The 268,237-nt window shown below is 38.4% G+C and overlaps 16 protein-coding genes across 38 annotated transcripts; 5 read left to right on the top strand and 11 right to left on the bottom strand.

Annotated features, from left to right (window-relative positions):
* Nucleotides 1-9,085: 9,085 nt before the first annotated feature.
* nfil3-5 (nuclear factor, interleukin 3 regulated, member 5) lies at nucleotides 9,086-16,729 on the top strand. Of its 3 annotated transcripts, XM_059560870.1 has the most exons (3): nucleotides 9,086-9,663; nucleotides 11,334-11,404; nucleotides 12,733-16,729. In XM_059560870.1, the coding sequence occupies exon 3, from the start codon at nucleotides 13,205-13,207 to the stop codon at nucleotides 14,996-14,998; it is 1,794 nt and encodes a 597-aa protein (XP_059416853.1). In that variant the 5' UTR covers nucleotides 9,086-9,663; nucleotides 11,334-11,404; nucleotides 12,733-13,204; the 3' UTR covers nucleotides 14,999-16,729. The 3 variants fall into 3 exon arrangements, with proteins under 3 accessions (XP_059416853.1, XP_059416854.1, XP_059416852.1); XM_059560871.1 differs by lacking the exon at nucleotides 11,334-11,404 and having other exon boundaries at nucleotides 9,086-9,495; XM_059560869.1 differs by lacking the exon at nucleotides 11,334-11,404.
* Nucleotides 16,730-26,837: 10,108 nt separating this feature from the next.
* rgl3a (ral guanine nucleotide dissociation stimulator-like 3a) lies at nucleotides 26,838-41,565 on the bottom strand. The gene is made up of 18 exons (XM_059560868.1): nucleotides 41,128-41,565; nucleotides 37,821-38,110; nucleotides 36,633-36,677; nucleotides 36,206-36,375; nucleotides 35,981-36,123; nucleotides 35,654-35,902; nucleotides 35,278-35,381; nucleotides 35,074-35,155; nucleotides 33,957-34,034; nucleotides 31,678-31,764; nucleotides 31,530-31,562; nucleotides 31,292-31,413; nucleotides 31,014-31,109; nucleotides 30,757-30,892; nucleotides 28,932-29,186; nucleotides 28,667-28,781; nucleotides 27,387-27,798; nucleotides 26,838-27,052 (listed from the first exon to the last, which is right to left on the bottom strand). Exons 1-17 carry the CDS (start codon nucleotides 41,149-41,151, stop codon nucleotides 27,650-27,652), a joined length of 2,178 nt encoding a protein of 725 aa, XP_059416851.1. The 5' UTR covers nucleotides 41,152-41,565; the 3' UTR covers nucleotides 26,838-27,052; nucleotides 27,387-27,649.
* A 4,748-nt stretch (nucleotides 41,566-46,313) lies between these two features.
* odad3 (outer dynein arm docking complex subunit 3) lies at nucleotides 46,314-54,075 on the bottom strand. 2 transcript variants are annotated; one of them, XM_059560862.1, is made up of 13 exons: nucleotides 53,843-54,075; nucleotides 53,381-53,490; nucleotides 53,224-53,301; nucleotides 52,697-52,867; nucleotides 52,493-52,594; nucleotides 52,069-52,194; nucleotides 51,798-51,920; nucleotides 51,297-51,446; nucleotides 49,925-50,085; nucleotides 49,635-49,791; nucleotides 48,799-48,948; nucleotides 48,533-48,617; nucleotides 46,314-46,590 (listed from the first exon to the last, which is right to left on the bottom strand). In XM_059560862.1, the coding sequence occupies exons 1-13, from the start codon at nucleotides 53,934-53,936 to the stop codon at nucleotides 46,460-46,462; spliced, it is 1,638 nt and encodes a 545-aa protein (XP_059416845.1). In that variant the 5' UTR covers nucleotides 53,937-54,075; the 3' UTR covers nucleotides 46,314-46,459. The 2 variants fall into 2 exon arrangements, with proteins under 2 accessions (XP_059416845.1, XP_059416846.1); XM_059560863.1 differs by having other exon boundaries at nucleotides 48,799-48,942.
* Nucleotides 54,076-54,100: 25 nt separating this feature from the next.
* On the bottom strand, nucleotides 54,101-77,564 carry slc44a2 (solute carrier family 44 member 2). 3 transcript variants are annotated; one of them, XM_059560861.1, is made up of 22 exons: nucleotides 77,379-77,563; nucleotides 66,550-66,598; nucleotides 65,870-65,943; nucleotides 65,649-65,733; nucleotides 65,431-65,515; nucleotides 65,209-65,322; nucleotides 64,954-65,014; nucleotides 64,726-64,855; nucleotides 63,969-64,052; nucleotides 63,767-63,879; nucleotides 63,357-63,488; nucleotides 62,811-62,910; nucleotides 62,559-62,651; nucleotides 62,338-62,422; nucleotides 61,944-62,206; nucleotides 61,751-61,845; nucleotides 58,119-58,222; nucleotides 57,901-57,974; nucleotides 57,737-57,807; nucleotides 57,522-57,610; nucleotides 57,326-57,410; nucleotides 54,101-54,656 (listed from the first exon to the last, which is right to left on the bottom strand). In XM_059560861.1, the coding sequence occupies exons 1-22, from the start codon at nucleotides 77,413-77,415 to the stop codon at nucleotides 54,547-54,549; spliced, it is 2,133 nt and encodes a 710-aa protein (XP_059416844.1). In that variant the 5' UTR covers nucleotides 77,416-77,563; the 3' UTR covers nucleotides 54,101-54,546. The 3 variants fall into 3 exon arrangements, with proteins under 3 accessions (XP_059416844.1, XP_059416842.1, XP_059416843.1); XM_059560859.1 differs by lacking the exon at nucleotides 54,101-54,656 and adding an exon at nucleotides 54,790-56,161 and having other exon boundaries at nucleotides 77,379-77,564; XM_059560860.1 differs by lacking the exons at nucleotides 54,101-54,656; nucleotides 77,379-77,563 and adding exons at nucleotides 54,790-56,161; nucleotides 71,959-72,099.
* Nucleotides 73,841-88,062, top strand: gcdha (glutaryl-CoA dehydrogenase a). 3 transcript variants are annotated; one of them, XM_059560866.1, is made up of 12 exons: nucleotides 73,841-73,914; nucleotides 79,492-79,607; nucleotides 79,766-79,795; nucleotides 79,882-80,022; nucleotides 80,788-80,850; nucleotides 81,047-81,217; nucleotides 81,387-81,516; nucleotides 85,480-85,696; nucleotides 85,866-85,969; nucleotides 86,890-87,015; nucleotides 87,203-87,363; nucleotides 87,554-88,062. In XM_059560866.1, exons 1-12 carry the CDS (start codon nucleotides 73,856-73,858, stop codon nucleotides 87,625-87,627), a joined length of 1,392 nt encoding a protein of 463 aa, XP_059416849.1. In that variant the 5' UTR covers nucleotides 73,841-73,855; the 3' UTR covers nucleotides 87,628-88,062. The 3 variants fall into 3 exon arrangements, with proteins under 3 accessions (XP_059416849.1, XP_059416848.1, XP_059416850.1); XM_059560865.1 differs by having other exon boundaries at nucleotides 79,760-79,795; XM_059560867.1 differs by lacking the exon at nucleotides 73,841-73,914 and adding an exon at nucleotides 78,931-78,969 and having other exon boundaries at nucleotides 79,760-79,795.
* A 744-nt stretch (nucleotides 88,063-88,806) lies between these two features.
* Nucleotides 88,807-91,874, top strand: LOC132151370 (uncharacterized). Its single transcript, XM_059559482.1, has 2 exons — nucleotides 88,807-89,505; nucleotides 91,040-91,874. Exons 1-2 carry the CDS (start codon nucleotides 89,274-89,276, stop codon nucleotides 91,438-91,440), a joined length of 633 nt encoding a protein of 210 aa, XP_059415465.1. The 5' UTR covers nucleotides 88,807-89,273; the 3' UTR covers nucleotides 91,441-91,874.
* A 3,346-nt stretch (nucleotides 91,875-95,220) lies between these two features.
* acp5a (acid phosphatase 5a, tartrate resistant) lies at nucleotides 95,221-97,690 on the bottom strand. 2 transcript variants are annotated; one of them, XM_059560857.1, is made up of 6 exons: nucleotides 97,548-97,690; nucleotides 96,928-97,018; nucleotides 96,607-96,806; nucleotides 96,264-96,388; nucleotides 95,742-96,087; nucleotides 95,221-95,665 (listed from the first exon to the last, which is right to left on the bottom strand). In XM_059560857.1, exons 2-6 carry the CDS (start codon nucleotides 97,016-97,018, stop codon nucleotides 95,405-95,407), a joined length of 1,023 nt encoding a protein of 340 aa, XP_059416840.1. In that variant the 5' UTR covers nucleotides 97,548-97,690; the 3' UTR covers nucleotides 95,221-95,404. The 2 variants fall into 2 exon arrangements, with proteins under 2 accessions (XP_059416840.1, XP_059416841.1); XM_059560858.1 differs by lacking the exon at nucleotides 97,548-97,690 and having other exon boundaries at nucleotides 96,908-97,018.
* A 240-nt stretch (nucleotides 97,691-97,930) lies between these two features.
* Nucleotides 97,931-109,898, bottom strand: ilf3a (interleukin enhancer binding factor 3a). Of its 8 annotated transcripts, none has more exons than XM_059560852.1 (19): nucleotides 109,752-109,898; nucleotides 109,174-109,345; nucleotides 108,610-108,724; nucleotides 108,218-108,438; nucleotides 107,376-107,538; nucleotides 106,768-106,915; nucleotides 105,882-105,973; nucleotides 105,438-105,533; nucleotides 105,216-105,327; nucleotides 105,040-105,137; nucleotides 104,467-104,566; nucleotides 104,026-104,106; nucleotides 101,718-101,905; nucleotides 101,422-101,556; nucleotides 101,192-101,317; nucleotides 99,549-99,705; nucleotides 99,366-99,449; nucleotides 98,772-99,065; nucleotides 97,931-98,691 (listed from the first exon to the last, which is right to left on the bottom strand). In XM_059560852.1, exons 2-19 carry the CDS (start codon nucleotides 109,326-109,328, stop codon nucleotides 98,552-98,554), a joined length of 2,505 nt encoding a protein of 834 aa, XP_059416835.1. In that variant the 5' UTR covers nucleotides 109,329-109,345; nucleotides 109,752-109,898; the 3' UTR covers nucleotides 97,931-98,551. The 8 variants fall into 8 exon arrangements, with proteins under 8 accessions (XP_059416835.1, XP_059416831.1, XP_059416833.1 ...); XM_059560848.1 differs by having other exon boundaries at nucleotides 101,718-101,909; nucleotides 104,027-104,106; XM_059560850.1 differs by having other exon boundaries at nucleotides 101,718-101,909; nucleotides 104,027-104,106; nucleotides 109,642-109,767.
* A 288-nt stretch (nucleotides 109,899-110,186) lies between these two features.
* LOC132152129 (prostaglandin E2 receptor EP1 subtype-like) lies at nucleotides 110,187-146,281 on the bottom strand. Of its 4 annotated transcripts, none has more exons than XM_059560844.1 (3): nucleotides 146,213-146,281; nucleotides 112,285-113,189; nucleotides 110,187-111,214 (listed from the first exon to the last, which is right to left on the bottom strand). In XM_059560844.1, exons 2-3 carry the CDS (start codon nucleotides 113,134-113,136, stop codon nucleotides 110,945-110,947), a joined length of 1,122 nt encoding a protein of 373 aa, XP_059416827.1. In that variant the 5' UTR covers nucleotides 113,137-113,189; nucleotides 146,213-146,281; the 3' UTR covers nucleotides 110,187-110,944. The 4 variants fall into 4 exon arrangements, with proteins under 4 accessions (XP_059416827.1, XP_059416828.1, XP_059416825.1 ...); XM_059560845.1 differs by having other exon boundaries at nucleotides 112,285-113,186; nucleotides 146,213-146,279; XM_059560842.1 differs by lacking the exon at nucleotides 146,213-146,281 and adding an exon at nucleotides 113,880-114,300.
* LOC132152130 (ubiquitin-conjugating enzyme E2 G2-like) lies at nucleotides 134,896-231,102 on the top strand. 2 transcript variants are annotated; one of them, XM_059560847.1, is made up of 7 exons: nucleotides 134,896-134,900; nucleotides 224,779-224,839; nucleotides 225,229-225,264; nucleotides 225,414-225,459; nucleotides 226,704-226,822; nucleotides 228,689-228,829; nucleotides 230,161-231,102. In XM_059560847.1, the coding sequence occupies exons 2-7, from the start codon at nucleotides 224,797-224,799 to the stop codon at nucleotides 230,271-230,273; spliced, it is 498 nt and encodes a 165-aa protein (XP_059416830.1). In that variant the 5' UTR covers nucleotides 134,896-134,900; nucleotides 224,779-224,796; the 3' UTR covers nucleotides 230,274-231,102. The 2 variants fall into 2 exon arrangements, with proteins under 2 accessions (XP_059416830.1, XP_059416829.1); XM_059560846.1 differs by lacking the exon at nucleotides 134,896-134,900 and having other exon boundaries at nucleotides 224,721-224,839.
* On the bottom strand, nucleotides 147,316-155,907 carry LOC132152128 (protein Wiz-like). Of its 2 annotated transcripts, none has more exons than XM_059560839.1 (9): nucleotides 155,775-155,907; nucleotides 154,723-155,247; nucleotides 153,875-154,534; nucleotides 152,846-153,307; nucleotides 151,789-152,106; nucleotides 151,113-151,327; nucleotides 149,753-150,014; nucleotides 149,472-149,637; nucleotides 147,316-148,376 (listed from the first exon to the last, which is right to left on the bottom strand). In XM_059560839.1, the coding sequence occupies exons 1-9, from the start codon at nucleotides 155,875-155,877 to the stop codon at nucleotides 148,208-148,210; spliced, it is 2,880 nt and encodes a 959-aa protein (XP_059416822.1). In that variant the 5' UTR covers nucleotides 155,878-155,907; the 3' UTR covers nucleotides 147,316-148,207. The 2 variants fall into 2 exon arrangements, with proteins under 2 accessions (XP_059416822.1, XP_059416824.1); XM_059560841.1 differs by having other exon boundaries at nucleotides 153,875-154,531.
* Nucleotides 158,033-165,741, bottom strand: LOC132152126 (disabled homolog 2-interacting protein-like). Of its 2 annotated transcripts, XM_059560836.1 has the most exons (18): nucleotides 164,897-165,741; nucleotides 164,339-164,478; nucleotides 164,076-164,154; nucleotides 162,481-162,548; nucleotides 162,276-162,361; nucleotides 162,021-162,147; nucleotides 161,808-161,906; nucleotides 161,055-161,726; nucleotides 160,836-160,980; nucleotides 160,601-160,745; nucleotides 160,156-160,392; nucleotides 159,784-159,985; nucleotides 159,589-159,680; nucleotides 159,186-159,462; nucleotides 158,998-159,111; nucleotides 158,562-158,752; nucleotides 158,384-158,468; nucleotides 158,033-158,271 (listed from the first exon to the last, which is right to left on the bottom strand). In XM_059560836.1, exons 1-18 carry the CDS (start codon nucleotides 165,441-165,443, stop codon nucleotides 158,182-158,184), a joined length of 3,396 nt encoding a protein of 1,131 aa, XP_059416819.1. In that variant the 5' UTR covers nucleotides 165,444-165,741; the 3' UTR covers nucleotides 158,033-158,181. The 2 variants fall into 2 exon arrangements, with proteins under 2 accessions (XP_059416819.1, XP_059416820.1); XM_059560837.1 differs by lacking the exons at nucleotides 164,076-164,154; nucleotides 164,339-164,478; nucleotides 164,897-165,741 and adding an exon at nucleotides 163,458-164,033.
* LOC132152127 (N-acetylmuramoyl-L-alanine amidase-like) lies at nucleotides 166,227-184,699 on the bottom strand. The gene is made up of 5 exons (XM_059560838.1): nucleotides 184,522-184,699; nucleotides 170,561-171,409; nucleotides 170,261-170,471; nucleotides 166,618-166,915; nucleotides 166,227-166,520 (listed from the first exon to the last, which is right to left on the bottom strand). The coding sequence occupies exons 1-5, from the start codon at nucleotides 184,583-184,585 to the stop codon at nucleotides 166,500-166,502; spliced, it is 1,443 nt and encodes a 480-aa protein (XP_059416821.1). The 5' UTR covers nucleotides 184,586-184,699; the 3' UTR covers nucleotides 166,227-166,499.
* Nucleotides 187,280-215,442, bottom strand: LOC132152124 (myosin-11-like). Of its 2 annotated transcripts, XM_059560834.1 has the most exons (42): nucleotides 215,363-215,442; nucleotides 210,928-211,290; nucleotides 209,670-209,826; nucleotides 207,794-207,821; nucleotides 205,292-205,391; nucleotides 204,853-204,879; nucleotides 200,597-200,689; nucleotides 200,444-200,507; nucleotides 200,221-200,319; nucleotides 199,934-200,077; nucleotides 199,720-199,815; nucleotides 199,517-199,635; nucleotides 199,213-199,365; nucleotides 198,956-199,129; nucleotides 198,553-198,726; nucleotides 198,212-198,326; nucleotides 197,799-197,992; nucleotides 197,550-197,671; nucleotides 197,240-197,309; nucleotides 196,726-196,886; nucleotides 196,537-196,645; nucleotides 196,241-196,372; nucleotides 195,945-196,151; nucleotides 195,681-195,818; nucleotides 195,480-195,603; nucleotides 195,210-195,381; nucleotides 194,852-195,064; nucleotides 194,583-194,727; nucleotides 194,275-194,481; nucleotides 194,042-194,146; nucleotides 193,776-193,928; nucleotides 193,440-193,688; nucleotides 193,143-193,355; nucleotides 192,818-193,030; nucleotides 192,574-192,735; nucleotides 192,350-192,478; nucleotides 191,844-191,932; nucleotides 191,450-191,573; nucleotides 191,027-191,235; nucleotides 190,033-190,141; nucleotides 189,693-189,865; nucleotides 187,280-187,658 (listed from the first exon to the last, which is right to left on the bottom strand). In XM_059560834.1, the coding sequence occupies exons 2-42, from the start codon at nucleotides 211,267-211,269 to the stop codon at nucleotides 187,517-187,519; spliced, it is 5,949 nt and encodes a 1,982-aa protein (XP_059416817.1). In that variant the 5' UTR covers nucleotides 211,270-211,290; nucleotides 215,363-215,442; the 3' UTR covers nucleotides 187,280-187,516. The 2 variants fall into 2 exon arrangements, with proteins under 2 accessions (XP_059416817.1, XP_059416818.1); XM_059560835.1 differs by lacking the exon at nucleotides 204,853-204,879.
* Nucleotides 222,110-223,965, bottom strand: LOC132151369 (centrosomal protein 20-like). Its single transcript, XM_059559481.1, has 4 exons — nucleotides 223,858-223,965; nucleotides 223,184-223,381; nucleotides 223,017-223,101; nucleotides 222,110-222,239 (listed from the first exon to the last, which is right to left on the bottom strand). The coding sequence occupies exons 1-4, from the start codon at nucleotides 223,883-223,885 to the stop codon at nucleotides 222,110-222,112; spliced, it is 441 nt and encodes a 146-aa protein (XP_059415464.1). The 5' UTR covers nucleotides 223,886-223,965.
* A 13,435-nt stretch (nucleotides 231,103-244,537) lies between the features above and the next one.
* Nucleotides 244,538-263,393, top strand: LOC132151435 (thrombospondin-type laminin G domain and EAR repeat-containing protein-like). The gene is given in 12 exon segments (XM_059559535.1): nucleotides 244,538-244,792; nucleotides 245,264-245,490; nucleotides 245,818-245,908; nucleotides 246,021-246,177; nucleotides 247,245-247,376; nucleotides 248,192-248,424; nucleotides 252,098-252,287; nucleotides 253,261-253,493; nucleotides 261,486-261,562; nucleotides 261,564-261,665; nucleotides 261,753-261,854; nucleotides 262,870-263,393. Coding segments are annotated over 12 exon segments (1,953 nt in total). The 3' UTR covers nucleotides 263,024-263,393.
* The last annotated feature ends 4,844 nt before the right edge of the window (nucleotides 263,394-268,237 follow it).

Here is a 268,237-nt window from a genome sequence, read left to right as displayed (position 1 = left end):
TGGATGCCATCGATTCACTATAGTAAGGTGTGACTTCATCAGTCTGCGATCCTCCACAAAGCAAAACTAAAAGAAACATTAGTTTTCAGTAGGGAGTTGTAGGAGTGAGTAGTGTAGAGCAATTTCTGAATTTACCTCCTCTAGAGAATCCCACAGTTTCTGTCTGCCAGACGGTTTATCGCAGCTAGGTGTTCAATGTCAACATCAGCACTTTTGTTCCTATTTTAAGCTGCAGGAGACAAAGTAATCGATTCACGAATGCATTTATGCTCAACATTAAACATGCAAGCAATGCAAAAAGTCTGCAAAGAAGCAGCAGTGGATCGAAACAAAAGCTCTCTGGCCTGTATTCTGTATTTTAAAACTATGACTTTTGGGCAGATGTTTGCAGGTTGATTAAGCTGATCTGTGCTTGGTTTATCTGTTTTTGTAGGAATACACTTATTAATTTAATTAAGCGTTGGCAGCAATGTTAAAAGGGGGTTGGCATCTAAAAATCAGTCTGAAAAGTGTGAAACAGATATTAATAATACAAATGACCGTTGTTTTTTTAATCTAAAAATAATTATTATTATTAATATAAATATCATAAACAACACTTAAAGGAATAGTTCACCTAAAAATTTTAACTTGCTGAAGTTTTGTATTTACCTTCAGGCCATTCAAAATGTAGATGAGTTTGTTCCTTCACCTGAACAGATTTGGAGAAATTTAACATTACATAACTTGCTCACTAATGGATCCTCTGCAGTGAATGGGTGCCGTCAGAATGAGAGCCACACAGCTGATAAAAACATCACAATAATCCACACAACTCCAGTCTATCAAATAACATCTTGTGAAGCAAAAGCTACATTTAAGAAAAACAAAATACATTAATGTGTTTTAAATTTAAAATTTATCCAAAGTATCAGTCCACAATCTATAATAATGCTTCCTCCAGTGGAAAGGTCCGTCCCATGTAATCCTCTCACATCTAAATCCTTTATATATATATATTTGCTTAGAAGTATTTTGCTTATAAACAGTGCTTGTCCTGTGCATATTTCTCTCCTGATTCAGACAAGACAAACTTCTCATTGGAGGAAACACTATAGTTTATAGTTAAAAACATCTTAATCCTGAACATGTATCTTAACATGAGATTTTTGCTTCACAATGCGTTAGTTGGTGGACTAGAATCATGTGGATTACTGAGATTATTGTGATGTTTTTATCAGACTCTCATTCTGACGGCACCCATTCACTGCAGAGGATCCACTGGTGAGCAAGTGATGGAATGCTAGATTTATCCAAATCTTTTTTAATGAAGAAAAAGATATTTTACATCTTGGCCCATCAGAGTGTGAATACATTTTCTCCATTTTACATTTTTGTGTGAACTGTTGATTTAAAACACTTAACATGTCTCATGTTTTAAATATTACCATGTGGTGGCACTACCACACTTTGTTTATATATTTATTGGTTGGCTGTTGATAATGACATAATAAAATGTGTGGTTTTATCCTGTACATTAACTATAGAAACATCCCAATAAACAATATACAATATAAAGCTGTTCTTGATTTGATTTGAACACTCAAGTGTAATTTTTATTAAGCATTCTGTTTTTATGAATGAAGATTTGGCAGGATTTCAAAATATTGTCCCCACTCATAACCACTAACATCTGCTCCCCTTGGATCTCAGATCTACTAGTGGACCGGCGAGTGTGGTTGCTCAGACAATACAGCTCCACAGAGGATGTCTACGCTTCTTCCTGTTCCGTGATCCACATCAGATAAACACACATTGGGTTCTTTGTCTCTCCCAGCACCCCTTTATCATCCCCTCTCTATCTGCAAGGAGGGAGGGGGATGGAAAACCAGTTGCTAGGCAGGCAGCATAACGGTTGCCTAGGGAACTGTAGCAGATGCAGCTGTGAATGAATGGAGGAGAGAGCAGAGGGGGAGGGAAAAGCAAGTTCAAGGCCAACACCCCCAGTCTGCGTAGTGTCCGTCAGCACTGCAACAGATGAAGGGGGAGCACACAGGCTGGCGGCGGAGGTCTAACCTGACATGTCTCTTACCGCGACCCTCTCGATCTTAGCACTCCACTAGGATTCAATATTCTAGCGTGGTTTAATACAAGGCAGAAGGTCACATGTTACAAAAATTGTTGCAGCTAGCTTTTGTGACACTGGTAAAAAATAATACATACAAGTTGAGTACTGTATCAAAAGATTATTAAAGGAATAGTTCACAAAAAAATGAAAATTTGCTGAAAATGAACTCACCCTCAAAGCATCCAAGACGTACCTTTTTCTATTTCTTTATTCAGTGTTCTTTCATGAGTTTGTTTCATCTTTAAATCATTTTTTTGCCTTAAACCGTCACTTCTGGTCACAATATGAGTTCATAATCCATCATAACATTTTCTTTAGTGAAAAGGTCCAACCTCTTATGTCACATCAAAACCTACCAGCTTGTAAAAACTGCTTAATCTGTACCTATTTCTCTCCTGATTTTGATTAGATTACTTTTTTACCAATGGAGAAAGGAATATTATAAATAGAGGCCTCATATTGTAGCCAGGTACAATAGTTTGAAGTAAAAAAAAAAAAGTTTAAAGGGATAGTTCACCCAAAAAGGAAAATTTTATATTTATCCGCTTACCCCCAGGGCATCCAAGATGAAGGTGACTGTGTTTCTTCAGTAGAACACAAACCAAGATTTTTAGCTCAAACCATTGCAGTCTATTAGTCTTATAAGTGGACGTCATGTGCTAATTAGCATATTCATGACGTAAGTGCGTCTATTGTATTGCCTCCCTGTGCTCAGATACTGCATTTTAATGCAGCCAAATTCTCAATAAAACTTATTTATTTTTTTATTAATACATTTTAATGTTTCTGTTGTCAGACAATGGAATGAATATTATAATGACTGAAACGCTGTCCATTAAGACTACATAACCAGCTCTCAAATATATTTATCTGCACTAAAATCCTATTCACGACATTTTGTAATGGAATCAATACACATACGATTAAGACAATGGTTATGCTGTGATTTCGGCTATACTTGCATGTAAAATTGAGTTAGAAGCAATAGAATATATTTTTTTAACTGAAAGGGCTGCTCCTCTCTGCGCTCGCTGAACAGAACAGATGCAGAGAGAGGCGTATGGGCTGGGAAAGAGAGACCTCGCGCTTGTGCGGCAGTAGCGGAGACTAAATAAGGTTTGTCCACGAAAGTCACACTGTAAAAAAAAAATCCATAAAAAAACGGTTAATTTACTGGCAGAAAATTACCAGGACATTTTCTGTTAAATTTACGGACACTTCCTTCAACATTAAAACGGAAATTTCTGTAGATTAACATTTTCTTCCGTACCATAAACGGAAAATCCGTTATGCAGAGATTTAAATTTTTTTTAGCATAGGCCTCTTCTGTAGCAAATAGATCCAGCACAATATGTACAAATTGAACATGGTTTATTTTTACCTCATGTGAACATTCTTAAAAATGCGTTCACTAGCTTTTATTTGCCTTAAACAGGTGAAGACAAAAATATTATGACATCAATTTAACAATGTGAAAAGCACCATTGAAAATCTTTGTATTATAGAACAATTTTTAGTTTAAACAGCAACATGCAGAAAAAAGAAATCATGAACAGGTACTTGTACAATATTGGTGTTGCACCAAATAGTGGTCACAAAGAATAAATTATCAAATACATGGGGTAAAAATTAATACAAAGACAGGGCTGTCATTATTAATGACACCATTTTCCCATAGAACACAACATTATATAAAAAGCACAAAATGTGAATTTTGTCATCAGTTATTCTCCTTCATACCGTTTCAAATCCATAAGATTTCCAGTCATCTTTGAAACACAAATGAAGAGTATTTTTAATGAAATCTCTGTGCTTTCTGTCCCTCCACTGACAGCCTATGCAACTACCATTTCAACGTCCAATACAGTACAGCAGTCAGATTTCATTAAAAAGGATCTTCATTAGTGTTCCAAAAATGAACAAAAGTCGAACAGGATTGGAATGGGATTATTCATATAATATTATGGGTGAACTAACCCTAGTTAGATTACTAACCTCTTATTCATGCTAAATTATCTGCATCTACAATTGACATCGAAAAAAAAAAACTTTCTTGTACAGAAAATAAAGAAGAAAGATTTATGCACTCATGCCTGACATTTCAATGTTAAACTAAGAAAACTATACAATCCAAATTAAGATCAGGGCTCCAAGTGTTGTTGTGCATTTAGTATCTCTTGCCATGTGGCCGTTTGAGGAAACTACTTTTTTCTTTCTTTTGCTGCATTTTTAGTCCAAGTCCTAAATTGAGATTTGAAAAAAAAAAAACTCAAGTTTACACGGAATCTAGAAGTAGTTCATACATGAGTCTTGGAAGCGTAGATTGCCTTCATCTGAACCTTTGACGCTCATTCAGGATTTCTTCACAGGAAGACTGTTAATGACAAGAAATGAAAATGAATGAAAAAGTACAGAATAACACGCAGAACAGGTTGAGTTGAATTATTAAGTTCCAGTTTAAACATTGCTTATAAAATATCTGTTAAGTCATTCAGTTATCTTCAGATCACAAATCAAGATATTTCTGATGAAATCCGAGAGCTCTCTGACCCATGGGGAATGTGTGTGGTGCTGTTGACATAGACCCTGCATGCACTGCACCTTGTTTACTGGCAAATTAATGCACACGCATCCGTAGTGGTACTCTAATGGCGGCAGACTCTCCCAGGAGAGGATAAATCATTTAATAAAGTTGTAATTTTGGTTACTTTGCACACAAAAAGTATTCTTTTTATAAAAAATACAAAAAAAAGTAATATTTTTGTAAAATTTAAAAAAAAAATGTCACATGGACCATTTTAGCAATGTCCTTATACTATGTTTCTGTGCCTTGATCGTGTTAGGGCCCTTGCTGTCTATGCAGGGTCAGAAAGCTTTCAGATTCCAAATTTTGTTCAAAATGAAAATTCTGTAATATGATTTACATTTGCCATTTTCTACACTAGTTTTAATATGCAAATTAAAAACATTTAGACACTTTATAAGTTGCAAAATTAAAATGAAAATGTATTACCCAAGTTGATTAGATATGTTTAACATGTCCAAGCAAAAACTGTAGCAAAATTTTTGACATGCTTTTGACATTTTTCCTAAATGCATTTAGACTTGAGGGTAGAACACATTTTAATCATAATACCTCATAATAATTGTAGCAAAAATGCTGTGAGAATTTTAGAATGCATTCTGAGCCAAATGTGCAGCAAAATGATTTAAATCTTTATTTTTCTTAAATGCATTGACTCTTACATATAAGTAGTTTCAATAGCATTTTCATTTAATACCCTGCAATGAATTTGGTTTAAGTCAGTGTGGAGAGCGTTTGGTTGACTGAATATTGACTTATTGTGAGTCCTGTTGCCGAGCCCCATCTTGAAGTAGCCTAACGATTGACAGGCCAGGGGCGTGTTGCATTTTCAAACGCATTTCAAATCCACATTGACTTTTTATTCATCGCGAAGTATTAAGTGAAAATGCAATTGAAACATCTTGTATGTAAGTGTCAATCCACTTCTTCAATGCACTAAGAATAATAGAAATTTAAAACACCACTTTGCAGCACCTTTGGCTCAGAATGCATTCTGAAATTCTCACTGCATTTTGCTACAATTTTCACGCTGTATTATGATGAAAATGCAATCCCAAGTGTCCTACCCCCAAGTCAAAATTTTTTTAGGAAAAACTGCATTTAAATGATAATTTTACTACAGTTTTTGCTTGGATATATTAACCATATCTAATCAATTTGTGTAATATATGTTCATTTGAATTTTGCAACTTATAAAGCATTAATATATGTTTTTATTTTGCATATTAAAACTAGTGTAGGAAATGGCAAATGTAAACTATATAATAGATTTTTAATTTTGCACTAAATATTAAACATTTGTATGGGAAAATGTACATTAAAATACAGAAACACATTGCCGTTTTGCCACCCATATGCTTTCAGAAAATAAAAACTTAATAAAAAAAAACAGAATACAAACCCATGATAAGAATGCAGGGGGTGATTGGAATGCAAAGTACAGCAGCAATTATGACCTGTCAATAGAAAAGAAAACGAAAAGAAACACCATGAATGTCATGAACTACTGTCCCTTTAAAACATGACTCGCATAGACAGACATCTGACACAGACCCAACTCTTTACATCAGTCAAGACGTATTTAAGACTCATTTTGACAATTTTGCATGCTTTTGTCTGTGTAAGTGAGAGAGAACTCGATGCGCTCCTGGTGCGCTATCTGAAGTGGCATTCTCTGCGCGTGCACGACGTGTGCGTTCACGGACAGTGTGCCAGTAAAGTTACAGAATTAATTTATCGAGTGTGTGTGTGTGTGTTTAACATAAACAAGCCGATAAAATGTCTAAACCTACCTCGTTCGGCAGAAAAGGTGTGTTATTCTTGAAGAACTCCGTGATGTCAGATCTTCTCCTGGTCATATAATCTCTTTCAAATAAAAAGTCGTAACGTTAATGGTGTCTTCTTTTCTTGCCCATTACTCTGCCAGCTCCTGTTGAAGGCATAAAGCGCTCTAAACACAGTTGTAAGTTACCGCACTTCAGATTTAACGTTATCACAGTGTTAAATATCACCCCAGTAACGTTAATATGCCTGATGCTTTACGAGATGCTCATTAACAAATAAACGTTACACTGCATTAACAACAATAAAAAGTTAATAAATCTTTATTTATAAAACTGAAAGTGAGTACTGTAACACGTACCTCCATGCTGTATAACGTTAGAAGTATAAGATGAGACGGTTAACGTTATGCTGAAAATGTTGAATGCGACGGCTCCGACATCCATTTGCCAAACAAGCCAGGCAGCAACTAAGTTAACGTTAGTTTGTTACATTTAACAAAACATAATTTACAAAGGAAGAGTAAGAACCATTCTCAAAATCCTAAATCCGACTTTAAAATGAGATTTTGACCGAGAATATCTTCGTGAATAATGGCGCCTGCTCAAACACTGGTTTCGCGCCGATTGTCGCCTGAGCTTCTTGTACCCACAATGCAAAGCGTAATTTTAAAAAATACGGAGAAACACCTGTAAAAAGAAAATACGAACAATTCCTTTAGATTATTACGGTAAATTGTACTGTATTTTTACGGACTTTTTTTTACCGTGCACTAGATTTGTCGCTAGTCGCTTTTTGGGGAAAAGTTGCTTGGGGGGGTCTGAAAAGTCACTAAATCTAGCGACAAAGTCACTAAATTGGCAACACTGTTCTCAGCATCAGGCGCGTGAGGTGTCATCTTCCTTTTCTTGCTTTATGGCAGATTGGAGACTTATAAGTGCATTACCGCCACCTATCTCTCAAATGGACCATTGGCACTCTATCTACAATCTCAATTAGGAGTGTCAATGGTCCACTTGAGAGATAGGTGGCGGTAATGCACTTATAAGTCTGTGATCCTCCATAAAGCAAGAAGAAGATGAATCCTCTTCATGCGCTCTGATGAGAACAAGCACAAAAGGACACTCTCAGGAGAGCTGAATCAGAGGTAAAACATGATATAAATACTGTTTGTGCTCTACTAAAGAAACAAAGTCATCTACATCTTGGATGCCCTGGAGGTAAGCAGATAAACATCAAATTTTCATTTTTGGGTGAACTATCCCTTTAATGATGGGTTTGTTTCTTACAAACATGCTGCTTTTTACTTCACATGATGTTTATTGATTGACTGGAGTCGTGTGGATAACTTGATAACTCTCATTCTGACGGCACCCATTCACTGCAGAGGATCCATTGGTATGCAAAGTGATGTAATGCTAATTTTATCCAAACTTATGAATGAAGAAACAACCTCATCTACATACTGGATGGTCTGAGGGTGATTCAATTTAGCTAATTTTCATTTTTGGGTGAACCATTCCTTTAGGAATCACTGAGCTTCACATACAAATATGTGATGAAAATAATTGTATTACCTACTTCTATGTACCTTTTATTTAAACAAACTTTCCCATGAAATGACCCGAGTCCAGTGTGTTTACAAAAGACATGTTTAAGGTGATTACTTAATCAGGTATGTAAGGATTCAAACTGCAACCATTTGAAATACCCTACAGTTGTTCTTGGAGAGATGACGTAATCAGTTTGTTTATGTATAATTAGCACCTTCTGGAAACTGTACTGTCATCTGTAATATTTTTCAGGGCAAAGAGTAAAACAGGAAGAACCTACTAATTCATGTTGTGTAATAATGACTTGGAAAAACAAAAACAAACAGACACGTACACATATCCCGAAGTACTGCTTTGAATATAAGAATACAATGTTAAGAATGTAACTTGAACTTGGCTTCCTGTTCCGGGACTGTATCCTTGGCCTGTATCATGTTTTGAAAGAGACAGGGTATGTACCACTTAAACAACAAGTTGTTCTGCCAGCAATGAATTGTATTTTTAGGCAACTGAAAATCACTATGCAAAACTCAAAATAGGCAGCAGAATTATATTCAAATTTATTTTAGATTCATCACTTATATTTCAGTACACATAATTTAGTGTTATATTAAATGTCTAACTACTATGTACTTAAAATGTATTAAAATGTGCATATTGCAAAATATAATACATAACATACTGCTATGATATAGCCAATTACACTAATATTATAATTACACTACAATAATACATATCATTATAATTTTAATTTGCTAGTATTTTATTATTATTATTATTATTATTATTAAAACCATCAACCCTGTAACTTTTTTTAAAAAAAGCACAATTATCCCAACACATATTAAAACTTTTAAGATCCATTAAATTTAACATCACTCAAATAGATATTTTTTCCTGATAGAATGTTTAAAAGAAGAACAACAAAAAAATTCTTAAAAGAAACGTAAACTTTTCAAAATGGAGGGTGAGACAGATTGTAATCAACTGTGACTTTTACGTAATTGTGAATATTTACGCAACAGTTTGGCAGTCTCGTAACCCCCTTCTTCTTCCAGAGAAGCTGAAGTGTTCCGTACACAGAGGTGTGTTGCAGCAACCGCACACTGTTACCGTATATGTGATCGGTGTATAGGGTGAGTGTAAGTTTACGGTGAACGGGAGAGAAGAGCTTTTCTGACCACCTCCGTCTCCCTTATCGGTCATTTCGGCAGGAGCGGAGGCTTGTGTATCATCATGATGAACAAAAACGTGACTAGGCACCCAAAGCTCCGTGTTATGCAACTGCTGACCTACTAACACACATTCGAGGACGACAAGAGGAGAAAGTGTGTGTGTGTAGCTTACGTGTGTGTAATAGACGAAAACTGGAGCAAAGCCTACGACATAACACAAGGACGTAGAGGGAGGGAGAGATAGACGGTGAATAGCAGCACATTCAGGGAGTCACATTAATCGACACAAAGCCGGTGAGTGGATCACGACCCACGCAGGACATTTTCAGCCCAGACTGAAGTTGTGAAAGGACGAAAGACCAGAATCGGGACGATAACCCGCATAAAGAGGCACGGAGGAGAGATTTAAGAATAGAAAGAGGATTCTTCCGTTTAACAAAAGGAATGCGCTATTTCACTAAGGTGAGTTCAACTGCAGTCGGTTTATCATATCATAGCTCATAATATGTGCTGTATGTATTCGGTTTTACAGAGCTTGTAGCAGGCTAAGCAGTTGTAGGCTAGGCTCATACCTTGCAACGTGGTCAGGGTATGTTATTGTTCACATGGAAACGGACTCGGAGTCGGCATGACTGACTAACGTAACCTTAATTCTTTGGTTTTCAATGATTTTTACCCTTTGTTTATTTTTGCATGCTGTAAACTGTAAGGTAGCGACAGATTATCTCGCATAGTGCTTTGTATACATATTCACATTCAATGTCAAGGCGAGACGGTCGTGGCGTGGGGGAGGTGGTGATCATTACGAAATCCAAACGCACGAGTGACTGGGGTCAGTTAATGTCTGTGCATTGCGGTGGCACTATTCCCCTTGCATTTCAATAAGTAAGTTGTGGGTCGGCATTTCTACAAAGCATGTGGTTGTAAAATAACGTGTGGCGACTTGCATCCCGGTAGCATAATGCGTTGAGATACTTTTTGGGTTGCACGATGTTCAGTGGCAAACAGATAGAGACATTTCTTCAGATTCGCGAGCTGTTCAATTAACACGTCACCATAATTAATTAAATCCTTGTAATGTGAGTGCGTGTCTCGTAGGTTATTGTGCAGTGTGAAACGACTTAAAAGTTTTTGTTGGAAAAGATAGAGGCATGTTTAGTAAAGCAAGACTAGCAGACTATTGTGCAAGTCCTTCAGATGTTTAATAACTGATCATAACTCACTGTGATGCAATACTCATAGCATGCTTGGCTCATAAAGACTGACCTACTCCCAAACTAACTACACTTTAACAATTTCACCTCTCCCTGTTCAGCAATGCCAGGAATCTGAAACTGCCTCACATTGCTCCCAAACTTCTGGCCATACTGAGCATCAGTCTGAAAACCGAGTGACATTCGTGCAATTGATGAGTTAATTCTTCCACAACATAATCTAATCTATTGTGATTTCAACATTAACCCCTGTAATTAAGAGTCTAGCCAACTCACTATCTCTCAGTCTTACTGGCCTACTTGGCCTTTAGGTTGGAAGGAAAGACTGGAGGCGTAACAGTTTTGCCTGCATGTGACTGGGCGAACACATGCAGGGAAGCTTCCAGTTGTAAACACTAACTTGTGTTTTTTCCAAGAAACTTATTCTTGGAAGAGGAAATTTAAACAAGCTAAGGGAACCAATAACACAAATGTGCATGTGGTCAAAATATTTGTAGGATGGTTATGTCTTCCTCCTCATTCTTTGAAAATCATTACTATCCTAATTCAGTAATCTACCATAAAATAAATGTTTACAGAGATTTATTTATAGCAACTTAGGTGTCTGAACTTAGCTAAGCATGTCCTAAAATGATCCTTGACTGATAACAATCTGGCATCGAGCCACAACCTGCAATCTGAACTGCGCAGTACCTCATGCTCTGATGAGGGATATTACAAAAGATGGACCACATCGGACAATTCTTGTGCTGTAAGAGCAGAATCCCTCATTTTAAAACCTTCCTCCTCTTCTCATTGCATTTCAGGAAAATGCTAGTGCATTTGATGCGTATCAGTGCATCACTGGTGTGATTCATAGCCCAGTTTAATTTAATATTCTGATGCTGACGTATTCGCTCTTTTTTCGTACCTCTGCAGTGCTGGTAAATTCCTGTCTCATCCCCAGTTGGAATCCTTAACTCCTCCCTCACCCAAGCACACTATTTTTGGTAGGCACTATAATTCCTCCCCACTTAATGCACTCACTCACAGACACACACCCGGGCACGCACACACCGTTGCCGCCCCACTGACCTATTTTACAACACGTTGTTGGACCCAGTGCGAGCACGCACCGTATTTACGGAGCAGCTGGTTTCTAGGTCAGTGGGACACGCGCAACGTCCAACGCCCTCCCCAGTGCTCTCATTTGCATTCCTACGGAAAAATGGCCATGCATGGACAAAATAATCTGTGCTTCCATGTTCTCAGTATGCTCGGTCCCCACAGTGCTGTGTGCCTAACCACCATGGACAATGTTACACACAAATGTAGAAATACTACTAAAATACTACTAAAGTAATACTCACTCGTGTGGTTGAAGATAAGGGAAAATTAAATAGGGCTTAAACAAAACAGGTGTATGCAAAGTTCTATGTTTGCTTTTGAGAACAATGGGCTGTTTATTTTGTAAATTTTTGTTCCTCTTCCTCTTTTTAGTGTTGAACTGTGAGAATGCCTGGTGTTGAGGTTGTGTTTTAGCGATGGTGCAATAGCTGTGTGTGGTTATGTAGCATGATTTCAGATTCTCACAGTAAGCTGGACTAGCTATCAAATCAAAGACTAAGTCCTAATAAAAAAAAACAAAAAACATAAATTGTCAGTTAAAAAGTTAGTTGTCTACATGAAGTACTCATTATTATTAGTAAACCAAAAGTTCTTAGTTACACTGTCAATAAATGATGTTTGGATCACAAATAAATGATAAAAAGAGAATAAGGGTGTCCCACACCTTTAGTTCTCTTCTGTTGTGCTTCCTTTGCCTGCAGTCCTGGCAGGCAGTCAGTCAGGTGTCTCTAATTATGTGACAGTGCAGTATCTTACACAATAAATGTCCTACTGCAGCATGGAGTGATCACCTACTCGCTGTGCTACTCTACTCTACTGACATACATTTCTCTAGAGCTCGTAGGACAGAGGAGAACAGATGTGAAATGGAACACTGGGATGTTTCCGAACTAATAGAGAGAATACATTTTTCTATTGCATCTTTTTACATTCATCCATGGTATTTGGCTATTTATCATTAAAGCTGCAACTTTTGAATGCAGATTGTAAGGAAAAGGTCTTCACGAAACCCTCAAATTAAGTTAATTGCTTGTTCTAATTAAGTGATCTGAAGTAACTTCTAAAGTGTTCTAATAAAGTAGAACACTTTAGAAATAACATACTATTCATAATAACTTTATTCTGCTCTTTTACTTTTTGTTACCTTTAATTCTGTAACATCCCTTCTTGTAGACATTTCAGTAAACATCCTGTTTCATTGTCTTTACAGATGTGTTCTTCAAAGACTGGGATAAAACACTGAGCTGAGACGGATCTAATCCCAGCCTACACTGCCACCTCACCCATCAAGAACAAGGAGCTTTGCCAAGTCAAAAAAGAATTGGTCTAAATTAAGAAAGAACTGAAAGCAAGCTTAAAAAAAAAGACGACAACAACTATCCCAACCAAACTAAACTTGTCCTATCCAATGTCGGTTGTTTTTGTAGCCTTTCATATTTTTCTTATCTTTTTGACCAGTCTGTATACTTGACTGGTAAGAGTAGGAGGAAAAAAGCATCAGTCAGAAATACGTGCGGTTCCTCTTTGGAGGAAAAAACAGAACCTTGTACATCATTGTACGTAGTGACAGTTACGTGTGTTTTTGAAGTGTTACTCAGAAAGAAATACTTTTCAGAATTAAAATATTAATTTTCAATGTCAACTGAGTGCCAGTTATACAAACTGGCCTTAACAGGACCACAATGGAAAGCCTAAATCTTCCTACCCAAGACAACAGTTCCAGTTTGGAAACGTTAGAAACATTCTCAACCTACAGTGACAGTTTACCATCACCCCAAATCACCAGCCCTCCTCGTCAAGGTCGACTAGTAAAACCAAAACCCAATATGACCTGTCGACGAAAGCGAGAGTTCATCTCAGATGAAAAGAAAGATGCATCATACTGGGAAAAACGACGCAAGAATAACGAGGCTGCCAAAAGGTCAAGGGAGAAGCGCCGACTCAATGATATGGTGTTGGAGAACAGGGTAATGGCACTAAATGAGGAGAATGTGCGGCTGAAGACAGAACTTCTGCAATTGAAACTAAGATTTGGACTCATAAGCTCTGCCTCTTACATGGAGAAGACTCAGCAGATCAGGAATCGTTCCGAGGCAGCAACTAATGGAGCTAATGGTAATGGAGCATCTTCCGGAAATCCATATTATTCAAGCAGTGGATACTCCAGTGCTTCTCAGGTCATGATGAACTCTGATTCTTCAGAGGCTGAACAGCCAACCAGGAGTGAACGCCACACAACTTTACCCAACTACTCCCCATGTGGATCACTGTCTGACATGTCTGATGGATCTTCACGGGACAGTCCTGAACCTATAAACTTTGATGTCAAACACGAGAGCTCTGGAATGGACATTAACAGGCTTGAGGCGAGTGTTCTTAATGGCATGTTCAATGGCCATCAAAGTTTTGGACAACTGGAGGATCACCAAGCGCAAGAAATGGAACAGCAAGAAGGTGTCAACAACCCAGCCCCCCCATCAACCACGCCCCAAAGAAGTGTCATCCTCTTTCGTTCCGGAAGTAGCTCGTACCCTGTTGAGAGCCAAAGGGTTGAGGACATGGAGCAGCAGGTGGCATCCCAAACACAACAGAATGGGCAAATCACAAATTTTACTCAAACGGGGTGCAATCTACCAATAAGACCGGATGGTTTAGAGACTCTTTCAGAGGTTGCACAGCAGCTTTCCAGGAGGTCTTTGGATTCCCCAAGCTATGAATTCACTAACGACAAGGCAGATGCTGGGGAGAGCAGGCGGTTTGTCATACAGCAACAAGACCTGAGTGTTCAAGGACAATGGAGAAGTCAGCTTCATGAGGGCACTCCAAATTCTTTTGCCCCAGATTTGCTTAATGAGGCTGGAAAAGCCCCCATATACCAGCGTTCCAATCCCTACCTCGGCACTCTGAACGAGGAGCCACCAGTGCTAACGTATGAAGGTTGCCCAAAAGCAGATGGGTTCTACCAAGAGCACTCCACATCAGGCAAGGACACCTCCTCTAGTGATGGAGACCCACGAAGCTCAGATAAGGAAGCCTCCACTGACGATGAATCTCCCTCATCCTCTTCCTCTGATACTGGTGGATATCACACCAACCACCAGTCAGCAACCTCACCCACCATGGTAGCCAATGATGCTTACCAGTATGGAGACAACCAAGGTGAAATGAAAGGCACTGCTCTGCCACACAAGCTAAGGCTCAAGTATAGAGCACTATCTAATGGTGGGTCCCAAGACGTCCTGGCTACAACAGCTGCTACGTCACCTGATTCCGCTCTGCCTCAGCACCCATACTTGGCGCTAGCGCAGGTAAACCAGCAGCAAGGCAGCAGCTCTGGAAGCAAGGAAGGGGAGAGTGAAACAACAGATGAACTTTGCACACAACAGTCTCCTTCCAGAGAGAAGGGAGAGGAATGGAAGGAAAGTGCAAAGAGGAGTTTAGGAGGACGAGGTAGCAGAAACAAGAAACGTGACTGAAACTGGCACATCACATCCTTTACTAGAGTTAAGACAGGACATGAGAAATGTCACCTAAATGAAAATGGTACCAATTAATTGCATGAAAGTCTATTGCTTATACGTAACAACAACAGGAAAGTAACTTGTGTTCTTGGTCCGTTTTCTTATCAAAAGCGTTTCTGTGACCTTTTTAATGCAGCTCTGTTCTTTAACTCTTTCATAAGCACTTAGCTGTAACTCGAAGAAGTTACGAAGAGGAAACTGAGCTCTTTCAAATGATCTTTTTCCTCTTTCAAAACAAACCTACAAAACTGTATAACAACCTTTGACTTCACCTTTGAATTTTTACATATCTCTACCATGTTTTGTAGCTTAAATAATGGCTAGTCACTGAACCCAAGTAGTTTTCACCACAGGTTCATGGAGTTAAAGGCACAAGTCCTTTTCTCCCTATTGATTTCAGGAGGCAAAACTTTAACAGATTTATTGTCTCTCTCCTCTGCCTTTGGAATTAAGCATTATTGAAGCACTTGGATTATTATAATACTGTGACATGACTAAACATATCATATTTCAATATATTTTATGAAAAAAAATGACATGTCAATCTTTGAAAGTAGAAAAGTGGGAGAAATTTTTACGAACACTGTCTACTTATTACTGTTTGAATTCCTGTATAGTCCTTTCCTATTGTTCATATCTGATGCTTCCATTATATTTTTTAAATCATCGTATTTATGTCCCTGTATCACTTCATGTGAGAGAATGTTCTCTTCATAGTGTTTTGGTCATTCATAGGTCAAGGTTTACCAATCAAAAAACACTTTTCTTACATCACATTACTATATTGCATTACTGTAAAGGAGCTTGATGGACTGACCCTCTCCCAAGGTCACTGTTACCAATCCTTTTTTGAAAAAGTCTGACATTTAGCCAAAATAGAGTTAAAGTCCTTTCAGAAACATCAAGGCGTTCTCTTCTGAGGCCGAAATAAAATGCGGACTGTATAAAGTGTAAGATATATCATTACCATCTCAAGATGGTAGTGTCCTCTGTGGTCAGGTTTCAGAGACGCCTCACATGCTACCTCATGAGAAGAAACGGTTGAGGTTACGCAGAACTGAAGAGTTTCTCCTTTGGTGCGTGTAGCCCATTGCATCATCATACCCATTAACTGTTGTGTATAAAAGTTAACACACAGTAAAATGCTGCAGCACACAATTAAGTGTTTCCTAGACACAAATTCATTTCCATTAGTTGTCTTTGTAGAATATACCACAGCTGAAAGCTGCTTCTGCACTGAATTTTTTTCATCAGATTTTATACAATCTGTGTTTATTGTTCCCAAACAGGTGCCTGGCACTCGCCATTATGTAAAAAGTGTACAGACAAATTCTCTCTTTTGAGTATTTTAAGTTTGTATCAAGTTTATTTTGGCATTCTATAATAATTATTATTATTATTGTATTTTATTTTATATTCCAATGCTATTATTCTTTTTGGGTTAAGATTTCTTGTGTCTGTTGTCTGTTGACCTCAATGTGATACAGTATGTACGTATTTTCATGTCCTGTTCATCTATTTCTTCTCTGTACCCTGGTGTATTGTGTGGTATTTACTGAAGTTTTAAGAAGAAAAAAAAGAAACAAAAAGATGTTTGTTAAAAGAGGTGGGCGTACCTGTCAAGGTGCTCAGAATGACACTAAAAGATTGGAAAGAAAAATAAAACACGTTGTATGTTGAATTTAAGTTGCCTAATGTTGTTTATACCACTAAGCAACCCCCTCACAAGCCTTAATGCCTCATTATGAAGTGTTACCATAAACAATACCAGCCTGCACTTGCTCAAGATTTAAAACCAGACCAACGGAAAATCAAACAGACTTTATGGTTCCAGCTTCTGACTTTTCCTCTCCCCTCCTAGCACCATACACTAATTGAAATGAGAGCTCTGCAAATGCATAGGGACACTTTGTACTCCTGCAGGGCACAAGAGTCATCCAAGATGATGTAACACTGGCCTAGTCACAGCCCAAAGACAGACACACACACATATCCGGCAGGCTGTGAACGAGTAGAAGTACACAGAAAAATGCCTTAATTGTCTCTCTTCCAAATATGCATTGATGGATTAAATTACCAATGCTGTAAAAATGTAACTGCTTATTCTAATTTAAAGGAATATGAGATAATAGGAAATGAACATGATATAGCCGGTCACACTGTTCATTGGTCGTGAAAATATACTGAAAGCACAAGCACTTTAAAAAAAAAAATAGACCAGAGAAGAAAACAAGTTATGTAGCTGTTCTGATATCAACTGGCATTATAAAAGGATTGCTTGAATTCAGGTCATAATCCAATCTTTTCAACCACCTGATCCCAAGGAGTTACATGTGGATTTCACACTAATTCTTTCCTGACATACTCATTTTCAACCGTTAACGATTACCTGTCATCTATTTATTAATTTATTGCTCCTGGTAGACTGCCAGTTTGTTATATCACTTACTCTGTCCGGCATTAAATAATATGCATGGCTCTTACACAACCTGCCATACAACCTTCATCTGAAAGTACTACCTGTTCTACAATAATTCAACTACAACTGAACAGCCATATTTCAGAACAGACAACATCTGTTATGACCGCATTCATTAAAAGGTGTCTAATTTTGTGGGTGTGTGTGTGTGTTGTTGATGACCTCACACGCTGCACTAGTGGTTGCTAGGGAAGTGAGAGCTGACGCAAGAACAAAAGAAAGGTGACTTTTAGCAAGAGCTGCAGTGCTTTGTTCTCTTCGCTGGTCTTTTTTTCATTCTTTTTCCCTCTTTCCCCCCTTTTTTTATTTGTTTGGAGTATGCGGAACCTTACGAAAGCAGGTCAGTGGAAAAGTAGGTCAATGTGAAGGGGAGGAGAGGGATGAAAAAAGGGGAATTCAGACAGAGTGAGGGTTGGAGAAGAGAGAGGGTGGAGGTGCGGATACGTCATCAGCCTGCAGAGAGCTTAAAGAGGAGTAAGCAGAAAGCTGCATTGTGATCCCATTAATAACTGAACTACACACATCTGACTGAGAACCTGAACAGCATTCAATTCAATACTGAACAACAAAAACACACATTTGATGTGCTGCTGAGAAACGTCACCAAGTAATTGTTAATGGTTTGCAGCAGTGCTTGACTTCTAGTCCTTTAATGATTCATACACCTTATCTAAGGGAAACAGGGACTATTTGCATATAAAATAATACATTATGCAAATAATATAGAAAGACAAGAAGAAGAAATTATCATTAATGTTCAGTTGCTCAGCACATTTCATTCACAAGTGCTTTGCACACTGGGGTCCAATTGCTTTGCTACGAATCATATAATAATGCAACTTGAGATTCATTTAAAAAAACTAAAATAAAATGTTTTCCACAGGTTTGTGCAAAACCTGACGATCCATTTCCTACCATGACAATTCTCTAAAAGTTTAGCATGGTAATATACATGCTAATGCCAATGTGTTTGGTCTTGGCAGAATAGTTCTGCTTCTGATGCTGCAGAGCAAGTACCGGTACTTGCTACTGCCAATACATGCATGGCATGCTGCTGTGAGCATGCAAGAAATACTGCTGCTGCACATATAACACGTATGAGACAACCCCATGTAAAACATACATGAAATCAACCCATAGCTGATCTATACAGGTGGAGCTGGGGAAGGTGGAGGATTTCTGAAGGGCATTGCAACTGCTACAGCAAGCACTAGCCGAGTTTTTGAATGCTTGAGCAGCAAGCTCATTGGCTGCTGATACAATACGAACCAATCAGCTTTGCCATGTGAATAATGATGTCATTATGTAAGATTGAGTTAGACCAGAACTTTATATTTTGCTGAGAATGTTTCAAAGAACATCTTGTGCTTCAAAGACTGCAAGGAAATCTGACCTTTTGTACAAAGGTTCACAGGTAGAAATAATGCAGTTTAAATTTCTTATTAATTTTATGGGTTTAACTCATCTGTTTACTAAAACATTCAGATTCAATTTTGAATCCCAGATTTTCAAAGTGCACTGAGAATTTTGGAGCCCACTACATATAAACGAAAGAGCAGAAGCAGGACAACTAGGAAAACTAGAACAGAAAAGGCAAGCAGAGAAAGGAAGGAGGAAAAGTGAAATGAGGAGAGGAAGAAGAAGGAGGAAAAGAGGCCAGAGAGAGGAATGGAGTGGGAAGAGATGTTCTGTCTCTGAACATCTGCAGGAGTGCTGGGATTCCAGATCACAACATAAATCTGGTTATGTAACTGAGCTGCCTAAGAAGTAGGTCAAAAACAGAGAGCGCAAACAAGAGAAGAAGTGTCTGAGCGTGTATTTGTGTCATGTGGAACAGTTATTATAATGTAATGATGTGCGTGCGTATAAGCAGGCTTATATCACATATGACGGCATCACAGGATGTGTACTAATAAGGGTATGAGTGAGTGTCTAAGCATTGGTAAGAGTTTAAAACAGGCAGTGTGATTCACACAGGCAGATCAGAATGTAGGTCAGCCAGCCCTACCCATACCTATGAACCTCTCAATTTTGTTCTCTCTTATTCGCCCTTAGGTCATTCAACATTCTCTCAAAGTCTTTATGCGCTCTCTTTCCTTTATCATTTTAGTAGTGCTTACTGGGACAATTTAGTAAGTATTTCATGATAATTACTGACAGTGTGTACTATTTACACTATTTTTTTTTACCGTTCTTTCATTTAAAAATAAATAAATAAAACATGTAAAATGAATTGTTTGTAAAAAATAACAATATTTGCTTTGAAATTTTCTAATCACTGACTGATTGACAAAGAAATGTATACTTTATTAATACCTTTATAAAAGCACATAAAATTAATGAAACAGTAAAGATTTAAAGAATATGCAGAAGAAATGTTTCTTGAGCATCACATCAGCATATTTGAATGATTTCTGAAGAAAATTCCATTTAAAAAAATATTTAAAAAGTAAACAGTTATTTTTCTGTTGTACTGTACTGTACTGTACTGTATTGATAAAATAAATGCTGACATACTGTCAAAAACATAAACTATTATTGACTTCTAACTCTAACATTTGAATGGTAGTGCAAATTTAATATGAAGACTAGTTTATTATTATTATTATTATTATTTTTACAACTTTTATAAGTGTTAAATGACAGCAAAACTTAAATTTACAATTTTATATTCCATATACAGAGTCAACCAATGGTGAAAAATCAGTTGATGACCAACATGGTATCAAGATATTGTATTCCAAGATGTTGCTATTTAATTGTTAGTGCATTATGGGTTGTTTTAAGTTAATAATATACAGTATAGCCTACAGTACCCACTTTATTTGTAAAAGCAGAAGTAAGCTGTTTTCTGTGAATTTGCAAGACTTCTGATTTACTAGCATCTGTAGGGAAATAACGAGAACAATAAAAAAGTGCAGTAATGGTAACTGTTTGGTCTACAAACCAATGTGTTTATAATTAAGAAACACCAGTTTGCAATATCAAGCAGCCAAAAAATGGCTGGAAGTGGATGACACATTAAACTGATGATGCATATTACTCTTTTTATTAATGATTAACCAACAACCTATAAACAACTCAGAATGCACTAACAATCGCATAGCAACATGAAATCAGTACTTGTAACCATCACACAATTTCCTCAGAAATCCTGCTGCACCCATTACACACCACATTTCTGTCATTATCCTCTCTTTTGTAATCAGTTCCTTTAATCAAACCCAAATCGTCCCAAACAAAGAACAAACTTATATTGACTGATGCCCTATATCCTCCTGACTCCCAGCTATGGAGTTCTGTCTTCTGTAGAGGACATTATATTTTAGTGAATTTCTCTGAAACCTTACATGTCACCATTGACGTCTGGATGTCCTGTAAAGAGCACATTCAGGGATCTTCAGAGATACCAAATCTAAAGCTTTCATAACAAAGTTGAGAATCATCTTTATACAATGTTTGGTATAAAAAACATTTTGAAGGGTAGAAATAAATCCTTATGGTAACGACAGCACATTTTCACTTTTACAGCGTACAATGAAAAAAACAAAGTGTTATTTTTGAAGGAACAGATGTCTATCAGTGCCATATATCAAACATGAGATTTATAGTTCACATTTATTTGTATATCATTTTTCACAATAAGTATCATTTTAATGCAGCTTTTCAGAAAGTGCACATTTCTACATTACAATCAAAATGTTGCCATGTTTAACCTTGCCTTAATGATATTAAGTGTAAGATGTAAACGCACACCTAACCTTGACAAACTGCAAATGCATAAGTGTACTTTTACGCCATTTGATCTTAATACATAATCAGCACCAATAAAAGTTCAGTAGCAGCTCTTTATTATGTCATGCACACCAACATCAGATCATCCCATTATCTAAGCAAGGCCAAGATTATAACACCTATAAAAGAAAGGATAAAAGAATGTCTCAGTCCTGAAATAACGAAAGAAAAGAGGCTGGAATTGCAAACAAAGTGCGTGACTGAGGTTACAAAAAGTCAAAGAAAGTGGGGCAGAAGTGTAAGTGAGGACTAGATTTCAGCTCATCCAGTAAATGCGAAGGATGAATTAGGCCACCAGAGCAATGAGTCAGCACAGAGTTATGCAATGTGAGCGCGCTCAGGGTATTGCCACACTCTGTGCGTAAGAGGGAAAGAGCAGGTATGGAGAAAGAGAGAGAGAGAGAGAGAGAGAGAGAGAGAGGTTGTTTTGCATGCACGCATCTCTGCATATGTGAGAACATGACTGACATATGTTCTGGGGAAACTGTGCATGGGTGCAACAGCTGCCTTCAGTGTGAGGCTGAGGACCATAAGGTTTGTAGGCAGATTGTGTTACTTTGCATATTATTGTTTAAATGTGAAAGGCAGCGAAATATGGTTCAACTGCTCTAAAAAAAAGCACTTAATTAAAAAGGCATTATTCTACAATCATAAATCAATACTTCCAGAATGTGTGAAGCATTGTACACTCACAGTTTCTGCATCAATATTTCACTTACAAGAACACTTCATATTAATAGAGCAGCACTTGAGCTCTATGAAGTCCAGACCACTATCCTCTTGACTTATCGCTCTGTGATCGCAGTTATTTCATGGAATTAAATGTGAAACCACTTCCTTACAGACGGACAATAATTATTCACATACAGCTCATTCTAAGAAGAGTTCCAAAATGCTAAATGATTATTTCATTCTGGATATTTAATTGTTTGTGTCCTGTTTTATATTTTCATTACCCTTGTTGTCATCAAACCGTTAAGTTTATTTAAAAATAGTAATAATTCAATAATACTGTTTAATGTAATCTTTAGCGAGTCTATGCATATCCTATTAAATATATATTTTAAAATATTATGAAATCTGATTATAAAAATAATTACACACACACACACACACACACAAACACACACACACACTCACACACATATATATATATATATGGTTTTACATATTTTGGTTAAAAAAAACCATTTCATTCAAAAGTTGGGGGTAAAATAAAAAAAAGAAGAAGAAAGAATTACTTTTATTCAGCAAGGACACACTCAACTGATTAAAAATGACTCAAGACAAATGATTTCCACTTTAGATCAATTCTTTTGAACTTTCTAATCACCATATAATCCTGAAAAGATGCATCACGCTTTCCACAAAAATATTAAGTATTAAAAACTGATAACAAAGCAACTTGCATTATGTTTTTGAAAAATCAACTCTCATATTTTCTTGTAAATTTAAAAGCAATGTGTTGACAATCAGATGACTTGGGAAAAAAGTAATCTGATTATATAACTCGTGTTACTTGTAATGCATTATCCCCAACAACGTGAATTTAGTACTTAACTACAAAACCATTGATCACAGTCCAATTTCATGGCCGTGTCAAGCTCCTGCTGTAGTAACTGATTTACATGAAACTCAGATGTTCAGTAGAGCAGCCCACCTCGGCTTGCATTTTAAACATAACTAGATGGGCTAAAACTGGAACTAAGGGGGTCTCGGGCCCCTCTAGCTCCCCATAATTCAAACACTGATTTGAATCTCTCTGTGGTCACTTTTACCCTTGGAGCTAGATAGCATTAGTCACATACAGTACTAGAAGTACAGTAGTGCCACAAGCATCTTAAACCGATTATCCATTAGCATCCGTCTCCTCCTTCTGTCCAGTTAACCTGCAGCTGACAGATCCTGCCAGATCCCCTCGTGTGGCCCAGCACAACACTAGTCCCTTATACAGCTCAGTCTTGACCTACATACTTGCAGACATACACATGCTAACTGAAAAATGCTCTAATCTTTGAGACATGTAAGCTTCTTTAGAGCAGAAGCTTTGATAGTGCACTTTCAGCCATAACTGAATTAATGAGGAAGAAAGAAATTTACCATGAAGTTTTTATGACCTAAAATTAATTGAAAGCTGTGATGCACAATATATTGGTACCACATTATACCAGTAATCTGGCAGTTTAAGATGTTTTATCACTATTTGCCAGTGTTGGATATTTGATTGTGCATTTTAATTTATAAAATGTTAGATGACCTCTGCCATATCATCTAAGCTCACTTAGATGTTAACCAACCACTAAATATTTAATAATTTTAAATGTAATCTTTAGCAAATAAACATCCATATTTTCATACTATACATTGTAATGTTGTAAAGCTTAAATTCCCTTATAGCATTTAATATAAATGATTTTAGGTTTTAAACGTTCTATTTTTAATTTATTTACATTAAATAGTATTGAATTTTAATCATTTTAATAATCAGCCATAACATGAAAATAAAACAGGCTTATTAAATTGGCAAGATGCATCCCTGACATTCATATAAATTTTAACTTAAAATCTAGAAAAGAATGATGTTAGAATAAATTTGTATGGAAGACTGTTTCCACTATGACTTTTGTGCTCAGAATTGGAGTAAGAATCACAAAACACATGTCAGAATTGTAATATACAAACTCGAAACTGCAAAAAAGTAAGTTAACATATTTCCATAAATTTGCCAACTACCCAAATATTAGGCTTCTCAGGAAACTGGGGACGTTCTCAGAACTTGTTTATGTTCTAGCAAGGTTCTCTCTAAGTTATGAACAAATGTTCTCTCACTAAAATGTATCTACATTTGTTGGTTCATAATAATGTTCTCAAAATGTTAGCACAAAAATGTTATTCATACATCATCCATGCAACATTCCTGCCGATTGGTTGTCTAATACTTTTTAAAAGCAACTATTTGTTTCAGAATGTTCAGTAGTAACACTGTCATAATGTTTACAAATGGAAAAAATGGAATGTTTCCTCAAGATTTGCATAAATGGACTTTTCGAACATACAGAAATAACATTTTTCAAAACTTAATTGGAATGTTAGTAAACCGTTCCTAGAAATTTTTGTAAGCTGGGTAAACACTGTGGAAATTCAATCAATTAATTTAAATATTCAAATGGATTTAAAATGTACTGCCAGTTAAATGGTCTATATTTTAGTAAACCATCTCTCATCTCTCATATTATACTATCCATCCACACTTAGACCAGGCCAAATAAGGCATTTCTTGAAAGGCTGTGCTGTCTCACAAGAGACTCAGGGAATCATGATAATGGGTAACAGAGCTTCATATCTATAGCCAAACAAACCCACTAAACACACCCCAGGACCCCCAGGACCTGTTGGGAGAAAGCTCTCGGAATCACACGAACAACAAAAGAAGTCTGTTTACAACAGCACTATCTTCTTCTCATCCTCTCCAGCGCTTCCAGCTCACAGCCCATACTGTCCTGATCTTTTCACTCTAATCAAAACACCTGGGATGTGCGAACATGTGACTGAGAGCTCACATGAGGCCAGACGCTCTGTGTGAGGCTGAGTCAGACGAGGAAGAGACTGTAAAACCAAAGGTAACAGAAGTCAACACACAATTACACACTCGCTTAGACCAACAAGGCTCTTAAACAGGCTGGAACTGTAAACTAACCACATATTCAGGCGAGTGCTTTCCAACATTGCATTTTTTTTTTTTTACTGACATCATCATGTCTGACAACAGCATATGAGCAAACTGAAAATATGAGTCGAACTGACTCATAATGCAAACCGTGCAACTTTCATAAAAGTTTAGAATCTCATGCACCTTTTTTGCACTTTGTAAGACGTCTTTCGTTTCAAACGCCTTCTGGCACTGAATTAAAATAGAACAGTTCTAGGAAGTATTTAAGCAGTGTGTTTCCAAGTAGTTGCTGTATCGTGTCCAGGCGAGACACCGGAGAGATGGGATCACTTAAGTAGGTTAATAAACAGCATCAGGACATGGGCAGTGAGAAAGCATTTTTCTTGTTTCTGTTGGGGTTACTGGGTCAAGCAGGGAGGGAGAGACATGAAGGAGCAACTTCTGTAGAGGAGACATCAAGTGCTGGAGATGGATATGGCTGGATTTCTTAAATGCAAAAAAAAACAACCAATGTGAAAATTGTATCATGATTCAACTGTTCCAGCTCAACTACATTAATATATATCTTTGAATTTGGATTGGTTAACTGGTGTAAAATAAATAAATAAATTATATATATATACACACACACATACACCAACAAAACACTTGGCAGTCATTTAACATGCAATGAATCCCGAATCCTTTACTAAAAATATTTCAAAGAGAAAAACTAAAGAAATATATATAAAACTAAAAGGAAGAAAAAAATGCAGATAAAATAGTAAATAAGCTTGGTTGCTGGATGACTAATCGGTTAGTTGACCACTGTGACTCAGTCCAGCTGTGTTTATAAATCTGAAATCATCTGAATGAGATTTGATAGCTACAGCTAATGCTAATGACTTCATAAGACTTGGAATATAGTGAACAATTAATTTCGAGATGATCTCACTATTTTTTTATTGTCGTTGGTCACCATCGCTTTCTTTGTATGGAAAATCTGGCTAAATATCTATTTTTTTGTGCTCCCATGTTCTTTTTTTATATAATAAAATAGAAAAAATTATTAAGAGGTATAGAAGTGAGTGTGGATCCTGCTGATTCAAATATTAGAAATATGTCATAGGCATATAATTTTTTTTTTTTAAACCTTAATTTTTAAGACTGATCAGAATGTTCAATTTGACGTAGCCTATGTATGTTTCTCATGGAAAATATAATTTTCTAATTTTAAGTCTCATTTAACAGTTACACTTTTGAAATAATTTATGTAGTTTATTTAGGAAGTAGTCGTGAGGTAACACACATTTAAAATGTACGCCAGACCGATGAAGCCAGAAAATATGAAATAAATGAGTGTGAACGCAACTCTGCTACCCTCTACTGGATAACCAGGTTGCAATGAGACTGCATACACATACAGAAATTAAATCCTTCAGCATAAATCTTATTAAAGTCAAAAACAAATGTAATCACAAACAGTAGAAGTTCTGCCATTCTGACCTAACGTACACTACCAACAGATAGCACCTGAAAACGCCGACTAGAAAAACAACGGAACATATTCAACTTATTCAAAATATTCAAAAAAGTCTTAAAGTTTTAGAGGAGAAAGAGCTTTCAGATTATTGCACATAAATACAGCTAAAAATTAAAAGGAAGAGCTGAAAGGAAAAACACAGAGACAAAAAACAACACAAGATTAATGTGCACATATAAAAGTTAAATTAAATACTCCAACTGAAATGCAACAAAACATTAAATGTTGCAATTAAAATAATGTGAACTTTTTTTAAATATTAAAACTAAATACAATATATCAAAATTATTATGTCACTTAGAAAACAACATAAATATACATTTAAATTCTCTTTTTACCTATCGCTGAATATTAGCTACATAAAAGTTTGTATTTATAGGTCATATTTAAAACAAATGTGTTCATCCAAATACAAACAAATGTTCCTCAGTAAAACTCAGGTATCACGTGTGTGACCTCTTCTTTCAAAGCAAAACCTCTGAATAAACTGGCAGTAGATGTGGCCATTTATTGCAACTTCCCTAGGTCTTCATTTCAGATCCTCTGTTGTTGTGGCAGCTTCTGGGAAGTCGTGGCCTAATGATTAGAGAGTCGGTCTCGCAATTGAAAGGTTGTGAGTTTGAGTCTCGGGCTGGCAGGAATTGTGGGTGGGGGGAGTGCATGTACAGTGCTCTCAATACCACGAGCAAGGCATTGAACCCCCAACTGCTCCCCGGGCGATGCAGCATAAATGGCTGCCCACTGCTCTGGGTGTGTGTTCACAGTGTGTGTGTGTGTGTGTGTTCACTGCTCTGTGTGTGTGCACTTTGGATGGGTTAAATGCAGTGCACGAATTCTGAGTATGGGTCACCAATCACCATACTTGGCTGAATGTCACTTAACTTCACTGTAGAATGCTATGGTTTCCTTGCTATTAGTCAATGACATTACTGGGTGAGATGATGTCAGAAATGATGACTCCAGTGTGTTTCAGAGCTCAATGATGCATCCATCAGGCTGTTTTTATATTTACCAGAGCTTTGACATTCAATAGTCACCAGCTCATCGCAGATGTCCTGTTGGTTATATAGTCTTTGTTGACTTATAAAACAAGTTTTTCTGTATTATGCCACCATGTTGTGAGTGGTCATCACGGTGCTGTTACTTGCGGGACCTCAGAACTGCTCCATGACTCCAGGATGATCCAGGCGCTCTGCTGAGATTTTTGTACCGCTGGCGAAGCACAAAGTCAAAGTTGGCAGTGGTGCACATGGCATAGAACACGTTGGCTTTGTCTGGGATCAGCAACTCTGATATAAAAAAAATGACAGTTACAGTGCTTAATACATTAGTTTTAAAAAAGCATATGCAATACTTAAAGGGTTAGTTCACCCAATAATCAAAATTATGTCATTAATAACTCACCCTCGTGTCGTTCCAAACCCGTGAGTTTATCTTCTGAACACAGTTTAAGATATTAAACTGTGTGTACGGTCTACTGTCCATGTCCAGAAAGGTAATAAAATCATCATCAAAGTAGTCCATGTGACATCAGAGGGTCAGTTAGAATATTTGGAAGCATCGAAAATACATTTTGGTCCAAAAATAGCAAAAACTACGACTTTATTCATCATTGTCTTCTCTTCCGTGTCTGTTGTGTGAGAGAGTTCAAAACTCTTACTTTTACTACTGTGATGATGTTTTTCTTACCTTTCTGGACATGGACAGTATACCATACACAGTTTCAATGGAGGGACTGAGAGCTCTCGGACTAAATCTTAAATATCTTAAACTGGGTCTTACGGGTTTGGAACGACATGAGGGTGAGTTATTAATGACATCATTTTGATTATTGGGTGAACTAACCCTTTAAGTCAAAAACTTAGACATACTGAACTTATGTATCTCAGGATCATAAAAACTTTGTGCTTACACCTAAACACCTAAAATGAGTATTATCATTAAATAAATAAATATGTTGTTAATTTAAATAAAGCTAAATATATTAAAAATTACTAATACACACATATATATATATAAACTACTAAAAATTTCAAAGCCATAACAAAATAACAAAAATAATAGCTTATTTAAAATATTAATAAAAAATGTAATAGTATATAAATTATACTACAATAACACTTGAAATCAGGTCATACACAGAATCAAGAAGCTCACCTTTGTCATTAGAAACCACTTGTTTGAGACTAAAATCTTGGCAGTTCATCTCCTCCAAGTTGTGTTTCTCCAGAGCTCTCTGAATCACCTGAGCTGTCTTGTCCTGACTGGTTATCTAAAAATAAAGAGATGATAAAGTTTCAAGACTTTAGATTTGCTGGGGTTGACAGCTGAGTAGAAAGCCACAGACTCATTGCCACTAGAAAGATGTAAAATTAAAAAATAAAAGATGAAGCATGAACACCAAATATTTAAGCCAACTTACCAAAATACTTCTATAAACATTTCCGTTGTTGCCAAATTCCACACTGACTCTGACGATACAAGAATCGGCAACCTGCTTGTTGTACATGGGATGTTTGAGAGAAGGAGAGGATGATGAAGATGACGAAGAAGGGGAGGGGCTGTCGGGGTTCAGGGCAGACAGATCCGCCTGTACGCAGCTTTGAAAAGAGCTGGGCGGAGTCAGAGAGGAGGTGGGTGTGTCTACTGAGGTGTCCTGACAGGATACAGATGGTGACTGTTAATGAAGGAATGGAGAAAGACTATTTACCTTAAACCTAATTATATGTAAGAAGTCTGTTAAGAGCATAGCACAGGTTTTTCATATATAACTTAAGTGGCAACTGACCATATGAAGTGTATCGGATAGCTTAATCTTTCTTAAGTATATTTATTATTATAGGTGTTCAGCAACACAGATTGCAAGTGATAAATACTTTGGTAAATGATGTGTGGAATGTAAAACGTCACAAACAGGTGGAATTGTTATTTAATACACTGTGTTCTGACAACATAACTGAAGCTCTGTGTTGATAGTGCAAACATGAACTACTTTGTGACTGCAAGGTTAAGGCGAAACAAACAAGTCACAAACAAATGAATGGATTTTGCCAGGGGTCAACTGATACTGTTTCTTTTTTTGACATGCCGATATCTTGGAAAGCAGGGTGGCTGATAGCCGATATAAAGCAGATAACATTTTTATACTGAAGAAATGTGAAAACATTTGACAATGGATTAAATAATAAATGTGTAAAAAAAAAACATACTTATACTTTAGATGACAAGGTATTAAAGCAATCGTTATAATACTTTTTGTATACAATTTCATTCCTTTGTTTAACCGTTCTATCTGATTATTAGACAGACTTCTATCCATATTAGACAGAAATGTTAACAACGACAGTGAACAAGTGGAAGAACTTGAGCACTGTGTGCTCAGGTATTGCCTTCCTTAGCACCGTCAAAATAAAAGAACACAACGGCCAAGCAGAAAACTTATCGGCCAATGCAGATATTTGAAAAATATCAGCCGATATATCGGCCTTTGCGATATATCGGTCGACCCCTAATTTTTACTGACCTAAAGGCCTCGGTATGAATAAACAGTCAAATAAGGGTTTTGAGATAATATTACACCTGTCAGATTTAGGCCTACTGATTTAGTATAATTAGTTCCAAATAAATAAATGCAATAAAAAAGTAAAATTTAATTAAAACCCCTGCCCCGCATGCACTGAAAGACACTGAAAACACAGCAAGACCTAATGCAACAGCATGACATCTGCCTGACTCATGTGTACATCAGTGTTATTTTAGTATTATTTATATACTAAAAAGTATTTATTCATAATTTTTAATTAACTTAAATTTTTTTTTTTTTTTTTTTTCAGTTTAAGTTTTAGTAATTTTTTTTTAATATATTTCTATTTAGCTTTATTTCAGTCTTAGGACTTAAAAGTACTTTTTAATGCTTTGATACAAAAAAATGAAAAAATAATTATATAATTGAATTTGAAGTTCTTCATCAAAAATATATATATATGGAAACTGGATGTTCAACAATATGGAAATAAAATCATAAATATACTGACTATTTGGCCAATTTCTTATATAATGTTATGTCTCAGCAAATATATATCATTATGTTCTGCTGATGGATTCAGCATATCATAATTAATTTGAATAAATACTTTATTCGATGGTCAGCCTAACCTTAAAAGAACAACATGTTGTAGCATATAATATTTATATGAAGTAGTAAATAACAATAAAAAGTCTGCAGCTCTGATCTGCAGTTTTGATACCTGTACTTTGTATCTAAGTGGTGAGAGGTTGGGGCTGCTGAGATCTTCCATCTCTGAGCCACTGGATCCAGAGGATGATACACTGATCTGATCAGCAAAAGTCTTCTTTGAGAGATTCTCACTGCCAGACAGCAATCTGCAGTGAGCAGAGGAGAAACATATGTCACAGAAAAACAAGTTAGCAAAATGTCTTTTTACTTTTAGAATAGTCTGGGACCACAAAATGAGTCAAAACAGCATCTCAAAACAACACTCACGAGGTCAGTTTCTTGGTGATGAGCCGGTGGCTCCAGGGGTTGGGAGAGCTGGGACAAGGGTCTACCGGTGGCTCCAGATCTCTTGACAACTCATAGCTAATGAGAAAGACAGAAAAAATATCAGTTGGGATCTAAATATCTGAGATGCTGATCTTCTGAAGTACCCAAAGTACTACTGCCATGAATTCAAAGTCATTTCTTTTCAGCTCAACCAACATTGTTAGCAGGAAATTGATCAAACCCAATATAATCTTCAAAAAGTGCAAGAGGAGCCTCACCTCTTCTGATCAGAAAGAGGTATGCTGCTGCTGATCCAGGAAATGATGCGAGGATGTGATTGGAGATTGTACTGAGCACATGACGCTTGCATCTGCCTGATCTGAGACAGAATCTCAAACTCCTGAACGCAGAATGGAGAAACACACATCAGCACTCTTGACACACTATTATTTGGTATAAATCCTAGTGAGCTTCCTTTCATTGAAACAACATAAAGGCTACAGTGATTGTACTTACTTTTCTGCGCTTCTCAAAGTTGATGAGACCCTCCTGTGAGCACAAAGAAGAGAGTTTATCATTTAAACAAAGAAACGTCAATGTGGGAACTGAAAAAAAAAAACTACTATATACATGACATGAATTAAGGTAAAAAAGAAAATCTAACCTCTACATTATCACTTAATGCTGTGTCCAACATGGTGAGAATGGTCAGATAAGTGCCCAGGTATGGCACCTCACCACTGGAGGGGGTCTGTCAGAAAAACAAACTTATCAGGCAAAAATACTGTAACAGTTTTGGGTCGGTCAAGATTTATGAATGATTTTGTCTCATATGTTAGTATTTAGCGTAAAGTAACGTATTTATTTATTTAAAAATGTTTTTACTGACTTCTGAACAGAAATATATTTCAGCAAACACAGAATCCACACACATACTTCAGTTAAAAGCTTCCTCTTTTAAGTACACACATCTTTTCCAAAAAAAGCTAAAAAGTGATTTAGGCTGAGCAGAAATATCTCAGTTAGAGGAACATTGTGTTGACGCATCTTTACTGGTGATACAAGCAACTCTGTCATACTGTGTCATCTAGCATTATGGTAATACCCTTTTGGGTCTTTTAATAAATGAGCTAGCAGATTCAGATTTAGACAGATTTCCATATGGAAAATGAAAATACTTGTGTCAATCTAGACCAGCAAGCTAATTTAGCCAGTGCAAGATGGATACTTCCCAAAAAGGGCAGTTATTTCCCAGAAACAACAGCTTAATAATATTTTTAAAACCAACTTATGACAACAGCCTTAAAGGGTTAGTTCACCCAGATAGCAAATTTATGTAATTAATAACTTACCCTCATGTTGTTTCAAACCCGTAAGACCTCCGTTTATCTTTGGAACACAGTTTAAGATATTTTAGATTTAGTCCGAGGGCTCTCAGGCCCTCCATTGAAGCTGAGTGTACGGTCTACTGTCCATGTCCAGAAAGGTAAGAAAAACATCAAAGTAGTCCATGTGACAACAGAGGGTCAGTTAGAATTTTTGGAAGCATCGAAAATACATTTTGGTCCAAAAATAGCAAAAACTACGACTTTATTCACTATTGTCTTCTCTTCCGTGTCTGTTGTGTGACAGAGTTCAAAACAAAGCAGTCTGGATATCCGGTTCGCGAACGAATCATTCAGTTCACCAAATCGAACTGAATCGTTTTAAACGGTTCGCATCTCTAATACGCATTAATCCACAAATGACTTAAGCTGTTAACTTTTTTAATGTGGCTGACACTCCCTCTGAGTTCAAACAAACCAATATCCCGGAGTAATTCATGCACTCAAACAGTACACTGACTGAACTGCTGTGAAGAGAGAACTGAAGATGAACACCGAGCCGAGCCAGGTAACAAACAAAACATTGACTCGTTCACGAGTCAAGAACCGTTTCTGTCAGACGCATCCGATTCGTGAACCGAGGAGCTGATAATACTGCGCATGTGTGATTCAGCGTGAAGAAGAATGACACACAGAGCGTCTGAGCTGAACTGATTCTTTTGGTGATTGATTCTGGACTGATTCTGTGCTAGTGTTATGAGCGCAGGTAAACCGAAGGCTTGAATCAAGGGCAATCATTGCAAATGACGCCATTATACGTCGAGCACAAAAGAACTGGTGAACCGTTTTCTTCAACCGGTTTATTGAATCGAATTGTCCGAAAGAACTACTGGTGATCCGAAAACCGATGCAACCGGTTCTTCACTCGTGAACGAGTCAGTCTATTGTTCACTATCTGGCTCGGCTCTGTGTTCATCTTCAGTTCTCTCTTCACAGCAGTTCAGTCAGTGTAACGTTACTGTTTGAGTAAATGAATTACTCTGGGATATTGGTTTGTTTGAACTCAGAGGGCGTGTCAGCCACATTAAAAAAGTTAACAGCTTAAGTCATTGGTGGATTAATGCGTATTAGAGATGCTGTTTTTTAACTGTTTAAAACGATTCAGTTCGATTTGGTGAACTGAATGATTCGTTCGCGACCCGGATATCTAGCTGCTTTGTTTTAAACTCTCTCACAACAGAGAAGAGAAGACAATGCTGAATAAAGTCGTCGTTTTTGCTATTTTTGGACCAAAATGTATTTTCGATGCTTCAAAAAATTCTAACCGACCCTCTGATGTCACATGGACTCCTTTGATGATGTTTTTCTTACCTTTCTGGACATGGACAGTATACCGTACACACAGCTTCAATGGAGGGACTGAGAGCTCTCGGACTAAATCTAAAATATCTTAAACTGTGTTCCAAAGATAAACAGAGGTTTTACGGGTTTGAAACAACATCAGGGTAAGTTATTAATTACATAAATTTGCTATCTGGGTGAATTAACCCTTTAAATAAGACAAACGTACTACTTTTAGCAGGGCCTTGCTATTATGAAAAATACTAGTGAATCTTACCATGTGCTTGGATGTAGGACTGAGTCTGGGAGACTTAGAAGCGGTGTGAGCGTCTACATCCGCTGCCTGGTTTCCTTCCTGAATCAATCCCAAAAATAGATAACATGACATTTGGCATACTAAAATGCAAACAGTGAAACTGATTTAGATAAACATATGTTTGAATAGAGAGTATTAGATACACTGAAACAACATGCCCAGAGAAGCATTTACATAAACCACTTTAGAAAAAAAAAAATCAAATCACTCTCAAAGTAATGCCACAATTAAAGATAAGTACAATTACTTAACAGATCATGATCCAGATTGAGGTCAAAAAGGAGTGGGAGAGACTATTATGAGCCAGCACAGATACAAACAATAAATGTTTAGTTGTTGTACACTGGATACTAAACACTGCAGAATATTGTTGTGAATGTTGTGGCTCTATAATGGTTTCTTTGCCAACAAGATGATTCATTTTTTAACCTCAGCCCTACTGATTTACTCTTTGTATATAGCTAAAGTGAAATAGGGTGTGGAAAATATTGAATGTTGCCTGGTACAAGTGTCTTTTAAAATCGTAAAAAGGACATTAAAGCAGCCACGGGAAGAGATGATGTCATTCAACACTGCTTTCAGCTCTTAGACACAACGTTAAAGTGTTAACAGAGGCATCTGTTTGCACATTGCAGAACAAAGTGTTAGATATTGATGTATTTTTTTTTTTTAAAGAAAAATACTTTTATTAAGCAAGGAGGTCTTAATTTGATCAAAAGTGATAGTGAAGACCTTTATAATGTTACAGAGTTGCATTGTTTCTATTTCAGATAAATGCTTTTCTTTTGAACTCTCTATTAAGCAAAGAATCGTGAAGAAAATATAATGGCATTATAACATTTACTAAATTACATTTTGAAATATATTCAAATCAACAACATTATAAATTGTAATAATATTTCCCAATCCTACTGTATTTTTTGATTACATAAATGCAGCCTTAGTGAGCATAAGAGACTTCTATCAAAAAAATTAAGAATTCTTACTGACCCCAAACTTGACAAAAAAGTGTACATGTCAAATTTTAGATCAGAAAAGACAACAGTTTAAAACATGCAGGCAAATCTGTGAAACATACTACAAGGATCTCTCGATTGACCAGCACACAGTTCTCATCAGGAAATGTGTCACACAGCAGATCGAAGGCAGCCATACTCTCCCTGAAATTACATATATTATCCATTTAAATTTAATACCATGTGTTGTGCAAATTTAATATGTGCACTTAACACTGCACTACAGGTTTAGCAAACTTTTTCATGTCAGGATCAGAAAACACTACCTGCTGACTGCTGCCCAGGTTTTCTTCAGCCGGTAAACGGCATTGGACTGAAGAGCAGACAAGATGGCTCTCAGAGAGGAGAAGTTTCTCAACTGATGGCACTCCTGTAATCCAAATGATAATAAAAAAACAAATCAGCATAAATTATAATAAAAACATTATGCCTTGGGTTTAAGAAGAGTAAAGAAATATTAACTTCACAAATTTACACTGGATCAAATATGTACCAACACAAAGTGATAAGGACCTCTTTAAACATCTGTGCCATTAAAACTGATTAAATAGTTAGACAACTTATTTTTATTATCTTAATTTGCTCAGAATCAAATTAGTATTCACATACTTGCTTATAGTATGTTTCGGGCCTTATACACACCTGAGCTACAGAGATCCACTTCTCAATAATCTTTGCCCTGTGTGTAGGGCCACTATGGGTGCAGGATGGGGAACTGTGAGGGGATGTGGAAGGAGGGCACAGCAAAGAGCTGATAACACAATTAGTGATGGCATTAAACTGGCCAATGGTGGCACGAACCGTGGGTGCAAGATTCCGATTCTCTTTCTTGTCCCTTTGAGACCAAATACAGCCAAGGCAGTGAAATGGAACCACTTTGACAAAGAGGTCCTGACAAAGTAATGAAAGCACATTATTAAAAGCCAAATAAATAAAAACCAGCTTCAGTATTTAAATCTTGACACCTACAGCATCTAATAGCGTGAGCTGCTCAGCAATGTCTCGTGCAGGGAAGCCCAGTACATCCCCCGTCTCTTCTATGTCCTGTCTGTCCTCGGTGTCCTCAGTTTCCTGATTCTCTACAGCAGCTGTGCTGGCTTCTGCTGATGTACCTGTGTATTTGTCTGTTATTTAGCATTGTTGTCTTTTGGTGTGTGTGCATTAAAGCTAAATTAGCCATATTTCAAGACTTGCCTTCAGTCTGAAATTTTCTGAGAAGAGCATCGGCTTGATGAACCAGACGTCTGAAACAAAGGCGATGACGCAGATGAACACAGAGCAGCCGAAGAGCCTGGTGATCTGGAGAGTCCCGAAGGTCTTCTTGATACTCGTCTAACCACAGCCGGATCAGACAGGGCAAAGAACTGCACACACACACGCACACACACACACACACACACACACACGCATTGTTTTGTAGTAATTATTGAAGCTCTTGGAATTAGAATGAATAATCAAGATGAATAACCAGTTTCACTTTACTAATAATAGATAATGCTTGCACTGGACAACCAGTTTCAATTTAAAGTTCATTATAAAACAATATTTGACCAAAGAATATGACAACTGACCAATCAGAATCACATATTCCAGGATATTCCTAAACGTGAATTTAGCTCACCTCCTCAAACAGACACTGTTGTCCAGATTGGTGACGATGTTCTCCCTACAGAGACAAACACATAAGTCTTAATTGAATATTCAAAGCATTCCTAAAACTTCTTATGAACATTGTAACACTTTCTCACACAAATGTGTAACAAGTGATCTTTCGAGGCCTATTAGTAGTAGTAGTAGTAGTAGCCCTTTTACCCTATTACCTTTATTTATGCTTAAACAAAACACAAAGGCCTCTCAATGTTCACCAAAAGCTCCTGTGGCGTGAGACAAGTCAAGTGAAACCTGTTATACAGTGGGAGGTGTTCTCCTCCATTCCACTGCCTCACTGATTTGCATAATATGATAATGCATAAGAGATGTCACTGGGAAATACTCTGCCTCATACTGAATTTAGAAACTTGGGCTCTCCCTCATATTTAAATACATGTGGGATAGCAGTGTCTGAAATGGAAATCAATGACTTTACGAAGGTACCTCCAAAGGAAACAGGCCTGCAATGCACATAACATCATGTGTAATGTGCTAAGACATAAAAATGTGTCATTTTATTCCTTTCACCAACAGATAAGGCACATGTTTGTGGTATATCACAGAATGTAATGGAAACATTATATTCAGAGGTACCTTCCTCTATTCAGGTTTTGGAAACAGCCCATATAATTGTCACTGACGCACAATAAAAACATGACTAGATACAGTTATTATATTAAAAGATTTGGGTAATTCCTCACAATTGTAATTGTATTACATGGAACACAAGTGGAATACTTTTTGGTTCTTATTGAAGCATGATAGGCCAAGCTGATGTAAACTTAATGAAAACAGAAGCGTAAACAATTTAATTGTTATTTAAAAAATGCTCACCAAGGCTGCATTTATTTGATAAAAATACAGTTAAAATTGTCATATTGTAAAATATTATTGCAATTTAAATATTTAGAATAATACAATTTAATATATTTTAAAACGTTATTTATTCCGGTAAAACAAAGTTGAATTTTAATTTTTTTATTAGCTAGAAATCTTTTGTAATGTCTTTAGAAATGTCTTTACTGACATTTTGATCAATTTTCTGCATCATGGCTGAATACAAGTAATAGTTACTTTAAAAACATTACTAAATCTAACAATGTCCCTATACCCTCTGAGGCAGCAATTAAATTAACACCAACTGAGCATATGTGCTAACCTTTGAAACAGGAGCTCTATGAGAGCATTTGTGCAGGTAAAGGCTCTGTAGGTGGAGAGAAAGATTTGCATGTAGTCTGGGTCAGGACACTCCGGGTTCACCAATTCTGTGACAAGACGCTCCAGAGTGGCTGCTTTAAGCCTGCGGACCTTCAGTGTGCGATACTGCCTGAAGCTGAAGGCAGAAGAGTTCTCAGCGGCATCAGGTGGAGGCTGGATGGGTTCTCGGTGAAGAGTGACCCCATAAATGGCACTGTCTTCCACCTCCTCTCCCCACTCCTGCACCGGGTTCTAGACAAATACATCATCAGGCTATACATGCTGAATCGGTAGCCGACTAATGGAAAAATATGCACATATTGAACCTGCTGTAAAGCTTGATATGATGCCTATTGCAGCACTATTAAACAAACACAGTGCCATAAAAATTATATTTTGCAGTGCTGATTTTACCACGGCAGTTCATGAGGTTTTAGAAAAACATAAATTGTGGAAGGGCAGTGGACTTGCAGTGAATTTGGCTTCTGCAGTGAACTCCACTGAACATTTCTGAAGTCTTTCACTTCCAAAAAAACAACAACAATACCTGCAAGGCACTGACCTAACATTTCACTTGTCTAGGAAGTAATATACAAAACAGGCATTCTTTGCAAAACACACGCAAATTTTTATCCAAATTATAATTTAGGAGGAGTGAATACATTTATCTCCACTGGCTTAAGAAGACAACACATTGTACATAACATTTACTTTCTTGCTTTTTCAACAAAATCATCTACAATACTGAGTTCAAATCATGTTATACGCAAATACTCCACACATATTTTTACAGTCCAAAAAAATAATAACGCCGCTATTTAATAATTCCCACACAAGACGACCTTTAATTTTCATTTAAAGGAAAGAATATAAATAATTTAAGGTCTTTCACGGTGGAAAACAGTAACTAGCTGACACCAAAAATACTCAGTACTTCATTTACAAAAATCCTCTTTGGTGGTAAAATGAAGCCATGATTATTTGCATAGCAAATATAATACCCACAATGTATAACAGCAGTGGGCGAAAAAAAAAAAAACCTGATAATTTTAAACAAAGACAGTTTAAGAAAGTTTACTTGATTGTTTTTAAACTAAGAAAAGATAAATAGTTATAAAATCACCATTCCTCTTAACATAACTTAATACTTCACGTAAAAAAATATTAGTTGTATATAAAATAATAAACAACCATTCAGAAACTTGAGGTCTATTTTGTGTGTGTAAATCAGTGGTTTCCAACCCTGCTCCTGGAGAGCTACTGTCCTACAGATTGCAGCTCCAACCCCAATCAAACACACTTGAACCAGCTAATCAAGGTGTTCAGGGCTACTTGATAATTACAGAAAGGTGTGTTGGAGCAGGGTTGGAACTGAAGTCTGCAGGACAGTAGCTCTCCAGGAGCAGGGTTGGAGATCCCTGCCTGGTGTAAATAGTGATAGAGGCTATTTACACTAAGTGCAAATAGCAGCATGTTTTAATGATATGATATTTATACTAAGCGCAAACAGCTATAGATTCTATTTACACTATGTTAAAATAACGGGATCTTCTGCTATTTATACTACTTTTTGCACATAGTGGCAACTATCTGCACCTCAGTATTGTAGTGCATTATAAAACAGTATGTAATAATAACAATAATAATAATAACTTATTGAGTGTAAATTGTAATTTTAATTCAAATTATTGAATGAATGCCACCTTATTGGGACAATAAAGCCCTCCCTACACCTATCCTAACCCTACCCGGTACTTTTTTTTAAACTTTTTTATTATTTCCTTCATTTTCATTGAAAACAAATGCTTTTCTGATGTGATCTGAAATTTGAAAAGGGAGGAAAAAGTTCGCCAAAAGGCGGATTCAAACCCGGGTCGATCGCGTCAAAATGAAAATGACACACATTTTATCATCTGCACCACTGAAAACGATATTTCTCAACTGTTTTTGTGATTTTGACCATCCGAATCCCACGTTGGTGGGCGAAGCTACTGTAAATAACCTCTGCCAACAAGGTGGGCTATTTGCACTTAATGTAAACAGACACTCCAAATATTAAATAACACAATTTCAGGGTAGATAATAATAACTATTTATTGGGCACCAAATCAGCAAATTAGAATGATTTCTGAAGGACCATGTGGCACTGTAAACTGGAGTAAGGATGCTGAAAATTCAGCTTTTGCATCACAGGAATAAATGTACTATTTAAAATATACTATAGTATTAGAATAGACAGCAGTTGTTATAAACTGTAATAACATTTAACCACATTGCGGTTGTACTGTATTCTTGATCCTTGTGTAGAAAAAAACATCTTTAAACATAAAAAACTCACTGACTCCAAACTTTTGAATACTCTGTTATATTAACTTATATTAACTATAGAAAAAGTATTTTGTATTATTATACAAACACTTCTTATATAAATAAATATATACCGTTTCCTTTATCTCAACTCCAACACTTTTTTTAATTAAGAATATTAAATAAATACACTTGTGACATGTAAAATATGTAATGTCAATCACTGATGTGCCCTGTTTTGTTCTAAGCCTCAAAAATCACTGCTCCGTTCCAAAAGCTCAATGGATATCACAGAATATAGGCTACATATTATGCAAACCACACCATTTGGAAACGATTGCGCTTCCAAGTAAACCAAGGACAGTCTATTCCTCTAACAAATCAATTGCTGCGAAAATCACAAGGGCATTCTTCCTAGAAACTCCAGTCAAGCAAAACAGAGCGTTCCAAGCCAAAACTGTGCCATGGAACCAAACACAGGGCAATATGGGGGAAGGGAAAGCTTAAACTATCACAGGTCAGCTGTGAAACGGGACACTGTAAACATATTCAATCTCCAGGTGGTTCTCTGAACAAACACAAAATCGGTTCTATTGTGAGACTCCTGAGGGAAAACTGAAGCGCACCGCACCCTACCCCTGAGCACGCAGGACATATGACACAAAAGCTTTCCTAGAGCCACCACACGTCGAATTGTAAAAACATTGAGGTTTATGACAGTATGAAATGTCCAGAAAAGAAATAACAGGATATAGGCTAATGTATTTTCTCTATCATTAAAGTGAAGAGAAACACTAATGCGGCGCGCGACACACTGCAACAAAAAATCGCGCTTCCAGATCGGATGATACAAAGTTACATGGTCTCTAGTCATTTAACTTTTTAAACTAATATTAAACAGAATTGTTTAATAATTGTTCAAGTCATTGATGAAAACAGCCCTAATCAAGTAAGCGACTTACCATTGTGAACTCCCATTTTGGCATGTTTTCAGCTATTTATTTCTTCAGCCGTATGATCAAGCAGCGGTTCGACTTTCCATTAGCGCAGCAAACAAACAAAACAAAAAAGAACGTAAAATGTGTATCTTAGTCAGCTAGTGTTAAGCTTGACTGTCACGTCTAGAGATCTGGTGGAAATGGATAGCTTTGCAAAGTGAAGTTTAATTAAGAACTCCAGTGAAGATAATGTCAACTTACTAAACGTTTCATACAGTAATACCATAATTGTCATCAAATATATTATGCTTTAAAGGAAAATGAAATCCGTGACCGAAGAAAATGATTATGTTTATGGTTATGTCTATACAGCACAGCGCAACTGTCAAGCGCTTTAAACTGCAGTGGGTTGGACAATTACGTCTAGTATGACGTACAGGGTGCGCTCATTAATATTAAGTAAAAGTTTGCTTGATTTATGAATATTATTTACGTTGTGTTGAACGCCTCAGGTATTTTACCAAGTAATTTCGCATTGCTAAATTAATATTCATGACCTAAACTTTAGTTGTAGTAGGATTCATAATGTAAAGCCTATCAATGCCAAACAATTAATTTCTCCAATCAAATCATCCAAGTAACCAAAATGTATAACCAACTCGTCAAATGTTCTAAAAAACAAATAGGCTTGGCTGGTAGCCAGTTGATACCATAAGGGTTCAACAATAAGGGTGTAAATGTGCAATACTTTACACCAGACAAAAACAGTAATTCAAAACAGTGACACAGGCCAGCTCCTAAAACAGAGCCAGAAAGACACCCTCATTATTGTGCTAAAACATTTCAAAATCATTTTTAAAAACACTATACATCAAATAATATGAATACACATTCCAATACAGCACAATATAAAACAAACATACACTTCAACCATATACATCACATACCTAGTACCAGCTAGACAAGAGTTTTCCAACTCTGTACAAACCATCATTGCCATCTGCACAAAACATTTAAATGCAAATGATTATACAAAATATCACACTGTTAAAAAGACTTACATCCAACATTGTCACATATCTAACGACAGCTACGACAACTGTTTTCCGAAGCTGGCACAAACCATCATTGCAGTTTTCAAGAAAGAAATCACCACCACCCATATGGCAATCAGCCTGCACCTGCCATTACTCCAAAATTAATGCAATCCCATTCATAAAGGACACATAGGCTAGAAACTACCGTACTCACCCTACCAAACAGGACTACCATAAATACTATAGTGTTTGTAGCCATTACATTCACCGCCCCCACCACTGATCATTGTCCCGATGATCTTATAATTTCATTTATTAACCACCTACTTAAAAAACTACAATCCCCACACTTTTCCATATGATGTCAAAAGCCCAATGGAGAAAAGCTCCCGAAGAGGAGAAGGAAGGAATCAACCTGCTACAGGCAGAAATTAAGAACCGACTGGCAACCTTGAGGAGAGCTGAGAATCTGAGAAGGAGGCGTAAAAAGAAGGAGCAAGAAAGGTCAAACTTCTTTACAGATCCCTATAAGTTTGCAAAAAACCTATTCACAAAGGAAAAAAATGGCAAACTCAAAACATCAAAGAAAGATCTAGAAACTTACCTCAAACAGAGTCTCACTGAAAGCCAGCGTTGCGGACAGACAACTCTTCCACCCAAAATGCCACCGATACATTCCCCAGAACATCAGATGGACATCAGCCCCCCCAGGTTGAGCGAAGTGAAGAGAATTGTACAGCGGGCTAGGGCTGCATCCTCCCCTGGGCCCAATGGAGTCCCATACCGAGTTTATAAGAACACACCAGATGTATTACGCTTTCTATGGAGGCTGATGAAAGTAGTGTGGAAGAAACAAGCAATTCCAACTGCATGGAGGAGAGCAAGAGGCATCCTAATCCCGAAGGAAAAGGATTCTGTGGATATCAGCCAGTTCCGGCAAATCAGCCTCCTGAACGTCAAAGGCAAAATCTTCTTTAGTGTAGTGGCTCGCAGGCTGACAGCTTACCTGGAAAAGAACCACTTTATTGATACTATGGTGCAGAAAGCAGGGATTCCAGGCTTCTCTGGATGCTTAGAGCATTTAAACATGATATGGAATCAAATCCAAACCGCCAAAAAGGATGGAAGAGATCTCCATGTTGTGTTCTTGGACCTTGCAAACGCCTTCGGATCAGTTCCTCATAATCTCCTGTGGACTGCATTCCACTATTTCAGCGTCCCGGAAGTAATCACCCGCCTTGTTAAATCTTATTTTCAAGACCTACAACTATGCCTGACAACTGATGAGTGTACCACAGCATGGCAACGAGTGGAAATAGGAATAATGGCGGGATGCACCATCTCACCTCTAGCATTTACGATGGCTATGGAGGTCATCATCCGCGCATCTCGGTGGGTAGTAGGAAGTGAGAAGCTCAAATCTGGTCTTCGTCTCCCTCCCATCAGAGCTTACATGGACGATAGGACCATCCTCACCACAACCAAGGCTTGTGCTCGGCGGTTGCTGAACAAGCTACAGGAGAACATCCAGTGGGCCCGGATGGAAATAAAGCCAAGCAAGTCCAGGAGCATCTCAGTCGTCAAGGGGAAGCTGTCAGAACAACGGTTCTATGTGGGCAAGGAGCCTATACCAACAGTGGCAGAGAAGCCAGTCAAGAGTCTCGGACGCTGGTACCATGCTACCCTCAAGGACACAGAGCAAGTTGACCAGCTTACGAAGGACACCATATGCGGCCTTGAGAGTATTAACCATTCCAAGCTCCCTGGCAGGCTAAAGCTGTGGTGCCTTCAATTTGGGTTATTACCCAGGCTGATGTGGCCTCTTACCATATATGAGGTCCCTGTACTGTATGGAAGAGGCATCTTGGACATTCCTGTTTCCAGCCTTGCAGAAGAATTCAAGTGCTCCAAAGTAAGGCTGGAAATGACACTAACAGAGTCCCGTGACCCATGTGTTTCCAGAACAGCTCCTACACTGGTGACTGGAAGGAAATGGAACCCAGCGGCTGCTACTCACCAGGCAAAGTCAGACCTCAGGCACAGAGACATCACTGGTAATGTGCAACAGGGGAGAGGAGGCCTTGGCCTGGGAGACAGTAGACCATCATGGCAAAGGGCAGCTCCAGCTCAGCGCCGACGGCTGGTTGTTGAGGAGGTGCGTCGGCACGAGCAGGCAACAAGGTGTGTAAAGGCTATCTCACAAGCCAAGCAAGGACAATGGACGAGATGGGAGGGAGTTGAGAGGAGAAAGTTATCCTGGAGGGAGCTGATGGGCATGGAAGCATTTCACATCAGCTTCATCTTACGTGCAACGTACGACGTCCTGCCTTCCCCCTCAAACCTCAACCAATGGTATGGAGAAGACCCGACATGCCCCCTCTGTCCATCCCCTGCAAACCTTAAACACATTCTGGTTGGATGTAAGACAAGCTTGTCACAAGGCCGCTATACCTGGAGGCACAACCATGTCCTGAAATGTCTAGCAGCTACCTTGGAGTGCAGACGGTTACAGATCAATGCCCTGCCTCCTCCATCATCTCATCCCTCATATGCAAGAGAGTTCATCCGGGAAGGTACAAAGACAGCCAAAGTCCAAACAACATCAGATGTCGGCCAGCTTGGAAGGGCTCGAGACTGGAAGTTGGTGGTAGATTTGAACCAAAGACTTCACTTCCCTTCTGAGATCGCCACAACAAATCTCAGACAAGATCTTGTGCTCTGGTCCTCCTCACTTCACATTGTGTATATAATAGAGCTTACCGTTCCCTGGGAGGCTGCTGTGGAGGAGGCATTTGAGCGCAAGAGCCTTAAGTACACAGAGTTGGCAGCTGATGCTGAGCAACGCGGATGGAAATCCAAGGTCTGCCCAGTGGAAGTCGGCTGCAGAGGCTTCGTGGGCAAGTCAACCATCAGGCTGCTTAAGGAATTGGGCGTGCAAGGTCAAATCCTACGCCGAACCATCAAAGCCCTCTCAGGTGCAGCAGAAGAAGCAAGTCGATGGCTTTGGGTGAAAAGGGGAGACTCCAACTGGGCCCCTAATATTACCTGAGGCATTGAGGGGTTGAAAGCAGAGGGGGGCACACCTGGGACGCCAGGTGCTGCCGATGAGCCCTCTGGAGGTGTCGTGGGCCTATCATTGAAACACCAGAGAAGGAGGGTGCCCACCTGATGACCCCGATGAAGAAAAAACCCCCATTCTCATCCCACTCAACCACCATCACAGTGAGGAAATTACACCGATGGATGCATAATCACCACTCATACCTCAGGTCTTAAAAATGGGATTGCTTCACCTAGTCCTAAAACATAACTGTGTGGTTCATGCAGGTGTATCATCAAAACTATCATTATGAATACATGACAATTATAAATGACTACATTACACTAACTAGCCTGTGATTCCTCTGCAATTTTTCACATTTAAATTATGTAACCTTACTGATTTACATATTTATTTATGGAAGAAAGAACAGAAAACTGACAGATAGCCAAATCAAAAATAAAGTTTTCTCAGCTGTGATTTCATTTACAATTGTTAATGAAGATTCGTTAATGCTGATACAGTAGCCAGAAATAGAGTCACAATGGTGATGATAAAACCATGGCATGCACAAAATGGAACTGTAGATTATAACTATTATCTCTTTCAGTGCAAATGGCAGTGAGGCCTTATGAAACACACACCCCCTCTCACACCCTGGTGCACTGGTCAGCAATGTATGTTTTTATCTGCTTCAGTGCCTTCAGAGTCTTATATAACAAGGTCAGGAAGGATAAATGATGTAGACAGCGAACATGTACAAGGAAATGTCATAATGCAGGATATGCTACAATAATTTTTATAAGAATCCTATGTAAAGTAGGTCTGTGATCATGTGTTATGAAACAATTCTCATAAGGAATCTGGTTTTAAAAGGAGGACAATGTTTTGTGCAACCCTGATGCTACAGAGTTCATCGTGACCCCTAATGAACAAAGTGCAGAAACATTTCTTATTATTTAGAAATGTTGAAAACATTTGCTCTTCTTAATATTTTTGTGGAAACCAATAATTTTTTTCCAAAGATTTTTTAATGAATAAAAAGTTCAAAGGCACAGCAATTATTTGAATTGTATAGTAATAATGCGCACAAACAACTCCAGAAGCTAATAAATTTATCAAAATCAAACTACATCTGCTCAGTAATTCATTTATTTTCTTAAACGTGAATTCACAGACATGTTAAATGGAGATAAAGCTTTTAGGAAATGTGTGGCTACAGCTGATCATGTTTTAAACTCTGTCAGATGTTTAATAACTCTCCTGTGACTGGATCAGATCAGAGTTGGCCTTTCCTCTTTTTGATGCGAGTCTTCCTTCTGGTGTTTGCATCAATGATTGACTGCGATTGGTGCTTCAGTGTGACACGGTTGGTGACATCACCGTCATCAACGCCGCTGTCCTCCTCATCTGTTGACAGAAAAGACATGCAGGTGTGTAAGATGTGTGTCACCTTACTTTGCTAAATTCGTTCTGTTATTGTTTCTTGTACATATGGATCAACAGCATTCTTAGTAAACACACACAATCACACATGAAGGTGAACTGACTCCCAACATCTTAAATCAACCAACGTTCTGAACACCAGAAGGGTGAGCTTTTAAGTGCAACAGAGTGTTCAGACAGAAGAAAGTACTAGATCAAGAGAGCACAGGAGAACATCTTGATAAGAGGAGCAAAAAACACATGGCCATGCCTGGTCAAGAGTTTTTCAGGTTCATGTAGCAGTGATCACTGGTGCAAATAAGAGAGTCTAAGATAAAGAAATAGAATTGAAAAAAAGCTTTAAACACAAACAGTATGTTAATTTTGTAGATGCATGTAATCTTTGTATCCATGTTGGTTTAATATGGTTTAGAAAATGTACAATCTTCAAAGAAAAATTGGAATGTGCAGTATGTGGCTTGTCATGTAGTATAACTAAGTAAAGATATCCCCTACACTTTAAATACACGTGATCTTAAATATTTTCAAAAGTACAAAATATAGGGCCAAAAAAAAACAATAAAAATATATATATATATATCTGATTATATATGAAAATGAAAATTCTGTAATTAATTACTCACCCTAATGTCCCAAACCTGTAAGACCTCCTTTCATCTTCAGAACACAGAAATTAAGATGTTTTTGATGAAATCAGACAGCTTTCTGACCCTGCATATGCAGTGCAACAACCACGTTCAAGGGCCAGAAAGGTAGTAAGAACATTGTTAAAATAGTCCATGTGACATAGTCAGTGGTTCAATCTTAATTTTATTAACCCCAAAATATCTATTTATGAGTCTTAGACCTTTCCAACAATATATAGTTTGTCATGATTAGATTAGGGTTTAATTGTAATATAGTGAAGTAAACTTAGATGTCCCACAGAGGGGATGGGTGACCGTGACAGTTAAGAGGTTAAGCTACCAGAATACTTTTTGTGTGCAAAGAAAACAAAAATAGCCACTTATTAACCATGCCAGTCTCTGCTGCTATTCAACAGAATACCATGCGCATGCATGTGCATTCCTCAGCTTGTAAACAAGGCGCGGTGCATGCATGTTCTATGTCAGAACACCGGCTCCTGCGTCAGCAGCACCACACACATACACCGTGGTACTCTCATGAATGTCACATGGAATATTTTAATGATGTCCTTACTACCTTTCAGGCCCTTGAATTTGGTAGTTGCATTGCTGTCTAGGGAGGATTAGAAAGCTCTCAGATTTCATCAAAAACATCTTTACGGCTTTGGAAAGACATGAGGGTGAGTAATTAATGACAGAAATTTCATTTTTGGGTGAACATTCCCTTTAAATATTGACACCGTTTTCATTCTTTAAATCTTTTTTTTTTTTTAAACAGTATAATATCAAGAAATCACTCTGGCATTTGTGGCTTCATCTCCACAAAATATCAAGATTTAAATTCAGAAATATGGGTATGTTTTAAAGTTCATTCCATATGCTTTAGTAAATCCTAATTATGACATAAAAGTTCAAAGTTTTAAGATAAAAAGTCATAATTATGACAAAAAATCCAAAGTTATGACGTGAGCCAAAATTATGAGATAAAAATCATAACTATGACAAAAAGTTAAGATTATAAGATAAACTGTAGATATGACATAAAAGTAAACATCTCATTTAAATAATAATTATTTTAATAGTAATAGTATAGTAATAATTTTTTATTTGAATCTTTTGAATTTTTGTCATTTTATCTCATAATTATTAGCATTTCATAATTTTGACTTTTTATGTAATATTTATGACTTTATTTCATTATTATTTACCAAAGCATTATTTTTTTTTTTTTTATGGCAGAAATGGGATACCATGCATGGAAATATGAAGTAGTATCTCACCATCAGAAAAGTCCTGTTTCTGGGCCTCAGGCAGCTGAATGCGAGTGTTGCTCTGGGGTAGTTTCCCTGCTATTCTGGCATGGAACTGCAGGGGGGCATAAAAAACAACAGTAAAATATCCGTAAAGGTTATGAACAATAAAATCAAATATGACACAAAAGAGAAAACAAAAGAGTTAAAGTAACATAATAATATGTTTCACCAGTGACACATCTTCAACAAACCAAAATATAATTACACCAACATGACTAATCAGTGTTCCTCACCTCTTCTTCCTCCAACTCCTTCATGATGATTGCCAGATCTTTGCCCTGTAGTTCCTCCTTTAGCAGCATCAGTTTCTGCTCAGCCTCAGACATCAGCTGCAGCTTGTGTTCTTCTGAGTCTAAAGGCAGCCGTTGTACTGTATCCTTCATCTGCCAAAACCAACGTAAAATACTCAGATATTTATAATCTCTCTAAGTTACACACATTTCATGAATACATTACTTAAAGATAAAAAGTTTTGCTTAATATACCGCTGTTCAAAGGGTAGGGGGCATGATTTTAGAATGAAGTATTATAAACTGAAGTAATTAAAAAAATGAATTGTAAATTATACACATATATCATAATATTATTAATTTCATAATTTCATAAAGACTTTCATAAATATTTTTTAAAATTTTACCGACTCTGAACTTTTGAATGGTAGTATACATACATAACTTTCAGAACTCCTGTACCAGAATTAAAATACATTCACTAAACTGCAACTGTATGTAGTTTTAATACTCATTTTACATGCAAATAGGTTAGTCAGTCATAACAGTTCAGAGTCATAACAGAGTCTTTATATGTACTTTGGCTAACATCCTGTTTGAGGGTCAAAGGGGGGATGGAAAAGGTCAACTAAATTACAAACACATTAAACTATTATTGGAGCAAGAAACCTTGACTAACTTTATAAATGGACCTCAGGGAAGAAAATCAAGTTCTAAAAAAAAGTTATGACCCCTTTAAATTCTAGGAAATCTGAAAATTCTTCTATTGAACGTTCTATTAAAAAACACACATTCCTATTATTAAACAGGTGACGAAAAGGCACCAAATTCATTAGTACCAGTGGTATGTGCTGTAGTTTGTCACTAAGCTGCTGCACTCCTGCTTTGACAGTGTTTAGTGCTTGTGTGAGTCTGTCCAGGCCATCTTTAGCTGCATCACAATGCTGCTGCTCCTGCTGCAGGTCATGCTCACAGTCCTGCAGCATCTGTCGGACACTGAAGAATCAAAAAGAGAATTAGAGATCTGACCGATGACAATAAAGTTATGTTACTATTTCATGCCATTGAAAACATCTTAGAGCATTCAGTAACAATAATAGCATATCCAGCCTACAATGTCAGCTCTCACCTTGAGAATTCAGTTTCTCGTGAGTATTTTACATCCTGAAACTGAGTCTGTGATGTATTCTTCTCTTCCTTCAGTTCAAGCAGCATTCTCTCATTTTCTGCCTTCATCTTCTCCAAATGTTCCTGTGTTTGTCCCTGAGAGATAAACCTGTCCACTATTTCCTGTTATAAGAGATATCGTGAATAAACATTGCTTAACACAAGAACCGTTTACCTGAACATAAAGAAGTAATCTATATACATTTAAAACAATTTTAAGGTGGTAAATAAAAAATTATAACTCTTTATGGGTTTAACCTTGTAAAGCCTGTCATGTGAAATAATAGTCATAAATTCTTTTTTTTTTTTTAAACAGAAATTTATTGAAGCTTTGGACAAAATATTAAATAAATAAAAGAAGTTTGTTGATGTGTTTTTGTTGAGTATCATATTTGATCAGGCTTTTACAGCTTATATAGTATGATATAGTGAGAATATGGAGGTCATACTCAAGGAGGAAAAACACCTCAATTTTATTTGGAGGCCCAAACTAAGCAAAAATATGCAATTTGGTGCATTACTGATACTTATATGGCCAAAGATAAAGAAGAAGTTCTAACAGCTTGTAATGTAAATCCATGAGATCTTTATAACAGTATAACACATAACACATAAAATGATATAAATATTAGCTGTCACTATTTCTCCCAATAACATATCTTAATAAGATTCTATTTAAATGCTTAGTTTAATGATCAAAGCTCTTTAGTTTAAGAACATAATGCAATGCAGGACAATATTGATTGAGAGATAAACAAACTCAAAAGCCTGATGGGTCATATTTGAATGCCACATTTAAACATGATTTTTCTGAAAAAATAAAAAAAGCTGGATGGAAGTACACTTAAGTAGTTTCAGTCTGGTAAGTGTTCATCTTAAAATATTAAAGGTGCTGTATGTAAGTTTTTGACTCTACTAAAGCATAAAAATACCATAATATGTTTACAGATATTTAAGAAACATGCTAAGTTAACATATTTGTTTATCTGAAAAACAATGCTACAGTCAGTTATTTTCCCTGCATATCTGCATAGCGGGCCGGAATATCGTCCTCTGTTTTGGTTTGTTAAACTCGCCCACTGCCAGTTTACCCAGTTTTATTTTTGCGCCTCAAGTCTGAGGAGGAGGGGCCAGGTGAAAAATATCCTCTCCCAACATTTAGAATTTGGACTGCAATACCTAGTTCAACCACTCAGTGTCAATCCAACATTCAGCACCTTTAATATCAATATAAAAAAGTGTTGATCATGTTGATCATTTCGAGACCTAAGATATTAACATAATAAATATAATCCTATAGGCTTCATAGGGTTAATAATACGGTCGTTCCTCACCTGTGAGTCTGTGACTCCAGTGGCCTCTTTGGCGTGCTGGAAAGCTTCCTCAAAAGTAGAGATAGATTCTTCTTCTTCTTCTTCTACTGTGGTGGGACTTCGCGGGGCCTCACTGCTTAGCTCATCAGGGTTCATGGGCGCCCACTGAGGCTGGATGTGACAGATGGAAGGGGAATGGAGGGAAAATGGTTGGATAAACTTGACAAAAACTATCTAAGAGACTTAGTTTGGGCCAAAAAGAGAAAGCTAAAATAAATGTTGGAAAAAAAATATATAAACGTATAATTAATTCAGCATTAAAAACAGACTATTTTAACTTTTTAAAACGTATTTTTGTGTTGTGAGCAGCATGCTAACTCCAAGCTCTATTTTAATCAGCTGCAAGTCCATTCTCCTGTCCACCTGACTTGAGAAGTTCTACGAGTATGACAGATATTTTTATGCATTTTGTAGCTGTACTCTGTAGTTGCTACAGATGTTATTGCAGCAGATGATGCTCACTCGTCTCTTCATCCTCTCTGCCTGAGCCATCCTCTCTTCCGCCTGCTTCTTGTAGCGGAAGAGGATTTTTTCTCTTTCTCTGCGCTCTCTGAACACCTGCTCCTCCTGAAGCTGGAGCTCAGCCTGGACACACACACACACACACACACACACACACATATAGATTCCTATCAGCATTATTTGGATGACCTTTACCTTGCATGCTTACACATATGCTTGCTTTATTATCTCATTCCATTTTTCTATTATTCATTAAATGCTTTGTCTTTACCTTGGCTGTATCCTTGAAGAGGAGAACATTGTTGTTCATGACCTGTAGGTCTTTGAGTACTTGTGTCTGCCAATAGACCTCTGTCTCCATCCTGTCCAGCTGTGGTTGAAATGTAAGACTCTCTTCCTGAAGCAACAAAACGGAGGATAATTAGAAATGTCCATTTATCAAAATATATACACTACCTTCAAAGGTTTGGGATTTGGTAAGATTTTTTTATTGTTTTTGAAAGTCTCTTATGCTTACCAAGAATGCATTTATTTGATCAAAGATACAGTAAAAACAGTAAGTGATATTTAAACGATTTAAATAATTGCATAAATAATTGCTTTCTTTTCTCCTATTACCTATATGAGGTATCATGCTCTGTGGGTTTATTGAGCTGTGTCTATAGCTGAATCCAGCTGTGTTACTGCTCTGATACCTGTAGGTGCTCCTTCAGCTTGTTGTATCCTCGCGTTATGTGCACTGCTTCGTGGTATTTCAGCTGTGATTTCTCCAAACTGTTTTCTAGAATGCGCAGTTTCTACACAACAAGCACACAATAATAATATCCTGGACAAACATATTTGTAAGATTTACCAACGTTCGTCCAGAATGCACAGGGATAAAAAAAGACAATTTCTACCTTTTCCTCCTCTCCTTTCTGGGTGTCAGGCAGAGGGCTACTGTTCTGTGGCTTCAGTACTAGAAACTTCAGGTCCTCTAAACGCAGCATCTGTGTCTGAGTGGTGTGCTTCATAGCATTCTGCTTCTTCATTTTATCACATACCTGCTTCTTCAGCGCCGTCTGAGCTGCCTGCACAACAAAGATTTCTGTCAATAAGTGAAGAGAGACTAATACAACTTTCTGGAACACAAATTATATGTATACAGTGGGTATAGACAATAATCACCCCCCTTTAAAATAATCAAATTTTGCGGCTTTGGATTTTTTTTTTTTTTTTTTTAAATAAATAAGAAAAATACATATACTGCCCAAAACATTCAATTATTGTTTTATAAATATTCCACATATTTATAAATTGAAATGCATATATATATATATATATATATATATATATATATATATATATATATATATTTTTTTTTTTTTTTTTTTTTTTTTTTTTGGGGGGTGAACTATTCCTTAAAGGAAAAATCATCTAACCTCACCTTCACAGACATGTTCCTGAATGATTCTTTCTCCATCCCATGGCCTTGAATAACATCCTTGATAACTTGTTCATCACCCTGGACAACGTGACCAATATTTGAATGAATACATATGTTCGACCTATACTTTAAATGTTACTTATGTGTGTTCTCTGACCTCAGGCTGTTTCTTGTGCAGGTTTGCATTCTCAAGTCTCAGCTGCATGATAGTTTCTATGTTCTTGACAGACTGAGAGTTTTCAATATGCGCTATCGAATAGTCTCCATCTAGAGGACAGTGGAAAAAAAAACACACACAAAGAAAACCCTTCATCGAGCAAAATGTGAATTTGGTAGTAACTTACTGTATTAAGTTTCTGTAAACAATTTTATTGAGCTCTTTGATTCATTTTCATTCAATTAATGCAAAGGTATCAAACCGTTATAAAACCACTTTTTTACTCAATAACTCCAAGCTGACAGCTGACATCCTCGAGAAAACAAATAATTAATGAAAAAAATAATAATAGAACAATGGAAGTAATTATTACTCCACGACTTCCTCAGTATTACTGAATGAATAATCACGTTGTAAGTGAACTGCTTCAGTTTAAATGGTGATCCCGTAATAAAAACTTACTCAGAAGATGAATTTTTCTTTGGAGATCCGACATTTCATCATGGGTAGGGGGCTCGATGTCCTCTGAGACAGACGTGCCGGGCATTATGAACATTTATTAATTTGGTGTTTTATAATTGGCTTTCTTTGTCCACTACCTCCTTGCCCACAAGAGCCTCGTTTGTGTTTTCAGCTGGTTGCCTAGTAACTGAACTTGCTGGCTCATTAATATTAAGTAAGTTACGTACTCTAACGCCCGGGAAAACAAGTGACACTACGTTCATGCCCTAATTAATATTTATTAGGGTTTCCTCTTGTCACGTTACAGAATTATTTACACTTCGCAACAAACAACAGGTAGTAACACAAAAATGGCTGCGTCAAATGGACGCATTAAAAACACTGTAAAATTGTTATACAAAAACGAGTGGCTTTGATTATAAATGGTTATGATTTTTGTGACGAAATATCACAATTTCAAACGTACACACTGCCATCACAAGATGTTAGGACAGTTGTGCCTAGTCTAATAAAGCATAATATATACAAATACTAAACCAAGTAATAAGCTAAACAAACAAAAAAGTAACATTTGTAACACTTTTGGCTGTAATAACTGGTATTACTCACTGGTGCCTGAGCTATAATATCAGTGCAAGTATGGCAGGTCTCTCTATTTTTGTCCCTACACTTCTTTGTTTTTCTATTAATCTTTTCTTCTTTCCTTAGTCCACTGTTTTCAGCCCCTCATTGGACTTCTTGAGGATGGACAGCAGTGTCTCTGGCATGAAGTATGGTCTGTCCACTGTGCCATCATTGCGTTCCAGATCCTCCACTGTTGGAATAATTTGGGTAGAGACAAAATAAAAGCATAATCTTAATAGAAAAGGTTTGCCAAAAAGTATAAATGCCAACAACTGAAGCAGAGCCTTGAAAGCAAAAAAAAAAAAAAGGCTTGAGATCTCAACAAAGAGAGAGTTCGATTTATTAAAGCACTGGGAGATCACATTACCAACATGCAAAGATTGAGAAAAGTGAAGCACAGAGGTAGAAAAAGAGGCAACATAGTGGCAAACAGCGACAAATATCAGGCATTGAAAAGGTTGCAATCTGTCAATATAATAACCATAAGTCACAGCAGACCAAAATATAAGGGTGTTACGTTTTTTTTCCTTTCTTTGATTTTTTTTTTTAAGTTGACTTGCTTTCGATGCCATCATTAAATTTTTTTGTACCATAAAATTATCACATTAGGCATAAAATCAACACAATTTTCAAATACAATTTACAAAATGACATTGTTTGGTCTTGGCTGGTATCACTGTAAACAGATGTGTTTTTTTTGTTGTTGTCGTAAACATAGCAATACTGCAAAATCTTTTTGCATTCTTCAATATGATTAAGACATTGATAAGTAACAATAATTAGGCACAAGTCAAGCACCTACATTACACTTTTATATGTCCTTACATTAAAACGTTCTACATAAAACACAAACACAGTCACATTCTACAAGTGCTATGTAGGCATATCTAATGGGGTTTAGGTCCATGTAACCAAAGTGTCAAAGCTCATACTATGAGCACAAGCCTGTTTCTGTCCTATTTTATGTCATGCCATCCATTACAACCAGTGATTAATTAAGAGACAGTTCTCAAAATTGATTAATTGAGTAAACATTATGATGTGAATGAAAGTGGCACTTTCCAGTGTATACTAATGACTTATCAAAGCCACCAAAGTGCACCATTTCCCAAATCAGTAGGCTTCTCTGAAACGTTTCACGAATCCACCTTCAATGAACATCCCTGTCTAGCTACTCCTGAGGGGTGAGCAGGGTCTCGCTCTCTTGAGGTCCATTTTCTTGAGGCTTCGGTTCCTCTGGTTCCTGTTCTTGTTGGTTCTCGGCCTGTGGTGGTTCTGCTTGAGGTTGGGCGACTTGCTCCTCCGTGTCCTCAGCATCCACCTCTTGGGGTCCGTTTTGTTTTGAGGTCACTTGTGGCGGTTCAGGCTCTTGCGTTGTAACCTGCTCTTCGGGTTTATCCTCGTCGGCTCCGGTTGCTTCTGGAGGTTGTGTTTCTTGGAGCGGTTCTTCAATGTGTGTTTCCTGGTTTAGTGGCGTCTCTTCTTCTTTCTTCTGCTTTAGAATGCCCTGCTCTTTAAGCTGCACCTCTCCATTCTCCTGCAGCGGGACTTCCTCCTCAGCTTGCACCTGTATGACAGGTACCTCGGCACAGTCCGTCTCCTCTGTGCTTTTTTCGATTGATAAAATCTGGTGCAGCTCAGGGGACATGAAAAACGGTTTGTCGGAAGAACCATCATTTCTCTCCAGGTCTTCGCCTTGAGTTTGTGTTTGCGTGTGACGGTTATTTTGAAATGTTAGTGTTTTGAGAGAGCACGTAGCAGAAAGGAGCACAAGGACATGATTGAAGAGAGAAAGAGAGAGAAAGAAAGAAAGAAAGCAAATGGTTAGACATGAAGCAAGCCAAAAGCCCTTGTAAGCATCTGTGATATGCAGATATGTCAACAGTGGGTCCCACAAGTGAAAATCCCAGTTATTTTCTCCATACAGAAATCTACCTTAAAGTCAAACCATGAACTCTGAAGAAGCAATGATATGTGCTTCTGTGGAAGCCATAAATATCATTTTAAAAATGTGTTTAGTAGCTTATTGAGAATTACATAATCTACGATCCTGAAAATAGCTCCACCAATCAGAGAAGTCACTGTTACCATGGAAACGGGAATGAGCGGTGAGTGCACTCCTTTGAAGCATGGTGGAACACAAAATCCATTCTCACTACACTCTCAAATAACTGATGTGTGGTATATATGGTTATATCGTGGTATGGTATATATTTGTATATGGTCTGGTATTTTATATTTGTAGATCATTTCATATACTGTATTTTCTGAATCAGTTGCATCTTTTGCAAAGCTTAATGGGATGAATAGTTAATACACAAATTGAAAAAAGCACAAGACTTAATGTTTTTGCTTGGAATTGAAGTTTGCAATATTGCAATGTGTCTCTGAGCTGGTTGGTTTGGTTCAAGGTTTGGAACTCTTATAGTTTTTTTAAATGAATATAGAAAAAATGAAGGGAAATCCAGTTGGTTGTCACTGTTGCTCTCTATTGCATTACAGAAAAGAACAACATTTAAAGGAAAGGAAAGAGGGCGTCTTGAGTGCTCCAGATGTGCTTAGCTGTTGAAGTTGAGTGGTAGAAGTTGTCAACATCTGTGAAACTTATTCCTCAACACCCAATAAAATCTAACACAACAGCTGATATTATCAGAATCCTTGTTTTGTTATTTAGCCAACAAATTAAAATTAAATACAAAAATTAAATGTATGCATTTAGCAGATGCTTTTATCCAAAGCGACCTACAGTGCATTCAGGCTATCAGTTTTTACCTAAAATAATAATATAAATTAGCAACTTGTTAAGATTTGTTCATTACGTATCTTCTTGTGAAATAAATAAAGCTGCTTCACACTTACAGAAACAGAGGAAGAGTGTGTCCACACACATAGCGTATACGCTAAAAAAGCCATGAGCAATCAGATAGGCACCAAACACCACAGTCTGTAAATTATAAGAGAGATGTATTTATTATTACATCTGGAAAACTGTCATTTTGATACTGCAGATGGAAAATCTGGTTTTGCTGGATTGATAAAACTCAAGCTCACTCACCAATATAGGCACCCAGTAATAATTAAGGGATGGAGCAGCATCCTCCACTATTTTAATCTTGCCCGTGAAAAAGAAGAAAGAACATATTCCTGAAAAGAGGAGGAAGAAACTGTTAATGCATGCTGTTTTAAATTAGTGTACTAGAATATGAGAAGTCAGTTCCACTCAAATAACCTCTGGATTCACTTTGACATCTGATTGACCAAATCACTCACCCACGATTCCAACGATGAGGAGTTTGCCCAAAAATAAGAGGAAGTCTGTCACTTTGTCCAGAACCGCCACACTAGAAAACAAGTTAAGTAAAAACATTTCAATTTGGACGGTTTATTGTGTTTTATACACTGACTAGAAGATTTAGATTTAGTTTGACTCTCACCGGACAATGTTCCTCATCAGAAGGAAGAACGCATCCTTGGCAGACGTACAGAAATTTTTACCATATATTGCCACCTGAAAAGAGAATATGCTTCAATAAGTTTCAGCAATTATGTTTTTGAGCACTACAACACTAAACATGCAATAATGATGATGCTCCCTAGCCAGAAACAATCCACAAAAGGTGAAAACATTATTAAGAGGGAAATGTAAATGTACCATAATATAGGCATTTCTGTTCAGAAACTTGATGAATTTCTCCAGACACCAGAAGCAGCACTTCAGGCAGCTGAGCAGGAATTTTGCACATTTATTCTGGGCACCTGGAGGAAGGAAATCAAGATTCAAATGCATATAACAGACAGAATGCAATGGATGAAGTATTCCATTATCATTTCATTATTAATTTCTGGCTGTCAGTCTGCATGTATTATTTGCCAAAAGTGGAACAGAATCAAGTTCAGAAGACATTTAAAATAATTAAAAGAAACGGGGTGCTTTCTCCATTTTCTAAAATTATGTGATTCTCTTTGTGTTTGATAGATTTTCTTCCTGACTTTATGGCATGTAAAACATTATTTACTCAAACAATGAAAACAGTGTCATGTCCAATCATGTATGACTGACTTTCGTCAAGTGAAACACAAAATTTGATTTCCCAAGTTTCTCTTTTCTGAACAAAACACCATAAACTGACTACCGTATTCTTCGGACTATAAGTCGCACCAGTCCAAAAACACGTCATGACGAGGAAAAAAACATATAAAAGTCGCACCGGACTATAAGTCGCATTTATTTAGACCTAAGAACCAGGAGAAAACATTACCAACTACAGTGTCATTAACATTAAAATCTATTTATTCAATACAGTGGCTAAATTAACGAAAAATAAAGCCTCAACAAGTGTTGACATTTCCCAACATCACAGCAGTAATGACTTTATGAACTACTTTACTTCTAAAATCGATACTATTAGAGATAAAATTGCAACCATTCAGCCGTCAGCTACAGTATCACATCAGACAGTGCACTATAGACCCCCTGAGGAACAGTTCCACTCATTCTCTACTATAGGCGAGGAAGAATTGTATAAACTTGTTAAATCATCTAAACCAACAACATGTATGTTAGACCCTATACCATCTAAGCTCCTAAAAGAGGTGCTTCCAGAAGTCATAGATCCTCTTCTGACTATTATTAATTCCTCATTGTCATTAGGATATGTCCCCAAAACCTTCAAACTGGCTGTTATTAAGCCTCTCATAAAAAAAACACAGCTTGACCCCAAAGAACTAGTTAATTATAGACCAATCTCGAATCTCCCTTTTCTGTCCAAGATACTAGAAAAGGTGGTATCCTCACAATTATATTCCTTCTTAGAGAAAAATGGTATATGTGAGGATTTCCAGTCAGGATTTAGACCGTATCATAGTTCTGAGACTGCTCTCCTTAGAGTTAGAAATGATTTGCTCTTATCATCTGATCGTGGGTGTATCTCTCTATTAGTTTTATTGGATCTTAGTGCTGCGTTTGACACAATTGACCACAACATTCTTTTGCATAGACTTGAACACTTTGTTGGCATTAATGGAAGTGCATTAGCATGGTTTAAATCGTACTTATATGACCGCCATCAGTTCGTAGCAGTGAATGAAGATGTATCCTATCGATCACAAGTGCAGTATGGAGTACCTCAAGGCTCAGTACTAGGGCCGCTACTCTTCACGCTTTATATGTTACCCTTGGGAGATATCATCAGGAAACATGGTGTTAGCTTTCACTGTTATGCTGATGATACTCAACTCTATATTTCTTCGCAGCCCGGTGAAACACACCAATTTGAAAAACTAATGGATTGCATAGTCGATATAAAAAACTGGATGACGAGTAATTTCTTACTGCTAAATTCTGAAAAAACAGAGGTGTTAATTATAAGACCTAAAAACTCCGCTTGTAATAACCTAGAACACTGTCTAAGACTTGATGGTTGCTCTGTCAATTCTTCATCATCAGTTAGGATCCTAGGTGTGCTATTTGATCGCAATCTTTCCTTAGAAAGCCACGTTTCTAGCATTTGTAAAACTGCATTTTTCCATCTCAAAAATATATTTAAATTACGGTCTATGCTCTCAATGTCAAATGCAGAAATGTTAACCCATGCTTTTATGACCTCAAGGTTAGATTATTGTAATGCTTTATTGGGTGGTTGTTCTGCACACTTAGTAAACAAACTACAGCTAGTCCAAAATGCAGCAGCAAGAGTTCTTACTAGAACCAGGAAGTATGACCATATTAGCCCGGTCCTGTCAACACTGCACTGGCTCCCTATCAAGCATCGTATAGATTTTAAAATATTGCTTATTACCTATAAAGCCCTGAATGGTTTAGCACCTCAGTATTTGAATGAGCTCCTTTTACATTATAATCCTCTACGTCCGCTACGTTCTCAAAACTCAGGCAATTTGATAATACCTAGAATATCAAAATCAACTGCGGGCGGCAGATCCTTTTCCTATTTGGCGCCTAAACTCTGGAATAACCTACCTAACATTGTTCGGGAGGCAGACACACTCTTGCAGTTTAAATCTAGATTATAGACCCATCTCTTTAACCTGGCATACACATAACATACTAATATGCTTTTATTATCCAAATCCGTTAAAGGATTTTTAGGCTGCATTAATTAGGTAAACCGGAACCGGAAACACTTCCCATAACACCCTATGTACTTGCTACATCATTAGAAGAATGGCATCTACGCTAATATTTGTCTGTTTCTCTCTTGTTCCGAGGTCACCGTGGCCACCAGATCCAGTCTGTGTCCAGATCAGAGGGTCACTGCAGTCACCCGGATCCAGTACGTATCCAGACCAGATGCTGGATCAGCACCTAGAAAGGACCTCTACATCCCTTAAAGACAGCGGAGACCAGGACAACTAGAGCCCCAGATACAGATCCCCTGTAAAGACCTTGTCTCAAAGGAGCACCAGGACAAGACCACAGGAAACAGATGATTCTTCTGCACAATCTGACTTTGCTGCAGCCTGGAATTGAACTACTGGTTTCGTCTGGTCAGAGGAGAACTGGCCCCCCAACTGAGCCTGGTTTCTCCCAAGGTTTTTTTCTCCATTTTGTCACCGATGGAGTTTCGGTTCCTTGCCGCTGTTGCCTCTGGCTTGCTTAGTTGGGGACACTTCATCTACAGCGATATCGTTGACTTGATTGCAAATAAATGCACAGACACTATTTAATTGAACGGAGATGACATAACTGAATTCAATGATGAACTGCCTTTAACTATCATTTTTTCATTATTGACACTGTTTTCCTAATGAATGTTGTTCAGTTGCTTTGACGCAATGTATTTTGTTTAAAGCGCTATATAAATAAAGGTGACTTTGACTTTGACAGCCGCGAGAGGGCACTCTATGTTTTCAGTGTAGACTACAGGAGCACTGAGCAGCATCTCTGGCAGCATAGAGCGCCCTCTCGCGGCTGTAGACGGTAATGTTTTCTGTTAGTTCATTTCTCTCGGTTCATGTCAAATTAATTTTGATAAATAAGTCGCACCTGACTATAAGTCGCAGGACCAGTCAAACTATGAAAAAAAGTGCGACTTATAGTCCGGAAAATACGGTAGTAGCTTGGCAAGCACCAAAAAGCAAAAAACTGATGCCCAACCTCATTAGCGCTTGCTTTTTCATAACCGATCACAATACATTTTTCAGCATTGTTTTATCAATCATACTGGTTGTGATCAACGTTGAGTAAGTCCAGCGTTTAAAAGTTAAAAGTGAAGGGGTCTAAATATTTTCTGAAGATGAATATGAAGTACACTGAAGTAGTGAGACCTTTCAGCTTCTGATCCAGATACTCCAATATGACCCTGATGATCTGTACGATGGCAAGAATGAGGGAACCAAATGCCAGAGTGCCAGTGTGATACCTGGAAAATAAGTGAGCGATATAGAGCACACCAAACTGTTATGTTTTACGAGAAGCAAAATGTGCTAAACACAGGCAACTATTTCTCTAGTCACACACCTGAGGGCCCGTCCCAAAGAGTTGAAGACAGGGTAAGCTGGGATGTCTTCAGGCTTTTTGAATGCCCAGTAGTAGGAGGCAAAGGCCCCTGCCAGTGTGACCTGGCCCAATGCTGTCACGAAGTTTACACACCAGAAGAAGAGGAATAAATTATAGAACTGGAACAGAATCAGGTACTTGTGGTATAATGTCTCTCCTCCATAAAATGCAAACAGACACTCAGCATCACGACATTCAGTGGTGATATTTGAGCTGTTGAAAGTCTGTGGAGAGAATCAAATCAATGCAACTTTATGCAATGTATGCATTTTATCAAGCAAAATATGCTATAACAAAAAATAAGACACACTACTGTTCAGACACAACATTACTGTTAGCATAAAAAGACACTAACCTCAGGGTTGCAGGTGTCTCTGGAATACATGCATGCACTTGTGTTGAAAACCTTGTATACTGGCTCACTGGAAGTGGACAAAAACCTAATCAAGAGTTAAGGATATCATGTTTGCGTGAAACCTAAATCAACATTTCTAACTAAAGTGTTTCGGGTAATGAAACGGCAAAATACCAACAGTGAGCAGTTTTTATGTGACTGCATTATTTCTTTTAGGATACACAGCGGTGATGGCCCAGTATGCGATGACTAAAGAGAGCAGGGCAAACGTCAGCAGTGGGTAGAACAGTGATGACATCACATGACCGATGGCCCTGAAAAATTAATCCATCACACTGAGAAAAACACTGCTGTTTAACTGCTTATGCTATTAGAGTACCCAAAAAAAAGCAGTAATATGGAATATGAGACCGAACAATGTAAGCAACGCGTCTAAAAATACTGATTGCTCTACATTAAGAAGGTAGACTGACTTGCTGGCCTCTTTGATGAGAGCGATAGCAATGAGGAGCCTCTTCCTGAGGAAGATGAGGAGAAGGATGATGACCACTTCCACAATACACAGGATAATCACTGTGTGGCGACAAAGAATGCAGGTCCATATTAGTGTTCATTTATGTCCACAGATTGATCCCTACTTGAAGAAAGATACATATTTTCATTTATTTCTTTTCTATGTATACCTACATTACCTTTTAAAAAAAAAAATAATAATAATAGTTTTATTTTAGCGAGGATGCATACAATTAATTAAAAGTGAAAAATAATTATTTCTAAAGGATCATGTGACGCTGAAGACTGGAGTAATGTAAACTAAAAAATTAATTTTTAAAATAGAATTTTTTTTTTTATTACAATAATATTGTAATAATATTTCAGAATATTCAAATTTGTACTGTATTTTTGATCAAATACATGCAGCGAAAACATTCAAAAATCTTACTCAATTCAAACTTCTTAATGGGAGTGCATTCATTTTTGTACTGCGCATAACGGTCATAATTGATATAAAAACTCACTGAAGGCAAGCCAGGTCTGCCGAATCTGTAAGTACACCGAGAAGTCAGTCTGTAGACCCAGATCCTTGATAGTGACGTCAGAACCGGCCTGTCCTTTCAGACTGGCATACTGCATGTAACAATGGAAAATACCTGAGGAGAATCAGGAGAGGGGATAAACAGGAAGGATATATTTACAAAATATAACATTACTACAATACAGAATTGGAAATACTATGAAAATCCTCAATGATGATAAGGAGAGTCTTAATGTCACAATGCTTAATGTTTCAAAATAATTTTTTTTAATGTATTTTCTCTATTAGGGTATTACTATAAATGTGTTAAGGTTAAAAAGCACAGTGTTTGGTAACTAGGATGAAAATATGGGAATGTTATTTGAGAGCTGTAGACGAGACAAGAACACTTACCGTATCCGATAACAATGACGACCATGATGATCATAACCCAGACCATGACTCCAGCCAGACAACGCAAGAGGAGAATAAAGATCAGACTGACCAGCATGGCGATCACCAAGCCACTGAAAAAGATTTGACCAATGCTAGAACACACTAAATCTGACACTGCGTGGAGGGGGAATACAATGAACCTAGAGTTTCACACGCTTACAGGAGTATCCAGTGCCAGGATTGAGTATAGTCCTCGAAGATCCTCATGGCTACCGCCCGGGCCTCGACCACGATATTGGATTTCCTGCAAACATTCAAAAGATCTATTAATTATAGTCAGTGTGATCATATATTTCAATATGATTCACATTATATTTTTTATAACATTAACTAACACAATAATATTATATTCCGCATTACTATATTACATTATATAATATTATTATAATATTGCCACTTGAAATGAAATGCATTAAAAAATTTTAAAAAATTCAGCCAGTTGCCAAATTAAGCTGGTTTAAACTTAATACAAATTGATATAAAGTATACAGACATAAAACAATAAAACTAAAATGTCTATAACCAAAATTAAAATGAAAACCAAAAATAAAAACTAATTCAAAATAATTTAATAGCATCTTGGTCACATTAAGTTTCTATAACATAATTATTAACTGACTTCTGCCTCAGCTTCTGATTCGCTGCTTATTAATAGTTAGTAAGGTAGTTGTTATGTTTAGGTATGGGGTAGGATTAAAGGATGTATAATATGTTCATGCAGAATAAGGCATTAATATGTGCTTTATGAGTATTAGTAAACAGCCAATATGCTAGTAATATGCATGCTAATAAGAAACTAGTTCATAGTGAGAACTGGTTCCTAAACTAAAGGGTTACCAGTATCTCAATTATACTAAAATAACACTGATAACATTAAATATAACCACAAACAGACACTAACAAATAATATTACTAACTTTGAGGCTTCAAGGAGATCTGTGGCATTTATATTTTCTTCTTTCGAATCATCTCTGAAGGTCGTTTGGTTGCCGACCACAACAACTCCACCTTTCAAGGTCTCTAGAGCGGGCAAGCATCTCCTTGTGACTGTAACACAGGGTAAAGTTCATCATTTCAATGTAACAGAACTTCATCTGTAATTTAACTGAAATTACAGACATGTTTTGAATGATGTAAAGGCTTACAATTCTTGCTAGGTGTGAGTATTGAAGGACACAAGCCATCCTTCAGGATTTCAGGAGCGTTCTAGAAAAAAAGAAGGGCATCTTTCTGTGAAGCAATTTAGGATTAAGTGTGTTGCTCAAGGATCTTGAAATCCATGTATTACTAAACCTAGGGAGGGGCAGTATGGCCAAAATGTAATCTTCTGTATTCCTTTTTATCATGTTATCTTAATTCTTACTGGGAATTCAAGGTTTTCTTTCCTGTCCAGGACTCACCTTGGTCATGTCTACTCCCTCCTTGCAGAACTGCTTGTAGTATTCCCTGTCAGCTTCATTTAGTAACGCTTTCACTAAAGTCTTGAATTTATTGGGACATCTCTCCACACAGATCTGTAAAATGAACATAAAAACAAAAGTGCTATAGCATGCTGTACTGCCAGTCTGTGCGTGACAAACACTATAGATATATATGGTACTGCAAAAAGAGGTTAACCAAACCTGAGTGGTGGGACACTGAAACTCCAGCAGGACCAGAGGACTGGCACACTTCATGATGTTGAAGTAGAACAGCAGGGGCTTCTTTCTGATTATTCAGACAGATTAAGCCAAGAAAGATATGTCTGAGTACAATTTAACCACAGAACTGCATTTAAAGTCTATTGGATTGGCAAAGTGAAAGACGTCTCATCAGTTTTCAAGGAAACAGCTTTACTCACTCAAGTGGGCTGCCGACCTGTCCACAAAACTGACCCTTACTGTCTGTCGGGTAAATCACTTTCCGAGGGTCACCTTGAGACCATGCTATAGGAAAAGATACAACACTGTCAGTATGGAAAGACAACAGCTTGTCTTTGGAAATGGACACGGTTTAATACTTTCTGCCTATCTAAACCAGCACTGGGCATAGAAATGTGAAAATGAATAGGCTAAAACTTACCCAGAATCCCAACTGCAAAGTAGCCCAGCAAGGCCAAGATGAACAGGATACAACAGAGAATGTCTGTGCAGCTCCTGTTCACCAAGAAAAGCACACGCATTCAGTGCCACCACACAAATCAGGACATGGAAGTTTATCAGATTACATAAATGTTAAAAAGTTTAAAAGATTCCCTTTCACTAGATGTGTCTCAGACAGGATTAATATCACTAGCTAAAAACAAATCCATAAAAAAAAAATTACTACCTGAAAAAAATTACATCATGACTTGAAATAAAATGAACATTAACTGAAATAGAATATACAAAAATATTTATTTCTCATTTTTATTTTAAGTACTAAAATAACTGAAATAAAATTAGATAAATTAAATGATCTAAAACTTATAAATATAAAGCATTAAATTATATATATATATATATATATATATATATATATATATATATATACATATATATATACACACACACACACACACACATATATATATATATATATATATATATATATATATATATACACACTTCACAATTAATGTGAAAACTGAAAATATAAAAATAAAATCTAATTCAACATATGAACAAAAACTGTAATAGTATAATAAATAACACTAACACTGGTCTCAGATGCATATGTAAATGGTTTCTAATCATTAATTTGGCTTATAAAGGTTGTCTCACCTGTTATAAATCGGCCCTTTAAATGTTGGGTCAAATTTTCTTGGCTCACCTGTGAAGACATTAAAATGGTGCATTTATTTATGTCATTTGTGGGCATCTCCAGATTTTTACCACTGCATAAGCAGCATGGCCTTTTCTACTGACACATTTCTACCATCACTATCATCCTACCACTCAGTCGAAGTGGGGCATGACTTGCCTGCTGCTCAGTTAAAAAAAAAATTCCTTCTGATTGTCTCAAGTGAAACGCTATCTAGATACGACTAGTTCTGCTTAGTATGCTACTAAATTAGATTGGGTAAAAGGGTATTTTGCAAGTATTAACATCACATTAGATGAGACAAGCGTTAGCTAGAAAGCTGAATAATCAGGCATATTTGTGACCCTGGTCATAAGTGTCAATTTTTCGAAATTGAGATTTATAAATCATATGAAAGCTGAATAAATAAGCCTTCCATTGATGTGTTTTTTTTTAGTTTATTTGACTGAGATATAACTATTTGAAAATCTGGAATCTGAGGGTGTCGAAAAAATCTAAATAATGAAAAAAAATCACTTTTAAAGTTGTCCAAATGAAGTTCTTAGCAATGCATATTACTAATCCAAAATGTACTATTCAGAAAGTTTTGATATATTTACAGTAGGAAACTTACAAAATATCTCTACGGAACATGATATCTTTACTCAATATTCTAATGATTTTTGGCATAAAAGAAAAATTTATTCAAGGGCAGGCTCTAAGATGGTTTAGATCCTACCTGTCCGATCGCTACCATTTTGTTTACTTAAATGGGGTGTCATCTCATTTATCATCAGTAAAATATGGAGTGCCATGAGGATCCGTCCTAGGTCCCCTTCTATTTTCAATATACATGTTGCCCCTTGGTAATATTATTAGAAAATACGGAATTAGCTTCCACTGTTATGCTGATGATACTCAGCTATATATTTCAACGAGACCAGATGAAACTTCCCAATTATCTAAGCTAACAGAGTGTGTTAAAAATGTAAAAGATTGGATGACAAATAATTTTCTCCAATTAAATTCGGATAAGACAGAGATATTAATTATTGGACCAAAAAACACCACACAGAATCTTGTAGATTACAATCTGCAACTAGACGGATGTACTGTTACTTCCTCTACAGTCAGAAATCTGGGTGTTATATTGGACAGCAATTTGTCTTTTGAAAATCATATTTCCAATGTTACAAAAACCGCATTCTTCCATCTTAGAAACATTGCCAAGCTACGAAACATGTTATCTGTTTCTGATGCAGAAAAGCTAGTTCATGCTTTCATGACCTCTAGACTAGACTATTGTAATGGACTTCTAGGTGGTTGTCCTGCTTCGTCAATAAACAAGCTACAGGTAGTCCAAAATGCAGCAGCTAGAGTCCTTACCAGGTCAAGAAAATATAATGATATTACCCCAATTTTACAGTCTCTGCACTGGCTACCTATTAAGTTCCGTATCAGTTACAAATTATCATTACTTACCTATAAGGCCCTAAATGGTTTAGCTCCTGCGTACCTAACTAGCCTTCTACCACGCTACAACCCATCACGCACCCTAAGGTCACAAAACGCTGGACTTTTGGTAGTTCCTAGGATAGCAAAGTCCACTAAAGGAGGTAGAGCTTTTTCACATTTGGCTCCCAAACTCTGGAATAGCCTTCCTGATAATGTTCGGGGTTCAGACACACTCTCTCTGTTTAAATCTAGATTAAAAACGCATCTCTTTCGCCAAGCATTCGAATAATGTATCTCTTAAATTGTGAGTGTAGTTGCATCTGCATTTTTATTCTTTAGCTTGGGTTAAACTAATTTTACTTTGTTGGATCAGCAGCTATGCTAATGATGTCTCTATTTTGTTTCTATGTTTTGCCACGGGATGTAACTAGGATTTACACAAGCTCCAGTCTGGATCCAGAACACCTGAGAAGAGATGATGCTGACCCTCAGAGGACCCCAGATGATGCTAACCTTGAATCAACAAACAGAACTAACAATTATTGCTACATGTGTGACTGCATCCTATAATTACTATTAATTAATAATATTGATAGTTCATCATCTAGCTGACTACGTCTTGTATTATTATTATTATTATTTTTATTTTTCTAAAATCCTGTCAAACGTGCACAAACTACTAGCTACTACTAAATATTGTAGAAACATAATTTTCTGTAAAGTTGCTTTGTAACGATTTGTAACGATTTGTATTGTAAAAAGCGCTATACAAATAAACTTGAATTGAATTGAATTGAAAGAAAAATTTATATTTTTGACCCATACACATGTTGCGTTTCCACCGAAATTACCCGGAACAATTGAACCAGGAACTTTTTCCCCAAGACCTGTTGCTTTCTGCGTTTCTACCGCGGTCTAATATAGTACCATGAAGATTAGGCAAATAGTCTGGTGACGTAGGTCTGCGCACGTTTCTCAATACAAAGTGCATACATTTCGGACTTGTATCCTCATCGGACTTTGAGCATTTGACTGGAGATGTCCGCAACGACGGTGATGTCCGCAACGACACAAATCCGGTAATTCTTCAAACAGCAGCGTGCTTTGATAACATCAGTCAGCTCGCCTTGGCTACTGCAATTTTCCTCACTGTATAGTTACAATAAAACGAAATAAGTTATCAGATACCACTGCCTCCTTTCGTTTTCATTGAAACATAACAATAGCCGCAGAAATGTACTTAGTTCAGGGAAATGTTTCTATATATATATATATATATATATATATATATATATATAGCCATTACAATGAAATGAAATATTATATCAATTGCCTCTTTTATTTTCATTTTACGTCACTCGTGATAATATAAAAATTGAATCCGCACCCACCCAGACCCATTAATATTTGGCTCGTTACTCGACCCGCGCCCGCGATAAATTACACGGTAAAATCATTCCAATTAAAGTGCTTTATTTTTTTATCTCGCACCTCTCTCAACATCACGAAAGTGTCATTAATGTGCTAATGAAACGAAAGTGGCTATGGAACCTGATAACTATACGCAAATAGACCTATTAATGAAAAAAAAAAAAAACAAGAACAAGAAAAAATACAACCTGAGCCTGTCGCTCACAAAGTATGCATTAAGGTTACTGTGCAGGAAAAGGATATCGTCCACAGTCCCAGGTTTAAGTTGCATTCTCCGTTCTTGAATTACAAATCCAGCATCCCCGTGAATATTAGGAATGTCAAAATCCACCCGTTTCAGCCACTTTTATGCGGGTACCTGACCCGTTGCAGGACTCTAAGCCGAGTAGAGACGGCTCTCATCGGTAACATAAGCACTGAGCTCCCACTGATCACGTGGAGCTGATCGTCTCCGAAATAGGTGAAACACATTTTTAAATAGGTGCTGTCTTTATAAATAAACTGCAGATTTGAGTTTTAAACAACTGCATTCTCGCCTGAAATACTTTTAAAACTACATTTCATGAAACAATAAGAGTAATATTTTGAAATGATCCAATAAATGGTGGTTGAAATCACAATGCTACGTGAACTCAACCAATCAGCATGCTTCAAGTATAGGTCTCTGCAGGAAAGTAATTGAAGTTACCAGATCAGGGTGTTTTTACACCATGATACCTGATTGGTTGACATCATAGTGACGTTAGGTTTAGGGGTGGGCTTGGGTAAGGGGGATTATTTAGATTGCATGATTTAGAAACACCTAGCAGTTTGAAAACACCCACAAGGTGATAAAAAAAATTTTTTACCCGGAAATTTATTTAGATCCGGGTTCCTGCGATGGAAACACACCGAGTACCAGCCCAAAGTCCCTAGTTCCTGGGTAAAGTTACAGTTGTGGACATGCTGCTAATGTTTTTTTGGCTATTGCTACAAATATACAGTACTCCAGCAACTTAAGACTGGTTTTGTGTTTCAGGGTCACATTTATATGATGCTGTGGTGTATTTGTCTAACTGGGTAACTGAACATTTAGAATGTGTTTGTGATGTCTTCAGTCATGTGTGCAATGCCTCAGTCGGCCAAGTGTGAATTTGGCAAAGCCCCAATGTTGATTTAGAGAAGCTGGTTAGGCTGAGGAAGTGCATCCTGCAGACGGTGTAAGTAAATGTTAAGAAATTTTTGCATTCAAGGCCCTTTACTGAAGCATGCTGCTCCAAACAATACAATTAATTTATTCATCATTTTTGTTGAATTGCTTTAAAAAAAAATGTAAAACATTTTTGGATACTTAAAAATGTATTCATGTTACAGTAATGATCAGACATCAAACCAGGGGGGAATAAATACTAGTGTAAAAGTAATGCTTATGATTTTCAAATGATTTCAGAACGATATTTTTCAAATAAAACATCCATTGTTTCAATATTTTAAACCCAACAAATTTAATTTTGTAAAACATTTTGCTTGCAATTGCAGGGTGTTTTATTGTACATATTTATCTACCATAATGTTGATACATTAAGATTTGAAAGAAGTCTCTTACAGCAATATTTATAAATGTTATTATTATTTGAGTATATTTTAAACTGTATATTTTTTATTTTATTTTATAATTTACAATTTATTCCTGTGATGTAAAGCTGAATTTCAGCATTACTCCAGTCTTCAGTGTCAAATGATCATTCAGAAATCATTCTAATATGCTGATTTGGAGCTCAAGAAAAAAAAGTATTATTATTAATGTTGAATTGAAAATAATTGTTGTGCAAGTTATATATTATAATTTATCAATAATTTTAAATAAATTTTAAATAAATTGAAATAAAAAAATTATAAACTTATAAATGTCTTGCTGTCACTCTTGATCAAGTCATTGTTGAATAAATTATTTATTTTAACACCAACAATAAAAATCTTATTGATCACAAACTTTTAAACATTTGTGTATTTTGGGGGCTACACTGTATATTTCTATATATGTTTAAGATTCCTTATTTGCAAAAGTGTTATAGGCACTTTGGCTGAGATACTTTTCCGTTGCCGCCCTAACCCCCCTTGAGACTTGCACTAGTAACCAACGCAGGTCTAGGCTCATAATAAGCATGCAGTGTGTGTGTGTGTGTGTGTGTACAGTTTATTTTATTGAGGTGCCATCCATTTAGAGCAATCATCAGCAAACCAGACACTCTTAGCCATCCACAAACAACTCCCAAATGACCCAAGCCTTCCAAACAGCTACAGTCACACTGACAAGCATCTCCCACAGATGCTCTTCACATCATGCTAACCTGTCGCATACTGTTTAATAACCAAAATAAATCACTAGTAGTAATATAGATTAGTCCCTACAAACAAATCTGTCTCTACAACACTAAAATCATTTAGACATCCTATCTTTACACCAACTGAAAGTAAGTATATTAAGCATTCTGAAAATGCTATACAAAATGTAAATACCAAACCTTGTTTTCCATAATATGATCCCCTTCCCATTAGATCGTCTTTTCAGTATTTTTAGTCTTAATGTTGTCGCTAGACAGTCTGTACACCACTTCCGACCTCTTGAAACAGGAAACTAGTCATGCTTGGCACCCAGAGTACATCTTCACTGTTTTTCTCAGAGAATGCACTTCCTTGACCTTAGACATGTAACAGATTTACATATCATGCTAATGGTGTTCTAAAATGGAAATCTTATTAAACCCTAAAAGTACTGAAGATATTAAACCAATATCCAATGGATTTTGAATAAAATGTGGTCTCATTTGTTGATATTTTGCTGGCAATTCTGAAGTTTCAGTTCAATCAATGTTGTTTTCACATATGCATCAAATGATTATTTATATACATAAAAATATATGACTGTAAAGGCAAGAGAAAGCAATGTAGATGTTGTGGGAAAAACGAATAAAACTTAACAGTTCAATTCAATTAAATTCAAGTTTACTTGTATAGCGCATTTTACAATACAAATCATTACAAAGCAACTTTACAGAAAATTACGTTTCTACAATATTTAGCAGTAGCTTATCAACAGTCAAAGCAATGGTTCCATCCTTCGCCATGTTTTAAGCTTATGGCCCGCCCAACTCGGAAACTTGAGTATCAATAGTGACTTCACATGTTTTCGAAAATTTCCCATTTCCCACTTCCCACTTCTGAAGGTGTAATTACGAGTTTGTGTACATTGTTGTCAAAAAAAAAAGGAGTCATGGAGGATGGAAAAATCTTTCTAAAGTAAAAATGTATAGGAAATATTTAGTCAATGTCCAACAGATTTTTGCTCAAATGCAGCATCCTGTTCATTGGTAATCATATAGAGCGTTTGCACCTATGTCCTATGCATGGTAGTTTTGAGGAGCAACTGGGTGAATTTTCTTTATGAAAGCCTTGCAACCCTGTCTGAGGTAAACAATTCATTGTCACCTTCAACGTGACTACAAAGGTCAAACAAATGACATTCAAATGAACTCTGATAAACATGGAAAATATACTTTTATCACATTTCATGGCATCGGGTCTGATAAATGCACGGTGGGAATATGAATGCATTTCCTTCATTCATTTAAACTGCAATTAAGTTCTTTAATTCAAGGTTATTTCTGGGCAGTTTTGACAGGTCGAGGATTTATAGTGACACTAATAGTCAAGTTTTTTCAGTGTTTCAATGTAGGCATTTTTTTTTTTTTTTTTTACACAATCTCTTCGGTAATAGAAAGTCCAGGTTAGCAAGTGGATGATCACTACAGAAACACCAGAAGTCGGGTCACACAATGTTACTTCCAACTTTCCAACAAATAAACCCTTCCAATCAAGTTTGATCAGTGACAGCTGTACTGTTAATAGCAGCGCTCAACAGCATCAGGCTATCTGGGGGGAATTTACAAGCAATCGGATTGACATTTTAAGCACCAAAAAGAGAGAGCTATTTTCATAAAGCCAATCTGTAGTGCACAGTTGTTTATTGTTTATGTCCAAAGGCATGCTTGTGTGTTATCAATTCGCTCTGTCTCTTCTACAGACCGTGCATTATTTTCAAGCTTGATCTGATCAGACGTATGGTCAGAAGGCAACCTACAGCTCGATTCCAATCACACACTTTGGTCCCTGTTTCAAACTGACCTTTTCCACCCGCAAAGTCACGTGATCTCCAGACACAATAAGGGGCACGGATATTTGAGATGCCTTTGTAGTTATAAGGGCATTGCAATGTTGTGAGATTGCTAGGCAACTGGAGAGAAGTGTATCATTGTCATTCATGAACAAGCCTTATAAAAGTTACAGTCTCTACATAGATATCATGAGGAGGCACTTCCCATAGTCTTAGTCAGAAATTTATTTTAATGATCTGTGGTGTTCATGAGGTTAAGAGTTCGTAATGCAATCCAGAAGAAGATGACAAAAAGCCATCTGAGCATGTGAGTATACAACCCGAATTCCGGAAAAGTTGGGACGTTTTTTAAATTTTAATAAAATGAAAACTAAAAGACTTTCAAATCACATGAGCCAATATTTTATTCACAATAGAACATAGATAACATATCAAATGTTTAAACTGAGAAAGTTTACAATTTTATGCACAAAATGAGCTCATTTCAATTTTGATTTCTGCTACAGGTCTCAAAATAGTTGGGACGGGGCATGTTTACCATGGTGTAGCATCTCCTTTTATTTTCAAAACAGTTTGAAGACGTCTGGGCATTGAGGCTATGAGTTGCTGGAGTTTTGCTGTTGGAATTTGGTCCCATTCTTGCCTTATATAGATTTCCAGCTGCTGAAGAGTTCGTGGTCGTCTTTGACGTATTTTTCGTTTAATGATGCGCCAAATGTTCTCTATAGGTGAAAGATCTGGACTGCAGGCAGGCCAGGTTAGCACCCGGACTCTTCTACGACGAAGCCATGCTGTTGTTATAGCTGCAGTATGTGGTTTTGCATTGTCCTGCTGAAATAAACAAGGCCTTCCCTGAAATAGACGTTGTTTGGAGGGAAGCATATGTTGCTCTAAAACCTTTATATACCTTTCAGCATTCACAGAGCCTTCCAAAACATGCAAGCTGCCCATACCGTATGCACTTATGCACCCCCATACCATCAGAGATGCTGGCTTTTGAACTGAACGCTGATAACATGCTGGAAGGTCTCCCTCCTCTTTAGCCCGGAGGACACGGCGTCCGTGATTTCCAACAAGAATGTCAAATTTGGACTCGTCTGACCATAAAACACTATTCCACTTTGAAATAGTCCATTTTAAATGAGCCTTGGCCCACAGGACACGACGGCGCTTCTGGACAATGTTCACATATGGCTTCCTTTTTGCATGATAGAGCTTTAGTTGGCATCTGCTGATGGCACGGCGGATTGTGTTTACCGACAGTGGTTTCTGAAAGTATTCCTGGGCCCATTTAGTAATGTCATTGACACAATCATGCCGATGAGTGATGCAGTGTCGTCTGAGAGCCCGAAGACCACGGGCATCCAATAAAGGTCTCCGGCCTTGTCCCTTACGCACAGAGATTTCTCCAGTTTCTCTGAATCTTTTGATGATGTTATGCACTGTAGATGATGAGATTTGCAAAGCCTTTGCAATTTGACGTTGAGGAACATTGTTTTTAAAGTTTTCCACAATTTTTTTACGCAGTCTTTCACAGATTGGAGAGCCTCTGCCCATCTTTACTTCTGAGAGACTCTGCTTCTCTAAGACAAAGCTTTTATAGCTAATCATGTTACAGACCTGATATCAATTAACTTAATTAATCACTAGATGTTCTCCCAGCTGAATCTTTTCAAAACTGCTGGCTTTTTTAGCCATTTGTTGCCCCCGTGCCAACTTTTTTGAGACCTGTAGCAGGCATTAAATTTTAAATGAGCTAATTAAGTGGATAAAAGTGTAAAATTTCTCAGTTTAAACATTTGCTACGTTATCTATGTTCTATTGTGAATAAAATATTGGCTCATGTGATTTGAAATTCCTTTAGTTTTCATTTTATTAAAATTTAAAAAACGTCCCAACTTTTCCGGAATTCACTCCAGCCCAGACTCCAATAAATCACGTTACAACTTGTTCTCCAAAGCAGAATAAAAAATAAATAAAAACCTTCAAATGAAATTCAGGAATGAGACTGGGGTTCTAGAAATTTTCAGGAACAGGAAAATAGGTTTTAGGAAGCCTGAATCTTCAGTTTAGGCATGTTTATTTGCTTCACATGATTTGATTTTTTTTTCATTTTGAGTGACTCTTTTAAATGTAGATCTTTAAGATGACAAAGCAATCAAGGAGTATTAATATCCTTAACCCTTTTCTCAAGCAATGAGTTGACAGTTTAGTAGCAGATTGAAATGAATCACTGAACCAAGCCTGCTATCAAGCTTCATTTTCTGACCCAAGATAATCAAACCTGAACCTTCAGTGTCATTAAGCAAGAATCATCTTGGGTTGAAAATCACACTGAAGCTAGAAATTATCCCAGCAATTTTACACATTATATTTACTGGTGGAAATAACCAATTATTTCAGAAGTCAGAAAGAAAAATAGGATATAAATGTGTTCTTTTACTCCCTATAAGCCACAATTTTTCTCAGTGCAAGTTCTCTGATATGAAGAACTGTGATGCTCATGAGAAAACTGGTTTCGAGGCTGGACTTGGTCATGATCCTCCTCCTCTTCCTTTGATTTTCTGTATTTTTTACTACGTTGTCTACCAGTAATTAAAGTAATTAAAAAGTAAAAAGTCTTAAAATGTTACATAACTTACAATAACTAGAATATTTTAGTGGAAATTTTGATTTACACTAAGTAAAGTCAAGTAAGGGAATTCACTTTATTTTTGCCTAAATGTGGCAGGGATATTATAGTGAATTAAAACCATTAAAATTATATATTTTTAATTTCTTGAAATAAATTAAACTTGAACTGAAATTGAAAAATGAAAACTATTTGAAAATTATTATAAATGACAAAAATAATATATATATATATATATATATATATATATATATATATATATATATAATAAAGAACTAATAAAAATGACAAAAACACAACTGTAACTAAAATTAATATAAAAAAAGAAAATATAAAAATAAAACACTAATTAAAAATATTAATAAAATCTTAACTAAATCTTAACTAAAATGCTACCTGTTGTTTCTATAAAAGTAGTCTGGTTTTAGAAACCACACTGCTGTTGCAATGGTAATGAAAAACCATTCAGGATATTACATGTGGTTACTATGTTCATACTGCAAACACCAGAGTATTCAAGCATGCAAGATCATGTAAAATGATTAATTAAAATATAAATTTAAAATTTAATAATTTAATTTGTTTTAAAGCAGGGTTTTTGCTTTTTCTGAATAACTTGAGCAAGTACTGCATTTAGTCAACATTTTCATTATTATTATTATTTTAAAGCGGCCCAAGCCACTAAAAATGTCCCTAGAGACATTTAAACACTTCACATTTACTGTTACACAAACATTAATAGGTACAATTAATGAAAACTATTTAAAATGCGTGTGTGAAAGCAGGCAATGAGAGTTGCATGTTCTAGTCACATTTACTTATTACGTCGCATAAAACAACCATAATGGCGGTAATTATTGACCTGAGATTAATTATGTGTTTGAGCCCACGCCTATTGTTTTCTTCATTACATACGTCCTGCTGTATCCTCTCTCACACACACTGTTGTGATGCAGTGTTTCAATCATAAACTGTATAAAAGGTTTCAATGCAATGGCGTATGATTTATGTCGAGCACCAGCGTGCAAGTCTGCATTACTGTTATTCTTCATCGAAATGCCTGAGACCCACGCCCCACGTATTAGTCACTGTTTCCATCAGAGGACCATCCCCACCACTTCCAAGACTTATTAGCCTACCATATTTGGACTCTGGATTTTTCTCCTCCGGCTCCATTTGCAAATAAAGGATGCGGATTTGCGGCTGTCCCTTAGATATCGAAAGGAACAGTATTGCCGTTGCCTAATCTTGCGAGGAATTGGCCATCAGTAATGATCCGCTGCTCTACAGTGGGAGTGGCAGACAGCAACTCATTCAACAACACACGCGATGCGTTTCGCTTTTCAGAGGCGACTGCGCGAGCTGAATTGACCAATGAGAGGACAGGAAAAATTGACAGACAGTCGTCTCAGCCAATAAAACATAAATGCTCTTTCGCTGAAAATCGCCAGCGTTTGGCATATCAAGGAATCAGTTTTAGTTATTCTAGTTCATTCACTAAAACAACAAACACTTGATAAAATACTAATTTGTCCACCACTTACAACTTTTTAAAGAAGAACTTTCTCTGAATAAAGATCTAGTAAATTGTAATTTTCAGTATGATAATGGTAAATTGGGTTAGAATTTTTTTCTAACAAAGAATTTCGACGTGAGAAAGACTGCAAATCCACAAAGTTGTGCCAATTCTTGGCGCATCTAAATTCCTTTGTTACAAGGCCCTCCCATACTCAACAAACGTTTTAATGTAAAATGTAATAGCTACAGAAATGTAATAAAAAACGAGATTTTTAAGTTATAAGAGCGGTTTAAAATATGGCTAAAATATATAAATAAATCATGGAACATTTTATAAGGCCCAACAACTCTTAAAAAAACATTTTATTATTTTATTAATTTTTTTACTATGACACGGCACTTTAATATAATTTATAATTATGCAATAATTTTAAAATACGCTTAATAGAAACATAATAAAAATACCCATTTTCAGAATTTAGACAGTGGAATTTCATGCTGAACCAACACACATCGTCATACACAGATAAAGTATCTCTATCTTCATTTTAGTTACAAAGACAATATGTCCATTTAGTTTCATTCTGTAAAGTAAATTGAAACACACTGGTTTGTCGCCATTGGTTGCCATGCAAATATGGTCAAATTGCACTTTTCGGAATATATATGCCACCTATAATTATGCACATGAACGACACAGAAATATTCATATCAGAAATATTACCGAGGAAACCAGCACTGTGTGTTTGTAAAAGAGCAAATCACTTTAAAAATTCCTCCGCGCACACGCCTCTTCTAATCATCCAATCCGAGTGCGCGGTGCTGGAGCACGCCTTCGACATGCCACAGGGCAAAGAGTATAGAAGTAACTCTTTTGCCACAGGGTTTCAGACGTTGTCATCAGCCATTTTGAATGTGGCATAATCAATCAAGCCCAATTTAAATCTTACATTTGCACATTTCAAAATTCGATATTTGCCATATTTAGTTAATATAATAAGTTATGTATGTAATCATGTAGTATGAAATAATTATTTACGTTTTATAAATGTAAAAACATAAACCGGGGCAAACACTGAGTCCATACCTCACAAAAGATGGCGGGTCCGTTCTTCCAATTTGTTCATGTTACATGTTGAACTGTACTAGTGTACTCTGAATATAAATAGTGTTACAGAAGCCATGGAAATCATCTGATCGAAGACGTTGAAGGTAATATGTTTTAAATCGATTTTCCAGGATGACCGCATGGCGAATAGAACAGAACTGTCTACAACCACGGGTTTTAAAATATACACCTGAAATATAAATTATATAGATATTGAAATCTGTAAATGTTTCTAATATGGGTTTCAATTTCGTTGCGCAATTCCAGTTGTGTAACCATGAATGGACTAGACAGACATTATTCAATAGAAAAAATATATTTTTAATATACAGTAACTTACAGTATTAACAACTCACGTTATGAATGGTATTATAACAGATAAATGTTGCAATCGTTAATAATACTCATAAAGTTACATTTTACAATATATATGAAGTAAAAATAAGGTTATGACATAACTCAAAATTAAACCTAAAAACATGCATTGTGTAGTTTACAAAACGTCAAAAAGTGAATGGAAAGGAAAAAAGGAATTACTGCAGGAAATATTAAAAGTCACTGTGAAATAAACTAACTGTGTAAACACTATTAGTAACGCATTATGTTGCATTTTCTTCTTTTTTCAGGTTTGAATACACCATGGCATTGAGAACAGCTTTATCACATCTGCTGGTGAACTCAAAGAGATGTTCTCTGCTCTCTGTGTCAAGGGCCCAGGGCTCTTCAGCACCTGCAGCACACGGTTAGATCATTGATTCACCGTAACATTTTTGTACCATAACTAAAATTTGATCAAATGACATCAAGTTTCAGACTTGATGCATTTTCATGTTTAGGCTTGGCAACTGATTGTGCTACTTTGCTAGTAACCAAATCTTTTTTTTTTTTTTTTAGAATCAGAGGAGCAAGTGAATAAAACAGCAAAAACATGTAAATATATTAGTGTAATATTTTCAGATAGTAATGTTTGAATTGGATTACATGCACTGTATTTGAGCTGAAATTTGGATTTCTAGCTAAGGTGCAGTTTAACTGGCATGATGCGTTGGATCTGGAAGGACAGCTCACAGAGGAGGAGATCATGATCAGAGACAGTTTCCGCACATACTGCCAAGAGAAGCTCATGCCCCGCATCCTCATGGCCAACAGAAATGAACGTATGCGGAAACGCTAGTACTAACAACTAATGGATTAGATCTAGGGCTGTCAGTCGATTCAAATATTTAATTGTGATCAATCGTATGATTGTCATGAGTTAACTCGTTTTGTTTTGATCTCTTCGCTGCGTTTCTACGTTTGTCACATCTGAGCAGCACATGCGCAAAAATGACCTCATACGTCATTCTCCCTGAACTGCTTCCATTTTACAACAGTGAGCGTAAGCTAGATTAAAGTGATTATTATGTTTTGAATACGGATGTTTTTCTTATAAAAATACATCAATTTGTTACAGAAAGCCTTTTTTATTCACCCTCCAGAGCCGTGTGAGACACTTTTTTTTTAATGGATGCGCTTTTTATTAAACGTCTGCATTAATTGCACGTTAATAAAATTAGTGCCGTTAAAATAAATTTGCGCTAATGCGTTATTAACGCATTCAATTTGACAGCCCTAATTAGAACAAGTGTTGGAAACCTTCATGTATGATTAAATTGATAGTTCACCCAAAAATGAAAACTCTGTCACCATTTACTCAACCTGCACTTGTTCTAAACCTGTATGAGTTTTTTTTTTCTGTTGATCACAAAAGAAGATGTTTTGAAGAATGTTGTTGACCAAACAGTTGACTGTCCCTTTAATTCTCACAACAGGTTTATTGTATTTTAATTTTTATTTTATTTGAATAAGATCTAAATGCCTGAAAGGCTGATGGTTCCTGTAGTCTAATGTGTAAATTTAAACCTGTGGCTCTGAATTTTCAGATTTCCATCGGGAGATTTTAAATGAAATGGGAGAGCTCGGTGTCCTTGGGCCTACGATTCAAGGTAAAATCAGACTTGATCATGTCTGTCAGTGACACTGAATCATCCTCATGAAAGTGGAAAAAATACAAACCATTTCTCATTTAACATCATATGTCATGTGTACAGCTTACAGGTGAATCTGACTCTAATTGTGTGGTCCGTGACACTGGATGTATAAGGTACATTGTCTGATGTTTTTGCATCCTTTGTGTTAAAGGATATGGCTGTGGGGGGACTAGTTATGTGGCATATGGTCTGATCGCCAGGGAGGTGGAGAGAGTGGACAGTGGCTACCGTTCAGTTATGAGTGTCCAGTCCTCACTGGTCATGCACCCTATCAACGCATACGGAACAGAAGCACAGAAGCAGAAATACTTGCCTAAACTGGGTTAGTCAGCTGCCTAAACTGCATGTCATTACATTAAACTGCTGTAAAAATATTTACATATCTCAAAGTCCCCATGGAAAATCAGTCATTTTAATATCAATATGAGTAATTCTAAAAATACATTTCTTTTAAAAAAAATTGTCATTTCTACATTTTTTATTCTTCCCAGCTCGTGGAGAGATTCTGGGTTGTTTTGGACTTACAGAACCAAACCATGGGAGTGATCCTGGTGGCATGGACACCAAAGCCAAATACAACCCCTCCAGCAGGACATATACCATCAGTGGGGCAAAAACATGGTTAGTGACCCTGAATAGTTTGCATAGTTTGGTTTCATGAAGAGTCTGGCCTTGGACTCTCAATAGTTTTCATATGTAACATAGAAAATAGTCTTTTCATTAAAAATGTCTTTTCGACAAAAAATAAGCACACACACATACTATATTAATAGTATCGTATATTAATTAGTATCATTAATATACATTATAGTTATTATTAATATGTCAAAATAGATTTCTTTTATATTGTTTTCCATCTGCATTAGAATTTTTTGCTTAAAGTTGTTACGATCGGAACCCAGAGAAACGCAGGAGACGAGAGATCCAAATGCAGTGTGGTATTTAATGGGTAATCCAAATGAAAGTATGAAAGTGAAAGTGACGTGACATTCAGCCAAGTATGGTGACCCATACTCAGAATTCGTGCTCTGCATTTAACCCATCCGAAGTGCACACACACAGAGCAGTGAACACACACACACTGTGAACACACACCCGGAGCAGTGGGCAGCCATTTATGTTGCGGCGCCCGGGGAGCAGTTGGGGGTTCAGTGCCTTGCTCAAGGGCACCTAAGTCGTGGTATTGAGGGTGGAGAGAGCACTGTACATGCACTCCCCCCACCTACAATTCCTGCCGGCCCGAGACTCGAACTCACAACCTTTCGATTGCGAGTCTGACTCTCTAACCATTAGGCCACGACTTCCCAAAAACAAATCAGCATCCAACAAGCAGGGGTCAAAATCAGAAATCAATCCAAACAAACAAACACTAGGGATAGGATCAGGAACAGGAATGGGAACTGGAACAGGAAACTCGGAAGACAAGGAAACCCGGAAGGCGAGGAAACTGGGTGACAGAATGAAAGGACTCCATGAAGACAAACAGAAAAAGACCGGTAATATAGGCAGGGTAATGACTATCAAGTGAAGACACCAGAGTGCAATTAACAGGAGTGCAATTACTGTGACGAAGGGACAAGGCTTTGTGGGAATTGTAGTGCCCACGATGAGGTGGCTATGGGGAAGTGAGACCACTAGTGGAGACTCAGGGAAACAGAGACCAGACAGCGTGACATTACCCCCTCCTCCACGGAGCAGCTACCAGATGCTCCATCCGAACACCAGAAGAGACCAAGGAACGCAGAGACCAGGAGGGAGGTGGAGCGGCGGAGGATCATGAAGATCATTGGTGACTTGACTCTGCTCATGAAGATCATTGGTGACCTGACTCTGCTCATGAAGATCAATGGTGACTTGCATTTGTTCATGAAGATCAATGGTGACTTGCCTTTGCCCGTGAAGATAGTCGGTGACTTGACCTTGCTCGTGAAGAACCCTGGTGACTGGACTTTGCCCATGAAGATCATTTGTGACTTGCCCTTGCCCATGAAAATCAATGGTGACTTGCCTTTGTCCATGAAGATCAATGGTGACTTGCCTTTGTCCATGAATATTAATGGTGACTTGCCCTTGCCCATGAAGAACACAGGTGACTTGCCTTTGTCCATGAAGATCAATGGTGACTTGCCTTTGTCCATGAGTATCAATGGTGACTTGCCTTTGCCCATGAAGAACACCGGTGACTTGACTTTGCCCATGAATATCACCGGTGACTTGACTTGACTCTGGAGTGTCAACGGTGACCTGACCCGACTCTGGAGGGTCAACAGTGACCTGACCCGACTCTGGAGGGTCAACGGGAACCTGACTCGACTCTGGAGGGTCAACGGGAACCTGACTCGACTCTGGAGGGTCAACTGTGGCTGTCATCTTGTGCCATGATACAGGGCCGGCGGCCATCTTGGGCAGTGGCACTGGGCCGGTGGCCATCTTGGGCAGTGGTGCTGTGCCGGTAGCCATCTTGGGCAGTGGCGCTGGGTCGGCGGCCATCTTGGGCAGTGGCACTGGGCCGGCGGCCATCTTGGGCATTGGCGCTGGGCTTGTGGCCATCTTGTACTGTGGCGCTGGGCTGGCGGCCATCTTGTGCTGTGGCGCTGGGCTGGCGACCATATTGTGCAGTGGTGCTGGGTTGGCGGTCCTCCTGTTAGCAGACCCCGGTCCAGAATCGGCCATCCCACCAGGAGAGACAGGAGTGGCTGGGGCATCCCACGGAAGCCGATGCTGCAAGTAGAAAATGAATTCCCAGAAACCAAACGCGTCCAACTGATCCATTTCCATACGGGGTACTGGGTCATCCAGACCGATTTTGAAAATGTCTTTAAGGGCCGCATCATTATATCACATACCATCCGCCAGGGTCCAGAACACATGTGCCATAGCACCCACCTCATTGCCCTCTTGGCGGAGGGTGGTTAATTTTATGAATCTTGCCTTCTGCTCCACCATACTGGCTGGGGAACGGGAATGAAGACCCACACTGCTGGATCTCGACATGGATGGAGTCCTTCTGTTACGATCGGAACCCAGAGAAACGCAGGAGACGAGAGATCCAAATGCAGTGTGGCATTTAATGGGTAATCCAAATCAGCATCCAACAAGCAGGGGTCAAAACCAGAAATTAATCCAAACAAACAAACACTAGGGATAGGAACAGGAACAGGAATAGGAATAGGAATAGGAATAAGAACTGGAACAGGAAAAACTCGGAAGGCGAGGAACTGGGTGACGGAATGAAAGGACTCCATGAAGACAAACAGAAAAAAAAAACGGTAATATAGGCAGGGTAATGACTATCAAGTGAAGACACCTGAGTGCAATTAACAGGAGTGCAATTACTGTGATGAAGGGACAAGGCTTTGTGGGAATTGTAGTGCCTACGGTGAGGTGCCTATGGGGAAGTGAGACCACTAGTGGAGACTCAGGGAAACAAAGACCAGACAGCATGACAAAAGTTTAGTAATTTGTCACACAAATGTCTATATAGTTTTTAGACATTTAATTTCAGTTTTAGTTTGAATTGTTTTAGTACTTTAAGCTCAATACTAGTTCAAAAACAGGTTTAAAATTAGTATTATTGGCAGCTAGCTAAAGTGAAAAATATATATATATATATTTTTTTTTTGTGGTGTCATCTTATGTGAAGGTCAGATAATCAAACTGTTTCTTATGTAAGAGATATCATCAGAGGGCAGTGTACCAACAGTATCTCTATATTTGGATTTTGTAACTTCACCCTCTCCAGGTTGTTTGTCCCTTGCTGGTTTAGGAGGACACTGAAATCTGCTGACCATCTGTTTACTTAAGTATGCAATGTGAATCTGGCTTGAAGTCAAGAGAATTTTCTGTCTGAGCAGATATTACATTTACAGTTACATTTAATCATTCAGCAGATGCTTTATCAAAAGCCACAGTAGTACCGCAGTGTACACACATTTTTTTTTACTGAAACAATAATACAAACTAAACTGAAAAATGGCTAAAAATACTGTGTAATTAATTTAAAGTGTATTTGTATATTGATCTTAACATTGTTCAGTTTGTCTATAATCAAATAACACTACAGGGAAAAAAATGTAAATACATTTTGTTTAAATAGTATTTTCACTGCCTCGTATTTATTCATGTATTTATTCAGCACATGACAGAAAATATTTGTCATATTTAAAAAAGACATCACAATAAACATTTAGGTGATTCAAAGTTGTCTTTAGTCATTTATAAGTAAACCACATTAAACACTGACTAACAAAATATTTGTAGTTTTATCTTTTGTGAAAATTCTACTTTCATTTTTTACCTTTGTTTATGGCAAAATTGAAATGTAACTAACCAAAAAACAATGTTTGACCAAACCAGAAACTTAAATGAGAAAAATGAATCCATTTTGGCCTTGACAAATTAGAGTATGCTTTAGAACTTGGTCTAAAGTATCATTATTTTGGCAAGAACTAAACTAAATTGAAAGAACAAATAAGAACTGAATTCACAGCTCTAATAACCCTGCACTGCACACAAATCTTGAACACACAGCACAGATGAGTGATAATTAGCACTTCACACAAACACTTTTTTTTCTGTGAGCAGGATCACCAACTCCCCATACGCTGATATCTGCGTTGTGTGGGCCAAATGTGAGGATGGCAGAGTGAGAGGGTTTGTCCTGGAGAGAGGGATGAATGGCCTGAGCACCCCGAAGATAGAGGGCAAGTTCTCCCTCAGGGCCTCGGCCACCGGGATGATCCTAATGGACGAGGTGGAAGTGCCAGAGGAAAACCTGCTGCCCCATGTGTCTGGCCTTGCTGTGAGTGTTTTTGTCACTATCATTAAAGGCACGCATCCCTTAGTACTAGATCACCCTTGTAAACTACTGCCTAAAACTCAGACCAACCCAGATAACTGATAGAATCACTGAAATTACAAGGTGATTCTTTACTCTTTGGACATTTGATCTTACGTATTGATTCTTATAGGGTCCCTTTGGCTGCCTGAACAATGCCCGTTATGGCATTGCGTGGGGCGCTCTGGGTGCTGCAGAATTTTGTTTCCACGCTGCCCGCCAGTACACCCTGGACAGGTCAGCGTTTAACATCTAACATGCATGTATTAGTACTAGCTGTTGTTCTGTGTGTGTGTGTGTAAGGAAAAGTATTTATTTTAGGTATTTCTTACATTTTTTGTATTTTATTTGAACAGTCCTTAAGTGTGACAAATTAATAAAAAATATTCTGTGTATGCATATTAAATGATGCAACTAAACATTTGTATCTTTTTTCTAAGTTTTGTTGATATTCGATACAGGGTATCACTTAGATACTATTATAGTTTTCATTCAAGTTTAGATATTTTTATTTCTGTTTTCATTTAAATTTTAGTTGAAAATAAATGTAAGTTTAAGATAAACTAAATGAAAATGAGAAACGCTAGAAAAGTTTTAATTTAGTTATAATAATAACAAAATAATAAGTACATTTTTTATTTTCTTTTATTTCAAGTGGCACAAATGTTTTTATTGTTTTACTATAATAACTTATAATAACTTTTAATAACCCTGATTCAGTATATATGGATATTTTTGCATTTGGTTTTTAAAAAGCTGTTTTATTTAAAAAGTTCTTTTGTTTTTTTGCCCCCCATGAAAAAGACTTAATTTGAATTGAACACATTTATTATAAAATACATACAATTTTTTTACTTCAAAATAAGCACAAATATTAATAATAAAGACAAAATGACCACTTAGTGCTTTTTAGTAAATGAACAAAAGTTAATTTACTAAAACACAAAAGTCAGATTCAAAAATCAATATAAAATATAAAAAAAATGTAATTGAAGTACCGAGTAATTAACTGTTTACTATAGGGTTAGGTTTTGGTTTAGGGTTAGTTGCTCGTAACTATGCATCATTTACTGTTATTACTAAGTACACGTGACTATGTTGCCTTTAATTTTATTTTTAATTTCACCTTCATATATGTAAATGATTTTACTATGTAGAATCCAGTTCGGAGTCCCTCTGGCCAGAAACCAGCTGATACAGAAGAAGATGGCAGACATGCTGACAGAGATCACAATCGGCCTGCAGTCCTGTTTACAGCTGGGCAGACTCATTGACCAGAAGAAGTGAGTCATTACCAACGAGCTTACATCACCTGTGCTCATGTTTTCTCAATCTTATTAGTTTATTGTGTTTATGCAATACATTTGAATACAATCCAGTGTCCTAAACACCCATGAGCCTTAAACCCAGCTGTCTCATAGCCAAAGAATCCTGCAGTTCATTGAGTTTTCCAACACATTTCTTCCAAAGACACACACCAGAGATGATCTCCATGCTGAAACGGAACTCATGTGGGAAAGCCCTGGACATCGCCAGGCAGGCCAGAGACATGCTGGGAGGAAACGGCATAGCAGACGAATACCACATCATACGCCATGTCATGAACCTAGAGGCCGTCAACACCTATGAAGGTACAAGAGGGTGGAAAAAAAATAATTTTACATGCAAAATATACCTTTGGGCCAGCAGAGGTCAGTATAGGCTTTATATGAAGTGCACTAAGGCAGTGATCATAATTCTTGTTTAAACACTAATGTAGAGACATTTTCTGTTTAATCTGAACCATACGAAAGCTTCTAAGAATATTCTTCCTTTTCACAGGCACTCATGACATCCATGCTTTGATCTTGGGCAGAGCCATTACTGGACTCCAGTCTTTTACTGTTGGAAAATAAACCCATATTTCTCTCTGAACATGGGTATGATGGATTTTTGCATCTCTTTATGCAGTGAGGGAAATACTTGGTCAACATCCATGCATAAGTGCCTCCATGCGCTCTCAAATCTCTCAGTTAGTAATGGGTCCAAACTCACTAAAATCTGCATTTACAAATCCTTAATGGGATCTTCTCTCTGGGGTACTGGATTGACATGAATTGATATGTCAAATTACAAAGACTGTTGCATTATAAAACTGTTAATGGCCTTGTGGTTAAATTACTGAGAGTATTGGATCCACATTATTCATTGTACAATGAACATGAATACTAATGATGAAAGATCATTCATAGCACTTTCAAAATACTGTCGAAAACCGCTGACCCCGCTGGTCATTGTCAATGGCTTGTAAATTTTGTTGTATTTATTGAGTCCTGAAAATAAATTGAATATCACTATCTTGTGATTCTGTGCATTCATTCTGAATAACATCTAATTTGTTTGTTTTTGAGTATTTTGTATTGATCTGTGGGTATTTACTTTGTTCCTTAACAGATAAACATTAGATTTTATAATCATGTTCAGGTTGGGGAAAAAATATTTAATAACTAATAATTCTACATCGGGCATATAGTATTTACCTGATCATTAGACAAAAAAAAAAGTATAAAAATCTACATTAACTCAATTATGTAACCAATAATTCTACATTACCATATGTTGTGTTTAACAGGGTATATATATATATATATATATATGTGTGTATATATATATATATATATATATATATATATATATATATATATATATATATATATACTTATTTCAGCTAGTTGCCAAATATTTTTTTTTTTTTGTTTAAGTACTTAAATACCTAAAAAATAAAAATGCAAATAAGGAGAAAAAACACATAGACATACAAAATAAATAACCTAATAAAAATGAAAAAACAACAAAATGACTAAACCTAAGTCAAAATAAAAACTAAACATGAAAACTAATTCAGGTAAACTGGGATACACTTTGCCACTGAGATGACCCAATTTAACCCTCATATCAGTGATACAAAAATAATACTTTACCATATTTGAAATATATATAGAATATCATATCAGAATATTGAAGACGTAAAAATGAGTTGATGGTCAGAAACCTATTATAGTTCTATTCTTCATTGTCACATTCTGGATCTGTCAGTCATCTCTAGAGCAGGGCGGCTGATGCGCGCGCGAATCCTGGTTGACCTCGAGTGATCCGTGCGCGCGCCTTGATGGGATTGAGGTGATGACGCGTCAAATCCACCAATAGTGTCGCTGTCCGAGAAAAGATGGTGTGAGATGTTCAAACCTCATCTCTTACATCACACTCACTCCATCTGCACATCTAAACAGAAAATGATTAGGAAAATATAGCTGGTTTTAAAATCGCGTATTTGAATGAGTTCACTGTTTTTTTTTTATTACAGAATTAAGCTTTTGAAGTAGCCTACAAACCAATTATATATATAATTTACTTTTCAAATGAAATTATGGACCGACTCTACTCGCCGAATCGACAAATAGTCTCCTGTTAGGATAAACTACCTGGAGGACAAGCGAGACACCTTTGGGAAGTGGAATCGAGGGCCTTGGTATTTTTGTGAAAGTACAAGCAGTGGACAAAAATGAACCCCGTGAATATGAACAGTTTGAACGTGTCCTTCTCTGGAAACCAGCACGCGAATCAGTACGCCGTTTATGAGTCTCCGCTGTACAAGGACTACAGACCTCCAGCCAGAGATCTCATCCAGCTGCCCAAAGCCTTGCTCTACCTGCTGATGGCCGCCGTGGTGGTGGTCGCCGTCGCTTATGCCATTGTGGGACATTTAATTAAAGACCTCGCGCATGACATCTTGGGTAAATATACTGAGAGTTGCATTGAGTAGCATGCAGTTAAATGTAGTCGAAATTAACAGGTTTAGCTGGTCAAATATTGTGTTGTTTCCAGATGGTGATGGTCAGTGTTGGGGAGTAACGAGTTACATGCAAAGAAGCTACTGGGAAACAGAAAAAAGTGTAATTAAATTACAGTTACTTATGAAAATGTTAATGATTACAAAGGGGAATACATCTAAATATTTTCACACACATGCATTTAAAATAAAATATTTTCCCCGGGTTCACAGGCAAGGCTTAAACCTAGTCCCAGACTAAAATGTAAGTCTGAATTGTTTCAGATGAAAGAAACTTGCACTAATTGATCTTGAAATATGTCAGTGCTCTTGTCTTTTAAGATGCACACCAGTAATTTTGTCTAAGACATGTTTATTAAAATTACTTAAATGTCCTAATTGAACTATGGCCTAGATCTGGCTTAGTCTAAACCCTGTCTGTGAAACTAGGCTTTTATCATCTTAATTCAAGGGATTTTGAAAGTCTGACAGTAATCAGTGTTGAGTGTTAAAGTAAGGTTAACCCTGTCTGGTTTAATATAACAGTTGAAAGTACTCAAAAAGTAATCAAATGTAATCAGTTACATTAATAAAGTAATTGAAATAGTTACGCTACTTGTTATATCTTAAATGCACTTAAAAACCTGTTACATTTCCAAAGTAACTTTCCCAACACTGAAGATAGTGGCCACAAAAGATTCAACTGTTCAGTAGTGATGGTGATAGAGTGGCTACAAAATAAAATAGTTTATTTATTCATTTACAAAAGATTATACAAATTATATGATATGTTTCAAAATTTTATTTTGACCAACAAAATGTTCAATGAGTGAAGTTAGTTCTGAGAAAAAGATCTGAATCATTTGTTTGCACATACCATTTGATTTTAAAGTGTAACAGACAATGGATGACATTTATTCAGTTTAAATGTGGCTTTTGAGGAGTGTATTTTTACGTGTGCTATTTCAGGATTTAGCCTAGACCTGCTCATCTCCTTTTTATCCAATAATCATATGCCAAAAAAGGAATTTTTTATTAGACATCAGTGATCAAGCAGTATTGCAAACCCGTTTCATATGTAATTTCCTTCTCTTATTTAAGCACACCATCTAAAAATCAGGAATCATGAGAGAAACTGAAACACCACCCTCAGATAAGTGTGAAATAACATAGATTTATAATTTACAGCAGATGAAGCTTATTTTAGGACCATGAAATCTTTGCATTGTGATGCACTGTAATTCAGAAAATACTCTATTACTGTAGTAATGATTATGACACTGAGATTAATAAAACAACAACAACAACAACAATAAAATCTGGACAGTAATGACAAATTGGGAGAAATATGTTTGAATATTATGAAAATATCACATTGAAAAAAGCATAATGGCACTATAATTCATTAATTTTTCTTTTATTTTTTCTTAAAGGTTTTCTTTCACACTAAATTCAGACTGATATAACTGATGTCATACTTATATTTTTCATGTGTTCAGACTGGGCTTTGGGTCCAGACGAGGAGATCTTAAAGGCCAACAGTGAGGCAGGTGATGATGGTTCCACGCACATGCCACCAGTCCTCACACACTCCCACCCCAATGCCTTTCATGTTTGGGATCAGGACGATGTGGTCATCCCCCTCTCTCCGGCGGACAGCCCTCAAACCAGTCCCCTTTTGGCTGCCATCCCTTTTATTCCTCACTTCTTCCCCTCTCCTGCTTCTCACAGTGTGCTGAATAGCCCCGCACTGCCTCAAATACATCCGGAGGATAACAAGAGCCCAACCAAGACACCACAAGATGCCTACGTCTTCCCTTCACCCAAAATTAAAGGACATAGTTCCACTTTCTCACACATGTCATTCCATGAGAGGAGAGATGGGACAGATAAAGTCTGAACCACCGAACAATGGCTCACACTAGAGTGTGGACTTTTCTTAAAGGAATAGTTCACCATAAAATGAACATTTGCTGAAAAAGAGATTTACTCTCAGGACATACAAGATGTAAATAAGTTTGTTTCTTCATCAGAATAGTTTTGGAGAAATGTTGAATTATATCACTTGCTCACCAGTGGATCCTCTGCAGTGAATGGGTGCCGTCAGAATGAGAGTCCAATCAGCTGATAAAAACATCACAAAAATCTACACCAAACGAAGTGGAATATGGCAAGTTTGCAATTAGCAAATCCATTATTAAGATGCTTTTAATAATTAATTAATTCATTTTCTTTAATAATTAAATTTCTCTAAATTAAATTTTGTCTTGTCTGAATGAGGAGTGAAATATGAACATGTCAAGAACTGTTTACAAGCGAAAACACTAAAAACTCCAAAAGAGTAATGCGAGAGGTCAAGAGAATGGACTTTTTCCACTGTTTATTTTATTATGGACTTCATAATTATGGATTTTTTATGGCCAGAAGTGACGATTAAAAGTTAACATTCCTTGATGGATATGTTTCTTACAAAAGCGCAGTTTTCACTTCACAATATGTTAATTGTTAGGCTGGAATCATGTGGATTTCTTTCGGATTATTGTGATGTTTCTATCAGCTGTTTGGACTCTCATTCTGATGGCACCCATTCCCTGCAGAGCATCCATTGGTGAGCAAGTGATGGAATGCTAAATTTATCCAAACCCTGTTCAGACGATGAAACAAATTCATATTCATCTTGGATGGCTTGAGGTTGAGGACATTTTCATTTTTGGGTGCACTATTTCTTTAAGTTTAAATCCCTCCCTTTAAATAGATCAAATTAACTAAGAAACTTTTGGATTGTTTGATCAATGCCCAGTGCCGGTGTTGTCTGTATTTACCACAGTACCCTAAACTTTTCTATTTGACAGCAAAAGCTGGGCCTCAACCTGTGGACCATATGAGGATGAGTGGCTTGTCCTTAAAATAAGTGCTGCTGACCCTAAATGACCTCAATAAGCAGAGAGCCATTTCAGTCCAAGCCGCATTACTTTGGCGTATTACAAAGTGAGAGACTGCACAATCACGTCTGCAGGATTGTGCCAATTCAGGAGCAGCCTTCCTCCTGAAGCCAAAATAAATCCTGAGAACAGATTTAGTTCAACGCAGGATAAGCAGCATATGTATATATATATATATATATATATATATATATATATATATATATATATAAATGTTTTTCCTTTTCTTTGTAATTTCTTTTTTTTTTTTTTTTGACGTTTATGGTGTTACACAGGATTAATACTGAACTCGTGGCTAATTTTGTAGGGAAGTTTAACTGGATTGGATTTAGAATCCACAGTGTTATTGTGAAGGTTTATTAACCAGTGGCTCTATTCTAAAAAAAAAAAAATGTATTTATTGTATTTGTGTCCAGGTTCCAAAAGTAACACTTGCAAACACCAAATAAGTAAAAATGGGTTAGACATTTTAATATATTAATATTTTAAAAATATCTTTAATAAAATGAAACATATGGCTTCATGGTCAGTAATTTATTTTATATATTGAATTCATTTCAGTCTTAAAAATAAAGGTTGTTTATTGGCTTCCATGGTTCCATGGAAACTTTCCATTGCACAAAAGGTTATTTAGAGTGGAAAATAGGTTATTTAAATTTAATGTTCTTCACATTAAAGTTAAAACTGTTTTTTTTTAAGAATTGCAAAATGTACATTTTGGACCCTGGGTGTGTGTGTGTCTTTGTTTACACACTGTCGTTCTTCTATTTCAGTTGTGTTAAAAGTGTGCTGAATGTGATGTTAAGTATTGCACCATTACAGGATCAGCTTAACTGACTAGCTGGTTAAGAGCAAGAATTAAAGAGTTTAGTAAGGATGTTATCAGATTAGACTCCTCTTTTTGCCCTGTGAGTTAAACCTGAGAGAAAACCAGTGACAGATATGGCAATGACATCCACTTATATTTTATTTATCTAGTGTTGGACTTTTTAACATTTTGTTTTCTATGATATGGATATGTTTTTCTCTTGAAGTATTAAAGTTATTTTATACATACTTATGTACGTTTTCTGTATGAACACACTGTCCTTGTTAATCTATGGACTTAAATGACATCTGAATGCTGGTGATCTAATTTGTTCACCTGTTTAGATAATTGGCGCTGACTGTTACTATTATCCAAACCACATTTATGAAACTTACAATGATACACTTTTACTATAATAAAACCATGGTTCATTTTCGTAAGGGTATAAAGAAAGATAATGGTCTGGGCACTGTAAAAAGGACAATTAGATAACGGTAGTAGTTCATGTTTTAATGCCACAGGCAAGACATCACGCTGCAGGTGGGTAGAGAAGGCTTAGCACTAATACCAGAGATCCACATTAAACTGCAAACTGACCTACTCGTCCTCAACAGGTCAAATCTGGAAGATAGGAATGACAGTTTAGTACAATAAATAACAAAAACCTATAAAGAACTGCAGAGTAGACCAATAGCATCACAAAAGTCACATGGAAAGATCTGACATAGTTTGGAAAGAAATACAGTTTCACAAAATAATGTAGGAGTGAAAACATACCTTAAATATATGAAAACTGGGTCTTCCTCCTTTTACTTTTCAGTGAAAAAATAAATCTGCACACTGTAAGGAACCTTGCGGATTTGCTAACTGTTAAATCAGGGTTCAGGAAATAATTTAGATTAGACCAGACTGAACTGAGGACATAGACACAGCATGTGCAGATAGGATTAGGGCCTGCATCCTGACTGCCAAGGATATTATGTGATGGCTGGGATTCGTCAGATTAAATCATGAAGCTTGCATTTACACCATTCTTTAAGCACCTTTACCCTGGAAAATATATACATATTTCAAAATCTGTTAGGGCTGAATTTTAGTTTGAGAAGTTTTATATTTCAAACAGAATATCTATTCATGCTGAATATCTATTCAAATTATAACAATACAAAACAAAGTTGTGTGTATATATATATATATATATATATATATATATATATATATATATATATATACGTGTGTGTGTGTGTATATATATATATATATATGTGTGTGTGTGTGTGTGTGTGTGTGTGTAAGTAAATACAAACTTCATGTACGAGTACAGCCAAAAAACAAACAAAATAAAAACTTTTTTTTTTTTTGACAAATTAGCCTGGAAGTGTAATATTGCTTTTAATAAAGCAAGAAGGATTTGTCACAGGCTAACATTAATGTGGTCAACATCTATCCAGCTTATGCTGCAGGAACATTAGATCAATGGCTTTGGATCCATTCCAAATACAGATTTAATTCAGTTAGGGCTGGCAGTTGCCCAACTTTGTGGGAGAAATGGGATCAGGTTCTGTTGGCAAGCTATTTGTGCATTAAAGAGTCTATACTCCACAAAATGCCCTATTATACACTACTGCGGTATTAGTTGGCCAATGTTTAAATCACTTGTTTCAAGCAGCTTAAAACTCCCTCACAAATAACTTCTGAAACTAATATCAGAAGGCATCAACTAATTAACATGAGGCACTACGGATGAGAAATGCATAGTTTAACACATATAAAACACTACCCATGATGGCCACAAGGAGACAGATGTGGGACGAAGAGATTAAAACCAAATTAGTGTTGACACATAGTGCCATAGCAGTCAATGGTAACACCACAAGCAGAAAAAGTCAAATTGCAAACTACGGAGAAGCAGACTCAATGGACCACAAGAGTAGTTTAGTTATTTAATAATCAATCACTTTAAAACACTTACAGGTTCAAGACATACAGAAAATTTTTTGATTAAACCATTTAAAAGTCTAATCTATAAAAACTTAAGATTCAAAGTGTGCATTTAATCTTGAGTACATCTAATTTATAGCATAACGCTAAAAGACTCAAACTGGATAAGAACATCAAACATTGCCACCCACTCCGGAAAGATCATCACGCTTTTTAAGAACAGCCCTGTAAAGGGAGGTTCCTCTAGCCTGGATAAAAGTAACGGTCATCTCTTTCTTGTTAACCTCCACATGGGCAAAGCCCCCCAATGTGCCAGCGTCACCATTGAAGAACTTGAGGTAGCCTCGAGGAACCTGGTTTCGGTGTCGCACATCGGGATCCATAAAGTTACCAGCTCCACTAACCACATAACCAATACCAGACTCCTTGATGTACTAAAAATGGAAGAGGGGAAGTCAAATACAAAGTTGACAAAAAAACTGAATCTTATGATATGGCTTTATGACCTACTTGTAGATTGTGATCATGGCCACAAAGGTAAGCAGTAGCCTTGTACTTCTTAAGCAGTGGTCTCAAGTTCTTCAGCAGACAGTCGGTTGGCCCATGCTCGGATATGGACCATACCGGATAATGGCCAGCCACCAGGAGATAATCAGCCTTAGACTTTGCCAAACGTTCCTGAAGCCACTGCAGCTGTCTGTTGGCCTGAACGCTACTTCGGGGACCTCGGGGCTGCTGGTCAAGGAAGTCATCAGAGTTTCCACACAGCAACACAGTATCCAGCATGATGATGGTCAGTGTGCTGTCCGTTCGAGGAATGCGGAAGTTCATCTCATAATAGTAGTAGGGGAAGTTCCTTGAGGATGGAAAGAACATAAAAAAGAAGCCATATTTGGAAAAGAACAGGGCATCTGCCAAGTCTACACACTAGACACAGCTACACTGACAATAGCATAAAGTTGCAAACCAGCTTAAGAGCCAGGAAGCCAAACTCAATTAGACATGGAGGCCTAGACACATTGGCTCACATACCATCTCTTTGACTTCTGGCTGTACTTGATTTGAGCAAGGACGTTTCCCGCATGGTCGTGATTGCCAGCAATGATGTACCATGGAATATTAAGAGAATCCTGAGTGTAGACGTCTTCAAACGTGACCTACAAAGAGGATTAAAGGACCATGGCCTACATTAGGTGGAAGACTAGACTAGGAGTGTCTAAACCTGTTCCTGGTTACTGTTGAGTTGACATTTGACATTTTAGCAGTAGACCTAGTTCATTATAGGAGTCAGGCTCTCTTTTACAAAAAGATGCATAAAAATATAAAAATCCTGCATTTACAAAACTCAAAAGGATCTAAACTCTAGAAACCAAACCTGGAATCTAGGGTCATTGACATCGCTGACACCCTTATAGTAGAAGTTGTCACCAAGTGCTAAAATGAAGTCTGCACCCATCTGAGAAGCAGTTTTGGCCATCATGTGTGCAGTGGCCGTCTCTATAGGGGTAATATAAGGAGGATATGGCAGACCACCCCAGTCCCCAAAAACCAGGAACCTGATAGATGACTTGTTACCTGATGAAGGCAATAAAAGAGCAGAGATAAACACTCAAGAGAGATTACAGATAATTAATACGGAGGATTAGAACACAAGTGCCAATTCTAAAGTATTTAACATAAATCAATACCAACTCACTTCCTTTAGCTTCCAGGTCAATGAATGAAGAAGGGTAGCAGAGGACCCCATGGAGAGCAGTTAAAAACACCAGCATTAGTGGTAATGCCATCTGTACAGAAAGACAGAAACAACATTAAAAAGTTAACCACCCATTTCTCACAAAAGCATAAAACCAAAAAGAACTGATAACTACACTGAAGCATCAAATTCAAGTAATCTCACATTACTGAAAACACATATACCAGCAGCTTTTGCTCTTTGAGAAACCTCTCTCTACACCTCATAACCATCTACAGCATTGGCTCTATCTTTATATCATTCTGATCATCAATGAACCATGACTTGACTAATGGGGTGGTAGAAATACTGCAGCTGAATTCTGAATAGTACATTAGCATACCACTCTATTTTATTCAAATTTTCTCTATTTCTGTCAAATCTGTAGTATGCTAGTTTGAACGCATACACATACATATTCCAGTGACAGTGATAGTTTTAAAGTGTCATATTGATAGCATAGTTCAAAGGGGAACCGTATCATAAAATTCCAGATTAAACTATAACTGAGAAACTAACAACAGAGTTGTGGTTATTAAACAGAGATATTATGATTATCTAAAGCAGATAAAAAGACTCACAATGAATGAGAGGTCCTTGAAGTATCCTCGTGTGAGTGATCCCTCCACTATATGCTGGGTTTCCTATCACCCACTATATATTAGGTTCCATTTAGGGATGGGTGTGCACATGTGACCAATGCATGCAGGACGAAGCATGTTCCTACTGACTCAATGACCACAGATGCATGTGACCAAGTGCATTTGTTTTAAACACTTGTTTTAAACACTTAGTATTATGCTCTGCATTTTTTATTTTGGTGCAAAACATTGCAGTACAATACGATGACTGAGATGCACAAATAAATGTTTCTCAAAATCGCATATGTACATTTTAATATGTAAATGTATGGAACTATGAACTTGTTTCACAATTTCTGTCAAATAAACACCAAGAAAGCAAATAAAAATAGAAACATTTTTTATTCCTGCACAGGTCAGAGATGTGACATTCACCCCAGAGAACACAAAAACTTTTACACTGGCCTATTTAACAGCAAAAAGCTACATTCTATGTGTAAGATGATACCAAAATTAAGCTGAATAACGCAAATCAGACCTCTTAAAAATACAAACAAGAAACAGCTGAAATGGTATCAGGGAAGTAAACATCAGTCTGTGTTCACGGTCCACATTCAGCCCACAAAAAAAAAAAAAAAAAACTCGGAAACCTGCTTAAAACTATGAAGCAAAACAAGAGGATGTTCATAAATATACCTTTTGGGGAAAAAATAATTGTGTGACAATTTCCAGTTGAGTCACACCAACCATTTAGGCACAGACCAAAAACAACTTCCATCCTGATGTATTATTTCCTGAAACTAGTGGTGAATCAAAACCATGCTAATTCTGTTACCGAGGTGCAGTTCCAATGGCAAAATTAACACAAAACAGTATAAAAATCTCAAAAGGTTTAGAGCGAATGTTTCAATTCAGGAGGACACTACAGAATTACAGAAATGACTTCTCAATTGTTTGAATGATCATCCATACACTACTGAGCAGGGAGACCAAACGTGTTATGTTTATCTGTATGTGTAGTCTGTGCTATTGGCTCCACTGCTGTAGCCTCCCAGGTTGGGGTAGGCGCTCTGAGTGAAGCTATAGCTCTGATTTGTTGTTCCAGGTGGCCCGAATGTTGCTGTACCAGGTGGTCCATTGTATGCTATTAAGAAAAAAAAAGTGTTTTAGACAGTTGTGGGTTAAAAGCATATGATTACACAGCATGTAAGCATTCAAACTCACCTGCATAATTGAAATTAGGTGGTCCCCCCATACTCCTCCCAGGCCCTTGATATCCGTAGCCATAGTCTGGTCCAACAAGAGGAGCTTGTTGATTTGTTGTTTTGCTCTGGCTTTGAGTCTGATTCTGGCCCTGATTGAGGGGTTTTTTGAACTGTGAATAGGACTGGGTGTACTGATTATAATAGCCAGTCACTGGTGGTGGTACAGCTTGGTATGTGGCTGCGCTGATGGTGGAGGCTGCAGACTGGTGCCCCTGGGGATTAACAGGTGTGCTGGAGTTGGTAACAGACTGGGCTGGGGTCAATCCAGCAGTAGTGGTAGAGCCTGGAGAGACAAGTTGATAGAAAATAAAAGTTAAGACGACATCCACATTAGAGGAATAGGTAACATGCATTTGTAATCTACATTTACCAATGCAAATAAGCTCCAGTGGGGAGGGATATATATATATATATATATATATATATACACACACATACACACACACACACATACACGCACACACACATACATACATACATCAAAAAAAGTTATGCTAAATAAGCGAAACTGTTAAACGAGATGAGGTTAATGCCTTTCATGATGTTAGTGTACCTGCAAACTTGCCAGCGTTGAATCCTCTTCCTCTACCTCGGCCTCTTCCTCTACCTCTACCTCGATTGCCTGCGTTGTAAGACACTCCAGCCATACCATAGCCCTAAAGAAATAAAAACTTTTTAGACCAAAGAACAAAACAATATTAGGAAAGAAAGAGGCCAAGAGAAGAACCAGAATAACATGTAGCCTGTACCATAGGAGGAAATTTCTTTTTCTTGAGTGGGTCTGCAGGAGAACCTTCTGGAAAAAGCTGTTCTAATGCTGCAAGTGCTGCGTTGGCTTTGGCTAATTTCTTATTTGATCCAGAGCCCTGGAATTTCTGTCCATCGACCTCCACCTGAAGGAGGCCAAAAAAAGAAAAACTAAAGTAAAAAAACTGTGCACATGAGATATAATCAGAACTAGAACCTATTCTTCTGGAAATGAGAAACAGTAGATTTAAACAGCAGAACTGTCCTCATGCTTACTCAAGGAGGTCACCATTAGAAACCAGATTTAGGGCAACAGAAAACAAAAAAGCTGCTGAACTGTGGATGACAGGTTGCATTTCTATGACTCACAGGAATATTAAGATTATGACAGATTATGACAGAATATTGGAGTTTTCCAAAAGCGAATACAAACACAAATGGATAATATTTGTATGAATTTTTTTTTAAAATTGAAGTGACTTCATATGGATCATAAAAATGGGAAGCAGGGCTAACATTACATTCCCTCTACAATAATTCACATACAGCGCTGTCGGGTTCATAGAATGCCAGGGAATTTCAGGCTTTTATTATTTGTTCTTATGTATTTACATCAAATTTCTGGCTAATATGTTGGCAGATATGCTACTTACTTGCTTAGATGACATATTCAGGACATACACCTTGTAGGACTTTTTGCTTACTATCAGTGACATTGTTAAAGCTAGTCAGATATGGTGCAAGCGTAGTTAAACCTCAAACAATCATATTCCCCAGAGCTTTTCTTCGCACAAAAATGCTCAGTTAAATGTTTGAACCACAGACATCAAAAGAGAGCCACTAATTTCATAGTGTACCTCTAACACCACAGTATATTGAAAAAAGACGCATGAATCATGGATAATATTTAAACAATTTATTCATAAAACCATTATTTACTGTTGAGTTGCTCATGTTGACTTTGACCAGGTTCCTAGAGAAAAGAAAGAAGGTCCGTTTTAATAACGGATAATTATTCATTTATGATGAGCGAATACTGCTGATTAACTGTTGAGTAATTACTTCTAATATTTATTTTGATTATAGCTGCTTTGCAGCATTATTATTTCTTCAAAAAATAATTGTGTGTACATATGTTGATTGCTTTATTCTATGCGATTTTTTTGGGTTGCACCTGGGACTTCACATTTTTGGGAATCCTGTAGCCCCTATCGACAAGACAAAAAAAAAATTAAATAAAAATATTTAATACAATAATTGGCCGATTAATCCAAAATTTGGGATTTTCAGTCTTTACTTAATCCTGCAGAAATCATTCTAAAATGTTGATTTGCTGCTTAAGAAATGTTGAAAGCATTTTTGCTGCTTAATGTTTTTTAAAAACTGTGAAATATTTCTGCTTGCCTCGGTCACTATGCAGTGTACAATTGCTTCCTCACTAGGTACCACCCTATATGTCTTTATAAAACATCAGAAAACTAAAAATGAAATGTTCAAAACAGAAATTGAAAAAATGTCAAGATCGATTTGCTGTCACTCATGTTACAGTACAATGCAGAACAGTGTTAAAGAAGTCCAGCTGAGAGTGATTTTTAAAGTACATGGAAACTAGCTATAGTCAACATTTCTAACCTCGATGGTGAAGGTCTTGTCATTGAAGCGCCCCTTGACAGAGGTTAGTTCATATTTCAGACTTCTCCGCTTCTCGTTGAGCTCCATGACGGGATTCTTGCCATGTTTGGTGAGGATGGGGCCACCCTGCAAGATGAAGTGGAACCAATCATGCCAAAGTAATTTCTTACAGTACACAAAGGCATCAAACCTCAAAGCTATTCAAGAAGGCTCAATCTTTGGATGCTAACCTCAGTGCCGTCATCAGAGCCTGTAGGAGTGGTTTCATCTGAACCGGTGACCGCAGGCGCAGCAACAGGCTGGCTCTTATTTTCCTCCGCAGGCTTGGCCTCTGACGGCAAGGGCACACCTAATGCTTGCAGAACCTGTGTTTTGTGGACATGGCATAGACAACCACTGAAATTCACCCAATGTTTATTTCATACGTATTAAAGACCACAACCCTGGAAAATGTTATCTGTGTAACAGCTACATGTGGCATCTAGAACAAAGTTTCTTTCAAACTTGTGACTTTCAGCAGACTTACTTTCTGGGCAACATGAAGCTTGGCGCTGCGTTTGGAGGGGCCTGTAGCCTCATAAACTACTCCATCCACCTCTACAGCCATTGTGAACTGAGGTTCATGTTCAGGCCCAGTCTGTGATGCCAATTTGTAGAGGGTTCCAGGCCGCAGCTGGTTCAGCTTCATCAGAGCATTTGCTGGTTCGTGCCTTTCTGCCAAGAGAACACACAGGTATCATGGAAAAACAATATAGCTAACTTTATATACAATAAGCATTTAACTAAAAGATGAGGTATGCTGTATTTCCCTACCATACATTAAGTTAGGGATACACAATATTATTGGAATGTTATCGGAATCGAGTGCAGGGGCAGCCTCCCCGAGGTCCTAATGCCCAGCTGGTAAGGCCTTTTATTTATTAAGGGGGAGCTGTAGGCCTACTTGTAATAAAACGAAAAGTTAAATACAACCCGAATTCCGGAAAAGTTGGGATGTTTTTTAAATTGTAATAAAATTAAAACTAAAGGAATTTCAAATCACATGAGCCAATATTTTATTCACAATAGAACATAGATAACGTAGCAAATGTTTAAACTGAGAAATTTTACACTTTTATCCACTTAATTAGCTCATTTAAAATTTAATGCCTGCTACAGGTCTCAAAAAAGTTGGCACGGGGGCAACAAATGGCTAAAAAAGCCAGCAGTTTTGAAAAGATTCAGCTGGGAGAACATCTAGTGATTAATTAAGTTAATTGATATCAGGTCTGTAACATGATTAGCTATAAAAGCTTTGTCTTAGAGAAGCAGAGTCTCTCAGAAGTAAAGATGGGCAGAGGCTCTCCAATCTGTGAAAGACTGCGTAAAAAAATTGTGGAAAACTTTAAAAACAATGTTCCTCAACGTCAAATTGCAAAGGCTTTGCAAATCTCATCATCTACAGTGCATAACATCATCAAAAGATTCAGAGAAATCTCTGTGCGTAAGGGACAAGGCCGGAGACCTTTATTGGATGCCCGTGGTCTTCGGGCTCTCAGACGACACTGCATCACTCATCGGCATGATTGTGTCAATGACATTACTAAATGGGCCCAGGAATACTTTCAGAAACCACTGTCGGTAAACACAATCCGCCGTGCCATCAGCAGATGCCAACTAAAGCTCTATCATGCAAAAAGGAATCCATATGTGAACATGGTCCAGAAGCGCCGTCGTGTCCTGTGGGCAAAGGCTCATTTAAAATTGACTATTTCAAAGTGGAATAGTGTTTTATGGTCAGACGAGTCCAAATTTGACATTCTTGTTGGAAATCACGGACGCCGTGTCCTCCGGGCTAAAGAGGAGGGAGACCTTCCAGCATGTTATCAGCGTTCAGTTCAAAAGCCAGCATCTCTGATGGTATGGGGGTGCATAAGTGCATACGGTATGGGCAGCTTGCATGTTTTGGAAGGCTCTGTGAATGCTGAAAGGTATATAAAGGTTTTAGAGCAACATATGCTTCCCTCCAAACAACGTCTATTTCAGGGAAGGCCTTGTTTATTTCAGCAGGACAATGCAAAACCACATACTGCAGCTATAACAACAGCATGGCTTCGTCGTAGAAGAGTCCGGGTGCTAACCTGGCCTGCCTGCAGTCCAGATCTTTCACCTATAGAGAACATTTGGCGCATCATTAAACGAAAATTACGTCAAAGACGACCACGAACTCTTCAGCAGCTGGAAATCTATATAAGGCAAGAATGGGACCAAATTCCAACAGCAAAACTCCAGCAACTCATAGCCTCAATGCCCAGACGTCTTCAAACTGTTTTGAAAAGAAAAGGAGATGCTACACCATGGTAAACATGCCCCGTCCTAACTATTTTGAGACCTGTAGCAGAAATCAAAATTGAAATGAGCTCATTTTGTGCATAAAATTGTAAACTTTCTCAGTTTAAACATTTGCTATGTTATCTTTGTTCTATTGTGAATAAAATATTGGCTCATGTGATTTGAAAGTCTTTTAGTTTTCATTTTATTAAAATTTAAAAAACGTCCCAACTTTTCCGGAATTCGGGTTGTATACAAATAAAATTAAAATGTAAAGGTTGCAACTGCATCAGTCTTGTTTCATTATAGTAATTTTCAAAGCATTCAATGTACTCAATCATAAGTTTATGCACAAAACCAAAATCTGAAATAATTTGTAATCTCTGCACAGGAGAGAGTTGCTGTTGATTCCAAACAAAAGGAAATATATCGGTATCTAATATTGTGCATCCCTACATTTTATTAAATTAGTCCAGAGTAACGGAAGAGGACGATGGAAAAGAGACTGAAATTGAGATGTATACCTTTTCTGGGAAACTTTGGCCTCATTTCAAGATCCCCAGTATCATAAACTTCCCTTGGCCTCTTTACTGGGATATCAGTCACTGCAAAGGAAGAGATGTGGCATTATGATACGTTAACAGACATAGAAAACAGGTTTTCCTTTGCTCTTATGAAATAAAACCAAACATAATTAGCATTCAAAAAGCAAAGGTCTCTCTCCAGTCTAATCAAAAATTAACACACACTAAAAAAAGCATCATTCACTAATTAACATTTTACATCCGATGCCGACAACTGGGTCAACCCAATGTGAAACACACTAGTAGTTTTTATACAGGTTACTCAGTCCTAATAAGTGTAATTTACATACAGCTGCTTTAAAGATACAAGAGCTAGCATAGCCTATTTAATTGTAACTGTAATAACTGTTTTTGGACATTAGGAAAAAGTCACATTGATACCTCTGTTTTGTTCGCCGAGAAATCTAGCAGCTTTGGAATTGAGGCGGTCCATTCCAAGAACTTTGTAAAGTTGCCCAAAAGATGTCAGTCTTAAGGCAAACTAGAGGTGAGAGGAAAGCAACAAATTAAATGTGAAAAAACTAAATGGGGTTTCTCTTAGGTTGGAAACTGTTAAAAAAAAAAAAAAAAAAAGATTTTATAGTTTCAGCACAGTGTTTACAAGAGCTTTGGTTGAGGAACAGAAAGAAAATTAAAGCACTGTACAATGCTTACCAAGTCCTGATATCTAAAGATTTGAGTGCAGCATCAAAGGTGAATATTTTGAGGTAATAAAATAATAAATTTACATTATTAAACCTTTTCTTTTTTTTTTTTTGCTTTGAAATACATGGTCGCAATGAACAGTTATTTTACAGAAAACAGCTGCATTAATTGTCATTGTGCTCCACAATAAAAAGCACCAATATATGGGTTTAGAATGACATTGGGTCAAGTAAATAATGACCATTTTCATTTGTATAGTTTCTAGACCATTACACTGTAGTCAAACTATAGTATTGCATTGCAAGTAACCTGTGCACTCTGAGTAATGTCTTCTCTCTGTTGCAGTGTAAGATGGGCGCCAGCATCAGTGCTGTCTCGCTGACAGGGATCAGAAATGCCTGGACCACCTGTAGAGAAGAGGCATGCTCAGTAGAAGACTCTAAACACCAAAAGAAACAAAGACAAGACTTTGTTTCAGTCTATACCCTCCAGTAGTATCCCTGATGAAAGACACTCCAGAACTCTCCGGAGTGCCTCTCCCGGCCCGAGCAGCCTCTCGCTGGTTGAGATGGCCTTCTGACAGAGCAGCTCAAGAATCTGCCGAAAAACATAGGATTAAAGAGACAGACTCAAAAGAGACCTTAATGTTAATAAATGTCTAGCTGTAAAGATATAATGCTTTGTTGTTGTTTTTGAGGTCAACTCACCCATCCTTTGAGCGGGGCCCATGTTGAAACACGGGTACACAAGTCCCGCAAGATCCGAATCACGATGACACACGACTCAAGCTCGGACACTTTAGCCTGTTAACCCAACAAACAGCAAACCTGTCAACACATTATCATGCATCTTCAAAGAACCTCTAGATTCTTTTTTGAGGACGTTTTGTATGAAGCAGATCAATCTGGCCAAATGATAGTTTCTGACCAATAACGAACAAATTGCAACCTGGGGAAGATACATGTGATATTTAAACGGAAACATTTTATGCGCAATTCAGTTTAAAGCATTTACAGACGTTTCAAAAATTCAAGCAGGCTTAAAAAAACTTTTTTCAGTGAAGCTCAATGTGCAAATATGTATTTTCCCCAGGTCAATGGTCAGATTAAGTTACAAGTCGACTTTTAGACAAATAAAGACGGGATGCAAACCTGGAACCACTTGGCCTGGCGGAGAGACGCCAGAGAAGCCAGGCATTTCTGCCTGTCCAGAGCGTCCTGCGGAGAGCTTTCCGCACACGGTTCTAGTGACGAATGGAGTAAGAAGACAAGGCACAGTTTGACCAAGGGGGGTTCTGTCATCTGGCCAGGGGTAGACGCAGTGTTCCCATGCCCACAGGCAAGAGGAAGAGGGGGAACTGTTCGGGAAGTCATCTAACATAAAGCTTAGTATGCTCCCATGTCTGTTTGAACAGCGATTAATCTCCTTTAAAAACACTCTAGTTCTATAGACATTTCACCCTCCTCTTCTATAGGCCAACTGCGTCCCCCCTTCCGAGACAGAGAGTTTCCAGTTGGTCAAAAGTCCAGCGCCCCTAAAATTGACAAACTAGAAGGCTTGGTTGAGAAAGTCAATTTGCAACCACAGGCAACAAAAGACATACCTTAATTTAAATGAACTCAGGTGTGGTATATCAGGGTAAATACTGCAGCAAAATACAAATGAAAACTGTTCTAGAGGACCAGATTATTCCTTAAGCATCAAAACGCATGTTACATAAAACTAAATGCAGTTATCTGAAACCGTTAAAAAATATACTCTTACCATTGTACCAAAATAAGGATAATAACAAGTACATCTAAAAATACGAGCCCATTGATGGCATTTTTGCTGCAATGCAAACCCTTCGCATCGCTTTAGAGGTGACGTTCGGAAAAGTCTAACATTTCAAAAGCTGAAAGCACCTAGTCTTTGGCTCAGAAGGAATCACCACACATTAGATGCAGCAGGAGGACTGTACTGCAGGACTTTAATTTTCACTCCTCTGATGTACTGAAGGTCTTTTAGGTCCGAAAAAGAAAAAGAGTGAGATCATACCTCCAGATGCCTCTTTTTCAACCTGCTCCCTGACCACAGGTGAGGTCAGATGGATACTCAGTTTCAGAAAGGGCTCCTTTGGGCTAGTAACAATAATAGCAGCATCTTGGATCGAAGGAGTGATGACGTATTTCTCCTCAGTAACATCCTTTCATTGAGGAAAGGGGGAGGAGAAACTGCATGTCAGATTCATTTTTCAGAAATATATTGAAAATAGTTGTGCTGCATAATATTTCTGTAGAAACTTTGTTGATGGAAAAATTTCAAAAAAGCAATTATTTAAAATAAAAATGTTGTAATATTATAAATGCTATACTGTCACTTGATCAATTTAATGTGTCCTTTCTAAAAACGAATAATAAAAAAACTTCTTGACCAACTTTTGTACGTCAGTGCCAATTTTATAATGCTTTCAAATACCAATAAACCATAGTGTTCCCATCTCTCTTTAACATTAAAATACATTCTGCATAAAGATGGCAGAGCTTTTTTTTGCATTTGCATAAATTATGCTCATGTTTCATGAATGAAACACAATCGATAACAAAAGTATTAAAATTTTCTATACTACTACAAATTAATAATAACAAAAAAAGGGTGAGAAAAACCTTTATGAATTCTGATAGTTTTCCAGAGATCAGCCTGAGCAGAGAACTGGTAGGCATATCCCTGGAGAGCAGCACCAACTCTAACTCCATGTCATCTTTCAGCAGGAGTCCTTTAGCAACCAGGCCCACTCTCATAACTCCACGCAGTTTACTTTGAGGAAAACTGCAAAGAAAACAGCACAGACTCATGAGGTTATACTTCCACCATACAACATAAACTAGCCTGCAATTGTTTAAAAGCAGTGATGGATGCTTTTGAATCACTGATTCACGAGGCTTTGAAACCTTTGCGAATCAATTGTTTTGAAACAGTGGTTTCGGCCAAAGTCACGTGATTTCCGTAAACGAGGCTGGGGGGGGGGGGTGTCTGTGAACCACTGCATCAGCGTCTATGGTTAGACATTTTTAATGGGACATTTGTGTAATTAAAAGGATGAGTAGTAGTTAATAGTGTCTTACTGGACTGTTTAGACAAGCTCTCCCCAAAATAAACAAAACAACAATAATTATTATAAATACGCATATGCCTATCATACAGGCACTTAATTGTATTTTATTATGTTGATTGCTTTTAATATATTATACTTTTAAGAAAGCATTTTTATTGGGTTTGTAAAAGCTGTTTTCATGCATGTTTTGGTCTGAGTTTTTGCCGATTTACATAGTTCTGACAGGCAGTCAAATGTGTTTTTTCTAGCTCTTTGAATTGCATTTTGCAATTGATTAGTTTCTCCCATCACTACTTAAAAGTAACTACTTAAAAGTAAAATGAAAGACACTGACTCAGTTTAAAAAACTCTTAATACATTAGGGCAGATGACTTCCATAACTAACAACCATACCTTCCAGCATCAGCGGCACTACTCTCTTTTTCATTTAACCAATTAGAGACGGACTTCAGGGCACACTCCACATTAGACACCATGCTCTGCACTGCATCCAGCTGCTCTGCTGATGGGTACACAGTTGTGTGCTTGGCCTTTACATAGCGATCCTCATTCACAAACGTTCGCTGGGGGGGTGGCCTCATTGGTGGCCTAGTTGGTGGCCTCATTGGTGGAAGCTGTCGAGTAACAGAAGAGTTGAACTGATGACACTTAATTCAAAACTTTGCCTTTGCACTTCCTCTGTTCATGTGTTCTTATTACAGTCTTCTGTAATTTTACGCAAATAACTAGAGGGAGAACAAGAATGAATTTGCACTGTAAATTTAATATACATCGGTATAACATACTTCTGGGTGCAGATTCTCCTCCTCCCACTTCCTGTACTCAACAATATATTGGTTGTACTGCCTGAGGTCTTCTTCATAACACAAGCAGTCATACCAATAACGCAACTCTTCATACCTGCAACAAGAATATAGTTTTATTGCATCTTTATATGCCAGAGATGACCAAACAAAGACATACAGGCCAAAGTTGGCCAGTGATGACTTTTGATTTGGCCACCCATGCCATGTTACAAAAAAAAAAAGGGGGGAAAAAATGCCACTGAACCGTGTGCTCATTTTTCCCTTCAAATTTTAGATCTTCCATGAATTTCTTGACATTTGTGAATGCTGGACAAAACACCAGTATAATAGAAACTGTACAAAATAAAATTTCTAGCAGATTTTTTAAAATAAATACAAAAAATTATCCTCGTTTACATTAAAAATGCATTTATATAAATGTAAAAATTGCAATTATGAAATTCCTTCGCACTTAAAGGTTTTGTCCATGGCATTTTTTTAGAGATTTCCCAACATTACACTTCTGAAGTGTGATAAATAGTAAAACCAGACTCGGTGTTTTACCGCTCGTAGTCTTGCGGGTGAAGGCGGTGACCCCCCTGCATGAGGTTATCCCAGTACAGCAGCTCCTCGTAGGCCTGGTGTTCGTCCCAGGCAGGTGGGGGTCGAGGAGGAAGAGGTCCCTCCCTCCGCCTTGGAAAATTCCCCAATAGAGCCATTTCCTTCAAGCAATCACCTGCACACAAGTCGCACACAGTTCACAGTAAACACGGGTTTCTTACGGACGAACCGTGAAAATACGCAGAAGTTTAAATCATTAACGAGTTGAGAAGCCAGTCAATTAAGATAAATGGTTTCTTGCGGACAGGTTGTTAAAATTAAAATTTCATAAAACTGCAAATAACAATAATGAAACACGTATTTATTTACAAAAACATCAATCGCGTCTCTACACATCATATATCGCTGAAGCACGCTAACGCGCACTTCGTTTGAAACAACAAATGACGCAAAACAGCGATTCATATTTACCTGCACAGCTGCTAGTATTACCAAAACTCGATGTCTTTAAGATCACGTAGATTTTAATATCGATTGTCCATGTATTTCTTTGCAACGTTAAACAGAGGTGTTGTACTCACCATTCACTCCGTTTACTCAATGGAGGAGTAAAAAGATCCACTTCCGGGCCACGCGGTGACCCCGCAGCGCATGCGCACTCAAATTTCGCCTCGCCTAGCGGAGACATGTGGAACTAAATTCAAATTCGTCAATAATTTGGTGCTATATTCCCTTTTACCATTTTGTCAATGTTTTCCCAATGTTTCGTCTATAACAGCTGTGTAATTTTGAAAATCTTACTCCGTGTATTACAACATGTTGACTAGAACGTGGATAACTAATTAATTAAAATGAATACATAATCAGTGATCTCTAACAGTCCTGGTTATTATTATTCTAGCTTTTCGATTTTCTGTTTGTTTAATTATTTATTCGAAGTGCTTGGTTTATTGACATTCATGCATCAAATTAGTTATGAAGTAAAATTAAATAAATAAATGAATATCTAAAACTGATTTCATAGGTAGAAACGGAAATTTAATTCAGATATAATGCATTTGGTTTTATTATAATGATTTTCAATGTAAAAATAACATTAAAAGCCTCCAGAAAATTGGAAGGATAACACAAGAAATAAATTATGCAATATTATAAACATAATTATTCACATGAGCATCTTTGCACAGTAATATGCAAGATAAACATAAGGTCTTCTCCGTCTGCAGGGGAAAATAATGCTCATCACATAAAATTACAAGTTCACCTCATAGTTAATATGTTGTTGGTGATCATAGTATACAAAAGTTCTGATTAGATGAGCAAGTATTTTCAGTAAAACAAACATTAAAATAATTTTTTTTTATAATAATTTTTTTGTGCCTCATGTCACTGTGTTGTCGGTTTTCATGCCTAGGGCTCTCATCATGGGACATAAAACATCGTCCCAGAACTAAAGCTACAACAGTGGCTGAATTAATGCTTCAATTACTAACTCTAATGAATTTTCTGTATTGAAGGCCCAAGACAGCAAATCATTGCTGTTCTCTGTGACACTGTCATGAATGTTTCCAGCCAAATTCTTCTTTTTAGTGCTTCATAGGGAGGAATAGGAATGTTCATCCCATGCTTTATTCATATTTGTGCAAATTTGCTTAAATAAATACATTCTTAATATAGAGAGTGCATCACATGCTGTACTCAAGGGGCCCAGTGAGATCCTCTATGGTAGAGCTGACTGACTCTGAGTAGGCCTCCTGTTTTTATTTACAAACACCTAGACTCTACTGACAGGAGTCTTCTCAGAGCTGGGAAAGGAATGGATCTCCCAGCAGCGAAAAGTGCTTTCCTTAAAGTCTGTTTGACATTTAGTGATGACGTAAATCTTTTGGAGGACAGAACGACGAAGAAGAATATAAACCCATGGGTCCAGTATCTGGTTCCAGGACGCTATCCGCACCCCCATTATCATTAGGGTCTTATAGGTGGCGAGGTCATCTCCAATAGAGCCCTCATACGACTGTTTTACTGTAATTAGGCCAACAATCTAGAGTTAGGAGACAAAGACAAAACACCACAAGGAATATGATTATGACAAAATATCCAGTGCCAAGAAAGGCATAATCCAGTCTATTAAAATATATGGTGCTTTCCGGTTTATGTACTTATACTATTCTTTGCCATTTTGTTATAAATTGTGTGTCAGGGGAAAAAAAATAAATTTGAGATTTAAATACCTTGAGTTTGATATCTTTAGTAATATGCTTAATTTTAAATAACAATAGTAATAAAAATAGTAATATTTAGATACAGAAGACCATTTCTTCATTAGAGAAAAAAAAAAGTTATTTTAAAATAAGAAATAAAGATAAAGTTATAGAGTAAAATATAAAGCAGCAGTTATGATATATAAAATCGCAATTAGCTTTTTTTTTTTTTTTTTTTTTACTCTGTGGCATCAATAGGCTTCTATTCATTTGCTTAAACTTATCTTTATAGGACACTAAGCCAACAGCGATATATGAAGTACCGCATTATTATCCACAGATTCAAAACATACTCAGAAGTGATTAAGTTGTTAGAAATGCATAAAAATAGGTCACAGTAATGATTACTTTGTGGCTATTTGAGATACTTTCTGTGTTTTAAGCACATTTGGATGACAGAAACAGCGCTTTTGTTGCCAAAGTCTTGTGACATTTTTTCAAGAATATTTGGGCAATGAATGTGAAGTCTGTCATCATAAAGATGCAAAAAAAACAATCAGAGCAAAAATGTGGGTAATTATTTGTACATTAACCAGACGTGTCTACTAACTATCTGCTTAAAGTATATAGTCTTTACTTACACATATTTATTAGTTTATTGTATATATACATATGCATTTCCCATATGTGTAAGTCCTATTTAAATTATTTCATTATAATGTATGTTTTCATGTTTGTTATTTTAGTGAATTTTCTTTCTTTCCTTTCCTTTTTTTCCTCCCAAAACAGTTGTCATGTTTGTACTTTTTTAATCTTATGCCAGGAATTATGGGGCCCATGACAGGGCCACACTAACCCACAGGCTTGCAGCTGAATTATTACAACTGTTATTACAACTGCTCATACTCACCAGAAGAGGGCTCCAGCAGATACAAGATGTGACCATGATGCCCACAAGTTGCACCACCATCTCAATATCATGGGATCTAGCTGATTGACGGTTAAAGGGTTTCTTTCGTATCCTCGCTAACACCAGTGTCAGTCCACTTATGGTGTTACACACCAAAGCAACAGCAAGGGATGCCAACCCCAGTCCTGAGAACAACATAACAAAAGCTACATCTGCCTTCTCTGTGTCCTCCAGCACTTTAATGAAACACCAGGTTCCAGGATACTGGTAGGTATATGAACCCAGCTGAAAGCAGGGTAGAAGGGCAACACATAGAGCTGCTAACCAGATAACAGAAAGAGAGAGCTTAGTCCTTGTGGTCGTTACCAGCGAAGCATGGAGCAGTGGCTTTGTCACCCCTAAACACCTCTCAGCTGCCATGGCGCAACCAAGAAAGAGCGGACATAGTCCAAAAAACACCATACTGCCTCCTAGAAACTGGCACAATGGGTCTGCCCGGTTGTAATCTTCAGAGGGGACACCTCCAGAAAGATACAGCCTCATTACTATTGAGCCAGGTATTACATGTCCCGCAAAGTCTGTGGCCACCAGAGAGCTGGCAAACAGGAGAAACGCTTTGGATCGTCGACGTAGTCTGGCATATGCGTTTGCCAGAATGAATAAAGCCACAATGTTGAACAGGATCCCCAGGGTCATCGAGAGCATCGCAGCTATGGGGCCACTCAGGATCGGTCTCTCTAACGTGACATTCTCAGGATCGGCAAGTGATGGAGACATCGGCCGTCCATCCCACTGACTGTCATTGGAAAATGGGCTGAGTGGCGCAGTGCCTGATGAATTGCAGTTATGCATGGCTAACTCAGACGAGTGTTTAGCTGTAGGGATCCCATCTTCAGGTAGATCTGCTGAGGGTGGAAAAATATATCTTAGAACAGATCATTTGAAAGACCCCAAGAAGTTAAAATAAGTGTAGTGCGGATATGCTGATATGCTAATTCACTTTTGGCCAGTATATGCATTTTAAATGTACAGTCCTTTTCTTTGCAGACAACAGTGAGAATTACTCCCAGATAAACATTTCACACTCTTTATTAGTGTGACTGTCACACCACATAGAATAAGTAAGTAATTAACAAGTAAAAGTAACAAGTAATTTCATGTGGTCTTTAAAAACTACAAACATTTTCAACTCTTTTAGATTTTCTCTTAGAAACATATATAACATTTATATATCTGTTTGGCATACATTCATATAGTCATCTAAAATATATTTAAGAAATTAAAAAAAATAGGGAAGATCAATTCAGGGCCACAGCAAAAGACAGGCAAGTTCTGACAGGCTCCTGGCAGCCTCAAATCGTTTAAAAACATTATTTAAGGTTCCTTTGCCTGCGTTTGACCTCTCAGTCAACATCTCCCCTGAAAAATTCTACAGTGAGTCATTTAATAATGAGCCCAATTTATTGGATGCATTAGAAAGCACTGATCAAGAAAAGATATGCAATAAATAAGTTACATGTTACAACAAATTTCCTCTGTCACAGCATCTATGTAGCCTACAACTCTACTCAGTGAAGACCAATGTAACTGCTTACCGTAACTAGCGAGTATCCACTGGGATTAAAATATCATGTATGAGACTAAGATCGCCTGCGTGTGTAAAAAGTTAAAAACATTTTTTTTTGTTCTATTTTGTAGAAAAAATAAAATAAATCACTTTATAGGTTATATGTTTACAAAATTAAATTTTAGTTTTAACTAAAAAAAAATTCCCAACAGTCAAAAATATATTTGTAAAAAAGATGTAATATGGGTGAATGTAGAAGAAAACGGGTGCACCGTCACATCCATATATTCCATGAGAACTCCTGGTCATCAAAGAAAATGGTAATGCAGGTTCAGCAACGTTAAAAAAATAGTTCCACATAAGAGTATAATATGTCGTTCTAAATGACGAAATGCAGATATATTCCACCGGCGGACGCGCGCTCAGAGAAACCGTTTCAGTACTGTGTGTATCTGACGGAAACATGCGGGTGACTAAATAACCCCTCCCTGACGAAGCTCACTGCTCTTAGGTGAGTGTAAATCACTCTAAACCACCGGTCGGAAAGCTGCATTTCTGATATAAGAATTGTGCTATTATTTAAAACCTTAAATAATAATAATAATAACACATGGGTTAACCGGAAAAAAAACATTTAAGCAAGTCACTACATTACAAAAAAATAAAATAAATAATTATGTTTGAGCAGTTGCATTCAGTAACTTTAAGTCAATGCTTCAGTTATTGAAGTGGAAGTGACGTGACATTCAGCCAAGTATGGTGACCCATACTCATAATTTGTGCTCTGCATTTAACCCATCCAAAGTGCACACACACAAAGCAGTGAATACACACACACTGTGAACACACACCCGGAGCAGTGGGCAGCCATTTATGCTGCGGCGCCCGGGGAGCATTTGGGGGTTCGGTGCCTTGCTCAAGGGCACCTAAGTCGTGGTATTGAAGGTGGAGAGAGAACTTTACATGCACTTCCCCCACCTACAATTCCTGCCAGCCCGAGACTCGAACTCACAACCTTTCAATTGCGAGTCAAACTTTCTAACCATTAGGCCACGACTTCCCTTTGAGAAACCGTGTCATGCATTAAATAATAATTCGGTAATTATTAATAATGTAAAAGACAGATACGCTACCTGATTCAGCATTTGCGATTTCGTTTTCCCCTTCTCTCTGGTCTGACCTTGAACGTATACTGTATATCAAATGTTCCACTAAACCAGACTATTGTAGATTGAAGACAGGTGTCTGTGTTTGCTTAATTTTTCCAACCTGGCAAACTAGAGTGGCTCCACACTTGTGGTTTGGATTCAGACTAACAGCAATATTTTTACATGGTGATGTTAAGGAAGGCAAGAGAAATGTGATGTAGACCACAGATGTGACATGGGTGTTTAAAGCAATGATTTCTTCTTAAAGGCTGAACAGTTTATGTATTAAATGATTGGATTTTAATATCTATTGAATCACCTTAATATTTATATAGCAGCAATATGGTTTAATCAATGCAATGTCCGGATCAATGCACGCAAGGCTGCTGGCCCAGATGGCATTCCTGGACGTGTGCTTAGGGCATGTGCAGAGCAGCTTGCACGGGTCTTCACAGACATTTTCAACCTGTCCCTCACCCAAGCAACTGTGCCAACATGTTTTAAGTCCACATCCATTGTGCCAGTACCGAAACACTCTTCCCCAATGTGCCTGAATGACTAGCGCCCCGTAGCACTCACACCCATCATTATGAAGTGCTTTGAGCGACTGGTCCTAGCACACCTCAAAGACTGCCTCCCACCCACACTGGACCCACACCAATTTGCCTACCGTAGAAATAGGAGCACAGAGGATGCAGTATGCACAGTGCTGCACTCTGCACTCACACACTTGTACAATAACAACAAGTATGTTAGGATGTTGTTAGTTGACTTCAGTTCAGCATTTAACACCGTCATTCCCTCCAAGCTGACCACAAAACTTGGAGACCTGGACATTAACACCTCCCTCTGCAACTGGATTATGGACTCTCTGACCAACAGACCTCAGCATGTTCGGCCAGGCCACACCCACTCCACCACCATCACACTTAACACCAGCGTACCACAGGGCTGTGTGCTGAGCCCTTTCCTTTACTACCTTTACACCCACGACTGCAAGCCTGTGCATGGATCTAACTCCATCATTAAGTTTGAAGGTGACACCACAGTGATTGGCCTCATCAGTGACAACGATGAGACTGCCTACAGGGAGGAGGTTCAGCACCTGGCCACATGGTGCGCTGACAATAACCTGCTCCTTAACACCAGTAAGACAAAGGAGCTCATTGTGGACTTCAGGAAGAAGAAAGGAAGCACGTGTAGCAGGGTGGTTGAATCCACTGTAGGGAATGTCATCCACCTGTGCTTAGTTTAGTAACCCCTCCTCCTTATTTGGTTTGAGATATATAAAGGACATGTTATGGCCACTTGGCATGCGTCCTTGTATTTCCCTCGTGACGTCATCCGTGGTCGCCACAGGTATGTGAGTTGTTTGGGGTGAACTCGTGCGTCTCGTTCTGTGCAGGTGGTTGATGAGAATTTTTCTTGTTGTCAGGCTTGGATTGTAAGCTGCTCTTTTTTTTTCCTTCCCGCTGCTTTGTGCTGGCTGCCCACTCTTCACCGGTATGTATAGTTTTGTTTATAACAAGTAATTGACTGCGACTCGGCTATTTATGATTGGTTTTGTCCTCAGTGGCATTGATAGCACGTCACTCATATGGTCTGACTGAGCCGCTATATTGAATATGGTGTGCAACTACGAAGCGGTTTGCGTGCAGGATCATCCCGTGGTATGTAGGATTATAGTTTGCGTATTTGTAATGTTTTCTTTTCCTGTTTTAATATAGTTTCCTTATGCTCTGCAGGGCTCTCCTGCATAACTGAGTCTTTTTGGGCTAATTAGTGGGAAGTGAGCATCAACACTGAACCGTGATCGCGACTGCGTCGCTGTTTTGCCTCGACCTTTATCACGATAGCAACCCAGCGGTTGATTCACGTTGCTATCGGGGTGTAGTGCATGGTTTCGAGGGCAGGCTGAACGTCTCCCCGGGCCGCCGCATATGGAATTCCCTTGGTCTAACTTGGAATCAGCATCTCGTGTCTACCGTGTGGTTGTTTGATTATTTGGTTTACGTTCAGTCCGTGCCTCATCTCTGAGCACTGTAAACCGGAGTGAACTTGGTTTATTTCAAACTGTTAACCTGTTTTTGTTACATTGTGCTATTTTGTTTGTGCTAAGTGGTTTAATTTCTTGAATTATTTGATTTATTTTGTGACATTGTTTTTTTTGTTTATTTGGGGGTATTGTACTTTATAAACGTTTGTTATTTTTGTTTTATTTATTTCTTTGAGTTTCTGTCAGATTGTAGTTATCAGTTTGTGTTTTCTTCTTTTTTTTTTCTGTTATAGGAGCTGGGTCTCTGGGGGGTGAAGGCGAGGCTGCCATTTGTGTGGTGTGTTCACGTTACAGTGCTGTGTGCCTGCTGCCATCTAACTTTCACGTGTGCATTTGGGTATTTGTAGTGGACTATTGTGGGGGGGGGGTTCGTCCTACAATTTGGCAGCCGACCCGGACCCCCAGCTACCGCTCCTGTTGGCCATTTGGTTTTCTTTAATGGGAATTGATTTATTGTGTGTGTGTAGATGCAGATTGATGGTGTGCCTTCCTGTTTATTATATGGCCAATGTAGAGTTTTCACTTGGAAGTTTTTAGCTATTTATTGGTCAATATTGACAAACATAATAAACTTTTTTATATTCATGTCTCCTCACCCACTCATTCAAGACGAACCTGTGTGCCCTTAGGGCTGTTATTTCCCCAGTGGTCTGGGGTGGCGTAGTCGACCATACATTGTCATACATATGCATATTTTGTGTTAAGAGTGTGGGAAAACACCCTTACGACCTCCTTTGCTTTTGTACCGCCACGTTACAAATGCATTGAACGTGTCTCCAGCTTCAAGTTCCTGGGAACCACCATCTCGGAGGAACTGTCCTGGACCACAGACACCTCCAGCCTGGTCAAGAAGGCTCACCAACGCCTCTTCTTCCTCAGGACACTGAAGAAGTACCAGCTGTCTTCAGCCATAGTGGTGAACTCTTACCGTTGTGCGATCGAGAGCATCCTGACCAGTTGCATCACAGTCTGATATGGGAACTGCTCAGTGGCTGACCGCAAAGCACTGCAGAGGGTGGTGAAAACTGCCCAACGCATCACAGGGACACCACTTCCTTCTATTGAGGACATCCAGAGGAAACGCTGTCTATGTCGAGTTCGCAGCATTTTTAAGGACCCCTGTCACCCTGACCATGGACTGTTTAACCTTCTACCCCCGGGAGGCGCTTCAGGAGCCTCTGGACAAGGACCAGCAGATCCAGGAACAGCTTATTCCCTATAGCTGTCTCCTTGCTGAACTCTGCCCTCTGACACCCCCCCCCCCCCCCACACACACACACACACTCCTCCCCCTCTTCATCACTACATCTGACTGATTTATTTATTTACAACAAGCAAAAAACAGCAAGCTTGTTATTACTTGCACTACTGTCTGTTCATCCAAAAGCACTGAATAATCCATTTGCATACTGAAATATTTTCTATGCACTTTACTGTCCATTGCAATAGAGTAAATTATGTTCATATGTTCATAGTTCGGCCTATAGTGTACACACATGTTTACATAATCCATCTGTATAGTATATTCATAGTACACCTATCTGTATATCATGCTGATAGTATTTAAAATCTGTAAATTATGTTCATAATACTTATCTGTATAGTTATTGTACATATTGTAGACCTTGTATATTCTGTGCTTATTGCACTTCTGGTTAGATGCTAACTGCATTTCGTTGCCTTGTACCTTACATGTGCAGTGACAATAAAGTTGAATCTAATCTAATCTAATCTAATCTAATATAATCTAATCTAAATCAAAACTCTTAATGACATGCACAAGAATTGTAAAGTGAAGTAAGGGAAAGGTTTTTTGTCACACAGGCTATTTATTCATAAATATAAGGTTTTGAAAGTGTTTGCTTCTGCTTTCAACACTTAGTTTAACAACATAGTTCAGTTGTGCATTCTGTCCTCTAAACTAAAATTCCAGTATTATTCTCTTTATCGCTATAGTTGTTGTGTAAACAAGTGACCACTTAAACCACATTACATTTAGACAAGATATGGACTGGTCAGTTGAACAATGTTCTCAGAACAAGGATATTTTTAATGAATACCGGGTTGGAGCAAGTTGTCACAAGTGTTTTAAAGGGGTCATATGATGTGATTTCAAGTTTTTCTTTCTCTTTGGAGTGTTACAATCTCTTGATGCATAAAGAAGATCTGTAAAGTTGCAAAGACGAAAGTCTCAAATCCAAGAGTGAAGTGACATTTAGCCAAGTATACTCAGAATTCGTGCACTGCATTTAACCCATCCGAAATGCACACACACAGAGCAGTGAACACACACACACACACACACACTGTGAGCAAACACCCAGAGCAGTGGGCCGCCATTTATGCTGCGGCGCCCGGGGAGCAGTTGGGGGTTCAATGCCTTGCTCAAGGGCACCTAAGTCGTGGTATTGAGGGTGGAGAGAGAACTGTACATGCACTCCCCCCACCCACAATTCCTGCCGGCCCGGGACTCGAACTCACAACCTTTCGATTGGGAGTCCGACTCTCTAACCATTAGGCCACAACTTCCCTCATAGAGATATTCTTTATAAAGGGTCAGACTTGTACACGCCCCCCTAAAACAGCTCGTTCAAACGCCCCCACGTCACTGTGTGGGAAGATTTGCATAACACAGCCAAAATGTTTACGCAAAGAAAGAAGGCGTAACTTTTATTCTCGCTGTAATATTGTTGTAGCTGCCACTTCCATGTTGTGGAAACGCTGTGTGTTTCATTGTGAAAGCGAAACTACTTTGTCATCATGCCTAGAGCTGATCCGTGCTAGTCACTACATCAACTGTGGATAGCCGGATCGGCTTTCACCGTGGACGAAGAAGTGTCCAGCCCGGGGTCGTCACATGTGGTTGCCCCTCCTTCGTTGAATCCTCCATCCATTCCTCACTCAAGGCCGCTATGTGTGATGCTATGTTTCGTTGTGAATGCAAAACTACTTTATTTGCCTTTCCGAAAGAGGACACAACTAGATAACAGTGGTTAAGCCTACCTGGTCTCATGGTATAAATGTACCTGGGTGCACTTTTTAGCGAAACATGAAATACATACTAATAAGTACATCTCTGCAGTTTCCAAAATAAATGAACACTAGAGTCAGTAAAACTCAGACTCCTTTTATTCCTTTTCACACACAAATTTACAGAGTTTCGATTAAAAAAAACCATTAATTTTTGCACAATAACTTGAAGAAAATCATGCTATGACTTCAAAACAATATTAATATGCTGGGAGATTTGAAAACTGATGCTTTTGAATGTTAGCATGGCACATATCAAGCTTCACCTCTATGGGTTTTCATAGGTGTTCGGTTTGTTCGGTAGCTCACGGAGTATAAAGAGGAGAGGCGAAGAGCTCCTGTTTGAATCCAGTTTTGCATTTGTTAATACTATTGGGTAGGTTTAGGGTTGGGTTTGGTTTAGGGCATATTTCCATCACAATACAGCATTAACTTTTAGCGACATTCCCTGGATATTTGAATTCTGAACTGGTCGCAATATGTACCAGAAGCAACATAATAAAAACACAGCAATATATAGCTATTTCAACATCATAAAAATGTGCCAGGGTTCACAAATTGAACCAGTGTTTTAGCGCCACTCAGTGGACATTTCTTTTTCTGAAACTGCTGCGAAATGTGCAGTAAGGTACATAAAAATGTGTTGCACATAAAGTGCACCAAGGTACTTATTTTTATGATACTACGGAGCCCCGCACATGACATGCAAGAAAAATTAAATAAATTGTGCGCACAATTTACTAATTCGTTCCCCTTAATTTACTAAAACGAGCACTTGATTACTATTGCGTTCCCTCGATTTACTATTGCGTAGTAGGGAACGAATTAGTAAATCATGCACACAATTTATAAATCGAGTGAACGCAATAGTAAATCGAGGGAACGCTATAGTAATCGTGTGCACGTTTTAGTAAATTGAGGGAACGAATTAGTAAATCGTGCACACTATTTAGCCTTATATTTTTTCCTGCGTGTCATGTGCGGGGCTCCGTATGATACCAGGTTGGGTTAAGTTTTATTTACAACACTGTTCCAGAACAGTTCAACCCAAATATTCAGATGTGTTTCTATAAAGTGTGGCAGTTCCAACTTTGCAAGGACAGTCTGGCGCTTCTGACTCACAGTCTGTAAGTACATTTTTTATATTGAAAGAATTTGCCACTGATGATTCAAACATGAGTTTTGAGCAATGTAGAGTAACGCTTGTCGTTTCTCCGATCACAAATACAGACATGGTTTTATGTTTATGCTGCGCAATACACAACGCAACACAAAAGACAGTATAAGTCATTATAATCAGTAATTATGTCCCAAATGGATGCAACAAATGCCTCGTTTTTATGGGTTTTATTGTTTTTGTCTCATTGCGCTGGGAGACAGCATCACAGTATGATAAGGGGCGTAACATTTCCGTCAAACGCTTGAGGCATTCAGCTAATCACAAAGCACTGGATAGTTGACCAATCAGAGCACACCTTGCTTTTCAGAACAATGAGCTTTGTAAAAATTGATGCATTTCAGAAAGGCAGGGCACAGAGGAGAAACAATAATGTACATTGTGTGGAAAATAATGTGTTTTTTGAAACTTAAACCACAAAAACACATTGGATTACACCAAATACACAACATAATGTTCTTTTTAGCAATGTCAAATGACCCCTTTAAATGTAAAAATGTAATTTATTATTGTTTTGAGTCGTATAATCATTGTATTGTACAAATTTAGCTGAAAAGTCTATAAAATGCGGTTTTATGGGAAGTTCTGTTGTGAGAAATTGCCCCATATGGTAATGAAGCGCAAAAGTTGTTACTGTCAAAAGGTCAGTGTCTGTTCAATGACTTGTATCTTTTTTTCCCAGAGAAACAACATTTTTTTACTTTCAATAACTGGATAATCACTAAAGTGACAAGTAGCCCTAATCTCCTCTGAATTCCACAGAATATGGACATTTTTGAAACTGTATAGTGTATAAATGCAACTGAAAGTGTATAATGAAGTGACTTGGGTGGTAACATCTGCCCCAGATAAGAAAAAAACAAAGAATTTAAATGAAAATGTCAGTTTCTACGGAGCCTCGCACATGACATTCAAGAAAAAATAAATAAATTATGCATACGATTTACTAATTCGTTCCCTCAATGTACTAAAACGTGCACACGATTACTATTGCGTTCCCTCAATTTGCTAAATCGTGCGCACAATTTATAAAACGAAATAGTAAATCATGGGAACGCAATAGTAATCGTGTGCACGCTTTAGCCTAATATTTTTTCCTGCATGTCATGTGCAGGGCTCAAACTGTAAAAACACTCTGTCTAAACAGAGTTTCACCTATCAGCCACATCAATGAGCTCAAGTTGGAGAAGTTTTGAACCACCTAGGTCTCTTTCATTATGTCATCAGACGGGTCTTTTAAGAAGCTCATTGTTAGACTATTGACACTAGAACATTAACATGGACAGATGAAGTGTCATTTTTTTTCTTAGTCATTTCAATGATGTGGTGTTCAGAAATGTTCACCAGAAGTTGGGTGCTTGACTACTGCAGGGATTTTCCATTTAAAGCACCATTTCCTCCCATTCACTTTATAATCTTATGAATGTAGCCATTTGGATTCTGTTTGATTTTAGTCTCCAAGAATAAGTCTAACAGAGACCAATTTATTTATTTAGAAAAACCACAGGCTGCTTCCACTCTTCCCATATCCAACTGTGAAAAACTTAACCTACAAATTGAGGGCAGAATATGGTGTGAAAAGGGCACCAGTCAATCAAGGACTACAAGACACAAATCCATTACTGATGGAAATCAAGGATGTGCTTAAAGATGTGTTTTAGAAGTGCTAAATGTGTGCTATTGTGCAAGTTTCAAAAACAAATAAATTTTATGTTTTAATTAGAATTTATTTTTTTAGTTTCAAAGAATAGTTGGAATCAGGGTTATTTTAGTATCATTAATAAATTATTATATAAAGTTTTGTTAATATATATATATTTTTGGGTGCTTGAGCACCTGCCCCTTGGTGCCCAAAGTGCCCTTTTGTCAAAGCAAAATTTCCTCAAATTTTTATGTCATAATCAATTTTGTGAATTCCTGCCCATTGCCCAATCTAAATATTAGTAAAATTTCTGAATAATAATTTAGCCATCAATAAAATGACCCACATTTTACCAACAAGCTGGTAAGTGGTGTTTCATTCTCAGCAACGTGATTTTGATGTTTATTTACTTATAATTTTTTTTACAAGAACGACGTGATGTGAGAACATGCAGATATGTTGTTTATATTACTCTGTGTAACCTGTAGTGTAGAAGTAATGTTAGTGTGCCGTTTGAGGGAGAAACGATTCACAGGCATCGAGGGCAGAGGCGTCATGCCCATTCAAAGTGAGGGAGCACGTGCCCCCTCAGATTTCTGAGCCAAGTGGATTTTAAATGCAGCTTCCAAACTACAAAAAATAAATAAAAAATTGCCGAATAATATTTTTTTATATATTTGATACAATCACAGTGGTGTGATTAGATCGTTCAGTGCACAGCATCAGCTGCTAAATTCAAATCTGCTTTCGCTGGCTGGCGCTGAGCCAGAGACAGACGCGTTCGTACAACGCTTCATGATAACCAATCAGAAACTATTATGTTGCGCTTATGGATGCAATGGCCAATCAGAGACGTCCAGAAGAGTCATCAATGAAATGCGGTGTTTTGTTCACTTGCTCCCTGACTGAATTATTTAGCGAATTCTCTCATCAGAAACAACAAAAAGTGCAGATGTGCGTAAGAATGTAAGTAAGATATTCGTTTCATAATGTAAAGTGCTTCAGTGATTTTAATGGGAGTTTTTGAGAGTGCCTGAACTCTGGCTAGACTGAATGAAAATGTTCTTTGATAATATAAATGTTCTTTGCTCTCTGTAAAATGAAAGTGTTAAAATAAGTAACTTACAATATTGTTATTAAAATTTACATTAAATGCAAATTCAGTCGTATTAAAAATATTTCATGGCATGATATGGCACTTTCCATATATTGATCAAATATATACACATTTGAGAAACAAGATATTTCCTGATATATTAAGCATGTTTGGAATTGTTTTGAATAAAAAGGAAAAATAAAAAAATAAAAAAACATAAGCCTATATCAGTTATACAGTGCTTTCGTAGAATAACTTATACCCGCCAAAATGGAATGGAAATAAATGTAAAAGTATCAATGTCAATATAAAATGAATAATATACCTGACCTGACATCAAAGTGCAGTGTGAAGGAGATGAATAACACTTGTAGCCTGTCATTTGTTAACATTGCAAAGGTGTTCAATTTTAGACAACAACAGTAATAATAATATTAATCACTAAATTCCAGTGTATCAATTGTTTAATGTTTTGTATCAATATTTAAGGTGGACTAATTGATTAGGTGCAAGAGTAGTAGTGATGGTTAAAATAATAGTGTTCCTAGATGAACAGAGAGTGGAAAGTAATAGATCAGATGAGGAGCTGGAGATAGAGGAAGAAAAAGAGGGAAATGTAGAGGCACAAGTGACAGAAAGACAGCAGGTAACAGCAAGCCAGGAGACAGAGGCTGGTGAAAAAGAGGGAAATGTAGAGGCACGAGTGTTTTCTATAGTTTTTACTAGAACCACTCTTCTTAATTATTCTGTAGAACAGAGAAGAAAAACCCATCAGGTTGGGACAATTTAAGACATTTCCGTTTCTAATCCCAGATTTATTATAAGGTGGAAAGAAAATATATATTTTTTACTTTTAAATCTTAAAATTGTCTTTTCTAATCTGTTTCTTTTTCAAAATGGCATCACAGCATTTGCTGCCGTATCAATACATAATCATCCATATCGATACGCAAATCAGCAAGGAATGCATCACAATATATTGCTGTATTGATATTTTGAATTCTCTGCACGGCCCTGTATGTGTATATATATATGTGTTTTGTTCTGTTTTCTTTTGAATTTTAGTTAGAGTTTTAGTAATTTTGTTTTTTTGCGTTTTTGCCATTATTATTATTTTAATTTTTTGTTAAATATGTCAATTGTCACACTACTGTGTTGATAAAAAATATACAAAAAGAAACACTAATATGATGGTGACGATAGACAGTCTTTAATACATACACAGAAGGTAAATCCATACAGAGGCTTGCAACATGTTTGCCAATTTTCCCAATTTTCCGAGGTGGAACATTATTCGCTACTTGCCAGACATTACAAATCAACCCAGATGCATATTTCTTTCCCTCTGGCACAAGAAATAAAAACAGGTATTTATGCTGGCATGAACATGGACATACTGTTCCAGAAGTGGATCTCTGGGGATTGGAATGTGGATTCTGTTTATCAGCGGGTGGTTATTCTTAACCATTCTCAAGTCGCATGCATTTAGACTTTATGTAGTTTGTATTGTAGTAGGCTCATTTTTGTTTTGCTACATTCTGCTTTTGGGTTTTCGCTGATCGGTCATTTGCTTGCTCTAGATCGAGGAATTTTGGACAGGATCCCATTGGAGCTGAGACAAGGTACAAGGAATGAGCTGTGGGTAAAAATACTGCAGTCACAGACTCTGCAGGTTTGAAGTTATATGTCTGTTTTTGTTCCCTCATTTCAATAAAGTGCTCAAGAGTCTCAGTAATATGATTGTGGAAAGGGCAGAGTCTTCCACTGATTCGTCACTGTGACATTCACAGTAAGGAAAACAACTAAAGTTATTTCCTTAACCAGTTAGCAAAGCATTTACATATGAGAGCAAATAAATAGTAAGTGTCTTCTCTGAGGCGGATGTGGAAGAAACCAAGGTGCCAGATGGATTCTTGGAATCTTACAGTCATTTCAAGATTGACAAATCCAGCTGCTCAATCATGACACATGTAGATACATGAATTAGCTTTGCATGTAGCATGATTGTGCCGTCATTTCAGTAATATCCTAGAAAGACACAAAAATAATACATAATTGCTCTAAATATCTGAATTACTGGAAATAAATATGTGTTTCTGTCAAGTTGATCCTTAAAATGTTACAAAACTAAAGCCTGAATCACAAACAATGACTATCAATTTTGTGTAAATAGGTCAGGAGGTTTGCTAGAAATAATTCCTGGTGTTAAACTTTATCTTCTGTATGGCCACAGGCTGAATCTTTGGTTTGAAAGCGAGAGACATGCAAAACCCAGCATTTGTTCAGCAGCCCAAAATTCCACCCAGTCATGGCTATTTCACAAATCAAATGTGGCTCACCACATTCACATAAAAATGTCAAGGCTTTGAAAACACGTTCCCATTGACTACACACAAGGCTGATCTTGGTCGCTTGAATTCAGCATGGTCACTGTTAAAATTCACAGGGCCTGGGACCTTGTGGACCCAGGATAATATTTCAGTCCATGATTCATAATAATGCTTCCTTCAGTCAATCTCCCGTTGTCCTCTCATATCAAAATCCATGGACATATTTGTTTAAAAGTGTTTTTGCTTGTAAATAAATAGTACTTGATTTGTGCATATTTCTCTCCTGATTCCATTTTTTCACTGGGTAACACAATAGTGTGGTTAGAGGACTATTATTTCAGCTGGAAGCAATGATTTGAAGTTAAAATCGTCTTGATGGAGTTGTGTGGAATACTTGTGGATTATTGTGATGTTTTTTATCAGCTGTTTGGACTCTCATTCTGACGGCACCCATTCACTGCAGAGCAACCATTGGTGAGCAACTGATGTAATTCTTAATTTCTCTAAATCTGTTTTAATGAATTTACAAACTCAAGTACATAGCTTTTGATGAACTATTCCTTTAAATACATGATGTTAAAACTAACAGTGACACAAATAACATTCTTACAAGTGATTCTGGAATCTGTAGAGGCGAAATCTCTTTCACTTTAAATATATTTTTATCAAGATTGAAACAAGATTATTGCTTTGATGGTGGTTTTAGTAGATGCCGTGAATATATTTTGTGATAAGAACAGTTATGTGTCATTTTAGGTCTTTTTAAGGTCTAAAAAGTCTTTGCCTTATGTTTTCATTAAAGACAAAATATGTAGTGAAAGCATTTTTTTTCCACTTAACCAGAAGCCACTAGAAGAACACCATGTTCAGACCAGCTGTTGTATTTAGCATTCATCTGAACATCAGGCTCTGCAAATAATTTTCATACATTATTCAGAAAAAAAAGAAATGGTATTAGAACTCATTTTTACATTCTGGTCTGCATGGTTCTTTCTGGATCTCATGTATTCATCAGCCTCAGGGCTCTGAGGGGATCAATAGGACAAAGACCTGCGTATGGAGGCCTTGCTTATGGCCACATGAGACAACTGAAGGCTTATCTTATTAATGGCAAGTCAATTGAAATCGAATTATGCTTTCAGCACTCTCTCTTAACCCTTTGCTTTCAAAATACACATCAGTTAAAGGAATAGTTCACCCAAAAAAAAAAAAATATGCTGAAGATTTACTCACCCTCAGGCCATCCAAAATGAGTTTGTTTCTTCATCAGAACAGGTTTGGAGAAATGTAGCATTCCGTCATTTGCTCACCAATGGATCCTCTGCAGTGAATGGGTGGCATCGGAATAAGAGTCCAAACAGATGATAAAAGCATCACAATAATCCACAAGTAATCCACACAACTCCAGTCCATCATTGTGACGAGTCGGGTGGAGCAGAGGGCCGTGGGAATGATTTACTCCACCAGCCTCATTCCGTTCCCATGGCTCTCGGCCCCAACTCACTCATCACAATTATAATGTCTTCTTTTCGCAAAAAGTCCATAATGTTATTTTCTCTTCCACAAAACATTCTTGGGTGAACCATTCCTTTAACAGTGAGCAAAACAGTGCAAGACAGACTGTAAAGCTCAAACAACAGACACGCATCTTGTAGTTTAACAAGTTTAAAGTTTTAAGCTATGCAGAAAAAGCTTTTATTTTCCTAAGACACATGTTTTGCTGTGCACACCTGTTCAGAATTATTGATTCAGTATAGCCAAATTTTAAAGAAGGATTTAATAACAGCTTAATAGCTTAAAATCTGACACAAAAATTATATTAATTCTTCTGTTAAAACATATATTGAAAACAATAGAAGTGTAGAAAAATGGATCATATCTTTACAGGAAATGACCAGATATGTCTTTGGAAATTTCCTTCAAATCTAATTATCAACACAATGTAATATGTAATTCAAAATACAGGTAAAACACCTGTCAAAATTCCTTCAGGCTGTATTTTTACAGACTTTTCTTAGAGTGTAATTTCATGGTTTTTACAGTTATTTAAGGGTTTTATAATTTTCAGCCATGTTGTTAAGTTTTAAAGGGGTCATATGATGCTTTTTTAAAGATCATTATTTTGTGTATTTGGTGTAACAGAATATGTTGAAATATTTTAATGTTAAAAAAAAACACATATTTTTTTATAAACTGTACATTATTGTAGGTCCTTTGTGCACCGCCTCTCTCAAACGTGGCATTTTTTACAAAGTCCCGCTTTCTGACAAGCACAGTCTGCTCTAAATGGCCAACTGACCCAGTGCATTGTGACTGGCCAATCACCGCAAGCACACATCTGAAATGTAACGCCCCTTTCCATAATCGCAAGCTTAATCTTTCAAAATAAATGTAAAGACCGTTCATAAAGTCCTTAGTTTTACCTTCAGTTCAAGTCCGAAATGGGAACGGAGTCACGTGACAGACACAGTGATGAATCTCGTATGTGTTTGCAGCTACACAAGCCACAAACGGTTAAGACAGCTGACTCACCTCTCTCTCTCTCTCTCTCTCACACACACACACACACACACACACACACACACACACACACACACACACACACACACACACACACACACACACACACACACACACACACACACACACACACACAATGCACAAAACTCAGCATTTGAACAGTTACTAGCAAATACTTAAACTAATAACAAACATACTTACAGCAACTGAATCAGAAGCACCTGATTGTCATAGCATCTACTTTCAGAAGGCCAAATAAAGTGCTTTTGCTTTCGCCTAGATACACACAGCATCTCCCTGACATGGCTGCTTCAACACTGCGGTTACTGAAACCATGCATACTCTCTTTGCATGAACATTTGAGTGGCATTATGCAAGTTTTCCACATAGTGACGTAGATGTGGGGGTGTGTTTGAATGAGCCGTTTTGGGGGGCATGGACAAGTCTTAACTTTGATAAAGAATATTTAACTTTAGTCTTTGCAACTTTACAGATCTCTTTATGCACCAATAGCTTGTAACACTCCAAAGAGAAAGAAAAAATTGAAATTGCATCATATGACCCCTTTAAAATTGTATGTATTTATATGTAACATTTTGTCTTCCTGTACCTCAAACAGCTCCAGCAATGCCTCTGTCATGAGTTCATTTACCAGGAGGAACAAAAATGATTACCTTAATCGATATCAAGAACTGTACCTTAAATGTAAATCGCTTTTGGATAAAAGTGTCACCGGTGCAGGCCGGGGCGGACTCGGATGACCAGCAGCCCCTGACTCCAGACGCCACCGTGAGGAGCCGATACCACAGGCACGCAACAGACGGACAAAGAAGGAGGCAAGTAATTGAGTTCAAAAGCAACAATCTTTATTGAATAATAATCGACTTAAGGAAAGAATGAGCAACTCTCGTCTTCTCGGGCTATTTGACCGGAGTAGCCGCTGGGACGATTCTTCACTGTCTTCGGGAAACAATGGTGCGATAGTGGCTAGGAAGGCTTACTCCACGGCGTTGTTGCACATCTGTAGGACTCAGACGGTAAGTAACAGGTAATGCTTCTTCTCTCAACAGCAGATTATCTTATCAGGACGTGAGGGGGAAATTGTGACTTTAAAACTCACTTCACAGCGTTGCTGCACATCTGCAGGACTCAGACAGTAAGTAGCAGGTAAGGTTTCTTCTCGTATCAGCAGATTCTCTTAACAGGACGTGAGAGGGGAATTGTGACTTTAAAACTCACTTCACAGCATTGCTGCACATCTGCAGGACTCAGACAGTAGGTAGCAGGTAAGGTTTCTTCTCGTATCAGCAGATTCTCTTAACAGGACGTGAGAGGGGAATGGTGACTTTAAAACTCACTTCACAGCGTTGCTGCACATCTGCAGGACTCAGACGGTAGGTAGCAGGTAGTGTTTCTTCCCTTAACAGCAGATTATCTTATCAGGACGTGAGAGGGGAATTGTGACTTTAAAACTCACTTCACAGCGCTGCTGCACATCTGCAGGACTCAGATGGTAGGTAGCAGGTAATGTTTCTTCTCTTAACAGCAGATTCTCTTAACAGGACGTGAGGGGGAAATTGTGACTTTAAAACTCACTTCACAGCGTTGCTGCACATCTGCAGGACTCAGACAGTAAGTAGCAGGTAAGGTTTCTTCTCGTATCAGCAGATTCTCTTAACAGGACGTGAGAGGGGAATGGTGACTTTAAAACTCACTTCACAGCATTGCTGCACATCTGCAGGACTCAGACAGTAAGTAGCAGGTAAGGTTTCTTCTCGTATCAGCAGATTCTCTTAACAGGACGTGAGAGGGGAATTGTGACTTTAAAACTCACTTCACAGCATTGCTGCACATCTGCAGGACTCAGACAGTAGGTAGCAGGTAAGGTTTCTTCTCGTATCAGCAGATTCTCTTAACAGGACGTGAGAGGGGAATGGTGACTTTAAAACTCACTTCACAGCGTTGCTGCACATCTGCAGGACTCAGACGGTAGGTAGCAGGTAGTGTTTCTTCCCTTAACAGCAGATTATCTTATCAGGACGTGAGAGGGGAATTGTGACTTTAAAACTCACTTCACAGCGTTGCTGCACATCTGCAGGACTCAGACGGTAGGTAGCAGGTAATGTTTCTTCTCTTAACAGCAGATTCTCTTATCAGGACGTGAGAGGGGAATTGTGACTTTAGAACTCACTTCACAGCGTTGCTGCACATCTGCAGGACTCAGACGATAAGGAACAGGTAATGTTTCTCCTCTCAACAGCAGATTCTCTTATCAGGACGTGAAAGGGAAATTGTGACTTTAAAACTCACTTCACAGTGTTGCTGCACATCGGCAGGACTCAGACAGTAAGGAACAGGTAATGTTTCTTCTCTTAACAGCAGATTCTCTCATCAGGACGTGAGAGGGGAATTGTGACTTTAAAACTCACTTCACAGCATTGCTGCACATCTGCAGGACTCAGACGGTAAGGAACAGGTAATGTTTCTTCGAGACTTGTAATTTTCAGAGAAAGAGAGAGAGTTAACAGGAGCCTTCAATGAGGAATTACTTCACGACAATACTCAGTGGAAGAGAGGATAATACAAAGCATTACTTCACCGGTGCAGATGTATCGTTCTGGAATTTAGATGGGGACCAGTAGATCATTTCACAAGAATGAAAGCAGGCGTTGGGAGACTCTTCTCAGCATAGCACACAGCACTCATGTTCACTACAAATCCACAGCATTAATTCAGCGTGCATCAGGTAAGGCAAACAACTGCAAATCACTCACACAGTAGGGCTGATCAGAAGCCTCGCTTCATCCATGCATTTCAATGGGAATATTCAACTCTCAATTCCTCTCCAGTGTATCTGAAACAGATGTCCTCCTCAACAGAAAATTTCACATTCACAGTCTTTTCTTCAAGCTCTACATTTGATTCAACAATGTAATTAATTCGCTTATCTTTCTCTCTTCCTCTTCCAGCGCAGATCCAAGCAGCAGTTCAATCCAGTAATATTCCACAAGCGGCTCTAAACGACAGACTCCAATGGCAGTTCTCCACACGAATTTCCAGGCTTACAACGTCCAATGTGCGCGCTCAAACAGGATATCTACTACCCCAAAACACGACGACAGAGACCCAGCCGAACAACTGATCAACTGGACACCGACTGCCTTTACCAACTCCAACCCTTCTCTTCTCTTCTGAACGGCTCTTTTATCCTCCTCTTGTGAAGCGGAAAGCCTGTGCAAACGCCGCTCCTCTCTCTCTCACACCTGCCGTGTATCAGCGGTAATTAGGTAGGACAATGCCTCTGCTACACCCGGAACCGGAGTGAGGCGTTACACCAAAATAATCCCCTCGGGGAACATGGAAAAAGAAAGGTTCCGCTTTCCCAAGCATTCTGTCACCCGTGACATCCCCCCCTGCCAATCGGTTCTAGTCCCTAGAACCGGTCTTCTCTAATGCCATTCGCCATATCTCTCAGGTGGCTGTCCTCGGTTGTCCCGCTGGGACCGTCGGGGTGGCGTGGGTGGGGCCGATCGGGCTACAGGGTTCCCTGGGACTCAAATGGCCTGACACTCGCTTGTAGGCATTTAATAATTGTTGGTGGTGTCGATTTACCCAGTCCGTGATGCTGTACTCTCCTTCGGTGGCCTCGGTGCCCAGGAGCAAGTCTACAGGTAGACGTAGATGACGCCCAAACATGAGGTAAGAAGGGGCATACCCGGTGATGCTGTGCACACTATTGTTATAGGCTTGTAGTAACGTAGGGAGGCTCCTACAAATTTGGGCCTTGATCCGAATGGAGGGTCTCTGGACAGCCGAACGGCTGTATTACTGTTCTCCAAAGGGCATTGGCTGTAGTTGCTGCCGTCTGGTCTACAGTGGGGACGGCCCAAGCGTACTTGGTGAACAGATCAGTCATTACCAGGATATTTTGATATCGATCTGCGGGTCGCCCTAGGGTCAGGAAGTCAATCCCTACGATGTGCAGAGATGCCTTCGGCCGAAAGGGGACCAGTGGGGCTCGAGGCTCCTTCCGGCGATTAAACAGCGTACACCGTGGACAACTCTGAACAAACTCTTCAACTTTCTTCTCCATCTTTGACCAGTAGAAATACCTCCTCAGCAGTGACAAAGTCTTTTCTTGGCCCTGATGGCCCGCATGGGTGTGATAGGCAGTCAACAGCTCTTGGACTTGGTCCTCTGGGACCACCACTTGATACCTAGTTTCCTGAGTCCTTAGATCTCGCAGTGAACGACCGATTACCCCTTCTCTGATCCGCAATCTCTTCCACTGTTTCAGGAGCTGTTGTACTCCCACTGTCTGAGCCTGCCTTTCCTCGGCTCGCAGCCTGAATCCTCGCCTGAGATGCGAGGCGACCTGACACAGGTCTTCATCTCCCTGCTGTAATCTTCTCCACCGTCTGGGGTCCCATCCCCAACTGGACGGAACATCCCCCTGGGTCCCGGGAGCTTCCACGACCGCCACCAACAATTCATCCTCTTGACCAGGGGTATCGAGGTGCGTTTGACCATTTCTCTGAATGGCTGGGAGTCTAGACAATGCATCAGCATTCGCGTTTTCTCTGCCAGGTCGATATTTAAGCCGGTAGTCATAATTAGCAAGCTGAGCCACCCAACGCTGCTCCACTGCTCCCAACTTGGCAGTCTGCAAATGGACTAGAGGGTTGTTGTCCGTGATCACAGTCACCTTAGCTCCCCACAGGTAGTCTTTGAATTTCTCGGCCATGGCCCATTTCATGGCTAACAACTCTATCTTAAAGGAACTGTAGTTTGCTGCGTTCCGCTCTGCAGGGTGTAAGCTTCGACTGGCATAAGCAATTACCTTCTCCACTCCTTGTTGCTCTTGGGCTAGTACCGCCCCCAATCCTGCATTGCTGGCATCGGTATACAGGAGAAACGGCTGAGTGAAGTCTGCATAGGCCAGGATAGGGGCCCTCAAAAGTCCCTGCTTCAGATTTTGAAAGGCTGTTTCACATGCTGAGTCCCATTGCACCGTCGATGAGCCTTTGCCACGGGAACGTCCAGTACCACCAAGAAGCTGGTTCAATGGCTTAGCAAGCCCAGAGAATCCTTTAATAAATCGTCGATAATATCCTACGACCCCTGGAAGGACCGCACTTGTCTCACTGTTTGTGGGGGCTCCCAGCCTTGGACTGCTGCAACTTTCTCTGGATCAGGGGATATACCGGCAGCGCTGACTCGATGTCCCAGGAACTGTACCTCTTTGCGAAACAACTGGCATTTATCTGGTCTCAACTTTAGCCCATATCTCTCCATGGCCCGGAAGACATTCTCCAAGTGATGCAGGTGAGTTTGAAAGTCAGGGGAAAAAACGATTACATCATCCAAATAGACCAGCGTGGATTCAACTAGTTGCCCTCCCAGGCATCGCTGCATAAGTCGCTGGAAGGTTGCGGGGGCGTTGCACAAACCGAACGGCATCCGGTCCCACTCGAATAGCCCGAACGGTGTGGTGAAGGCAGTTTTCTCTCTGTCGCGGTCATCCATCTGTACTTGCCAGTATCCGCTGGCCAAATCCAAAGTTGAATACCATGCTGCTTGAGTCAAACTCGTGAGTGAATCTTCGATCCGCGGCAACGGGAATGCATCTTTCTTGGTCACACTATTGAGCTTGCGGTAGTCGACACAGAATCTCCAGGCTCCCGTTTTCTTCTGTACTAGGACAATCGGGGCTGCCCAGGGACTACTACTCTCTCGAACGATCCCTCCATCTAGCATCCCTTTTAGCAAGGCACGGACTTCAGTGTAGAGCGTGGGGGGCACCGGACGGTACCGCTCCCGACTAGGTGTTGCTTCTCCGGTGGGTATTTGGTGCTTAATCACTCCTGTACAGCCATAGTCTTCCTCATGGGTTGAGAACACATGTTTCCACTTCTTCAGGAGCTCCTGGAGCTGTAACACTTGTCTTTTCTCCAGGACTTCGCCCTTCAAAGACGCCCCCATCAAATGGGTCAGCATTCTTCCTTTCACAGGGCCTGAACTGGCCTCCACTGGACGGACGGCAACTTCTACCACTGCAGGGCTCACCTGCCTGAAACAGACATCTTGTTGCTCTTGGACTTGGACAGGGCGGACAGATGAAACTCGAACCAGACGTTGGTGTCGACGAAGGAGTACTGGGTAGGGATGGGCGTTTCGCACCTTCTCTGAAACTCGCCCTCGTCGTATGACCGCTAGCCCATGGGCTACTTCGATGGGTTGACAATCTTCATGGGGCTCTACTAGGACACAGTTGCCTGACTCACGGGGTCCAGCAGGCCCTCGGACCCAGAGAACAGCCTCGCTCCGGGCTGGAACTGACAGAGCGTACCGGCAGGTGACTCGACCGATATCTTCCCGCTCTTGTACCTGACTTCCTGCATGGACTCTTCGGCAATCAGCCAGGATCTGGTCCCAGTCCTGCCTTGCTGCTAACGGGGACGTTCGGCCCGGTCGGCCTTTGAACAGCTCTTCCCAGCAATCCAGAATGACATTCATCCCTAGCAGTGCTCGATGGAGACCCAAGCAGTGATCTCGAACAATGACAACACCCTTCTGGTGGACAGGAACCCCTCGAACAAGAAAGTCTACCATGATGTACCCAGTAAAAGGAATATCCAATCCATTCGCTCCACGTAATGTGAGTCTTGAAGTTTCCGTCCTGTGAGGCCGATGACCCGCGAATAACTCCAGAGCCAGACTCTCTGAAAACAATGTAACCTGAGAACCTGTATCGACCAGACAATTGATCTTCATTCCATTAACTTGAACTTCTACGGTGGGACAACACCCAACCCAGTCGTCTCTCATCACCGGAACAGAACAAGGGTCTCTTGAAGGGGTCCCGGCCACTTGACCCACAGTGACCGGTGGGGCTAAAAACCCCCTTGAGAACTTCAACGACGGTCGCACTGGCGACTGATGTGTCCCGGATTTCCACAATTGATACAGATGGGTCGACCCTGATGATCCCACTGGAACCGGGGGCCCGTCGGACGCGGAGGGCGGCGTACAGGTCTTTGCTCCTCTTCTGAATATGATCTTCCTCGCACCATCGGTCCACCTTCGACTCGACCTCGATGAAGCTCACCCAAAAGACTCGGAGACAACTCGGCCATCTGTCCCTTAACATCCTCCAGTAATTCTGTCCTCAATTTCTGCTTCCACTCACTTGTCTCAACAGGCGCGGGTACTGTGGCGCTGGTACTGTGGCGCTGCGCTGCAGTCGTCTCTCCCTGATCTGACTCCAATGCCAAGGCCTCTTGTCGAAGAGCCTCAAAGGACATAGTGGGGTCTCGTCGAAGCTGGAGCCGTATGCCCTGGCGCACCGGTCCTTCACGCAGCCCCAAAACAAACTGGTCTCTCAATAAGCCATCTCCTTCTCCCAGTCCATGATCTTGTCACCCTTTCAGCCGGCCAAACTGCTCTTGCAGTTTCAGAGAGTATGCTCGCAGAGTCTGCTGAGGCCCCTGCTGACAGTTAAAGAACTGGCCACAAAGAATGGCTACCAGGGTAGAATCTCCATATACTCCTGACAAGAAATCAAAGATATTCTTCGCGTTGTGCCCAAGGGGCTCCCATCATGATGGGCATTACTTGCGAGCGAACTGGTGGGACCTCTTCGTCCACCATCGCGTACCTGTGGCCGCTACAACTCACGGTGGCAACCCTGCCGACTTACGCCAAATTGTGTCACCGGTGCAGGCCGGGGCGGACTCGGATGACCAGCCGCCCCTGACTCCAGACGCCACCGTGAGGAGCCGATACCACAGGCACGCAACAGACGGACAAAGGAGGAGGCAAGTAATTGAGTTCAAAAGTAACAATCTTTATTGAATAATAATCGACTTAAGGAAAGAATGAGCAACTCTCGTCTTCTCGGGCTATTTGACCGGAGTAGCCGCTGGGACGATTCTTCACTGTCTTCGGGACACAATGGTGCGATAGTGGCTAGGAAGGCTTACTCCACGCGCGTTGTTGCACATCTGTAGGACTCGGACGGTAAGTAACAGGTAATGCTTCTTCTCTCAACAGCAGATTATCTTATCAGGACGTGAGGGGGAAATTGTGACTTTAAAACTCACTTCACAGCGTTGCTGCACATCTGCAGGACTCAGACAGTAGGTAGCAGGTAAGGTTTCTTCTCGTATCAGCAGATTCTCTTAACAGGACGTGAGAGGGGAATGGTGACTTTAAAACTCACTTCACAGCGTTGCTGCACATCTGCAGGACTCAGACGGTAGGTAACAGGTAATGTTTCTTCTCTTAACAGCAGATTATCTTATCAGGACGTGAGAGGGGAATTGTGACTTTAAAACTCACTTCACAGCGTTGCTGCACATCTGCAGGACTCAGACAGTAAGGAACAGGTAATGTTTCTTCGAGACTTGTAATTTTCAGAGAAAGAGAGAGAGTTAACAGGAGCCTTCAATGAGGAATTACTTCACGACAATACTCAGTGGAAGAGAGGATAATACAAAGCATTACTTCACCGGTTCAGTTGTATCGTTCTGGAATTTAGATGGGGACCAGTAGATCATTTCACAAGAATGAAAGCAGGCGTTGGGAGACTCTTCTCAGCATAGCACACAGCACTCATGTTCACTACAAATCCACAGCATTAATTCAGCGTGCATCAGGTAAGGCAAACAACTGCAAATCACTCACACAGTAGGGCTGATCAGAAGCCTCGCTTCATCCATGCATTTCAATGGGAATATTCAACTCTCAATTCCTCTCCAGTGTATCTGAAACAGATGTCCTCCTCAACAGTAAATTTCACATTCACAGTCTTTTCTTCAAGCTCTACATTTGATTCGATGTAATTAATTCGCTTATCTTTCTCTCTTCCTCTTCCAGCGAAGATCCAAGCAGCAGTTCAATCCAGTAATATTCCACAAGCGGCTCTAAACGACAGACTCCAATGGCAGTTCTTCACTTACACGAATTTCCAGGATTACAACGTCCAATGTGAGCGCTCAAACAGGATATCTACTACCCCAAAACACGACGACAGAGACCCAGCTGAACAACTGATCAACTGGACACCGACTGCCTTTTACCAACTCCAACCCTTCTCTTCTCTTCTGAACGGCTCTTTTATCCTCCTCTTGTGAAGCGGAAAGCCTGTGCAAACGCCGCTCCTCTCTCTCTCACACCTGCCGTGTATCAGCGGTAATTAGGTAGGACAATGCCTCTGCTACACCCGGAACCGGAGTGAGGCGTTACACCAAAATAATCCCCTCGGGGAACATGGAAAAAGAAAGGTTCCGCTTTCCCAAGCATTCTGTCACCCGTGACATAAGCATAAGCAAAATGCATAAATGTAACATTTATGGATTGATCCCATTCCATTTAATTTTCATTGTAACTCAGACGACTGCTTTTTTAAAACGAGGGATGAGTGTAAAGATTTATTTTGGTAATCAAATCTATGCCACAACTGCTGTCAAATGAGCTTAACTTGTACTGAACCTTGCATAGTCCTTTAATGATTCTCTCCCAATATTTTTAATGTCCGTGTGAGCTGCATTTATTCAGTAAAGCTTCAGTATTTTACTTCTCAGATGATAATAAGCCTCTCTGCTGACTCTTTAACAAGAAGGATTTAATTAGGATTACGATTACAGGCTGCCATGGCCTTTGTTTTTCTTCCTGCTTGACCTGGATGAATTCCTGCTTTAATCTTCTTTACCAAAAGCAGAGTCCATTGACACGGATTACATATCCATAAAGGCAGCTGCTTAATTCCTCTACATTTTATTCTGCCAAGTTTAACACATAGGTTTTCCTTTGAACTGCATTCCCAACAGTCTGGATCTGAAAATGACAAGTAGATTCAATCCAGAAGATTGAAATATTTAGTGTGATCTGCTCACAAACCCTTGCTTTCTGACTAAAGAATCAATGTAAAATGAAAGTTTAATACATTGAGCATCCCATACACCTTCACTATTATTCTCATTGGGATTAATATCTGTAAATGCAAAAGATAAGTCTTTTGACAAGATGCTAGAAAAACTCCCTCATACAGTAGGGTCCAAAAGTCTGAGACCATATTGAAAATCTGTGATTAAAAATCTAATTTAAACTTGTATATGAATGTTTCAGGATTATAGATATAAAATAAATAATGGTTTTAACACATGAAATTGCAAAAACCAAAACAAAAAAACATTACATTGTTCATGTGAACTCAAAAGGTCAAATTTATGAATCATATCATTTCCGTGTCACCAACATTACCAAATCAAACTGCACAAATATAGATTTTTTTTTAGAAAATATCTCAAACTCTCCCCTCGATCATCTTTTGGTCAGACAAACCGATGATCCCGCTCACAAACACAACCATTGGCCAAGCCAGTTTTGGGATGGGATGGTTGGGATGCAGAATTCAAGGGAATGTATAACAGAAATAAGAGTAGGCCTATGAGTCACTTATTGATAACTGAGTAAACATACATATATTTAATAAACAAAAACACATAGGTTTGAGCATTTGTAGAGTTTTGTGAATGACTAGTGGCTAGATCTGTGTTGCAGACTCTGAATTGGAATAAGTGAAAGTATTTTAACAAAAAAAAATACACATTCAACTTTAAGATTCAATAGATAATATAATGAGAACAGATCAAATTAACACATGTCATTAAAAGTCTTACACTGTTTTGCATCTGGAAAAGGTTGTGACCATGTTGCAAACAAAACACTATTAGTTCATGTCTCTGGCACACACAATGTATTTCTCAATGGATTTGATCTTTCCGGATGCTCTGTGCTCTTTGAAGACTCCTGAGAAATGAAAAGCAGAGCTTGAGGTCTATTGGAATTACACTAAACGTGCCCAAAAAAAAAAAAGAAAAAAACACCGGATCGAAGATTAATGGAGGACTGTTGCAGTAGCAGTTATCTAGCCTTAGAAAAGTTATATTTTCATGTTTTTAAGCTTTAGAGGCACAACTTTTTTAGATATGATATGAACCATCATCTAACACAACTAATTTGGTATAACATTTTTTACATTTGTCTGGTTATTTTAATGCATTTAATGCATTTTCATTTTATTCATTTTCTCATTGTATGTATTGTTTAATTTTATAAATGTATTTATAAAATGTCTATTTAATTTTGATGTTTATGGCTAGACAATAGTAAATAAACCTAATATAATATTTAAGCATTTAGCATTTAAACACCCCATTTCACTGACCATTTGTTTAAATTAATTTAAAGGAGTTTCAGAGGTTGTTATGTAATCCAACTAGTGGAATCTGCAGAAAAAGAGAAGTCAGACAGTGTGAGAATCAGTCAGTGAATGGGAAAGAAAGAAAAAAAAACTGGAGAACGAGAGAAGATTAGGCAACGTTTGAGAAACATAAAAAACAAGCCTCCAGACTCCTCGTCTCTTGTTATTGTCTTTCAACGGTGTCTAGAGGTTCATTATTCAGAACAACATGAACACTCATATATTCCATTTGTTCATCACAACTTTCTTCTCAGAAAGCACACTTTGTTGTTGAGTTTTTTTTCTAAATTACTATTTTGTACCCAGAATATGTCTTTGAAAGAAAAGTTATTTGATTTTTTGTTAATTGCTGGTAAACAAACTCAAAAGACCAACCAAGATGCACCTGCTAAATTGTTCCCTTTCAAATGCACATGTCTTTCCCATAAACCCCCTTAGATGTAAGTGCAAGGGAATGTAAATACAGGGAAAAAAAATCACAACCACTGAATAAGTTAAAGAGAACTAGCTGTTTATCACACCATAAACTGCTGTGAATGCCAAGTATTTTAAAGTAGTATAATTTATATTAAGTGACTTTTCAGTAACATTGAAATTAATCATTAGGTACAATATGCTTATTGTGTGCATACATGTTTTTACATTGTACTTTTTTTTTTTAATAACTACATGTAATTACAGTTGTAATTCATTTCTAGATACATCTATAATTAAGCTGTTGGACTGGACTCGTGTGGATTACTTGTGGATTATTGTAATGTTTTTCTCAGCTGTGTGGACTTCATTTTGACGGCACCCATTCACTGCAGAGGATCCATTGGTGAACAAATGTAATGCTAAATTTATCCAAATCTGTTCTGAAGAAGAAATAAACTTATCTACATGGCATGAACCTAAGCAAATGTTCATTTTTGGGTGAACTAGTCCTTTATGTTATAGGTAATATCAAAGTTTCAAAGTAAAATTTACAGCAATGAGTTTCTTTCTGAACATCTCGAACATGTGCCTGAAGAAAACTGAGCTGCAACTTTGAGAGAAAACAATTATAACAAACAAACAAATCAAACTTTTACCATTGTGATACACACTTTAACTTGAATCTGGACTAGTCTCTCTTCCACTCTTCGTGAAGGGTTGAGACCCTCTGCCTGGATTTGTCATCGAATAGTTCTGCTTTAAAAATAGCCATCTGTAAGTCAGTGCGGTGGCTGGACCGTCAGAGAGGCCAAACATCAAACAAGGAATCATCTGGAAATTTATTCAGACAGTGTACTCGCTGTCAGGGACATTATTATTCAGTATTTAATATTCAACCTCATATTGTTACGTGTGCTCACATGAATTATGTGCTGAGAACATTCAAACATTTGACAGAATCTTCATGGAACAAGTGTTTCGTCTTTCCAGACAACTCCAGTCATCTCCTGTGAAAATGATGTGGTAGAACATGTCTCGGGACGTATTCAAAACATATTTTTGAATATATTTTTATATTTTTTTTTCACACATTATAACACTGATTTTGTCAAAGTTTCAAAACAAAATACTTGACAATAGGCTGAGTTCTGTCAAGCAGCCAATGGGTTCAATCAAAAAAAGTTTTAATGTAATAATAAAATAAGTAAAGTGTTTTCTTATTAAAAATGTTGCATGTCTAGGGATATTAAACAAATGGGTTTGAAATGATGTGCACTCAGTGGTAAAACATTACTCACATGGTATGTTTTATTTCACACACTGATGTTTATTTCTTGGATTTTGTTTAGTTATAATTGTCTCTTGCATCAATATTTAGCTAATCTGAATATTTTGGCTCCTCATAGTTCTCTTGAGGTTTTGCAAATTCTGTTCTTCCTCTTTTTAGGGTCAAGACTTGGCCAGGACTTGTCTGAATAAATTGATTACTTCTAGTAAATCACGTGTCACACTAAATAAACATTATAGTTTATGCGTCATTGTGGATTCATCAGTCCCCCGCATCCGATGGACATACAGAGGAGCTGAAAAATGCAGGAAACTTTTATATATATATGTGAAAACTATATATATATATATACGTGTGTTTGTGTGTGTGTGTGTGTGTGTGTGGGGGGGGGGGGGCATTTAACTCAATGTGTAAATCTATTTTTTATGACCCTGATTAAGAGCATTGCATTTGCATTCATTTTGTGCAGTTGACATATGCCGCGTTTCCACTGCAGGAACTTTACCCAGGAACTAGGGACTTTGGCCTGGTCGGTGTGTTTCCACCACAGGAACCACGAACTAAATAAAGTTCCGGGTGAAAAAATGCCCCTCAGAAAGTCCCTGCTGGCCAGGTGGTACTTCTTCAAAGTTCCGGAACTTTCGGGGGCGGGACTTGGGCGCTAAACATCCTGATTGGTTGAGTTCATGCATTATTGGTTGAGTTCAACCACCATTTATTCGGATCATTTTCAAAATACTACTGTTATTGTGTCATGAAAATTAATTTTAAAAGCATTTCAGGCGAGAATGTAGTCGTTTAAAAGTCGAATCTGTGGTTTATTTATAAAGACAGCGCCTATTTAAAAATGTGTTTCGCCGATCTCAGAGACGGTGAGCTCCATGCGATCAGCGGGAGCTCAGTCCTCATGTATCCCCCGAGAGCAGCCTCACCTCGGCTAGACCTTCTGATATGTGCCGCTGGCTCTGATGTCTCATTAGTTGTTAAACATAAAATATAATTCGTTTGTGGTAAATCTAACAGGTTATCTTTGGTCTGTATTCAATTTATCTATATGTTAAAATGAAAATAAAAAAGGGAAATTTATATAATATTTTGTTTCATTGTAATGGCTCTATATATACACATATCTCTGAACTAAGTACATTTCTGCAGCTGTTATTATGTTTAAATGAAAACGAAAGGAGGCAATGGTATTTGATATCCGATTTCATTTTATTGTAAATATACAGAGAGGAAAATTGCAGTAGCCAAGACGAGCTGACTGAAGTTATCAAGTACGGTGCTGTTTGCAGATTTACCGGATTTGCCTCATCGTGGACATCACACTCCCGAGTTGAATGCACAAAATCTGAACTACCGAGGATGCACGTCCAAAATCAGCGTAATTTGTATTAAGAAATGAGCATAGACCTACATCACCAGTCTATTTGCCTAATCCTCCTGGTACTTTACACCTCTGTGGAAACGCAGAAAGCCACAGGTCTGGGGGGAAAAAAGTTCCTGGTACAAATGTTCCGGATAATTTCAGTGGAAACACGGCAATATAATTTATATTAGAATCTGGCCAGATTATTATTTCCCAATTATATTTATTTACCTGACCATGATGTCTTCAGATAGATGGCATGTCCAGTATGTTCTTTAAAAGGCTTTTCATTTTATAAATAATTAAATAAATAATAATAAAAAAAAGATACAAAAAGAAAATTGAAAGTCAGCTATAGTAACTTTAGTGTTGGGTTGTACTGAGCTGTAAACAAGGATTCAGCTGAGAGTTTCACTATACAGCCTCTTCATTAACACTGTTATAAAACTGGCTTCCTCCTCTTTTCACCTTTCCTTCAGCTCATCCTGTCATCTCATGGATGTTTTTATAGACTGTCCTCTTGCATCTACTGTCTTTTTGTCTGTCACCCATTAATTATTTTTGTACTTTGACTGACTGTATATTGACAAGAGTTAAAAATGAACTAGAATCTGGAGCTGAACTGCCTCTGAAAGTCTCTGCCTCTGATTCTATATAATATATCTGATTCCACATTGTGAATTTTAAAAAAATATTTCAGTCAGCGTAGACATTGTTAATGTGTAAAGAAATTGGCCAAATATTGCCCCTTTAGGAAATATAATTAATCAAATAATTTGACACTGAATTTGAAATACAGATTATGCAAACATGTGGTGAAGAACCTTTAGAACTGTATCCAAATGAATCTGATTAATTAGAGAAAAGAAAAACTAACATGCTCACATGACAGCTAAAAATATCCTTAAGAAACAATGTCTTCAGTTACATGATGAGAAAGAACAGCTGAATATGTTTATGATATTAACAACCTGTCAGTGATGAACACAACATACACGATTCTTCCACATGATCTACAAGACAATAAAATAAATGAGTTATTTTAAGCAGAGCTATGCCATTCGCCAAGAAGTTCAAACATCTTCCCGTACACTGGAAAAAAAATGTTATGTTGACTTTACTTAATTTTATTATGTCAAGGGTTTGCACTAAAATAAATTGATCTAAATCCAGATATATTTTATAAGTTGAGTGTAGGCTACTTATATTTTATAAATTGGTTGTACTTATATTTTATAAGTTGAGTTTTGAAAATACTGAACCATTATTTTTTAAGGAACATCCATTAAATAAGGTTTTAAATGAATTATTGTGTGAATTATTCTTAAATGGACATTGTTTTTGTTGAACATTGTGAGGCAGCTGAAGATGGAATACAAAACCATGAGTTCATCTGCACTTAGAAACAGCTCCTCTGAGAACTCTGATTGCAAAGCCACAAATTGTGTGAGAAACTTTTCAGTTGCCAAAGCTTAAAGTTTATGAATCACTTATCAAGGATTACAGGCCTCGCTTAAAATGAGAAGAAGGCTTGGATTATTTACTGTTACTAGGTTTTGTCATCTCACAGCTTTAACCAGACTCCCTTTTCTCAGGCCTCATGGACTTTTTTTATGTGTCTAGCTTAGCCAGTCTGTTGTACTTTGCAAATGCTGATAAAATAAATGTCATTGACTATAAAATAAACAGAAGATTCTGAAGATTCCAAATGTCGTATTTTAAGTCTGTGAACATTTCATTCAAATGGCAGACTTTGTCTCAAGACCTAACATAACTTAAAGGAATAGTTCACCCAAAAATGAAAATTCTGTCATCATTTTCAAGTTGTTTCAAACCTGTATGAATTTCTGTCTTCTGTTGAACACAACAAAGACATTTTGAAGAATGTGGGTAACTAAACAGCTGCTGGTCCCCGTTGACTTCTATAGTATGAAAAATGGAAGTCAATAGGGACTTCAATAGGTTTGGCTACCCACATATTTCAAAAAAAGTGATGTGACATTCAGCCAAGTATTGTGACCCATACTCGGAATTTGTGCTCTGCATTTAACCCATCCAAGGTGCACACACACACTGTGAACACACACCCGGAGCAGTGGGCAGCCATTTATGCTGTGGCGCCCAGGGAGCAGTTGGGGGTTCGGTGCCTTGCTCAAGGGCACCTAAGTCATCTTATTGCCGGCCCGAGATTCAAACCCACAACCCTAGGTTTAGGAGTCAAACTCTCTAACCACTAGGCCACAACTTCTCCATCAAGGTATTTCAAGGTATCATAGAGGTTTCATTTTAGGGAATTTCATAAAGGTTTGCAATAACTTGAGTGTGAATAAATAATGACAAAATTTTCATTTTTGGGTGAACTACTCTTTTAAGGTCAGGTCATGACTATATTTTTGACCTACAGAGATACAGCTCGACTCCACCTCCTTTCTTACCAGCATCTATTTATCTTTGAGTGGTTGTTGCTTGAATTATCTTCAATGCTGAGGTCTTTTAACTGGCTACCAGTATCTGTTCAGGGTCTGGCGCTTCACTCTTTCAGTATTCTTTCAGGCTATACACCCCAGTTCAGTCACTTCATGATGTACACCCCATTTTGATCTCTTACATGAGGAGCTCTTGCAGAAAAACACTGCTTTGTTGCACTGGTAAGAAAGCACCTTGATCATTCTGATAGATTTGTGCTGGATAATTTTAATTTTAATCATTTCATTTGAAGAGTTTACTGCTGAATTTTCCAGAAATAATTTTTTCCCACTTCAGGTCCAAAGTATTATTAAAAGTGATGTCAGAAAATAGCACTATAATGGGATGGAACAGAACGTGCAGTGACATGGACAAAAATCACATAGACTATATATTGGGTGAAAGTTTGATATTTTATATAAAATTGTGGTTAATCGTCTACAATAGTCATGAATGTAAAAGGCCTAAACAGTGTTGTATTTAAAAAATGCATACTACATTACAGCTTAAATGGTTCGTTCACCCAAAAATGAAAATTAGGCTGCATTTTACTCACCCCTGAGGCATCCTAGGTGTATATGACTTTCTTCTTTAGACAAATCTGTAATAATCACTTGAACTAAGTTCCGGGTTTTTTGTACTTCTAATTAGTGACCGTTTGTTTCGTTTTGATCTCTCTGCTGTGTTTACGTGTACGTCACTTCTGAGCGGCGCATGCACAAAGCTGACCTCATACATCATAGCGAAACTGCTTCCATTTACAACAGAGAGCGCAAGCTAGATTCAAGTGATTATTACGTTTTGAATATGGATATTTTTCTTACAAAAATGCATTGGTTTGCAACAGGCCTTTGTTCACCCCCTGGAGCCGTGTGAAACACTTTTTTTAATGGATGGGCGCTCTTTACTTAACGTCTTTTGGACTGAAGCAATGCAACAACCGCTGGCTACAATGATAGAGCTTGAAAGATGAAAGAAATTTTTTAGCATATCTCCGACTGGATTTGTCTGAAAGAAGAAAGTCATAGGATGCCCCGGGGATGAGTAAAACACAGCCTAATTTTCCATTTCTGGGTGAACTAACCCTTTAAGTATTTTGCATTATACACTAAGCAAAGTCTGTCTAATATAACTGTATCCTGTTAACATATCATATTAGTAGTGAGTCATGATGAGAATATACAGCACAAAATAGCAGCTTGTATAAACCAGACAGACTCTCTCCAATCAGAACTATAGCATGTGTTAAGTACATAATAATTCAGTCCTAACAGAACAGTGCTCATTTTCACCATCCACGTTTGCTCTCTGAAAGGATCCTTTATTCATGTAAGAGCTCTATAAAGTTGTCGGTTCATAAAAGTCCTCTCAGCACAGCTGGTTTACAAAGACTTATCATTTGCAGGAAGTAGACTATACTCTTGGAACAGGAGGGTTTCATTTACACAGGAATATAACATTAGCAGACCTTAAGAGTGAAAAACAGTCACGAAGCGGAAAGGGAGAGCAACTCTGGGAATAGCACGGTCTTATTATGTCTCTGACACAAGAGATACAAGTCATATGCTGAATTGATTGCGCTTAGGGTTCAACAGTGTTTTTAGGATGATGGCCACAAAAACTTAGTAGTAGCCTAGAAATGACCAACCAAGCAGTAAATAGATTCAAAGTCTTTATTAATTGGTTATCAAATGCAGGTATACAAAGTTGTCTCAATACTGCAATTAATTAAATGATTTTGCAAGGACTACAGCTTATCATTGACAGTTTGATTCAAAACCTTGCAAAGCCTGAGACCAAGAAAAAATAAGAACCTCACATATCACATGAGAAATAATGTATATAGAAATCTATATGATTTCCATGTATGTTCAGGAAGGTATATCTTAATATCTATTGTTGGAGTATAAAACAGCCTTCACTCCAATCAGACACTGGCACAGTGTTTTACAAAGACAAATACACAAGTACATGTAATAGAATCAAAAAGCTCCTCAAAAACGTGTTAGTAAAAACAAGACATATTAAAGTTTCATTTAATGCTGGGATCACTTGAGAAGGCCTGCAGAGAAGAAGTGCTGGTTACTGCTTAAAACTGGAAAAATCCTGAAAATCCACAGAAATGAAAATCTGTAGAAATCTCTTTTATTGGATTTTTTGGCATTGAAAAATCAGCCCATTCACTCACGGGAGAAGCACGGTCTTCAGAATTCTAAGCACCATACTAAAAGTGAGAACAACAACTTCATTTCAAAGACCAAACACTGGTCTACACAATTTTGTTCATAAAACAATAAAACCTTATTTAAAACTAAACACTTTAAGTACAATATCAAACAACCGGTTTGAAATCTTGTTAATCAAGAAAACTGGCAAAATGTGGCAACACATTATAAACAGTGAAATACAACAAAGTAAAATACATTCAAATCCACTGGACAACACTTGACAGGTAAGAAATGCCATGGTCAACAAAGCTAAACATGTCTTTAAAAAGTCAAGTAGTGCAATTGCATAATTTTTAAAAGAAAGACCACAGCAGAAAGAGCATTTAGACAGCCTGAGGGCCAATGAGCAGCGGTGCTTCACTGTGACTGAGAGGAGGCTGAGATGATGAGCTTGAGACTGAATCCTTCTTCAGCTTGAGGATGTGCTGCTGTAGGTGCATGACCCAATCCTCCTGAATGGAGAGCGGCCCTCGGAAAATCTCCTCACAAAACCTATCAAATCATGCACAGATGATTGATCACTCTTCTACTCTTCAATGAATGCAATACGACACTACTTTTACATCCTTAAATGCCAGGAGCACATGCACTACTGTAAACTTTATAAAAGCTTATAGATTAGTAAAAAAAAAAATTAAAAAAAAAAAAAAATTGTTAAGTTATTAAAATGTGTTTAAAAATCTTTTTTTTTTTTTTTTTTTTTTTTTTTTTTTAGTACTGCCCTTCAGAAGCATGTTTGATACTTGTTTCCTACAAGACAAATCACTGTACTCAAGAAATAGTTTGTATTAGTTGTGTACGAGTCCTTCAATTGTCCTCTGATTGAAAAGATGGATCTCAATAACATACCATCACTGTTGAAAAGGGTTCAAATATGCAGAAGATGCTGGAAAGCTAAGAATGTGCAGGATCTGAAGGATGTTTTTTGAAGGAAAGTGGGCAGCTAAACTGCTCAGGACGTATAAGGGATTTATGAACTTAACACCAAAAAACTGTTTAAACTGTTATATATATATATATATAAAAAAAAATCAAATCACAAAAGGTATTTTGAAGAATGTTGGTGACCAAACTGTTGACAGTAGCCATGGAGTTGAAAATTATAGCTAGTGTCGATAGTTTGGTTACCAAAAGCTTTTTTATCATCAACAGAAGAAAAAACAATAATACAGGTGTAGGACAAGTGAATATGTAATGGAGTAAATATCCCTTATATTTATAAATACATATTTTTTATGGGTATGTGCAAGGTCAAACATAAGCCAAACAAAACATAGTGTGCATGAACATAGGCAGTCAACCCGTGCTCTAGAAAGATTCATCTTTGTCCAGCATCTGTGCTTTTGCATGATATAAATATCTGGACTCTTTAAACTACATTTATGAATTATGTGCGTACTGTGAGGCCCTGTATGCATCCACTGGCATACGCATAATACCAAAGCATACTTTGGGCTTTAATGTCTAAATGTTTGCAAACCCCTGACCTACAAAATCCTGAGGTGTAGACAGCAAAGTGGAACTGGATCAGGACCTGATTGAAGCTGCTTCTCTGTGAGCAAAATCTGATTAGTGGTTTGAACTCACCTGCACTTAAGGGAGTACATTTTTCCTACTAGCTTTACTAGACTGGTCTCTGGTGGTCTTGGCACCAAGGATGGAATGTTTCCAGCCCGAGAAGGCTTTGAAAGTTCCGTTTCCCCAGATACACTCCCAGAGTGAGACAAATGCTTTGGAGGATGCCGTTCACAGCCTAAAACAAGGACAGTGATTCTTACTATACATATTAATGTTCTTTATTGGTTTAAATTCAGTTAATGCTAATGTGAAGCTTTTGTTCAAACAAGAAATCCATAAATAGCCCTTACCTCGAGGTGAACGAACGTTCAGTTCACTGTGGGCTGTGGGGATCTGGATCATGCTGTTTGAGGATAGTTCACCTGATAAAGGCCGTTTCTTGTGTGATGAGGAGGAGTGGCTCATCCCTGCTTTGCCGTCTCTAGTTGCTTTAGAAAACTGGGATACCTGCAGCCAAGCTACAGAGTCTCGAGCAGCTGATGAACCTTTATGAGGAAGACGGACGGACATAGAGTCTGAGGAAGAGTATGGAGTGGAGGTTCTTCTAGAGGCCTACAACAGAGGGAGACAAAGAAACATTTTGTGAATATCAACGATACAAGAAGTTGCTGACAACTCTGTTTATATGAATCTCATAAAGGAAAACAAATACTGCAAAATAAAACAAATGAATCAGTATTTTTGTAGTAACAGTAGGATCAGTATTTTCCAGAAAAGAATAAATAAATCTCAACATCCTTAGTAAATGCTTCAAGAAATGCTTTGAAATTCACATTTATTTCATTTATATTTATTTCAGTTTTTTTCAATAATTCTTTTTAAAGATATGTAACCATAATTTATTTTAGATTTTTTTACAAGATTCATGTTCAGGTCTTTTTGGAGTACCATTAGGTTTTAAAATTAATATTATGTTGTTATACTGGTGTAAAAATGTTCTTGCCTATTCGCCATATCTAACACACTTCTGTGACTGCATTTTGTTGATAAATATGAATACGTATGCTTACTGATAAACCACTGCTGCACAAAAACAAAAACTTCATCTTTTTTCATTTGAAAGTGCAAGCTTATGCAAGTAACACACATTTGTCTGAAAATATTTGTTTTGATTATTTGTTAAAAATAAATAACAAGGTTTCATACAATATGTTCAAATAAAATTCTCTATGAAAAAAAAATTATATTTTGCTTTGCATCATTTTTTTGGTGTGGTTCATGTGCAGTTGAAAATTTCAAAGAATTTCTCAGTTTTAGTAAAAACATGGTAATTCCATTCAAATGTTCAATCATTGATGAGAAGCTGCTGATCAGATACAATATGGTTTTAGTTGAAAAATATTAAGTAATGACTGTTATATAAAAACATTTTTCAGGTCCAAACGAGCCTGGAATGTGAAAACAGTGTACAGATTTTGAATGCATTATGATGGATAAAGTTTACATTTACCCAAAAAGTAAAATGACCTAAGATATTAACATTTTATTATACATCTTGGATAATATATCTTACACCTTTTTCATGTTTTAAGTGTAAATCTAGCAAACTTTACTGAAGTTTATGCTTCTAACAATTCAGAACACTTTCCTAAAAAAAATAAGAAAAACATATTAAAATGATATTAAGGCAACAGTTTCATCTGGAATCACCTTCTTAACAAGAGGCAAATGCCCCCTCATGTAGCTTTTCTGGAGCTCTGCTACCTTCCCCGGCTCACTCTGTATCCAGGCCGCCAGGGTCTCAATAGGAGAGCCGATGACCTTCCAATCTACTCCCTGCTGCCTCAGGTGGGCTCTTGCGTGGCTGGCCAGTGCCTTTCGATTCTCAAAATCAAAGCCGCAGAGTTCACAGGTGGCATTGCACCCTTCAGCAGAAAGAGTAGAGAGTGAAGAACACAAGACATGAAAGTAGACACTGCAGCAACTTTCAGAATAACGTTTAGATGGAGTCAGCTTTGGTCAGTCTGCCCTGCGACATAATCTGCCTATATGTAAAATCAAATACAAATGGACCTTTAATGATAATTGAGAAATGCACTGAAAGGTATATTATTGATAATCATGTAAAGCCTAGTGTTTATCTTGAAATATTACAAATGTTATTTTATGTCTCCTTTATAAAAACCATTAAAGATTTCACAAGGTGGACATCTTTAGAATTATAGTAAAAGGCTTTTTACTTGATAAAGAAGTATAAACTAACAGATGACAAGCATTGTCAGCAAAGCTTTGATCATGTTGATAATTTAGAGGGCTTAAAAAATATGATCACTGTTGAAGATCAAGTTTTTGTGCATTTTTGGGAGGTTATAAATCGTGCATGTACCTGTAGTCATGCTGTCTGAGGCAGGTCTCTGTTTTTCCCCAGGTGACAGAGATGACGTCTGAGGTGAGGATGTTTTTTTCCACTCCACTGCCGCCCCTGATGCAGGTTCTGATTTGATTTGGGATGCCCGCTCAGTGCCCTCCCTCCTCATGAGCTCATACAGGGCCTCTATGGGTGGGACTTTCAGGGACCACCTTGCTCCCAGCTGCCGTAAGTGACCACGTGCGTGACAGGACAGGGCTTTACGGGTATCAAACATCTCGCCGCAGTAATCGCAGCATACGAACGGTTTGGGGTCCTGCTTCTCGGGCTTAGGGGCTGTGAAAAGCAGACAGAAATCATCATAAACAGAAGTGATTCACAATAAAACACTTGCTGTTGATAGTTACAGTTTCTGCAGGTTTTATGAAGGTACGTTTAAGACTTTTTAAAGACAATATTGCTTTCTTGCAATCTATGCTAAAATGTTACTGCACCAGGTACAATTATGTACTTATCGTTGTTTTTCAAACTTTAATTTCTTAAATGTATACCTTTAATTCAATTATAAATTAACAGCACACCTAAGGCTGGAAAATCTACAGAAAGTTTAAATATGTGACCCTGGACCACAAAGCCAGTCTTAAGTCGCTGGGATATATTTATAGCAATAGCCAAAAAAAAATTATTGATTTTTCTTTTATGCCAAAAATCATTAAGATATTAAGTAAAGATCATGGTCCATGAAGATATTTTGTAAGTTTCTTACTGTAAATATATCAAAACAATTTTTGATTAGTAATATGCATTGCTAATAATTCATTTGGACAAATTCAAAGGAGTTTTTCTCAGTATTTAGATTTTTTTGCACCCTCAGATTCCAGTTTTTCAAATAGTTGTATCTCGGACAAATATTTTCAGATCCTAATAAACCATACATCAATGGAAACACTTAAGACTGGTTTTGTGGTCCAGTGTCACATATAATCCACATATTACCTGGTGTCAGCTGAATTAACTGCAAGAATTTGTGGAGATGAAAAAAAGAAGAACAGAAGTAACACTATTTTTTACGCACCGATCACAGGCGATCTAACGCTGCTGGAATCAGATAGAGGTGACAAAGCGCTGGTGGGAGTGCTTTGTGGCTTAGAAGACTCTATGATAGAGATATCAACTTCCACAGGCTCGTCCTTTGGTTTTGGGATCACAGTCCTGAAGCCTTTCTTGGCCTTTGGAACTTTGTGAGGAACAGGAAGAGGAGAGGAAGGCTGGGTAATGGGTTTAGGGGATGAGAGGAGAGGGAGTGCAGGAGGGAATACAAGTGGGGTCAGCGAGGGTAGAGATGGGGGACTGAGAAATCCCACAGAACTACCACGCTGGGCCATGACCTCTCGCAGAGTAGCTATGGGAGACCCGTGGATGGACCACTCGGTGATGCCCATCTGACGCAGGTGATAGCGGGCATGACTGGCCAGGCTCTGACTCTTCTTAAGCTTCTCGAGACAGAACTCACAGCTGGCATCTTTAGATGACTCACCTTTGTTATAAAAAAGAAAAAAGTATGTCAGGAGGACACCTTTTTTGTATCTGATTTGATAGTTAAAGAAAGACCAAAGACAGTTGGTTTGTTGGTTATTTGATGTAAAATCAGACCTTAATGCCCACTGTGATGAAACTGAAGGTTAACTGTATATTGGATGTATATTAGACAATACTGTTCAACAGAGGTTGGTAAGATTTTTCTCTGTTAAAACAACTTTTAGAACCAAGTTCCCACACTTTTTTTTGACTAATGACTTTCTTGATTTCCTGATTTTCTTGACTGGAAAGACTTTTTAAGATTTAAGACAGCATTCAAAAAGACATTGCAAAAATATTCATATTTACCATAGATAAAGGTATTTCAATTACTAAATCATTTCATGAGTTTTCATACTTTTAAAATGCCCTGATTTCCTTGTTTTCCATAACCGTGTTTTCATATAAATGATCATAAACCCCTAGGTCCACACAAATTCAAGGTATTCAAACATTCTTCAAAACTAAAATTAAACGAATAAAGTCAATAATTGCAAAGAGGGTGATTTAAATTCTGCTGGTTTACCAAGGGGCAAGCTTGCTGAAACATCTAGAGGAATCTTCTGCTTCTTCACTGAGGGAGGTGTTTTCAATTCTGTTTTATCACCGAAAGCCAATTCCTCTGAAACATCTGTAGAAATCTTCTGCTTTTTGTTTGGGGGAGACGATATCAATTCTGAGGGAGGTGATTTCAATTCTATTTGGCCGCTGAGTGGCATGTTCCCTGTACCATCAAGTGAAATCTTGTGCTTTTTGGCTGAAGGAGGGGATTTAAACTCTACTTTGTTGCTGAGGGGCAAGTTTCTTGCAAAGTCATGAGAAATAATCTTCTTTTTGATAGAGGGAGGTGTTAGAGGAATGGATGTCAGCCCATTAAATGACAGAGGAGTAAGAGGGGGATTTTTGCTGATGGCTGACGAGGTGGAAGCAGTGGAGGAAGATGATGTGTATTCCTCAAAACCCGACCCTTCCAGCTGCCCAGCACTGGCCTTTTCCTTGAAGCCTTCACTCTGAATAAATTCATGAAGCAAGTCTATGGGAGCACCTTTAGAGTCCAAATTCACACCAAACTGCCGCAGGTGGGCCCGTGCGTGGCTGGAGAGACCTTTACGGGTCTCGTACCACGCTCCACATAATTCACATACATGGACGTCATCCCTCACTGTAGAATTCATCATAGTTTCTGCTGAAAAAGCACAAAACACATTTAAAAAATAACTTGAATGTTACAAGCAAAGAACTGCTTCATCATTTTAACTAGCTTGCTTTATAGAGTGGTAAAATTTGCTGGTCCAAGTTTTTATTTATTTATTTTTTTTTTTTTAATGTATCCTACTTCCAAGGCACATACCAAAACATTTTTAGTATGGTTACCTAAATTGAGTGGGGCATCTGTTTCCTGAGGGGCCCAGAAGGGCTTGGATGAGGCCAGTGAGAGGGAGGTAGACGGACTGCCATCACTGAGCCTGAATTCCACATCCTTATGAAGAGACAGAGCTGAAATCTTCTTTGAAGATGCTTTACGAGGCTTCCCTACAGCGAAAGGTGAAGAAGAGCGACCGGATGCTGCTGATCCCTTTACAGCAATGGGGGAAGATGAGGAAAGGGCATATTTTTTCTTTACAAGGTTGGATATTTTAATCTTCAGTTTGGGCCCAGAGTCCTTTTTTTTGAGCTTGGGGGACTTTGTTTTGTATTTTTTAACAGGACTGAGCTGTTTTTTGAGCTTGGGTAGAGTTCCACCTCTTTCTTTCATTAGCTGGTACAGGAGGTCTATAGGAGATCCACTGCTGTCAGATACAGCCACTCCCAGCTGCCTGAGATGATACCGTGCATGACTGGAGAGACCTCGCCTGGATTCAAAACTGCTCCCACAAAACTCACAACTATGGTTGCCTACTGTCAAAAAAAAAAAAAAAAAATTATGCATATTGTTATGATGCCTGTTTTTCCTAAAGACAATGCATTGTGTTTTCTAGACTGTAATATAAAGGAATAACTGCTGATTGAAAAATTAAGTGTCAGTGATTTTAAAGGAATAATTCACCCTAGAATAAAAGTTCAATTCCTCATGTTTTTAGTATAACATGAGGTTTAATACAGACAGCATTTTAAAAAGGCCTCATACAATAAATGACTGACGATCACACACTACATAGACTTCCAGGTTATTCTGAACACAACAAAATCACAAAGAAACACAGATGCATGGTGAACGAGAACAATGTGTTCTAAAATCATTCCAAACGTCAAACATGTTTGATATCCTGCAGATAATTATACACTATGTGACTTTCTGTTAAATCTGTCAGTACTGCTCAGTATCTGCAGACTGGCTGACTTTCTTAAATGAGGCAAAAGCCGAGTTGTGTATTCTAGCCCTTAAGCACAGTTTATCATCTAAACTCTGTCTTTGGTATATTTACAGTCAGCGTCATCCAGGTCTTTATCCAAGCCTGCCTCCAGACACTCTTTAGAAACAGTGTCAGTGTTTGTCTTCTTTTCTGTGTCTGGTGCGGTCTTCTCCATGGCTGGAATCTCCTCCTGGCACTTAAGACAAACATGATAAGTTTAGACTAGTTTCTTCAAAAAAATCCAACTTACCTAAAATAAAAAATAAAAAACTTTTTGCATACAGATGAAATATTCTAAATGTAGAGATGTCTGAAAAGCATGTTACCTATTTACATTAACCATTGTTACCAAAATACAATAGTAACTACAAATATTACTACATTAAATAGTATTACACAATTAAGTAACATTTATTAGAAAATATGTATTACCCATAAAATCATGGTTAGAAAAAAAAAGACTCTAAATGCTTCTTACGCTGCTTGAAATAATCATGTATTCACCTTTATTATTTTATTATGATGATGATTTTAAAGTAGCAACTATGAGATTTTTTTTTTTAATCAGGAAGTATAGCGATTGTTTTTTAAAAGGTATTGTTTACATCTCACTGTACAACTGACAAGCGATTCGTTTACTTCTATCGTTAAACATTTCTCGTTCTATTAAAATACCTGGCTGAATGAATCCATGCATAATCATTTATTTTAACGAGTATCACTACTGGACTCTTTAATGCTGTGCGGTGATGATGAACCAAAAACAAACTTCTCATCTCGGATCATTTCGTGCATCAGATCCAACCATTTAGCACAATGCACATACAGCTAGCACAAGCTAATTATCATCCAGTGCAAGTCGATTAAACAGGTTTTCTAAGCGTGGAAAAGGCACTGAACATATGACCTGTTCGGCAACACGTACCAAACCAGATTTACTACAAAATGTTGATGCACATAATGCTCAAAATTACCTTTAAGCGGTGAGGCTTCTATTACAGCAGGGGAAGGTAGGCATTTTAATCAAGCCAGCACAGTCGAGCTGCCATAAACCAGGCAAAGTCAATCGATAGCTCATTTAGAAAACCCCACAGATTGTGCGGTTTTGCATAGTATAGTCATTTCACTGGATTTTTAAACTGGAGATTCATTGAACATTCTTATGTTAAATTTGAAGATTAAATGTCACAAAGAGAAAAAAAAGTGTATGTGAAGGTACAGGTTAGCTGCAGGTGAACCAGGGTAAACAGTATAGCATTTTTTCTTGTATTTTAGGTTCATGTTGAAACACTTTTTGCGCATTCAGTGCTTTGCTGCTGCAGTTATGTAATGTCTTTACCTGTTGTAAATAATTATTATTTGTTTTTGTTTTTTTTTCATTGGTGTGACCAAAAATATAATATAAATTTTATATAGGCTACAAAGGGCTTTGGAAATGAGGAAAAAAACTGGACACATTTCAATCTGATTTATATTGCAGAATAGTAAAAATAACCATAAGTAGTTATTAAGTAGTAAGTAGAATTTTCTAAAATGTGTATAGTGCTGCTTTAGCCAGAAGTAGGTTATCTGTTTTCTAGTTTACACTGTCAGTGACTTTGTGGCAGGATGTTGCCATATCTGGACTGGTTTGCCACTAGTCAGTGTTCCCAGTAATTTAGCATCATGCTTGCAGTTGTAGCACAGTTGAATGTGTAACTGTGGTGCTTTGCTCTGATAATCATTTAGATATACACCAGTTTAAAATTATGTATAATATATCATGTAATACTACCACCCTAAAATGTAGCTAACTATGATTTATGAGTTAATATTTCAAGATATTTATAAAAATACTCTTTATCCTGATAAATATATATGAAACGTTTTTGAAAACAATGATTTTATATACACTCACGTGTATTAATTAGTAAGGAATAGTTTGGTGATAGTTACACCACATTACGTTTTTAGAGTCATCAACATAATTTTTGTTAAAATGGTATACAAGTTCACAAACTTACCAAACGAAACCAACATGAATACAAAGACTACAAAGGACTACTATATGTATGCACATCAAAATACATTTGATCTTTTCTTTATCTTTGACACACATTTGTCATCGACTCGGTAGCTATTATTTTATGTTATCCAGTGCTTTGAGTTTGCCAAATTGGAGTAACATTTACAACAATTACAGTTAAAAGAACAACAGCGATGAATCAGCTTGGTTTATTAATGCACATTTTATTTGTGAAAGTCAACAAAATGGTGAGAAAAAAAGTATTTTGCAGATCCATAGAGTTTTAATTCACAATTATTTTTGTTACTACAGTTTATTATTGCAGTTATAATGGATTTGTTTTAATTGTGATAGGCAGATAGCTATGTAAGCGTTGTAAGTGTTACCAATGAATAAAAGAAATCTGACAAAAGCTAATAGCAATGCAAAATGGCACTATGTAACCAAGCGCACCAGTTTACTTCCTGTCTTGCATCAGGTATTGATGTAAGTTTTTCTTATGCCATCGGCATTAACTGCATAGAGTTGGTGCACATCTTTGAATAACCCAGCAAACTGCTCCTCCTGTTATCAGACACAAATGCAAGTGTTAGCTTAGCCATATTGTATGTACAAACCTGAATTAATTATAATGCATTTGTAAAAGTAGAACAGAGGAGACAACCATGTAACTCACCAAAACATTCATCCGTTCTACTGCAGCCACAGCTACATTCAGCTTTCTTTCGTCTTCCTCTCTTTCTTCTTCTATTACACCCAGTCTGCACAAACAAGTAGGAGAAAGATAAATGATCCCGGAAGTCTTTTGAGTATTTACAAATGAAAACATTTGACTTCCTTTAACTCAAAATTACCTGAAAGTTGCACTTGCCAGCTGTTCCTCCCGGATGGCTAACAGATTCCGAAGATCCTTAACCTCTGCCTGTAGCTGTGTATTCTGATCTTGGGTCAGGACTATGAAGTCTTCTAACCGCTTAGCCATCTCCAGCTCGCGCTCGGTCACCTGCTCCACACCTAAACGCAGCTCAGCCAACTCTTGCACATGCTATAAGACACCAAAACTTGGTCAACATACTGTGGCATTTTATTACACAATTTCCATCATTTATTACACAAGTTATTTCTGAGAAAACATCGAAGTAGTGTTAAAATAGTTTTACTTAGATCAGTATGGTAACACACAGTGTTTTTCATGAGACTGTTATTTAAAAAAAATCATACTATTGTGCTTTATTATACACTTGATGGTCCTGAAACCAGATGCTTTTGGAGTATGCAGAATAGACCCACCCTGTCTAATATGCTTGTCTCCTCTGTCCCTTGCCCTATGTTTTGATAGGCTTCGTTGCTGTTGTTTTGTTTGATCCAGAGTACTTTTGCTGCTGGGGCTTTGGAATTTATGGCCTACACACAAACAGAAAGTACGCATCAAAGGAAATATGTGTTTGAAAGCCCATTATTGACGTTGTCTTACTCACATTGCTAGGGGATGAAATTTCCAAACAGGGATCTTGATCTTGATTGTAGTCCTGACACTGCGTGGGTAGCTCTTCTTTGCTTGTCTGCCTTTTGACTGGTTGCGGCTGATGCCGTGATGGTCTGTTGGGGACACTTAAAGCCCGCTGCACCTGCTTCCGCTGACGTTCTTTGCCTTGTTTGGAATCTATGGGAAGCTGCTGCATGGAGTTTTGTAATGGACTGTACTTGGGGAGATCCTTTGGAGGTAAATATGTAGGCTTCAGTGATCCATGAACACTGTTTCCGCAAGAATGGAGACATAGGTGAGAGGTGTGTTAATACTTTAATTGATTTTAAAGCTTGATACAGCTTCTCTTTGAGCCCCCTTGGAGAGTTTTGTTTATATTTGCAATATAACCTTACCTGCTAATTGGGATCCGTTGCGCTTCCTGGCCAAGGAACTCTGTGATTTGGTTCAGGATTAAAGGCAAGTGATGTAGATTGTCTATTCGGTCCTATAAAAAAAAGATGTAATTTTACCCATGAGCACATCATAGTCTTCTGATCAAAGATGACAGCAGAGGACGTGCTCAGATGAGCCTTGATGTTTTCTGTTACCTGTTTCATTACAGAAATAATATCGACCAGGAGATTGTGTAGGACTGCTAGACGAAGGGGCAGGTCTACATAGCCATCAAATCGAGCCATGGCAATTTCACTGTCTGGATCAGATACTTTCTGTAAGAATCCTCGCATTGGCTCCCAGTGTTGTTCTAGAAACTCATTCATAAAAAACATGTACTCTTCTTTTTCGCCAAACCTGGGGAATATTGAGACAGAATGGTTGTTGCCAATCACTTTTTAATTCCATTGGGATATATATAAAAACATTCTGTAGATTTGATGCAAGTTAACTACAAGATGAATCGGTAATCAGAAAATAAAGGACTAAAATGCAACAGTAAATCTGGCTTTACATACAGGACTTACAGGGTGAAGTTTGCAAGGTTTTGAATGACCTTGGCTGTAAGAGTGAGAGTGCGAAGGGTGTTTGGCTCTGGGTAGGCTTGGGTGAGGCCGAAAAGTGATGGACTGAGGATCGCTGGGCATAAAAATCGAAGAAACAGAGATGCTGATATGAGACGGTGTCCGATGTCTGTTTGACCTCTGTCCTCACATTCTGATAACCAGCTGGAAAAAATCTCATTCAGCTCTGCAGGGAATGAGCTGTTCATATAAAGGAAAGAATTGATAATTTATAAATAATTATGACACCCATTACGAGTTAAGTGAACATAGTATATCTTTTTACTATTATGGATAGTATATTACAATAATTCGGTCAACTTCAATGTGTTTTCTACAGAAAATACTTTGTATTTGAACTTTGTTTTCAAATATGTTTTTGGTAGTGTGTTGATTTAGGTTAACTTACTCTTGCATGTCAGATATTCTCTTTACAACATCTGCACATGTCTCCTTTAGATATCTCTGGTTGATTGGTAAATCAGAGGCAGAGCATTTCTGTGGGTCTACCTCACAGCTCTCTCCTCCACTGTACAGTCTGGCTATGAAGTCACCTGTGGTAAAGTGGGTTAAACAGGAGGTTAGAGGTAAATAAGATAGCACATTCAGTTTTATAACAAGGGTTGCAGTAGAATAGTCCTTACCAAGTGTTTCAATTAGATACTTCTGGCCAACCAATTTCATATATTCATCAATAGCCTTTGTGGCCAGTGTATTCTCTCTGAAAATCAAAGCCTCATTTACTCCTAAGCGCTGAACTTCTGCACTACCGAGATCAATCAGGAACTCCTGCACATTCAAAAACCATTCAGAGATCCAAAGAGCTAATGTCTTTTCCTAAATTTACTGCTGTTGCCACTTACCTTAGCTTTCCCAATGCTCTGGAGCACATGAACCAGTGCTCCTGCAAGTTCTTCTTTCTCCCTTACATTGAGAAGGGGTTCCAGGCTGCTGCACATATCCACATAATTCACTGTGATATACTCTGCAAATTCCTTGTACCGCTCAATAGGCAGAATTTTCAGGATCTTGAATTTGGCTTTGACTCGAAGTGAAGCTTGCAGTCCAATTTGGTCCTTTGTCATACTTGTTCCTGGGGGCTTGTAGGGAACGATGGAATACCACTTTTCTTGATAGGCCCGTCCTTTTATTTCTGCCAGATTGAGAGCCACACTTCCTATAGGATGCAGAGTAGAGTCATCCTTGGAATGCCTTTTCTTTTTAGGGTCTTCGTCTTTAAAGAGGTGCAGGGTGATCTGGTTGACAGGGGGCAAGTTTTCAAGTTCAAAAAATTCGCCCCAGAATAGCTGGCAACCTCCTGAAGCACCACCACCATGACCTGTGCCAGCTGCTCCAGATCCTCCATCTACTGCTTGGCTGGAGCGTTGGACAGACTTCCCAACGGCCCGGCTACTGGTACGAGCAAACAACGTACCATCAATGTGAACCTCACAATAATATCGCTTCTTTGGGGGAAGGTCTTTTGCTTCATTAACCCAAAGGCTTAGTGAGTACTCAGTACGTTCACAGTTGTCCTGAAGGTAGACAGTATAAGACATTGTCATTACTTGTAACAAGTACAAAATTAATGACATATTTTGAGTACCTTTCAGTACCTTATTTGGATGAGCAGCACGACGCAAGTCTTCAATCCAGCGGTCTCTTTCTGCAGCTGAACTGCACCCAAAGCAGTGGTTATTCTCTGAGTTGATGACCTTTTATGATTAAACACAATGAAATGCCCGGAAAATAAATAATTGGTTTGGATTATGGATGGACATAAAGATCGCAAAATTGAAACATAGGGTGTACTTTACAGCGATTTTTACCTGAAAACAGTACTTCTCCCCTAGAATCGAGCTGTGAACTGGCCTGATGACAGTAGTCTGGTCTTCACTAAGATCCAGGCTTTTTGCTGCACTGACTGGAATGGATAAAGATTCTCTGGAACCATACCTTGATAAAAAATGTGACATACTGGTAAATGGCATATCATTTAAAACCATCAGATGATATGTTTGTTCGAGTTGACATTAATCGGTACTACAGAGTCAGTTTTCTAAATTATAAAATTGATCCTCCACCTTCCAGCAACACTTAGTCCTGCAGTATTGAGCTGTGTGTTGCTTTTCCTTTTATCATCACCCTGCAAGCGTCGCTTGATTAAATTCTAGCATGAAAATGAGAGAAAAGGATTGTCATGGGAAAATACATATATGTATGCATGAATTTTGTTCAGCAGCAGTTTCAGATTGTACAGATTTCTTAGAAATATTAATTTATACTAACTCTGACGCCACCATCATGCCCTTTTATTTTGGTACCACTCTGGGGAGCAACAGGATCTGGATTTAGCTCTAAAGAGAGAAAGAGAACACTTTTTTATATTAGATGATCACTTTGATGCCACAGTAGTTCTCTTTTGTCCATAGTGAGCACTGAAGGTGGCCTGTCCCTTTTCTCCTGAAAAATGTTCCATAATGCATTTATTGATAATTTAAGCTTAAATGATCAAATGTATGTATGCATGTCTTCCTGTTTATTTTGTTCTGGTGGGATAAAATACCTCAGAAGAGAAAAATAATCTCAATGCAATCGCAGATTCTGAAACCATGGCAGGAAGCATAGTCATTTCCTTCCTTCTATGTGCATCATATCAATAATTACCAGTTTAACAGAAAATGTAACTATGTTAATGCAGTTAATGCAGAACAGAACAGAAATCTAGGGGCTTATAAAATTGTTATGTCAAAAAATAGCATTTACTTTTTCATCCATGTGCCTTTAAGAAAGCTGGAGACCAGACAAGCATGTCCGTCATGGTATAGTCAACAGTTTTGTTTTAGGAGTTTTTACATTGTATGACGTCTCTGAAACCATGAAATACAAGACTTTTACAAAACTTGACTTACATTTCTCTATGTTCCATCACAATGTACTACAAGGTAGATGTCTTATATGATCTTCTAAATTACCGGATCAAAATGCCATTAGATGTTTATGGATGCAGATAAATTGGTAAGTAAGTTAACCTACAAATAACTACACTCAACTACATTGTATTTGAAAACTACTCATAAGATATCTTTTTGCTTTGCTAAAAAACTGAATTAACTGAAAATTAAGATCAGTATAATGTCAGTTAACTGGATTCTGCCATCTCCTTAGATTTGTTTTAATGCTGATTACATTTCACATGCAAACTCTCCAGCAAAATGATTGCTCTGAATCATTTAAGAAGGTAAATTGAAAATTATTTTGCTTACCTAGTGCCCCTCCACATACAATCCAACGCCTGAAACCCATGCTTTGGAGAACCTTAGAATCAGTTTTTTTCCTTTCAGAACATTAGACTCATAAATGCCCTTTCATGTTTATATTGTTTTTAGTATAAAGGTCCTGCATGCTTATTTTGAGTGAACTAGACAGCACACCCCATCAGTCTCAGTCGTCCTCTGGTATGGAACACCAAGATGTTACGATGATATCTTCAGACACTCAAAGGAAGCAATTTTACAAGCACACGCACACATAATCACGTCAGCTATTTCCTCTGTAAATAATTTATCTAGCTTCACTTTAGTTATTTTCAGGCAGTCACTGGCTAGATAGAGATAGATAATCTCTCTCATCTCTTTAAGTCATCTCCAGCTTTTAAACTGTCAGGAAACAGCGAGCTTTAGGCCGTCACTTCATTCAAGTGTAATGCAACACTCCCCCAATGATCTTCACAAGATAATGCACACATTTGTTCTTATGAGGCCAGTTAGTTAAAAATAAAAGTGGATCAGAAAGTTGTTCTTTGTTTGCAGATGGCACTTTAGATGACATTTAGTCATTTTCAAGTCTGGTTTCATTGTAAAGCCAAACTCTTTGATACTGACCAGTATGACTTCCACTGATGTTCTGGAGGCTCAAGCTGAAGAGACAACTGCTGGCCCGGTTCTGTACCCTCATCAAAGGCTGAAATAAATTCAAAAGATAATGATATAAATGGCATAATGGTTTAACCTAAAATCAGATAGCATTTCCAAACAAACCTGACTGATGCTTCAAAGTCAATTTGAGGGCATACATCCAATACCTTAATCTGCATAGTATAATGTCTCATCAGTTGGCATTGTTGAATGTGTGTGTTGTTTATTACCTCCTCATCACGTGATATAAGGATTTGTCCATCTTGAAGAAAGCAGTTGCTAATGTCCCAAACAGGAACATCTTGTGGAGGGGCCCAGGAGAGGCGAAGATGCTCTTGGAGCACATTCTCAGGATTGCACTTGTCTTTGTCTTCTCGTAAAATGTGAAAGAGTTTACATGCAATGTTTTGTTTTAAAAAGCCTATAAGCTGCAAAGACAAAACCTACTATATGCTAAAAGGAAATTGGAATCCAATTTCAATATCTTAAGGGCTTAGTTAGTTAAAGTAATGATAGCAGTCAATATTAATCCTATCAATATCCAATTACATGTTGAGGTCATTTAGGTACAAAAAAAAAAAAAAATCTTTCTGTAGATTCTATAATCAGTTTATTGTTCCATCTCTTAGATCCATTTAGTGGCATCTGCATGAACAATATTTTATATGTTTAGAAAGTAAGTCTACACTTTATTGGTCTTCTAGGGACCAATAAGCCTTCATAATTGTTTCAACATTATTCAAGCTTATGTTTTGTAGAATATTTAGCATTAGATATAAAGCTCTTACCATGATCTGGAATTGCAGTACTCTGTAGACGCTGTCTCTTGAACTTCTGTGAGACCGTTTGGAGGTACTTCCTAATTTTACCCTTCTGCGTTGTGTCCTGGACAGTGGACCCAGATACCTGTGCGCTGGAGGACCCAGACGCAGAGGAGGAGGGCAGGACCGAAGATAAGAGGGACCCTGGGGGCTCTGAAACAGCTCTGCGGAAAGGGTTTTTCCTTGAAGTTGCCGGCTTGTCCGGTTTGGATGGGCTTTCACTCCCTCGAGTTGCAGTCGAGCACTTTTCCCCTGTGTCTTCACTCAGAGCTTTGCGCCAGCTCTGCATTTTATTCCATTTGTTTGAAGCCCCTTTCTCTAGCCTCTCAATAGCCCCCTGTGTCACCATCTCATTCTTGGGCCCCGTGAGCCACTTGTATGTGTTGAGTAGCTTGCCATCCTCTGGTTGTCGTGGGTCTTGATCAACTGGACTGTTCTGCTCAGGAGACAGTTCCATGTCTTCCTCAATCTGTGGTGCTGATTGCTCAGCACTTTGATCTTTGTTCGTACCCATTTGATTCCTTCTCTGTGACCCAAATTTCTGGATGTGTGTTTTTTTTTATAGAATGCAAAGTCTGTATTTTCTTTTAGTTTCTCAAAGGGTATGGTTTCCTCACCACTTACCAGTTCTAGAGGTCTTTAAACGTCTTGTATCTTCAAATTTGAGTGCTTCGAATCTCATCATCTTCCGCTCACTTCACCTATTGGCTTGTTTGAAATGATGCAACCTCTGTGTCCCTCAGCTCTTCTAGGTGTGAGGCTTTTTTTTCCGGTGCGTACTTGTCGTCCAGTATCCAGGAAGCCAGTCACTTTGTGGGTGGGGATATCAGGTTAGGTTTACAGGTTGAAGGAAGACTGAGAGATGAGGATATATCCCCGACTGACCCAACTAGTGCAAAATTATAGTGCTGTGTTCTTTTCTATGTTCTTTTTTATTAGTGGAAACTCTAGAGAGCATAATCTTTAATTTGATCATGTTTTGTTCTTATTTGTATACATTCTATTTGAGTTTGAACTGAATTGGTAGGGTTGTGACTGGTAAAATACTTATGAATATCATAGCGCAACATGATCAAGATTCAATTTTGTTAATTAAATTTGAACAGAGTTGAAAGTTTAAACTAAATACCTGCTTGTTTTGTACAGTGACGGTTACATTTCCTGTCACAACAGCAGGACATCCTGTTCACTCTGGAGCATGCTATGAAAACCACTTCCTGTTGCGGTAAAGACTAAAGCAATCTTGTCAACCTTTCCTTCATTTTAAACTGACATATATAAAATTCAAGATGTAAGATTAGAGATCACTTTGTTTATTTTGGCACATGTAATTCTCACTTACATATAGTATAATAACATTTCAGTGTTTCATACAGACTCCCAACCAATGTACAAAGTAATGCTAATGTTCTGTTTTATGCTGATAATCGTACATCTATGTGGCAACCTTTTAACTTTTAAATTATATTTAAAATTAAGTGTATTTGTCATGCTAATTAGTGAGTTTCATTGTCGTGGTCATTACAGCTGTCTTGCATTGTCATGTCAGTGTCAGCAGATGTCCACACTGTTACTGAAAAGGATCCGTATCCTGTGAAAAACACGGTACAGACACAGATTGATGTGTTAGGATGACAAGCATTTCTAGCATTAAACTTCTACATGTCTGAGTATAACATCCTACGTACTTTATAGTGCTCCCAGTTTGTTATCTCAGAATACAGTGAATCCCCTGGACAGTTCGTGGTTGCTACTACTTGTCTGTGTCCCAGAATGGTAAAATTCTTCTGCAGAAATCCATTGCTCACTCCACATTTGACCAGATGATGGTGCAATAGCTCCATGTCATATCGGGAGGGTAAATGAGCAGTGTAGTTACCAATGAAAGCAACACCATACCCAACAGTATTCCGTCCTTTAGTATGAGCCCCTACTGACGTCCAGCCTCGACCTTCGTAGATGTAGCCATCCGATCCAACAACAAAGCTTGGAGAGACAGCGACATACAAATACTCTAATACTTACAAAAGATTCTGACTTTCGCATGCAATCTACTCAAAGAAAATAGATACAAATATAAATTGGGGAAAAATATGGTTGTAAATGTTTGTACAAAAACCACAAAGTAGGTAAATTCTTCTTTGAAGCATTTGACATTTTAACATTATAGCTGTTCTAAAACCAGCTGCAGGTTTCTAAGGCAGCATCCTAACTAACATGTAACCTCATAAGGAACTGTTTTGAAATGCTTTACATAGGCAAAAACTTTGTGCTCCTCACTTAAAGGGATAGTTCACCCAACAATTAAGATATTTTGATGAAATCTGAGAGTTTACTGACCCTGCATAGACAGCAATGCAACTACCACGTTCAAGGCCCGGAAACGTAGTATGTACATTGTTAAAATTCTTCTAGAATTCTTCTTTTTTTCTGTGCCAGTCTTTGATGCGTGTTCACGAGTGTACCTCTGCTTGTGAACAAGGTGCAGTGCATGCTTGTTCTACATCCGAACGGTGGCTCCTGCATTAGCAGCACCACACGCATACAGTGAACGCACATCGAAGACTAACATGGAAGGTAAGAAATTGTTGAATAAAGTTAATATTTTTGTTTTCTTTGTGACAAAAAGTATTCTCGATGTCCTAACAACCTAATTTCTGGTCCTTGAATGTTTCAGTTGCTTTGCTGTCTATGCAGGGTCAGAAAGCTCTCGGATCTTATCAACAATATCTTACTTTGTATTCTAAAGATGAACGAAGGTCTTACAGGTTTGGAACATTATATAATACACACAAATAATGGATAAAATGATACATTTTTAATTTAGCTAAGCTATTTCCAGTATTGAATGAAATATAGGATTGCCTTATCTGCCATTTTTGGTTTTATTTTCCACTGAGATTAAGCAAAGCTGTACCGGAGTATTCAAACTTCCCTACTATATAGGCTAAAAATAGTATGTTAAAGAATAGAATGTCTGAATTCGCACATCCAATTGAAATTTTACTATTCCATGAGGCCATGGGGGAGAGGATTTGTAAATTGCACTGAAGCAACACAACTGATGTATAGATACATATATGGATTTATGTATGTGTGTTGTTTTTCTTAAAGGAATAGTTCACCCAAAAATCATAATTATGTCATTATTAACTCACCCTCATGTCGTTCCAAACCAGTAAGACCTCTATTTATCTTCGGAACACAGTTTAAGATATTTTAGATTTAGTCCGAGGGCTCTCAGTCCCTCCATTGAAACTGTGTGTACGGTCTACTGTCCATGTCCAGAAAGGTAAGAAAATCATCATCAAAGTAGTCCATGTGACATCAGAGGGTCAGTTAGAATATTTTTAAGCATCGAAAATACATTTTGGTCCAAAAATAGCAAAAACTATGACTTTATTCAGCATTGTCTTCTCTTATGTGTCTGTTGTGAGAGAGTTCAAATCAAAGCAGTTTGTCATATCCGGTTCTCGAACGAATCATTTGATGTAACCGGATCTTTTTGAACCAGTTCACCAAATCGAACTGAATCGCTTTAAACAGTTCGCGTCTCCAATACGCATTAATCCACAAATGACTTGAGCTGTAAAGTTTTTAAATTTGTCTGACACTCCCTCTGAGTTCAAACAAACCAATATCCCGGAGTAATTCATGCACTCAAACAGTACACTGACTGAACTGCTGTGAAGAGAGAACTGAAGATGAACACCGAGCCGAGCCAGATAATGATTCGTTCACGAGTCAAGAACCGGTTGCATCGTTTTTTGGATCACCAGTAGTTCTTTCGGACAGTTCGATTCAATAAATCGGTTGAAGAAAACGGTTCACCAGTTCTTTTGCGCTCGACATAATGGTGTCATTGGCGATGATTGCCCTTGATTCAAGCCTTCGGTTTACCTGGGCTCTAGCCTGGGAAAACCCAGACTGCTTCCGGCGAATTTCAATTCTCTCTACAGAATAGTCTGGCAAAGAGGACTATCTAGCTCGTTTCTGTGCTGCCGAAATCGCGGCACCAATCAGAAACGTTGAGGCGGGGTTTACACAATGACGACAGCGCAGCGAAGGTAAAGCAGATTTTGTACATTACAAAGATGGATGCTGCAGAGGAACATTCGTTCGAAACTGCTATCGCGTCTGTTTTAAGTGATTTAAACTTTAACTTTGCGTTAAAACCCGAGCAAAGAACAACACTTGAAGCATTCATATCTAAAAAAGATGTTATCGCTGTCTTACGTCATCTCCTTCATCGCTCTGATTGGTTTTAGGTCTATCCAATTGCGCCCAGAGGCATTTGAACGAGGTCCGTTGGTGACGCCCCTTTAGAAACGAGACGTCTAATAGGCTTTGCCAGACCCTAACTCAGTTTCAACTGAAAAGGGTGTGGTTTTAACCAGGCTACCTGGGCTCATAACATTAGCACAGAATCAGTTCAGAATCAATCATCAAAAGAACCAGTTCGGTTCAGACACGCTGTGTGTCGGTCTGCTTCACGCTGAATCACACATGCGCAGTTATCATCAGCTCCTCAGTTCTCGAATCGGACACGTCTGACAGAAACGGTTCTCGTGAACGAGTCAGTCTTTTGTTCGTTATCTGGCTTGGCTTGGTGTTCATCTTCAGTTCTCTCTTCACAGCAGTTCAGTCAGTGTACTGTTTGAGTAAATGAATTAGTCCGGGATATTGGTTTGTTTTAACTCAGAGGGAGTGTCAGCCACGTTAAAGATTTGAGGATCCTTGATGTAGGTTATCATTGTTGAAGAGCACACCAAGTAAATTTCTAAACAACTAGGATGTTATGGCAATCAGTCAAAAAATTTATAATTCATTCGTTTATACGAATGACGAATGGAGTACATACAGATTACATTCATACTACACACATTAATATACTTTTTTAATGGTTGTGAAATAATTACTACTTAGAAAGAGAAGTTCCTACTTAGTAAGTGTCTGGTTTTCTAGAAACAGCAAAAGAGTGAAACAGACTCAATGACTGAATGTAATATTAGCACAACACGTACTACAAAGTATGTACAGTAGCCTGCCTAGTATTTTAAATATATCTGATTTCTTTGCATACTCTGATTTTGATATACACTATAATTGCTTAAATATAATTTCTCAGTATTTCTAAATATTTGTTTAGTTTTATAAAAGTTCTTAAAAAAAGTCTACATTGCAATGCATTCTGGGATTGCTTTCTCCACTAAGAACACCTACTGTTTGGAAAAGCTTTCCCATTACGATGGCCCCCTTTGTAGGCAGCACACTAGGTTGAGAAAAACAGAACATATGTTTGTGACAGAATCATGCAGAAGCAGATGTTACCTGTAGCCGATGTCAAACCAACCCCGCCCCTTCTGGTGGAAATGTTGCATCGCCCTCATATTTTTGGAACACATCTGAAGATTTCGACAGGGTTTGCTAGGAATCTCTGTGTGGTGAACATACAGAAATGGCAATGGTGGAGACAGAGGGCTGAGAGGAACCTGGGGCAGTGCTGCTTCCCACATACATCTTGGAATGATGGCAGGACACTCTGAAGGAGGGTAAGCATGGCAATTGTAGGTGTAACACCAGCATTTTAACATAAGTTTTATTGGTCCAACTGGACGTAACTACACTTACCCATATAACGTAGCATAAACTCTTTAATTCCTTTTTCTATTAGACTCTCAATCCCAAGGTCTCCTTTCTGTGGATGACTATGTAGTGCTTCTGCTACCTTCTCTTGAAGCAGTGATGAATTTGTGATCTTTTTAAAATTCTTTCTGCGATAGCGGCCCCTCAGGTGAGAATCTGAGACATGATCCAACTCTTCCACAGTCCTTAAATAGTAGCTCTTCAGTAGTGTGCTTAAATTTACTTCAGAGCAGTTAACAACAGAAAGATGCTTCCCAAGTATGGCTCCATCCATTCCGCCATGGACCAGAGCATCAGTGGCAAAGGATGGCATGCCTGAAAGAGTAAAAACCATGGGAGCAGATACACTGTCCCAACAACCATCCAGGCTGAATCGCTCAGATGGTGTTGCATTCTCAAACTGCAGAAGTGATGTGGCTAAGTACTTGGCCAGTGAGAGTAGGTAGAAACCATGAGGTTGGTTACTGTCCTTGTTAGCCTGTAGCCCATATTGAAGTCCTAAAAGGAGAGGAGCAAGAGCAACTGTTGTTCCATCGGGAATCAGAACAACTCCCCTCTCTTCATGATCATCTGTTATGAAATGATGAATGAGTTTTTTCAAGAAATGGGAGAGATTGTGGTTTGTATTCAGCTGCTCTGTGATAAAACTGTCATTTCTGCAGTGAATATCATCTTCATTGTCAGATGATCCCATAAAGTCATGTGTGACATTGACACTTCTGTCTGCAATTTTGTTTAGACTTGTCACTAAAGCCAGTGGACTTATTCCTGGGTTTAAATCTTCTAAGTGTGTAACAGCCATTATAAAATGCTCCATGTTCCTCAGATGTACTGCTGTAACCAAAATATATAATTACGTAAGACACATTAATTATTTATGTGGAGTTATAGTCAAGCAACAGAAGGTTTTGGGGTAGTTGAGGTATTCTTCTATTCTGGCAATGAAAATTACAGATTAATTGTCATTTAAGTTAAATTACTGAACTTAAATACGAGCTTGAAAAAAAAAGCTCATGAGAAAATTTCAGATGGCACTTAGAGGCTTTTGCATCTGAACTCTTCATATATACTTGAAACTAGTAGCATAGAAAATGTTTTCAAAACATGCACATTGTGGAATGGTTTCCTTTGCTGCTCTATAAACCTAGTGAATACTAAGGAGACCATGGTTTCTGTGAACTGATTATTTTGTAGACATCTTTTGAAAATGAAACAATTGTGTGAGTTTGAGGAAGATAAAATTAATTAACTTTTTAAATTATTTTTTTTTTAAAGGAAGTCAGAGTTGTGTTAATATATATATATATATATATATATATATATATATATATATATATATATATATATATATATATATATATATATATATATACTTTTTTGTAAAAAAAAAAAAAAAAAAAAACCTAATTATGAGAAGTGCCCTTTATTTCACTTGAGCCCCTGCCCCTCAAAATGTCTGTGCACGTCCCTGGTCCAGCTATAAACAGGCTCTAAAAACTGCCAGGGCCGAGCATATCCACAAACTCATTGAAAATAACCAAAACAATCCAAGGTTCCCTTTCATTGGTCACTTCGATGCTGCGGTGACGTCACCACTATGGGAACATCTTCGGTGTGACGAATGTCTGAAGCCCTATACCATCCCGCCAATCCTATTGGCCAAATAGCGCTTGGCACCGCCCCACGCATGCGTACGCATCATATATCTGTGTGCCGCGCGCCATTTCGCTCAGATTTCATTTCCTTCAGGAAAGCGAATCATCTATGCCCTAGAATTCATCTCGCGTTCTCCAGCGATTTCTACGAGCAGTGTCAACTCCTCTTCGCGGACGCGATGAGTTTTCGGAAATGCAAGGAGCCGTGTACCAGGTACATCACGAAGGGAGACACTCATGACAGGTGCGTAGTATGTCTCGGTTTACATCACGCACAGGCGGCGCTTAGCGGCCTTTCCTCTTGTCCCCATTGTGATGGCCTGCGGCTCAGAGTACTGCACTCGAGGGTGGAAGTATTTTCCGACGTCGCCCCCGTGTCTAACCCCCGCCATGTCACTTCTGCGACTTCCGAGGCACCGCACGAGGTGATAGCTTGGGGTGACACGTGCGACATGGATTTCGAGGACAGCGCAGCACTGGAATATTCTCCACATCGCTCGCTCTCCCCTACCCTGGTGCAGAGTAAAAGTTTTATTGAGCCTGTCGTTTTCTCTAACGAGGATTCACAGCCCACAACGGAGGCATTTAGTACCATCTCCTTTGGTTGTGGACGCTATGAGGATGACGTTTTATCTACCGTGGCCTCGGGGCCTGAGGACTTCGCGACCGACACTAGCCCTCTCCCTCCTAGCGGACAGGAGAGGCATGTTTCCCCCTCCTACAGCGAGCTGTTGGACGTGGTTTCTCGTGCGGTGGGTAAATTGGGGCTGGATTGGGAGGCTGAGAAGGCCGAGGCCCAACCTTCCTCTACGCTGGACGACCGTTTTTTAACCAGTCGGACACCTGCACAGCCCCGGAGGCCTTTACCTTTTTTCCCGGACCTCCACCAAGAGGTTTCGAGGTCCTGGAAAAAGCCGTTCTCAGCTCTGATTACTAATGCTGCGGCCGCGGATTTCGCCACCATCTCTGACATGGCGAACCATGGCTATGCAGCAGTGCCTCCGGTGGAAGAGACTCTCGCCGAACACCTCGCGCCTAATTCGTCCGCGGCATGAAAGTCTCGCCCCCTTCTTCCCTCTAAGGTGTGTCGAGTCACGTCTAGCCTAGTTGGGAAATCCTACATGGCCGCTGGCCAGGCGGCTGCTTCGCTCCACTCTATGGCGGTCCTCCAGGCCTACCAAGCGGAGCTATTAAAGGAACTAGACGAAGGGAAAGGTATCACACCCGAGGCAGTAAAGGAACTGCGGCGGGCAACGGATTTGGCGCTACGTGCTACCATGCATACTGCTCGAGCAGTGGGCCGTTCCATGGCCGGTTTGATTACGGTTGAGCGCCACCTCTGGCTTAATCTCACCGACATTAAGGAAAAGGACAAATCTTTCCTCATGGATGCCCCTGTTTCCAAGGACGGTTTGTTCGGAGGGGCTGTCACTTCAGTGGTGTTCAAAAAATTCAGGGCAGCGAACCAGCAATCAGCCGCTTTCCGCCAGCTGATTCCCCGCAGACCCAGGGAGGTTGAACGCCTACAGGCGCACGCGCGTTCCCGCTCGACCTCCTCTCACCGCCAGCGAGTTGCCTCTCGGTAAGAGCCTTCGCCTATGGCGCTCCCTCGCAAGGACTGGGGCCCTAAGGTTTTCCCATCAGCTCGCCAACATCAGCGCAAGAGGTTAAACCTGAGTTCGACGGCCAATGCCTCTCATTCTCGGGCACCGAATAGCAGCTCCTGATCTTTTCGCTGCTTGCCAGGGACTGTGCCCTCCGCCAGAGAGCGCTCTTGGACCGCTTTCGCGCATCCAACACTCTCATTGCAGTCCCCATGCTCAAACTTTGACTGTCTCGCCGCAAACAGTGCCTCGAGCAGCATTGGATCGAGCTGTAACGCCAAACGCTCCCTCAGACATTCTGCGCAATCCTGCTTTCAGAATTCGAGGGGCGATTCAAGGGTCCCGCACAGACGGCCCGTTTATGACGGCTCGCACAGCCGCCGCTTTTTCGCTAGCGGCAGAGCCCGATGTTCAATCTGTTGGTCTAATTCCTGCCGTGGACACGTTTCAGGATTATACACAACGAGACGCAACGGCTTTTATGCATACACTTCCCCTGTGCACGAACGCCAAGAGCTTTTCGGGCCCGGACGTTTTAACGTGTATGACACCGTTGCAGGAAACGGTGCCGCTTGCCCGGCATTTCTCAATGGGTGTTACGCACAATTTGTCATGGATACACCATTCAGTTTCGAAGAGGCCCTCCTCCTTTCCGCGGAATTCTTTCCACGGTGATGAAACCGATGGAAATAGCGGTGCTGCGACAGGAGATGTCAACTCTGCTGAGCAAAGGGGCTATAGAAGAAGTACACCCCTCTCAGATGGAGTCAGGGTTTTACAGCTGTTATTTTGTGGTACCAAAAAAAGACGGCGGGTTGCGGCCCATTCTGGATTTACGCCGTCTGAATCTTGCACTCAGGCTGAGCAAATTCAAGATGTTGACGGTAAAGTCTATTTTGTCTCAAATTCAACCAAACGACTGGTTTGTCACAATCGATCTGAAGGATGCATACTTTCATATTCAGATCATCAAGAGACACAGGAAGTTCCTCAGATTCGCTTTAGAGGGCAAAGCGTATCAGTACCGCGTTCTTCCCTTTGGCTTAGCTCTGGCTCCCCGCACTTTCTCAAAATGCATGGATGCAGCTCTGGCCCCATTGCGGCTCCAGGGCATTCGTGTTTTAAATTACTTGGACGATTGGCTGGTGTTAGCGCAATCCCAGAATCAAGCACTCTCATCGGGATCTTGTGCTGAATCATTTAAGCAGCCTTGGCTTACGCACAAATTTCCAGAAAAGTGTTTTAATCCCCTCTCAACGGATAACCTTTCTGGGAATAGACTTGGACTCTCGCGCGATGACAGCAAAGCTTTCTCTCCCGCGCGCTCAGTCGATTGCGGCATGCATGCGGCGCTTCAAAGCGGGTCGCACAGTGAAATTGTGCCTCAGACTTTTAGGTCTAATGGCAGTGGCATTTCCCGTAATTCGTCTGGGATTACTTCACATGCGCCCTTTTCAGTGGTAGACGAAAAGACTAAATATTTCACCCCGTTGTCTTCCGCATCAGACGATTTCGATGACACGGAGGTGTGTGATGTCGTTAAAACTATGGATGTCAACCGAGTTTCTCCTGACTAGAGTTCGGCTGGGGATTTGTGCTTCCCAAGAGACTGTCACGACGGATGCGTCTTTGACCGACTGGGGAGCTGTTTGTCAAGGGCGCCCAGCCCACGGAGTGTGGACAGCGGCGCAACGCAGTTGGCACATAAACAGGTTGGAATTACTGGCAGTTTTTCTGGCTCTCCAGTATTTCTCGAACCTGCTGATCGGTCGTCATGTGCTGCTCAGGTCAGACAACACGGCGGTTGTGTCATACCTGAATCATCAAGGAGGATTGCGCTCTCGCCCCCTGTGCAGGCTGGCGAGGCGTGTTCTTCTTTGGTCTCAGAACAAATGCCCTGTTCATGCCCCCGGACGATTGAACTTCGGAGCGGATTTGCTATCCAGACAGACTCTGGAGCAAGGGGAATGGAGATTGCACCCCCAAACAGTGAATCACTTATGGCAGATTTTCGGAGAAGCGAGAGTGGATTTATTCGCGTCGAACATGACTACGCATTGCCCGCTATGGTTCTCCCTATGCCCTCCATTGCCCCTGGGCTTGGATGAGTTAGCTCACAGCTGGCCCAGGACCAGCTTGTATGCTTTTCCCCCTATTCGTTTGTTTCCAGCGGTATTATGCAGAGTACGGCTGGACAAAGTGAAACAGCTGCTGCTGGTGGCTCCGCGGTGGCACACACAGCCGTGGTTTGCGGACCTGATCAGTCTGTTAGCGGGCTCTCCATGGGAGATTCCCCTCAGAAAGGATTTATTATCGCAAGCACAGGGACTGATTTGGCACCCGAGGCCAGATCTGTGGAAACTGTGCGCGTGGCCTAAGTTAGTATGTCCCGGTCTTTCTGTTGATACTACCGAGACTATACTGAATTCCCGTGCAGCCTCTACGAGACGCTTATATGCTTTCAAGTGGAGACTGTTTACGACCTGGTGTGAAACTCATAATGTGGATCCAGTTTACTGCCCAGTGGCTTCAGTACTGGAGTTCCTTCAGGACCGTTTTTCGGATGGAGTGACACCAGCCACTCTAAAGGTTTACGTGGCAGCCATTTCAGCTTACCACGAGTATATAGATGGTGCCTCGGTGGGCCGTCATCCACTGGTTTCTCATTTCATACAGGGTGCGCGGCGGCTGAGGCCTTTCCGCCCCGTGCGAGTTCCTTCATGGGATTTATCCATTGTGTTGCACGGTTTATCAGGGCACCTGTTTGAGCCCTTGGAAACTGTACCTGATAAAATTCTGACTCTGAAGACTATTCTTCTTATGGCTTTATCCTCCCTCAAGAGAGTTGGGGATTTACAGGCTCTCTCTGTTTCACCTTCATGCATGGAATTTGCACCAGGCTCTGTGAAGGTGTTGTTGCGACCGAGGCCTAATTATGTCCCTAAGGTCGCGTCTAATCCCTTTCGCTTTCAGCAGGTGGTCCTGGAGGCTTTATCCCCTGCTAAGGCGGGGTCTGGAGATCTAAGTCTCTGCCATGTAAGAGCTTTAAAGACTTATGTGGATCGTACTGCCCCATGGCGTGAGTCTGACCAGCTGTTTGTCTGTTTTGGACATAAGAATAAAGGCCATAAGGTTACAAAACAGCGCATGTCACATTGGCTGGTGGAGGCAATATCTTTAGCCTATGAGGCGCGCGGGCTCGCTTCGCCCTTAGGAGTTAAAGCTCATTCCACGAGAGGTCATGAAATCTGAGTGAAAAGGCGCGCGGCACCCAGGTATATAATGCGTATGCATGCGTGGGGCGGTGCCAAGCGCTATTTGGCCAATAGGATTGGCGGGATGGTATAGGGCTTCAGAAATTCGTCACACCGAAGGTGTTCCCATAGTGGTGACGTCACCGCAGCATCTCGTTCCCTATTCAGGGAACCATGGTTACTTATGTAACCGAGATGTTTTTATTTAACACAGTGGCTAGATTAACAAATAACCAGATGCCACATGATTCAAATATTCCATCAACATTTAACCTTGATAGTGTGAAGTGGATTGCCCCTCGGGGAAAATCCCTTGGTCTTGAGCCACCACTGTAGGGGTCTCATGTACAGCAGGCCAAGAGGTATCACGTTGGACGCAGCTGCCATCAGACCCAACAATCTCTGAAATTGTTTGACAGTAAGTGACTGGCCTTCTCTGACTCTCTCGACTAAGATGAGGATTGACTCGATACGAGCAGGGGACAATCGTGCCTGCATCACGGTCGAATCCCCCGCTCTTTCATATCAGACAGGGTCAACCATAAGTGCCTCTCCACGGCCACCATAGCTGCACCGATTGCTCGGGCGGTCTCCTTGGTGGCGCGGAGGGAGAGATCAGCGGTCCTTCTTAGCTCTGAAATATCATGGGACTTGATCTCCTCTCCCTCGTCTAGCTCTTTAACCAGGTCGGCTTGGTACGCCTTTAACACCGCCATGGTGTGCAGACACGCACCAGCCTGACCTGTAGCCGCATACCCTTTGCCCACCAAAGCAGATGTTGTTCTGAGTGGCTTTGAGGGCAATGCCGGGGCCTTCAGAGACGATGCCCGCGCCGGGGGACAGATAGCTCGCGAGCGTCTGTTCCACCCGGGGCATCGCTCTATAGCCATGCTCTCCAGTTGGGAGGTGGCTGACTTGCGCGCAGGAAGAGTTCATCAAGCTTGCTTCGCTGCGGTTCGGTCGTTTTTTTGCCGGGCCACTCAATGCTTAATTTGGCCACCATGCGAGTAACCACCTCCAAGAGCTCCTCATATTGCGGCGAATGGGGTGGCGAATCCCTGTCGACAGACTCCACATCGACCTCCTCGGAGGAAGAGAGGCGGATCGTCGATCCCTCTGCCTGATTGGAAGGAACCGCAGAGCGTGCTTCTGACTCCAGAGATTGGGCGCCGGATCTGGCGGAAGTGGAAGGAGATAGGGACTGGCCCGTCTCCATTCCCTCCACCAAATCCACTTGCGAACCCCACGAGTGCAGCCGCCATTCTGCCTCAGCAGAAGCGGGACCAGCTCCGCCGGGAACGCTGTTTCTGATGAAGAAATGTTAGTTGATGCATTCATGACCTCTAGACTGGACTATTGTAATGCACTTCTAGGTGGTTGTCCTGTAGACGTCACTTCCTGTTTGTTGTTGGCGGCTGTACTGCGTTTGAGCTCCATCACTATATTCTTTTCATTGACTATTTTTAACTCAAAAATCAATTTTATACATCATCGTTTCCGTTTATATAACGTGTGAATATATCCTCTATTGTATTCTACAACAAAAACAATCAGAGCGCCTCGCTATCACTAGTTTTATTTTGATCTCCCGGGTCCGCTATTAGCTTTTAGCCCGTTAGCATCAGCGGCGTGGTTGCAGCTAAATGCGCTAACATTGCTAATACTCTATTCACACACATTACCACTGCTGTACTCACTGTTACTTGCTTTAATGGCGGATGAATGTCTCCACTCTGTGCAGCTCGAGCTCGAGGCCGTGGGAAAGCAGATTTGCGACCTGGAGGTGAGGCAGGCCCAGCTGAGAGAGCGGAGAACCGCGCTGGAATCATCCCGGGCTGACGCTCACAAGTCCGGGGTAAGTATACAGCGATCTGCTAACAGTCCCACCACGTCTACTCCGTGTGTTTCTCTGCACAGGCCCGGTGCACCCAGGACGCGATCTTCCCAGATGTCCTTCACTGCGACGCCGGGACACCACGGACCCTGGGTGCATCCACAGCGGAGGACGCGAGCCGGGTCCCGGGCGACGACTTCTCCCCCTCCTGCCTTCGACATCTCCATCCGGAACCGCTTCGCTCCCCTCCGCGAGACAGGACGCGACGCTGTGATCATCGGAGACTCCATCGTCCGACACGTAAGTGCTACGTTAGCCGAAGGTAAAGTGCACACTCATTGTTTGCCTGGTGCTCGTGTTCTCGATGTTTCTGCGCAGATACCCGCGATCCTGAAGGTCGACGAGAGCCCCAGAGCGGTCGTGCTTCACGCCGGGGTTAACGACACCACGCTGCGGCAGACGGAGACGCTGAAGAGGGACTTCAGCAGCCTGATCGAGACGGTTCGCAGCACGACGCCCGCGGCGACGATCGTCGTGTCAGGACCACTGCCCACGTATCGACGAGGACACGAAAGGTTCAGTAGACTTTTTGCTTTAAATGAATGGCTGTTGTCATGGTGTAAAGAACAGAAACTGCTATTTGTTAATAACTGGAATCTTTTCTGGGAGCGTCCTAGGCTGTTTCGCGCTGATGGATTACACCCCAGCAGAATCGGAGCGGAGCTGCTCTCTGACAACATCTCCAGGACACTTCGCTCCATGTGACTAGTAAGACAATTCTCTAATAACTATTATGATGAGTTTTGTTCCACCCGCTTAAATGATAAAAGTACTTGTGCTGTAAAAACTATTAAGACTGTGTCTGTTCCCCGAATAGTGAGGTCAAAATATAATGTAGGATCTAGAAAAAATCTTATCGTAATTAAACCAGAAAAATGTAAAGTAAATGAACAAAAACAATTTTTAAAGTTTGGGCTCATAAATATTAGATCACTCACACCCAAAGCAGTTATTGTAAATGAAATGATCACAGAAAATAGTTTTGATGTACTCTGCTTGACTGAAACCTGGCTAAAACCAAATTATTATTTTGGTCTAAATGAGTCTACTCCACCAAACTACTGTTATAAGCATGAGCCCCGTCAGACTGGTCGTGGAGGAGGTGTTGCAACAATATATAGTGATATTCTCAATGTTACCCAGAAAACAGGATACAGGTTTAACTCTTTTGAAATACTTCTGCTAAATGTTACACTGTCAGACATGCAAAAGAAATCTAATGTATCTCTTGCTCTGGCTACTGTGTATAGACCACCAGGGCCGTATACAGAATTCCTAAAAGAATTTGCAGATTTCCTCTCAGACCTTCAAGTTACAGTTGATAAGGCGCTAATCATGGGAGATTTTAATATTCACGTTGATAATGCAAATGATACATTAGGACTTGCGTTTACTGACCTAATAAACTCCTTTGGAGTCAAGCAAAATGTCACCGGGCCCACTCATCATTTTAATCATACACTAGATCTAATTATATCGCATGGAATCGATCTTACTGCTATAGATATTGTACCCCAATGTGATGATATTACAGACCATTTCCTTGTATCGTGCATGCTGCGTATAACTGATATTAACTATATGTCTCAGCGTTACCGTCTGGGCAGAACTATTGTTCCAGCCACCAAAGACAGATTCGCAAATAACCTGCCTGATCTATCTCAACTGCTATTTGTACCCAAAAATACACATGAATTAGACGAAATTACTGACAACATGGGCACTATTTTCTCTAATACATTAGAAGCTGTTGCCCCCATCAAATTGAAAAAGGTTAGAGAAAAACGTACTGTGCCATGGTATAACAGTACTCGTAGTCTTGAACGCAAATGGAGAAAAACTAACTTGGAAGTTTTTAAAATTGCATGGAAAAACAGTATTTCCAGGTATAGACAGGCTCTAAAAACTGCTAGGGCAGAGCATATCCACAAACTCATTGAAAATAACCAAAACAATCCAAGGTTTTTATTTAGCACAGTGGCTAAATTTACAAATTACCAGACGCCACCTGATTCAAATATTCCACCAACGTTAAATAGTAATGACTTTATGAATTTCTTCACTGATAAAATAGATAACATTAGAAATACAATAGCGAATGTAGATTCTACAGCGTCTAACACTTCAGTTTCATCCATCGCACCCAAAGATAAACTGCAGTGCTTTACAAATATAGGACAGGAAGAGCTAAATAAACTTATCACTGTATCTAAACCAACAACATGTTTATTAGATCCTGTACCCACTAAATTACTAAAAGAGCTGTTACCTGTAGCCGAAGAACCGCTTCTCAATATCATTAACTCGTCGTTATCTTTAGGTCACGTCCCAAAACCATTCAAGCTGGCGGTTATCAAGCCTCTTATTAAGAAACCAAAACTAGATCCTAGTGTACTGGCAAATTATAGGCCTATTTCAAATCTTCCATTTATGTCTAAAATTTTAGAAAAAGTTGTGTCTGCTAAATTGAGCACCTTCCTGCATAAAAATGATCTGTATGAAGAATTTCAGTCAGGTTTTAGGCCCCACCATAGCACAGAAACTGCACTTGTTAAAATTACAAATGACCTGCTTCTTGCGTCAGATCAAGGCTGCATCTCATTTCTAGTCTTACTTGATCTTAGTGCTGCGTTCGACACCATAGATCATGACATACTCATAGATTGATTACAAAACTATACAGGTATTCAAGGGCAGGCTCTAATATGGTTTAGATCCTACCTGTCCGATCGCTACCATTTTGTTTACTTAAATGGGGTGTCATCTCATTTATCATCAGTAAAATATGGAGTGCCATGAGGATCCGTCCTAGGTCCCCTTCTATTTTCAATATACATGTTGCCCCTTGGTAATATTATTAGAAAATACGGAATTAGCTTCCACTGTTATGCTGATGATACTCAGCTATATATTTCAACGAGACCAGATGAAACTTCCCAATTATCTAAGCTAACAGAGTGTGTTAAAAATGTAAAAGATTGGATGACAAATAATTTTCTCCAATTAAATTCGGATAAGACAGAGATATTAATTATTGGACCAAAAAACACCACACAGAATCTTGTAGATTACAATCTGCAACTAGACGGATGTACTGTTACTTCCTCTACAGTCAGAAATCTGGGTGTTATATTGGACAGCAATTTGTCTTTTGAAAATCATATTTCCAATGTTACAAAAACCGCATTCTTCCATCTTAGAAACATTGCCAAGCTACGAAACATGTTATCTGTTTCTGATGCAGAAAAGCTAGTTCATGCTTTCATGACCTCTAGACTGGACTATTGTAATGGACTTCTAGGTGGTTGTCCTGCTTCGTCAATAAACAAGCTACAGGTAGTCCAAAATGCAGCAGCTAGAGTCCTTACCAGGTCAAGAAAATATAATCATATTACCCCAATTTTACAGTCTCTGTACTGGCTACCTATTAAGTTCCGTATCAGTTACAAATTATCATTACTTACCTATAAGGCCCTAAATGGTTTAGCTCCTGCGTACCTAACTAGCCTTCTACCACGCTACAACCCATCACGCACCCTAAGGTCACAAAACGCTGGACTTTTGGTAGTTCCTAGGATAGCAAAGTCCACTAAAGGAGGTAGAGCTTTTTCACATTTGGCTCCCAAACTCTGGAATAGCCTTCCTGATAATGTTCGGGGTTCAGACACACTCTCTCTGTTTAAATCTAGATTAAAAACGCATCTCTTTCGCCAAGCATTCGAATAATGTATCTCTTAAATTGTGAGTGTAGTTGCATCTGCATTTTTATTCTTTAGCTTGGGTTAAACTAATTTTACTTTGTTGGATCAGCAGCTATGCTAATGATGTCTCTATTTTGTTTCTATGTTTTGCCACGGGATTTACATCCCGTGGTAACTAGGATTTACACAAGCTCCAGTCTGGATCCAGAACACCTGAGAAGAGATGATGCTGACCCTCAGAGGACCCCAGATGATGCTAACCTTGAATCAACAAACAGAACTAACAATTATTGCTACATGTGTGACTACATCCTATAATAACTATTAATTAATAATATTGATAGTTCATCATCTAGCTGACTACGTCTTGTATTATTATTATTATTATTTTTATTTTTCTAAAATCCTGTCAAACGTGCACAAACTACTAGCTACTACTAAATATTGTAGAAACATAATTTTCTGTAAAGTTGCTTTGTAACGATTTGTATTGTAAAAAGCGCTATACAAATAAACTTGAATTGAATTGAATTGAATCCTGCATCTTCAATAAACAAGCTACTGGTAGTTCAAAATGCAGCGGCTAGAGTCCTCACCAGGTCAAGAAAATATGATCATATTACTCCAATTTTACAGTCTCTGCACTGGCTACATATTAAGTTCCATATCAGTTACAAATTATCATTACTTACCTATAAGGCCCTAAATGGTTTAGCTCCTGCGTACCTAACTGGCCTTATACCATGTTACAATCCATCATGCTCCCTAAGGTCACAAAACGCTGGACTTTTGGTAATTCCTAGGATAGCAAAGTCTACTAAAGGAGGTAGAGCTTTTTCACATTTGGCTCCCAAACACCATGGTAACTAGGATTTACACGAACTCCAGTCAGGATCCAGAACACTGGAGAAGAGATGATGCTGACCCCTCAGAGGACCTCAGATGATGCTAACATTGAAACAACATACAGAACTAACAAATATTGCTACAAGTGTGACTGCATCATATAATAATTGCTGTTTATAATGTTCATTGTCTAGCTGACTACGACTTGTATTATTTTTTCTGAAAAATCCTGTCATATGTGCACAAACTGACAGTCACCACTTATAAGCTACTAATAAATATTATATAACGTAATTTTCTGTAAAGTTGCTTTGTAATGATTTGTATCGTAAAAAGCACTATACAAATAAACTTGAATTGAATTGTTTTACCTTAGAGCCACCCTGAGTGAGTTGTCATCAGTCCGCCTTTGTGTCACCGCCATTGCAGATGTAGACGAGATAGAGGTCTATAAGGTTTTTTTAATGAATCTTTGCAAATCGTCTTTCCTAATAATGTGTTAATTAGCAAGTTTCCTTATGAATGCGGCTAAAGCAAACAGCCCATCAGTGAGCAGCTCAGAAAAGAGGGGCGGGATCAACAGAGCTTATTAACATTTAAAGGAAAATGCTACAAAACGGCTTGCTCTGAAAATAATTGTTTTTGACAGGGTAAAAAAAAGGTGTTTGAAACTTGAAAGTCTGGTAGTGTGATTCTTAGACTTTTATATATCTCAGTTTTACTCTCTAACCCTTTACAGTGTCAGTGTCAAAGAGTATTTGATGCCTATTGTTTTAAAAAATTGTTTGCATTTTAGTGTAGTATATTCCAGCCTTTCAATTTCACTTAAACTTAGTATTTACATGACATAAAAATACATAAAATATACAAATTATTGCTTTATTTAAACAGAAATCTTAATTTTGGGTACATATAAATGCACTTAATGTGACATAAAATATATTAAATGGAAATCTGAATATAATTAAATAGAACATTTATAACTTACTTACCTGAACTCTGAATAACGACACATATCCCAGACATGGTAATAATCCACAATGCTCCTGGTGTCATTATCAGTACTAATTGCTACTATTCGGTACTAAGTGATTGATACGAATGCAAGGTAAGAGTGCTGAAACACTGAAGGCAGGACAGCCAGTCCAAATTCTGTAATTCAGTGTTAGTCAGGTGGTGTATTCCACCATGAAAAACTTGGTTTCGTGCTGTGTCAGAAGGATTGCATGTATGAGGGTGTATGAGTGTGTACGTTTGTACTCTGATGTGAGTAAAGGTCTTCCCCATAATATGAAACAACAAGTATTGATTTTTGGATGGCAGTGACTGACAGACCTGCCGTTTTGTTTGTTGTATAAGAAGTTCCAGCTAGGTTACTGGAAATAAACGAGGTAAAGGTCATAGCTAGATATAGTGTTATACAATGTAATGACAAAAAAAGTTAGTTATTGAACGTGCATTCAGTTTCCTGAAGAATGACTACAACCGTCTGTTTAGTAACAGCATGTGGAGATACAGTATGTTGATTTCCAAGAACAGCTAAGAAATTCTTCCCTCTTGCGGACAAGAGTATATGCATTAGTGTGAATGCAGCCTGTTAAAAGCTATCACTGTCGATGATCTCATGATAAACAAACAGTAATAATGCTGAGGAAAAAAAAACACTGTAAACCTTTGGACACTTAAAGAACACATTTTAAATAAGTAATTGTTTTAAAAAATAACCATCATGGCTATAGGACAGGAAGAGCTAAATAAACGTATCACTGTATCTAAACCAACAACATGTTTATTAGATCGTCGACTAGCTGACTACGACTTGTATTATTTTTTCTGAAAAATCCTGTCATATGCACACAAACTGACAGTCACCAGTTATAAGCTACTACTAAATATTGTAGAAACGTAATTTTCTGTAAAGTTGCTTTGTAATGATTTTTATCGTAAAAAGCGCTATACAAATAAACTTGAAATGAATTGAACCTGCTGTGTTTATATAAAAATAATAATAAAATGTTAATTTAGCACAAAATAAATTGCTAAAAAGTGTAGGCTATATGAAAATTTAGCCATGTGCAGTAATATTGAAAACTGAGAATGTGACGCATCGTGATATTGAGTTGATAATGATAATCGTAATTGAACTGAATTTTGAAACCAGTGAAGATTCACACAAACGCATATAACTGCAATTTTGTTTAGGATGTAAAGTTGTTAAGATGTATTTGCACAGCAGAAGAATTAATTGGGGAAAAAATGTAGATCAAGAATAATTTTGGATTTGGATCGTGACTCCCAAAATCGGAATCGGATCGTGAAGTGCCTGAAGATTCCCACCCCTAATATACGTACAGGATGTATGACATCATTGTGATGCATTGATGCATCATTAATCGTAATCAAATCGAATCGTGGGCCTCTGAATTGTAATCGAGTCGAATCGAATAGTGAGATTCACGACCCTAGTTAGAATGCTAGCCAAAGTTTTCTACCAATAATGTTCTACTTGGATCCTTTTTGAGGTTTTGCTAATAATACTTACCATTGTTTTGAAAAACACCTTTACTGCTTTTTAGCATGCTATTTGGCGTGCAAGTAATGATTTTATTTTTGTTTCAAATAAATAAATACAAACAAATCATTTGAACTTGTTTTATTAAGTTTTATTTAAAGGGGTTCTTAAGGATTGATTGCGTGCTTTAAGATGAAAAATCCCCAGACAGCAACATGGTGTTGGCCCAGATCCGTGAAATCCATGTGGGTGTGGGCCGGTTCTGGGTGTCACCAAACAAATTATTTTGATTTGCATATTATCATGTAAAAATGATTTAAAGACACAAAAAATTTTTTTTTCCCAGACTTTATTTCATGTGCATGTGGTTTCACAAAAGAATAGATAAAGTGAATAAATCCAAAGACATGCCATTCCCAACATACTGTAAATTGTGAAAAAGTGAAATAAATGGAAAAATAAAATTTTATATATATATATATATATATATATATATATATATATATATATATATATATATATATATTCAAAACTTCAAAGTTCTTTTACAGGCATTTTCTGTCAATAGAAATCTATTTGACAGGTTAGATTTTAATTGCTTTTAGTGTGTCTATTTAAAATATTAAAATATTTGTAGGAGAATGAAATTAATTCCACAGTATTTGTCTGTTGAAAAGGCTTGTTTTACTTTTAGTAAACATTCAGAAGGAACATAAAACACTTTAGAAAATTACAGAGATTTCCAAGGTACCTGACTGTATAAAAAGGAATGAATGTTTTGCAAGTTTTATAAATATGTTTCTGGCATGACACACACCTTAACTGATAAAATTTCAATTTAGGACGCTTTCTTGAGGCTGCTGTCTTAATCACATTTACCTGGTGTATCTATGGCAATGAAAATTAAGTAAACTTGACATCATGACACACTAGTTATTGGTGTTCCAAAAAAATACAAAAGATAATAATAATCTGTCAAAGTGTCCTCCAGAATTGCTCCACAAATTTTATCAGAAAATGTCCAAGCTGTATGTAATATAGTAATATATACCAAATAAATGAGAAAGTGCAGTATATTTAGGGACAGTTATGCAGTAAAAAACAGTGAACAGCCATTTACCGACAGATGGTCTTTTACCCAAGACCTGAGTGAGGGCAAATACTAGGTCTTAGGACCACCGGGTTTCATTCAAATGTTTAAGAATAATTAAAGAATCTGGAAAAAGGAATAGCAGATCTCATGATGCTTTACTGGAATATGAGCAGATCTGCACCCACGAAATAAAAATTGAGGGTTGTTGTAAATGAAATAATAATAATAATAATAATAATAAACTATAAAATCATGACTGGCCAAACAGCAGTGCTTTGTTGCAGTCAAACAAAACATAATTATGATCTAAATAATGACCATTGTAAAATTAAATTGTAGTTCTTTAATAAGAAGGTCTTTAAGACAGTATGGTGAGAGGCATCTATTCATTAGATCTGGTTCCATTGTAGTCGCCCTGCATGTCCGCATCATCCTCTGCAGCGTCTGAGTTGTCAATCATTCCCCGTCTGCCGCCACCTGTGCGCCTCGGTGTACTGCTGAAAGATGATGGCTCGTTGCCTCGTCTGAAATGATACAACAAATCTTAGCATAAAATCACATGGACTTTCACTGAATGTTGCTTGGTACCTGGTACAGTACATTTGTGTTAGCCCTTAAATAGCATCTTAATTTTTATAACCATTTTAAACTAAGGAAACCTTCCATAATCCCAAACTGTTTGCAAAGCCTACAATAAGTCATTTTGAGTGAAGTTAATAAAAAGAAAAAAATAATTAATTGCAGAACTTTTAGTGAACTAGTAGTCACAATCCTAAAGTGTGATTTATCAATAAGCAATTGTATGGAAAAAGTTTCCCAACACGTTCAATTTGGCAGTCTTTCAGTTTTAAATAGAAATGATTTATATATTTGAATCTTCCTCCTAGCTTCCTCGCTCAGCTGGGACACAAACCAGAGACCTTTTTACTGTGAGATGACAATGTTACCTAGGGCTGCACAGTTTGGATAAATAATAACAATTAAAACTTTTCAGTAAAAAATTGTGCAAAAATATGATTGTAAAAAAATACCAGGTTCTTGTTTGTAGGGCTGCATAATTTGGCCAATTATCTATATGAAAAAATAAATATATAAAACGAAAGAAATAAAACTAAATAAAACATTTATTTTATTTGTGTAATATTTCGCCATGTAATAAAAAAATATTATTTAATAAAAAACTATAATAATAATCATTGTTTTACATTACAACTAAAAACGTTCGATATTAATATTTATGGTTGTCTTAATTAATTCATTTATTTTTTCAAATGTTAAACCATCAAATTTTTATTTTCATTAAAAAACTGCAGGGAGCCCTTAAAGATATCTATTTTGTGTTGCACTTCTCATTATAAGTAAGCTATGGGAAGATGGTGCATGTTGTGTTCCTTAATACTAATTTTAATAATAAAAAAAAAAAAAAAAAAAGATTTCAGTAGACTCAGGTTTGAGAGAAACACTGTATTATTAAGAGTATACTATACCAAAAAGTAGTGATATAAAAGTGAGAAATATGAAATACATGATAAAACTACAGTCAAATAACTTTCTGCTTTTGTTTCATTGATGAATGATTGGTGTGGAGTTCTCACAGTACAAATGTGCATCTGAAATACACAGCTTTAAATCACACCAGCATCCTAATGTGTATGTCACCAGAATACAGCCACAAGCATCCTTTACAGTGAAAAGCGATAGACATCAGATTTGTAAGAGGTTAAAGGCATCGTTAAAACCTAATTTGTTAACTGTAAACAGGCTAAATGAGGTTGGTTCAGATAACAGAACCATGCTTTGAGAGGGAATAGGGAAATATGGTCAAATATAGGATGATAAATATTAAAATGAAGTCTAGTTGTGCAAGAATGAGCTCTCCATCAAGCATATTCAATTAGGATTTAGTGGGGCAATCATTAATGATGGAAGCACTCATAAACACTGAATAGCTAATATATAGACTATGTCTAAAATGGATAGTTATGGTCATGGATGTTGATTGGTCAATAAAGTGTTCATGTCATGCTATAAAATGTATTTAAACTATATGAATTCAGTAGTTTATTTCAAGAAACACTGAACTGATTTCAGTTTATAAATATGCTTGTCACTCTTCAAGCAAGTTTTTTTTTAATTATTGTCATCAATTGTGTTTTGAAAATGAACAAAACTAAAATGAGTAAATGATGACAGAATAAGCATACCTTATGTGCACACTCTGCAAAACCTAAGTCTATGTAATCAACCATATTTCACTCTCACATGCAAGAAATATATGTGTGACAAGTGAAAGGAAATATTTGTGAGGAGTACATTTTCTGTGTCAACTTTTGAGCACAGAGGTACCTGCCTAGTCACTGTGTGGGTTCAGGATTGCCTCTGCAACAGAGATAGACAATCTTCCGTTTGCAGTTTATAAAGGGAAGGTATCTGGGTTGCGTTAACAAGTGCTGAGAATTTGCTCAAAGCTCAAAAGCTAGTTATTAGTAGTAGTTATTGCCCAAAGATTTCGGGACTTTCTGGGGTGCTGAACCAGGTCTTGGGAGCACTATGCGCACCTGAGTTTGCTCTTGAGTGAAGAGACCTCACGACTCATGGCATCATTGGCCTCTGTGGCCTCGTCCAGCTCTCTCTGAAGCTTCCTGCGGGCTGCAGTAATTCGCTGGGACTCCTCCTCACTCTCTTCCAACTGCCTCTTCAGCTGTTTGACACGCGAATTCGCCTTATCTGCCTGTGAAAGAGAAACACTGCTCAGAGCCAGGTGCAAACTACATTCTAGTTTAGTCAAATACATGATCCCTTTCCTTCTGAATTTACGAATGATCCCTAAACTTTGTATGAGAAATATAGAAAAAAAGAGAAGAAAGAGTATGGAAGAGTAGCTGCTTTATGGCGTACCTGGTCTTTATATTGTTCTGCTTGTTTTCGTTCATCTTCCACTTGGGTCATCAACTCCTTTAGTTTCTTATCCTTCTGGCGAACCGTCTTTGCCGTGTTCTGCTTTTCTCTGCATTAGAAAGAAACATCTGTCACAACCGAACTCCATCAAACAGGATGAAATGATAGCATCACGTCTTCTGTGACATAAAATCATGTGCTTTAAAAAGCTTTGACTATTCAGTTGGCTGTTATGAGATCTACAGTGCATAATCTACCATACAAAATTTTGGGGTCAGTAATATATAAAAATACAGTAAAAACAGCAATACTATGAAATATTATTAATATCATTACTCCAATCTTTAGTATCACACAATCCTTCAGAAATCATTCTAATGCTGATTTGCCAAATATGTCTTAATATCAATGTTAAAATTGTTTTTGTGGATAGCAAGTTTTATTAATTCATTTGAAACAGAAGTATTTTGAAACATTATAAAGGTATTTACTTGTATATGAGTCGTGAATTGGTTTATTTTGTGTAGTATTAAGTGAATATTTTTGTTCAGCATTATAAGTCTTTAATAAAAAAGGCTTTTTGTTTATTATTGTACTCGTTTAAAATTAATTATTAAATAATATCTGGAAAACATTTATATTGTAAAAATAAAAATGTAAATCTTATAAAAAAAGAATTATACACAGTATCACAACACAAAAGAGACATTTGAAATTAAATTTGTATAGCACTTTTTAAGATGATAAATTTTTTTTTTTCACTGAAGATTTAAAAAAATTATTCTACTACCATAGCAAGCTAAGAACAAACACATGAACAAATTATGTATGAATGAGGGAGAGATGAATACATATTTTTATCTCGCAAAAACTTGGCCAATATTTCTTAGGTAATATGATTTGTGACATTTTTTTTAAATTTCTGTTATGTTTTTTCTGGTCCCCCTTGCCACTCCTTGGGAATCGAAATCCTTTGCTATAGTAAAAGACTTACCTGCTCTCCTGATCAAGTTGTTCCTCTAATTGTGCCACTTTGGCCTCAAGAGCAGTGATGGAGGACTTAAATTTGGATTTGACATGGTTCTCCATCTCCTGGAGTTTAGCTTTCAGCTCTTTATTCTGCCTCTCCATCAACTGTCTAGCGCTCTCGTTCTTTTGGGATGTGGTGCGTTCGGCCTGGAGCTCGTTGGTAAGTTGGTCAACCTGAAGGATGAAGAAAATTTTTGAGAAAATGACATGGTTTTCATACAAATCACAAAGTTCTGTCTCCGTAATGGCATTTCCATTGATGAGTGTTTTTATGGCTACAAACTGTAAACCTTAATTTAAGATAAGATTTAAATGCTTTAAATCAAATTCTTTTAGAATTTTCTTGATATTTGCCACGAATGGTCAGGGCTCCATTTAAAATATGTACCTGCTGGGAACTCTTCCTCAGCTTGTCATTAAGCATCTCCATATTGCCCTGCTCCTCCTCCAGCTCTTCCTCCAGCTGTTGGATCTTTGCTTCCAGCCGTCTCTTCTCATCAGCCAGTGCAGACCTTTGAGGTTCAGTCAAACCACATATTAGCTTATAGCACATTTTTGCTGTAATTTGCAGTACACAAGCTGTGCTGGTATGTCTTAAAGTGAAATGTTTTCCATAACTGAAATCTAGAACTACACTCCCATACAAACAGTCATAATAAAGTATGTCTACCATTAATTGTAACAGTGAACCACATGTTCCAACGGAAGTCAATCTATCAGAGGATTATAATGAATTCTGCAGGATTTAAATATTTCTATGATATTTTATTTGTCATACTCACTTTCCAGATGCATGGCTGGCCAGCTCATCAGCCAATTCATCTCTCTCAGCTTCAGCTTGCTTTTTAGCCCTCTCAATTGCAGCCAAGTCCTACATTTTAAGAGAATTAAATTAATTCTTTACTAATAAAGGTGAGACAAGCAAGCACTCAATCTTTTAAGAATTAAGATTACTTAAGAGTTTAAGTAATGCAAGCATTCCTATAAACATAATACATTTCATAAATATCAATTACAATATCTATATCAATTTATTTTATAATTTTAAACGTAATCCTGTATGTGTATTTGTATTTCTATCACTATCAAACCCCTGCAGTTCCATCATGAACCCATAAGGGTTCTGTGAGCCCTAATTTAGCCAATTCATATAAGACAGAATTGTACTATTTTGGAAACAATATATATATATATATATATATATATATATATATATTTTAACAAATAGCCCCATACACACCTCTTTTCGGGAGAAACTACCTCAATATGTTATTCATAGTAGCCTCACCTCATGCATCTGTAGAAGTTCAGCCTCTAGAGTCTTGGCCTTCCTCTCATTCTCCTTGGCACTGGATAAAACTTCCTCCCTGGCAGCTCGAGCATCATCAAGCTCTCTTTGGAAGTCTTTCATTTGAGCCTAAGTTATAAAAACACACTAGCACAATTACTAAAAGTATTACATTTATAATTGGAGTTCAGTGAATTCATCCAGTTATAAAATGTTGTTTTCACCTGGAGCTTACGGAGCTGCTTGATCGCCTCCTCACGTCCCTTGTTAGATGTCTCAACCTGGCCCTCAAGGTCTTTTATGTCTCCCTCCAGTTTCTTCTTGGAAGCAGCTATTAGAGTTCTTTGCTTACGCTCATCTTCAAGTTCAGTTTCCAGCTCACGCACCTATTATTTCAAATGTTTATCGTAACCCATATATACACATGGTTGTGGATGTCACAGTTTGAGAGAAGAAGCAATACTGCACCTGCTTGACCAACTGCCTCTTCTTCTCCTCCCCTTGCTCATCTCTGCCCTGGAGATCTCGCTCAAACTGGGCCTTCAGAGCCTGCATGTTGACTTCCAGACGCAGTTTGGCATCCTCTGCAGCTTGTAATTCATCCTCCAGCTCTTCCAATTGAGTCTTCATCTCTTCTACCTGAGCCTCCAAGCCACGTTTGGACTTCTCAAGCTCATGCACCTAAAATTTGGAAATTACTTTATTGAAATGTTTCTGACTTTAATGACCTGATGGAAGGTTTGTTTATGATTGACATTTTTTTAGTGGTCTGCTCTACACTATTTGAACTTACGCTCTTGCCCACATCATCTTTGGAGCTGACCAGGTCCTCCATCTCAGCACGAAGGGCTTTATTGGCTCTTTCAAGCTCCTCACGAGCTTCTTGAGCTTCTTCTAGAGCTCTAGCTAAAGACAGTGTTTTGGTCTCCTTCTCTCTGGCCTCAGCCTCTGCACGATCTCGCTCATCTGCATACTTATTAGAGATGCTCTTCTCTTCTGCAAGCATCTGAAAGGAAATAGCAGAAGTGAAGATACACCCACATCCAAAACATTGATTCAGTGTGTAATATTTTGAGAAATCATCAGAAACCTGATCAAACTTCTTCTGTTTCTTCTCAAGGTTGGACACCAGCTGTCTCTGGTTGTCCAAATCCATGAGTGTATCCTCAAGCTCCTGCTGCAGTCTGTTCTTGGTCTTCTCAAGCTTGTCATAGGCTGCTGCCTTCTCCTCAAACTGAGTATTAGCTGCCTCCAGGTCTCTCTGCAGCCGCTTCTTACCTTCCTCTAAAAGTTCTACGTTACCCGACACCTCTTCCAGCTTCTTCTTGTAGTCTGAGAGCTGTGGACACAAGGGATATTCACAATGTAAATATTAAGGTTTTAATGTTGCAAGACCACAGATTATTCATCTTATTGTTAACCTTACCTGAATGTTCAGTGTGGAAACATGTCTCTCCACATTCCTCTTTGCTTCCGATTCTTCCTCAAGCTGCTCCTGAAGGGCATTGCGGTCATCCTCCATTTGACGTAGTTTGGTGGAGAACTGGAGCTTTTGTCTTGTCTCTTCAGCCAGCAACTCCTAAAAATGTCAAAATGCAAGTCGGCCAACAACTCAAATCCCGTTCACGTTGCTAAATTATGCTTCTGTTTTGAGGCTGTAAATCAAAGAACACTACATAACATTGCACAAACCTGTGTATCTTGAACTTGAGAAGTTAAGCTAGCCACATCCTTGCTAAGTTTTATGTTCTTCCCCTCTGCTTCATTAAGAAGGTTGGTAACACTCTCTAGTTCCACCTGCCAGGGCAAGAACTGCATGTTAAATACACTGTTTCCTCAAAGATGTTTGAAGTAACAAACATGTTGTAGGTTCTCCCAACCGTGGCATAATTATATCTAATAATACATCCTCCACCATCACTCACAGTGATTTTAGAAACCCGATCCCCCAGCTCGGCTTTCTGCCTCTCGGTGTCATTGAAACGAGACTGCAGGTCAGCAAGCTGTCCTTCCACCTTCTTCCTCTTGTGTTCCACATCCTGTTTGCTCTGAGTAAGAGAACGGATCTCCACGTGGAGCTCTGTTGTTTCCTTCTCCAGAGCTTGCTTGGCTTTCTCCAGGCTTGACTTCACCTAAGAAGCATTTCATATATATTTTACATTAGCAATCGGAGTTCTTCTGAAAATTAAACATATGAACAGAAATAACGTTGATACTGGATATAGTTGCCTACTCTCTTGGACTGCTCCAGCTGCTCTGTAAGCTCCTCCAAAGCTTGGGTATGTTTCTGTCTCATCTCCTGCACTTGAGCCTCGTGGAGACAGCTCTCCTCCTCCATGGCTCTCTTCAAAAGTGTGACCTCCTGCTCACGTTTGGCCCTAAAAAATATGCATCCTGACGATCAGGTCAATGGTGTCTAGTAAAGCCTCTCTCAGTGTGTACTATATTAAATCAGTACAATCCACATCAGAATAAAATGTAGATCTTTGTATCTACACACACCTGAGCTCCTGCTGAGTAGCTGTGGTGTCCAATGTGTCCTCCAGCTCTGATTTGAGAGCTTCGAGCTCTTCTCCCAAGTCTCTCTTGGTTTTTTCAGCCTTGTTCCGGGCAGCCCGCTCTGATTCTACGTCCTCCTGAAGATCTGAGATGTGTCCCTCCAGTTCTCTGATCTTCTTCAATGCATTGTTTTTCTGAGCTGTCTCATCCTCCAATCTGAAACAGAAATTGAGAGAGATTACAAAGGTTACTGTAGGTTTCTGTGTGAATTGTGACACAAAAGTATCTTCAATTTAGCTTCTTTTCTAAAATATTTGTCAAAAATCATGCATTTTACATTTTATATTAAAGATATTTTTACCTTGCCAGCGCAGCCTGAAGTTCCTCCTCTTTTTTAGCAAGCTGGGCTTTCAGATCAGCAATCTGAGCTTGGAGGTCAGCAATCTGCTCCTGAAGATCATTTGATTCACCCTCTAACTTTCTCTTGGCTTTTTCCAGCTCCTGTCGAGTCTTTTCCTCTTTTTTCAAGCGCACTGCAGATTATAAAAAAAATATGATAACTTGTGACTGAATTAACTGAATTTCCAAACAAACATTATCATCATGTATCAGAAGTAAATAATGGACAAACCCTCCAGTTCGGAGATCATTGACTCATGCTTATTCTTCAGCTTTGTCAGGTTTTTGGATTTTTCTTCTTCTTCAGCTAGGTTTGAGCTAAAATCTGCTATCCTTTCTTCTAGAAGCTTTCTCTCCTGCAGATATAGCACTTCAAAATGAACTCTCTGATTGTTACCAAAATACGTCATCTTTAAAAAAGTTGAAATGAAACCTTCTGTAATTTGTTGTTTTGGTCGTCCATCACCAGGATATCATCCTCTAACTTCTTGATCTTGGCTTCACAGGTAACCTTCTCCAGTTGCAACTTCTGACGAGCATCCTCTTCCTCCTCAAGATGTTCCTCAAGATCCTGAGAATGTTCATTTAGAGACAAGATAGTGCCATGAACTAAATAGCATCGTTTAAATAGATATAAGGACTGAATTTGAAAAAGTGTTTGTTGACTGTGAATAAAAAACATTAAATGAAAACATACTTTGATCTGATCATGCATTTTCTTCTTTTCCATTTGTAGTGCTGCACCACGATCCTCCTCCTCCTCCAACCTGGCCTCCATCTCATGCAAGATCTCTTCAAGTTCTTGTTTCTTGGCAGCTAACCGTACTCTCATTTCCTCTGCCTCAGCGTAGAGCTCTGTCTCAGCCTGCAACTTCTCCTGGAGCTGGTTCCTTTCATCCATAAGCTACAGATGGAAGGATTATATCATTTATATTCAGTGTTTGTCCTCCTTGCTTTTGAATGCAATAAGACAATGTCAGGATTTCGTCATACCTGTGTGTGTTTCACTGAAATGTCTTTTAGCTCTATCTCAAATTTTTGTGCAGATTCTTTAGCCCTATGGAGCTCCTCCTCCTTCAGACTCATCTCCTCTTCTTGGCGTGTCACCTGGAGGAGAGGCTTCACCTGTGGGCATTAATGGAAACATGTTTAGATGAATACTAACAGAAACCCTTAATGTATTCAAGGGAGACACAATTTTAATCTTTGTACCATGCTCAACCAGTTACATAAACTATAAAACTTTGTTTATAGTCACATTATTCAATAGAAATACAGAAAAGTTTAACCTTGGTGAAGAGTCTCCACCACTGCCAGTTCCTGAGTTTCAGATAAGCAGCACAGTTCCTCTGGATCACCTTCATAGCTGTTAGTTGTTGCTGCCTCTTAGCAAAAGCCCTGCACATAGTTTAAATTAAGAATAACTCAAATTGCAAATTACTATTTTTAAAAATACTGTATTTATAAACTCTACCCACTTTCTAGCTAGGAATCCCCTGGCTTGTGCCTGGAAGGCAATGATAATGACTGTGATCTTAAGGTCACGCTCCTCTTCAAGCTGGGCCAAAACTCCTGTGCGGAAGAAGATTTTGCTCTGACCAATACGGTACAGGTTTGGGTCCAAATCCAGGTGCTTGATCTACAGAGAGGGTTAGGTATGAGAAAGAAGCACTTACAATATCACTTTCAATTGGCTTTGATTATACATGTATTAGTCAGTGTCTCTAATTGTATGAAGGAATAATAGGTGAAAGCATGGTTCAGCATTTTTTTTTAAATAAACCATGGATGCCACAATTAGATACAAATTAGCAGATTAATGAAATAACTGTGGCGGGATTACTGGTAAAATTCCATAAAGAAAAGAGGAGTAAAATGTGATGATTCGATCATTATTGAGACTATATAAAAATGTGACTTGCAAGTGTAAGCTTTAGATGTTTTTGTTCAACGACATGCTCTTTAACAAGATTTAATTGGATAACATCTTACCATCAGACAGCAGGCCTGCTTGCCATCCATGAAGCCCTTTGGAATAGCATTTGGTGCCAAGATCTCATATCTGTATGCCAAGGTAAAACGAAGAGAATAGCATTACGACTGAAAACCTGTACCATTTATATTTGGCACAACATATGTAATCACACTTGTATTCAACTGCAAACTGGAGTTCTGAAATGATTCTGGAATTCTGGATAATTTTTTATATTGTTACACTTGATATGCAGTTAGAAAAAGCCAATAGGACAGTTAGTCTCATTAAATGAAAAGCTCAAACTAAAAAATAAATTAAGCTACCCACCGCTGTCTGAACTCTTGGAAGACAATTCTGTTGGGAAATCCTTGTCGGCAGATACGAATACCCTCCAGCACACCATTACATCTCAACTGTTCGAGCACCAGGTAGGCATCCAGCTTTCCTGCCTGAAGGTGAAAAAAGTACCTTCAACATGCATATAGAATGATACAAAACTTGACTAAAAATACAGTTTATGCCAAGCCAACAGCAATGGTCCCACTGATTTTAACATGGAATGCAGCAGTGACGTACCCGTTTCTCATGGTTAGGTATAATGCAGCGGACAAAGTTTGGCTGCGTGTTGTGCAGTGTGGTCATTAGTTTGGCCAAAGACTCTTTGTAAAGCTGGCCCACAGTACGGAACATGCCCTTCTTGGTCTTAGAGGCACCAGGTGCAAGGCTGTCTGACATCTTGGCAATGGTTTCCAATCCAACCACACGGTCAGCTGAGGATTAAAAAAAGTTAGATGTCAGCCATTATTATTATCTCAATTAAAATTTGCAATATTGACCAAACAAAAAAGGTGGGAACATGTAAATCATGTTTATTTTTGTGACACCAACTATGAACATTGATCAGTGGTCTCAACTGACTGGTTTTGCAACAATTTTGATCTGTAAATGTAGTGTTTGAGAAATTAGATGCATGTATAGCTAATACTGACCATCCTTCCACAGATCTTGTATAAATGGATTGGAGGAATTATTGAGCAGTGCTGTAACATTGTCATTTAAAGGGTCCATGTTCTTGGTCAGCCATGCTATGGCATTGTAGTCCACCTAATTGAGAAAGGGTAGGTTTGGCTCATGATATTCAATACAGAGCAAACAATCCACTAAGAATGAACTGTGCACATCTGAATTTTTTCCACACAGTATCTTGCAGGCCAGTTATGAGTTCTGAACGTGCTTCAGAAACTGTATTTCTTGGGATATTATTGTCTGGATCACGGTAATCTCTACATGTAAATCAATAAATCAATCTTTCCTTCAAATCAGAACTTACCCGTCCAGCATAGTGAAGCACAGAGAATTCTGTTTTGTCCTTCAGTTGCTTTGGTTTAGCAAACTTAGTATGATTAACATGAGTGTTGCAAAGTTTCTCCACGAAGGAGACATCTGTTGCCTTTGGAAACCAACACTCTTCATCCAACAGAGCCAGGATGCCTGGAGGATTGTTCTGTGGAGGAGTTTCAGGAAAGTGAGAGATATTACATTCTGTAACAATAAGAAATCATTACTTGTAAAACTACCATCAAAAGTGTGTGTTACAGCAATTATGATAAATTTACTGAATCAAAAGACACTGATTACCTTATAGCTTTCTGCTGGAAGAAGTTTGATTAGTTCAAAACTTCAAAGAACAAGAATCGTTATATTCCTGCAAATCTACACACACTCAAACTTACCGGCCTTTCAATAAGCTCAATGCAAGGTTGCAAATCCAGCCCAAAGTCGATGAAGTTCCATTCGATGCCTTCACGCTGGTACTCTTCTTGCTCCAGGATGAACATGGTGTGGTTGAACAGCTGCTGAAGCTTCTCGTTGGTGTAGTTGATGCAGAGCTGCTCAAAAGAATTGTCCTGAAAGAGAAAAACAGTAAATGCCATTACCCTTAATCTTTTTTTTAACTAAATTTAATTACTTTCTTTCAGTTTTTCCAAACCTCGAAGATCTCAAAGCCAGCAATGTCCAAGATCCCCAGGAATGAGGCACCCTGACGTTTCGTCTTGTCCAGTGCCTTATTAACTCTTAGAAGGATCCAACGGAACAAACGTTCATACATGGCTTTAGCTAAAGCTTCAATGGCAAAATCAGCCTGTTGGGAGAAAAGTATCTTATTGGTAATACTGTACGTATTTCCATAAAGACAATCATGCAGGGGTTTTTCAGTTTCATCACAGAATCTGAGCGACATTACACACATTCCACATCTTTACACTTGCAGCACAACTATACACTCTCTTCACCTGTTCTTTGGTTTGGGCCTTTTGCACAACCTCACGACCCACTTTAATTCGTGGCGTCAGAATGGCTCTAGTGAAGTCTGTCACATTAATGCCTTGGAGATGGCAAACTTTCTGAGCAGCTGAGAATGAGACACATTTAAGCTGTCATTTCAATCTGAATTGGTTTATATTAGCCTGAGAAGTCTTTTCATTAAGTTTCTGACCTGTATTGTCTGGCATGGTAGCCTGTTCCTGGTTCCTCTCTTTCTTGAACTCAATGTTACCCAACTGAAGCACAGTTGAGACAACTTTGAGGACATCTGAAAAAAATATTAATATTAATATTAATTATCTTACTAAAGAACTCAAACCTCTTAATAAGTAGAAAATGTCTCTTGTTGTAAGGACACCATATGTATATTTAATTGCATTTAATACCCGTTCTTTCTTCGACAGTGAAGCCCATGATATCCATGGCCTCCATTGTTTCTTCATACATTTCATCATCTTGGTTGCCTGGAATCTGGACGTGGCCAGCCGAGAGGAAACGGTAGTTGTTGAAGTTTTCAAGCAAAAGCTCCTCTACAAGTAGAGAATAAAAATCACAACAGTGCCATTTATGCTAGAACATCACTGCATTTACAAATTTCTCATAAGGTAAACATCCTGTCAAAAATGGTCACCATATTCGAATATGTTTTCATATACTGAGTGTCTCCACCTACCGCGTAATTTGTCATTTACTCCAGCTACCATGTAGTAGAAGATGTGGAAAGCTCTTTCAGTTTTTGCTTGTCGGATACAACGAGATTTCTCCAAAAGATCTTAAGTGGTTTGGTCATTAAGGCTTAAACTCTGCATAGGTAAAATGTTTAAATTGATAATCTACTTCAAGATGTGAGATTGTGCTGCATCTGTATATGGCTTATGTAAAATCTTCAAGGATACAGGTCTCTATGTTGGCTCCAACTATGAAACCTGTCACATCAAAGTTAATGCGGATGAATTTGCCCTGTGAAGAAATTATTATGAAACCATGCATTAGTTACAGTCTTGATGTTTCCTGTAACATCTGCTATCATACAGCATTTGTAAACTTACGAATCGGGAAGAGTTGTCATTCTTGATGGTCTTGGCATTACCAAAGGCCTCTAGAATTGGATTGGCCTGCAGTAGTTGCTTTTCCAGCTCACCCTACAGTACCAAGGTTAGAGAGTAATGTGAATAATTCTATAGAAAACAAGTCAAGGAGTAAAAAGGCAGAATGGCACATGCCAGAAAACTGGAATAAAAAAATAAATAAAAATAAAAAAAGTAAAAAACAAAACAAAAAAGGCCCTCTTTTAGAGGGTACAATGCAACTTTATAAATGTTTGTCAGAACAAATTTGCGAAGTTTAATAAATGTAAAACAAATAGTTTCTTGACGTGTGTCTCAAAAGCCCGAATCAATACTTAAGATGCAAGTATCATAAACAGTGCACAAAAAATTAGGTCATGTCCATTTAGATGGGCATAATCCCCTTAGTTTAAAAGAGTGCCTCTATTTGCTGCCAAATTTCAAGCAATGAGAAGCCCTGCCAAGCATGTCCACCTTATACAAGGATATCAAAAGGAGTGGTTGAGGTCATACTTGTGGAGCATGTGGAGAGAGGACATATTAATGGGGATAATGAAATGGATCTCAATTATAGATCTTAAAGCGTTCACTTAACAAGATAAAAGTTACTCAGTGGGATGAAACACAGAGTCATTAGAAAGCATAATGTTGCCTTTGCAATACAAAGCCTCTGGTGTCATGTGATCACATAATTAGATTCTCATTTTTAGACTTAAACGTCGCAGAAAAACCTTTCAACGGTAACACAGACTCTCAATTACTTTCTTACTGAGCATCAAAAAAAGAAAATATCTATAAAAAGAAGATATCTACCAGAGATAACTTGCTGCTGAGAAGGAAAGAAGATCGCTGATAGCTTCAGACACTGACAAAGAAAAATAAAGTAAACTAGAAAAAAAGGAGAAGAAGCAACATTTAGAATGGAGACAGAGAGACTGTTGACAGAGAGATTGTTGGGAAGAAAGAGGACGGAGTTGGCAGAATGTAAGACTGTATTAACATTCATTAAGCACTTGGCTGAATTCAGCAGCTTTTCTCTGTGTTCTCAGGGCAAAGCATATCAGCTAACAGATGACAGCTTCACTGACCTATGAAATTGCATTCATAGTATGTGAGCGGAGTGGAATGGAAGAGGAATGGGGAGCAGAGATGTCTTACTTTGGAAAGTCACAACTGTCACAGTTTTGGAAATATTAGTGTTTTCTCTTGCGCTCCATAGCGAATACAACAAGTTAATTACCCGTAGTGATTAAAGTGAGTGTGACATGTGGCCAAGTATGGAAACCCAGACTCGGAATTAGTGTTCTGCATTTATCCCATCCTAAGTGCACACACACAGCTCACACACACCATGAACTCGTGTTGTCAGGGTACCAAAATTTCAATATTCTGTACCGATACCAGTGAAAATCCACGGTTCTCGGTATCAATTTCGGTACCAAAGCAAAACACAAAAATATGATAAGAAAAAAAAACTTTTTATCACTACAAATAAAACCGATTCCATTCTTTATACTTATTTACAATTGTGTTTAAAGTTTTTCTACAAGTAATATAATTATGATAAACAGTAAACAAGTTTCACCCAAATTTAATTAGTCTTTTAATTAATGAAATTTAAACACATTTTCTTTTTTGGTAAATAAAGGGGATTTGCTATTAAAATTAAAACATGGAAGAAATATTGCGTGATTTAAGTTTTATACATTTTCTCAACAGTAGTACCAGTATCACATACATTCAACTAAATAATAATAATATTTCTAGCACAAAGCTTTTATGTAAAATTGAACTTTTATTTTGATGGGCTACCATGAATACCTTTAAATTGACACTGGTTTTACTCAAATGAAACAGTAAAATGCTTGTAAAGTGACTCAGAACAGTTCTGGTGATGTTGTTTATGTATTTATGTCCTCATTGAAACGGCAGATGCTGAAATTACTGCAAGCGTCACGCGCTTCAGTCTATGTAGTAAACAAACCCGCACGTCTCTGCCATTCATTCATTCACACAGAGATGCGCAGAACATGCAGGATTCATATTTCAAGCAACTTTTGCAGCTTAACATTTACAAATACTGGTCCGTATAGAGATTTGATTTGATTAATTTATTCCACGACTGTCCATATTAAAATGTAAGTTTCATTTTCATGACTGGATTTTGAGATTCCGTCTGCGTTTTCTGCTTCGCAGAAAATCATAGCGCTGTATGCATCAAGATCCGGGTTGACCGGGTAATCAGTACCACCGGTACTTAAGAAACTTGGTACTGTGAAATTTTAATTTTTTTTAGTACCAACTTGGTACCGAAATACCAGGTCTTTTGACAACACTACCGTGAACACACCCAGATCAGTGGACAGCCATTTTTGCTGCAACACCTGGGGAGCAGTTGTGGGTTTGTGCCTTGCTCAAGGGCACCTCAGTCGTGGTATTGAAGGATGGAGAGAGCACTGTACATTCACTCCCCCCACCTTTAATCCATGCCGGTACCGAGACTTCTTAGAGTTAGTGAGTCAGACTTCGATTCGAGTCTCAAGTCCAGCAGGGAATGTCGGTGTGGAGTGTGAATGACCAGCGCTCTCTTCCTCCCGTAATACCACAACTGAGGTGAGACCCTTGAGCAAGCCACCTGCTTCCAGGGCACCTCAGCACATGGCTGCCTACTGCTCCAGATATGTGTTAACAATGTGTGTGTGTATGTTTTCACTACTTTGTGTGTGCACTTGGATGGCACAAATTCTGAGTATGGGTCACCGTACTTGGCCACACGTCACTTCACTCTAACTTTCACTTTCAAAAAAAAAAAAGGTTGGGAAAGACAAAAAATCTAAAATGTTTGGTAAAAATTAATGACAAAGAGTAAATATGAGTGTAGACTTCTAAATGTGGACTAAAGGGGCATTTACACGACAATGTTTTCAACTAAAACTGTAAAACTTTTGTGTTTTTAGGGGCTTGAAAATAGGGGCTTTTGAAACACAGCTGCGTCTTGTTTCTTTACAAAGTGAATCTACAACTACTGTGCTGGCGTGCATTGTAGAGCTTTTATAGTCATTTTCGCTGATCTGTGTGAAAATTTTTCATGTACAGACGACAGTGAAACAAACTAAATTTTCAAAAAACTTTTCAGTTTTTAGTGCATTATTGTCGTGTAAACGTGCCATAAGTGTTCCTTTTACATTAAACTACAATCTCATCTTTCAGATCAGTAGTCTGTTCAAACTTTTGAACGCTCATTTGATCATGCTAATGGATCACTGTTTTAACAACATTCATGAAGTTAGAAAATAGAGTAGGAAAAAATAATTGGGTGCAAACACTGAGGTTTCTCATACCAGTCAGTAGAGATCGAACGACAAGAGGGAAATTAAAAACCCGGAGTGGAGTCTGACTGAAAGTAATTGATGATTCACTCCACTTACATACTCTGATGTTCTCTCTCACTTGTACACAATTAACCTTATTTAAGTTTAACTGAAAAATAAATATATAAACACAAACAACCTTGAACTTTTCAGAGCAATAATAAATACATTTTTCTTACATGATAAAAAAAAGGATATCAGAAAAAGTGTTTAGTAAATTTCAAAGTAGTGCATTCAAGTGTAACAAAACTACTTTAGGAACCAAGAACATAACTATTATGGACATCCCTTTTAAGCTCATATGCATGGCAGATCTGCATAAAATGTCATAAAAACAGCTATAATGTGTGCATATTTTTTGGTTTCCATGCATATCTCATATGTCGTACCGTGTAAGTACACATTAGCACAGATCTACACTGAGGTGGTATTTATATTCCTAATGCACACACATATGAGCTTGACAGATGATGCACATTAACCTGTGGTAGATTAATAGGTGATCAAGGAAAAACAATATGATATATGAAACCATCAATTCAAAAGGCTCAACATTGGCATGCACACACACACTGTGCTCAGACAGACTGTTTCAATGCCAGGCGTCCACTCTGGTAAAGAAAATGTTAACTACACCTCAGATGGGGGAATGGCACACACGTGATCTAACGGCATAATCTTGATTTTGTTATTTGTATCTAATAATTTTTTTTTTTAAATCATGCGAACACTGGGGCTCTTTGGTACATTATTTGTCTACGGTCCCTCAATGTAAGACTTGTCAAATGTCACTCTCAGTGAGAAACTCAAGCATGCAGACTCTCAAACCCACACAAGAAGGAGTTTTGTACAATCCTTTTTACTCACATAGGCAAACTGTTGTCTTGTATGTTGCTATTTAAAGGAAATTCATTAAGGACATTGTCATTAGATACGTGTAAACTAAGAACATTCTGTTGCATTCACTGGTTTTTCCTTTAGCATATGCAGAAGTCTTGATTTCCTTGGGATACAAATGGCTCAGCAGCATATAATCTATAATATTATATAATAAAGCATGTAAAATAATATGTTGGTATCAGGCAAAATCAGAGCCAGCATTAACTTGTGCTAAATGGGATATGATATCAAACATAAAAGACTGAAAGGAGTTTTCTTATCTGTTCACAGTTTGACCTTTGCACCCTAATTTAAAGGAATGGGGTCAAAGCAAGGGCAAAAACTGATGACTGAACCAATAAGTATTGGCTTGAGAAGAAGACAGCGACTATCAAACAGAAAAAGTTTTTTTTTTGACTTTACTCACAGCACTTGATTCTTTCTTGCCTTTGTGGGACGAGGCCACTACAGCCAAATACTGGATGACTTTCTTGGTGTTTTCTGTCTTCCCAGCACCTGATTCACCACTAGGAAGAACACAACAGTGAATGACAAAACTGTGTTTTCTATTATTCAGTAATACCAATGATGGAAATACCAGTGTCTGCAAGGCATCACGGTTTTAAGTGAGTCTAGGTTTTAGGTTTTGTTTTTGTGTTAATGAAATGCCACATTAATCAGTGCATGTGGCATCAAAATCAGTACACGAGAATTTTTTTTAAATAACTGTTAACGACTGACATTTGAATTATGTAACGTTGTAAAATGTTTTTGAAATAAGTCACAAGTCACTGAAATAAGACTCACTAAGGCTACATTAAAATATACAGGAAAACGGTAATATTGTGAAATATTACTAAAATGTAAACTAACTGTTATCTGTTTTTTGAAAAGTAAATTATTCCTGTGATGCAAAGCTGAACTGTCAGCATTACTCCAGTCTTCAGTGTCACATGATCCTTCAGAAATCATTCTAATATAATGATTTTCTGCTCAAGAAAAGTTTCCTTATTTTTAAAGTTGACATTTTTGCGGCTGAATATTTTTGCGGAAATTGTGATTTCTCTGATTAATGGAAACTTCAAAAGAATAGCATTTATTTGAAATAGGTTTTCATTTTTAACAATTTAAAAGTCTGCCCTGTCAGTTAAGATCTATGTAATGCATCATTGCTGAATAAAAGTTAATTTTATTACAAATATTTTGGATTATCATATATAATTTACTTTGTTGCAAGGGGTTACAGAGCATTATCACCTTCTATGATACAAAAGAGATATTACAGAACAATCATGCTGACATTTCCATATTAGGAAAACTGAGTCTGGGATCCACAGGCCCTGCTGCAGCCGAAGGGCTGGTTCTTTGGCAGGAGCAGGATGCCCTCAGATCAGTTCACAGTTTTTGACCATTTATGACACAGTATAGTAAAATTCATCATGATTATGATTGCTGTTGCCAAGTGGTGATTAAAGTATTGGACTATTCCCATACACCACATTAAATAAGATGTATGGGAAAACACATGCAGATTCAGATTCAGATCAGTGGTTTTTAACAATCCATGTGTTTTTAACAGTTCATTTTTAATAATACTCTTTGGGTGGTCATTTCCAATCTCCCAAAATCTATTTGAGACAGCTTAAAAAAAAACAAACAAAAAAAAAAACAAACGACTCCATGAGAGAGTTGAAGCCATACAGAAACATCCTGATGTCATTAGGGAATTCTGTGCCCTAGCAACGGTTGCCCCAGAGCAGTTTAAATGGCTTCAATTTCCTATTGCACATTCAGAGGAAGTTTGCAGACAGTATCTATGGGTGCCTCCCACACTGACACATCAAATCAACACCGTTTTATTTCAACACCTCCTCATATTTCACAGCTGTTTTATTATAGCACAGACATAAAACAATGATATTGCCCGCGAACATCAATATATGTCTTCAGCAACAGCTATTTTTGCATTATTATTATTTTTTTCAGGACAGGCCATGTTTTGTAATGGGGCCTGCACAGATGCAATCCACATCCCCAGTAATGACTCAAAAACAAACATAAATGAAGCCAGCATGCTTGATCTGGATTTAGAATCAGGACGGGGGCACATTTCCTGAGTAGGCCGATTCTGAAGAGACATGATACTCAGGGTTCATCTGCCTTGTTCCCACTGCTGAGGACTTTTTGAAAAACATGTCCTAGTAGAAGGACTCTATTAGTTTTAAATTATGTCTACTACTCATGATTTGGTTACTGTCATCTTTTTAACTGTTAAATATTATATTAGAAGGTACTTGAAGTGTTTATCATTAGTCTAAATTTGTCAAAATGTAACTTTTTTTCAGGAATGTAAACAGTAAACCGACATGGATGACATGGCATTAACCACTGTCAGATAACACTGAATAACATCTTTTGGCTTCATCTGCCTTCTAAAATGTGATTACAATGCTATGTGTTTTTTAAAAAATGCAGGAAAATGAACATTTTGAACATTACAAGACACTGATGTTAACACAATTTTTGATTCTCAATGCGCTTATTTGTAATGGTGTTTTTAGCTATTTAAGACATTACCTTTGTATTTATGACAAAGCTGGTTGTTTTAAAACTTTTTCTTTTTCGGAAGTATTGATATATTTAACTAACCATGATTCATTTCGTGATTCCAATAATTTCAAGAACTAGATGTTCTTCAAATAGAACAAATGTGGCTTGATTGTATGTTTTTCTTTTTTTTTTTGTTATTTTATTTTATTTATTTGACCAATTTAACACTTTTAATTATTCCTACTGCGAGTCCTTTTTGAGAAGCAGTGCTTTAATAATAATATGTTTAATTTATATAGCGCCTTTCCATAGCTCAAGGATATCAAGGACGTAGCTTAAGCTAATTTAATTGATGCAAAAAACAATGAAAAGAACTCACGTGCAAAGAATAGACTGGTCCTCTCGATCTGTAGAAAGAAATGACAGACATTACAGGGGCCCAAGGAAACTTTTAAGATGGTGCTCATGGAAACGGCAAGATAGTATACCTTTGTCATTTTTGAACATAATGAAACACATAAAGGCTCCATTAAAGCCTGGAGGTGGGGTGGGGGGGAGGTCTTGACAGAAAGTGAACTGGTATATGAACAATTACCATTGTTATTACAGCATCCAATAATGCACATAATCTAATAATCTTTCATTTGCAGTGCAACAATTTGATTTGCTGAAAAAGAAACTGACTCCACTCTTCTCTTGAGAGATGCAACACAATTCTTACTGAGTTCAGCAATGGGACAGTCGTTGATTCATACTGCGAAAATTAGAATAATCAGATGATCTTGGCTCCATGTAAGGTTTTTAATATCAACCATACGCCAATAATTGTCCAGAAGGCAGCATCAAAATAAAAACCCATATATTATTGGATATTTATTAAATAAGTAGTTGATCAGGTCAAACAAAATATGTTGCTCTCTGAACAATTCCAAGCCAATGAATTTGCACTTTAAATTCAAACAGAGCTTGGTTCTTATATATGGTCCTGGAGGCTCGCCGAAACCCCAACAAGCTAATCAGTTGAATGTGAGCTCGCCTGTTCTGCTCAAGTACTATAGAACGTCTTCTGTTGTAAACACAATGAATGACTGCTGCTCATTTTGGATATGACTTAAGCTGGGCAGGTTTCCACATACAACATGAAGTCTGTTCCCTTGTTTCTTCCTAATTAAGGCACAAATCGAGGCATTCGGGACGCAGAAAACCAAGTCTAAACACACCGACGGGGAAACTGCAGACTGTTTGATGAAAAGCAAAAAGTCAAATACATTTATTATAATGAATATACTTGTAAGATGTTTTCCTTTCCATTCAATCCTGTATGGAATCCTGATGTTTTAAATTACAAAAAAGGCTACACCACTCGGTCAAGCATGAAAACCGTGCTGGACTTCAAAGGGAAATCAGTGTAAGCCCGAGCAGGAATGTGAACACTGATGCTCATGGCTGATCATGTTTTTACTCGTCATCAACTCGTCATCAACCATCAATGGTTCAGGATATACAGTAGCTGTAGGAATCCCTCAAAGCATGTTAACGATGTCTTGTCATTAGATGTTTAGGTGCTATTGGACTACATTTGTGCTATATGTCTTGTCTAATGTAAACAGTTTAATAAGAAGTGAACTGAGCAGAATTACTCTTGACGAACAGCGTAACAAGGCATCTTCCTACTTCTGCTTTATGAAAGCAATTTTTTGCGTGTTTCACATAAGATAACAGTTTCTGAGATATTCCCATGCAAACTTTGCAGAAAGGTTTGTTCAGCTTAGGTGCTTAACTTTTCTTCATAACATGAGCTAATGTATCAAGTTCATTAGCAAAACAACAACTTCACAGAGGTGTAAAATATCTTGTGGTTCTTCTTCTCTTTATTTAGCACCTAATTTCACTCTATTATACAGCTTCAAACCTCTGTGGGTAACATTAGCTGTTTAAATTGGTTGAAAGTTTCAAAGTGTTTGAGATGGCATTAGATGTGTGACCTTCTGAGGCATGTGTGTATGCGCCCCTCACACCACTGACTGACCTGCTAATACACACACTTCATTTCAACAAATACGGATGACATTCAAAGAGCTCACTGGTGTATGGAGATTCTACACTGTTCTGTTGCCAATTAGTGAAATAAAATGCCTTTTGGATCCACTTGAGTTTGAAGTTTCAAAGACAATGGCTATTTTAAAATCCAAACATACAGATCTTGTAATCAAGATATGAGTGAGTGTGTCAACATCCAGCAGACCAGGCCTCACCTTGCATCATGTTCCTGTAGGCGTTGTCCGAGATGGAGTAGATATGGGGAGGAACCTCATGGCGCTTTTTGCCTTTGTACATTTCAATGATCTTCTCAGAGTAGATTGGCAGCATTTTATAGGGGTTCACCACCACGCAAAACAGCCCGGAGTATGTCTGAAGAAAGATAACATCTCGGTTTTCCACTGTATATGAAGTGTTATGAATCCATCAAGTAAAGAACAACAAGGAGACAGGGCAGCACAGTAACGAGTTGTACAATGTCGTAAAATATAAATTGAAGGAAGTTTGGCTTGAGTCTGTATATTTTAACTCATTATATTTGAAAGCTTAGGTGATGCATATTCCATATGGAAGACTCCTGTTCCCAAATCCTTAGAGCAAAACTTTTTTTAATTTATGTTTTGTTATCTGAGTGCAAACATAGTTTGGTGGCCTGTGGATGTTACAGCTTATTACCCCTCACTCTTGGGAAATGTATAGTTTCTCTTCCTTAAGCTTTAGTACTTGCAAATCATCATCATTTAAGCTAAATGGCCGTCAATGTATTTTTTGCTTCTTTTTGCTTCGGTTTGGCCACAACAGAGTTATTTATAAATGTTATGCATTTGCTGATAATAATATGTTATGCACTGTAGTATGTAATGTTAGCAGTGGGTCAATGACAAATATGAGCATCCAAGATAATAAAGATCAAGTTCTTAAAAATGTACTCTTCCCATTTATCTTGGTTTCATTTGATTTTGAAAAAAAGTTTGCATTTAATGACTTTTAAAAATGTCTTGGTGCAATGAACTTAAATGTAAAAACATTTTTCCTGTCACGATGAATAAATACTAGTGTACAAAAAAATAAAACCTTTATTATTATTATTATACAAATATCAAATTATTAAATATCATTACATTTTTGGTGAGTCACACCACCTTTTTAAAGTATTTTATATATATATATATATATATATTTATTTTTTTTAATTACAAGTATTTCATCCTTTTAAATCAGTCTTTTATGATATCTGGACATATAACCTTGACAATTGACCTTGACTTTTTAATTCTTAAATTTAAAACATGCTCATCATAGAAAAGATGTATTCAAATCACGTTTTAAAGCATTTTTGAAGAAATCAACAGTTTCTGACCAAAAATGCATGTCATTGACCTTAATTAATCTGTATAAATTGCACATTTGTTATTATTTATTAACTTGTTATTTTATGTCAAATATAATTTAAACACTCTATGGCATACTTACATAGATGAGTCCGGAGTAGTATCTTTCCCTCAGGTTATGGAGAACAGATGCTTCATTAAGGCAGGTCAGTTCTGCCATATCCTCCACCTTGCTGAACTTGGGTGGGTTCATCTTCTGGATGTCATCTTTGTTGACCGTGATTTTCTTTCCATTGTCCGCCAGCTCCACCAGTACCTCATCGCCACGTTCCTCTTTGATGCTGGCCGACTCAAAACCATGTTTCTCAGAGGGGACCCATACTAGCTTTTTGGCTGACCAATCTGCCTGGGCGATAGTGCTGTTAATGAGGTCTCTGTCTGTGAAAAGGAATTTCTCGTCCTCACTCAGGGTTTTTTCCGTCATCTTGGTGTTGGGTTATGACAACTACAAATTTAAGAGAAAAACAGTTTTTTAAACAATGTTTTTTGTCAATAAAATTATCTGATCTGCATGACCTTTCAGCATTCCCATAATGTATTCAAAACATTATTGGCCACAATACTGGATCTGTGCAATTGACTTTAATTAAATACAAGTTGCTAAAGGTGGAAAACTATGCATTTTAACACCATAGACACTGAGGTCTCCCAAAACAATTAGAAAAAGCCAAATTTTCCCTCAAATATTTGGTATTTGATAATTTTTTTTTATTTTACTTTCATACATTTTGATGGTCAAATTGTTGCCCCCAATATTAGATACAAGAAGCAGATTTAGGTTTAGCATTTTTGACATTTTAGGCATATGAATTAGACTGAATGGGTGCATATTTTGAAATAAAAATATTATTTGCAAACATTTAAAATAATAAATAAATAAAACAATATTGTCCATTACTGTTCTTTTTTCTTTCTTTCTCATTATTCCCCTAAATCCATTTAAACCCTTTACCTATTTAATTAAAAAAGAAAAAAAAAGAAGAAAAATCATTACCAGTGGGGTTTTTAAACACACACACACATCCCATTATTCAAGGCTTAATATCAATGGAATACTGAATTTAGGGTGTGTTTGCAATTGACTAAAACTGAAGTATAGCTTCTGCAAAGTTCGCTAATCAAACCACAATGTTCCTTGACAAACACTGCGCAGGTCACATGGGGCCCACTATTGTCACCAGTTTAGATGAAAGGATGAGAAAAATGCTTGGGAAATATAAAGAATGTTAGGCAAAACATATATAATCATGTGATAATCTCCACAGCAAATGCTGTTTTTCTTGTTTCTTTTAGAGTTCAGCTGTGGTCCCGTGCTGTGATGACCATATAAGGCTGCCTTTGAGTCAGTGGACGCTCTGTCGACCTAAACAGCAGAAGCAAATGAACTCCCAAACAAAGCCCTAATAGGGAATAGTATGTCTCTAGCCAGACTCGCAGTTTACTCCAAAATGATAACATTAGGCAGGGACAGTCAGAGACTGGAGGGCTCTGATTTTCCTGCCACTTTCTCCCACCCTTCTCTTCCTCTGGTGGGCTGATATAGGGAAGTTTACTCAAGTATATTCAAGTGCGGTAGAGTTTGCAAACAGCAGGTGCAGCTTCGTGCAGCCACAGAGCTTAAAAAAGCAATTTGGGGAAACAATTCCAAAGCTACGACTTATATATAAACCAATTTCCTCTGAAATTTATAACTATCCATTGTTAGTATATTGTATGGTTTAACGGCTCAGCGGAAAAAAAATTCCCACCTACTTACTTAACATAAGTTACAATTAAAATTTTATTTTAAATTATAAAATTGTATCAAGCAGGCAGGACAGGCTGTTTGCTAGGAATTTACCTAGATTACCTCAAGCAGAAATTTGCATAATATCTTAAACCATAGTGTTGCACTTGCTCATGCGACCATGGAGAATGACTTAAACTTCTTGTTGTTGTCTGCCTTAATATCTCATCTTTTGTGTTTCTTCAGAGTCTGTGTTGTAAAAAGAAGACTAGATGAATTTAACATGCTGACAAATTCTGACAGGTTAAAATACTGAGCGTCTCAAAAACATGAATCTGTAAATGCTAATTTTTCAAACAAGGTTATGAATCCGTGTTCTTTTGTCAAAATGATGACAAAACCATGCTAAAATCACCCATTGAAAACATGATGGATGGAAAATGGAAAATAGTTTAAATGCCCTATGATCATTTGGAGGCGAGACAAACAAACAACATTTTTCTATGATAAGCAGATTTAATTAAATGAGGGAATTTCCTGTGTCATGTACGTAGATTCATAGCCATTTCTTTGGGAAGTCCTTTCATTTCAGTACTCGAAAACCATTGAGTTTCTACCCAAGATTTTTATGGATCAGCAGTTTCACTCCACAAACATATACTATCCGAAATCCAACCTAAATAAGCAGTGGCTAGGTTTTATTTCTAAGAAATTCTGCATTTTTTAACATGACAGATACCATATAAAAGTTAGCACGAATGAGCCTTGGCCTGTATTCAAGTGGGCCTGAAGCCAAGAAGATCATGTGACCATGTTTTGTGCGGATGGATTTTTGTGACCCCTGGTCCTGTGAAAGGTTTTCTCCTCTCTTCTCTACTCCTCCTCCTCCTCCTTTTCTTATTCCAGCCATATAGTTTTCTTTTTCTCGTGAGCAGCTGTGTCATTTCAGTTTCTTCTGTTAACAATTTTTAAGCTCAGGCTTTAAAGCTGTTGCTATAGCAGTAGATACTGAATATAATGCTTCATAGATCAGTTGCAATAAGCTTTATTTAGTCATGAATGACCATAAAGACATTCTTTCACCAAAACTGAATCTGTGATTAGAGTGGTTTAAACTATTAGACATTAGTCCAGCTACCATTTCTAAGAAATCAACAACAGTTCCAGCGGGAGTCTGTCAGGTGATGCAGAATTGTGTTAAATCATTAGAGGAACAATCAGGTAAGCAGCCTAAAGATATCCCACAAATGTGATAAAGTCGAAAACACAGCTAAACTAATTCACTATTGAAGAGCTTGCTAGGTCTTCTAATCTTACCAATAAAACTGTTAAAGTTCCTTTTTCTACCAAGCCTGATTAAAATAAACTTCAGCCTCATGCACATACCTTTTACCGTCATTATGAAAGATGTTCTGAAAAAGCTGTCAGAAATTTCTCAAAAATATTAAAATAGTTTAGATTTACACAGCTACACATAAATTACATGTCAGTTATTATTTATTTTTGCATGTAGTTCTGAACCCAATGTGTTTTTCTTTGGAACACAAAAGCTGAATTTCAGCCACACAAAGATCAAAGATTGGGAAAATGGGTTGTATGGGCCACTTTTATAATATTTTTTAAGATGCATTTTGCATCCTTTTTGAAGCTTGGCAGTTTAGTTGCTTTAATTTTACTAAAAAAGTTGTCAGATCATTCTCAAAAAAATTCCACAAGAAAAAGAAAGCCAAAAATGTTTGGAAAGACATGGGGGTGAGCATGCAGAATGCGTCATAAGGATGTTTAAACGCTACTGATCATGTCATTAATTGATAAATGATGATATACTGACTTTACTTCCCCTACACTTTGCTCTTGATCTTTTTGTCTAGACTTTCTCACACTAGTGTCTATGCTTAATTGTCTATGCATCTCATCACTACAATGGGAAACGGAGAGGACAGTCAGTTGACACTCTTCTGTTCACCACAGCGTGCAGCAGAAAGCTGCATTGACAACCATATTTGGAGAACAGGAAACGCTTTGGTTTGTCAGGCTCACTGCTTCTCTCATTCTACTCACTTTCCTCAACCATTTCCTATGACAGACTCTGCTGAAGTCAAACTTTTGCATGAAAGGGCAGATAGAATGACATGCTTTCTATCTTAACAGGTTAGAAGGTCAGAGATGCGTGATGTGTTGAAAGCTTTTGTTCTGTGCAACAAAGTACAAAGATAATTTAATTCTGTTTATTAAATAAAATATGTCATCATTTTCTCATCCTCATGCTCTTCCAAACCAGCGGAGCACAGAATATGTTAGGCAGAATGACAGTCACCATTCACTTTTACTGTATGGAAAGCAGATGCAATGAAAGCGAATGGTGACTAAGACTGTTAAGCCACTAACATCGGACAATCGTGTACTATTATCTTTCACGTAAGAAATGTGAACATTTGGATTAAAATGAGGGTAAGTAGGCTGAATGCTTACAGAATTTCCATTTGGGGAAAATATTACTTGAATGGCAACATAAAATAACTTAATGAACAGCTGTCAAACACTTTCAAAGCAACTGAACGTTTACAGCTTCAGGTTTCAATATTCAGTGAAAGATTACAGTTTTTCTCACACATCTCTGCCATTATTTTGCACATGACACTGTATAATCAACATAATGAAATACTTTCACAATTATTTACATATCTGAGCCTCCGTGGGTCACGCGTGCAAAACTAAAAGAGCAGAATGTTACACTTTTTATTACCAAAAAAAAAAAAAAAAAAAAAAAAATATATAGATGCATACTCACAAGGATGATGAAAACTTGCCGCGATTTGGAAAGTTAGGGTTTGGAGAGTCCTGTGACAGTGAGGTACTCCAAAGACGAACAGTCCAAATTAGACAGAAAAGCATGAGAACATCATTTAAACTGTGATGCTGATCAGTGGGCGGGGCCGAACAGTCGATTTGCAATGTGATTGGTCAGCAAGTTTTGACAGTTCAGGTGATCTACAGTCTCCTCGCGAGCATCCTTTAAAATGTGAAACATTTAAATGTTGCAAGAATACCACTACAGCAAGTGCTTCTATTTCAGAAGTCGGTAATGATAAAAGTGGAAAATGAAAGTTAACAGGAATTCATTACTGCACAGTTCCTCTTATATTTCATAATCCTTCGTTTTTGCTTCAAGAGACAGTTGACAGTAGTCCATTGTATGAGTAATTTGGAATAAAATTACTCATTTGACTTGGCAAATTTCATAGCTAGCATTTTATTTTTCCTTAATACATAATTAAAGATGTCTGATATTTACACACTTCTTCATAATTTGACAAAATCAAAGATGTATTGGGAAAAATGCTCACAGGTGATATTTACCTTATTTTTTTTTCTTTTCTGTTTTCTTCACACACTGAGTTTCATATTTCATATCTACAAGCATGCTCGTCATGTTGTCTCTTTGTAAAAAAACAAAACAAAAATATTATATATATAAAAGGATTTTCATACTGCTTTAGTAGCAGAACCCAAGAATTTGTCGCTGAATCTGGAATATGGAAAAGTGTCAGCTTTAAAAGGATGGTTCACTTAGAAAGTTAAATTGTCATTAATTTTGCATGCCCATGTCATTCCAAAACTTATTTCTTGTGTGAGCCCCCGAAGGAGACATTTTGCAGTATGTTCCCACTTCTCTCTTCCATACAGCGAAAGTGAATGGGGACCAGGAATATCAAGGAATACACAAGGAATCCTTAATATACAGAACAGATGAAAGAAACAGAAAGAGCCCAAGTAAGAAAGAATACATGCTACATCTGGATGAGACGAATCCCCTGAGATCCTGTTTAAGACCCTTATCATTACGCAAATCACATTCCGTCCCCTCAATTCCCACAGCAGGCTCCTGCTATCTAATGGAACTTCCTATATAAGGACAACCTCCTATTGCATCCAGTAAATCGAGTCTGTGATGTTTCCAGGGAACAGGACCAAGGCTGGTATGCTCTGAGGCCTTGCTCCACTCCAAAAGAGAGATGGGGGAGAAAACAAAGCCTGTAGGGAAAGAAGCGCCTCTGTCACTGGTCAGCATCAAGCTCTCTTGGATGTGCGAAGGGAATGAAGGGAGGTAGAGAGAGTGTCTTGGAGACGGATGGAGGATGGGGGTGTGTAGTCAGAGTGAAAGTGAGAGGTTGCGAGAGAGAGGCAGAGATGCACGACCCTACTAGGTCTCTGTTGTGCCATATAAGGACACTGGGGTCTGCCTGGAATCTCGGCTGTATTCTGTGTTTAGAAGGGTACACAAAAAGACTTGGACCGAGTGACTAAATATGGTACAACAGCAGTGTCATTGTTAAGACAAATAGGTATTCATTGGGATATATTTTGACTGTTTGCTCACCAACAATAAATGTCAGAGTTGCTACAGACACTCATTCCAGCAAAGACTAACACCAATTAAGGAATCTGAGGTATTGCACCTGCCCATGATCTATGGTGCTTTAAAAATAGGAACATAAATGTTAACGCAGTTTGTATCAGAGACAGTAATATTGAACACAGTACATATATATATATATATATATATATATATATATATATATATATATATATATATATATATATATATATATATATATATATATATATATATATATATATATATATATATATATATATATATATATATATATATATATATTTGATACTATAATGCTACATTAAAAACCTGTTAATTATTAACTATAATGTACCTTATAAAATCAAATCATTTTTCAAATATGTACATTTTTTAAATAAAATAATATTTCAGTATTTCTACTTAAAAATTTCTAGAAATTTCTGAGTGAGAACTGTTTCAAAGGAAATCCTACACCAATTTATGTCAGTGTATACAGTGAAAAACTGTAAATGTAATTATATGTAATTACGAATTATATGTAATTTTACAATACAATACTGTTATATTTATGTACTGTCAAAAACTATTCCCAGTAGTTCCCGCATGCATCACATGATTATATTTGATATAAATAACATTTTTAAGGACATGTTATTAACAGTGTTATAAACTTTTCAGTTTATCAAAATAAAAATGATTTCATCATTTAACCTTAATGGTAATTTCTTTTACAAAATCAAAGTAGATATTTTGAGATATGTCCAAGCTGCTTTTTTCCTTAATGAAAAAATTCCTTAATGACTCAGGCACTATACTTCAATTGTTCTAAAAATATTCTGAAAATCTCAGTCAAAGATTTCAGATACGTGCATATTCAACTTTGGTTGTTATGAGACATGTAAGAAATAATGATTGGCATCAGTGACGTTAAACCTGGTGTGAACTCTTGAATTGTATATTTTTTTATTTAAAGGAGATTTGAAAACTATGGGCAAGATTAACAATGAATAATAACAATGCTCACAAAGACATTGTAGGCCTATATCTTGAAATGCACAAGTCCTGAATTCTTACTATGCCTAAAAACTTAGTTGTTCCCTTAGTAGAAGTACACTATCTCGGGAATTAGTCCTGACAGGAGAGGAGGGAGCGGGAAATATGTGCTAGATTTAAAGCTGAGTGAAGCACAGGCTAGATAGTTTCCTAAGACTCATCCAAAAACTCATTTGGAGTGAAGCCGTTCAGCGTAACTGGAGTATTAAGATTAGCCTACATTAGCAAGAGAATTTCAACACCTTACTAGACAAAATCTTACTACAATGTGTGTACAGTATGGTAGGCCTACCTCTCTGTGTCACAAGCACAGTGGCTTTGCTTAAAGTGCCCCTACTATGGATTTTTGGAAATTACCTTTCACGCGGTGTGTAACACAGCTCTAAGTGAATGAAAAACATCCTGCGAAGTTTTAAAACTGAAAGTGCACTGAGTATAAAGTAATTGTCTCTCAAAAGAAAGAGTCGGCCCTGAATCATTGAAAGGAGTTGTTTTTAAAACGAATCCCAAGCCGTTCCATGTCGACGTCAACATGAAACACTAGCATATTGCCTGTCTAATTGTTGGTCTTTTCGCGTTAGTCTGAATGAAAAAGCAAATTCATTCTTTGCCACTAGGTTCCGCTTTTGGAGCGGTGAAACAGCGGTTTCCCTGGTAACGCTGTATACAAAGCAGCACTGCTCACAAACACTGCTTTATCAGGTTTTAAAGGCATGATTAAATGAAATTAGTGAAATTAGACCAATTAGATCAATCACCGCTGATTAGGATCACGCAAAAGAGGGCTTTAGAAAAATGAATCGTTGAGCGAATCGTTTGGGAGTTGTTGATAAAGTAATGTCAAAATAAATACATATTATAAGACAATGAAAGTGCTTTTGACCTTGCATGCATGTCAGCATGTTGTTGGAGACTCCCAAAACCAAAATATGAAACCTTTCATAACCAATAATTGGGGCACTTTAATCATGGACATGAAAAAACAGGAAACTACAGTACATGCATAGTGAATTAAACATTACGAAAGAAGAACAAAATGTCTCTTATCTTTAATTTACATGTATATTCAGTTCTAATAAAAATCCTGAGTAGATATATAAGTACACATTATTTTAGAGGGTCACATGTGTTTGGATATATTTGTCCTCATTGGAACGCAGTTCTAACTTAGCAGCAGGAGAGCAAGCTAATATTTGTTTCACATGATCTATCTGTTGATGATAACCTTTTCCTGAAAGAAAATGTACCCTGACAATGCTCTGGGACAATGCTCTGGGAACCTTCAACATCAACCTTTAAACAAAATGCTTTATTACCCTTGATCTATGATCATATTCTGGGCGAAATATCAGTTGAAGTATTGAGTGAGTATGAAGTGACTTAACTTTAAAGGAAAATTGGGATATTTAAAGAACTTGGCAATGGATGATGTTGACATTGTTTGTGAGCTAGGCTGATTTAAGGTGAAAGAGAACCAAACATGTATCAACACAATTTAGATTCTCAATGAGAAGTACTTGGAAACTAAAGTAAGAATAATTATAACATGTCTTCTTTATAAAGTGCTTTGTTTAGAAACAGACAATTCATTAGACAGTTCAAGGTCTGACTTGAGAACAGCTCAAGTAAGAAAGTGTAGTTCAAATGTCATTTCTAGACAGATTCAAAATTCAGGGCCCTATAATACACCCGGCGCAATGCGACGCAAGGTGCAGCGCAAGTGTGTTTGCTAGTTTCAGTCCGGCACTGTTCACATTTTCCCGTCCAGCACCACATCGTGTAATTAGCAAATGCATTTGCAACCATGGGCTTGCTGGTCTTAAAAAGAGGTGTGTTCAGGCGCATTGCTATTTTTAGGAGTTGGAAAATAGACTGCGCCATAGACCAACTGGTCTAACGCCTGTTTCACACATACTCCGTCTGCAGTGCGTATGCAGTCTGTGTGTGGAGCAGAAGTAGCACGGACTCATTGTGCTTTCACACAGGACGCGTTTGCAGTCCGCTACTGATCCGCGGCTGTTTAAGCCACAAACTCAACATTTGTTCGTTATTTAGATTTCAAATCATGTGAAAAATTCAATGCTGATCATTTTCAGCATTGTGACTCTTTTATCACAGAACAGTAACAATCTTTCATAATCATAGACATAGTTTAAACTCAATAAATATATACAATATATTATTCATGCATTTGACTTCTGCTCAAGCAAGCGGCAAAAAATTTAAACACAACAATTAGCCTACTTTTCTTGTTAGGATATTGCAAATATTAAAATTAAAACACCACTGACAGAAACGGTCGACTCTCATGCCTTTTGCATTTAAATCTTTATTACAAGCAATCCCACGGGTTCTTAATGAACTCTGTTTTTCTGCTTCCATAAAAGTGCATAAGGTATATTATGTTGCCTCGTTTATCTAAAGGTGCTCTTTTTCTTGTTTTAAATCTAGCCAAAACCCACGTGTTGAGTGTGAAACACAGTAGGCTTTAATTAGTATACATGTATCGTGAAATTACTGCATTTCCGTGTCAATCCATTTTCATTTTTACCGCGAACAATGCGCTGTCACTTTAATTCAGCGCGTGCAGCATAGCAAAAATAGACTCGGTACGTAAACGATCGCTTCACTGCTGCAGACGCACCGCTCCTTGAACACACTGACGGACCGCAACCGCGTTCAGTGTGAACGCTGGGATCCTTTAACATGGGTGCATAAAAAAATACGCAACGCATACACACTGCAGACGGAGTATGTGTGAAACAGGCGTAAAGTCTAAAGTCAATGCTGCAATATTTTTTTGTTATTTAAAGAGCGCGTTGGTAGAAAATGCGCCTCTGGGCGGGTCCACAGAGCACGTTGACTTTGCTTATTACACACAGGGATGGGCATCACACAAACATGCCAGATATTAAAACAAAAGGATTACAGTGTAAAAGAATATTATTGTGTAGGCTACATAAATATGTAATGATGGATAGTCATTGGGTGTATTAGAATTAGGTTACCTATTTACAATTCAGCCTATTACTAGTCTACTTATAATGACGAATGAAATTCTACTTCATCCCACGCATCCCACTCAGAGTTCAAAGACCTGGGCCTTCACCAGAAAGACTCACTTCAGAAGCTAGCCAACAATCCAGGCTTGTTTTTGTAATTTTTGCCACTTAAGATAAACAATCAAAGCACTTATCTTAACTTTATCAATTCAGACTGCGGGAATTACAACAATTTGCATACTTTATCATTGTTGACATAAGTTAAAAATAAACAGTTGCACGAAAAAATAAAGCTACTGCTATTTTACGGCACATGTAAATTTAATAGTGCACATAACATATTTTAAAAGCAAAATTCAAAATCAGTTAACTGGATGTCAGGACTATTTAAATTAAATATATATATAGGAGGTGTTGAAAAACCCATGACAAAGTGATTGTAGCTCCACCCACTGTTGACAGCTTCACCCGGTTCTGACTCCAATTAAGGGCCTTTAAGAAGAGTTGCTTCAGAGCAGCAATCAGTTCACTCCTTGTTTACTGCTCTGGATTCATTCATATGGTGTTGTGGCTGTGTATAGATGTAAGTTTATTGTTTGTTTTAGATTCTTGTTTCTAATTCCTTTTTGATTGTTTAACTTGTCTATCTTAAGTTCAGAAACCAGTCTGATATGCACGTGAAAAGAATTATGTACTGGCATTGGTGAAATAAAACCTGCAAATGGATGTTGTCTCAAGATGTTTTAACTGACATCCCATTGTGATGCTCCCCCTACGAATAAGTAGTATCCTAAGAGTCTTTTACATGAGGACTCTGACTATACAGTATATTGTAATATACTGCATTGCTTGCTCAGCTTAGAAGAACAATCACAATGGTTTTATTCATAAAACTTACTAGGAGTAAAAAAAGTAACATCAAAGTATAAAAGAAAATACATTCAGTTTCTATACCCAGAGTAAGCTGGACAGAATATTTTGGGCTCTTCATGGCAAATTGTTTTAATTGTGATCACATGACTTCCTCTTGAGATGGGTGCAGAGCTGGGAAAAACAACAGAAACCGCTGAATGAATTGCAAGGTTTTCAAATTTTCAAATTGTTATGACTCTGCATTACGATGGCCGTGTGGTTCTTGTGAAGACACTGCCGCTGAGCCCCTTAGGAAGAGCTTTCCTTTGTGCTCCCCTTTACTGCTAAGGAAATGATGGAGCAATCCATACAACAATGGCCTAAAAAACATACAAAAAAAAGCATAAGAATGGTTCACCCCCCCAAAAAAAATCTGTTTTTAGAGCTTGAAAGAACCTGGTCACCATTCACTTTCACTGCATGGAAAAGAGCAGCTTGGACATTCTTCCTAAATATCTCTTTTTATATTTGACATAAAAAAAGGGTCAAAGGCTGAGTAAATGATGACAGAATTTTGGGTTGAACTATCTCTTTAAGTTTAGATAAAATGGTAAGAGTGATTATTCAGGTAAAAAAAAAATACAACAGCGATTGCTCTGATCAAGCAGCTTTTTAGTTATGTTAGGATCAAGAAACTCTTTCATTTTGACTCGACTGCTGGAGTAGTGTTTTGGCTGACTTACCAGAGAGCTCTATCCAACACTTACAATGAGTTACGAATGCAGCAGCAAGAGTGCTTCCTCGTACCAGACTGTAGAATCACATTCAGCACTTAAATCGCTTCACTGCCTACACTTGTGTCTCCCAAAATGGATTTAAAAGCCTCTTATTACATTTTTTAAAAGTCTTCATAATATTGCATCAACATTCCTTGCTGGTTTTAGTTAAAACCAGGCTGAAAGCGTATAATATAATAGTTCATATATTTGATATCTATATTTGGTTAAGTGTTAGTAAGTGTTAACGGGCCACAGTGACCCTGGGCTGTCTTCATTGTTGTGCCTCGTGCTTACAGTAATGCATGTTCAATAAATGTTCAAACCTTCTCTCATGTTCTCAATCAGTAAAAACGTGTACTTGTTACAAATAATACTTACACTGCTTTGGCACTTGAATCTTCTGCGACATTGAGCTCACTGGCCACGAACTCCCGAACTAGGGGAACTTCAGACTGACCTGATTCTGAGATCCATTTTTTTAAACAATTTAACCTTCAAACGTTTGCCTTTATAATATATTTCAGTTGTTAGGTGTAATAGAGCACCTGCGGTCAGCACAGATGCAGTGTATCGATACTTGTTGAACTCCAGGTATTCTCGGATCAGTTCATTGGTCAGCAGGTTCTCGTGGGACAGCGGCGGGCGCGGCGCGCTCTCATCGTCCAGCGCGCGGAACACCTCCGCCCGGATCCTCGCCTTCAGCTGCCCGAGCACCCCACGGGCCTCCAGCGTCTCTCTCAAAGCTACAGATCGTTCACTTGAAAGCCAGAGAGCGAAAGTGAGTTGGGCTAAGCTGCACAAATATGCCCCCGGTTTCACAGACAAGACTTAAGCCTAGTCCTAGACTAAAAGGCAAGTCTGAGTTGTTTCAAATGAAAGAAACTTGTACTGATTGATCTTAAAATATATCAATGCCTTTGTTTTGTCTCAAGATGCACACCAGTAATGTTTTTTTCTAAGGCATGTTTATAAAAATTACTTAAATGTCCTAATTGAACTATGGCCTAATCCTGGTTTAGGCTAAGCCCTGTCTATGAAACCAGGCCATAGAATAACGTTACACAACTGTGGAGAGACTTGGTGGTTAGGTTTAAACATCTAACATCATTAATAACAAACCTGACGGCTGTAGATTTGTTCTAAAACAAACACGCAAAATAATCATAACCTTGGCCCAACGGCATGATGCAATTTTGTCACTTTATGAGAATTAGCTCACCGCTTTTCAACTCTCTGATGGTTGCCATTGAAACAGTTTTGCACTTCTCAGACGCTTCCGCTAGAGGTCAGTGTGGCTCTTACTACATATAATTGTACTAATGCCTAGTCATTCCACTCTAGTACGGGACCAAGTGCACATTTATTTATTATTGTATAATCATCATCATCATCGTCATCATCATCATCATCAATGTAATTATGTAAATATTTGATAAATGATCAATCTTCATATTCTTAAAACCAAACAATATATTTGGATTAAAAACGAACTTTATTAAACTCTATTTACACACAGAAAAACAAATAAATATTAAATACACTTAATACACATTTATTAAACATTTATTGTGCAATTTATTTAAAGAGTTTTAGGAAATTCCTTTAAAGATTAGACTAAAACAAAAATTAATCTTCATATTTTGTTTTTCATTAGAGAAATATAATCACAATAATAGTTTTGATTAAAAAATAACTATAATACAATATAATAATAATAATACCAGACATTATAACTGTTAAACACAAATCCAAGCAGCATACATAAAAAAGATAAAATAAAGAAATAAATACATGCATATTATTACAATTACAAATGATGAATATTAAATGAGCTTTATGTATATATTTAATCAATAAATATTGTGCAAGTAATTCAGATAGTTTAAGGGCAATCCGGTTTTCAGCTCAACAAATTATTTTTCTGAAATAAAATTAAACAATTTATTATTTTTAAATGATCAGTTTCAGTGGAAAAATTAAGGCAAAATAAAAGCACGTGACGTATCACGTAACGTCAGGCGGAAGTGAAGATCGAATGGAAAATTCTCCGCTCGCGAAGTTCTTTGCTCCTTTGTCCCGGTAGAACAAGATTTCTCGTCGTGTCAGTTGTCGTCACCCATCGTGCCAAAGCATTTCCTTTTTTAGAGCAGGCTGTACAATGGCTGGAACAGCTTTAAAAAGACTCATGGCTGAATACAAACGTAAGTCATGTCTTTGATTACAGTAATGCCGTCCAATGCTTGTTCTTGTGAACGGTGTATTTTACACTATTTTTGGTAACAACAGTTTGGCAGCTGTAGATACTTCCAGAACTTCTCAAACATATGCTGACAGAGTGAATTATTACAACGATTTTAGTCAGTAAATTAACAGAAGTTTCAGTCAGTAAATTAACAGAAGTTTCACCAAACACGCTAAAACTGACGGTGTAACTCCTAATTCATGCTCATATTTCATTTCTATATAACGTTACTCGTCGTAACGTTACTGTACTCTAGTGTAATGCTTATCTTTCCTTATATAACGTTACATTTTCTGTTGAACATAATTTTAAGGATACAGTTTGTTCAACGCATTTCTGTCTTTCCAGAATTAACCCTCAACCCTCCAGAGGGGATTGTAGCAGGTAAGAGTTAGGGCAGTTAATGAACTGCTCCATTTACCTGTTTTTACAGTAGATTATTTAGAGTCTCAATAGTATTTTTTCTTATGCCATGTACTGATTTATCTGTATAAGAAGGTATTTAATTAATTAGACTCATTTTATCCCTACAGGGCCTGTAAACGAAGAGAATTTCTTTGAATGGGAGGCTCTTATTATGTAAGTATTACCCATAGACTGTAAAAAAAGACTTCGTTTAGTGAGCGTTTTCTTCTTCTTTCTGATTGATTTCCTCCACAAGGTAAAAAAAAAAACGTAATTGTGACTTAATCTCAGTTGAATTTTTTATTTTTTTTTATCTTGCATAAAGTCTGAAATCTGAGGTTATACCGGTATCTCACGACTCTGTTTCTTAGAATTCTAGAGTTTGCTTCGCACAATTCTTACAAAAGTTACAATAATGTCTGCAAAGCCTCAAAACCTATTATGGAATGCCATTCATATTCTAAGCTTAGAATCCAATAGAACACCTTTTATATATTTATATTAAAAAGGGAACACATTTCTTATGGGGAAATTTTTGCGGTCACTTTTTACGGTTCTGCAATTTGCAGCTTTCTTTTTATTCATTCACAGTTGAAGGGACATTGAGTGATGATATCTGATTTTAGATAAGACCAAACAATTTGACCTCCGGTAATGCAAACTGGTGGTTTGATCAGTGGTTTTAACCGATAAGTTTTTAAGTGAAACTAAGAGCCAAGCAAAATAAGGAACAGTGTCCCTAGTACGTTCATTTGTGCACTCATCATGATTTACCGATCAATATCTGCCCATAGAAACAGAATTTGATAGACAGCTGGATATGGCAAGTAAACAGAAAGAGATTTGCATGTGAGATGATTCCATGAAGTTCTGCCACGGCTGTCAGTGCTGGATGAATTTCTGTGATTTAATGATTAAGATAAGATGAAGTGTACAGGAGTTTTTTATGCTAATGGCTGCGAATCATATTCCAGTTATTCTTATAAATAGATGCATTTAGACTGAAGTTTGTGTATAATCCAGATATATACTTTGAACAGAAGTTATTTCAATGTCTGAGAAACGTCCTGTGCATCTCCCATGTAGGTTAATATAATTCCTGATGCTAAAGATTTTATTATATTCTGAAAAACTGATTGGAGTGAATCATTATTTAAGTCTTTAATGTGCTTTAAAAATGTTGTAATAAAACTCTAAGTGCTTAGGATTTGTGGGTAATACAATAATAACCTATCCAGCTTTATAACCCCTTGTAAGAGGGCTTTGAGAGTCACTCCTGGAATGCTTTTGATTACTTTGTTTCATTATTAGCTTTTTGTTGCAGCACAGAGATTCATAACAAAGCATAAAATGTTACAAATGATTTAAGAGGTTGTATGCTAATGCTTTCATTATTTTTCCTCATTTTTTTATTGTAGGGGACCAGAGGACACATGTTTTGAGGGCGGTGTGTTCCCTGCCATCCTCAGTTTCCCTTCAGATTACCCCCTCAGCCCTCCCAAGATGAAGTTCACCTGTGACATGTTTCATCCGAACAGTGAGTGCTTCAAACATTCAGCATTCACACAGTGTGTGTGTGTGTGTGAGGTGACACATGAATGTTAGACTGCTATGATGTACTCTAATTCATTTATATTTTAACCAATTGTAATGTCAAGTTTCTTGATGCAGTTATTTATGCAAGATATTCATATTTAGATGAGAGATTGTTTTATTATTTTATAAGTAATTAGTATAGTAATTGGATAATATAGAATGTTCATAATTCAGTGTTTTTGATTTCCAGTTGTTACGCTTATAACATGCATTGAAAACACAATATTTTCACAATTAATTCGAATCATTGTAAACCCTGCAAGTTATTATATAGAAATCAAATAAAGCAACACCGAAAAGGAAATGACAGCTTTTGGGGTGCACATTAAACAGTCTCTACATTTTAAGTCTACTTTTAGTTTTTCACCAGAACAAATGCTTGAAATTTTTAATTTCAATTAGGGATATTAGTTTAAAAATTACATCATATTATATTATATTATAGACTTACTATATATATGTGTGTGTGTGTGTGTATAAAAAATGCTGTTCTTTTCAACTTTCTATTCATTAAAAATGCTGAAAAGTATTATAGTTTCCACAGAAATATTAAGCAGCACAACTGTTTTCAACATTGATAATAATAAAAATGCTTCTTGAGCAACAAATCAGCATATTGGAATGATTTTTGAAGGATCACGTGACACTGAAGACTGGAGTAACGATGTGGAAAATTCTGCTTTTCCCTCATAGGAATACATTACATATTTAGAAAAAAATTTATATATATTATGAAAATAGAAAACTTTTTTTTTAATCATAATAATATGTCACAAAAAATACTATTTTAAGCTGTATTTTTGATCAAATATATGCAGCCTCGGTGAGCATAATAATAAAATTAAAAATGATCATTGGTAGTGCACAAGGGTGCAATAAAAGATCTGGCATGTAAGAAATTGTATAAAACCTGCCGTGCATATATTGGATATTTAAAAATCACTCTGCAGATGAAACTATCCACTTTATGATTTGCAGTGTTAGGGGAGCCTCCAGGAGCAGGAACACTTTTCTAATGCATTTCTAGTCCTTAGACATAGAGGAGCTTACACTAAGAATCAGAGTTCTAAAGTGTCTTTACGATCTGCTGGTGGATGTGTGGACACGGTGTTCAGGGAAGTGGGCCCAGATAAAGGTCTTCCTGCAGGCCACAGATAGCAGCAGAGCAGCCTACAGTCCTCTGATGGTGCCGGGGCTCTGGAGGCGGTTATCAGAGCTGGACGCTTCAGATTCTGATCACTGTCCGTTGTGGAGATAACATCAGCCGTGCTGTTGGGTGGCTGATATCATGCAAGGGTGGAGTCATTCAGCCCTTGATCCAGGGTTAATAAAGTTGTGTCCCATACACTCCCTCTTCCAAAGGATTGCTTTGTGTGTCTTTAGAAGGGAAACCAATCACGGCTCAGTGCTCATGGAACTAATGGAACTAACACTTTAATTGATTAATTGAATTAGCAGATTAATCAGTATGTTCTTTTGATACTTTAAGGATCCCAACATCTGTTCGTAATGGCTGAGTCAACTGTTTTTAATCAAATTTGGGCCTTTTTTAACTTATTGGGAGAGTAGTTCATTCTGTGGGATGAAATGCAGTGAACTGAACCAGCCAGTTCATTCCCGATCTCGACATAAGAGACGCATTAAAAATGCATATGTAATCAAATCCTAAGTTTATTCAAATGTATTCAGTCAACCGGCAATTAAAACGGACCGTAAAAATGTGTTAAGGGTAAATAAAAAGGGCAACAGAAATTAACATAACTATTGCAGAACTTTATAAATAGCATTTATGGTGTGTTTTCTGCAGTCTACCCAGACGGCCGTGTGTGTATCTCAATCCTGCACGCTCCTGGTGACGACCCCATGGGCTATGAGAGCAGTGCTGAGAGGTGGAGTCCTGTGCAGAGCGTGGAGAAGATCCTGCTGTCTGTGGTCAGCATGCTCGCTGGTCAGTCGCCATACACTTCATCATCACTGAACTGTCCCTGTTGATCCTGCTTGACTAAAAATGGCTTCTGGAATCAAAAAGCATCAATATTATATTGTAACATTTGGATTTTATTATTGTTTATTAATAATTTTCTCTCTGAAATGGGGAAAATTCAGTTAGTCTATTTCGTTTTTCAAAGTTTGGGGTCTGTAAGACTTTTATTGGATTTTAATTATAAAAAATATATTTTTTTTTATGAAATTAAAGGGGTCATATCATGCAATTTCATGTTTTCCTTTGTCTTTGAAGTGTTAAAAGCTGTTTGTGCATACAGAAGATCCATAAAGTGGCAAAGATTAAAAATAATGATAGAGTATTTGGAAAATAATGCGTTTTTGAACCTTAACAACGTAAACACATTGCATTACACCAAATGCACAAAATAATGCTCTTTTTAGCAACATCATATGACCCCTTTAATACTTTTATTTAGCAAGGACGCATCAAAGTAAATGCATTTTTTTTTTCAAAACTAATAAAAATACATTTTGAGCACCAAACTAGCATATTAGAATGATTCTGAAGGATCATGTGTCACTGAAGACTGGAGTAATTTTTGCTCAAATTCAGCTTTACATAAGAAGATTAAAATCAATAGCAGGTATTGGAATAATATTTTACCATATAACTTTTTCTGATCAAATATCTATATTTTATGTGTAATTTTAAATTACATTTTATTTTTTGAAAAATTGTTTTTTGTTAGTTTTAAGCCTATCAGTTCATTTATATATATATATATATATATATATATATATATATATATATATATATATATATATATATATATATATATATATATATATATATATATATATATTAAAACATTTACTTTTAATTTATAAATGCCAGTTTATCCTACTTTTCTAGTGTCTGTTTTCTTTTTTATTGCAGTAAGGCAGTCTAGTGCCAGTTAAAGCCAATAGAAGATATTTTTATGTCTATAATGCTATGTGGCACTCATTTTTGTCCAATGAGTTTCCACTGTCGGTGGAATTACCCAGCATGGCAAAAGTAAGGACGGTCATGTCTGATTTTCTTTATCACTGTGTCCACATTGGATCCTAAAATGACACTGACATCATTTACATGTTCCACGTTCTGCCTAAAAACTATTTTGGCTTTTTAACAACAAAAGTAATATATAGTCTGATTGCTGTGGCAGTGATGAATTTTTGAGAACTAGTGTGGTAGTAAATCCTAAATTTGGAACGTTTTAATGCCTTGTATAATTTACATCCTGTGCATGCTTGTCTTTAAATAATTGTAAATATCATCTACTCCAACAGAGCCCAACGATGAGAGCGGAGCAAACGTGGACGCCTCGAAGATGTGGCGTGAGGACAGAGAGCAGTTCAACCAACTAGCTAAGCAGATCGTGCGCAAATCTCTGGACCTCTGACTCTCCTGTGTACAGACACACTCTCACACTCCAGGAGAGTGATTGACATTTACAAGGATTCAGAACTCCTGACGGAAGAGAAGAGTGTCTGTGCTAAAAGTTGTAGTGTACTACCCCCCCCTACCTCCACAAGAATGAGCACTTTATTCCCATTCAGGCTTTCATACTCTCATCACAGTCCTCCCCTCTCCTGTGATTGGGTGGATGCATTGGACAAATGAGTTTTGAAGAAAAAGGCAAAATGTTATACATTCACCCACCGGACAGTGTTCTATAAGAGATCCAAGCATTAGTCACTGAAGAAGTTCACGAAACTGTTATTCACAGCCGTTTTGAGCTGCCAGTTTCTTTGTCATGCCTGTTACCTATCCATAGACCCATGAGTTAAGCAATGGAATGCAGCTTTGGTTTGCTGACTGTATGCCGATGCATGCTTTAATGCCTCATTCTAATAAAATGTATTGTGAGGCAGTGACTGAGACTATCACATCCACTTACTTTTTTATTAACAGATAAGGGATAAGAAAAAAATATTTTTTCTATGGATGCAAATTCAATAAATGTTCTTATGAAAAAACATTTGATCACATTTAATATGAAAATGTTTTGAAATTTGGTGATGCACAGATAGGTCAGTGGTTTTCTTCAATTTCACTTTTTGCTTTTATGGAGGTTTTTAGATTTAGTAGTAACAAGCTGGAATTGTCCAGCCCCAGCAGACACCACCATTATTTAATTAAAGAATCTTTAAATTCTGTATTTTTTGCCTTTCATCTCTTCTTAAGGATTGTTAAGCCAATACAATCAATAAATGTTTGTGATTTATGAACCCCTTCTGTTATTTTTATATCAATGCGTACAAATCCGTTATTGTTTCCAGTACACATCTGATGTGACAAATATGTGGGGAAAAAATTGCAGTGTTGATTAATTCATACAGGATAATATTGATGTAGGGTAGAGTGGGGTAAGCTGCGAATTAGTAAAATGAATTTTTTTATAATTTAATTTCAGATTAGTGTGCTTTGACCTAAAAAAGAAAAATAATTTGACCTGCCATTTTTTTTTTTTTTTTTGGACACAAAGCAGTATATAAAACTATTTTAATCATTTAACTTTTACTGTTCAAAGGCTTATAAGATCTTTGGTTTTGGAAAGAATGCTCACCAAGGCTGAGTTTATTTAAATGAATCAAAATAGTAAACGATAATATGAAATATTTTTACAATTTAAAATTATTTTCTATTTTAATATATTTTAAAATGTTATTTATTCCTGTGTTGCAAACTGCATCAAAGCCTGGATTAACTCTTGTTTTTCTTAATGCCATATCAGCTGATGGGGCTCATTATAGGACAGCTATGTTTATCTGATTCACTATCTGCATACTACAGACCGCAGGTTGCCTTTATTGACAGGACTATGGCGATCACCTCCCACACATTACTGAAATTGAATGTCAAATATGAGTTTGCTGTCATCGCTGACAAACCAGCTATGCCTCTGATCAGCTCACATACATGCACCTATTCCCACATCTGCTTTCTTCAGATCTAAACTAAGTTAAAATGAACAATGATAGGCTTAAAACAAAAACAAAAAACCAATAAAAAATAAATAAAATTTAATTTAAAATTACACATGAAATATTTATTCAGGATAAAAAAAATAAATAAAACTACACTGAACAAAATTATAAACACTTTTGTTTTTGCCCCCATTTTTCATGAACTGAACTCAAAGATCTAAGACCTTTTTCTATGTACACAAAAGGCCTATTTCTCTCAAATATTGTTTACAAATCTGTCTAAATCTGTGTTATGGCGCGTTTCCACCGAGTGGTACGGTACGGTACGGGTCGGTACGGGTCGGGTCTGTTAACCATGATTTGGCTAGCGTTTCCACCGCCAACAGTACCCTTACTTGATAGGCGTGGTGTATTCCAGAAAGTAGTGATAACGTCACTTGATAGGCGTGGTGTATGACGGAAAGTAGATTGACGTCATTCGATCGCGCGGGAAGAGGAAAGTTCACCGCAAACAACAATGGAGGACATACAGCAGATCCTATTCTTGCTTCTCGGTGTGTGGCTGTTTATCGCGCAAATGACGATTCTCTGTCAACCAATCAACGTTCTGCAGTGAGTCTAGCTCCACCCTTTAGTACCGTTCCACTGTGCTAGGTACCCCAACGGAAGGGTACCCAAAAAGTGGTACGGTACGGTTCGGCTTTTTGGTACCATTCTCAACTTTTGGCAGTGGAAACGCAAATAAAAGGGTACCGACCCGACCCGTACCGTACCGTACCACTCGGTGGAAACGCGCCATTAGTGAGCACTACTCCTTTGCTGAGTTGATCCATCCACCTGACAGGTGTGGCATATCAAGATGCTGATTAGACAGCGTGATTATTGCACAGGTGTGCCTTAGGCTGGCCACACTGAAAGGCCACTCTAAAATGTGCAGTTTTATCACACACCACAATGCCACAGATGTCGCAAGTTTTGAGGCATCATGAATTTGGCATGCTGACTGCAGGAATGTCCACCAGAGCTGTTGCCCGTGTGTTTAATGTTCATTTCTCTACCATAAGCCGTCTCCAAAGGCGTTTCATAGAATTTGGCAGTACATCCAACCAGTCTCACAACCGCAGACCACGTGTAACCACATCAGCCCAGGACCTCCACATCCAGCATCTACACCTCCAAGATCATTTGAGACCAGCCACCCGGACAGCTGCTGCTACAATCGGTTTGCATAACTAAAGAATATCTGCACAAACTGTCAGAAACTGTCTCAGGGAAGCTAATCCGCATGGTCGTCGTCCTCATCGGTGTCTCGACCTGACTGCAGTTTGTTGCCGTAACTGACATTCAATGGCGTCTGGCACTTTGAAGAGGAGTTCTCTTCAATGAGCATTGAGCATGTGTGGGAGCTATCAATCTGCGTATATGACAGCATGTTCCAGTTCTTGCCAATATCCAGTAACTTTGCGCAGCCATTGAAGAGGAGTGGACCAACATGCCACAGGCCACAATCAACAACCTAATCAACTCTATGCGAATGATCAACTCTAGGCAAATGGTGGTCACACCAGATACTGACTGGTTTTCGGACCGGTTAGGGTTAGAGTCCCCCCCGGACCCCCAAATACAGTAAAACTGTACATTTCAGAGTAGCCTTTTATTGTGGCCAGCCTAAGGCATACCTGTGCAATAATCATTTACCAAATGCCTTTATCCAAAGCTAACATTTATAATTTGTATTTTTTTTTTTTACCTAAGGTGTTTCCCTGGGAATCAAACCCACAACCTTTTGCTCTACTAACGCAATGCTCTACCACTGAGCCACAGGAACAGGAACCTTCTGCAAAGGTCTTTTTGTGAGGAGGATGGATTATTTCGGCAAAGAAGAAGTGCTCACTAACACAGATTTAGACAAATTTGTAAACAATATTTGAGAGAAATAGGCCTTTTGTGTACATAGAAAAAGTCTTAGATCTTTGAGTTCCCTTTCAGTCGGTCACGTTCGACGTTACGAATGGGATCTCGCCCGAGAGCCCAATCACCTTCGAGTGGTACAAAACGAGCCAATGGTACACAAAGTAACTTGTTCTGCGGGATTTGCATTGCGAGCTCCGCCCCGCAGAACAGGTATATAAGGAGCAACGGTGAGCAACTCGCATTCAAGCTCTTGCTTCGGAGCCGAGCACATCGCGTGCTGCTTTCACCGGAGTGCTACAAGCAAGAGCTGGTGTTGGTGTGACGCGCGATTCAGCGGTTCGTCTGGGTTTCCTGCGACAGCTCCCGTGTTCCCCTGAGCGCTTCAACACCTCTGAAAGAGCAAATTTCTTTCAAAAAAGAAAGAATACGGGCCGATTGCTTCTTTTTAAAGATGTCATTTCGCCCGTGTGTTTCTGGGTGCGGTCGATACATCGCTTCTCGTGACGGCCGCGATCGTGTCACGTGTCTGTGCTTCCAGCATGCTGAGACTGCATTCGTGGATGTTCTCATTGCGGAGACATGACCATCTCGGCATTGAGATCGAGACTCGATTACCTTAAAAGGTATAGAGTCCCCTCTGCCACACCCCGTTCTAGCTCTTCTTGTAAGAGGGCTACTTCGGCTGGTGGCCAGGGTGATCTGAGGGTTACTGTGTGGGCTGCCCCGACGAGCCAACCTCCTCGGGCCACACCCCCCTCACATACGCCGCAGCCGGTTGAGTTTCCGGATGAGTTTGCTGGACCCTCTAAGGCTCCTGACATCTCATTCGGGGCCCGCGAAGAGGACCGTGTGTCGATCGCCGCATCCCAAGGCGGGCTTGAGTCTTTGGGAGATGAGGATTCGGCTGCGTTGCCTCCCTCGGGAGTGCCAGCGTTGGGCGAGTCTGATCCCGAGCTGACAGCTGTGCTTTCCCGGGCAGCGGAGAGCATCGGGCTTTAGTGGAATCCTCCGCCCTGTCCCGAGCGTTCGAGGCTGGATGATTGGTTCCTGGAGGCTGCTTATGCGGATCGCCAGCACCCCCCTCTGGTTCCTTTCTTCCCGGAAGTGCACCAGGAAGTAACCAGTTCATGGAAGGCACCTTTAACTGCCTGAAACCGTTTTGGTGCTTCCTCCGCCTTCACTGCCCTCGATGGCGGGGCGGCCAAGGGGTATGCTGGGATTCCCCTTGTGGAGCGTTCTGTTGCGATGCAACTGTGTCCACAGAGCGCCTCCGCTTGGCGTGGCGGTCCCAAGCTGCCCTCCAAGGCCTGTAAGTTCTCATCCACGCTTGTGGCCAAGGTTTACAGAGCTGCGGGCCAGGCCGCTTCTGCCCTGCATGCCATGGCCTCACTTCAGGTCTATCAGGCCAAGCTGCTCCGGCAGTTGCACGAGGGCAGTGCTGACCCAGCGGTTTTGCAAGAGGCGCGCACTGCTACCGACCTCGCTCCCCAGGCGACGAAGGTCACTGCACGCTCCTTGGGTCAGATGATGTCCACTTTGGTGGTCCAGGAGTGCCACCTATGGCTGAACCTGGCAGACATGAGGGAGTCTGATCGGGCTCAGCTCCTCAACTCCCCGGTCTCCCAGAATGGCCTCTTCGGCGACGCGGTAGAGAGCTTTGCCCAGCAGTTCTCTGCCGCCCAGAAGCAGTCTGAGGCCATCAGACACATCCTGCCCCGGCAGCCCACTGCTGCCTCCACCCCGCCGCCGGCGCAGCCGCCTCAGCCTGCTCGTCGCCGAGGGCGCCCCCCTGCGGCCTCCTCCACTCCCGCTCGGCCACAGCAGCAGCCTTCACCCCGGCCGCAGCGAGGAGATGGCCGCAGAAGGGCGGCGCAACCTGTCTCTGCCCCTAAGCCTGCCAAACGCCAGGCCAAGCGGCATTCTTGAGACGGGCGACCCGGAGTTGGAGACGTCAGCTCATCAGGAGATGGTAGCAGGACCACTCCTTCCCCCGGAGGAGGGCTGGGGGAGAATCCTTTGTTCTCGTTTTCTTTTTGTTCCGCCACTGGCCCTGCGGCCGGTGGTACCCAAACCTTCACTAAAAGAGCTGTTTCCTCTACCTCTGGGTCCCAAGAGGCCACGAATGACAGTTGGCGACGTGCTTCCTCGCCGCTCTCGTTCTCCTCTCCCCTTGCCAGTTTCCATGCAAAGCCGGCTCAAGAACGCTTCACCTTCTCATGCCCTCTTTGCTACTTGGAGTAAGACGAGTGCCCGCACTCTGCCCCCGCTAAGGGACGCAATACCTCCCATGCCAGGGCTGTCTGCTCCACCACGCTGCCCCACTGTGGGTACGCCTGTAGTCCCCTTGACCCCGCTGGTTCGGTTCCTGGGAGCCTGGCTAGAGCTCCCCAGGCCTTCCCGCTGGCTCATATGGATGCTCTGGCTCGGCTACGCGATTCAGTTCACCCGGCGTCCCCCGAAGGTTTGTGGGGTGTCCATGCGACGATGGTGGGCAAAGATGCCCGTCATGCGCGCGGAGGTCGCGACCCTGCTGGCTAAGGGCCGGTCCCTCCAGCCAACATGAAGTCCGGCTTTTACAGCCCTTACTTCATAGTACCCAAGAAGACAGGTGGGTTACGGCCAATCCTGGACTTGCGTGCCTTGAACCGAGCTCTGCACAGACTCCCGTTCAAGATGCTAACGCCCAACAAATTTTCGAATGCATTCGTCCGATGGGTTGGTTTGCAGCGATCGACCTGAAGGACGCTTACTTTCATGTCTCCATTCTTCCTCGACATAGACTGTTTCTTTGGTTTGCTTTTAAGGGGCAGGCATATCAGTACAAGGTTCTCCCATTCGGGTTGGCCCTGTCTCCCCGTGTCTTTACGAAGGTCGCGGAAGGAGCCCTGGCTCCTCTCAGGGAACAAGGTGTCCGTATCCTCAACTACCTCGACGACTGGCTGATCCTAGCTCACTCTCAAGAGCGATTGTGCAAGCACAGGGATCTGGTGCTCAGACACCTTGCCCGACTGGGTCTTCAGGTCAACTGGGAAAAGAGCAAGCTCTCCCCTGTGCAGAGGATCTCTTTTCTCGGTATGGAAATAGACTCGGTCGCCATGTTCGCGCGGCTTACGAACGAGCGCGCGCAGTCACTGCTGAATTGCCTGAGACAATTCGAGTCTCTGAAACTGTTTCAGAGGCTCCTGGGGCATATGGCTGTCTCCTTCCACCCTTAAGGTCTATGTGGCCGCCATTTCGGCTCACCATGACCCTGTTGCAGGTAAGTCTCTGGGGAGGCACGATCTGATCATCAGGTTCCTGAGAGGAGCAAGGAGGCTCAATCCGCCTCACCCTCAGCAAGTCCCCTCTTGGGACCTCGCAGTGGTTCTATCAGCACTGCAGAGGGCTCCCTTCGAAGCCTTGCTCTCAGTTGAGCTAAAGTTTTTATCTTTGAAAACTGCGCTCCTGACGGCTTTGGCTTCGGTGAAGAGGGTCGGGGACCTGCAGGCATTTTCAGTTGACGAAGCGTGCCTGGAATTCGGGCTGGCTAACTCTCACGTTATCTTGAGACCCTGCTTGAGACCACCACTCCTTTTAGGGATCAGGTGGTAAACTTGCAAGCGCTGCCCCTGGAGGAGGCAGACCCAGCCCTGGCGCCCCTGTGCGCTCCGCACCTACGTGGACAGAACTCAGTGCCTTAGGACATCAGACCAGCTCTTTGTCTGTTACGGAGGCCAGCAGAAGGGAAAGGCTGTCTCCAAGCAGAGGTTATCCCACTGGATAGTAGATGCTATTGTCCTAGCTTATCAGGCCCAAGACCTGCCATGCCCCCTAGGGGTGAGAGCTCACTCAACTAGGAGTGTAGCTACCTCCTGGGCGCTGGTGCATGGCGCCTCACTAACAGAAATCTGTAGAGCTGCGGGCTGGGCGACACCTAACACATTCGCGAGATTTTATAATCTCCGTGTAGAGCCTGTGTCCTCCCGGGTACTCCCCCTTCGGGCCAGTAAGGACCTGCTCGGTGTCAATACACTTGCTGCGCCATTCCACTCCGCGGACTGGATGCGTGCGCTATTCATCTCAGGTGAGTTCCTCAGTCAGAACCCTGGGTTCCTCCAGCACTGTTTGTCCAACACTTGTGTACATGCCCTTTGGTCAACCCTGTGTGGGACTAGATGCCTCCATGTGTTGTGATTCCCCTTTCTGGGCAATCCCACGTGTGTATGTCCACAGTAAGTCTCTCCACAGCATTTGTCTTTCCCTTGGCAAGCCCCTTGCCAGCTCAGTTGTTGAAACTTCCACCCTGCGGGCTGGGTACCTCAGAGTTCTTATTTATCACCACCTTGTTAGATACCTGCCTTCTGTAAGTCCTCCCACGGGCAGGCAGCCTGCTAGCATACGTCAGGCTGGAATATGCTACCCAGTGTATTCTGTGTAAGTTATGGGCCCTCACTCGTGCTGGCCTCACAACAGGGTGCTATCACTCACACGGGTCGCTGGAAGACAGCCATGTGGCATTTTGTAAGGGACCCCATTCATAACGTCGAACGTGACCGACTGAAAGGGAACGTCTTGGTTACGTATGTAACCCTCATTCCCTGAAGGAGGGAACGGAGACATATGTCCCCTTGCCACATTGCTGTTCCGCTGAACGGCCGGGTCACTGGCTCGGCTCCTCAGCGAAGACTTGAATGCGAGTTGTTCGCGTTGCTCCTTATATACCCGCTCTGCGGGGCGGAGCTCGCGATGCAAATCCCGCAGACCAAGGTACTTTGTGGACCATTGGCTCGTTTTGTACCACTCGAAGGTGATTGGGCTCTCGGGCGAGATCCTATTCGTAGCGTCTCCATTCCCTCCTTCAGGGAACGAGGGTTACATACGTAACCAAGATGTTATATTTATTATTTACGTTTTATCTCTTCTGTCCACAATCCTATCAAAACAGATTTGTAACTTATAATCAGACTCACTGAACATATCAAATTCATAAGAACAAGACTGCGTCCATCTCTTCTGGAATCTCATCAATGAGAACTCAAACCCTGCAGGTAGGTGATGAGTTTCCCTGTCTAAACATGTCTGATACTTCACACACAGTGCTGATAATGAAACATAAATGGAGCTCAAAGCACAGCTCAGCCTCAGGGTCAGACATGAGACCATAACAACTTTCAAAGAAGAACGAATATGACACACACCTCTTTCTATCACTCCCTCCTCTCTCCATCATGCGTCAAACCATTCCTGAAAAAAATAATCTGAAACAGGTTCACCAGAGTCCATTTTGTTGTTCACACAACCCTTAGACTGACATCAAGACTGACCTGCATCAACCGGCAGAACTCTGGATAATTTGTAATGAGCGTCTGACTTGTTTACACTGGATTTAGCTTTTTTTTGTTGTTGATTTTTTTGGGGGGTTGGGGGGTATATTTAAAAGACTTCAAAGGTCTTTTTTTAATTAAACTAATGAATTAAAAGATTTAAATGGATTTGGGGGGTGTAAAGAAAATGAAATAAGAACAGTAAAAGTACAACAAGATTTTTTTTTTATCAAAATGAATTGATTGTAAATAATATTTTCTATGTCTAATATTTTATCAATGGATAAATGCTTCTTGTCTTATTACATTCAATTATTAGTTCCATTAATCACATATGATGCCATATATTTCTAACCAAAAACTTTGACCAAAAGGTCAAATCAAGTAGTTTGTTGTTCAGCTACTCACATCTTATCGTAGCCTTTCACCATTAAAAAACTTACGTTTTGTGCCATTAGGTAGATAAAAATATACCTTTATCAAATATTGACAGTATTAAATATTGGGCATGGCAATTTGGACATTAATACTGTAAAAATATTATTTTATAATGCTTATTATTTATTATTAACTTATTATTTTTTTTTATTTTTTATTTTTTTTTGGCAAATATTAAACTGGGTGTGAAAATGTATTTATTATTAGTATAATAATATTTATTATTCTTTATTTTTTTTGTTAAAATACTGTTGAATATTAAATATTGGGGAAAATTATTTGGCCATCAATATATCTTTCAAAATATTGTCAAACATCAGATATTCGGGGTGACAATCTGGCCATAATACATTTAAAATTATCTTTTAATACTTTGTCAAATGTTGTCAAATATCAATTTGACAATTTGGCCATGAAAATATGAAAAATTAAAGATGTAACTTAAAATTATTTTTCAAATATTGTGAAATATTAAACTGGCGTGGAAAAACTGAGTCATCAAAACTATGAATTAGCACAAGTTGAAGTATGAGAACATATACACTAAAACAACATTTTTTTTAGAACAACACACACACACACACACATAAAATAAATACAAAGTGAGACTGAGAACCAGATCAGGATACAGAGACGGACTCCACCCAGAGGCAGAAAATAAAACAGAGAGAGAGAGAGAGAGAGAGAAAGAGAGGGAGAGGGTTATGAAGCAATGAAATACTGAGATTAGGACTGCAGGAAATCTCTCTCTTTCTGTCTGTCTGCCTTTCTCTCAGCCTCTGTACCTCCTTCTGAGCCCCTCCTCTCGTGTTGACACGGTTTCATTTGAACGCCTCTCTAAATACATCGCTTTTGCCCCTTGAGCTCTCAGTTGTAGTTGTGATCCGTTAGCATGCTCATTTGACCCTGCAGCTGACAGGTGAATTAGCTGCTGCGTTCTGGATGTCTCTGCGCACATGAACAGAAGGGAAGAAGAGGGGAAAGCACAGGCTTGTGGATGTTCAGGACTATGATTACAGCTTTCTGAGTATTTTGGCTCCGTCTAGTTTGAATTGTTTGTCAATGATTAGCATTTAAGTGGATAAGGAAGAACTTTCCTGAGAAGTAGTACAGAAAATGTCATTTTTATTAAGAAACATGAATTTTTATTTAGTTTGTATTTTGTGTTGAGATATTAGCTAGTGCAAATCACACCTATTTGTGTGTGTGTGTTTTAAAAAAAATAACTTTATTAAGTATGGGAGACCCGGGTTCGAATCCACTGTGAACCGCCAGTGTGTCCCTGAGCAAGACACTTAACCCCTAGTTGCTCCAGAGGCGTGCGACCTCTGACATATATAGCAATTGTAAGTCGCTTTGGATAAAAGCGTCAGCTAAATGAATAAATGTAAATGTAAGTAGCTAAGGGTCCATTTATGTTAAACTAATTATTTTCTTAAAATTAAACAATGAGGGACAGACTCTATTCTGGACAGTTCAAGGAACAAAGAATACAGGACATAAAGGCATCTTGACCAGCAGACAACTTTCTGAATTGTATGTTTTGGGCTTTTTTTGTGGCCAATTAAAAGTTTGTAAGGACATTTTTTTGCCAAATCAACATTTAATGGAAGGACAGCATAACTTGGTGCCATCCTTAACCACCCTACTTGCACTGCAGTTGTTTCTGCTGCTTCTGCCATTGACAGAAAGTGTGACCGTAGTGCCATGGAAACCCTGTACAGGTGAGATACTGCACATAACCCTGATTATTTGCTCTCTAATAAACAGTTTTTTTTTGTAATGCAATAGCTGCATGACAACAAACTGTTAATCTTTAAATCACTGAGTCCTGGTATGACAATTTGTTCATCTCTCTTTCAGTAGACAATAAGAAAATGTGACTTCCTCCATAATAAAATTCTTCAGATTAGATCAAGTCTGGACTTTAAAGATCTTGAATGAAACCGTAAATCCTCAACCTGAACTAATTTCCCTCATTTCATTCACAATTGTGGTGAAAATTTTAATTATTTAATTAATTAAACATTTTACAGGTTTTGGGTGAAAACTACTAGACTACTTTTACAGTTAGAATTGTATTTATCCGAATCACACCAAATCACACTTTTTACAAATTACAAAATTGTCAATTGGAAATGTCATGTGAAAAGAAAAAACAAGATTTGTTTTTGTTTTCTCACTCATCTTGTGTTATATTTCTCTAGAGAATTTTTTAAAAATTATTATTGACGCAGTGTCCTTGGTCACTTTTTAAAATTTTATTAGGGACAACTGTTTATTATTGTGGAAATGATCACAATATTGGTATAAATTTATATTTCATTTTCACACAATAAAATCTGATTCGTTATTATCACACATTCTAATTAAAAACATGGTAGGCATGCATCACACAGACCACCAAAATGTCACTTAAAAGGGATAGTTCACCCAAAAATAAAAGTTATGTTGAAAAATGTTGGTAATCAAACAATTGCTGGTCCCCACTGACTTCTAAAGTATGGAAAAAGTAAAGGGGGAAGAGAAACTGTTGCGTTACCAACATTCTCCAAAATATCTTTTGTTTTTGGAACAACTTAGTTGGGTAAGTAAATGATGACAGAAATTCATTTTTTGGGTGAACCATGCCTTTGATAGAAGAAATGAATGCTTACTAATTTATGAAATCTGTGCCACACAAATGCTTTCACTATGAATGATGGGGACTGGTGGTGTATCCATGTTGTCACACTAATTCACAGCTTGGTCTGTAAAATGGAAAAGTGGAAAACTTTTCCCAAACCCGGCAACAACCCTGGTGCTTAAATTCTCCCATTTTCATACAACAAAGGCAATTACATTAGTTCAAGTTCAAGTTCAAGTCTGCTTTATTGTCAGTTTCCACATGTACAGGACATACATACAGAGAATCGAAATTGTGTTACTCTCAGACCCCGGTGCATACAGATAAAATTAACATTAAAGCCTAAAAATCTAGATTAAATATAAAATGTAGATACAACTATACAATAAGGGAATGTAAAAAAAAAAAAAAAAAAAAGGCATATAATAAAATTTAAAATAAAGTTAAATAAAGCAGCGCAAGGCAAATGTCAGATATAGTTAAAATCAATGAAGTGAACAACAGTGCAGATAAAAGATTTTTAGTGCAAAAAAATCCCTTATTAAAAATATCTTATTAAGTCTGATTAAAGTGACAAGTGACAAAGGGCTCAAGAGCAGTTATTTTATTTAACTGACTGATGAGGTAGTGGAATGACGTCAGTTCCATGCTGAATGAGGTAGTGAGCAGACCAATGCTGCACAAAGTGACTAGTGCATGCCATCATATAATTAGTGTGTGCGTGTGTGTGTTGGGGGGGGGGTTCATAGTTCAGTGGTGCCTGGGGCAGGAGAGGGGAGGGGGGGCAAGTTCGGGAGGGAGTTCAGCTTCCTGACAGCCTGATGGATGAAGCTGTCCTTCAGTCTGCTGGTCCTGGCCTGGACCCTGATGGCAGCAGACTGAAGAAGCTGTGTGATGGGTGAGTGGGATCACCTTCACCAAGTATTAGATACCAATGCAAAAGAAATGAGAAAATGAAAAATGCCAAATTGAAAAAGAGTTTACCAGAAGATTACCAAAATAAATTCCTTAAGTGGTATTTTAAAATACTGTTTTTGTATGGCAAGAGCAAACCATTTCAGTGTTCAGGCAATGAGCTCAGCTGAAGGGCTGTTGTTACAATAGAAGCTGTATATACCACAATAATGTGGAGAATGTTTAGGGAACTGCAGCCCTGTCACTGAACATCTATAGATGACATCTCTTTGTCATCAGTGTGTGTGTGTTCTCATTTGAAGCATCTACACATTTATCTGTAGTTTGGAAAGAAAGTAAAGCATATCCAAGAGTATCAGTTGGAACTTATGCTGCCGTTACTGTCACTTTACATATTTAACTATTTTTGAGGAAAACAATGGTCATATGAAGTCTTTAGACTAGTAAATGCTAATGCTAAAAAAAACATCACACATTTTAAACCATGTCATTGTATATATGAATGAAATTAAATCAAAGTTCAGGCCAGGGTTTTGTAAAGTCTGTGAACCTGGGAGAGCTGAATATAAATATTCTGTCTCCCCCTCTTTCCTCTGTATATTTTGCATGGAAGGCAATTTGCATACTTTAGGAGATAAACTATATCAAGAGCTATTCCCATCTGCAGATGCAAAAATATATCAGCCATCAAAAGTATTCAGATACCTAATCCACATGAATGGATTTAATAGCCTTCCTGTAGCTTAAACAGCAATGCTAAGGTCATGGGTTTGAGAGAGAGGGCAATGTTAAATGCAATGTAAATCACTTTGAATAAAATTGCATACCAAATACATAAATGTAAATAGCATTAAATAACAATGGATAAAATCAGATGCTATCTGATGGCACAAGCACACTTTTCAATCATGACATTCAACAAAAGGATATTTGTTTTCTGCTTTTAAATGATGCAACTATGGTCAAAATGAACACAAAAACTAATTTTGGACACTCACTTGTTATCAACTGTAGTCTGTAATACTTGGAGTATTACAGTAATAAAAGTAAAAAATGGCTGCCCACTGCTCCGGGTGTGTGTTCACAGTGTGTGTGTGTGTTCACTGCTCTGTGTGTGTGCACTTCGGATGGGTTAAATGCAGAACACAAATTCTGAGTATGGGTCACCATACTTGGCAGAATGTCACTTCACTCACTCACTTCACTCACTTCACACTCACTCCCTCACTCACTTGGAGAAGGCAGTTATTCAGTTGGAACAGACAAACTCTGAAGTATGTAACCTTCTTGCTTCCATCTTTGCTAATGGCCACTCAGTTATAGGAACAGAAGTTTTTGAGGCAATAATCTGAATAATAAAAGTCATACTTACCACCACAGGACAAAACTATGTCTTGACAGTGCTGATTGGTTGATAGTATCAAAAGAACACACGCAGTCCAAAACCTTTGACTAACAAGTATGCTGAGCAGGTTTTAAGAGCCCAATAAATAAATAAATAACTGAACCATGTGCTAATCAGTCAAACATTGTTTCTGGCATGGGGTCCTCAACTTTCTCCTCTCCCTCTCCAGATCTTCATCCAGTGGACCTGTTGTCTCGAGTGCTGTCCCGAAACGGAGAGGCTCTGGCTGGGATCCATATGGTGCAGGAGGGAGGTGCTCGTGGGGTCCAGTTCTTCAGTCCTACGCAAGCACTCACCTTTCCATCGTCTCAGCTCTTCATTAACTGCCCTCTCTTCCCTGCAGAATTCTCCATAGTGGCCACTGTAAAAGTGCCTGAAACCAGAATGAAGGTATGCTTATAATGATGGACATTTAAAAGACATGTAATTCAGAGCTCCGCAAAGGGTCATATGCTTGTGTCCAGGTCAACTTTATTATAGAAAGTCTCAAAAATTTTAAATTTCCTATTTGAGAATAGTTATTTTACTCCAAACTCAAACAGGGTTGCTTTCTGGTGTATTGTATTCATGTGATAATTTCACTAAAAATCTAATTTTCCCTTATCTTTTGAGATAAGGCATACAGAGCAAAAAAAAAAAAAAAATATATATATATATACACACATTTTGTATGTTGTATCTCAAAAGATTAGGGAAAATTTGAGTCTTAGTGAAATTGTCACATAAACACAATACACCAGAAAACAACTCTGCTTGAGTTGTAAAGATGTTAATTTTTTCTATAATAATTAAGTTGACCTGGACACAAGCATCTGACCTTTTGCAGAGCATTAGATGCCCCATGTGCTTGCTGTCTTTCAGAGGAATGAGTATTTGTTCACTGTGGTGAAGGAGGATGCCAATCAACTCCTGCTTGGCCTGCGTTTCTCTAAAGAGAAAGTCCATCTCATCTATCAGGGCTCAATGGGGAGGGAACGTCTCATCTTTAAAAGAATCCGCCTGGCGGACAACCGTTGGCACAGCATGGTGTTAGCCGTCAGCGGTCATCATGCCACCCTCACCCTGGACTGCGGCGTCCCTCTGGAACTGTGAGTCTGTAACAGCAGTAGAAAGACCCTATTCACTACAAGACATAGACATGTAGATGACCTTGGACCTAAATTTTTTTTTTGGTTACAGTTTCTTGGCCAAAAATGCACATACTCTTGCAATGAATTCTTGAGCAATTAACTACAAATGAAATGCAAATTTCATTTTATTACTTGTTTTAAGAACAGTGAAGCATGACATCTGTTATTTTTAGAGGAAGCATCTTTCAAAACCATAAAAATAGAATAGAAAAGATTCTGAAACGAAAGATTTTGCAGTTTAAAGTTGAGTTCTGGGAGTAATGTACTTTCCCTGATGGGTTTCAGGGTCCATAAACAGCCATTTCCCTCTGATCTCAGCACCGATGGTTCCAGGTTCCAAATCGGAAGTCGAAGGAAGTGGAAAGGCCTGTTCTCTGTAAGATTTGTATTCTGATATATATTGCTAATTATTTTGCTTTATTTAAAATATATTAGCATACATGCAAACATACCTGTTGGTAAGATGATGATCTGTCTTCTTTCTTAAGGGTTTACTGCGCCAGCTTGTCCTTTTCCCCGGATCAGACGCAACGCCACGTGTTTGTCCCTCTTCCAATCCAACACTGGTTGAGCTTTCTGTCCCTACAATCCTGTCAAACTTGCCAGTGAAATCCCAAATGAATGATGTCTTGCTCCCTCCATATGGTAAATCTAAAAGATTTTAATTCAAATGATGTTAAGGTTAAATATAAGCATCCTAAAATAACAACAAAAACAATGTAATAAAATAAATATATTCAACCAGAATAAATAAATAATTAAATGAAATTATAAATAAAACAATTATAATGTTTGTGATAATTGAATAGCGTCTTAATTTTGGTATGTTTGTCACATAGATACATTATAACATTTTATGATATAAAACTATATTATTTATATTATATTATTATATTACAAAAATTTGTGTTCTTTATATACATATATAATTAAGGCCATAATAAATATTAAAACTGAGAAAATAAGTTGGTTAGAAATATCAACGTTGCCAATCTTAACATTGAGTTACAATGAACCATTAGAAAAATGATTTTCTATCATGACTGGAGCCATGGAAAACATATTGAAGAAAAGTACAGATCTGTGTTGTGAAAGACCACACCACTGACACATCACCCGTGGCCGGATTGAGTTATGGTCCCAAACTAAACATCTGACACTTGTTTAGCTCTGAAAGGAAAACAGAGGTTCTGCCGCTTGCAGTGAGAGCTGTCAGTGATTGAGTGAGTGTGGGTTTACGCTGGCACACATCTCTGGCATGACAAACAATGCAGTGTTTTTGTCATTTGTATTGACAATTTAAATTAGCTAATGGTAACTTTGATCTGGTTAATACTTTAAAACCCTCACAGCCCGAGCTCATTAAACATATTGTTTCGTCTGTATTAAAACACTGAAACACTTGTTTCATATCCATATTCTTTCATGAAGTAGATCCATTACAAATAGTCATCCAGTTTCATTAAGATATCAAAAATACACACACACACACACACACACACACACACACACACACACACACACACACACACACACACACACACACACACACACACACACACACACACACACACACACACACACACATATTACTAATCCATTAATCACAGATTTCATAAAATACAATATCATTTAATGCAATTCAAAAAGAGATACCACTTTAACGAATGCATATTTGTTCAGTATGTTTGCACTCTCCTTTTAATGTTCAGAGACGGAGGTCCGTGTGACTCTGGGGTCTAAACCAGCATGCACTGCAGCAGAACTGGGGCAACTCTGGTTTGACACTCTTAAAAGAGGCCTTTTTCTATGTGATGGTGCATACTGGCACTCTATGTTGCAAGGTAGGAAACTAAAAATCAATTTGTTTAAAAAAAAATCACAATAGATTTTTTTTTTAATTATTAATATCTTAGTTTTTAAACAAAGTGCTTTATTTGAACTTTTATGATTATGACCTGTCAAGTCAAATCAAATTTCTTGATATAGCGCTTTTCACCAAACACATCATTTCATAACAGCTTTGGAGAAAATCATTTTGTTAATGTTTGTAACATATAAATATCTTAATGCCTTATAGTCACATTTAGCAGATTAGAGCTGGGCTTAATATAGTATATATTCTGCGACAATAAAGAAAAAAGCAGTTGAGATAAGCTATATATAATATATCACTACATACACACACAGACACACACATATTTATATGTACTTATACATGCTATATAGTAAATTTGGCTTTATGTGAGTTTACTTTATGTATGAGAATAAAGTTGGATATTTGGATATCTTTATACATACTGTATCAGTACTTTATACTGTACATAGAGCTCTATGATATAGTTTCTGTAACAGTCTAAACAATCACACAACCGAGATTTGCTAGAGTCTGCTGTTTTAATTTAGAAAAAGTAATGTTATATTCACCTTTAACATGCAATATTCATATAGATCTCATATCTTATAATTATTTATAACCATACTCATATTTGATCAGTTTCTTGACCAAAAAGTATTGTGTCAATGGTGATGATTGGTATTTTGGTATGATTGGTATTATGATTACCATAAAAACTCCTGTTAATGCCCTTTTGACAGCTTTTAGTTTGAATTATGCCATTTGTTTGAATGACTCTTTTTAATGCTATTCAATCTACAGAGAAAGACAGACTACACTATGTAGACGAATACCAGGACCTCTACACCACCTCAGAGACTCTGGACATTGAGCTTTTCCAGATCCCCTCTGTTGGGCTGTTTGCTGCTATGGCTCATCAGGCTAACAAACCAGGCTCTGCCATCTACCACTGGAACCACGGCCAATTCCAGCTCTACCAAAACATCAGCACCTTTAAAGCCCAGGCATGGAAGCAGTTCACTATAGGGAGGAAGGTGAGAAAAGACTATAATGTTGTCAAAGTCTAAGGGTGCTTTCACATCTCTAGTTCGATTCATTTGGTCTGAACCAAGGGCAAAAAATTATACATTGTAGCATTTTTCAGCTTTTTTAGTTCCTTTTCAAACCACACTGATTGCTTTGGTCTGTACCAGTTGAAACGAACCAAGATGCAGTCACATGACGCAGAACCTGATTTTACCAAGTGAGACATGTTCCTGGGACAACATCTTTGTTGTCCCTGGAACAACATTGTGATTAACCAATCAGATTTGAAGAACCAGTTTATAGATTTTGTGAAGTTTACGCTTAAAATCACAGTTTGTTGCTTGTACATCAGTGTCATTCATCTATCATTTCCTCTGATTTTAGGGATTACTCATGGTTAGGGTTAGGTTTAGGTGTAGGGATATGGTCAAGAATATATTTTTGGAGTAAAATGTTGTTCCAGGGTCAACAAAATATGTTGACCTAGGAACACATCTAACTCAGCAAAATCAGGACGTGCGTCACATGACAACATCTACATCACTCATTGGCCATGACGTATTTCCTAAACTGCTTTTCGATTGGTCAGAATTTACGTGCAGGAAAATTCCAACATAAGAGGAAAAGCCAGCAAACAACACGGAGACAACACAAATACACGACAACACGACTGCGCGGGCTGGTTTTGTCCCTGGCCATAATCTATTACATTGTTTGTATACACCACAATATGCAAAAAATAAATTTCTATAATGAAGCGCGGATGCAGCTTAAAAAAACAACGTTCTAATGCACTGCAAACGGCGAGCGGGCATCGCTCGTAACTTCAAGCGGAGGCGTGCATTAATTCTTCTTAACTCTGACATGCTCATGTTCATCTGACCAAATTTCTATGAGGCTCCGCACCTCCTCACAACTCCAAGTTTGTCCACGAGCTGCCATGCTAAAGTGCAAACTGTCAACAAACACTTCCTCATCCCATAATGCACAGCGCAGCTGACTACGGCAGCTGGTTTAGTCCAAAAATGATCAGTGCTTTTTGCAGTTGGGTCTGTTCGAGGTCGGATCACATTCTCACCACAAACAAACCGCTCCAGAGTTCATTTGAAAGCGTAGCGAGACCACCTCTTCAAGCAGGTGTCAGTACGCTTGTTTGGTCCGCTTTTGGTGCGCACCCGAGTGCGATTGCTGCTTTCTCACCTGCCCAATCGAACCGCACCAAGGGGGGAAACGAACTCTGGTACGATTCAACCGAACTAAATGAGGCAGGTGTGAAAGCACCCTAAGGGCCCTATTTTAATGATCTAAACGCAAAGTGTAAAGCGCACGGCGCAGGTGTACTCAGGGCATGTCCAAATCCACTTTTGCTATTTTAACGACGGAATAACGGTTGGCGTGTCCGGGCGCATGGTCTAAATGGGTTGTCCCTATTCTCTTAATGAGTAATGGGTGTTTTTTGAGCGTAACGTGCAATAAACCAATCAGAGTCTCATCTTCCATTCCCTTTAAGAGCCAGTTGCTCTCGTGCCATGACGGATTTGCTATTTACACGGTGGAACTTGGCAAGCGCAAATATAGAACGCATCTCCGAGATGAAACGGAGCTGCTCGTGTGTGAGCAAATAGATAGCCTAAGTCTGCTACATGTGATGACTATCCATTATGACATGTAGGCATATATATGTATATGTATATCTTATGCATTGCAATCCTTTAATTTTTAATATTTGGCATGTTTGTGTGCTGCTGTGCATCCGTGTGTTTAATAAGCAGCGTATACGCGCATTGCAGACCCGCCTATACTAACACGCTATTTAAATAACAAAGAAAAACATTGCTCCAGACTTTAGACCAGGTTTGAGCTGATCTGTGGCACAGTCTATTTTCAGCTCCTTAAATTAGCATTGCGTCAGCAATGGGCCTGAACACACCTCTTTTTTAGACCAATTAGCGCAAATGTATTTGCTAATTAAACGATGTGGCGCTGGACGAGAAAATGCGAACGGCGCCGGACTGAAACTAGCAAACACACTTGCGCTGCGCCTTGCGTCGCATTGCGCTGGGTGAATGATAGGGCCCAAAAACTTTGAAGCGGTGAAACTGTCAATAAAAATGTCCCAAACACCATGAATATTGACTTACACATATAAATAATTATAAGTTAACCAGATTAAAAAAAATTCAAAATAAAAAAAGGGTGGTGTTGGCGCAGTGGATAAGACACCTGCCTTTGGCATGAGAGACCTGGGTTCGAATCCACTGTGAGACACCAATGTGTCCCTGAGCAAGACAGTTAACCCCTAGTTGCTCCAGAGGTGTGTGACGTCTGACATATATATAGCAATTGTAAGTTACTTTGGATAAAAGCGTCAGCTAAATGAATAAATGTAATGTAGATGTAAAAAAATCAAGCATATAAATAAACATATTAAGTGTCTAATATGTAAAAAAAGATTAGATGATATTAGTCATCAAAATCGCTGTACTGATTTAAAGACTGCAACTAAGGATTTTCAAATATAAGTAATATTTTTTACTTTTCCAAGAATTTCAGCATTTTAATTTTTCTCTACTACAATCTCCAAACAGTTATATCACCTAGACATTTTTGTTTAAACATTAATTTGAATGAAATTGAAACTGTAAATGGTGTTTATATTGCTTAAAGTTTTAAATTTTTTTAAGTTTAAATTATAATGGTCTTAAAAAAAGAACTAAATTTGATAGAACAGAAATAAACATGATAAAAAAGACTAATATTATAATTCAGAATAATAATAGTTCAGAATATAGAATTTTTTCAAAAATATAATCATTAATTTTAAATAATAATTTGAAAGTATAAAATGTTTATTGAAGTCACAGTTTTAAAAAAGGGTCAGATCAGTGACATTGAAACATGCTGCAGATAGAGGACTTGAAATTGCTGTAAAACAGGCAAAGGTTTGTACAGTGCAGCTGTAGAGAGCAATGAAATTTCATTAGGAAAGAATTACTGGCAGAAAAAGCCTGAGGTGAAATGTTAAGAGAGATTTACAATCAGGAATGAGGTAAAGGGCAGGTAAGAACTGCGACTGGATTTTTAGAGATACACTTGACGTGGTTCAGTACCATGAGTGTGATCTGCATGTTTTCCACTCAATCATGCACAAAGCCACAGAGAACTTACGTTACACTGCACTGTGGGAGCCAGGTGTGTTTGATGTGGTCTTTCTTACGCTCAGTACAAACATATGCAATAACTTTAAATCACTAGTGTAGTCAGTCACAGAAATTAATTTAAAGTCTGATACTTTCCCTTCTCTGAATGAATCATTTTTACACATCTGTCTGTCTGCAGTGGAATTGTTTAGTCTTAATTATATCACACAGATCTTGAATTATAACGAATAGGAAGTAATAAAGGTTCTTTGTTGAAACCTGCACCCCTTTACGACTTTTATCATCATCATTATATAATAGAGTTTGTATTTATATCAGTTAAGGCATCACTAAACTCTTCACCTGAGTGAAATTATGACTCATACTAGGCAGTATATCTACCACCTGATCTTCACATGGGTCTAAATTTAGCGAGCTGGATTCATGATAGACAAATGATGGGCTGACTGATAAGTGTAACTCTATCTCTGTTTGTCTGTATCAGGCTCATTAATAACTGTGTGTGTTGTATGTGTGCCAGATGTTCTTGGCGGTGTCAAACTCCGTGGGCCCAGTGGACGGAGAGCGAGAGCTATCTGTGATCTATCGGTGGAGTAATAAGAGACTGAAGTTTGTGCATTATCAGACCCTGGAGACGCACAGCGCTCGTGACTGGGAGGCCTTTCATATTAATAATGAAGCTTTTTTAGCTGTGGCTAATCACAGAACAGGTTGGTCCAACAATGATGTACTGGGGCTGAACCAAGTGATTCCTCAGTGCCTGACTAGGCTCATACATAACGGTCCAGAATACTGTTAAATGGTTCTCAGTTCACCCCACTCCATAAATGTTGACCGAAAAATATAAATTCATACTCAGCATAATGTCTTTCCAAGCCCCTATGACTTTCTTTGATCTGTGCATCACAAAATATTTGACATTTGAAGATACGTTTGCCATACAATGAAAGAATATTGAAGTGTGAGATATAAACTCTAACTTCTTTAGTCTGACTTTCTGTCTCACAATTCCAAGCTTCCATCTTCTAGTTCTGCATTTATATACCACAATTCTTACTTTTTTTCCTCTTAATTCTGAGTTTAGATCTCACAATTCTATGGAAGCCCATTTCTGCAATGGAAAAAAATTATAAATAAAGGTAATTACCAGATACTTTTTATCTGGTAATTCTGAATAAATTTAGAATTGTGACATAAACTCACAATTACCCTTTTTATTTCATAGGTGGAATAAAAAGTATTTGTGAGATGTAAAATCAGATTCCTGACAGAAAAAAAGTTGAGATGTAAAAAAATAAATATATATATTGTGAAAATATATATTTTGAGATAAAAGGGAAACTGCATGAGTCTATATTCCGCAAATTTAACTTTTATTTTTCTCAAAAATTAATTTATATCTCGCTATTAAATCTGTACAATTACACTTTTTTTCCTCAAAAACTACTTTTTACTCTATTTGTGATCAAATAAATACACTCTTAGCATAAGATATTTCAAGTACATAAAAAAAAATAACACTTTAGATTGGTAGTGTATGGACTGATAAATTTGGAGCCTCTGATGGAGTTCAGTACATTTTTATCCGCACTTCATTTTGTTACTGCTCTTAAAATAGGTGCCAGTAGTCACATTTATTATTATTTTATAATACTTATATTATGTTCCTGTCACCCCTTTTAGAGACTGGCAATCACAACATTGACAGCATTGTTTATAAGTGGAACCCAGGCACCAATATGTTTGAGGTGAATCAAACCATCTCGACATCAGGAGCTTATAACTGGGAGTTTTTCACCGTAGGGCCCTACCACTTCCTAGCAGTGGCCAATGCATTTGATGGCACCTCCACCCAAACAGATTCATCCATCTACATCTGGCTTGGTGGAGCCTTTCAGCTTTTTCAGACTATAAGGGTGAGTTTAGAAAGCATGACATTTCAAATTGCTCGAGATGGACACAAGGCACTAGTACTTTCTGATGGCTTAAAATCAAATGGATCATTCTGAAACTTGATGATCTAAAACTTATTTACTTTGAATGGAAACACTGGTGTAAATGGGGTACATTTCTATCCTCAGCTGCACAGTAATAATTATATTGCAGGTAAAAAAAGTGAAAAAAAACAAAAAAAAAAAAACGTTGAATGATGGACTCATAATGGTGTTTACCAGTTGCAGCATGTTATTTTAAATTTACCTGACACCTGTTCTCACAGAATCAACTTTTGGGCATCTGTAGTATTGCTGGGGTTGTTTAAGTATAGCTTTAACTCTTGTAAAAGACCCTGAACTGCTAATGAAGAGATTTATTGCTTGAAATCCAGTTGTCACAAACGTTTCATTCATAACTACAAATGATTTTACCTGTTTAACGACTTAACACATCAGACAGTTTTACTTTAAAGGAAAGATAAGATATAGTCAATGTCTATTTATGTGTATTGGGTTTGGGAAGATGATTTCTGATAAGGGTGGAGGGTGACATAAATATTTCAAGCATTAAAATGAATAAACGTAGTCTAAACAATTAGATTTTCAAATTGATAAAATAAGTCAACATCCATTTTCTATGGAGGTAAATCAGTAGCTAAACTCGAGAGGTTGAAAATTTCTCCTACATAAGTCCATCATTCATCTTTTTGTAATTTGTAATGATTTTTCCACTTTATTTACTTGCAATATAATTCTTATAAATGCATATGTCGTAAACATTTGTGTATGTCATTTTGTTTGTGTGAATGTCATTGTACTCATTTGTAACTATTAATCTAAAACTTACAATTCAGAACACGGGTGTTTTGATCATTGTCTGTGTGTGCAAATTGAAAGATTCATCTTTTTTTACATCAGAGCTGTAAGTGTAAATTTCAACTTACAAATACGAATGTTTATAAGACAAGTTCTCACATTCAGATTTTCAACCTCTTCAGTTTTGCTACAGTACTACCTTCATAATTTTCGTTGAATGGAAAATAGCAGCTTGGAAAAGTTTTTTTTGTTTTGTTTCACAGACAAGATAAAATTAAGGTGAAAATGCAATATTTTCTTTGGAATATTTTATTTTTATAGTCAGATGAAAAAAGTAATGGCGGCTTTCATTCAAGTCTATAAAAATGTCAAACATTTTCAATCATTGTTGAATTTTCTCGATATCACTGATCCAAAGTCAACGACTTAACAAGGCAGACCTGTTGCTTGTGATGTTGTCAGCAGTTTCAGATGGGAATTTCCCCATGTGCAGATGTGTTTTACAGGAGAAAAAAGAACAAGAAGAGTTTTTTTGTTAGTATCAATCGTTTGATTTTGTTAGATAATTATAGTGTAACATCATCTAAAGTCATTTATGACAGTGATGTGATATGGATCTCATGAATTTTTGGATGCAGTCAGTGTCAATTCAGCAAGACTGTGTTTCCCATAAATGTGTCAGATACTACAACTTTCTTAACCCAGTATAGAAAAACTTCTGAGGTTTAGCTTATAATTATCAGAAATGGTGTAAGCAGCCTTTTGTCTCGAAAAAGCTAATGATAAAAGCCATGGCAGTATTATTGTTATTATTACCAGACCAAATCTATTTTTCTTTCTCAGTGTGAGGGACCAAGCAGTCAAGGGCAAAGAATGCAGGATTTCCAAAAACAAGAAAATGATTTATTAAATGCCAAACAAAATTACAAATTAAATTACTTGAAAACTGAACAAAATAAAGTCAGGTCTAGGCCCAAAAACAGGGTCAACTGAACAGAACCAAACTTAACAGTAATCAAAACCAAACTCGACAAAAAGAAACATGACCTCTCAAATGACACACATGGGGAACTTATATACACAAAGGACTAGTCCATTACACATACACAGGGAATAACACCAACATTACTTAACACAATTCAAATAAATAAAGTAATAAATTCAGAAACATGAATAAATGGGTCATCCACAAAGTAATATAGCCAAAGAATCATACTCAACAAAATATACATAGAATTATAATAACCAAATAAACAGATATAATTAATCTGGCACCCCCAGCTAATTAGCAACATGGTTTAATCCAACAGAACAAAATGGCAGCCACTGACGCCAGCCGGTCCTTTATCGGAACGGACCTCCACCGAAGCGCTACGTCCCAGACAGCACCAACCCTCCACTCTTTCCACGTAAGAACTTAAACTCAAAAGAAATAAATGTTAACATGCCAGTAACAACTAGAAAGTGTGCACCCAAACTAGAAATTTATGGCAGAAAACAAATTTGAAAATAAAACAATGAACGTAAACTAAATCTGTGTCTGTCATTATTATGAAATATGCGAATAGCGTGATCTGTAACCAAGGTATCTGTAACAAATGTGTCATGAAATACTAAACATAATCTAAAATAATTGTGTAAACAACCCAGAAAGAGGGATGCATGTGTGCATGGGTTCTCAGTTACTGCCCCTTTGGTGTGGCCACGTCCTCGGCCATCACATTCCCCTCCCCTTCAGGCACGTCACTGACACACCGAGAGAGGAAATCAGCCGTAACATTGTCTTTCCCTGGAACATACTGGACAATGAATCGGAAGGGCTGCATGGCCAAGTACCACCGAGTAATTCTGCTATTTGTGTCCTTCATCCTCTTCAACCACTGTAGAGCCTTATGGTCAGTTTCCACAATAAACTCTCTCCCCAGCAGATAATATTTTAGGGAATCCAGAGCCCATTTCACAGCCAAGCACTCCTTTTCGATTGTAGAATACCGGACCTCTCGCGGGAAGAGTTTACGGCTGATACAAGCCACCAGCTGTCGTCCATCACCTGGCCCTTGCAGTAGCACAGCTCCAATACCTCGTTCCGAAGCATCTGTTTGCACAACAAACAGTTCATTAAAGTCAGGATTATGCAACACAGGGTCCTCACCCAGGGCAGTCTGGATGTCTTGGAAAGCCATCTTTGCTTCCTCTGACCACTGAAGTCGATTGGGGCATCTGGATCCCACCATATCCGTCAAGGTTGCTGCTCTGCCAGAGAAATTAGGAATGAATCGGTTATAAAAACCTGCCATACCAAGGAACGATCTCAATTCCTTCCGTGTTTGGGGTAAAGGACACTGTTGAATGACTTGAACTTTTTTTACCTGGGGTCTGACCACCCCTTTACCAATGACATAGCCCAGATATTCAATTTCAGTCCGGGCTACAGCACATTTGAGTGGATTGATGGTGAGGCCAGCTTGCTGGAGTCGCCGCAGAACTTCTTGCAGATGTTGTAGGTGCTGTTCCCAAGTGTCACTATAGATAACAATGTCATCCAAGTAAGCGGCCGTAAAAGACAAACCATGTAATATCTGGTCCATGAGCCTCTGAAAAGTGGCTGGAGCCCCATGCAGGCCAAAAGGGAGGACCCTAAAATGGAATAGCCCCCATGGGGTTCTAAAGGCAGTCAACTCTCTAGATTGAAGAGTGAGAGGAACTTGCCAGTATCCTTTGGCGAGGTCAATGGTGGTCAGATACTTGCTTTGACCTAAGCGGTCAATGAGGTCGCTTATACGGGGTGTTGGATAGGAATCGAACTTAGAGACGGAGTTCAGGTATCGAAAATCAATACAGAACCGTAAGGTTCCATCCTTTTTGGGGACTAACACCACTGGGTGACACCACTCACTCTTAGACGGCTCGATGATTCCCAACGTCAGCATCAGATCAATCTCTTCCCTTAAGGAGGCCTGTAATCGCTCAGGTATTCGATAACTCATCCTTTTAACAACAGCATCACCTTTCAACACAATCTCATGTTCAATCAACGTGGTGGCTCCAGGGTACTCAGAAAAAAGGCCAGGGTGACAAAGCGCTCTCACTTGGGATTGGCAATCCTTTGGCAAATGCTCCAGATTAACACATCCTGCGACCGGCTGAGGCAAATATTGCTCCTCCAGTTCCTCCTCCTCAATCACCTGTTGAATCATCAAAACTGGTGACTCCTTCTCAGGACGAGGAATCCACTCCTTCAGCAAATTAATGTGCAAGACTTTACTAGGCCGGTCCAAGCCTGGTGTGGTGACTTCATAAGTGGTGCGTCCCAGCTTCCGCCGGATCTCAAATGGACCCTGCCATTTCGCCATTAATTTGCTTTCCTGGCTTGGTAACATCACCAACACTTGCTGGCCAGGGTTAAAACTCCGTTCACATGCAGATCGATCATACCACGATTTCTGGGATCTCTGTGCCTCAGCCATGTGAGTTTGAGCCAGTCTCGCCATCGCCTCCAACCGTTCCCTCATCCGCACAACATAAGAGATCACGTTTACCAAGTCCCCGCTACCCTGGGTTCCTTCCCACAGCTCACGAAGCAGGGTCAAAGGGCCTCTCACCTCACGTCCATATAATAACTCAAAGGGAGAGAACCCAGTCGAGGCCTGGGGAACTTCTCTATATGCAAACAGGAGGTAGGGCAACCATTGGTCCCAATCCTTGCCTGACTCACTGATGAACTTGCGAAGCATTTGTTTGAGTGTTTGATTGAAACGCTCTGTGAGGCCATCCGTTTGCGGATGATAGGGAGTTGTACGTAAACTCTCGATACCCAGCAGCTGATACACCTGCTTTAAGAGAGTGGACATAAAGTTAGTGCCCTGATCAGTAAGAATCTGACAGGGGAACCCAACTCTGGAAAACAGCTGTATTAAGCATGTTGCTACGTACTTGGCTTTAATGGACTTCATCGGGAACACCTCAGGATATCTAGTCGCATAATCAGTTATAACCAGCATAAATCGATTTCCAGCTCGACTCCTTTCTACAGGACCCACAATATCCATACCCAGTCTCTCAAATGGCGTACCCACCACAGGTAGAGGTTGTAATGGAGCTCTGGAAGGACTTCTCAGGGAGACTTTCTGACACTCAGGACAACTTTTACAGTATTGCGTCACATCCCTCCTTAGTCCTGGCCAATAGAAGTGTCTTTTAACGCGAGCTAGGGTCTTATGTTTTCCTAGGTGGCCAGCCCAGGGAATTGAATGGCTCAACTGGAGGATTACCTCTCGGACACATTGTGGCACAACAAGCTGGTTTGTCGACTCAAACTGGCGATAAAGAATACCTTTTTGGAACAAATACCTTTCGGCAGTGTCAGTGTCATCAACATTGGCCGTAGCTCCATGTTCTGCTTTCTTGAGGTACGGAGCCAGACTGACGTCCTCCTGCTGGAGCTGGACCATGTTAGTGGGCACCTGGAAACTCTGAAACAAGTCACATGAGGGGTTAGCCGGAATCTTGGAAACATTATATGCAAGCTTGTCCCGTCGTCTTTCACTACGGGACTTCCGCGACTTTGAAGGTTCTACTTCGATATCCACATCAAAGAAAGGTAAAGTACAGAGTGTTTGCGTCGGTTCCTCTGCCCGTTTCATTTTAGCCCTGGTGACCACAACATTGCAAAGCTGTTCCGGCTGCAGTAAATCCAAAAGCACTGGTAAATCATGCCCCAGAATCACAGGATACGGCAAATTATCTGCAACCCCAACGTCCAGGAGATAAGTCTGTCCCTGTATGTTGATATAAAGACCGGCGGTAGGTAACAGTTTCTCATCGCCATGGACACAGCGGATCAGTCTCTTGTCAGAAGGATTAATCAAGGCAGGTGAAACAAACTGTCTGTGTACCAATGTCTGGTCACTGCCAGTATCAACCAGAGCATGGAGTTCTTTACCGTTCACTTCTACAGTGGTCATCTTTAAGGACAGTCCAGGCTTTAACGGAGCTGCATTATTTCTGGGCACATAACACACTTGAGAGAGCTTGACAATGTTCTTCGGGCAAACAGGTTTGGTATGACCCTCTTGGCCACACAGGTAACAAATAGGCACTTTCTTAGGTGGTTTAAAAGACACAGCTTCCGGTTTTCCTTCTCCAGGAGGCTTACCAGAGTTGTAGTACGGGAGTGGATGAAAGACATGAGGCTTGCGAGAATCTCTCCCACCCCGCCAACTCCATGGCTGGTTCCTTCCCCGGGCAGCAACGAACACATCCGCCAATGATGCAGCTTCAGCAGCAGTATCAGGGCCCCGCTCCCGGATCCATACCTGAAGCTCATGAGAAAGCATACGGAGATACTGCTCAAGAATAATTATTTCTCCAATTTCCTCAACAGTTTTACCTTTAGGTCGAATCCACTTCCCATACAACTCTTTCAGCCTGGCATACAGTTCATTGGGACTCTCAGATGATTCCACCTCCAGAGAACGAAATCTTTGTCGATAAGTTTCTGAATTAATGTCGTACTTTCTCAGAATAGCCGACTTGACACAATCGTACTCAAGAGAGTCATCAATGTCCATTAGCACATATGCCGCTCGGGCCTTACCAGTCAGTAGGGGAATCAGCCGGAATGCCCAGTCAGCTTTAGGCCAACCACACGCTGCAGCCATCCTCTCAAAGGTGATCAAAAAATGTTCTATGTCATCAGAGTCACTTAATTTTTCTAATCTAGGCTCTTTGATCAAGGACTGACCTCTATCATGGTCCACGTGGTGAAATTCTCTTTCACTCCTTTTCGGGAATGGTCGATCAGAATCAGGGTCACCACCCTGCATTTCCCTTGGACTTGGATTCATAGAAAGTGGATCAGGGGTGGCCGGAGTATGAGTACGAGCTTGCACCTCCATCTGAAGCAGGCCAAACTGGTGCTGCAATGCCTTAAATCGCCGCTCTTGTTCCTTTTGCTCTTGGGCCCTCCCGGCCTCCCGAGCATCCACCTGCGCCATGTGGGCCCGGAACAAACTTGTCAGATCTGCCAGCGTTGGCTCCCGGCCTACTGACTCCTCTGCGACCAGTTCCTCACCATCCTCCATGATCTCTTCCTCTTCTTCCTGTGCTTCCATCAGCACTGTCTTTGGAGGCCCTTTCCTTCCAGGCCGACTCATAGCCCAAAAAAAAAGTTGCAGGGGGGGGGGGGGGGGGGAATATATAGGGAACCTGCCTCCTCTGCTTATCCCACTTCTGACACCATATGTGAGGGACCAAGCAGTCAAGGGCAAAGAATGCAGGATTTCCAAAAACAAGAAAATGATTTATTAAATGCCAAACAAAATTACAAATTAAATTACTTGAAAACTGAACAAAATAAAGTCAGGTCTAGGCCCAAAAACAGGGTCAACTGAACAGAACCAAACTTAACAGTAATCAAAACCAAACTCGACAAAAAGAAACATGACCTCTCAAATGACACACATGGGGAACTTATATACACAAAGGACTAGTCCATTACACATACACAGGGAATAACACCAACATTACTTAACACAATTCAAATAAATAAAGTAATAAATTCAGAAACATGAATAAATGGGTCATCCACAAAGTAATATAGCCAAAGAATCATACTCAACAAAATATACATAGAATTATAATAACCAAATAAACAGATATAATTAATCTGGCACCCCCAGCTAATTAGCAACATGGTTTAATCCAACAGAACAAAATGGCAGCCACTGACGCCAGCCGGTCCTTTATCGGAACGGACCTCCACCGAAGCGCTACGTCCCAGACAGCACCAACCCTCCACTCTTTCCACGTAAGAACTTAAACTCAAAAGAAATAAATGTTAACATGCCAGTAACAACTAGAAAGTGTGCACCCAAACTAGAAATTTATGGCAGAAAACAAATTTGAAAATAAAACAATGAACGTAAACTAAATCTGTGTCTGTCATTATTATGAAATATGCGAATAGCGTGATCTGTAACCAAGGTATCTGTAACAAATGTGTCATGAAATACTAAACATAATCTAAAATAATTGTGTAAACAACCCAGAAAGAGGGATGCATGTGTGCATGGGTTCTCAGTTACTGCCCCTTTGGTGTGGCCACGTCCTCGGCCATCACACTCAGCATATTTATTTTTTATTTTTTCATTTCTCTAGACATTTGGGGCTACAGACTGGGAGATGTTTCAGATTGGAAACAGAGTCTTCCTAGCTGTTGCCAATGGACACATGCTGTGTGAGAGAGGACCAAGCCTCTTATGACATCAACTCAACTATATATGAACTTGATGTGACAACCAAGATGTTCCTCAAATTCCAAGACATTGTAACATACAGGTAAGGCCAGAACTAGAAAAGTTTTTTTTGGGTTGAAACAATAATCATCCAATGTTTTTTTTTACCCGATTTCCTCATGTATGGCAGTGCGGTGGACTGGGAATTCTTTTCTGTTGGAGATGAACACTTCTTAGTCGTAGCCAACTCTTACGATGGATCATCTTACTCTTTGAACAGTGTTATATACAGGTAATGATTGAAAGCTCAAACATTATGCACAGATCATAACTCACAACTTCATTTAAAAATACATGCTGCAGCACTTCAGGTGGGTAAAACGCTCTGTGGGTTGCTATAGAAAAAGACGGGCATTTGTGTTGATACCACGTGTAAAGGCTGGAATACACTCCACAACTTTTAAAATCGAATATTCTGTGAAAATTTCTTAACTGCATAAAATTGGCAGACAGGCTATGACTTCGGGAACTAGAGTCAACTCTTCCTATTGTAAATCGTGGAAAAAACGATATAACTTTTTTTTAATATCCCATCCTTCCTTCCACACTTTAAATGTAAGAGATGAGTAAACCTGTAAAAGTCATGGTATCTCGTAAAAAAATCAGATTTTCTTATATACAACAACTACTGTAAGCCTATAGTATAAGACTTATCTTTAAAAGGTGTTCAATAGTTATTTTCTAAAATAGATAAAAAAATTGTAATTGTATAATTGTATACAATACAATAATTGTAACTTTTTTCCTCAAAATTAATTTATTACACTTGAGTTACAAGAATGACAAGATATGCAACATAATTCTGACAGACTTTTTCACAATTCTGAGTTTACATTTCACAACTGTTTATTATTATTATTATTATTATTATTATTATTATTATTATTATTAGTGTTTTCATCATGGTATAATTAACAATACCATTGTTATATATATATATACATATACATTTTTCTTACAACTGCGAGTTTATATATTGCAATTCTGACTTTATCTCTTACAATTCTGGCTTTTTGTCTCATAATTTTGAAGGAAAAAAAGGCCAAAAATAAATATAGTCAGAATCGCAAGAAAAAAAAAACTGAATTAAGAATTATTAAAAAGTGACCTTTTTATTTATTTATTTATTGTTCTGAGGAAGAAACGGGCTTCCATATAGGATAAGATTACAGTAAGTGCTATAAACTATAATGAATATTGCAGCAAATAGATTTCTTCTTCAGTTTTATTGTTTTTGTCCCTGATAGATGGCAGGGATATGAGGGTTTTGTTCCTGTCCATCGGTTGCCTACTATTGGATGCAGTGACTGGGAGTTCTTTACCTCAGCAGAGGGTTCATACCTGATGTACTCCAGTGCCAAAACACCTCTCTGCAAAGTCTTCAAGCTGAGGATCCACTGAAGGCACAAACAATAGTTCAGTTTTTGCTTATTTTTACCACATGCCACAGAAGTTGATAGAACTGAATTGTTCTCTTTCACTAGTGACTTCTGCCTTGACTAACACTTTGATGAGAAACTCTTTAATGTCAGAGAAGTCAATCAAGCTGAAAGGGGTGGAATATGGAGTTTGATACTTCCTGTAAACTACCTCATCTGCATAAAAAGGACTGTCAAGATGAAAGAGTCTTTCAGTGGTGACTCTCTCAAATGTGTACTCAAATCAGTTCAGTTTAAAACTGTTTAAATGAGATTGATATTTTTCTAACGATTAATGCGGTTTTATTATTATTATTATTAATGACATTTATACAGCCTATAAATGTTTCAAAATTGCTTAATAACTTGTCTTATGTAATTACATTAATAAAAGTTATGACAAAGTTTGTCTTGATATTGTGATGAGATATTAATGTAATAATGTGATGCTTTTAAAAGTAACATTTCACAGCACTGACACTAGAGAAAAATATATAGTGTAAACACTTATATAATAGGGACCATGATTTTCCACAGTATCTTTAGCTTCAGGGGTGATAGTAGTTACCGTGACAATGCTTTCAAACTGCCGCTGGCTGAAGGTGGAGATTTGCACACAGAGTGGAATGAAGGAGGACGAAAAGGAGGAGCAGGGGGAGACTGAGAACATGCATGTACACACACAGACACACACTGTGTTATTTTGGCATTATTTATGTACTATTATAATATTTAAGAATGTTTTGAAATAGGTTAAGTTTTATAATTTGTTTTAATTTGTGTTTCATAATTTTTTTTTTTTTTAATATTTAGCCTTAATTTATTCTTAATTCAGTTTTAGTCTTTTTTATATTTAATGTCTAATTTTAAGTTTATTGATATAGTCAGAAAGTATGCAACACCCGCTGGTGGACTACTTTTATTCATTCCTATGAGGATAATGTGAACAAATATACAATAAATGTGTCTTGTTTTTGCAACTAAAAATCGTAAAACTGCTTTGTAGTTTTTTTTTCTTTTACTTCAAACAATGCCAAAAACTTTTTTTTTTAACCTGCAAACACACCATTGTCTCAAATGCACGTAACGTGCAAAAAATTGACTGTAATATCATTCCATAGTTTCAGTTAATAAAAATAAATTTTAATACTTTTAGCTGACAATAATACTGTGTTGTACAGTGTTCAGATTGTTGTACAGGTGTCTTGATTTGCTCTCTGTCTCTTGCAGCTACTGGCGGAGGTGAAGGAAAAAGCTCTTCAGGGAACTTCAAAGGATGAGCTCAGTGGTAATAACACTACAAAATAATGCTCAATAACCAGGAAAATGCTTAATAACACTTCTCATAGTCTTTTCATATTGATATGTCATTCTTATAAGTCTTCTGTTTATGTTTTACTATATAATCAGCACTGCCTGGAAAAAAAAGGAAATGCTTTTTTAATTTCATGATATTTTAAAAACGAGGAGCAGAAATTACTGTGTGTGTGTGTCAGGGAAGAGCTTTTGTCTCCCTTTGTGTTCATATCATATTTAGATGTTGAATGTTGTCTGAGGCAGATGGATCAAACTGGAAAACTTTTACCTCCAGTTACCTTTTCAAAACAGTCATCAGCATCACTGCTAATGTGATCCCTCTAAAGGTTTACATGCTAAACGGCTTTCTGTGTGTTCTAGTGCATGAGCATTTGAGTGTTCGGGATGCAGGGATCAGGTTAATGACTTCACTCTACCTCTGTCCCGGACCAGTGCCAACAGCAACACACACACACACACACACACACACACACACACACACACACACACACACACACACACACACACACAAAATGGCAAACTTCTGAAAATTAGTATATACTTTTGGCTAAAGTTTAACAGTGCAAGTAATATTCAGCACTGCTGTATCGGATCAGTATAACTGCTGCAAATCCCACAATCCCTTGAGAAAAGCCATGCTTGTGATCTGATAGACGATGACTCTGCCAGCACTTCAGGATGTGTGTGTGCCCAGTCCTGCGTTCCTGAGTGTATGGCTGCTAGAGGGCAAGAAACGTCTCGGTTACGTATGGTAACCCTTGTTCCCTGAAGGAGGGAACAGAGACGCCACCTTGGTGACCGACGAATATGGGATATCGCTTCGATAGACCAATCTACTTCGAGTGTAAACTAAACGAGCCAATGCATATTGGCATGCAATTATTGCATCCAGCTGCCGCTGATCACTGCGTGAGTATAAGAAGGCAGCAGGTGCAATGCATTCCAGTTTTTCGCTGAGGAGCCGAGCCGGGGACCCGGCAGCTCAGCGGCAGTACAGCAACCATTGTAACGGGAAGTGGCGTCTCCGTTCCCTCCTTCAGGGAACGAGGGTTACCATACGTAACCGAGACGTTCCCTTTCAGTCGGTCACTCTCGATGCCACGTCGGTGACTGAGGAATATGGGATCCCTATCAAAGCGCCATGGGTGCTGCCCCTTCCAGTGCCCTGTGCGAGCCGCCTGCGCCCCTATTAGGTGTAGGCCAGGGCTCAGAACAAGTTGCTCCACTCACCGCTGGCAAAGCACTACCTCACTGGGTGAGATTGGATAACACTGGGAAAACGTACCCGGTCCGCTTGGAAACGGGACGCTGCGGAAGCCCCATCCTTCCGGAAGGAGGTCTCGGAGGCAAATACGCATATAGCATCCGTTTAGGAGTATACAGAGAAATTTGAGGTGATTAAAAACCCTCTTGAGAAGGCAGAAGTCTGCCGGGGGAAACACGGGCTCTAAGGCTATACCGTGGACTAAACACATACGAGTACCGCTTAGGTCTCAATATGGAACCCACCCTTTCATGGTTCTCACAGATGCATCATGAAGGCCTGGTGCCGGACGTTCCGCCGTGTCCAGCTGCTTAGGGTGATGGAGGATCTCAACAGGGTCTACAGTACGGACACTCTGGAGCAGTTTAAGCAAGCTGACACTAACCGGGGCCTCTCAGTGCCACTACCCATTTGAGGTGAGAACACAGGAGGATACCGGCTCTACATGAAGGCTATAGAACCTAGCGAACGTGTTAGGGGTCCCCCAGCCCGCAGCTCTACAAATATCTGTCAGCGAGGCGCCACGAGCCAGCGCCCAGGAGGATGCAACACTTCTAGTTGAGTGAGCTCGCAACCTGAACAGCAGGGCACATCCTGAGCCTGATAAGCCAGGGTTATGGAATCCACAATCCAGTGGGCCATCCTCTGCTTAGAGACGACACTCCCCTTCTGCCGGCCTCCGTAACAGACAAAGAGCTGAAGACCATTGCATAAAATAAGCTCACACCTATCTTTATTAAGACAGTCTAAATCGCAGTGATTTGTGGGAAAAATAAGACGCTGAACAACTTAAACAAAATGGCCGACAGTACGCGCTCGTCACAGTTCTCCTTTGCGGAAAATATATGTATCCTAGAGGAATACAATGCTGCTAAATCGACTTTAATGAACAAATTTAACGATTACAATGGCAACACAAAAAAACACAAAGCTTGGACCACAATTACGGAAAGAGTTAACAGTGTCAACCCATCTGTCTCACGATCCGTCAAAGATGTTCAAAAAATGGTTTAAAAATATGGTTCAAGAGGCAAAAAAGGAAATTTTTAAGCGAAAAAACCCAGCAACGGGGGGAGGACCATCTCCTAAATTGAAAAGGACAACGGAAATGATCATTGAAATATACGGAGATGAATCTCCGATGTTTTGGGGAATCCCCGGGGGGAGGGAGAGCAGAGTTTCCGGGCGGACGTTACCCACAGCGGGGGAAGATACACAGTCTCATACTGCTGTCACATCAACCCCGCTTGGACAGTCTGGTGAGTAATAATGTTTTGATGGTGATTGTTTTTGCTTCATTTTAAACACTGTAGGGTACTGCTCTGTTTTAGATTGAGTAACACTTATTATCTTCTAGTTGACTGCGAGGTGACACTGACATTGGTCTCTCAAAATGACGAAGCTCCTGTTACAAGCCAGGATGACCAAACAACACAAAGTGAAGGTAAGCTATGCTTTCAATCTTTCAGCCCTCTACTATTCCTCACAACAATGTTTTTAGTTTAAAACAGATTAACAGTGTTTAAGTAAGCAATAACGTACAAGCGGCTGTGCTGTAGCCTATTGTGAGTCACGGCTGAAGGCACAACGCGACTAGCATCGAGTAGGCTACTTTACTGCTTAAAACGGTTACGACAACATACAAATATTATAAAATACAATAAGTGGACACAGGTTAGGGGAAATCACTTGTAATACCATGTAGTGCTGTGCAATCACTAGGCTAGTTGCTGTAGGACAGTGTTTTCAGATTATATATAATCAGACTACTTTTATCAATAAAGACCATTTAACCTGTTCAATGTTTCACAAATTTTTTGTGTGTTCACATAGCCTGTGACACAAAAAAAACTAGAAGTCTATGCAGTGTCCCCGTTTACATAGCTAAGTAATTGTTTTGTGTGTGTTTTTGTCTAAAATGAATGAACTACAAAAGGGTGAAGTAGCATGTAGTGCATTTTATCAGAAAAAAGGTACAACAAAAAATACCGTGCCTGTCACTTTTCTAATTTTGCTAATGTTGTTCTTGTTCTTTTTTTTAAATTTATTTTTAAAGATGACGATTTGGACCAGCGCCGCCGCTCCCACCACGCGCATCACGCACTGTGCGTAGGGCACCAAGTGCTGAGGGGGCACCAAAAATAGCCTAATGAATTTTTTTTTTTTAAATGCCAGTAATATTCCATTAGCCTATAGAAATATTAGCCACATTTTAGCCATGTATATGTAACAAAAAAGGGGGAACAAGAAAGATATTTAATAATTGCTCTAGTCTAGTCTAGAAACTTGGACATGAACTATAGATCTCATCGGCCATTGTCCAATAACTAATCAAACAATTGTCTATTTAATAATTACTGGTATTTAATTTTGAATTTACATATGTAATGTTTACATACAGAATCTTTAGATATATTTAAGAGATTTGAAGAATTTTAGTGTAAGTTAATGTGTAGTGATTTGAAGATTATATCATATTTCAGCTGATTGTACTGATACTATGCATCAAATATTTTGTAAGTATTGTCTCAATGAATAAATTATAATATGTCCACTTAATTTGAAAGTATAAATTCTTTCATTTTTCTCAGTCAAACTGAATCTCCAAAGTGGGTT

Source organism: Carassius carassius, chromosome 10 (genome assembly GCF_963082965.1).
Source record: "Carassius carassius chromosome 10, fCarCar2.1, whole genome shotgun sequence".
Classification (NCBI taxonomy): domain Eukaryota; kingdom Metazoa; phylum Chordata; class Actinopteri; order Cypriniformes; family Cyprinidae; genus Carassius; species Carassius carassius.
Note: the sequence above shows the minus strand (reverse complement) of the source record. Positions and strands in the feature narration are given on the sequence as shown.

What these genes read in the sequence shown, in the direction of transcription:
- nfil3-5 (XM_059560871.1), top strand. Translation starts at nt 13,205, where the DNA reads ATGGAAAGCCTAAATCTTCCTACCCAAGACAACAGTTCCAGTTTGGAA.
- rgl3a (XM_059560868.1), bottom strand. Translation starts at nt 41,151, where the DNA reads ATGCCAAAATGGGAGTTCACAATG. An exon ending in ACTTTGAGAAGCGCAGAAAA is followed by an intron (nt 31,414 to 31,529) that starts GTAAGTACAATC and finishes TTCTGCGTTCAG; the next exon opens with GAGTTTGAGATTCTGTCTCA. An exon ending in ATCACCAAGAAACTGACCTC is followed by an intron (nt 30,893 to 31,013) that starts GTGAGTGTTGTT and finishes TGCTCACTGCAG; the next exon opens with ATTGCTGTCTGGCAGTGAGA.
- odad3 (XM_059560862.1), bottom strand. Translation starts at nt 53,936, where the DNA reads ATGTTCATAATGCCCGGCACGTCTGTCTCAGAGGACATCGAGCCCCCT. An exon ending in TCAGGAACATGTCTGTGAAG is followed by an intron (nt 52,868 to 53,223) that starts GTGAGGTTAGAT and finishes TTTGTTGTGCAG; the next exon opens with GCAGCTCAGACGGCGCTGAA. An exon ending in GAAACAGGACTTTTCTGATG is followed by an intron (nt 46,591 to 48,532) that starts GTGAGATACTAC and finishes TTCTGTCAACAG; the next exon opens with ATGAGGAGGACAGCGGCGTT.
- gcdha (XM_059560865.1), top strand. Translation starts at nt 73,856, where the DNA reads ATGAGGTTAAGAGTTCGTAATGCAATCCAGAAGAAGATGACAAAAAGC. An exon ending in CCTTGGGCCTACGATTCAAG is followed by an intron (nt 80,851 to 81,046) that starts GTAAAATCAGAC and finishes TTTGTGTTAAAG; the next exon opens with GATATGGCTGTGGGGGGACT. An exon ending in GGCCGTCAACACCTATGAAG is followed by an intron (nt 87,364 to 87,553) that starts GTACAAGAGGGT and finishes TCCTTTTCACAG; the next exon opens with GCACTCATGACATCCATGCT.
- slc44a2 (XM_059560859.1), bottom strand. Translation starts at nt 77,415, where the DNA reads ATGGAGCCGGAGGAGAAAAATCCAGAGTCCAAATATG. An exon ending in AGGGAGTAGACATGACCAAG is followed by an intron (nt 65,015 to 65,208) that starts GTGAGTCCTGGA and finishes CTTTTTTTCTAG; the next exon opens with AACGCTCCTGAAATCCTGAA. An exon ending in CTCATCAAAGAGGCCAGCAA is followed by an intron (nt 62,652 to 62,810) that starts GTCAGTCTACCT and finishes TTAATTTTTCAG; the next exon opens with GGCCATCGGTCATGTGATGT.
- LOC132151370 (XM_059559482.1), top strand. Translation starts at nt 89,274, where the DNA reads ATGAACCCCGTGAATATGAACAGTTTGAACGTGTCCTTCTCTGGAAAC. An exon ending in CCTCGCGCATGACATCTTGG is followed by an intron (nt 89,506 to 91,039) that starts GTAAATATACTG and finishes TCATGTGTTCAG; the next exon opens with ACTGGGCTTTGGGTCCAGAC.
- acp5a (XM_059560857.1), bottom strand. Translation starts at nt 97,018, where the DNA reads ATGGCATTACCACTAATGCTGGTGTTTTTAACTGCTCTCCATGGGGTC. An exon ending in TGACCTGGAAGCTAAAGGAA is followed by an intron (nt 96,807 to 96,927) that starts GTGAGTTGGTAT and finishes TGCCTTCATCAG; the next exon opens with GTAACAAGTCATCTATCAGG. An exon ending in TCAATGACCCTAGATTCCAG is followed by an intron (nt 96,389 to 96,606) that starts GTTTGGTTTCTA and finishes TCCTCTTTGTAG; the next exon opens with GTCACGTTTGAAGACGTCTA.
- ilf3a (XM_059560848.1), bottom strand. Translation starts at nt 109,328, where the DNA reads ATGGCTCTATTGGGGAATTTTCCAAGGCGGAGGGAGGGACCTCTTCCT. An exon ending in CACCCGCAAGACTACGAGCG is followed by an intron (nt 108,725 to 109,173) that starts GTAAAACACCGA and finishes TTCTTGTTGCAG; the next exon opens with GTATGAAGAGTTGCGTTATT. An exon ending in AGGAGAATCTGCACCCAGAA is followed by an intron (nt 108,439 to 108,609) that starts GTATGTTATACC and finishes GTTACTCGACAG; the next exon opens with CTTCCACCAATGAGGCCACC.
- LOC132152129 (XM_059560844.1), bottom strand. Translation starts at nt 113,136, where the DNA reads ATGCATAACTGCAATTCATCAGGCACTGCGCCACTCAGCCCATTTTCC. An exon ending in TCTGCTGGAGCCCTCTTCTG is followed by an intron (nt 111,215 to 112,284) that starts GTGAGTATGAGC and finishes TCCTAACTCTAG; the next exon opens with ATTGTTGGCCTAATTACAGT.
- LOC132152128 (XM_059560839.1), bottom strand. Translation starts at nt 155,877, where the DNA reads ATGGAGAAGACCGCACCAGACACAGAAAAGAAGACAAACACTGACACT. An exon ending in AGATGCCCCACTCAATTTAG is followed by an intron (nt 154,535 to 154,722) that starts GTAACCATACTA and finishes GTGCTTTTTCAG; the next exon opens with CAGAAACTATGATGAATTCT. An exon ending in GAACGTTCGTTCACCTCGAG is followed by an intron (nt 149,638 to 149,752) that starts GTAAGGGCTATT and finishes TCCTTGTTTTAG; the next exon opens with GCTGTGAACGGCATCCTCCA.
- LOC132152126 (XM_059560836.1), bottom strand. Translation starts at nt 165,443, where the DNA reads ATGGGTACGAACAAAGATCAAAGTGCTGAGCAATCAGCACCACAGATT. An exon ending in CATCAGTGGAAGTCATACTG is followed by an intron (nt 162,549 to 164,075) that starts GTCAGTATCAAA and finishes TTCTCTCTTTAG; the next exon opens with AGCTAAATCCAGATCCTGTT. An exon ending in AAATTTCATCCCCTAGCAAT is followed by an intron (nt 159,112 to 159,185) that starts GTGAGTAAGACA and finishes GTTTGTGTGTAG; the next exon opens with GCCATAAATTCCAAAGCCCC.
- LOC132152127 (XM_059560838.1), bottom strand. Translation starts at nt 184,585, where the DNA reads ATGACACCAGGAGCATTGTGGATTATTACCATGTCTGGGATATGTGTC. An exon ending in TGTCGTTATTCAGAGTTCAG is followed by an intron (nt 171,410 to 184,521) that starts GTAAGTAAGTTA and finishes TTTTGGTTACAG; the next exon opens with CAGTACATCTGAGGAACATG. An exon ending in CAAACTGGGAGCACTATAAA is followed by an intron (nt 166,521 to 166,617) that starts GTACGTAGGATG and finishes TGTTTTTCACAG; the next exon opens with GATACGGATCCTTTTCAGTA.
- LOC132152124 (XM_059560834.1), bottom strand. Translation starts at nt 211,269, where the DNA reads ATGACGGAAAAAACCCTGAGTGAGGACGAGAAATTCCTTTTCACAGAC. An exon ending in ACTACTCCGGACTCATCTAT is followed by an intron (nt 209,827 to 210,927) that starts GTAAGTATGCCA and finishes ATCTTTCTTCAG; the next exon opens with ACATACTCCGGGCTGTTTTG. An exon ending in AGGCCCAAACCAAAGAACAG is followed by an intron (nt 199,366 to 199,516) that starts GTGAAGAGAGTG and finishes TTCTCCCAACAG; the next exon opens with GCTGATTTTGCCATTGAAGC.
- LOC132151369 (XM_059559481.1), bottom strand. Translation starts at nt 223,885, where the DNA reads ATGGCAACCATCAGAGAGTTGAAAAGCG. An exon ending in CATCAGAGAGTTGAAAAGCG is followed by an intron (nt 223,382 to 223,857) that starts GTGAGCTAATTC and finishes AACGATCTGTAG; the next exon opens with CTTTGAGAGAGACGCTGGAG. An exon ending in TGCATCTGTGCTGACCGCAG is followed by an intron (nt 223,102 to 223,183) that starts GTGCTCTATTAC and finishes AATGGATCTCAG; the next exon opens with AATCAGGTCAGTCTGAAGTT.
- LOC132152130 (XM_059560847.1), top strand. Translation starts at nt 224,797, where the DNA reads ATGGCTGGAACAGCTTTAAAAAGACTCATGGCTGAATACAAAC. An exon ending in TCCAGAGGGGATTGTAGCAG is followed by an intron (nt 225,265 to 225,413) that starts GTAAGAGTTAGG and finishes TTATCCCTACAG; the next exon opens with GGCCTGTAAACGAAGAGAAT. An exon ending in TGACATGTTTCATCCGAACA is followed by an intron (nt 226,823 to 228,688) that starts GTGAGTGCTTCA and finishes TGTTTTCTGCAG; the next exon opens with TCTACCCAGACGGCCGTGTG.